Source organism: Erithacus rubecula, assembly GCF_903797595.1.
Source record: "Erithacus rubecula genome assembly, contig: SUPER_Z_unloc_2, whole genome shotgun sequence".
Taxonomy (NCBI): Eukaryota; Metazoa; Chordata; class Aves; order Passeriformes; family Muscicapidae; genus Erithacus; species Erithacus rubecula.
The window spans coordinates 10510928-10799285 of NW_027635860.1; the positions used below are offsets into that span (position 1 = coordinate 10510928).

The following is a 288358-nucleotide window of genomic DNA, read 5'->3' on the forward strand; positions in this document are numbered from 1 at the left end:
TACTCTGGCAAGCAGTGGGAAAGGAAGCAACTGCTTGCATATATCCCACTTCAAGTTGAGGGAACAATATGAACCACTACCCCATGGGTTCCCAGAACACACACTGCATAAAGGTGCTCTGCCCAGAAGAACATCACTGGCACTCCCAACAACAAAAAGGCAGTGGTGAAAAGGGACTAATAGGACACACATGGATCCATGGGTGGTGATTATCTTTTGCTGATCTCTCTCTCCCTTTTCTGCACCACATTTTTCTATTTTTTCTATCTCTCTACCTCAAATTTATTGTTAATTAGGTCAGTATTATTGAACTTCAGCATGTGGTCTCATTTGTATCTTAATTCAGGTAGAGGCATCTTTCACTTCATAACATATGACACATAACAATTCATTCATAACACACTAAGGAAGATTCAGAAGTGGGCTGGACATCAGTTAGCAGGTGATGTAAAATTGTGTTGTCCATTGCTTGATTTTTTAAAATTTTTATTATCATTACTGTTATATTTTACTTTATTTCAATTTTTAGACACTTCTTATTTCAATTTTCCTCCCCATTTAATTGTGGGCTGCTTTGCTGCCAGTGGGGCTTAAACCACAATGGATATTTATACCTAGTTTTTGAATGGAAAACATATCCTTCAGTTGTGCATCTATTCTGAAATAAGTCAGTGTAAAACACTGTGTAAATGGTTTTTCTGTTTGGAAATATTTTTTGCTTAATCTTGACTGGTAACCCATTTTATAACTAGCATAAAATTTACAATAAGCAGGATAATTTATACTGCAAATAAAGACTATTTTTGACTAGTGGGCCAGAACAAATTATGCAGTTACTTAGATCATGTGGTCTCCCATACCACCAAATCTGCAATAAATATTTTGTTAGCTGGTTTGTTTAACAGGACATGAACATAATAGTCAGTTTCTGTCCCAATGGAAATAGAAAAGTAAATCATATGACTTTTAATCAGATAGTTGACAGAATGCAATGTTTTTGTTCTGTATAGGTGAGTGAGATTGAGAGATTGCTATTCTAGCAAAATATGCTGTACTACCTAAAGTAATATGAAAATGAGAAACCAGTACAAAACATAGTCACTCTATTTAGCTAGCAAATTTACTTCCTCTTGTTTGGATTTTGTTCTTGTCCTTGTGAAATTGGCAAAAGTATTTTCAGTGCTTTGGGAAAAACAAGGGTTGGATTCACCATGGTAGTGAAGCATGACACAGATAGAAATTTTGATGTACAGAGGCTGCTGTTTTGAATTACAGGATCACTCGTGCAGTTCAGCTTGAAAATAGGACAGATGCAATATTTACCTTTGGAATCCATGTGATATTTTAATTAAGGGATAATGTAATTATCATATATTCCTGTTCCAGGATAACAGTCTTCTGCTGCTGGATGAAGGCCAAGAAAGCCAAACAGCTAATGAACATAAACACTGCAATGCAAATATTTCCAAAGAGTGGACATTTGTCCTTGGGGTATAATTTTATTTTAATTGTTTCTGTTAAAGAAGGTAGTTAGAAAATGAAATTAATCATTGAATATAGCTACAACACAGTGACAATTTTAGTGCTAATCAGACTATGACTACAGAAAGGAAACTCCTCCATATACTGTTTGCTGCAAAGAGAAGCTTCTCTACTAAAAACAGCAGTTAAAGGTTCTGACACTTGACCTGAAGATGTCTTGAATGCTGCCTTTCTTTGCCAAATATGTTGTCTTAATGTTATCAGCATTGATCTACAGCTTTGCAGCATAGCTGCATACAGCTTCTCCTCACCTGCTGTTTCAAATTATTCACATGGATCTGCTTTATTATTTATGGAGTGCTAATGCTTAATAGGCTTCAATGTAAATATGGACCCAATTGTGTTACAGATACATCCTAGTGAGATTCCAGAGTCTGTTCTCTATGGAATTTAACACTTTTCTACATATTTGTGTGTTTCCATATGATTTACAGCTGTTTATATTGATGTCTGTACTGAAACATATATCTTCATTTAATTCATAGATAAGCCTGGTACTCAAGAATCTGGTTGATTGTTATAGATAATATTACTAAACTGTCTTGTCTGAATAATGAAGTTTTATAACTGCCATAAAAGAAAGCAATAGAGAAGACAACAAACTGCTCTTCATAGGTATATAAAGAACTGGGATGAAGAAGACAGAAGTAGGTTGGTCTGCTGATCTGTTCCTACCTATCAAATTTTTCTCCTAAAGTATATGTATAAAAAATGGCTATCTACCTCTCTTAGGCTTTCTACAAAAATCACTGAGTCATCATATTTTCTGTAAATGTCAGTGACAATAGCCTGGCACTAAACAACCTTTTAAAAAGACTGAAACAGAAAGACTTTAATATGGCTATAAGGGAAACACAAATTGCCTCACTGGGAAAAAAAATCCTGAGCAGAGGTTTTACAAAACTGTGGAACAATCTCCCTATGGAAATGATGTTGTATTAGTTACCTTACATGCTGCCAGTTATATTGAGCAGATGTCTGATAAAAATAACTATGTGAAGCTAGCTTTTTGGAAAAAGTGTTTGTCATTTGGTTATGAATTGAGTCTGTGGTGGGTCCAGGACCACATCTTTAGCATACAAGACTTATCAATCACAATTTTAATGGTAAACAGTAGATCATGTAAACTGAAAATGAGAATTTCTTCATTTTTTACCCATTCGCATTGTATTAACTGTTCCTACCAACAGAAATCCATGTGTAATGTGAATAAAGATTCATTTTTAAATTTTTACTTCAAATAAACTGATGCTTATTATTGCATGTCATTCAATTAGAACGTATTGAAACTGTTTCTAGTAGCTTTCAGAATAATTTTGCAGCCTTCTTCTAGAAGTCTTATAAATTTAGAAAATTTCAGTATTTGGAAGATATAAAGAACTGGAAGATATAAATAACTGGAAGTAGTATTTTCCCTTCTTATTGATGATCACTTTAAAAGACAAAAACAAGATTTACAGAAATCTACTAGGCTTGATTTTTCACTTGCACTCTGACCTTTTCCATCATACTAGCAGTACAAAAGCCCTTTAAAATGGAAATAACCCAGTGACACAAGGGGTTCTTCGTGTAAATTAAAATCAGGTTCAGTGAGTAGAAAGAAGGCTGAGGAAAATCAACCATGTAGTAAAGAAAGTAAAATTCATTCTCCTGAAATAAATGCTAATTACACAGGGGAGAGAAAGTTCAAACAGACCCTGAATCTCAATGCACAGGAAATCAGGCATGAGCAGGAAAGGTACTGCTGCGTGTTACTCCAAAACAGACAAGGACTCTCCTCCCTGCCTCCTGCCCACATCTATTGATTTTGCAGCTGCAGATGGCTTTTTCCCATACTTTATAAAGTGATTTTTTCATTTCATAGAAGATCAAAATCTTCTTCTAAATCATGTCTGAATGATCTTGGACTACCATCCTAAGAGTATTCAAGTCATTGAGGCATTAAATGCATTCCTGACTGCACTGCTCACATGATTATAGTATACCAGACAAACTAGCCAAGGAAACTCATAGTAAATTCAAGATGACACTTCTTTTTTCTTTCCATGAAAAGTCAAGACCATAAAGCAAGCAGCAAATGTTATTATGACTCTATGCATTCACTGACTTTTGGAGTAAAAATGCAGTTCAGGATTAAGAAGAATGTATCATGAATCTTATCAAGAGACTAATGATTAATCAGTAAGTGTCCAGAAAAGATCAGTGTGAAACAAACACAAATTTCAGGAATTTCTTAAGGAACTGTTAAAGTCAGGCAAACTACTTTATTTTCTGCAAATATATTTGCTATCTTACATCTGAATTTGAATTTCCTTTTCTTTTTAGTTAATATGCTTCACATATTAGAAGGAAGCAATATTAGGCAGCAATTAAAACATTATCAATGGCTGTTGGCAAAACTAGGAATACTACAAAACTCAGCAATCTTGACCTAAGACAAAACCATCAGTATTTATTATCATGGTTGGCGTGTTTTGTGTTTTCCTTTGTAAGAGCATGAAAATATGACCTCTATAAAGTTCTTGGAAACAAACCAAAAAGTCTCATTGAACTATAGCTCAGAAAATCTTGGCTTTTTAGACAAGTGAAAATAGTTCATGGATGTTTGATTTCTGCTATGTGACTTAGCTGCTTATATTCAAATATATATGTGGCTGGGGAAAGGTTTATCTAGGGTAATGGCAAAGACATTCAGAATGGTTTATTTAGGAAATCTTGCCAACTATTTAAAAAAGTACATGTCAAGATCCCCCACTCTCTGACCTTTCATCTGGCTAGCTCTAGTTCAGAGATAGAGGGGATTCAGCATGGACAAAGCAAAAGACCAAAGGGTCTTTCCTGGGTAATCCAAGGTTTATTCCTAAACGGCATCCAGGGAAAAGAGGGAGAGAATGGAATGGAGGCGTTTTTTTCAGACCTCGGATGAGAAGAGGGGAGACTGTGCTGCAGCCACTGAGGTTGCACTGGTGCAGAGGAGCTAAGGGACAGTTGAACCAACTTCACAGTGTTTCAGGGGAGCACAGAACAAACCATTTTTCTCAGTGCAATATAAACCAAATTAGTGAAATACAACAAGTAAACATACAATATATTCCCAGCAGTAGCATCGTGTATTTCTGGAAAAGCCTTGGACTTTCCTTCTGCTTGTGAAAAGAAATTATAGAAAGAATTATTCCGGAGACATATGGCATGCATTTTCTAATAGGCAACATATTTTATTACTAGTTTGTTTTTTTTGTCTCCTTGGTGAAGTAGGCAATAAGCTACACACTATTCCCCAGGAGCAACATAAATCATCCTTGCTCTTGAAAAGGAAATTTGGATGTATGAAAAGAGTAATTTAGTAAAGTAAGATCTGTAATAAAAGGACTCTTTCAGTATTACAATTTCCTATCTTATAAAAATACCACCTTACATATATTTGTAACAGAAAGATAACTTAATGTTAATTAGGTGTGCTGGGTTGATGTGGCCAGAAATGTGTATTCTATCACCATCTGTTGAAGTCGGGTGGGGTACTGATTCCTTATCTCTGTGGCACATATTATCTGCTAATGGGTCATCTTTAAGACCAGGTGGGGCAATCATCTTCATCTTTTCCACAACACATCCTCCCTGCAGGAATATATAATATGCTAATGGCCCATTAAGTCCCACTGTATGACTGATAAAATTACATCATCCCACTGGGAGATGCTTCAGTTGGGGGGAGGCAAGTCTTTCCTACCTAGGTAAAAAACAGATTTTGGACAGCAAAATTTTTTCACTGGACTCCAGAGGAAAATTGGACCTTTTCCACATCATCCTTGGACCTTCAGAGGAAAACTGCACCCATCTACGGGACCACTGCTACAGCTAAACCATATCTGCTACTGCAGGAGGACCATAGCCGCCATTTAATTGAACTGTAGCTACCAACACCGTGACTAACAGGGTGTCAGGTTGTATTCCGAGTCTGTCAGGGTTTGGATTGTTCTTTGTAATACTGCATTTCTATTTTAATTTTTCTAGTAAAGAACTGTTATTCCTAATTCCCATATATTTGCCTGAGAGCCCCTCAATTTCAAAATTATAATAATAATTTAGAAGAAGTGGCTTTACATTCTCCATTTCAAAGAGAATCTTCTGCCTTTATTGGCAGACACCTGTTCTTCAAACCAGGACATAAGCAATTTAAAGAAAAATATCAGCTTAATCACCTGAAAGTTCCCTGATCAGACAGGTGCTTTAAAAAGTAATGCAACATAATATAAAACACTGGTTTATATGGTGTTTTGAGGGAGCTTGTCAATCCCTGCTGCCAGACCTGGCTGACACGAAAGAACTGATTCTGTCATCCAGGAAAAACCAGATAAACTAAGTCCATCAACTGAGTAACTTGAAAATAAAGCTCTGTGCTATCCAATACATTCACTGATGTGATACCTAAATCCACATTTGTTTAAGAAAACCCCTTTTGATTCTATATCTTTATTGTGAACTCTATACTTACTGATCACTGAACTAGGAAGAAAACCTCTCTCAGTAATTCAGGAATGAGAATATTGTATTTCACTTCCAGTTTGAATCAAGCAGACTACAAATGAAGTCAGTTAAAAGACCATAATTGTCCCATCAGTGACAGATGAGAGTAGCGATCTGAGTCTTTCTCCTAAGCTCATTACAGAAGATTTAACACAGTGAGTGACAGCATACTCATTAAGAAACAGAGGTGTTTGGCAGATTTAATCCAAATGAGGAGAGTTTGCAGCCATTAAGATTTTTGTAGAAAATGCAGCAACCCAAATCCCCAGAGGAACCCTATATTGAGATTTGCTCTCTCTGCTGGGTTATTAAGGAATGCTTCTGCAAATGAGTCATGCAGAGCTGCAGCAGTAGTTTCTGTTTTCTGAAATGTCTTATTACAGTATGCGTCAATACTGCAACGTTATAACTGCTAGGCACATAGAGACCCAACTAGACATTAACATCTGAATTTCAGCAGTAATTTTTAAAGCCCTAAATGCTAATCATTGTTTTCCACACAGAAATTAAATAGAATCTGAACATGTTTTATTGCAGTGTAAAATGTTTCATTATATAAAACTCAATACCCAATCTGTTTGATTGTTCAAACAGAACGCTGCCCTTTTTTTAGTATCTCCAGGATAAATACTAAAAAGTTGATTACCTACAAAACACTCACTTTACTTAAACTGAATTTTCTTTGAAATTTTCTTTCATCCAGAAAGGATGGCATTTTGTTCACACAATTTATAAAATTGTTAAATAATCTTTTCAACGTAACATAAAACTGAAACACAACTCTTTTAAAGAATTGTTCAGCTTAGTCCTGAGAAGTGGGCTGTACTGCAGGAAACATATGGAATAAAACTTGTAACACCTACCTGTACCAGGAAGGTCAAACCACAGAATTTTCTTAAAATGTCTATATCATGCAAAACAGTCATTGAGAGTCTCCTGCACTGAGTAACTCTACATGATACTATACACCTAGAGCTATTTTTTTATCTAGAGGATAGATTAGGCTATGACTGACTTCACAAATATCAAGACGAAAAATATTTTTGCTGGGCCTGCTGGAATAATATTCTGTCTCTTACCACATGCATTTAATGCATCTTCTTAATCCTCTTTAGACCCATGATAATCCCAAGGGATCAAGACGTAACTCTCTCAAATCCTTTTTTATATATACATTGCTGCATTTTACAGATTTTTTTCTGATAGAGCATATTAGGATAAAATTAAACATCAAATATTAGCTAGCAGTTTTTGTGGAAGTATGACAGTACTACGAAAAGAATCACAAAATTAGAGGAAATCCTAAAAATCTATTTGACAGATCAATGTGCATATTTGAAAGCAGTGGAACAAAAACTAAAAATGCAAGAATTCAAATGTAAAGAATTGCTAAGAATTGTGTCAGTTTTAATATGGAAAATTATGGTTCCACAAAAAATGGAGAAAAAAATTTCCATCCATCCATTACTTATTAAAATCCATTCATTGAATGCTGTAAGTAAAACTAATAATTTGCTAAGCATCATCACATTTTTACTTCTCTTTCCAGTGTAGTTATTTTTTACCAAAATAAATCTAAGAAAAGAAAGATACTGTGGCTTTAAATTAATTTATGTTGAGCACAGTGGGTACCAGAGTCAATTCATGTTGCCATGACAACAGACACTGAAAATTTAAACATCCAGTGACAGGCTGAATTCCCTGTAAAGAAGCTATTCTGCATTAAAATGATATACTAGTGAAACATTAAACAGATGTATATGCAACCTATTTACATTAAGCAGAAAGCTTGATTATAGTTTTCAAAGAATGTAACTATTCAGACACTAACTTTATTATTTCAGTTTAAATTTCTCTGAGATTTAAAGAGCAACCAGAAGACCAGTAAGTAAAAAGATGAAGTAGGCAATTAAGAGGGATTCTTGAAAGAAGATGCCTTTGTTTTTGTTTTTTTTTTTTTAATGCAATTGCATTATCTATCAGATATTTGATTAAATTTCCTCTAAATGTGTCATCCCACACACAGAATTAAGCCTGTAGGTTGTCCTTTGCATATTCACTACAAGAAAGCTTTTGAAAGCTTCATAATGCATAAACATTTCTCAGAGCGTTCTCTAAGAACTTTCAGAATTACTGGATTTTTGGAATGAATATGTTGTGCTAGAGTTGTGCAACAGTTTTTATATAAACCAGCCCATCTATTCTAAATGCAGAAGAATTTGTTACACCTGAGCAAAAAATTGCAAGTCATAGACATAAGTCTAGTAGAGAGAAAAGCATTTTACTGTCTACCAGTCAAACTATCCAATAAAAGGATACAGACAAAAAGATATAGACAAGAAGTGAAGCCATCACCATGATTTATACCCTGAAAAATCACCATTTGACTGTACACAGAGCTGAAGACGCTGCTTTAGATCTGGTGGGCAGAATTTCTCCCACCGCAACACACTTTTAATGGCTGACCTTTAGAAGAATCACATTCCGAAAAAACTGTCTGAGTTTTTGAAGAAGAACTAATTGGAAATATTCTAACTGAAGAGGATTTAATTAACTATTCCTACTTCATGGTGTATGAATAACTACTATTTAATTTATACATTAATGACATGAAAACATTGTCAAGATTTATGTCTAATTTTAATTTCCTTCTTAGTATTCTTCAAATTGTTCTCTTTAGCTCCTGACACTCACAGTCTTCTACCATCTGTAAGACTGCACAGGAAGTTCAGACCATTGAAAATTTCAATGGAGAATTTCAAACATTTGCAAAAATAATGATATTATCTTTCTCAATATCAGCATGTTAATATGTTCACAAATGGACCTCTTGTGTACCACCTTAGTCACTGCTGAAGCACAACAGCTGGATAAACTGGCATTCACTGTTGACTTCCAGAGCACTATCAGACTCTGCAACCTCCTTCCACCCCTCTATCCCTTCTCAGGGTTTGTACATTTGTGCTCATGACACTTCCCAATTTGTTGGGAGCAGAGCTGCAGAGCAGGAACCATGAGAAGCCCCACGAGACACTGTTCCTGCTTCTCCTGGCAGCTGTATCATGTTCTGGATGAAGTCTCTGGCTTGAGCTATCCTGCAGGTAACGATGTGTTCTTATGCCTGGTCATGCACATCCCTGTACCCAGCTGTGACCCACCCTGGACCTGCCTCATTATCCTTGTGTAGTGGTCCTGCTGTGTGCTCCTGGCTGATGTCACTGCTCCCTGCTGTCCCCTGTCCCCAATCACTGTGGTGTGGACACCACTGAAGGCCCAGGCAGAGTTTGCCAGGCTTTTTCTCAGGTTCTGAGTCTTTTTCTCAGGCTATGAAACTTTCTCACTTCCAGCCAGGATTTTTCCCCAGGCTAGAGGCTTTTCTCTACTGCAAACACAAGAGAAAGAATCATAACAAGAGATAAACACCTGTTGGATCCGTGGGAAAACCAGGGATAAGAGGTGTCTCTTTCTCTGACCAATGAACTATCTGTATTTTCTTTTTCATGAACTATCTTATTTAAAGCCTTCATTGGCTTCCTTCAATAAACTGCTCTTTCTTACACCAAGTAGGAGAGTGCCCTGTTGCTGTGTTCTCTAGCCGCTCTGTAACTCTTCATACAGCAACACTGTGGGTCTGCTTCCTGTCTTCTTACCTATTCCACTGCCACCCCTAGCTCCAGCAGCACCCTCCTGATACTTCCTCATATCGCGCTTGCTGATCTGAGCTTTTGCTGCGAAACTTTCTTGCCTTGTTTAAAGCAGGAAACATTGTTCATTTACACAGGATAGCAGCATAAGGAAGAAACTAAACATGAACAAAAACATGGCACAGTTACTAGATCCAGTTATCCAGCTGCATCATATACATTTTAGGATCTGCTTAGCCCAGGTGCCTTCCTAATGCCCATGAAGGACTCCAGGTGCTGTGCCCAGCAACTGTACACCTACACCACATCTCCGCAATGACAGAGACACGATAATCTGCATTCCTGTCTGTAACAGAGATTTGGAACTCACAACTTCTATCACTGATCAGTCAAATTTTTGTTTTTCTTCTTCCCTGAACAATGTGGAGAATGTTTTTGAGGAAAGGCCTTTTCTGTTACCTTACCATGCTACAGCATAGTGGGGGGTTTTCAATAATTAGTCCCAATTTTTGCATCCAGGATAAGTGAGTAGCTAATTATCTCTTTCAGTAGACAGTGCTTAAAGAGAGTTTCTCACACAGGGAAACATTATATGTCTGACCTTTCGTGATTGCATTGAAAAAAGGAGAAAATGGGATTTTGCCAAGAAAACACAGTTCTGGGCAGAAGCCAAAAGCAAGCCAGCAAATTGCCTGGAGTAGGGAAACATCTGGCATCTTTCAGTGGTCCTGTTGAAAGAGAGGTCAAGACTGGTAGAGCACCTGTGGGGATATGAGAGGGAAAGCAGAGCATCCCTTCACAGAAAATGATGGTCAAATTGTGCTCTAGGAAATAGAACAGTAACAGCAGTCAAAATCAACTCCATTTTCCACCATTAAGTCCATCAGTTCCTTCTCCTTTGTCTTCTTCTTCCTTCCATGACAACTATAGGTGAGCTCTGTCCACTCTGACTCATCTCCAGAAATGAAATGCTGTCTGGGACCACGGAGAAGCCTCCAGAAAATAAGAATATGTTTTCATCATCCCTATCATGCTGCATAGAGGAAATTGACAGCACAGAATATTCCAGCTTAATTTTACCTAACAAGTGTCCTATTTCTCACAAAACGAAAGATTAAATTCTACAAACCATCGATGTATTTCTTTTGACCGAGGTTTGGATGAGTGGCTCTATTGGAGCTGTGTAAACGAAGCTGTCCCCTAGTCCTAGCTGGGAGCAAAGGGCACTGGTGCTGAGGCCAACAGGGCAGGACTGGGTGGACCCAGACAATGTCCTTGCCATGGCATTGCTGGGGCAGAGGCTGTCAGTCTTAAGACTGAGATGAGGTCCTGGGCTGAGGGCAGGTGACAAGAGCCTCAGGGGGCCAGGCAGGGAGTCAGGATTTTCAGTGCCAATGGTGATGCCTTAAGTTTAAAGTGTTTATATTTTTCAGATCCTGTATTGCATTAATGAACAACTCTGAACTCCATATAGAGTGTTACTAAGTTCCCTTCACATTTTTGTCCTACAAAACAATCCTTCCAGGCCTGAGAACCAAGGAGACACACTGCCTCAGGCCTTCAAAAGTATAAACAAAAGCAAATTGGATGGATTCAAACCAGGGGAATACGACTTCATTACCTGAAATGGACAATTAACCTCTGGTATAATAAGCGACCAAACTTGTATCTCTCTGAGAAACAAGTTACTGTCATCCATCTTGGGTGTGGCCTCTGCGAGGCTTCTGCACTGCCCAAGATTTAACCATTGAAGGCCTTCAATAAATATGTACTTTATTCTTTAAACTCTGTCTAGTTGCTGTTTTAGGCAGCCACTCCAAGGCATCAATGGCATAAGTGACTCACACAGCCTGTTGTTCCAGAGGAAAATGTGCAGCCACTAAGCATTGCTATTACCTTCTTACGAGGAAAAGCAAGGCTCTTCAACAAATTTTACATCAATTTTTGCTTAAATTTAAACACATTTTTTTCATTACTGTGGTGATTTGTAAAAATTTCCTGAAATAGCTTCTTGCCAGGACCTGGGCAGACTCCTTTGGACCTGACAAGGATCAGTCTGCATCTGATTTTTAATACTGACACATTGTTACACCAATGAGAGAGTTTATGCACCTCTGGGAAAAATAATTGAAATTCTCCACCCCAACAGCTCCAACACTGCCAGGCAAGGTATGAACTCTTTCACTGCCCAGAATGAGATTTGCAGACACTTTGTTCTCCCTCCTGAGTGAAACAAAAGGACCAATATGAGGATAATGCAAAGAAAACAGAATGAAAACACCTGAGGCCAGACAAAAGGAAGAGTGAAGTCCCAGATGGAAGGTATTGATGGAGATGTCTCATTTTTGGGCTAAAATTCCTTTTTTTTTTAAACCATGGAGAAGAGACTCTCATTTCCCTATAACTCAGAAAGGCATTATGGGGTGGATGAATGTTCTAATTGTTAATACAAGCAGAGACATTTGTGCTAGAGGAAGCAGGTGTTAAAATGGCTGTGATCCCATAAGTTTGAATGGAGAGTAGAAGACCCCTCCTGCCCCCCAAGGAAGAGAAGAAGAAAGACCTCTGTTTTCAAAGATGAAGAGAGCTTTTGTTTGACCTGTTATAATCCTTAAAGTGTGGCCTATAAGTTGATATGGTCCTTAATAACGATTGTGGGAAGACTGATAGTCAAGGAAGGGATTTTTACGAAGATTTCCATTCTCCTGAGTGGCTGATTCACTGTGACACTGAGGCCACGAGAAATCCATAGATTGAAGAAAGAAGTCTCTTCTCTCAAGTAAATTGGTGAAAGACTATTTTAGACATGGTAAACTGACTGATTTCTTTCTGTACCTGGTTGCTGTGAAAGAAAAGTAGTTGTGGGAGGAGAAGTGTTCTGAAAGTTTTATTATGATTCTTATTATTCTTCCATATAGTTTCTAGTTATAAAGTTTTTCCTGTAAAGTTTGAGCCTGTTTTGCCTTCCTCCTAATCCTATCTCACAGCAGGAAATGAGTAACTGATTCTCATGGGTGTACTGGTGATTTGGCCAATGCTAAATTCACGTCATAAAATTAGTGAATGAGCCAGGAAATTTCAAATTAGTGAACCAAAACTACTACTTACTCTTTCAAATATTCTTGAAGAAAATTTGTGTCATTCGAGTTATAATGCCCTCAGCAAAAAATATCCTGCTACTTCTTCTCTAGAGGTATAACAGCTGGCAAATATGAAGTTTTGTTTTCATATAGGTCATGACTAAAATTTCTTTCAGGGTTTATTGTGCCAAAAATCTAGTCTCTCAATGCTTTCTATTTTTTAATTTCACTACAAACATTGCTATGTAACTCTCTTAATAACGTAGTGGAATCCATTTTCTCTATCAAGCACATACTTTTCTATGTCTAAAAAAAAATATGCTAAGTTAAGAAATTAATTATTTTACTTTTAGATTATGAACAACACTGGCATTTACCGTGAGAGTAATTCATGACATGAAATGTCTCATAATAACATTAGATAGCACATAAAGAACAGCAGGGATGAGTTTTAATTAAGATAAAAGGATGAGCTGAGTAATGCAGCAATAAAAATTGCATCTCAGAAATGAAACATCCAAACCTCCATCAGCCATTTTTGCAGTATGTTTTCAAGGCTTATGTAGTAACAATAAACAAATTTATTTTACAATAAATTCATTAACTTTTAAGATTTTAAGAGATTTTGGGACCCTTTTGGCTGTTTTAAAAAAATCACTGCATTTTTTGACTACTTTCTGTTCCAATTCTTCTGGAACTGCTGAGTAAACCACAAAGTTTATGTTGAGAAAATTGGGAAGCGAGGGGTGGGGCATTCTGTATTTAAGATTCTTCAGCATAAATCAGCCTAAGCACATAAAGTCAAGTCATTATAAAATCAGCTCTATTACTTTTAAATACATCATTTTTCTGATATCCTAAGAGTTTAATATTTTCTGCTGCATAACCAATCCTTGGGATGACTAAGACATGAAATAGCTCTGGTGATTCATCCTAGCTCAAAAATGAGCATGTACAAACATAATTTTAAGAAGCATTTAGTCAGTATAGATTTGGAGATCTGCTTTACAGTAATAGAAGTATACCACTCAAGGCAGGCCAGCCTTGAATAATAACAGCACTGCCTATTTTTTCCCTTTCCTAAGACTGAAAGTAATGTGCATTATTTATGAATTGCTTCTTCTGTAGAGAAATGCAGCCACTTCAGGGACATACCAGTAATTTAAATGTTTCTTGCAGTATTTTGAGAAGTAAAAGCATTTACAGTGGAATGAAAAGCAAATAGTGAAAAAGATTGCAATAGCTTTATAATACATAAAGATATTTTCATAACCTTTTTTTTTTTTTAACAGATGACATGCTTTTCTGAAAGTAAAGTATTGTATTTTCCCAAAATCAAATGTAAACTGCAGGGAGGAAGATTTTGGAGAAATAACTCAATTTTTATAGACAATCTAATATAATATTTCTTTATTTTATAGTTTTGCTTAATGGTATCCTGGCAATACTGCAGACATGTATAGAAGAATGTGAGACAGAATTCTGAAATTCTTTTATTAAGACATGGAAGATGGCATCAAAAATTCACTTTCAAATTTTTTGATACTTATACTAAACTACCTTATCAGCAGAGACTTCCTCTGTAGTCTGTCTGACACTATACACAGCACTGCACTTTAACCCATGACTAGGAGGAAATGTCTAAAATAGCATTTCTTAATCAGCCAGAAAACTTGCGATTAACACAAAATTATACTCCCTCCCCCGTTTTTCCTAAGGCTTTATTCACTGCATCTGATGCACTCTCAGTGCCTGCAGGTGGCACATTTATTTTTCTAGGATATTGTTAAAACCAGCTAGTGGCATGGACTGTTGTTACAGGATAATTTGAAGTACTTCTGAGCAGTGTTTGCTGCATGTCAAGATACTGAAGTCTAAGTGCAGAGACTGAGGGCATTACAATGTTCAGTTGAATTTTGGATCACTAAGATGAAGCATCCATGTCATTAGTGAGATGCTGAATGAGCATTTAGCGTATAGAACTGTGCAGAAATTAATGCTCTTATTGTTGATCTAAGCTTCCAAAATGACAAGAACATGTTTCAAGAACTTTGCAACCATAAATGGCATGAACAGATCACCAGACAATAAATTTAATGAGTAAGCACTGCTAGTCAAACCTCATAAAATTCCTGACTTGTCTAATATGCACGTAATAATGCATGCTTATCCACTATTTCCTCTACTTATGCATGTGTATATACAAGAGAGCAGGCAGAAAAACAGTGCCAAAGTAAGCTTAAACCAACATCTATTCCATTATCAGAGAATAGCAGCATTTCAGGTACAGATCTTGAAGTTCTCTTCTACAAGTGGCTTAGCACTAGAAATGTCACTGGCATAACAAGTTTGTTAATTTACTTAGCTTATATGGATGTAATGAGTTCCAGAGAAAAGGGTTTGGGCTGATATGCTAAAGAAGTATACCTAATAGAGCCCAAAGTGGGTTTTGATGATGTGGATATCACAAGCATATCTAAATGGCATCAAGGCTTCTACCATTCAAGCTAATATGAAAAAGTAGCATAATATGCTTAATGTCCTTATAGAGTGGGCAGAGCCTGTGTTTTAGAGACATAGTGAAGAATTTTATTCATGAGACAGAAAACACTATATGCAAATTTTTAATGTGCGAGAGTGAGTGAATTAAACAGAACTGAGATTAGTCTTCCAAAATCACTGTGACTGTACTAAATATCAACTTTATAATCTGGATTTTTTGATTTTTACTTGTCAGAATGGAAGTAGACTCTAGCTGGAGTTATCCTCAGCATGTCATGAGTAATGGGAATGCAGCAATTTGGAGCTGACCACGTTAGCTCATCAAAAGAAGAATTAAGTAGAAAACTAGGTTTAGAAGGCAAAGTTTTTGGGGTTTTTTCCACAGAAAGGGGGGAAAATGGTGAAGGCAGTTCTCCTAGTTAAAGGAAAAATTTTTAAATATAGCTTACCCAGAAAAAAAGCTTCAGGTAATTAAGTTGAAAACAAACTGCAAACATTATGGAAGCCTTTAGCAAGTTATACGTATTAATGCTAATTTGGATAGGTCTCTAGAAGCTTCAGCTACAAGTAGACTGCAAAATTAAAATTGCACTGGTAGGTTCATATCTTTTTAGATACATGTCAGAATGACAAGGTTGAGTCTTAAAACAGAAATACAAAATGGTAAAAGAAATGTGGTGGTAAAGATAGATACAGGCCTAGAAGTCTGAAAGACTTTTTTACATATCAGACATTCCAGTGCTACCCCAAAACATCATTTGTGTATTGATGAACCCCCTCTTCAGGCTACAAGATAATTCACTTTCCATACTGTATTATCAACAAGGAGCTGAGCTGTTCAGAGTTAGATGTGAATAAGGTTTTAAGACGAAGATTAATGTCCTGGCCTCAAGGCCAGATTGTGCTAGGCTTCATATTAATAGATATAAATTTGATGAGTGCTTCTTAGAAGGAATCAATTAAAAATGACCTGTATTTTAATTAATGGAAGCGTCACAATATCTGCCATTTCTGCTGCATTGTATTCCTACACTTGGAATAGCACCGGTTCATGGACAGAACATTGGCTCCAACTCAGCAAAACACAGCAACAACATATTTCTTAACTTCTTAGTTAACCTTATTCTGGAAATGAGATTCTGACAAAATCGTTGGCTTTCTAGCTCTCAATCAGCTGATATATTACCTTGTTTTACAGAGGTTTTAGATTACGAATTACAAATAATTATCATAACAATTTGTGCTATGACATTGACTGCATGTATAATATGTTTATACATATTATATACATTATACATATTAAACACCTTATGACAAAGAAATCTTAAAGAAATGCATGCACTAAAAAGCTTGTATTTTAACTTTTAGTGTAACAATGATGCCATTTCCAAAGTGCTTTGGTTTATCCCAGACTTCCTTTAGAGCATAGAATGGGTGTGGTAACTGAGTCTGATAGTACTGTAGATTTAATTAGCATATTCAGTTTGATAACCAAGATGCCTTGGCAAGAGCAAACAGAATATGAAGATTACAAGAAGCTTGAATCAAGTCTGGCTGGCAGGAAAGAAGATTTAACTAAGTAGAAATATAAAGTTTGTCTGCGTGATGTTTACCCAATGTATGTAGTAAAAAAATACTAACCTTCCTGAAAATGGTATATAAGCATATGTAGCTCACAGTAAAATTTGGATTCTGATCACCAGTTAGGAATCCCCATCTCTCTTTCAATTTTCAATAAATGGGTACTTATACTATGTCTGCATTTGTGCCTACCATTTCACAAGAAAGGATGGAACTCATGCTGTCATATATAAAGAGTCAGCTGGATGTGGTAAAATAACAGTCCATTGCTCCAGGCACAATCTCAATGTATTAATGATACATGGGAATGCTAGTTTAAGATCCAGAACGTATTTTTCAGTTCCAAACATCATCAAAAAACAAAGAATGTTAGAACTAAAGTTTAAATTAGCTCATTATCTGTTTGTGTCTTTAGTTTTGAAGATTTTTCCTTGTCTGAATTTTAGTTTTATATATAGTTTAAAATCTGATGGTTTTGATTTACTCTTCAAGTAGTATACAATATTGTGGAGGCCCTGGAACCTGCCAGGGAAGCAAGCAATCTCCATGTCCTGGAAGGAGAGATTTTGAGTCATTGAAGAGGCGTTAAGAGCATGGAGATAAGAGGCTTCTCCCCATAATCCTTTACAATTTTATGTTAATGTACTCTGGTTCTGTTTTCCCTATTCACCTAGACCACCCCTGTTTCCACTATATGGCGTTTCCCTAGAATGTTCTCCCTTTCCCTGATCCCCGTTGGCCCCAGTTTGCTGAATTGTTCTGCTACTGTTACCCTTGATTTCCCTGGTCCCTTGCTCTGCCTGTGCACCACTTTCCCCTCTTCCCATTGGTCCCTGATACCCTGCTCCACCCCTCATTCCCCATATTTATACCCAAACCCTTCCACACTCCTAATTTTTTGTCCCTGGACCTCTTTGGTCTATGGCTGCAATAAACCCCATTGGAACCCAATACAAAGACCCTTCCCAGCTTTCATTTGCCGACTTTCCTCATCATCCATAGTGAACCTGTGTGCTTTGTGTGTTTGTATGCTGGTCTGCCTGGCTGGATCTTTGCCTTCTGGAGATGCTTCGGGAAGGTAGCACCAACTAGCCATCAGCGCATGCCACTACACTGAGTTCTCATGTTTATGCCACAGAAGGGATGAGTATTATTGTGTTTCATAGATGTGATTGTTGGATCAAGCATCACTTCTATGGAAAGCAAAGAGAAAAATATATATAAAGCTGGGGACAAGAGTAAATTGTATTCTCAAAACAAAAGAAAAAGGAACTGTGATAGTTCCTTTAGTTTCAAATAGCTGCATGGTGCTTTCCTCAAAGTAATACAAAATAAAACGCTCTTGTAGAATAATTGAAAAAAAAAAAAAAAAGAAAATTTAAAATACGTAGAAGTTTAAATTTGGACTTCCTTAGAGAACAAATTATACTAAAAAATGGAAGATTAAATACAAAGTTAAGAATTTACATGGCAGGGAGGTGTGTTGGTTAGGAAATGGACAATTTAATTTCTCCACAAGCATGAAGTTCTAGCATGAATTAATTTACTTCATGCAGAGTCCTGCTGTTTTCTCTTATTTCTTTAATCACTGTTTACTACATAAAGTCACACCTCACCTTTTTTGATTGTTAATTTGAGCAGGATTTTTTCATGGCACCATGTGTAGAAATAAGCTTTATTCTGCATGCAATACATAAATATATTCTTTTAGTCTTCAAGATCACTAGGGCTATTTCAAGTATGAAACAATATTATTCCAATATTTTATTTCCAGTAAATAATTTAACTGAATTTTAATAAGGTATCCAAGCCCTAATCCAACATTACATTTCCAACAGCTACATCCTTCAGTGGATGCTTTGGATTTTTAATGAATAAATTAACTACTAAAGAAAACCAGGAAGATCAGCTCATCTCAGTAAGATTAACCTCCACTAAATTAGTAAGGCTAATTTTAGGATGTGAATGGAGAAAATCAATAGGATCGCTTTGTGTTTGCTAGACAGAACCACAGAGAGACAACTAGAAGGCTTTGTAAAGGGTTCAGAAATGTTTGGACAATACAAATCACTAGGGCAAAGTGATGAGTTTTTAGGTAGTAACCACTCAGACAGTCAGAAGTTTTGGACTGTATTTTCAAAAGAGAGTAATGTTACTGTTTTGAAGCACTTAAAGGAAGATCCATAAGAACAGATTATATTTTGTTAGTATAGAGTTACCTTTCCTACTAAACCCAAGGAGTCCAAACATGCTTACATGCAGATTTCACTATTTTGGTAACTGTACTAAATAAAGAAGTATATGTATAAACCACAATGAATTCTCAACAAATAAAGTGAGAAATTGCTTATAATAAGTCACAAATTTAAACTAAATAGTAGGTGTGGTATTCTAATTATTATACTGGGTTTCATAAACAAAAATTTATGTAAAAAAGTGTTGTAATGGTAGCAGTTTATATATCAGATGATGCAGTACCACAAAATTTATTCTGGTCCTGAAACAGTAGAAGAAAGTGAACCCTATGTATACAGAATATGATCCTGTATTACTAAAAGGTTCTTGTAAATGCCCTCTTTTTGTCACTAGATAGCTCAATACAGCCAAAACAGTGAAAATGCTTGTCAGCCAATTGGCCAGATAGAAATTTTTCATCATAATGTGAGGACAATTTTTCATACAAGTCGTATCTCAGAGAATTTTATCTCTGCCTGGAGACTTTTTCTAGACCACTAGACATACAATTATGATTTTCCTTACATTGTTTGAAGTTAAATATCATCTAAGAAAATTTCCATTACCAAAAGTAGGTCTCAGTTAGTCCTGCTATTAGTTAATGTCATAGTAAAAATGTGTTTGACCTTCTCAATCCCCATCTGCCCCTCACCAGTAATGCAAAAGGACCTGCTAATGAGCATCCATTTCCTGCCTTGTAGTCAGAAATCAACAGTTTGGAGGTGGGGAGTGCTGATAATATGTGGGTGTAAAGAAAACAACCTTCATGAACAACCAGGAAAATTGTATTAGGAATCCCCCAAAACAAAATCAGATTTCTAGTTCCAAAAAGCCCTCCTTCTAATTCCTTGTGCAAGAGAGAGGAAAAACAGCAGGCTGTTCCTTGGCTTACCTGATTGTCTTGAAGCTAGCTAAATTCAATATGTACAGCAAATTACATGGACTAGGGTGCAAATGGGATGTAACTTCTTCAAATTCAGCATTTTGCTGCCTCTCAGGTAACAAATGGTCCCTTGGTAACAACACATTGTTCATACATTTACAGCAATCTCTGGGCTCTTGCAAATGTGGGATTTGTTATAAAAGATGGCACTGATCAGAAAATCACTGAAGCAGGTTCCTGGTGGTTCTACGCTTTGTCTATGGATGTTATAAAAAATTTGGCTTGAAGCACTGTAGATCCGATTTTCAAATAAATGGTAAGATACTTTCAGACTAACTTATGAATAAATGTGAAAGCCAATGCGTTCAGGAATAGAAGTGGAGTACAGCCATTGGTATGTTCCATTGTGGGATCTTATAATATTTTTGGTTTATTCCCCAAAGAGAAGCAGCGATTTCTGAGGTGAATGGGAACAAGAGATAAAAATGGAATTTCCACTAAAAGGCCACCCTGAGATGCCTTAAGCACAACAGTACTGACTAATCAAAACCTCTTGTCACACTACATCCACTGTTGATATGTCCTCACCTCAAACATTGCGTAGAGTTTTCCTCTCCACAATGTAAGAAGGAGATAAAAATACCAGAATATGTCCAAAGGAGGGCAACAAAGGTGGTGAAAAGACTAGAGGGCATGGCTTATGAGGAGCAGCTGAGGATATTGGGTTTATTCTGCTCAGAGGAGTCTGAGAGGTTCCTCATTTCTGTTTATACCTTTGTCATGGTTTGACACTGGCCCAACACAAGGCACCCATGAGAATCACTGGCTCACCCTCTCCTACTACAGCTGGGCAGAAGAGAGGGAAAAGGAAAAAAAATTAATAAATGCTTAGTGAGTGAGATAATGAGCAGGAGAAAACATTTCAAGGGCAAAACCAGTCTCAACATACATTGCAAAGTAAATTTATTGCTAATGGAATCACGGGAGGATAATGAGAAGTAAAATAAGCCCTTAAAACATATTTTTCCCCCTGCGCCTCCCTCCTTCCCACTGACAGCTCAGGGAGACATGGCATGGGGGTTCTGGTCAGTTCATCACCAGGATTTTCTTCCTCTGCTCCAATCCTTCCCCTGTGAGGCTGTGGGGTCCCTCCATGGCAGACAGCTCTCCCTGATCTTCCCCAGCGTGGGTCCACTCTCAGGAGCAGCAGCCATTCCACACCTGCTGCAGCGTGAACTCGCCCCACGGCCACACAGCCCTCCCCAAACTGCTGCGGCATGGCTCTCTCTTCCACAGGGTGCAGTGCTGCAAGGACAGGCTGCTCCAGCCTGGAAGCAGGGTCCCTCTGTCCCCCGGGTCTGCCACTGGATCACAGCCTCCTCCAGGTATCCACCTGCTCTGGCATGGGCACCTCCCCCACGGGCTGGGGTGGATCTCTGCATTCCCTGGATCCCATGGGCTGAGGGGCACAGCTGCTTCACCATGGTCATCACCACAGGAATCTCAGCTCCAGTGCCTGGAGCACCTCCTGCCCCTCCTTCTCCACTGACCCTGGTGTCTCCATGTTATTTCCCTCACATGTTCTGATTTACTCCTCTTCTCTGAGTAGAAGCCAAAACTGTGTGTACTTTGTTTTGATTTTCTTCTTAAATATGTCACCACAGAGGCATCACCAGCCTCTGTCATTGGCCCATTTTGACCAGCAGCATGTCCATCCTCAGAGCCATCAGGGGCTGGCTCTTTTGGACATGGTGGAAACCTCCAGCAGCTTCTCACAGGAGCCATCGGTGTGGCCTCCTTGATGCCCAATACCAGGCCATACCAAACCAGTACAACCTTCCACATGAATTGTAGGGAGATGCTGATCTCTTCTCTGGTGTGGAGTTAAAGAACCCATGGCAATGACTTAAAACCGAAGCAGGGGAAGTTGAGATTGAGGATTTAGGAAAGGATCTTTACTGAAGGATTGGTCGAGCAATTGAGCAAGATACCCAGAAAAATAGTCATGGCCCCAAGCCAAATGTTCAAGACATGTTTGGACAACAGTTTAAATTTTAGTTTCCTCTTTGTGAAGTCAGGAGTTCCATGCTCCTCACAAGTCCCTTCTAACTCAGGTTATTCTGTTGTTTATGATTCTAAGAACTCTCCCACTCTTCAAAGCAAAATATCCATTTAAGTGCCGGTGTTCCTACCTCTCTAAATACACAACTTTCTTGTTCTCCTACATTTTCAATGTGTGTAAGTAGACCTGGTAATGCAATAAATACAATATCACAGTGAATATACAAAAACACCCTAATTCTACTATTTCCTGAAATTCCAAAGATTTTAGTAAATCTTTAGTAAATCTTTAGTAGCTTGTTTCTGCTAAATTATTCACGATTTTCTATGCTGGATGTAGTATAGAGCTATAGCTAGTATAGTGTCTCAGCATTTTAAATATTAAGCTGGTTTAGATAATTGTGGAGTAGAGTTAATTTTCTTCACATTGCCTAGTGTAGGGCTCTGTTTTGTATTTGTGCTGAAAACAGTGTTGATGATAAAGAGATGTTTTAGGTTTTGTTGAGCAACACTTGCAAATGTGAATACCATTTCTCACCCCACCCCACCAGTGTGCAGCTTTGGGGTGGACAAGGAATTGGGATAAAATCAGCCAGAACAGCTGACAATGACCACAAGGATATCCCAGACCATGTGGAGTGCTCAGTACATGAAACTAAAGGGGAAAAAAATAAAATTGAACCATTTAGAATGGTGGCATTTATCTTCTCAAGTCACTGTTATCCATGATGGTGCCCTATCTTCTTTGGGATAACTGAACACCTGCCTGCCCCTGGGAAAGGGGAACAAATTCATTGCTTTCCTTAATTTGTTTGTGTAGCTTTTGCTTTACTTCTTAATCTGACTTTATAACAATCCATGAGGTCTTTTTGCTTTTTTTTTTTTTTCATTCTTTCCCCAGTCCTGCTTGTGGGGGAGTGAGCAAGGCTGCCTAGGGCTTAGTAGTCAGAAGGAATTAAAGAACAATAAATATTCGTATTATTTGAGTAAAAAAACAAATTAATTAACTCCTAGAAGCGGTTTTGATTCCCTGCAAAGATTATTCTGAACTTTGAAATGTTTTGCAGCAAAAAAAACTATAGCAATTAAGACCGATGTCTCTGCATAACATAAAATAAGGCTTATGAATCCAATACCCACTCTGAAGCTGTGACATTGGCCCAAAAATATTCCTGTTTTTTGATCACCTTGCCCGTTGCAATCTTAGTATAAAAAGGGAAGGAAATAATTTGAGTGGCTGCAATTTGCAGCTGCTGAAAGACATAGAGCAGGAGCTCAGAAAGGATTGACAAATTGCTATAAAAATTGCTATATTTATCTCTGTTTGAAAAGAACTCCTTATAGAAGAAACTTTGTGTTTCTAACTGATTGTACAGAGCAGGCGGGCGTCTTCTTGCCATCTGCTGTATTTCTAAGTCAAGAGCCCTTGAGGACGTCACAAGTGCAACAGCAGGCTAGACTGCTATGAATCAAGAAGTGCATGAGAAGAAATTAATTATTTTTCACATTTTTTTCCTTGTGCAATCCATTTTGTGGCTTCAGAGTGTGAGACCTTACCTTACAACACCTTCAGCATTTTTCCAGAGAGCTTCTAGTTGAGTAACTATTCTTCTGTTAGCATTGCAAAAGAGGAATGTGGCGGTTGTGTCTCAACAAGAGATCAACATTCAGGGGAAAAGATGAAAGAGCTCATTAGAAAATACTTCCTCTTTTGTACTAAAATTGACAGAAAAAGAGAAGGAAGAATGAGTTTAAGTGATGCAATTTACAGAAACTTTTCAACTGTTCCTTCATGAAATAACCAAACATTCAAGTATACCTATCTTGGGTAAAACAGAGGCCAAGTTGCATTGTTTCTCAAGAGTGGACCTGGTCAAAGGAGGCAAAGGACATGCTAAATTTACTAGTGATTATCTCAGCATCTCCTTCAAGATCTAGTGCTCCTGGGAAGACTTAAGGCAGTTTACTGCCTCAGATAGATTTGTTCCCAGATTACTCTTGCATCATATTGACTCCTGAAGTGCCTCTGATTTCCAGAGTACTTAATGAAATGCTCTGAATATGTATCAGGATCATAATTCTCATACACTACATGGATGGTTTATAGGTGCTTGGAGTAGCTGGCATGGTGACAACTCTTCACATAAATTGCCTTTAATAAAAACCAGATATTTCAGCACAGAAACTTATCGAATTTTCAACAATGCCCAGGAGGAAAAAAAATTATCTTTTTCCTGACCAGAACTTTGAAAGGTAGAACATACAGATGGGTAGTGTATGGCAGCCTTGAAGAGAAAGTATTAAAAAACACTATTTTAATCCAGTGTGTTCTGGGACAAGCAGTTTCATGATATTCATTTGCATTGTCTGTGAAATAATACTTATTATTATAATAAATAAATAATACTTATCTTCCAAATCATTGACATAAGTGAAAGTACCTCTTTGAAAATATTTTATAAAACATAATATTTCAATAGCATTTGCCTATTAGCATGAAATGGGCTCTCAAGCTGTTCTTGGCTTTTGCATGAATTTGATTTTGTGCCAAATAAATATTTTTTTTCTTTTGTCTAATTTGTCTGTTTACTTTAAGGCTTGTCCTTCTGGATTAAGTTTGAGCCAGAGACTTCAAGAAAATGCATTTGTTTCTTATTTGCTGTCTGTGGTACTCTTCACTGTGGAAAAGGAATGTTATGCCAGTTGGCACTTTGCCACGCAGTGTGGAAGAAAGCTATGCATTTGCCTTCTCTTATCTAGTGTGGATGTGATCTTTCTCCTTACAACTATATTGTGTTAAAGCATAAAAATATTGGATAGAAAAAGGTTTAAAGAAAAAACATTTAGTCTTAGTTCCATGTAAAGTAGCACATGCTTTTATCTATCTTACCTTTAATTACCTTTTTATCAAGCTTTAGGTGTATTGTGCATTAAGGAAATAAGCAACTTCTGCAGGCTGATCTGGCTCTCTTGAGCAAGGCATAGGGACAAAGGCATTTCAAATGTTGGGTTTATGTATAGGTCTGCAATATGTAAAATTTAATTTGTTCTGTCAAAAGAAAATGCTACCCAGGCCAAGACTCAGAGTGGCCAGAACTGGATGAGCATTTACATGAATACACCTTGTTATAGGAGCATGGCATGCTCCTGTCATTTATTTCTGATGGAAGCCAGGAGAGTATAGAAGAGATCATAACGAACAGATTTATGTATTTTGCATAATATTACACTTGGGGAATGCTTCCAATTCATATGCTAGACCTAGACTTCTATCTATTTCACAAAAATTTGGTCCAGAACTGATGTTTGAAAATCTTGTTCAGACCTTTTTAACATTTTTAAAATTTAAAAATGTTAGAGCAAAAGCTCTAACATTAAGAGAGTTTTTATACACAGGCTATCTGTGCTACTGCATTTCAGAAGTCAACAGCTGTGCTGAGGAAAATGATTTTGAAATTAACATTTAAAGAATAAAAATATGCAAAACTTTAGAGATACACAGTTTTAAGCAAGGACAGAATTTTCTAAGTAATTAAACTCTTATCAGATTAGATATCTAATGCAATGTACACAGTTTAGGATGGAGATCTGCTGTGTTAAAAAAAGAGAAATGCCAAAAATTTATCAAGTGTACTACATATGCATAGCACTCAAATTCAAGTGTGTTTGAAATAATGAGATTACAAATTTCATCAAACTAATAAATTCTTAGTATTTAGCTCTGCAAAACCACTTAGGCATTGAATTTGCCCTAAAATTCCATGTAACAATCAATTTGCTGCATAAGGTTCTAAAAATAATCTGCATTGAGTTATAAACATATGAAGAATATTATTTTAATTTGTAAAACAATTTCTGAAAAAATTATTATTTTCCATTTCTAATTTAAATTTTAAGAAATTATTATACTCTAAATGTTATCTTGTAATTTGTATTTGGTTGTGCATTAAGGGGAGAAGGCAATGAGGTTAGCTGAAGCTGATATGATACACATGATCTTTCAGTTGTCTTGCAAACGTATGCCAAAGCCTCTTATGGATGATTGATGCTCACTGCTAAGCTAGGCTTGGAAAGGATTAGCAGTTGTGCTCGCCTGCATAGCGGTTTTCATCTCCTGGAAAGTATCCGTTAGGTATTACATGTAAATGCTCACTTATTTCACTTGCTGGTCTGGGGAAGAATTCAATTGTGATTGCAGTTCCACTGTGTCAAAGGGCAGACTTCTCAGTGCAGTTTCCCTTATAAATGTAGCCTGCTTTTTTTTTTTGTCAGGTGTGAGTATAATGTAATATTTTTTTTTTTCCACTGGTAGAAAACTGATGCAAAGTATAATAATTTATAATCGTGTTTTAAAGGTATCTCCTAAATTATAGTGTATAAACTTGAGTTTCTCAAAACACAAAAGGTCTTAAAATATTTTTATAGCTTTAAAATCTGGAGCACATTGGAGTGTGTTGAAGTGTGAGTGTTTGGGGATGTGAGTTGGAGTGTGTTTTGTGCCATCACAAGGCACAAAAGCCTTGAACAGCTGCCTAGTCTGCTTTTACCTTGGAAAGCTATCATCAAAACTTCTATAATTTCTGAAAAGAAATCCTATTTATAGGAGGGAAACAGTTTAAATTATGACAAACTCTTCCTTTCTAAGGCTTCATCTTCCAGTAAAAAAGCATTTCCTTCACATTGACTTACATTATTACTGCCTGAGTGTGTAGCCCCTAAATAGCTGAAATACTTGCAGCAATGTCTGTGACTCAGTACATAAAGCACTCTCCACTAAGCTTTCCTAACCTAACCATTTATTTTTCTTTCAGCAGGTAGAAAAATGGAGAACAGACAATAGGTGAGATAAGTGTTGTATTTCTTCTGGGTGGCAAAGAGAGCTGTCTGTTGCTAGACACACATTTCAGCTCAAGACAGGGGAAGTAAACTGCTGAGCCACAGCTTCAGGACTCCAAAGTGTTCGTTGGAACTGACTGAGAAAGGTATAAACTTTTCTCTACAAATCACCATTACAGATAAATTATTAGGAGGAAAAAACCCAAACCCCTTAATTTTCCTTTACCCAGAATGCTCCCTCATTGAGGAAAAAAACAAAAAAAGAACCAACAAACTCTCACAAACAAAACAAACCAAAAGCCAACACCACAAAAACCACCAAAAAAAAAAACCAAAAAAAAAAAAACCAACCCAAAACAAAACAAAGCAAACAAAACTAAAACAAAACAAAAAAATCCCCAGAAACAAATAATAATGTTTTAACCTTGTGCATTACACCTTTGATCATCATTGGGTGAACAGATATGAAAAAATCAGTCTCTATGCTTCATATATAAACTCATTCTAAGTAGAGATTGAATACCCAAGCACAAGAAAATGTACAATAAAAGTGTACCAATTCACCACCTTTGAAATCTCTGTATTCCTATCTGGCTGACTCTCTGATTATTTATCTTCAGATAAGGTTTGGGAAATTTTGCTTTTAATCTTTGTGAAATATATCCATAATTTGGAGAAGAAGAAATTACATTCAAAGCACCTAATGCTATCAAGACATGCACAGGATTTGAACCAAGTTTGATTGCTTGGTTTTTTGAGCCAGATGGTGGTGAAGATGCTGATCCTACATAGTTTTTTCACTTTCACATAGCAAAAATATTCCCCTAAACTGAATACCAAAACCAAATCTCTTCCTGAAACTGCATGCTCCCCTAAGCAGAGATCTCTTACAAGGTATCTTTGTAATAACCTCTGTTGGGTGAAATTATCAATCAAATTCCAGAGAATCTCTATGCATTTGTACTTAGTAGTTTTCCAGCTTCATTAGCTCCTAATCCCTCCATCAGCTGAGTGATTTTCTGTTTCAGATATTATATGCTTATATTTGTGCTGTTGAGTTTTGTAAATGCTAGGAAGAGGAAATAAGAGTACAGCTCTCTTTTATTTGCAGATTTACCTCAAGAAATCCACTGTGATTTGTGCTGCAGACTGCAGTTCCACTGCTGCTGGGACTGCTATGATTTATCCTCCTATGCAGGAGGCTTTTACAGAAGATGTTACAGAATGTATTTGGATGGAGTAGAAGAATCCTGTGTCTAAGGAGACAGTTTGTATTCCTGAAGGACATAGTTGGATGCCAGTCTTTTATTTGTCTAGTTTTTTACATAGTCTATTCCCTGTAACTATTCTGTCTTGGCTTCCTTTATTTGATGTGATAGCCATGATAGGACTGGAGTAGTAAGTACATGCTATCAGAGGCTAAACAATGTTTCATCCTGTTATCATCATATTTATCAGTTTAAATGCAATGCCGGTTATATTCCTCTTCCTAGGCAGGTAATACTAGCACAACAGCACAAATGCCACCCTCTCTGTTTCCAGGGACAGTCCTGTAGTACAGATCTGACATTTAAAAATTTTGATTCATATGGCTCAGTGAGTTCAAACATGAAGCAGTAGCTTAGGTAACTGCAGTTTGATATTTCCCTATTGAACTGAAAGAGAAAAACGCTCTTTTTCTCTGCCTCTTGCTACTAAGGTGATTGTAGGAACTAAACTAGACAGGTTTGTTGAGTGCAGACAGTGGGACAAAGCAGCTTCTCTTCTCTTAGGGAACAAGGGGAAAACAACAAAACAAAACAAAACAAAGCAAAAACAAACCAAACCAAACCAAACCAAACCAAACCAAACCAAACCAAACCAAACCAAACCAAAAAAAAAAACAAACCACAGGGAAAAAAAAAAAGGCAAATGGAAGACTAACAATTCTGTGACTTTGGAAAGAAGATCTTTTCAAAAGATTCCTAATTTCAAACAAGAAAAATAGAGGATTTTTTCCTTCCTTCATGCCTATTTTGTTGTATGGGGGGTTTTTTTGCTGGTTGGTTTGGTTTTGGGATGTTATTTTGGGGGGTTTGGTGGGGAGGGGAGGTGTTTGTTTTCCTTCGATTTTTTTCTTTTCTGTGGGGTAGGTTTGTTTGGCTAGGCAGGATTTTTTGGGGCTTCTCATATAAACATGCATCTAATATTCTGAATTAATAGAAAATTGCTGACTTTTGTATTGATAGTACTATTCACAAAGCTCTGCTTCTGGCATTCCAAATTAATTATATATCTGGAAGATGTGAGACAAGCCTTGCTGGAGGAGTAAAATTCTTTCTTAGTGCCACACTGACATTTTTTAGTAGATCTAGAAAAGGAAAGTTAGTCAAGTGCCTTTGCCACAATACATTTCCTTCCTTAAATGTATTGGCTAAGCATACCACATTGCAAATTGCTGCATTAGTCACTGGTAAAAATAAACTAAAAACATTTTAGAGATTGTGGAAGTTTAGTTTCTACAGCAGTGAAAACATCATCAGATTCCCCACACTTTCATTAATTCTGCCTTCCAGTGTAGCTCATTCTTAGGACTCCTCACCTAAAAAGACACAAATTCATTCACACCATTGTCTGAGAAAGCCTGGGCTGTTTGTTGGTTAGGAAATTCTGGTATAGGGATGTGACTCCCTGTGAGCCTGGGGCTTTCTCATCTCCTAGCAGAGCTAGGCTGGTTTGGGGACCATCGAAGGCTAGCACAGCCTTGCAGCAACATTTGTTCCAAACTCCACAAAACTGAAAACCCATGCAGTCGTTCTACAGAACCCCCTTTTCTCCCTTATCTCCACCTCAGTGTCTAGAAATATATGTTTTTAAATTCTATTTTATCTAGTTTTACTAACAGAAGTTCTGTTTTTTATCATATGAATATTGACACTCCAAAATCACTTTTCCTGAGCAGAAGAAAAGCTGTGAGGATAAGCCACCAGTGAGGTCTTAGCTTTCATGTAATGGCTTTCATTTCAACATGGAAGCATTTGTCAGTGAAGCATGTGCTGGAAAACAAGGTTCCATGGAGGGCAGCCAGAACTCAGCATTGTCTACACTGATCTGCCAATGGCTGCCAGGAATAGCAAAATAACCCACTTGTTTTAAGATTAACTGAGCTGCTGAGTGTTGTTTTCAATGATTTATTTTAAAATACTAATTTCATTCTAATAGAAAGGTGACTATGGTGTCTGTCTGAAGTATTATTATTCAATTTTTCATTATTTGTTTAAAAGCACTTGGTAGAATACCAAGCAAGAATACAAGCAAGAATATCAGCAAGACACTGACAGCAATTTTATTTGCAAGGCTCATTGTCTTTTCCTCCTTTTTCATCTGTTTCAACTCTAAATTCAATCCTCTCTTTCCTCTGGTGGATTGGTTGACTTTTTCTATACTGTCAGCCAGATGGTGTTTTGGGCTTTCTCCTAGAGCATAGATTTCATTAAGCCTGGAGTCAATGGCTTAGCAGGTCTTTGTCCATGTTGCCTCATGATAAAGGCAGAAAAGCCAGATCAAATTACCCAGTTACATGCTGCTCTTCAAGATAGCTTTGCAATTTTGTCTCATTCCTTCAGATGATAATGCAACACATCTGATAATACATGTGTTTGCATGTCTGTCCATGTACACATACACACGTGCCTCCCCTCATGCCTTTTCCCCTATGAATGGAATTTTAGACTTCCATTTATTCTACAGAGGCACAAGCTGCTCTAACCAGCTGTCATACTACTTGCTCAGATGAAAAGTGCAGCTGAACGGACTGTGCAACAGTAAATTTTTCAATTTTTCTGATTACTATATATATATATATTATGGACTGTAGGTATCAACATCACATTGTTTTTCTAAGATTTTTCCAGTGTACTAGAAAAAATCCATACATTTTCTGTAGTATTTTCTACTTGTGGCATGAGAGCTAGATTTCATAATTAAAAGGCATACATTGCAAAAATGTTACCAACTGAATTTTAATTAATATCTAGTTTGTAAAGTGATAGTGTCCAAAGCTAAAGTGTACTTTAACTCGAGTTGTCAGCTCTCAGCCTCCTGCTCATACAGAAAAGGGGAAAAATAAACCTGTCTCCCATGAAGTAGCTTTCAGGTACAACAAACATATATTTGATAAGGACTTACAAAAACAGGAAGAATCAATGAAAGAGAATGCTTCCCACATTAGTAATTACATAAAATACTCATAACAAACAGGTAGTCCCCTACCAAATAAAGAGGTTTATCCTTTATACTGGGTCATAACTTTAATAAAACATGGCTCTGAGACAGCACTTTTTGCAAGATCAGGAAATAAGATACTGGATTCAATACCAGAATATTATTCAAGTAATTTTGATGTATTTAACGAACATTATCTGGTGATGGAAGCTGGTTCAGCAGGAGCTAATTTGCATTTGCATGACATCTGAACTGCAGTTTTTCAGTTGCTATAAAGTTGATATAAACTTAAAGGGCTGTGAGCGTACATGCTTATTTCAATTCATCCTCCTGTAATTAGGTCTCTATGGTGAGACTGCAGAAGGAAGAGGTGGGAAAGAAATGCAAGAAAAGGAAGTAAACAAAAGAAACAGGTCATAGTAGAATATATTGATAAATTACTGTACTTTCTTCTTATGAGGCTTACTCAGCATCTTGAATCATGTAATTGTAACAAAATTATGTAACAGTTTCAGTAACCTGACTGTTCTGCTGCCATAACCAAAGGGTAGGAGAGAGCTGGATGTCTAACAGATACCTCCAGCTTTTCTCTCAAGAGCTCTCATGAGTTATACAGTTCAAGGCAGCCACACTGGCACACAACAGCAAGAGCTGTGGAGAGAGTGTGAACCCATTCTACTCATGACTGGCACAGCAGAGTAGATGGAGTAGATGTGACTGTGAAAAGATGAGGAAAGAGAAGGGGTATGAGAGAAGTGAGTAAAGCTGAAAAATACAAAAAACAGTCTTGTTAATTTTGGCCCAGTGTGTTGGATTGTCAGTTTGTGTCTACATAGAACCAATCTAGGACTGTGATAGAAGTATAAAATGTGTTTCTCCTTCAGCATCCACCTTGAGTGATGTTTGTATTAGTCTTTGAGACTGGGGTAAGAGGATGACCAAAAAGTCCAGTCAAATATGTTATCTTTTGATAACGATATAGCCTCTGATACTTACCTGGATAGTCTAGACCAAAGAAATTCTGGAGGTCAGTGAAACTCACATTAGCTACAGTGTGTTTAAGACCATTAGCAAATTCATATTCCTGCATCCTTTAGTCACCTTGATAAAATTTATTAATTTTTAAATCTATCTAAATCTGTGTATGCAGAAGACTTTACCATATCTCTTATAATTTCTCCTGCTAATGATACAGCTTCAGAAGAAAACTATCTGTCTTGTATAAGTTGTAGGTCTTGAAAAATTAATAATTGTAGCACTGCTTTTCCCCCTGTTGTTCTGAATTTGAAAAGAACAACCTGGAAGTGAATCAAGTACTGGATAGAAACAGACCAACTTAGATTCCCAAGTAATTTCACCTTGCATTTTGATAGAGCATCAAGGCATCACAACAAAACATTGATAATGCAATTGTGACAATAACATTGAGAACATAATAATAGCAAGTATGAATGCACACCTGCAAAATCTAGCCATTTCCTGGGAAATGTGCTTTCTTTCATGACTCATTCACTTATACTTCTAAATGCCTTTAAAATGGATGGGCTGGTTAGCTCTCTGCTCTGTACCACATCTCCAGGAGGACTGTCAGACCAACTGTAAATCTCTTACGATTGCAGAGAGATAGGGCCTGTGCCTGCAGCAGACCACTTCACCTATGAATCCAAACATCTGCTCATTTCTGATGCAAAGTCAGCAATAACATTCCTAATTTTTCATGGTGTGAATATCCTGCTCCCCCAAAATTCTCCACTCCTACCAGCCTAATGTTATAAACACTTGATCCTGTATGACGAATATCAGGATGACCACTAGTAAAAAGGGCCAGGAGCTGGCACATCAAGTAATTGGCCCATGCTGATGCTGTACAGATGGTGAATAACTACCTACATGGAGTAACTAGGAAGTCTGAAAATTCAGATTTGCTTTTTTTCATCTGCAGTCAATCATACTCATGGATATTCAGATAGTTGACAGGTACTTTATCATATTCAAAGCAGGGTAAAAGGTTTTGAAATTGATTTTTTCTCCATTATTTTTTATATTTTTCTCCCCTTCTTATTTCCTGTTTTTCTTAAGGTACTCTGGACTCCCCCCAAATGAAATAAATCACTCTTAAGTTAATTCACACCGTTTTATTTTGTTTTAATTTCAAACAATTAAAATAGTGATATTTGTTTCTCTAGTTTCAAATCCCCTAAACCAAATCCCAAAGCAGGAGAAACAGACAACTACCCCTTTGCTTATATCCTCACTTGTAACCTCTAAGGCTAACAGATTAATTTTAGCAATGCAATATTCTTTGTCTGCATTAAGTGGATTTAAGCTCTTAAGAAGTAATTATCTAATCTGTACATATCTGTTTCCTGCTGTCATTATTTGTAAACTGATCTCAAGCTTGAACTGATTTTCTCTATGTTTCTCTGAAAGGAGAGATGCAAAGTACAGTGTTTAACAATACTGCCAGTATGTGTTGGATTGATGTGGCCAGAAATGTGTATTCTATCACCATCTGTTGGGGCCAGGTGGGGTAGTGATTTCCTTATCTCTGTGGCACATATTATCTGCTAATGGGCCATCTTTGGGACAGAGTGGGGAAGCCATCTTTATAATTTCTACAGTCCATCCTCCATCCAGGAAGATATCATCTGCTAATGGCCCATTAAGTCCTACTATATGACTGATAAAATTACATCATCCCACTGGGAGATGCTCCAGCCAGGGCGAGGAGCCGAACCTTTCCTACCTAGATAAAAAACCGAGATTTTGAACAGCAAGTTATCCAGATTTCCACTGGATTCCAGAGGAACACTGGACCTTTTCATTTTACCTCTGGACCTTCGGAGGAAATCTGCACCTTTCCACAGAACCACTGCTTCAGCTGAACCACATCTGCCACTGCAGGAGGACTGTAGCCACCATTGAATTGGACTGCTACCAACACCCCGACTGACAGGGTGTCAGGTTGTATTCTGACTTTGTCAGTGTTGTGGGATTGTTCTTTATAACACTGTATTTCTTTTTTAATTTTCCTAGTAAAGAATTGTTATTCCTAATTCCCCTATCTTTGCCTGAGAGCCCCCTAATTTCAAAATTATAATAATAGTTTGGAGGAAGGGAGTTTACATTCTCCATTCCAAAGAGAAGCTTCTGCCTTTATTGACATCTGTCCTTCAAACCAGGACACAGTGTTAGAGTATTTTCCCCCTTTTGAACTCTCCAGCTTCAATTTGAAGTGGCCTAGTGGTTTCGCTCATCCTCTGATTAAGTGTTTCCAGGATAACATTTCAAAAGGTAGTCAAGGTCATGTCATTAATATACAGGTATGTGGGCTGTGCTCTTACTGTTCTCACACCAACCCAAAGTGAAAAGCTGACAGCCTCATGAAAAAGCAGGCCCATGCAAAATATTTAGTTCCACAGATGGAATTGATATGGAATTGATTTCTCTTCTCCTGAACATTGATTTTACTGCTGTACAAGTCTCAGACATCAATTTTGAAATATTCTGAGAGCATCTGAGAGTTACAATAGGCAACATCCCTTTCTAAAAACTTCTGCTTACTAAAAACTCTCCTTTTTTTAGTATGCATGAATCAAGGAATTTTTAAAAAATAAATATCAGATTTAAAATTAAAACTTAAATTGATTCAAAGTTAAAATTTAAACAAGCTATGGCATCACATTTTGTACTTTTCATACAGAACTGTCTTATAGAAATTACAGAGGCTGCACAGCTACTCTGCCAACACATAATCAGGTACACATACTGTACAAGGAGGCAGGGCAGAAAAAAGAAAACATTATTAGTACCTTGGGAAAATATATTCCTCCTTGTTCTTCAAGGAGAAGAGATTCAGACTGATGCCTGTGTTTTTAATAGAATTTTGTGTTACAGTTTTTGACTTGCAAAAACAGTCTTCATTGTCCCGTAAATAAATTCACTGATTGTAAATAGAGCTTTGAAAGAACAAAACAAGGATTTAACAGATCAAATAATTCTAGATAAGAATTGATACATCATAGGAGGTAATAAAAAAATTTAGAGTAGCTCACTTTTCAATGTTTTTGTAAACAAAATAATACTAATTTTCTCTGAGTTTAAATGCCAAAGCAAACACCCATAAGAAAAAGTTAACATATAAATGACATGAACAGAAGAAGACATGCTGAGTAAACAAGAGGAACAAGCTGCTTTAGACACTGCATTTTTACTGATTTACATGCTTGTGACAGAAGTGTATTTTCTTAATACCTTTAAAACGGAGTAAAATGACTCATTTTTTTCTTTGTTTAGAAGTTTCTTTTGAATGAACATGTATGAGTTTTCAATAAAAAATATGCTGCAAAGTCTCTGAATCCCTAAGTCCTCTCCCTGAACACAGCTATGATTCAATTTCAAAAATTGTTTGTGTTTAATTTCAGTTGGTATATAGTATATTTTGGTGATTGTTCTTGAAATAATAGGTTTTCTTTTCTTCTTCATCATCCATTTGGTGCCTATTGGGACCTCAATGTCTCAGAAGTTTCTGGAAATGTTTGCCATTGAGAAGCAAATACTAGAATGTTTCTGTTAGAATATTTTTTCCTAAGGCAGAATGACATTGTCAAACATATCCTGCCAAATTTCTTGCTGCTCGCCAGCTTTATATTTTGAAAGTGGCATTATGTTGAGTGATTTTAGAAATATATTTTCCCTTCGCCTGGCAAATGGCTAATTTAATGTGTAAGTTCTATATTTCTGCTGTGTTTTCTGTATTTTGATATATGATTTCTAAGATATGCCAGATTTGCTTTTCACAAATTGTAAAGCTGAGTTCTATATTTTGTTTGTCATATACTTAACTGCATTTCAGTGTAGTAGAGAGGGCAATATTTAATACACTCTTACAGCCCCCTGTGACTTTATTGAAACAACTTTTACTAGGATATGCAATAAAATTCCTGGGATTCACAGTTTGCATCCTATTTCTGCATTGCCCTTCAGGTTCTGTGCAGGGTTATAACATACTAAAATACAGCAACATTGAGAGCAGTGTAAGAAAATCAGCTTTTAATGATTCTGATTCTCTTTCTAGTCATCTAGCCATCATTTTCTTTCCAAAGAAAATGTCTATCCTTGCAAAGCAGACAAAAAAAATCACATTTAGGATGGATGATTGAATATTAAGCAGTAGGAGAAGGCAAAAATTCTTTATATCTGCCGACATCCTACGCAACACTCAGTTTGAGAGAATTCCAAACCTGCATGCAGCATCCTAGAAGTGAATTGTAAATTGTAGAATTATCTGAGCTGGGATCTGGAAATCTGCCAGTTTCTAGTTCACCAAGACATTTCTAGATGCCTGAGATCATCCAAAAATTAATAAGAAAGGCCTCACAATAACATCAGTCAGGTCTTTGGGCCAATGTTATTTCTGCCTAGTCCTATTTTGCTAGTAATGCATTTAAAAAGCACTTTTTACTGTGTCCCACAGTCCTGGTTCTCTTCAGCTCTAGCAGACTTCCAGACACATAAATTTTCTGCCTACGGTGGTGACCAGTATGCCCCTCATGTCAGTGATCTTTCCTCTATTGGCATACGCTTTCTTTTTTTCACCTCAGCTCTATAAGAAGGTGCCTTCTCAGCCAAGCTGGCCTTTTGTCTCACCTACTTGACTTCTAATATTTTGGAATTACCCGTTCCTGTGCTCTTGGGAAGCGGTGCTTAAAAAGTGACCAGCACTGATGAAGCCTAGCACCTTCAAAACTTTTTTGTCAGGGATCTCACTAATTAATTCCCTGAGCAGTCTGCTTTCTTCATGTCCAGAGCTGACATTTTGCTGGCACTTTTTCTCCTGTCCTCAGAGATTTTAAACTTGATTCCTTCATGGTGACTGTGGCCAAGATGGCCACCAGTCACTACTTCAGTCATTAGAATCTCTCTGTTAAAAAGCAACAAACCAAGAAGAGCACCTTTCATAGTAGCCTCCTTTAGTATTTGTACCATGAATCATAGAATCACACAATGCTTAGGATTGGAGGAGACCTTAAAGATCATGTCATTCCAATCCCTCTGCCATGGACAGGGACACCTTCCCCTTCACCAGATGGCTCAAAGACCCATCCAGTCTGGCCTTGAATTCTTCTATGGATGATACATCCACTGCTTCTTTGGCTAACCTGTGGCAGTGCCCTACCACCCTCAAAGTAAAGACTTTGTTCCTAATGTCTAATCTAAATCAATTATGTTTCAGTTTAAAGCCTTTTAATCTTATACTACAGGTCCATGCAAAAAATTGCTCTACCAGCTTTCTTGTAGGCCCTCATTAGGTACTAGGAGGCTGCTATAAAGGCTCCCTTGATTCTTCTTTTCTCCAGGATGAACAATGCCAATTCTGTAAACATTTACTCATAGGAAAGGTGCTTTATCACTGTAATCATCTTCATAACCCACCTCTGGACTCATTCTAGCTGGTCTTTGTCCTTCCAGTTAAGGTATAATACAAGTATTTTAGGGTGTTTTGGACCTGCTTGTACCACCTGTGTGTTATTCCCAGTTAATATCTGTCTCATAAGAGCAAGAGTGGCTGAATTAGGTGTCTCTTATTTCCTTAAAAATAATCCAACAGTGCTGTCATCCTGTCTCAGTGGTCCATAGCAGACTCCCATGAGGAAATCTGCATTTTTTGTTTGTCCCTTAATACATATCCAGAGGCTCTCACCTGGGCCATTGCCAAATTTGAGATTCAGAGACTCCAGTGCCTCCATTACACACAATGCCATTCTACCACCATGACCTTCACTGCCTCTTCTGCCCTGCCTATCCCTCCTGAATAGCTCATTACCTTCTAATGAGGTACTTCTGTTAGAGGACTTATTCCACCAGGGATGACTCTGATGTGTTTCAGGGACTCATGCTGCACATATTGGTGTAGAAACGTTTCAACGTGAGTACATCTCATTGCAGCCAACATCCCATAGAGAGGACTGAAGGACCTCACTAACACACATAGTCCCTCAAAATTTCATGTCCATCCCCACTACTTATTACCGGCAAGTCTGGTCTTTCTCCTTTCCTCATTCCACTCCAGTTTAAAATTCTGCTGATAAGTCCTTCTAACTCCTGTGCAAAAGCACTTTTTACCTTCTGAGAAAGGTGCATCCCACCAGGCATTGCATAGATCATCCTGTGATGAAAAAACCCCAAATTCTGCTGGTGACACCTCAGAGTAGCATGTTAATGTATTGAATCTGCCCTTTTCTTTCAATATTCTTTGCTGTTGTTGAAAGGCATGAAGAAAACACAACCTGTGACCCTGTTCATTTAGCCAAACACCCCAAAACCCTAACATCCCTTTTCATTGCCCAAAAAGCCATGAAGACACTAGAAGGGAAGTAAGTTAAATAAATAGCAGGGGTATGATGAAGATGATAGTGCAACAAATTACAGCTCTGTCTGGAGTCGAAACACAGAGCAACAGATTAATGTAAACTAGAGTTGTTAGAAATAATTTCATAAGACTTCAACTCTGCCTCTGAAAACTCATTCAATGTTGCCGTAATTTCCACATACACCAGTGCAATGAGCTGGATGTAGGAAATTATCGCAAATGTAGCACTTGAAGAAAATGCTGATCAGTTTGATTTGCTGAAACTGAGAACAAACCACCTCTTTCTTTTCATTTTAACTGCTCCTCTCTCCTTTAACCCACAAGAGTGTCAAGTCAGAAATTAATCCCAACTCCACACAGGCCTAGAAATGTCAAGCTTAATGGCATCTCAGCCGTCCAAGGGTTCAGTTCGTTTTTCAGCCTTGGAATAGTCTGAGTTTTGATATAGCTAATACATGCTAGACTGTTGAGGGTTGGGGTTTGTTCCCTTACTTTTCCTCCTCTTTTTTGGAGAATTTTTCTCATTATTATGCTAAGAAAGCCTGCCGGGTTACACCCAAGCTCTTCATGGCTCGAGACAAAAGGATGGGCGGGGGCTGTCTCTGCTTTTTCGCTCGCCGGCGGAGTCTGAGTCTGGGGACTGCTCGTTCCCAGCCCACGCCGTCCGAACGCCGGGGAGCGAGGTTGTCTGCGGTTGGACATTGCCCTGCACCTGCTCCGCATCCAGCCTCCTACCTCTAAAAACACAGCTGAGCACCAGGACCCAAACGGTGAGCGGGGAGCTTTCCTCCATCTTTCTCCTACCTGGGACACAGCGCTGCCGCTGCTGCCTCCCCCCACTCTGCTCCATCTGCCACCTCTGCAGCTGTGCGGGCCCTGCCCTGCCTTTCAGCACTGGGACCGAGCACAGCAGAGTGTGTCTGCGGCTGAAAAATAGGACTGGAACTGAGTTATTTGTTCTGTTTTGTTGTTAATTTTCATAGCTGCTGTGTTTCTGTTTGTCCGGTTAGATATATTAGTAAAAGAGCTGTTACTCCTACCCCCTTATCTCTGCCTGAGAGTCCCTGATTCAAAAATTATAATAATCGGGAGGGAGAGGGTTTACATTCTCCATTTCAAAGAGAAGCTTCTACCTTTGTTGGCAGACACCTGTCCTTTAAACCAGGACATAGACATACTTTTTATTAGAAAATGGTATTCCATTCTTACCTTCATTCTCTCTTCCCCCTCTCTCCCCCCAAACTGCAGCAGTCTAGATTGGAAATAAGACCAAATAAAGAACAAATATGAAACATTAGCAGGAAATAGGGTTATATACTTCATTTATGTCCATGAGGAATTAATATACATCCTCAAAGATGATTATTTAAACATTGGCATTATTATTGCATTATTTTTCTGCCAACAGATGCCTCACTCTCTGGTAAAAGAAGCAGAGCTGATTTCAGGAGGTAGTGTAATGATGTTTCTTCCCTCTATCCAATAGAAGCACTTTGGAACACTGGAAATAGGAATGGAAGTAATTTCAAGGAATAGTGAGTTGATATAGGCCATAGTACTTTGACCAATTCCATAGTATCAAACAGCTATAGCTGCACCATATCCTCCAAGTTAAAGAATTTTCTTATTTTCAGGAACTTGTTCAGAGATTACTGTACAGAGACAGAGAAAGTTCTACACTTTCACTACCAGTCTTGCCCAAAAGTGCCTCTGATTCTCCTGTGGAAGTATGGTTTGCATTTTGACAGAAAATTATGAGGGTTTTTTTGCTATCTTGAGGAAAAGTTTATACTCCTCCTTTTTAGGGTCTTGTTTAAGCTCTTACAGAGTTTTTATAGAGAAAGTAAATGGACATGAACAAAGACTGTTGCAAAGCTGTGCATCCTGCAGAGATACTTACTGCCTCTCCTGGAAACAAAGAAACAAAATTATTAGTTACATGTTGTTGGGGGTTGAGTGTTTTTCTATTACTCTGTCAATTTAAAGAATTTTTCCCATTATCATGTCAATGGAGCTGGCTGGGTTACACCCAGGATCTCTGATGACTCCAGACAAAAGGGGTCGGTGGGAACGGTTCCGGAGCAGCTACTCAGGCTTCTGGGGGGGAACTCGTGTTTCCGGGGAGCTCAGAGGAGGACACCCCGTCTGCAGCCCCACACAGCTGAACACAGGAGAGCCAGACCCTCTGCGATCACCTGCCCTGCATCTGCCCCGTTCCAGCCTCCTGCCTCTGCGGACACAGCTGATCCCCCGGACACACACGGTGAGCGAGGAGCCGCCGCTCCAGCCCGTTCCCACCCGAGACCGGCGTGGCCGCTGCCGCCCCTCCCGCCTCCGCTCCCGCCTGCCCTCGGCAGCTCCGGGCTTTGTTGCAGCTGCAGTACCAGGACCAAGCACAGAGAGTGTGCCTGCAGCTAAAGAAGGGACTGGAACTGAATTATCTGTTCTGTTTTGTGGGCAATTTTAACAACTGCTGCTGTTTCTGCTTGTACAGTTAGATATATTAGTAAAAGAGCTGTTATTCCTACCCCCTTATCTCTGCCTCAGAGTCCTTGATTCAAACAATTATAATACTTGGGGGGAGAGGAACTAAAGTCTCTATTTCAAAGGAAAACTTCTGCCTTTATTGGCAGACACCTGTCCTTCAAACCAGGACACGTGTTGATAAGAACCCTTTAAAGCCAAAATCCAACACATTGCCATGAGTGAGAATGGAATTGCAATCAAATTACTGTTATCATTTCCTAGCAGAGGATGACTATTTCACATACACTGCACAGCAACTGAATATGGCTACTGATGTTCCTGAAGATGCTGCAGATACACATAAGGTTCTTGGCACTGACTGGTGAGCATTACACAATGCAAATCAGAAAGAAGAGGCTACATTGTAAAAAAAAATCCAGTGAATATTAATTAACATGCACATCGTTCTTTTTAGCTACCATTAGCACTATAGCAGTAAATAAGGTGCTAAAAATAATTGCCTAGCACAAAAGTCTATGGGACATTAATTTACTATAAAATAATTCTGACCTTACCAAATGGGTATACCATGCAGTGTTCTTTTAAGTAAGTGAATCCTATTAATTAAAATAGTCAGAAAATCCTAGTTTATAATAAACCCCAATGCCACTCTTTTCAGCTACTGCTCAGAAATTAGGAAACTACTGAGCTTCTATCTGTATCCTAGAAAAACATTGTGAATTTCTTAATAAAATAGAACTAGAAAAACCTTGAGAATTTCTTTATAAAATAGAACTACAGGAGAGGGCATGCATCAGAAAGTGTGTTATATGTCATTATCAAGAAAGACGTGGGGAATTAAGTAGTATTTTTTTAATTCAAAAGAAAAAAATAAGAGTAGATTATCATGCAGAAGTCAGAGAAGAGGAAGACGAGCTTCAAAAAATTAAATTTAGAGTGGCTTCTTTAATTTAGCTTGAAGTGTTGGTAATACTGAAAGGGGAATAATATAGCTGTGGTTCTACACAGCAATATGTTATTTTTAGGTCATTCTAGCTGTGAATAAAGCAAGAACCTCTGGGGAGACTTTTCTTTTGTAATGCTGGCCTCCTGCTAAAAGCTGTAGTGGCATGGGCTTTCTGCTTCCTCTGTAATAGTTCATCTTACTCTCTCAGAAAATTATTCATTTTAAATATGACATGGGAACAGATATGGTGCTTACATCATCTCAAGGAAAGTAGCTGGAGCCTGAGCAAAATACTGTCCTATAAGTGGACAATTAAAAATATTCTAGGTCATAAAAAGGAAATATCAGTCCTATTTCTGATGTTACAACACATTCTTTTTTATGAAAGCACATTGTGTCTCTAACTAGCATAATATCCAACTGTATTCTCCTTAAATCTTTTTTCACAAGTAGTAGCTGGTGATCTAATTTATTCCTAGTTTTAGATAGTTTAATTTATTCCAATTTTTCAAATAAAGTGGTATTTTCCTATTATTATTCCTAGTGTTGTTGTTATTACTATTGCTATTTCTATTACTATGATTATTAAAAGGAGGGGTAACTGTAAGGTTAATATAGAGGTTTCATCCACAGCTGTAATTTCTGGGGAATGACTGAATCTGTTTGGACAGGACAGGATGAAATACAAGGCTAGGAAATGAAAATGCTAGATTTGCCTTACATGGAACTCAATAGGCAAATAACAAATCTCCAAAAATAGCAAAGCAGCAAGTAAGGTGCCTTGGGACTAAGATACTATTGTGAGATTTAAAAGATACAAGAAATATGGGTGCTACCAGTAGTACTAGAGGCTGCGTTACATTTGGAAAGCCATTTGACTTCTCATTTCTGCAGTTTTCTATCTCTTTCTGCATGAGATTTTGTTTCTCCTGTTGTGCTTAAAGTAATGGCTTTCTGATACTCTATGAGAACTAAGCAGTTAGATCTCTAACACATATGAACTGCAACTAAAAGAAAAAAAAGGCTTAAAGATAACTCCATGGACTACATAAGAGTGAAGATGTCAAATAATGTTTTTACTATAGTTCTGCCTATATTCAGAGAAAATCATCTTCCTTTTCTCTGTTGTAATGGCAAAAACTTCCTCTGCCCCAAACAGCTTGGATGGGTAATGTGAAACAAAAAACCTTAGCAATACACGATTGCACTATTGACTAGGCAAATATGCATTATTAGGGAGGACAGTTACATACAGTGTTTGACCAAAAGGAAGTTTTTTGATGCCAATTTATGAAGCCTGCAGATAGACATTTACTAAGTGTTTTAACAAAATAACTCTTTTTTTGAGACAGTGAAATCTACTATTGCCATGTTTTGTTGGCCTCCTATCTACTTTTAGAATTAATGCTCCATCTACACAAATGAATGCAATTTTTTCTCTGAATGTGTATTTTGCTTGCTACACCTCTCTGCATTCACAATTGCAGGTTGTTAAGAGGAGTCTTCAACTCCAGCATGACTGAGACAACCATATAGAGTGTTTTTTTAGTTTTTAGTTTTAATTCAGGTACAGCTTATTCCCACACAACACACACAGTCACACGCACACCACCACCAACAGAGGAAATAACAGTTATTCTGGAAGATCCTCAACATGCCAACATCATCCCATCCAGCATCTAAACCATGTAAAAACTAGCTTTCACACATCCAATGCACTTTTAGAAAAATAGGTTTTGGATTCTTCCTTATTTTAGGTAATTTATTTTGTAATAGATTGAGATGAAGGCAAGAGGGAAAGAAAGAGATAAGAATATGCGTCATCTCCCTAGAACATTTTTCTCCACTTCTGGAAGCAGTGCTGCAAGTCCAAATCCCCAGTGTATGATCCAGACTTGCAATTGCCTTGTCTTCCCCCTGTCCCCAGTGATTAGGCAGGCTCACCACCGTGGCCACATCTCCCAAGGGTGCCAGGAACACCTTTTTCTCAGCCTCCGTCCAGGGCTGCACAACTCTGCATTGCAGCATCAGCCACATCAGAGACACCGCACTACATACAATGTTATACATTTATGTGCATGGGTGGAGAAAACAAAACAGCACCAACTTCACAACCTTGAGAACAACTCATGACATGCCTACCAGCTGACAATGAATTCTACATTTCATCTCTGTCCTGTTAGCACTCCTACCTCTCTTATCTCTTTTATTAAACTTCACTTGTCTTTTGTGATTTGTGTCCACATATTTCCCATTCATTTTATCAAAACTTCACTTCCATTCTCGTTTCATGTCCTTTACCTCCTCTCCTTTCTTCCCTTTTGAGTATCTATGCCTTGTTCATAACAGCATGTTGTTAAGCCTGATACCTGGAAGAAATCTACCAGTCTGAGTCTCTCTGACAGTTTCCAAAAAGGAAGGAGATATCTTACTCAGTGGGGAGATATTTGCAATGTTATTGAGGGCAAGCTTTCTCATTTTGGCCACAATCTCTGGCTTAGTTGTCATTGTGGCCTGTGCTTCTCCAAGAGAAAGTCTATTTGAACAATTAATTTTCTCTTCATGATCAACCTTCACAGGGCAGTTTCAATGACAAGGTTGAAGTTAGTTCACAATGAGAGAGATAAAGAGGATCTGATATGCATTTAGTTTTCAAAAATCAGTGTAACAGAGACATAATTACCTAAATGTTTGCAACAGAAGACACATCTCTAGATTATTAGTCATGCTCCCACTACAAAAGTCTTCTTGATAAGTAGGAAATAAACTGAATTAAATTTTTACATAACTGGAAGTGTCATGTAGTAAATTATGCCACCTAATTACTAAGCTGTTGTCTAATCTGTTATATGAACTAAAATACTACATTAGAAGAACTACTAGGTATTTATATACTCCACAGCAAATAACTTTGTGATTGTATCATTAAACTTGAGAATACATTGCCCTTTAAATTGCTGTTAACAGGTTTGTTAAGCTGCACTAAAAATTTCCAAAGCATCAATAATCACTATATAATACAAATATCACAATAATTACTATGCCAGTGTAAATTTTAATATCTTCCTCATGTTCTCTTCTGCCTTGCGCCAACAGGAAGCCCATGGAACACATCAGCAACACAGACCAGTGACATTACTGTTGCTCCTGAACTGCTAAAGTCTCCTGAGCTGGTAATTGCATCCTATTATAATATCTAAGAAAACAAAATCCATCACTGGTATAAGTAGCTTTGGAAAAATTATTTTAATTTAAGGCAGCATGCCTAATCACACCTTGAAAAAAGCTTTGAGCACTCAGAAAGGCAGGAACAGAATATGGCTTTCTTATCAGCTTTCACTGGAAAACTTGGTACACTGTAAATCAGGTAACCCTCTTCCCTCAGTTTTAACTGAGGGAAGAAAAACCTGGATTTGTAGAAGCACTGTAGTGTTACCAGTATTAGCATAGGGTTTCTTTGGAAATACTAAACTTCCTGAATTTTCTAGACATGTCTAAATGTATTTAAAAAAATTTTTGAGGTATTTTAGCATTAAATGTGCTGAAAAGTCAATTATGAAGAAAGTATTTTCTTAGGCAATATTTTTGTTTTCTTAGTCTGTAGACACAAATAAGACCTCTGCAAGAGTGCTTGTGATTCAGTTTATGAAGTTCACAGAGAGGTGATGTATTTCAAGTACAGTAGACAGACACCTGTTCCATTAAGTTGTTGTATACAACTTCAAACATGTCTCACTCTTCTGCATCAATTTATGAAGGAAGAACACCATTCCATGTTTTTGAGTATGGCAGAATATTGTATTTCCAGTAGAACTGTATTTCCAACAAAGATTTTTCATTAAGGGAAAATCACTACTGTTGATTGCATTATTAGCATACACTAATTTCAGCTGAACTTCCTTGGCTGAAGTAGAAGCCAAATGTAACAGTAACCCTCTTACTGGATCCCTGAAACGAGGAGATTTTGAGCTTTCTGTGCTTTCAGGCACTGACCCCCTGGAGAGCACTGCTTTTGATCTGATGCCTTGGAGATTGCTTCTAAATATAAGTGATGAAGTAAGAATCACAAGTGTGTAGTGTGTGCTTTAACAGGGTGATAGGTTTCAAATTTGAGGTTTTTATAGTATTGTAATAGGTATGGGACAAGATGAAGGTTTTTGGGTGTTGTCTCTTTCTTTGCTTATCTTTCTTCTTCCTTCTTTATGGAATTCAGGTAGTAGTTTCTGATTGGTCAGTCAGTGTCACTCTAAGAGCAATGGGAATCTAGTTATTGGGTCAAAAGTATAGAAAATACAGGTGTTAATTCTCTATAGGACTATTTAGCTTTAAAAGACCTTGTAGTAACTGGACTGGAGGCCATTTTCCCTATTTATAGCAAGAAGCGGGAAGTGCTGTTATACTGTTATACTGTTATCTGTACTTACTGATAAGATATAATAAACATCCAAGCTCAAACATAAGAAAAACTGTTTCAATCGTGTTTTTGTTAATCCTGGTTCTGAAGGCAAGCAAACAAGACTGATGACACACCACTAATTAAGTAGTGCAAAGCTCCTGCACTGCTGGCACACTCTCCCACCTGGATCAGGAGCAGGAACCCACTCTATCAAGCATCAGAGGCAAACACAGGATCTCGTTTCCTGGACAATTATTAAACCAATGCAGATAGCCTGCTTTTTGAAACAAGGAATGTGATTTTCATTGTGTCCCAGCTATGGTTTAAAATGTGTAAAAAGGTCGTCTTAAGTGCATCATTTGCTATCTCCTATGAACAAAAAAAAAAAAAGAGGAAAGCATATATCTATTAATACATATAATGCTAGGCTCCCATGCTGCAATTCTACCCCATTATACAATAGAGCAGTATTCTTCAACCCTCTGAGATGTTTTAAAAAATTAAACTGAAATAAATGGAACACATTTTACTATCACATGTTGGTGTACTCTCAAGTATATGAAGTTAATTAATAATGAGTTAATTTGTATCACAGCCATGGTAATTTACCAAAAAGTTGTTTCTTCCTAAATCACTTTCTTTGAAGGAAGATGATAATCTGATATTCTGATCATTGCTATTCAAAAGCAAATGTCCAAGGTCCCTAATAGATATACACACTCCAGCACAACTGTTGTGAAATGAAAATCACTATAAAACTACGAAAGCTCTTGTACAATTATAATCCAGTCAAACCTTGCAGAGAAGGAGTTTTTCTTGGCTAATAGAGCTGTTTATTTCTCTAAAACTGGCTGAGCCCCAAATGCAAAAATATCCCTAGTTCTCAAGTCACATAATTCATATTCCTAAATAGTCTGAATTCTAGACTTGCACATTGAATATACAGCTTTAATCAAGGCAGAATCCTTTTCTGAAATGTCCAGTAAATCTAATCAGTCAAAGAAACTTTTGACCGTGTTAATGTCAAGGATTTGATCTTCTTTTGAACTCCTCTTTTCTAGCAAACTCACCCTCCCCTCCCTCCTCCCCACCTTCCCCCCAAATGAAAAATATTAGACAACCTAGCCATGCAAACTAAATTAGAAAATGAGGTCTTTCTTTGTGCAGTGGTATTTACCACTAATGTTTCTTTCATGCTTTAGGTAACGGGTACAAACTGCAGAGCCTTTAGAACAAGCTCTCTTTAGAACAGGCTTCCTTTACCAAGGAAGTGCTGGCTAAGGTAGAAAGGAGATGCAGATCTGCTGTAGCTCATTTCTTTCCTCTTAGAAAAGCTACTGTCCATTTCTGTCCCTGTTACTTGCAACCAAGAAATTCTTTCAGTTTTTCCTCTTTTCAGGTTGTCCAGGCTCTGAATTCCTGCACTGGAACAGCACTTTTTTTTGTCTGGAAAAGTAATTTGATTTTGAGATTTATCACCTTTTATGACATTTTTCTAGGTATTTCATAGCATAATTAAACCTTTACTCTAATCCTAACTTTGCTGTATGTTTCTTCAACAATCCACACAGTAAACAGTCTGAAATTGCTCTTTGATTTTTGATCTAGGAGGTTAGCTGTGTGCACAACTTTCCATACATTATCCTTGTTTAGATTTAAGACTATCCACCACTGGGAAGTGTGGTACTACAGACAGGTCTCCAGGCTAGCTCACCACTGGAGAACCTTGGGATGCATCACAAGGCTTCCCAGTGGGTCATCTGGATGCTGCTGTTCTGCATAATTCTGGATGTGAATATTTATTCAAGTAATAGCTAGGTATTTGTTTCCCCTACCATGAAAAGAGTCCAATATAATGAAAAGAAAGTTGTATTTTCATTTGTCTGGGCCTCTCTCAGCTGCTGCTTGCAAGCAATCAGATCTCCTATTTATTTTCCTTTCTTTGTCTATGGCTGATCAAAGCATCCTCTGATAGATTGTGATGTATATCTGTTAAGATCACTGGACTTATGCCAGCTTTTATCTAGTGAAGGTTGTCCTAAATCACTCCAGTTTTCTTTATTGGTTTTAGGGGTTTTTGAATTTCAGAGCATTAAAGAATAATATTTGAACACTATTTATTTATGAAACAGTATTGTTTTTAACCTTCAGAAGTACATAAATGAGAGTATTCCTTTTAAGTATCATGACCCCCACTCTCTGGCAGTGTAATGGAAGGGCAGTGTAATGGAACAGGTGGCTTTCTGGGCTCTGTTTCACTTCATGATTCTATAGACTAAAGGTTTCATAACCAAGGCATCAAGATTTTACTGAGAAATTATTCTCTGTTAATGATTTTGGGCTGTACTGACAGTTATGTGGAATATTTGTGTCTGTATGGTATGTATAATATCAGGATTATGTGCTCAATATGTCAATTAAAAAGAAAAAAATATAAAAAGAGCAGTTTAAAAAGATATGGAACCTGATAGATTTTCTTTCTCTTGACTGTGATCATCCCATGATATCAGATGTATACTTGAAGAAATTTGCCCACCTGATTTCCAGAGAAGTTAAAAATTATAACTTAAATTCAAGGTAAAACAGCAATATAACCACATAGATTCACACTTAGTTTTTAAATAGGATCTGGAATTAAACTCTCCACTGTAAGTTATACTTACGGAGACATAGCAAAAGTTTAGTGAGGTTGGACACAGGTATTTTAGGTATGTTATTAATCTTACAAGCTGGACCCAATGTCTAATACTGAGCCCCCTAGCCCCAGAAATGTGTGCTTTCAGGGCAGTTATTTCAGCTGAGTGCAGCAAACCTTGTGGGCACTTACGGGAGTCAGAGCTGGCCTCAGTCACATTTCCACTCCTTCTGAACTTCAGGGAAACCTGCCCTGTTATCCTGTAGGCTTCTTAGTCTATTCATGCTATTTATAATAGAATAATGGAATCACTGAATGGTTGGGTTGGGAAGGACATGAAACACCATCCAGTTCCCTGTAATTGCGCTCATTACTTTGTGGTGCTTCCCCACGTGGTGGGGAAGGGGCCAGAGCCAGACACAACACACTCCTCTGCTCGTTCAAGGACAAGAGTGTCAGTTTATTCATGGAGGCTACCTTTTATAGGGGGGGTCAAAATCTGTGTGCCCAATTATATATCTGCAGCCTAGGTGGAACCTGACTGGATGAATATCCACTCAAGGGCCCACCCAACTTGTACTGTAACAGTTCCCATCCACCTGCTAAAAGTAGGGACTACTTTCACTATATTAGGTGGCTCAAAGCCCCATTCAGCCTTTGTTTGAAAATTACTAAGGATGGGGCATCCATAACATCACAATTTAATTAGTTAAAGAGTTTTCGAATTACATTATGAACAGACCTGTCCATGGGACATGAACAAATATGAGATATTCCACATCTCTTTAACAAAAGTAGACTTACCATGTTACAGAAATTACTTCCATAGAGCAGCAATGCCACTGAAATGTGACATTCATAAGAACATTTAATTTCATAAAAGCAAATACAACAACATTTTTTTTCCCCCAAAATAAATAAATAAATAACCTAATACTGCCAGCATTAGTATAGTCTGGAAGACAAAGATAGGGAAGACTGGACAGTTTTCTGCAAAATCATCACTATTCATTTACATTCATAGTGTCTTAAGCAGCTGTATTTTAAAAAACTCTTTCTCTATTGTAAGTCTTTACCAAGGAAAGCTTGTAGAAATAAGGTTAATTTCCAATGTAGCATGCAAAATGTTTTTGGGTTTTCAGGGAGTGAGAGCAGGCTTACTTCAAATCCTTGTATTGTCCTGTGAACAGGACTATTAATTTCACCTTGAGGAAAATCTGTTGTAATAATATAGAAAGCCTAGACCCAAGTCATTCTGGAACTTTTCTCTTCCAGAACTCTAGTGCAAAAATTACTAAGCAGTTATTAGGGATGATTTAGAAGTGTTCAAATATATTTTCAGAGTAATTGAGGAAATGTTAAAGCATTTCTCAGTTCCCATAGCGTTTCATCTGGCTTTGGCTTCTTTGGGTTTGTTGTGTCTTTTGGGTTTTGTTATTAGAAATCAATCAGCATTTTTTTCAACAGGAATGCTGCTTCAAAAAGTTAGTATTTGCCTTTTTATTCAGTGAAGCATGCACATTGTATACCAGAGGCAAAAATTTTCTTGCAGCATTTCTCTTTTATTTCTAACATGAAGGCCATAGTAAATAGTCACACTAATTCACAGTTATATATAGAATAACCTTCTGCATTGTTATTTCCCACTGACCTCTCCACTATGGTTTAAAGGAAGAGGTTAATGGGAGGTTGTCTGGATTATGCAACCCCACCCCTACTGTTAATAGATTTTAATGGAAACTCTGGTTTATGATCTATAATATAAAGTTCACAAAGAGACAGACTGTATTAGTGTTCTGTCTCTCTAACACACCAAACAAAAGACCCACTACTAGAAATTGTCTTCCTTCCTGAAACGGTGATTGTATCTGAGGTGCAAAGGAAGTTTCAAGTAAAGGAAGATTGGTTGACAATAACTTATACAAAGGCAATATTTCACATTTTTCGAACAAGGCCTATCAGTTAAGTGCAGCACTACTCTTAGAGGAATTACAAACTGAGGTTTAGGATTAACCTCCCAGGCTTCATAAGGGAAAAGAGCTAAATGTCCTAAGAAACCTTAAGTGAAAGAGTGAGCTAGAGTGTGTTGATGTTGCACATTAAATTTTCTAAATCTGAGCCATAGGAAACACTAGAGTTGAAGGAAAGGAGGTAAGGAAGACAGGCAAATTGAGCCTTTCCAATGCTGACGTGCTAAAAGAAATGTGAAAGACCCATTTATGCACTTAAGGATAAAGAGACTGGCGGTATCTTCTCAAAAGGATGGTCTTCCCTTCCCTTCCCTTCCCTTCCCTTCCCTTCCCTTCCCTTCCCTTCCCTTCCCTTCCCTTCCCTTCCCTTCCCTTCCCTTCCCTTCCCTTCCCTTCCCTTCCCTTCCCTTCCCTTCCCTTCCCTTCCCTTCCCTTCCCTTCCCTTCCCTTCCCTTCCCTTCCCTTCCCTTCCCTTCCCTCTATTAATGCACATTTTTATTTTCATATAAAAGCACTGATGAAACATCCTGACATTTGCAACGTTCATTCACTTTCAAGAATTTGCAACAAATGCCAAAGGTAATTCAAGAAATTGGAATAATGCAGTACTTAAAATGTTAATTTCATTCGGAAAAATGTCCCATGCCTTCATTGCCATGTGGTTATTCTCATACAATACAGCAAATCTTTTACCAACTAATGAATGAATTACATATAAGATTTGCTGATATTTAGTCCAGTGTTGACACATTAAAATAGGCAGTTTACAATCAGGTTTCAGTTTACATTTGAAATAAAAAGGATTGCAAGATAGTATTTTGTATACATATAGGAGGAATCTAGATACATAATACGAATCACATCTGCCACAATGTTAGAAATCAGATGAAAAACAATCTAATTGGCAATCCTATATTCAATTATTTCAAAAGAATAATAAATCAAAGTAAACAATTTCTTGTGGGATCAAAAGAAAGATTCAGTTTCTGGAAACCTGAGTCCACTGACAAAACAAATAAGCATATCATGCATGAGGGAATCTTACACAGACTTACATATCTTTCTCAGCTTTCTTCATGTAAGACAGAAGAAATTTTGGTGGCATGTTGCTAGACTTCATACCCCTGACATATACCAAGTTCACTCGGTGGCTTGGTGTCTTTCTCTCAAGGTGATCATTGCTCACTTAAGAGAAAATTACCTCTGCAAATACCTAAGCATAAACCTAAAGGGCATCTGCCAGACACTAGCACTTTCTCCTGCTGTTTTCTTAAGCTCTTTGGAGGCATGTCCAGAGGGAATCTTTTGGCACATAAATATCAGTGAGACATAAAGGAAGTAAACTAGAAAAACAGTAAATATAAGACAAGAAAGAAGAAAGATGTATTGCTGTTTTAAGATTTAAATGCATTTATATGGCTTTGCATAGAGAAGATGAATTAAATCTGTCTGAAAAAAAACGTTGGATATCTTTCTTCAGAGACCATAAGCAATGTGTGGACTCCTTTTTTAGATGTCACAATTAAAGTGGATGACTGAATTTGTTGATCTGTTTTAAAGAAAGAGCAATTTGCACATCATCTTCAGATGTTCCATTTTGATGGGAACTTGACTCCATTCTGCAAGAGGTGCAGAGTTTGTGATCTCTCCTTTCTGGCATAATTTCTTGTGTCTCTTTTGCTCTCTAAAGAACAAGTAAACCCAGGGTTAATGAGGGATGATGAAATCAAACAACCAAGTAAAAGAATTATGAGATCACAGATTTCTAGAGTAGTTTGTGTTGGACTGGACATTTAAACACCACCTAGTTCCAATTCCTCACTGTGGGCTGGGATATCTTCCACTAGACTAAGTTGCCCAGAGCCCCATCGAGCCTAGCCTTGAACACTTCCAGGGATGGTGCATCCAGCAGTTGGCTAGTTTCTCTGGCCAACTGCCTCAAATGCCTCGTCACCTATACAGTGAACTTCTTCCCTATGCCTGTATTGGTTTAGCATGGCCTGGTTTTCAGCAGCAGGGAGGCCACACCGATGGCTCCTGTGAGAAGCTGCTGGAGGTTTCCACCATGTCCAAAAGAGCCAACCCCTGATGGCTCTGAGGATGGACATGCTGCTGGTCAAAATGGGCCAATGACAGAGGCTGGTGATGCCTCTGTGGTGACATATTTAAGAAGAAAATCAAAACAAAGTACACACAGTTTTGGCTTCTACTCAGAGAAGAGAAGGAGGTGAGAACATGTGAGGGAAACAGCATGGAGACACCAGGGTCAGTGGAGAAGGAGGGGCAGGAGGTGCTTCAGGCACTGGAGCTGAGATTCCTGTGGTGATGGCCATGGTGAAGCAGCTGTGCCCCTCAGCCCATGGGATCCAGGGAATGCAGAGATCCACCCCAGCCCGTGGGGGAGGTGCCCATGCCAGAGCAGGTGGATACCTGGAGGAGGCTGTGATCCAGTGGCAGACCCGGGGGACAGAGGGACCCTGCTTCCAGGCTGGAGCAGCCTGTCCTTGCAGCACTGCACCCTGTGGAAGAGAGAGCCATGCCGCAGCAGTTTGGGGAGGGCTGTGTGGCCGTGGGGCGAGTTCACGCTGCAGCAGGTGTGGAATGGCTGCTGCTCCTGAGAGTGGACCCACGCTGGGGAAGATCAGGGAGAGCTGTCTGCCATGGAGGGACCCCACAGCCTCACAGGGGGAGGATTGGAGCAGAGGAAGAAAATCCTGGTGATGAACTGACCTAAACCCCCATGCCATGTCTCCCTGAGCTGTCAGTGGGAAGGAGGGAGGGGCTGGAGGGAAAAGGTATTTTAAGGGCTTATTTTGCTTCTCATTATCCTCCTGTGATTTTGTTAGTAAAAAAATTCACTTTGCAACTTAAATTGAACCTGTTTTGCCCTTGTAGTATTTTCTCTTGCTCCTTATCTCACTAAGCATTTATTAATTTTTTTTTCCTGTTCTCTCCTCTGCCCAGCTGTGGCAGGGGAGGGTGAGCGAGTGACTCTCATGGGTGCCTTCTGTTGGGCTAGTGTCAAACCATGACAATGCCCAATGTATATCTATGCTTTTCAAGTTTAAAGAATTGTCCCTTTTCCTGCCACAAAAGACCTTCAGAAAAAGGCCTTTCTTTGTCTCTCTGATTTAGAGAATATTGTGAAGGGTCATATTGTGAAGGCTCAAGGACTTAGGGTAGCCCAGGCAGCCACATCAGCACATCTTCTCTTGTCCACTTAAGTAGTTACTCCATCATTAAAGCCTACTGGAGTAGTCCACAACATTTTGCTCTTGGTGAAGCCATGATGACTGTTTCTAATCACTGGTATTCCATTCACTTCAACATCACCTACAGGAGAATCTGTTCTTTATCTTACTGGTTAATAAAGTGAGGATTACTGGTGTGTAAAAAAAAAAAAAAAAGCATAAGTCCTCCTTTATATGCTTTTTAGAAATGGCAGTATTATGCCTTTTTCTTCCACCACTGGGTGCTTCACCTCTCTGCCATGGCTTTTCAAGTACAGTGGGGAGTGGCTTAGTAATTATAACTTCCAGTGTTCTCAGGACCCTGGGATGCAAGTTTTTTCCTCTCATAGAATTGTATGTATTCAGGTTTTTTAAGTGGTCCCTAATTTGACCTTCTCTTAAGATGGGACACTGTTCATCCAGTCCCTGTCTTGAGGTTCAAGGACTTGGAAAATGTAGGAAGAATGACAGCCAGTGAAAAATAAGGGAAAAAGTGTATCAGCCTTCTTGTTTCAGGGTACATGTACCTGCACCCACTGCCTGTTCATCTTCATACTCACTCAGCCATGCTTCTATCCTGTCTTTGTAGCCTCATTTCTTGCACGTGGTAACCAAAAGCATTTTAGTTTGAAAAAAAACATTCGTTGCAATCTCTCTTCTGCTCCTGTATCCCTGAGGGCAATTTTGCAGGAGATCTCTTTCATAAATTCCATGAACAACTAAAGCCTTGCCCTTCTAAAATTCAGGGTCTTATTGACTGATAGTTCAAAACAAGTGCAATAGTATGGTGAGTTTGGCAGATTGTTAAATTCATTCTATATCCACAACCGGGTAGCTTTATATTTAACCTTAGAGAAATTAAGACTTTACAGATTCTGTGGGACATGGTAGAAAATGGGGTCAAAACTTTTTTTTTATCTTCTTTACACTGCATTTGCAAAGCTCAGTTAGCATTTAAATACTCCTAATAATAAACCTAAAGTATTAAGTAAATATTAAATAGATCCATTTAATTTCTTTCACTGCCTCTCTTACCAGTGTCATAACTTCATACTTTTTCATTAATTTTGAATTGGCAATTATTTTACTGAGTCAAACAATGTGAAAGCTGACTTCCATCCTACATCCCACCACTATCTGATGTGGCACAGAGTCTTGGTCACGTTGTATATTATTGCCCGAATAATCTCTCTCATTTGAGGCTACGTCCTTGACCAGAATATTACACTTTATAATATTTCACAAAGACTGTGTCTATAATTAACTTCTAAGGAAGCCACAATGAGTTGTCTCATGACAAGTTGAGCTACCTGGATTTCCAAACGGCATGGATGCATGGCTTAACCTATAAAAAGTGCTTTAAGCCTGGCACAAGACTGGCAAATTTACCCTAGATAAATCACAGCTAAATGTTGAGGTTTTCAAGGCCTTATTTTTCCACACTTTAAAAGAAAATCTGCTTATTTATATACAGCTGTCACAGCATGAATTCCTCTGGTTTGAAGAATTACCTTTGTTCATGGAATTCTGCAGTTACCTTTAAAACCAATGTTGGCATAGAACAAATGGATTCTAAAAGTCAAACAACCGTTTTTTGTACAGTAGACTTTGTTAGCAGATTTTGCCATGTTCTAGGCAAACAATGTATACTCAATTAGGAACATATATTAAAAGGACAATTTGACATCACTACTCTTGTGTCATTATCTTCTGACATCTCCTATCATGGCTATGTTGGGTTTTTTTGAGGCTTTATAACAAAGAATGACCTGATTTCCCTTCTTTGCAGTGTGCCTGTGGTTAGTTTTCTAAAATGTGTGAATATTTTGTAGCTCAGTCTTGAAATGGTAGTGAAAGTATATCTTAAATGCCGGTAATATGAACTTCAGCACAAGCCTCCCGAGCAGAAAGACAGACTTTCTTAAAACATTTTCATTTACTGGTACCTCTGTTTCTGTAAAAAACAATTTTTGCACTAAGAGAGATTAACTTTTGGAATAATGTGTTTCATTAGAGACCATATCTGCAGCCCAGTCATCAGGTCTTTCCATGCAACATGTCAGAATCTGGTAGCGAGTTACTAAATCCCTAATTTAGTAGGGATCTACTCTCATTCTCTGCTTAATACAATTAAATAAGAACAATGAATGCAAATTCACTGTTTTCCTACAACAAATTCTTATGAGACAATCTAAGGATGAAATGTAAGTTCTAATTCAACTCAACATTTTTTGCAAGTCTTTTGTTATCACCACTGACATCTGACTTTTTTCTTTCCCAGGATAAACAAGCCAACAAATGAAAGGTAAGTACAGGAAAAATCCCAACCCTTCAGAGATACCTACATAGATATCCCAGAGGCAAAAGGGCAAGAGTAAGATTATTTAAAGACACACAAAAAGCCATAGAAGAAATGTACACAATTTCCCAAGGAGAGTTATTTGAGTTATCACATTCAAATTAATGACAACTGTATTACTTGCATTGAGGCACCAATGATCACTCTTACATATGTTCAGCCACGTCATGTTTGAAGATCGAAAGGATAGTGTGCATGTAGGATAGTAGCACACAAATAGATGAGAGAGATACAACAATGAACATTTTCTGTTCTGAAACAATTAGAAACCATTTCCAGTGGTATGCAAAACATGGCATAAGTCTAGGTAATATGCTGTTATGAATAATTTGTCTTCAAAATATTATTCATTAAGTTTTATTCATTAAGTACTGTCCTACCAGAGGTAGAGAAGAACATCCTTTACACATGGGAAAGGCATTATATAAACAGCAGCAGCCCAAAAGCTTACCTCATCTGCAGGTTGCAGAGACCATTCACTGCACAAGAGTTAAAGTTTTGCTAAGGAGGCTAGCTTGCTTAACGGGATTTGTTGCCTATGTCCATTTACCTGGACAAAATTAAGCCTCCAATTTCTTTGGTATATTTTTGCTTTTTACCAAGGAATATAAGGTACTTTAACGACAGCTGTGTTACGTATCTTTACAATACATATATCTCTCACTGGGAATCCTTTTTAAAATGAAAATTTATCTTGGTGAGTGCTAGGAAAAAACTGGGAAACAGCAATGAATAAAATTGCAGCCTGAAGGAAATCATGGGCTGGTTTCCATCCTCAAAAGAACTCTTCAAAGGCTTTCATACTTTTTGCTGCCAGCGTGCTGCCCCATTTGCAAAGTACAATCTCTGTGCAGCTCTCAGTGTATGATGCCTGTACTTTTACATATGCAACAGAATAAAGAGAAAATTTGTATCTTGTTTTTCCTAAAAACCACCAAAAACCAGAACAAAACAAAACAAAGAAATCAAAAACCAACCAACCAACCAACCAACCAAAACAAAAACCCCAAACCAAATTTTTAAAAAATCCAAAAAACCCACAGTAAAAGGAAATTATCTATCTGTGGCAAAATTAGAGTAAATAGTGCTCAAGGCAAAGAGCTCAGAGCATGGAATCAATTAACCTACCTAAAATACTTCATCAAGATATATAAAGATAATGACCTTTATGATTTAATATTTACTGTTGTTGCTTGCCAGTAACAATATTATTGTGTTATGGAAGTATAAGTAATAAGACTGTAAGATCTAAAAGGGTTTTGCACAAATTGAAAGAATATTTTTTCACAGATGCAATTTATGAATGGCAGGCCATGATGGTCTAGCATGGTTCAGGTATGGATAATGAAAAATTTTAAGATAAGCACCAATGCAAAAGCTTATAACATTAATTTAATTTAAGTTTATTCTTGTATGCAAGGAAGTCCAAGTACTTTATCATGAGATTCCAACCACAGACCAAACACCTTTTTATATTACTTTAATGTCAAAGGTCTACAATTAATTGCTTTAGCATGTATCTAATCTCAAAATTCAAATCCTTGCTGAATTTGGGCCTAATGCAGGTGAAAAGACTGGCCAGCTAAAGACTAGCTAAAGAAAATCCCACAGTTCTATTTCCCATGAAAAGCTATTATAAAAGTTGATATCCAGTCACCCAAGATGAGAAGTAATTTTTCAACTCAGTGAAATCAGTCTTACAGAAGTCTAGTACTCTACAGGATCTGGGGTTTGCTTTGTTTATTTTTCAGTACTTCACACTAGGAGGTAACAGCAGAAGTCACAGAATAAAGCTTAAAAGTTATCTTGTTTGTCTACATTAGAAATTTTCAAATTCAAAGGACAGGGCACTGTAAGCCAAGTCTCAGATTTCAGGAGACAAAATTAAACATCCCATTTTATTGTATTCATTTTTATGGCCTTTGTGAAGCAATATGAAAACAGCTCTTGAAGTAATGAAAGCAGGATAAGCAAAATTCAATAGAATGATATAGGCATTAAACACGAAGTCTAAGATGGACTGCCTTAACCATAAATACAACTAGTAGATTTGACAGTTCTACTCAAACTAATGACTTTGATACAAAGGTAGTCATAAAAGGCTGATATTTTAATTAATTTTCTCTAATTTTGAAGAAAAAACTTCTAAAATTCAGAAAGAAAACTTTAAAGCCTATCCTCTTAGTAGGCCCCAAGGTCAGTCTCTTTCCCAGTTTCTTTCCAAAGAGTTGGTAATATATCTTTTCAATGCTTTTCTCTTTCTCTTTTTCTCCCCCCCCATATAATTTGATTCCTTTTAAGCTATAATTTGATTCCTGTAAGCTAGAAAAAAGCACTTAGAAAAATGACTGAATTTGTAGGCCTCTAGCCTCCAGAAAAAGTGTCATAAAATAAGACCTCCTAATTCATGGAACATTCATGTGCTAAAGACTATTTTGAGGTCCTCCAAATTCTTGTCCTTTGCAATTCTGTCTTTTGCAAAGATTGCTTTGAGAACATATTAATCTACACCAATTAAAGAATTTGCCTAAGAGCTGCTAGCATGGGAAACATTTCCAGAACAGATGTAGCCTCTTGTGAGAGACTGTGAAGCTGCACCCTTCCAGGTAATGGCAAGCCTTTGAGTTGCTCCTGCCTAAGCAACAGGTGTTTATCAGTTTATTATTTCACAAAAGCACTATGTGCTTTGCTCAGGGCAAATCCTGGAATCCTTGGACTAGTCCTTTGCACTTACAGCGTTCATTTTCATGAGCTAGATCAATAATGTAATGGAAGTTCAGCACAAACTTTGATGGTGACTTGGTGTGACAAAGAGCTCACAAAAAAGTGCTGGTGTGACGCTGCAGATCAGTTGGAGCCAGTATTCTATTTAAAGAGCTTAATATTTCTTGTCATCAAAGAATGAAATCATTTATGGGACACATTAATCACAAATTGCTTGCTATGTCCTACAGCCCCAAAAAGGCAAATTTTCACCTTCTGAAGAAAAAAGGACCAGGCAATTAATACCAAGCCAGAACTCCAATAAAGTACTTTAATTTGAGAAATATTAAAAAGCTTTCAAAGAATGTTGCATTTTCCATTTTATATGAATGAGGAAAATGCTAAATCTTAACAACACATCTAGCATTTTAGAAATACTAAAACAACCATCACAGACCAAATTACCCTGATTTGTTGTCACAAAAAAGCCAGCAGGTCTACTCAGAAAGAAGCTATTTATTCTGAGGGTAGCTGAATTATGTTTTACCATATGTGTTTTTTATATTTTTAAGGAGCATTAGGACAGTACTAGTTTGATAAACTAATACTTCATCACAATGCCCCTGAAAAACAATACAGATTTGGGTCCCAATTCTTCCATTTTACCTATGCAGATAAACGTCTCGAAGGTCTCCTGAGCAAACCTGTTTAGCAAGGGATGTTGAGCAGGGTTCCCATGGATGCGTGTGGTTGAGATACAGCTCATTTTAACACATGGCCAAGCTTCAGTTCGCTATTTCATGTTATGAATTTCACTGAAACAGCAGCTCATTAAAGCACACTGGAGCTCTCGACAAGCTTACAACCTCAATAGGCACGCTGGCCTTGAATCCCTCGTTACCAGGACCTGCCTTGCGCCATCACCAGCGCCCATCCTCGGAGGATTGCAAAGCACGGCTGCCCGCGGTCCTGGGCCAGTGTTACCACCACACCACTATCCGCATAGGGCTCTCAGAGCCTTACCCTCAATCCGCTGACCGCCTGCGGCCCTGCAACCACAGCCTTGCCTCTCCGGCACGAAGGAGCTTCGGCCCCGGCACTAACCGCACACAGACTCGCCCGTTCCTGCCCGGGGGCCGTCAGAGGGGTAGGGGCACTTTGCTCCCTTCCCGAGAGCTCCCACGGCACGGACGCCTCCAAGCTGACTCCAGACCCTCCCCTGTGGACCCCAGTCCCTCCCCTGCAAACACAGGACCCTTAGCCTCCAGGCCTACCCTGCGCACCCCAAGCCCTGCGGCCGCCGCTCGGCCGGGCCCCGCTCCCGGCCCGGCGGGGCGCGGCGTGGAGCAGAGCGGGCCCCGACAGCGCCTCCCGGCGGCGCAGCGACCCAGCCGACGTGAGCACGGCCGCGTCCTCCGCGCCGGGCGGGGCGGTGCGGGGCGGGGCTCGGGGGCGGGCCCGGGGCGGGGCAGGAAGCGGGGGGGTCGCGGCGACAGACCCCAGTGTCGGTGTCGCTGCCGCTGCTGGCAGTGGGAGGGTAGGTCGGCCGGGAGTCGACAGTGCGGCTCGCCTTTCTCCCGTGAGTTCCACCTGCGCCGCGTTCGCCTGGGCACGGGGGCTGCGGGTAGGGGAGGAGCAGGAGGTACTTTGAGTTGCGGTGATTCTTCCAAGCCCCACGGCTGTGCCGGTGCCGCGCCTTGGCCGGACGCTCGCCCGGCCGCGCTCGGCGCTGCCTCTGCCTGGGCACACGTGCGGCGGCGGCGCCGCTCCCCTTCTCGCCGACTGAGGCGCGGCGCTTCCCGCGGATGCCTCGGGGCGGGTTCCCGGACGCCCGGGGGCCGCGTAGCACCGCCTGGGGCCGCGGCCCTGCGGGTGCCAGAAGCAGCTCTTCCCCTGCGGACTGCGGCGGCTGCGGCGCTGGGAGGCGGGGATAGCCCCATCCCGCCCTCCCCGTCCCCGGCTGGGCGCTGCCACCGCTGCCTGAGGGGTTGGATGCGGCGCCGCCGCCGCTCCCCTGCCGGGACTTTGTGTCCCGTGCGAAGCCGACGGCAGGAACGAGCTTCCCCCGGACGGCGGGGGCACAGCGCTCCCCGCCCGCCGAAGTTTCCTGCGCCGCCAGCCCGAGCCGTGCGGGCAGCGAGTGGGGCCGTCCCGGGGCCGGTGCCTCTCGCCCCTCATGGTTCCCGCTTAAAGGACCGCGGCGTGCCGGCGGGGGGAGCATGGCGCAGAGACAGAGCCCCTCTGGATTGGGCACTGCCCCGCTGGCATCGCTTCACTTCTGGGTGTCCAGCCATGGGAGGCGTTCAAGTGCTGACATTTTGTTAGTTTCGACTTACAGCTGTTTCGAGTTGGTTATGGTTCCCAATAGTCCCTGGGAGCGGCTTTGTCATTTTTTTTTCCTTGTGTTTTTTTTTTTTTTTTTAATTTTGGTAAGCCTTCACTCCTCATTCTTTTCCTTCAAAACTTACCTATTATTTTCAGGCATTGCTATCAAAATATGTGTGTTTTATATATCAGTCTCTTGCAAGTTGATTTGCACATATTTTTGAGCGTGCCACTTGCCAGAGCGTGGCTGTGCTGTGGGACCTGCTGTGTCAAGGGGTGGATCCCAAAGCTGTTCAGCAAGGATAAATCCATGGTCAGTTCTCAGACTGACTTACGAACTGCACAGAATTGCCGTCACTGACAGGTTGGTAGGTTTTGCTGTAGACTCTTTTCACATTGCCTGTGTGCTTGCAGATGAGTATTTTTATAGATTGGAGTAAAAAAAAAAAAAGAAAAAAGATAAATCACTGGCATTAATTAGAATTTTTATGCTACTTATTAAAGAAGAAGTGTTTGGCATGGAAGTGGAAGTCTTCTTACAAGACAACTTTTAATTTATCAAGTCTCTGATCTGTTGCTTGGTATGAATCAGGCATTTTGTTTCCTCTTTGATTTAGGGCATCCTTTTCTGTCTTTGCAGGGGTTCTCACATCAAAAACATCAGTAATAAGTATATAGCTTTCAGAAAAATGCCATTTAATACCAAAATTTTTACTGATTTAACTGATTAATTTTTTTAAGTGCTTATGTGTTAGATTCTTATTTATATTTCTGTTTTGTGATGTAGATCTGAAATTACGCGTCTGTCTTGTACTGTAGATCTGAAATGAGCTAGTTTTCAGAAATAACTTCGCTGGAAGACTGAAGCTGACTAGTTTGCTGACCAGTGTATGCAGAAAAAAATGGAAAGTGGGTTGAATTTAGGCCTTAGGTGCTCAGCTAGCTTCTTTGATACGATGGTCTCACCATTGGAACAGGTGAAAATGAGAGATCTGGGAGGTAAGGGCCAGTGAGTAGCCAAAAGCAGATACTTCCTTTGACATATGGAGGAAGAGGTCTGCACAAATGTATGTGCAAGCAGGCTTAAAGTAATCCAAAATACAAACCCACCATTTTGATGCTTTTCTGATTCTTTGTCAAGTGAGAGAATCTCAGGCTGCAAGTATCAAATAATACAAGATAGGATTGAATCTGCTTGTTTTGGAGGTTATTTCCCTGCATGTGGCTGATACCAAAAAATGGTCAGAGGATGTTTTATCTTGATTTCTTTGAGCTGAATCCAAAGGAATTCTGTTGTAAAATGCATGCATATTGAAGACAATTCTTATCATTCTACTTGTAGTAATGGTTCAAAAGGTGCCAAGAGGTTGAGATTTGTTTTGAAGTTCTTATTTTATAGATTGACAGAAGTATTCATGTTGCATACTCAAAAATGATGCTGTGCACGTTGCAATTAAGACTGTACTTAAAAGGATTTTCATAACTTTCCAGCTTTCCATTTAATCCTTAATTGGATCTGACCATTGCTTGTGATAGTCAAGATGAATAAATCTCCTGGGATGCTTATAGTAGTGCTATCCAAAGTTGCAACTACTACAAACCAGAGTTTTGAAATCTATCACAAATGAAGCCAACCAAGCTAGAAAAAGTGTTTCTAGTGTATACTTTAATACAATTTCTAACCAGTAGAATTAAATACTTAAAATAGTATGTTGTACCATATCTACCATATTTTCTATGGTACCAATAGACTATACCATGTTAGTTGTCCTGTGTCTTGAGGAAAAGATGTAGTGCTGGCTGATCTGACCAAATTGTTGCTAGACTGGTTTACCAGCCTGGTCTAGTGTGACAGTCTGTATAGTAAAAATATTCTGAATAATTTAAAAAATGTCTCTATTTAAGGCATTCAAGTTCAGTCTAATGTTAAAAGTGGCAGAAAGAAGCACTAGATATTGTCTGACTAGTGAGAAATGTTTTCTTCATGCTCCAGAGCTTGAGTAATTCAAATGAATGCAAGGTGTTTTTCAAGGCACAACTAAGTATTTTTCCTCTGTTTTGTCTCTTCTTTTTTCACCTCCTTTTTCTCTCTCTTTTTTCCTTCCCCTTTTTTTCTCTTCCCCCTTTTTCTTTCTCTCTTCTTTTTACCCTAATTCTTTCTTTTTCACAATTTTTACTTTTTTCTCCAATACTTTTTTCATCACCTTCCCCCTCCTTTGTTGCCTTCCCCCACTTGTCATCTCCTTTTCACCTTTCCCCTCACTCTGTTTTGCTTTTCCTCACCAGTTTTCTCATTTTTCTTCCCCTTTTACACTTTCCCCCTCCTCTTTTTCTCCTCTTTTTTGTTTTTTATCTCCTTTCTAAGACAGCCAGAACATAAAAAATTGAAATGCATAGGGCAGAAGAAAGATTATTAGAATTTACAACATACTCATTAGTGAATAACCCCCCCATTTCTCTGTGGTAAATGGAGGAGTGCATTTCATTTCCTGTCAATCTTGCCTGTATTCAGATCCAGTTTCTTCCAGTGGGCCAAGGTAAGGAGGAGAGGGTGTTATTTATATATTGTTCAGGCATATTGAGTCAACTAAAAGTGCTTCCTTGCAGAAAGATGTAGAAGTTTTACTTGAAAAACTTGATTTAATAGATCTCAAATTTTATTGATTACTTTATAATTTAGGTGAAATAAATATTTCAGTGTGAATTTGTGTTAAAGGTATGTGGGAATGCAAATGTGGAGTGCTTTTGTTACGATAGCATTATGGAAGCTTAAAGTAAAATCAAGTAGGATTTTGAGATACAACTTTGGACCATGAGAGCAAAGAACAAGTACTCACAAAAATCATTTAGTATATATGGGAAGCAAAATTTGGTTAGTGCTGTTTTTGAAGCACTGTTTTTCAAATATACATCTAAAGTTTTGGGATTATTATTACTAGTGTTGATAAACATAAGTTGGATAGAGATTCTCTTTCAAATCTATGTGAGAATGTGAATTAAATTGAACACTGGCCTCTGAAAGGATGCACATAGATTGCATAGGAAGAAGTGCCAGAAAAAAGCAAGCTTCTCCCATTTGTTTAATAGTTGAAGATCAGGCAATCTTTAGTTGGAAGAGCCCTGTTGCAGCAGTACTCCAAGCCCTGTGACCACTTGCTGTGCATTGTAGAGGCATTTCCACCACCCATCAGTGTATTATTAGCAGTGAAAATACTTAGCAGAACCCAGAATTTTATGCAAAGAATGAAGTGTGTTTTGCTGAAACTGAAAGACAATAAATTATAACTTAAGCTGTTCCTGCTGCAGTGGTGAAATTCCTGTGTTTTAGCCAGTAGATGTTGCTTGGCAAATGCTCTGGTTTCAGATACCAAGGTTCTGCAATAGCTGAACAGAATGTGTCACCATATGAGATGAGAATTTAAAGTGCAGCAGCTCACAGTGGATCACTGGATAGTTGGAAACATGACTTCTAGTTTTGAGCAAATTAATTTCCATAAACTTGTATTTCAAATCTCATAGTTTTTTTCCTCCTTTCATGCTCCTTCATTTATGAGGACTAGGAGAGAGGCTATCTCATCAGTATGATTACTTGCAGTAAGGGAGACAGGGGAGGAAGGGATGCTGGCTACCAAGTCCTCACTGTGTATTTTAGTTTATTCTTGGCAGGTAATGATGTTGCATGATCATTGCTGCAATTTCTGTTTGGACAAAGAATGCTGAAGGTTATGTTGAGTCATATATTATATTTGCTGATACATGAATGTGGTATGGTCTCATATGCCAGCACTACTTCCCAGTATCAATATTCATTCTTGGATGTTGTGGTTCCACTTGGTTGTCTCAGTCCTGTTCTAGTGTTTTAGTCTGTGCTGTTGAACTGGCATGGTCCTAGTGTACTAATACAAGTACTTTACTGTAGAAATCCCTACAAAACAATGGTATCTCAAAAGTTTGTCTGTTGTAAAATTGTCTGTCTCTGTATCAGAGTCCCTAGTGCGTAGGATTAATCAAGACTTAAATAAGACAAAAACATTTTTCTTCTGATGGCCATATGTTGCAAGTGGCCTGCTTGCTTTCAGTCTTCTGTGATGTGTATACCTCTGGTCTTCATACTTGAACAAAAGAGGGATTATTAGTCTTTCATGCTTGGAAACAAAAAGGGATTATGAGGAAGTGTTTATAGTGAACTTAACATTTGTGATTTTTTAAAAAAATTTTTTTAAAAAAGCACAGAACTAGAGTGCCAATACAAAACTATAGAAGATTTGTTTGCTCTTATCCCTTCCATCCACACATAAAAAGCGGGGGCAGGGGGTTTCTTAGCTGTACATTTGCCTTCTGTTGCAGACCTGTAAGTAATGTTCTTTGATCCAAATGATAAAACAATTGCTCATCTTTAAAATTAGGGCCCACAGCATACTCTTTTTGGATAGTTTCAAAAATGTGAGTCTAATTTTCAATCCAGATTATTCACAGTCTTTATATATATTCATTATTCTTGTTTAGTATCATTCAGTAGCTTAATTCTTAGTTCGTTCTCTGTATCTACTTCTGTATAGAGAGGAGTCATGTTTACTTTTAGACTTCATATTGTTGGCTTGAAAAGACCAGATTGTTTCATTACATACTAGGAAAGCTAAGAGCTTGTTGGGTTCAGCTTGGAAAAGAGAAGTCTGAATGTGACCCATTTGCAAACTGTAACTTCTTCAAGGGAGGAAGTGGAGCTGATGATGCAGGTCTGCTCTCTCTGGACAACAGTGATAGAACACAAGGAAGAGGAATGAAGCTGAATCAGAGGAAATTCAGATATACAGAAATAAGACTTTATTTATGAAATGGTTAATGAAATTACGACTTGTCATTGTGTTTCAATTGTCTTTGTTTAACCATTCATTTTGAGTTGGGTTTTAATTTCACATCTTCTAAACTAGTTTCCTCATGTTTAATAATCCCCCATGTTGTAGTATAGATGAAAAACTAGTTAATCCCCCACCCCTGACTAGCTCCACTACATTTTCTTTTGTTTTGGGGAATGACCTTTTGTTTGATCGAAGAAAGGTGGTATAATTTGCTGAGATAAGATAAGTAAGTTTATATTTCATTTTTTCTGCCACTCTGTTTCTAATTTCTCTCTGTTTCTTATTATTTTTACTTCAGAATATATTTAATTGTATTTTCTCTTTGATTCAGTTTTAATAAAGCACCTTTATTGAAACTAAGGTGAATTAATGTACTCATAAGTAGCAGTAGGTCCAAGGTATGTTTCTAATCTGCAGGATGATGGTGACCCTTAAAGGCTTAGAAGGCTGTCTAATACCTCCCACAGCAAGTTCATGTGGTCTACAGACTGTAACATTGACAAGTTACTGAATATTGGTGATGAAGCTGAAAGTTGAGTTGTTGTTTTAATGTGAAGAGAGTAAGAGGAGTGCAAACAGTGACTAGAAGAGAATGTAAGGAGAAGTAGGTGAACTGGGGAAGAGAGGAAGGGTTACATTGAAAATCAGTCTGTGCAAAGGAATGTAGTGTCTGTAGATACTATTGGGACCATGACCTGGTGGGAGAGGGAGAAACTCTCTGAACTCTTGACAAGGATCTGGATCAAGTGAAGAACACTGGAATAGGAGATTGGTTTATATGAGTTAGTGACTGGAAAAACTGAAGTGAAAGATTGTAAGGTTGAAAATCAGGCTAATGTGAAGTGAGGTGGAAGAGAAAAGGCAAGGCTGAGTGGAATGGGTCATACAACTAACCCGTGTCACAGAGTATGTATTACTTCTCATGTCTTTAAGAGATATTTAAAGGATTACATTAATAATTATTGAGAATAGTCAAATGCTTTGTTCTGTAAGATTCATTAAGATACATTCATAATTCAGCATAATTGGTATGTAATTATGCTTACCTTCTTCATCCTCATCTTTTCAGGAAGCCATAACTTTTTCTTTTTGAAGCACTTACCCATCTGTCATTTGTGGTTCCTTCCTGTACCCCTTCCCAGTTGAGTTAACTCTTTGTGAAGCTGCTCCTGTACGTCTGTTCAGGTACTGAGTGTGTTTGTAGTCCAGTGTTTTATCAGTAACAGTGCTTACTGCGTTGTGACTGTTCCAGAGTGTCAATGATTATTTTGCTTTACATGTCAGCTTACTTTAATAGAGTTCTCTCTGAACCTTGCTCATGTGCCCTAAAGCAGGAGTGAAGAAAAGGATTTTGAAAGCAGATCTAGTCAGCCTTGCCTGTTTACTTAAAGGGGGTGGGAAAGCTAGTCTTTGTTTTAAATCTCAGCTCTGTTGCAGACTTCTATGCTGTATTTTTTAGTTTTCTGTGGATTATTTATATTCAGATTGGTTAAATTCAGTCAGTTTTGATTCCTTTTACAACAAGCATGTTGTACACTGTGCTCAAATTAAGGAGATGGATTTTATGATAATAAGAATCCCAATCTAGTTGTGGAAGAGATGAAGAATTTATGATGGATTTTAAAGCATTAATTTTATCCTTACTTGAAATACTTTTTGCTTTCTGCTTGTTTACTGCTGTTTGTATTGAGACAATGGTAATGTATTTTAATCACCATTTTAAGAATGTTAGTTTGCTGTAATCCTTTCAGAAGAGATTGCTGTAGTACCTGTTTTGGGAGAACCTAACTGTTCTTAAAAAAACTGTTTGTATATAGCATAGTTTTTATTACAGTCAGCAGAATGTTAATTAAACAGTGATTTCCAATTTTGTTTCTTTTTGACAAAAGAAAAGGGTTTTCTTTTCTTTGACTCCATCACCCAGCTTTCTCCCTATGAGATGAATGCAGGATCACAGAGTGGTTGAGGTAGCAGGAGACCTTTGGAGATGATGTAGTGTGACTCCACCCTCAGTTAAATAGGACCAGCTACAACAGGTTGCATATGACTCTCTTCACTCAGATTTTGATTAGTTCTGTAGGTGGAGTCTCCACAGCTCCTCTTGGCAGCCTTTCTCCATGCTTGACCACTCTTGTGAAGAGTAAGTGTATTCTTTCTTGCATGTAGAAATTCTTCTGATTCATTGTATCCTTGTTGACACTTTTCTAGACAATGGACTCTGCTGAGGAAAGTCTGACATGCTTTCATCCCACGCTGATCAATCTTTTGTTTTTGTGTATTGATTTGGTTGCACTCCGTCCTAAGCAGGCCTTGTCTTCAGTTTCTAAACAGTCTCACCTCTTTTCCTATGACAGATGCTGTAGTCCCTCAGTCATCTTTGCATCCTGTGTTTGGTCTTGTGCTGTATGTTTATGTGTCTTTCACTAGGTTGGACTCACCTGTGTGCTGTGTCCACCTGCTACTACATGGTAAGGGTCCAGTTCTGCAAATGGCTTAAGTCTGTTTTTACTGATAGCTTTGCACCTAAAAATGTGCTTCTTTAGGATATGATCTCAAAATCTAAAGTCTAAAGTAGGTTTAAATTGGTAGTTGAAGCTGAAGTAAAATGTAGTAATTTATTTGAAATTACTTTATAAATCCCATTAGAAATTTCCTGTGTAATTTTCTCAGGAAGGACAATTATCTTTCACATTTTCCGTAAGTCACAAGTCTCACATCTTGGTAGTGTGTTGTGTTCTACCATGGGGAACTATGAGGAGTTTTTTGAAAATAGATGGTCTAGGATGAAAATAAGTTAAATGAGACAGTATTGTATCTGAGAACCATTTATTGGTAACAAAAAAGGAGGGAGTTGCCCTGCTAAAGAGGACTAGAACAGAAAGGAAAAGGAGGAAGGAAGATAAAAAGGAATGGGGAGAGAGTGAGGGGGGACAGAGAGAAAAAGCAGGTGTTACCCCCAGAAGTTGGGAGTGCCATGAACGCCCAGGTGTCAGCAGAATGTGGCCACTGTGCTGGAGAGCTGCCCAGCTCCCGGGGAGGCACGGGCGGCCCCACAGGCGCAGCTCCCGCGGCCGTGGGCAGCCGGACACGAGGGCAGCAGCGGGCGCTGGGCGGCAGCTCCGGAGCGCCGGGCACAGCGCGGGGAATCCTGGCACCGGCTGGGCCAGCAGGGCTGGAGGGGCAGGAGGCAGGAATGGAGCAGGCAGGCTGTTGGTCAGGGGAGGCAGAACAGGCAGCGGCTGGGACAGGTGAGGGGTAGGGCAGGACATGGGCTACACGCAAGGCTCGGAGGTCAGCCAGAGTCCAGCTGAACAAAGCGAGAGGGAAGGACAGTGAGGGCAGAAGAGCCAAAAGGCATGCTGAAGCCAGGACAAAATGGATGAAACGCAGGCTAGAGCTCCACATAGTTGATGGGGATGTGTGATAAACTCATGTTACCAGATGTTCACCATCCTGCAACTGGACAATTCCTTCTGGAGATGACAACCCATATTTGATTAAATGCAAGTGAGAATACCTACCAATTAACTGTTGGTTTAAAAATTGAAGGTGTTCCGTAGTGACCTCTGGTTTATAGCGGAGATAGGCAATACAGTCAGGTGCTTGCTTGTACATGTATCTACCAGCACTAGTATTTGTTGCAAGCTCTGGCCTTTTGGAAGTGGCCTAGTGTAATCTCTGTTAGTGTAGCTTGAGACTAGCTAGTGCTCTGTTTCCCTAGGGCTGTTGTGGCAGTTTTTCTTGCTTCTGTTACTTGCAGGTATTGTAAAAAGACATTTTGAATGGTTTCTCTGGAGCAAGGATTGTCTCTTATTTTGTCCCTTATTGTAGATGGCAAATATCCCTGAATAACTTGATTTCTCAGGAGAGTCCACTCAGCTAACACATCCTCAGTAGTGGTTGTTTCAGAAATACGTATCTTAGGTAACTGATCAGCAACAGCATTGTGTTCCTGCAGTGGCTCGGAATGGTTTGCAGTATAGGCATCTACATGTCTCCCATGGCTAAGTAAGCAATACTTCTATACACCAAAACCCAATGAGGTTTACCATGTATCATCCAGTCATCTGCTTGTCATTTCCTAGACCACAGTGTGAAATCTTTGTATACTGCCCAAGAGTCAGAAAAAATGTTTGTTCTTCCAGCACTGCAGATCCAACCATTAATTTAAGGTATTGCTTGCTCCTCACTTTCCCTATAGTTCAGGAAGGTTTGCTCTGCCATTTCAAATGTTGCTTTCCATTGCAGTTTTTCTTTCACATTTCTTGATGTCCAGTTAGTGAAACATTCTCCTCTTGGGTTAATTGCTTATATAATGGGAACTTCTGTGCCTGAAGTAGAGGCATATTTTTACCTAGGGAAATTTGTCCTGTTTTCTCCTGTAAGACACTTACTTCGTTTTGGCTGGGAGATGTAAGCTTAGAAATGCATCATTTCCATGTGACCCTATTTTTTAATTATTATTATATTATATATTGATTTTCTTATGTGGGCCAAATACGGTAAAAAGTACCTCTGAAACCATCATAGACAAAGAATTTTCTGTGTTGCTACTTTGCATTTCTGCTATATAAAGTATGATTTGTTCAACTGATTTGGGTGACATTCATAAAGTGCCTGCCAGATTATTCTTCCAAATTTTGCTCCTGTGGCAGTTCTTGGAATTTTCTTGGGGTTCATTTCTGAACCATGATTTTTGCATTGCCTCAGTGACATTACTCAGTGCTTCTCCCGCTTCTTGTTCAGTGATGTGGAAAACATCATCCCCCTAACAGTAATTTATAGCATGGGGAAGTATTGACATCTTCCAAATACCAGTCTACTTGCCCATGGCAAGTTATGGCTCTGTGCAGATACCTGTGAGGATGCATTGCTGAACCTGACATGAGTGTGTGGATTGCTACTTTGGCTCATTAGCAGCTGGAATTCCAGCAAAAGCCTTCATTGCATCCCATGCCACAGCTTTGGATACAACTCACTGGCTCAGAGCACTTGGGCATTTCATCTCTGTGGGACAGCCTTGTTTAGCAGTCAGTAACCAGCTGTCATTCTCTGGGAGCAGTCAGGCATCCTAATTGTTTAGATGGGGCTGCTGAAATGGAGAACGGGCTTTGTGAATGACTCCAGCCTCTGACAGCTGTAATGATTTAGATGATCTTTAGGTAGCCTCTGGCTAGCCCATACCATTTTTATGCAATCCATTTTGAGGATGTTTCCAAATCAGCAGGATCTATATCAACTTTTCTCACAGTGATAGCAGGAACTCTAGAAGAATATTTGCCTTCCTATTATCTTGAAAACTTTTCCTGCCATTGAGTCATACACAGTAATATATTCAGTTACTTAAGCTACCTGCACTTTTGCCAGAAAAGACAAGTAGGAACCCAGCTCTAATAGCAAAGAAGTGTAACAAGCTTCTACATTCTCCTGTTCCCTATCTCTCCAAGTGATTAATTGTAATTAGTTTATTTATTAGGTATAGGGATGAGACCCTGTGAAATGCGGGGACCTCAGGCCTGTAAGCATCAGAACCATCACCCACTGGCAGTTATGAATGCCAGCACATGTGTACTGCCAGCACAATATAAAGTTTGTTAACTTTCTATGAGATCTCAGGCAGCCATTTCACCTTTGTGGGGAAGACCCAGATCTAGTTAATTTATACAGGATTTGTATGTGAGCTATCAAATTGGGGTAGGGAATACTTCTGGTATTTCCTACTGAATAGCAGAACAGTAGGTATACTCATTCTGTCCACTGTCCTGATATGTTTTGTGGTCTACTTTTATCTTTTCCTTGTTTATATTTTTTTTAATAAATATTCCTTATTGGTTTTATTTCTGATATCTGAATCTATCACCTGACTTTATCTTGTCAAAACCTTTTATGTTAGTGAGGAGAAGGAGTGCTGTTTTCACAATACTCCCCATAAGTATTAGAATGTTAGAGATATTACTTTTGGTACTTTCTTGATTCCTTTTATTTTTTTTGTCAGTTATATTTATAATAGTTGTTTATTAAAATAGAATATTACTGAAGGATAATCTTATGTGTTCCCCACATTTCTGAGAGTATTTTGGTTTTCCTCCTTTTTTAAAAATTTCTATGTTTCATTTTTTGGTGATTTTAAAAGCAAGTCTCAGCTTTCTTAGTTATGTCTTCAAAATACGCGTTAAAAATAGGATTTTTTTTACCAGTTTTTGGCTTCCAGATTGGTCAGGTTTTCTCTAGGTTTTGGGTTTTTTTGTATTTCTATTTTTTAATAGTTCACGCTTTTTGTTGCTTCCTCTAAATTTTATTTACTTCTGTCATGTGGTATTTTTTTTATTGAGAAATGAGTTGGGGAAATCCATATGGACTTACTGTTCCATTGAATTCAGAAGGCCTATTGAATATGGCACCTGAACTTTTTGAATTTGTGTTACTAGATTTTTTCGGGAACAAATATTTCCAAATTATGGAATGTATTTTCTAATAGTATATGGTAGTCATTCTGTTGGTCAGTGCTAAGTACCTGTATGTTCACCACAGGGCTCAGTCTTCTTAGAGTTACTGCAATCATCATTAAGCAATAAATCTTTTCTTTGGTTGATGTCCAAATCATGAAGATCAGCATTTGTGTTTTATTTCGTCTTTTCATCCCTGTCAATATAACTTGACCTACTTACAACCTGCAGTCGTTTGCTTAGGAGGAGTTTCTGAGTTATTGTATGTACGTATACATTATTTGAATATGTGATCTCTTTTCAATTATAATAGCGTATATTTACTTATTGGTAATAAACTGATGCTTAGACCAGACGCTTTTTAATAAGCTTATTAGTTCAAATAGAAGTTGTGGATGGTTTGGTGTTTTTGTTTTTAATGAATGGATAGTAGTTGTCAAGGGTAGCAATTATCACTTGCTGACAGTGTTCTGCACTGCAGTTGGAAGTTCAGTTGAGGCTAGACTGGCATAGTCATATCTAAATGTGACTTGGCTTGTTTCACAGCTGCATTACCACTTTGGTGAAATCCAGGTCTAAACAGTTGTGTCAATCACTTACTGAGTATGGCCTGTTTATTTTAAAATCTTCATGGGATATGATATGGGTTGGCCTTGGCTGGCCTTGCCAGATCCCCACTCAGCTGTTCCTTCACTCTCTCTCCTCAACAGAATGAGCTTAGAAAGTAGAGGTAGAACACCTCAACGTAAAGACTGAGAGACCACTCATCATGAGCAAAGATATTGACTTGAGGAGAATTAATTTGATTTATTGCCAATTGAAAATACAGAAGAATGGGCTCCCAGTGGGCTGCAGCTTCCTTTGGGGCATCTCCTGCTGCTTTGTCATGGGGTCTTTCATGGGTTGCAAGGTTGGTATCTGCTTTAGTGTGGAGCTTTTAAACGGCTGCAGGCTCTGCTGCTTCAGTCACCTCCTCTTCACTGTCCCACGTGTCTGCAGGGCTGTCCCTCACTTGTGGTTTTCACGCTGTGATGCACAACATTTTCACATTTCATAGCTGTACTTCTCCAGATGTACCACCCTCCTGGCTGGGGGGCTCAATCCCCTGCTCTGGTCGTGTGTCAGCATGTGTTTTGGCACATTCTCTCCTCACAAAAGTCACCCTACAGGCACCTCACTGCTCGTACTTGTGCATGTAAACTAAATAAAACCATCAATGAAAAATCTTGATATTTAAGATAATATTAATAATTCTGAGGATTCTTGTTTTGTGTGTGTAGTCCTATGGGACAAGATACATAGAATTAGTTAACATTTTCTCATTGTGTTTGCACGTATATCTCTTCAAGTTCAAAATACCTAGTGACAGGTAAAATAAGTATTAGTTTTCTTTACAGAATCACAGGACAGTCAAGGTTGTCATGGACCTCTGGATCTCACACCTTGTTCAAGCAACCTAAAGGAGGTTGCCCTGAACCTTGTCCAGATGGATTTTGAATATTTTCAGAGTTAAACTTTGTACAGTCTCACTGAGCTCCTCCTCACTCTCACAGATGATTCCCTCCATTGTTGTGCACCTTTCCAAATTTCTATGATTGATCAAAGATTATGAAGAGTAGTGGTCATGGGTACATCCCATCAGGAGCCATGGACTTATGTATGTCCAGATGGCTTAATTATTCCTTGATCAAGGGTGTGTCTTCCTTGCTCTAAACTTCCCCTAGGATGTGATAATTTAGTTTAGTATGACATTTAGACATTTAGTAGCATAGATTTAGTATGACATTTCCTCCAATTTTCTAGCTTATAAGGAGACCAAGAGATTGGTTCAGGTAAGGTTTCTTATATGCCCCTACATGCATAGAAACTATTTCATGCAATAATTCAATGGAGTTGGTTTATTTCAGTGGTGGTGATTGCTGCTTTTGAGGTCCTGCTCTGGGTTAGCTTTTGTCTAATATGTGAGAGAGAACAGCTGCAGTCATCTGTCTGCCTTGAAGCACTGTTTTCTTTGTCAGTTTAGTGTTTATGTATAAGCAAAGAATATGCTTTTGATCAAATTGTGATATTTCAGCCAAGGATTATAACTGTATGTAGGTTGTGTTGCTGTATCTAAAAGACAACTAATATACTAGAAGGATCTTTTAATAGATTTATGTGCAGATTAGCACAAGGTGATTTGTTTGAAGGTCAAAGTTCTGCTTCTCTTGGCATCTAGCTCTTTCTTTCCAATATACTATGAAGAAAATATCTTCTCTACTTCTGTTTACCTTTTTTTTCCCCGTGCACACTGACAAAGCAAGTTCCATTTAGCCATCAAAAGCAATTTTCTATGTTTTTTACTCCATCAAGAATTTATCAATTTTCATTCCTTATACCTACATAGGTTTATTATGCATAGGGCAAAGAAATCAGCAACAAAAGCACGATGCAATGGCATTGGCTCTCTTTTTTGTATCTATGCTTTCTGGTTTATATGTGGAACCTTATTTGAGAAAATACTAGTTTTATGTGTTGCTCTTGATTGCAGAGATCATTACCTTAACTTTCATTTCACTATCCACGGTACAAATCCTTTGTTATTTTAATTTGCTAAATCAAGAATGTCTGTTGTCTTGTAATAAATTTTGCCATTTTCAGTCATCTTAAAATAAAAATAAAGCTTTCACCGTGAACTATTTGCTCACCTATAGGACCAGAATCAAAAAATAACCAGGTTACTTGTTTGGAAAGGTAACTCACAAGAGACCACTCACCCAAACTTCATCTTAAAATATAGAGTTTGAGGTTGGGATCATTAAAGGGAAGTAATTTACTCTTACGCCATAAGCAGGCTCAGGTATTTTCATAACTCATTTTGCTATTAAAAAGGCTAGAGGCATCTGAAAATGAGCCGATTGTGGAAAAACCCTTCTTCAGATTCTTCCAGAATTGGTTAGGTATGGATGCATCACTGAGATCTCTTTGAGATTTGGAGGCAGTGACCATAATCCTTGGAATGGAAGTGTTAAAATTACTGCAGGACAGTAGAATGGAATGAGGAATTTTGAAGTATGGGTATTTGGTTCTCTGAAGCATTTAGCTGACCTTTGGTATGCCTTTAGTCAGCCCTCAAATCAGTGAAGCAGTAAAGAAATGGTGGGCATTGCAGGAAATTTTCCTGTCAGATTTTTATAAAAAGCTCTGTTATCATTCCATTTGCAGAGCTGCCAAAAGCATTTGGTCATTGAGCATATATAAAGTTAAGGTGGTGGAAGAAGGTTAATATCTATTTATTTTTCAGTGTCTCTGTGAGGAACAGTTGGACGGAGCATGACTAAAATTTTTAGATGATGCAAAGTTAGTATTTAATTTGAAATGTTTGCTTGAAATACAGAAATGTAAAATGAAATGAAATTTGAACAGTAAAAACAGCAGTCTTGGCAAGTGCCTCATTTTTTGCTCTCAAATGGTGATGTGTACTATTTTACCCCTGCAAATTTAAGAGGCCATCTTATATTTGCACTTAAAAATGCCTCTTGCATGCACTGAGAGTCCTTTTAAACAAATATATCAGAATTACAGGAAGCCTTGTTTTGTACAAAACCACCTGCTTGTGTGGTTCAGGGATCCATGTTAGAAAGATTTATTGCATGTGGGCATTGCGGTTCAGTGTAATGTCTAGACCTTAATCTCCAGAGCTGTAACTTGAAGTGTAGAAAAGACCTACAGAGCAATTAGATGTTTCCAAACATGAACATATCAGTACAGGTGCCTAGGTACAATTTGTTGATACTTTACACTGAATCTATTTTAGAAGTGAAGTCCTGTGTCTTTCTGGTGTTCATTTTTGTAGCTTATCCCTCGGTTTTTCATAAGGCAAATTTGCCCATTTGCCATAAAGGAGGTGTTCTTTAAAGAAGGTTAATTAAAGGGATGCATAGACTAGAAAAACAGGATGTATTCCAGACCTTTATGGGGAAGAGATTTGTGTGGCTGAGACAAACAAGATGGCCTGTTGAGAACACAGTTGTGCTTCTGCTTTGCTCCCCACCCCCTGCCTTTCCTTGAAGAGATTGATGATGGTGGTGGTCGTTCCAGAAGTTTGTGGACAGTGGTCCCCTCCTCCAGCATTGCAGGATCAGAAAACATATTTGTTGTGATGATATGTGCAGGAATAAACAATGTCTGTAAAGAGAGCATGGCAGCATTCTGCTATTAATGCTGTTTCTGTGAAAGCCTTCTAGGACTGCCCAGTCCAAATGTTTGAAGTGGAACTGGTGCTAAGAAAGAGCCAGATTTGCATAGACTTGATAGTAGAACCACAAGAAGTAATTAAAATAATTTTCTGTATACAATTTCTATATAGTATTGTATATTTCTGTATATTTATAATGCACAATTCTGTATTACTTATGTGTGTTTGTTTGTTCCATGATATGACCAAGTTCTAAGGAGTTGCTCTGGAGAGTATTTTGCCTCCTTTTTGCCACTGATGTTGATTGTGATAATAACTGTAGCTCTGTTTTGGCAATATGCCACTATAGAAAATTTAAGAAAGCTCTCCCATTTAGTTGCAGGTATACATATACGAAAGAAAACACAATTAATCAAAAATTCAAAATATTTTCTAATTTAAATTGGTATTCCATATTCCTTACATTCCATCATACTAATAGTATGGGTTTTTATGTATAATACCAATGTAGTATTTCCTGGTTTGACATATAATAATCTAATTATTTTATTATTATTATTTTCAGCAATATTTCAATCCTGAGGTAAATGTTCATTGCTGTGTAAGCTGGTATCTCTTGTTCTGTACCTACCTGTTGAGCAGGTATGCAGTTACTGCCTTAAAGGGCATATGCCTAGATTTTGATGTGGAGAGGAGATTTTATAGAAATTCATAAGATTGTCTAGTGGTTTGGGTTGGAAGGACCTTAAGGATCATCTTGGGTGAACTCCTGTGCAGTGGACAGGATACATGCTACTGGGCCCAGTTGCTCAGAGCCTCATCCAGCCTGGCCTGCAACACTTCCAGGGACTGGGCATCCACTGGACAGCAGCTGGGCTGCCTCTGGACGACCTGTGCCAGTGCCTCACCACCTTCATATCTTATCTAAATAGTACTATGCGTTATCTAAACATAATCCATTTCAGTTCAAAGCTATCTCCCCTTGTACTAACAGTACATGTCCTAAAAAATCTCTCTCCAGTTTTTTTTTTTAAACCCCTTTTAGGCACAGAAAGATGCCATAAGGCCCTATAGCCTTCCCTGCTTCAGACTGAAAAGTTCCTACTGAGCTTTCTCAGCTTGGCTTCAGAGAAGAGATGCTCCAGCCCTCAGAATACCTTCTTGAGTAAGGAAGAGATTTGTGGCAGAGTGCCAGGAAATAGATTGAAATCTCTCTTAATAAAAGCAGGACTTCAGAATATGCTGTTGTGATTGCTTGAGCTACTGTCTGATTCTTTTTATTGCTGTGGAAATTATAATCTTGAATGATTCTTAAGTGTTAGTATAATAGCCCAGTAAGTTTAATCATAAGAAGAAACCATTACATGTGGCCTCAGAAATGATATCAAGATGGTTCTTCTACATGCCATTGCATCGTTATTTGCAGTCCTATTCTGCGTTAACATCCAAAGTTTGCACCTGTTTACAGACATACAAAAATAAAGTTACTTCTTATTGTGGTTTCTTTTTTTTTTTCCCCTCTTGAAACCAGACCTTATTCAGCTCAAAGAAATACTAAGAGGAATGAAAAACTGTCATCTGGTATGTTTAATATGCCTCCACCTACCTTGATATCTAGCCTAAATTGGTTGTTTTTCTGCAGCAATTGCAAGAGGGATGTTGTATATACAGACCCTGACAGTATTACCATTCCATACTAAATTAAGTTACTGTTCAAGAACTGGACAAGAAAGCCTTTTGTTTTTATTTAGTTTTTAAAGCAGTCAAATGAGTTCACTAGATATTAACAGGAAGTTGTGGCATTGGCCCAGAGAAACACTCCTATCTGAGATTCTAGTTGGAAAAAACTGAACCAGTCATTTAGCCACTAAATGAAAACAACTGAGGTGTAGGATTGATTTATTTGTTATTGCTTCCTCTGAGAGTATGTTACTAGATCTGCAGCTACGGTCTGATCCTTCCCTTCCCAAAACAGGACAGTGATTGTGGGAAATGTATTTTGGAAAAATGTCACTTTAAAGGCTTAGTGTGTCATGTAGCAGTTAAAAATCATGTGTGTTTTCATTTTATTCTTTGTAACTATATATTCCACTCCATAGTCAGAAGTCTAGGGCGTCAGTTTTAAAACAAGCTCTTATATTTGGCTTCAGGCTGATGTGTTATTTTTTTTTCCTTTTTTTTTCCTTTTTTTAAAGCTGTTAACTTGGCAATTGAGGTGGTAAGCACCTTTGCATCTCGTATACCTTGGATTTAGAAGTAGTTTCACTGTTCATACCACTCTGGCTCTTTTGACTTTTGGGCTTCCTAAGAGGTGCTACCTTGCTTGTAACATCGGAGTTGGAGAGAACAGAGAACAGAATTCTTCTGCTTTTGTTGAGCTAAGGTTTTCAGCTGCTCTTTTTCTCTGCATTTATGCATGGGTGAGTGTTATTAGTGTCCATTGGAGACACAATACTGGTCTCGACAGAGGATCAACATTGTTAAGGCTTTCTGCATTACTGTAGATAGCCAGAACTTAACTGAGTTGTTACTTCATGATAAAGGCAAATCTCCAGCTGTTCTTCACTTCTGTCTCTGCATTTTCCCTGAAGTGTTCGTAGCCTTATACATGCAGATACTGGGATGGAGGGCAATACACTATGTTCCTGAGATCAATGGTTTTGAAACCATGTGTGTTTGCAGAAGATTTCCTATGAAAAGCAGCATGTGTGTGAAGCATGTGAGGGAATTTGCATTTGTGCTTGAAAAGGGGGACATGAAACACGCTGTTTTTAAAATAAGGGTGCGAAATTTGGTTGGCGAGACCAAATGACGTCTTGTCATAAAGTGGTTGGCCCAGTAGTGTTCTTATCCGGCACAGAGGATGATCAGAACTTTCAACCTAACTGTGGAAATAATAACTTAATCACAAGGGTTTGATTAATGCTAGAATTGAAATGATACTGATTTAAAAGTTTGTTTATGGTGGCCCTTCTAGATACTCCAAACTGGGGGAATTCCAACTAACTCTGTAATTCTGATTGGATTGTTAGTCACATGGTTATTCGTCAGTTTTGAGAAATCAGATAAATGTCTGTGAGCTATTTGTGGGCAAAATTTAAAGATAGTAGTCCGGTTTTCTGGAAAAAGCCAAAATCATCTTATTCAGCTATCTTTGGGCCATGTCATGTCACTGCTGGTATTATTTCCGGAGTTTTGTCCTTCTGAATTGACCTACTGACTGATAGTCATTGAAATTGAAAGAGACATGACACCAGGATAAACACCTTGTTTCATCACAGCATGTCAGTTTATATTGCACCTGACCTTTAGTATTAGCTTGACTTTATGTTTTGTTGTAAACACTGTTTTATCCCCTTGTGCAGAAGAACATTCTGCATTAAAACTCTGCTGTGACTTACTTGAAGAATGTAATGTCTCAGTGTGATGGTGTCAATGCATGCAAACAGAGAAAACAAATGCTTATAAAATTGCTACCTGACAGTAATACTTCTTGACCTGTGACTCTGGACAGATATTGCAGATGTCAGAAGACTTCAATCATGGGTTCAAGGTATGACACTTGTAATTTAAAAAGTCGCATCACAATTAATAGAATCAGGATTTAGTGCAGGGTTTTTTTTCTGCACAGTACCACTGCCTCTGTGGCAAACTTCATTTCTTTCTGAGCAAATGTAAACATAGTGTTACAAGCCTCAGGAAGTTGTTAAAGCAATTAAAGGCTTCTCTCTCAGCACATTGCGTGGTTACCATAGTATCCCTTGCCTCAAAGTCTTTACTGATGATGTCAGTATGCATAAAGGGGCTGTTCACAGCATCTACATGAAGATTATTCAGCCCTCACTGATCATAAGCACCTCTATACATTCTGTTATCCAGTGTTATTTTAGTAATTCGTGAGACTGGAAGGTAAGTGATTTTTTCTTCATACTGAATACTTTTTATGTGTCCTCACACTGAAGTTTCAGTGTTATCTTTTTCTAAATTCTGTTGAATTGTTCACTAAATGTATAAAATATGTTTTAGGTGAACCAATTACATAGATTTATATCATTTAAATGTAATGACAAAGTCTAGATAATTTTCATAACTATAAAAAAAGGTAAAGTAAAAATCTCTGAAGTAAAAAAAATTTACTTATTAAATAGTTAGAGGGTTTTTACCAGTTAAAATTTACAAGCTTTATTTTTAATCAGAAGCAGATCATCGAAATTATGTAATGGGAGCATTACCTGAGAGAAAAATATTCACTTTTAAACAAATGATTATTAAAACAAAAACTCAGCAATTAACACCCATCTCATATTAAAAAAGGGCTTTGATGTTGCAGGAAATTCTACATTAAGGTGGTATGTATTGTACAAATCCACCAATGTACCTCTCTTTTTCCCCCCCCATGCATATACAGTATGCAAATTACTTTTCTTAACCTGTACCTGTTTTCTGTTTTTTTGAGCATTCATTGGCTTATTTAGACACTTCTGTCTCTTTTGGGGAAAAGGTTCCTCTATTGACATTTCTTAAGCAAAAAGCTTAGTACCCGCTGACTCATGTGACAGTTTTTAATGCTATTAATTGCAATAGATATAGTGCATTAGAAGAATTGGAAGGAGAGTCTAGTGACAATGCCGTGCCTTTTGAGTATCTTTAATTCCTTGTGGACTGAGGAATTTTTGCTTTCTAGTATAAAGATATATGAGATCTGTTTTTCTCTCTCTCTTGACTGCCTAGCTATTAATTTGGATATTAATATAAAAAAAGAATAGTATTTTTTGATAAAATGAAGAAAGCAACTCCCCTTTTGATTCTCATATCTATTAACTTTGATATGTTACACTTAAAGTCTGTTATGTATTTATTGCAGTTTTTAATTGTTCACAGTGTCTTCCTTTATGGCTTTAGGAATTGTGCATCTTTTAGGTTTTAGCTTAGGAGGTTAAACTATGTGGTTTTTGCTCATTCTTTTTTGTTTGCTTGGTTTTTTGGTCAACTTTTTTTTGTTTGATTTTCAGTTTGGCATGTTAGACACAAACAGCTGGTATGTAATGCATGTGTTTCTTTAATGAATGTCTGTCGAATGACATAGTAGTAGTTAGGAGCTTCTTTTTCATGTTTATTAATTAATTTGATTTGTTTTTCCTACCATGAAGTCTTTTGACTTTGTGTTCAAATTTCACATTCAAACAGTTTATTAGACAAACAGGGTTTCTGTTTGTTTTTACACTATAATCCTGTTAGGTCATTTACAGGGGTGCATATTTGGGTGGATCTTGAGATCTTCCATTGTAGTGGTGTCATTAATCACTGCTATGTTTTCTCTATACTCAGCAGAAAACAAGCAGGATTACAGGAGGACTGAGGGGAAAGGATAAGGACTACTTTAAAAAAAGAAACCTGCTTTTTTCAAATAACACTGTAATAGTGACCTACAGAAGGACATCACAGAATTAGAGAGTTTTAAAAAGATGAAGATAGAAAGACAGTTATCTTAAACACAGGCTGAAGGAAAAGTTCTTGAAGGAAAAAGTCTTGAACAGAGTAAATTGGGAATTCTTTCCGTTTATATTATCTAACGAGAAGAGATTAGAACATTATCTAAGGTAATGCTAACAGTTTTTGAGGATGTTGATTCAATGCTGAAAAGAGTAATCTTGCTGTCCTGATGCTCTTCTCTCCCTACAGGAGTCATGGGGTGAATTTGTTTAGTGGGTTGATCCAAAATAAACTAGTCACAACAAAGCAAGGAGCTTTTCTGTCAGCTGGCAAAATGAACCTATTCCCCTGGAATCTGTGGACTCACAAAGTTTGTGACAGTAGAGAAGACTGGTTTATTTGCCCCGCAGAGCATTAGCTCTGAGAATATTCTGCCACATCTACTTAACCATAAGTACAGCTGTATTCTAAAATCATGGTGTGTTTTTATGGAATTTAAAATCTCCCTGTCCAATACAGCTGTGAGAAAAAATAGCTGGCTGGCACATGGGATTTTGTGGTCAGTTTTTGTGTATTTTCCCTGATATTTAGGGAAGTTATTATTCAGATAGAAATCCTAGATAAATTTCTGGCCTTGTTTAAACAAGGAAATTGAGTTCAAGACCTGACACTAGGAATGTGCTGGTTTTAAATTAGGATGCCCCCCCCCCACCCCACCTCCACCCTTGACCCATGGCTGGTCATGTGTACAATTATAGATATGTTTTGTGTGCATGATGGGTTTATATGCTGAACCTCACCATGATCAGATGTGGGAGCTGAGGCCACCTTGCCTTTCTTGGTCTGCATGATCTGGCCAGATTTTCTTCCAGCGCAAAACTTTAAGCAGTTTGTCTTTAAAGCATGCAGCTTGTCTTTGTTTGCATGGAAGTAAATTATAATGGAGGAAATGCATAGTCTTTCAGAATCAATAAAGTTTACTCCCATCTCTTTTGGCTTTATTTGTACACATGCATATGGAATGGGGCAATAAAGTCTCGGTGGTTTGCTTGGTATTTCAGTCAATAGGAGAAAAAATGTGCCCTAACCTTGCTAGAATTTGCTTACAGAAAATTACCTAATATTTTTGTTCTGACAAAATGTAATTACTAGTAAATAAGCATTCATGTATTTCTGTAAGAATGGCTAATTCAATTAGGGTTGTTAAAAATGTAGAAAAATCCATAAGCGGCTATGCAACATCTGTCTTTTTTGTCTTCCCCCCCACCACGTTCTTCCAAAAATCATGCTTCAACTGCACCCCTGAGATACATGAGTTTCTCCACTATAGCTGTATGAAAATGAAGAGCAATCTCTAGAATTTTTTTTGTAACTATATTTTTCTTAAGTGCTTTTCTTTTGCCTAGAACCATGGGCGCACGTCTGTTTAAATTTGTGTAATAATAATAATAATAAAAAAACAGGTGGAACTGGCAGATAAAAAGAACTTACATTCTCCTGAGTGGATTTCCAAAGTTCAAGGCTTCTATAAATTTTCCATTTTTCCATTCCATATTGACTGGTAACCAGTGAACTGATTTCCAAAATTATATTCTCCAGTTCTAAAAATACTGCCTTTTGGTGTTGGGAACTTTGTCATATCCTGTTAATATGATCATTTTGTAGTGGTAGGTGGCTTAGATAATTTCTAAGAGGAAAAAACTATATAGGTAAATAAACAATAAAATAAATAGTGTGCTAAGAAAAACATTTTAGCATTCTCTAGAGCTTGTGTTAATCTGAATTGGCTGATTTGTCTCTGCCATGTTTATGTACAACATCTAATTCTGGAGAATTTTTTAAAAACCAAGAGACCCCCTTGACAGTATTCAGTATGTCCTACTATATGTGAGGGAAATGGGACTTCACTGATGCTTTTTTTTCTTAGAATTTAATTTTGAACTTCTTCATTTGTACATGCAAACCTTTATAGGTTCTTTTGTGTCTTTTCAATCACCCTATTCCATTCCCTCCAAGTTTTAGGGTTTTTTTTTTAATGTTATCTTGGGCTTTTTCCCTGAGTAAAGATAAAAACTTTGAAGCCACACAATTGTTTTGCCTTCTTATTTTCAATAATTTGAGTGTTAAACTTAAGAATAGAAGCAGTGTTGTGCATCTAGAAGAGGCATTAATTTATGATTCAATGGTCTTGATCTTAAGTTACATTATGTATTACCTGAGAGAGGCTGTGGATGAGGATTTGTCTTGTTGGCTTTTTTTTTACAGTGCTATTTTTATATTATTTTATATTCACTGAAGTTGTTATTGAAGTAGATTACTTCAGTTGGAGGTGCTGCTGGAGTCTTAGTTTAAACAAGATAAAACAACTTCTATCTACTTAAGTAAAAGCTGTGCATTATACTGGGCATGAATCTTATTTTCACTTTTCTCTATGTAGATTTTTATGGTGGGAAAGGGTGAGAGTCAAAAGTTAGCTTTAATTCTAGAATTAAGCCAGTCCATCTGGATTTTTACAGGAATGGAAGTCTTGCACCTTTCTGCAAGGTTTTCATGTATGACTTCCATTACTTACTGAGACAGTTTAGAAGTGTTTGTCTTGTTTTAGAGCTGAGTGGTAAAACTAGGCTGGTGAATCTTGTTGTTTTATGATATTTAAGGAGTCTCTTACTAACTTTTGTCCTTAAAATACACGTGAAAGAAGCTTTTGTGTGTGAGAGGCACAGTGGATCCATCACTTGTGAAGAAAGGCCAGACTGCTACAAGAAAACATAGCTGTTAAAACCACTGCTCTGTTTCTAGGGCGTTTATTAAAAGTCTTATTTGTTTGGTTTTTCTTTAACTAAAAAATTAACATAATTTGAAGATTGTAGTTTATTCCATGTGGAAGAAAGGAGCAAGTTCTTCAGAAAAGTACTGTAGAACTTGCAGTGTTGCCACATTCAGGTGTTTAAAAAGGTCTATACAGTCCATCAGAAGGAATGTTACAATACAAATTTCCTTGAGGTTTTCCTAGAAAATCTAGATTAAATCTGAACCCACTGCAAAGTACTCCACTTAGTAGTATGCCATCCCTCCCTTTCCTTTTTAAAGAAATGTACTTGGAAATGGAACTGAGGAATGCCTCAGGAGCTCCCTGGTTGACAATTCTGAGTTTAGCCTGACAGCTAGCTCAAGTATTCACTGCTGTAGACTTTTTGGATATGGTAACTGTTCAGTGAATGACAAGACTAGTGTGGAGTGCTTTCTCTTAGGCTTTTTCCCCATCTTGGGCCATGTGTGAATTAGTTTGGTTTTGCAAAACTGCTAAAAATAGTAGCTGCTTCCTCTTCTAAACTGACCAGATTCTTAAGGAACAAGGGCTTTGCAGGAGATATAGAAAGCTGATTTGGTTTCTTTTGTGTGAGGGTCATCTGGCATCCTCAAAGAAAATCAACAGCTAAGCATGCCATCCATTCTATTAAAGACACAAAAAGGAGAAAGGCACTTGGTCCTTAACTTGTGATTTTAGGAAATCTTGGAAAGAGGACTGTCTGGTTTCATGTGTGTTTGTGTCAAATAGCAAATTATGCATCCTTACAAGAGATGTAAGGCCATTATTTTTGGGGCAGTAAAAGAACCTGTTGTAACCTGTTTCTGTCATTCTAAGAATGATACATCCAAGATACTTAGCAATTTCTTTTGTTTTGGAAAACTTGAGTTTGTTTTACTATTTTTGTTTTTGTTTTTAAGTCATCAGACTAAAAGAAAAATCACAAAACAATTCTGTTCTTGAGAGCTAATGAGGCTTTATAAATATATTCTTTTTCAATTAGAAGTAAGTATGAAAGTGTATGCTTTCTTTTACTTGTTGGTTACAGTAGCACACCCATTAATATAAGTTATCTTGTAAAAACTAGAATGGTAAGTATTGTATTTCTGTTTGTAACTAGAATGAGATATTATAATTGAGAAGTACTCCATCTGACAGTCAACTCTAGGGTAAAATTTTGAGGTGTCTCATTTAATTGTGGTGTGTACTTTCTCTGGTGAGTTTTATTGAGGGCAGCATGACTTTGCAAGAATTGATGTGGTGATGTGTTCCAAGCAGTGCTCTGGTATGGGTGGGCTTGATTTTAGCTGTTGAGCTAAAGAGGCCTTGCATGAACTTGTGCTTTGGTTCCCAATCTGTAGTCAATTAGGGACTGCCTTGTATCATGGAAGCACTAGGAACAGAATTCCATTTAAATTTGTCTCTTATGATATATCTAAATTATATACAGGGTACACTGATACCCACATTCATAGAGAAGTATATAAACAGTTGGTTTCTTTGTTTCATGCTCTGCATCCTTGGTGTTCTTTAGGAACAGTTGTCTAGTATCAGTTTTTTCTTGGCCTTACTTACGTGTCAGAGCTCTGTAATATGTGTGCTTTACTCTTGAAGTGTGATTGAATATTGTTCAGTTCTTTGTTCTGTTTACCAGATGTAGGTTGCATTTTTTATCTTTCGCTATTTCATCAGGTTTATGTGCAACAGAGTATGAGATTCTGCATTGTTAATGTATCCTTAAAAGGATTTCTGGTGAATTTTAGAGAAGAATGCTTCAAAAGGGAAGATAAATACCCAAGTATAATATTATTTTTTACTTGAGTGTAAACTATTAGCTTTCATTTTCTTTTATGAGTGAATGAGAGTTTAAGAAGGCATTTTAAACATCCACTTTTACAGAAAACAATTTTTTTTTTCAGGAAGCTGTTAAATTTTATTAGTGTTTCAATATTTTAACCATTTCCTCTGTAAACAGTGCACCATGACTAGCATGGACAGCCTCCTCTAGTTATAAGATTTTTTTATCTTTTAATGTTACATAATTGTGGAGCCATTGAGGTATAGTGGACAGTTTTGCTATAGTAATTGAAACAGATGAAGCTTGTAGGTGAAGTATAACTAAGTGGCAATCAGTATTGCTTGGTGCTGAGCATGACCTAACAACCAACCAACTAAAAAACTCTTCAGAGAAGTCAGGTAGCTGCTAGGAAGATGAAGATACATCTGTTGCCTTGGAGGTCCCTACACAGACAAGCATTTCATTTGTTATATGGGATGTACAAGAGGGTATGGGGAAAAATACATGATTTTTCACTTTTAATATGAATAGTTACAGCTGTCAGTGAAATGTATTTTTGAGAATGTTCTAGTAAGATTGTTTCAAACAAGAAAACAACTTGACCTTTTATGATTATATTTAAAAGTTGGTTTTGCATCTCTTGTTTAAATAGGTAAACTTTTGTATTTAGCTGGCAGATTTGCATTATAAACCTACTTTTTTTTTAAAAAAGCAAGTTGTCAGATTTTAATTTGTTGATTTATTTTATGGGCACTATTATTTATGTTCTGATTCTTAGTTTATGCAACATGGACTGACAAAACTGGAGATTTTTTATTTCCCACTGATTTCCCACTGTATTTGCTAATGGATCTTTAGGATTTGCTGTTCAAAATCAATCACTGCTTAGCAGGAAAGCAAACTGCAGATATATACTGCATCTGTTTTCATGCAGCATCTTGGAAGGGCAGTTGTAACTAATTTTTTTTGCTTAACTGTCTTAAACTGGATGGTAGGAAAGCACATAGTGCAAATAGGCTTCACTGTCAATCTGTTTTCTGCAGCTCATCAGCAGTAGCTTCTGAAGCCTCCTGGAAAGCTGTCAGGCATTCTTTTTGGTACTGTCAGTGTCATGATGAAGGAGAGCAGTACTGGCTTTTGTTCATGTGGTGCTAAATATAGCTTGTTTTAACACAGCTCTATTTTTTGGTGGTGTTTGTCACTTTTTTGTCATTCTCTAAAAATAGAACAGTGTTCATCAAATTCAATCAGCCCTCTCTGATTTCTAAATAACTTAAAGGAAGTTAAAGTGTTTTTCTTTGTAGTTTAATACTAAGTCAGATTTAATTCTTTTTAGCTAAAGTATAGTGTCAAGACTGATAAATGATAGAGGTGTTTTGTAATCTGATACAAAACACCTGTGAAAGTAGAGCATAAGTAATGAGAGATTATATAGACTTGCCTGCTTTGAGAAGGGGGTGAATAGGAAAATTTGAACATATGGGGGAAGCAATGAATTGTATTAGAATGAATTCTACCTGTTTTGACTAGAAAATGCTTGCTGCATTCTCTGTTCCTGTCTTCCCTTTTAAAAACTTTATTGGTAATTTCATATAAAGTATTAAAATCTATTAAAAATGTTTGACAGCAAATTTGGGATGGCTCAGTGACTAGCCATGAAGTTTTGGGTAAAGTTCTTGTGTGGTGAGCATGTGAAAAGGAAATGAAGATCACCTTCCATCAGTTGTGTTTAAAACACCTGAAGGGTTCATGCAACTAAACAGCGTTAGGGGCTTTTTCCTGTACCACTTTTATGCTGCCTCCATGCTCTTCCTCACACAGCCATTCTCCTTCACCTCTGTAAAGTTTACCTGTGTATGGAGCTGTCTCCTTATTTGAGTGCCTTTAAAAGAATCATGGAGCCTGAGTGAGGAATAAAGGAATCTCTGGTGTTTCTGAGCTGTCTCATAATAGTGACACTGATGTCTGCTGCTTCAAAATTGCTTCTTTCTATTTGTTCCAGGTAGTTAGCTATCTGTCATCAGGTTGCCTGTCGGAAACAAAAGTTTTGCGACACATAGTGGGATTTTGTTGATGTATTTTGTACAGTTACAGTGCTAATAGATAAAACCTTTATCTATAATTGAAATCTCATGCAACTACAGTGCAGCTGTGCAGCTCAGGCTCCTGGCATCCCGACACAGCTTGTCTAGCAGTGCTTGGGGAATCTGTGTGTCTTCTGCTGTGCAGTTACACAATAAACTTTCACTCCTGTTGTTTCAGGTTGCTTATGCAGAGGAGGCAAACTGCATACAGTTCTAAGTTGGGAGTTGGACTTGCTATGATGGCTCTCTATGACTACCTAAAAGCAGGTTATAATTAGGTGCCTGTCAGGCTTTTCTCCCAAGTAATAAGTAATAGGACAAGAGGAAATGATGTAATAAAGTGTGTGGTTAATTTCTACATCATGTGTAGATGTGGGATCTTTACCCACTATGTACCACATGATTTCTTCCTTGAAGTGTTTAGCTAGAAATGGCATTTACTCACTATATTCCTGCTCTTTGATTTCCTCACATACACTGTGACTTAAAGTAATCTATTAGATAGCCATAAAAGGTGATTGTAAAAGTGTGTTATCAAAGGAAGCGCTTACTATGAGTAAGGCATGAGTAGCTGTTAGAGTAATCCAGCTCTGAGGAGAGAAAATTGACACTGAGTTTTCAAGCCTTATTTTTAGAAGAATGCATGCGTCTAAAATTCATACTCTTATTTTAGAGTATTTTAACAAACTGTTGGCTAGCAGTTTACAATGTCCTAATCATTGGATACAAAGTGCAGTTTAGACCATGAAGTTTCAGTGGTGAAATTTCACCCCACAAAATCCCGGTTTCCAGCTTCCTCTCTAGTAACTTCCCCTCAAGCATCTCTGGCATGTATTTGTATTTCATCATCACAGAGCAGTTCCAGTTTTCTTTTTCTTACCTTTAAACATCCAAATGTAAGTTTTCTGTGGCATTAGTGAGTCCTTTATTCAGAAGACAAGAATGCTGAGCCTCAATACCCACATTGCTGTGCCTACCACCCTCTTCACCAGGCATGTTGCGAGCAAGCACTGGCACTTCCATGGATTGCCATATCAGATTGTGTCTTTATACAAAGTGAGATGTCCCTACAAAAAATTTTGCTGAGCAGATAATTTGAAAGGCAGTCTGCAAGACAAGTTTCTCTTCTGGATTTTTGTGACAGTAAGTTTCCATGGATTTTGCTTAAAAACCAGAATAAGTAATTTTGCTTGTGATGCCATTTTTAAAATATAACAGCTTTACAGAAGTTACCCAAACCCTACCAGAAGTGTGCATGAGTCAGAGACCTGATCCCTTCCTGCTGCTAAAGTCTGATTCAAAAGTTTGAGGTCTACTTCTGGAGGATAAAAGAAGACTGAAATCCAATATTTGAGTCACTGAGGCTGTCACCTTTGATAAGAGCAAACAGCCATGTTTGGAACAGTGTTGCACCTCACCAGACCTACAGTCCTATCTTGTGGAGGGGTTTGAAGGTACCCCTTGAATAAAAAAGAAAGGGAAGGGAAGCATAGGATGTGATTTGGACCTGAGAAAAAGACAATTCACTTCTTGCTCCTGTGGAAATTCTGCTATGTTTTCTAGCACTTAAATAAATGTCTTGAATTTAGCTGAAAAATGCTGTGATGATTATATTGTTTAATGCAGAATTACTGTCTTTTGTTGTCATTTGGTCATCTGGCTTCCATCTTTGACTTCAGCCTTGATCTTTACCTATGTGTGCCATGTTCTTTAGTAGCTTGATATCAAGCCTGATTTGCTGGAAGGCAGTTTAGGTGAAAACAATGGATTTATGGTGTGTTTATGAATTTACACACTTAATCTGAGAATTACGGCAGGTAAGCTCCAAAGAGAGAAAAACAAATATTTCCCCACTTGAGATAGAAATAGAGTTAAACACTTCAAACTGTTCTCAACAACAGAAGTAGGTACTGACTTTTTGATGGTGTGTTTAGTCTGCTGATAGCTGACCTGCTTCTTCATTGTCATAAACCAGGCAAATTTTGTTGTACAAATTTCTTGTAAAATGTTACACTAAAATGCATTGAAAAGTATGCTTTCTTTCTGTACTTGCCTAAGGACAACTTATAATGTGACAATGAAACATTTTTGTGAGCAATTTTTAATGCTGACCTGAAAAAATATTTCTCTGGATTTTTTTTTTTTTTACTTCATGCTCAGATGCCTTCCTGAGTACTTTCATCTGCTGCATCTCTGAAATTTGTTAGGATTCAGTGTTTGGGCCCCAGCTTGGATAAGTTACTTATGCATAAAAAAGGTGTCTGAAACAAAAAGTAATGTAATCTGAGTCTATGTAATGTTTTGTATAGCACTTCAAACTGAGCATTTTGGAAAATTCTGTACTGGTTTTTGTTTTGGTTTTTTTTTCCTGTAAAAATGCATGGTTTTGACTCAGAAAGAAGAACATTTACAAAAACAAAGTAATGTATTTATAATTTACAGAGTAATAGAACATATAAAAAAACTGTGCCCAAAGTATTCCATCCAAAAGTCCTATTCAAAATATTGTCTACTATTTCTATATAGTGTGACTTCTGTATTTTCTTTGCTCAACCCACACCCCTCACCCCCTGGTAGATTTCACCTTATGTCAGAAATATCAGTCTTGTTGAGTGGGGAACTGGGAATGGGGGATTTGGGCCTTCTTGCTAAAGAAACCCATGATGTGATCTAGGAGGAGCTAAAATGCTACTTTGACAAGTTATTGCATGCAAGAGGGTGAGTGGGCGTTGTATTTGGAAAAACTTCTAATAAGCATTGTAATACATAGGAAATCTTTAAATCAATTGTTCTTACATTATAAAAAAATTCATTGATATACCCTAAATAAGCGTTAGTGTGTTGTTTTAAAAATGTTTCTTTTTGCTAGACTAAAACTTCATTTTTTTACAGGTTTGTAAAGTTCACTAATGTGGGAGGTTTGTAGTTGAACTAGACAAAATATGAACATGTAAATGAGTTTTTTTTCACAGATCTGACTTTGGACAGTCTCATGTCTAGCTTGTAGACATTTTATGCTACTGCATTATGGAGAAACATTGAAATGTATTCTTAATATTAATTAAGAATGACAATTTTGTACAAATTTTTGTTAGCAAAGTAGTTTCTTAGCTTGCACTTGAACTAATGCAAAATAGTTTTTCTTTATGAGAATTTGGTTGTTAAAATTAAAACAAACAAAAGAGTCTATGTAATACTACAAATGAAGAGCATTGCCACATTTTCTTGCAAACATACCTGTGTGCTTATGAGTTGGTGGTTATGTAGTTTGGCTTATAACCAAGTTTCCAATTTGTGTGCTCATGGGTGAGTCTTTTCACAAATGTTGCAACTGAGTTAATGAGATTAGACTTGCACTTATGTGAACAAATTCCGTCTCTTCTGATAGGCTGTATTTTTAAGAGTATTCATTAGTCAGTATGATGATTGCCTTGGAGAATCTGGCATAAAAGAATTATGACTCTTTCTGGAACTTGGCTTGCTGATATTTTGCAGAGGTCCTGGATTTCTTGCCACATGCTGTTTTAGTTTGAACAGCTGACTATTGATTTTACACACTTCCTTTCTCAGATAAATTAAAATCTTGCTCCAAAACTTCATCTTATCTATGAGTAAGAAATATTTGTGTCATGCATCATATATTTTTTTTGGTATGTCAAAGAGATGAGTCCAGGGGCTTGCACTAGTATGATATAATTTCATAATTCGTGATAATGATTTTACTTTCATTGTTTTAAAAGGCAGGCTGTTGCCTTAATCTTGATAAGATTTGTGCCTGTCCTCTTCTGACAAGCCCACAATCTGTAGAAGAAGTACTATTTTTTCCCCTATTTTGGCTAGGAATTAATGTTATTGGCCGAGTAATAACAAGCTTTTTGTTACTACTTACAGAATTTGTTGGAGTAGCAAAATAACGTGACACAGGGTACAATAAACAGTTTTAAAAATCTGAGACTCAAGGTGGGTATTTTGGGCTTTGGTTTTCATCATTGCTTTTCTTGCAACAATCACAGAATATCAGGTTGGAAGGGGACCTTAGGGTTCATTTGATCCAGCCTTCCTCACAAAAGCATGGTCCAGTCAAGGTCACCAGGACCTTGTCCAGATGGATCTTAAGAGTCCAGCATTGGGAAAGCCACCACCTCCCAGGGGTGATTATTTCAAGGGATGATTTTTCTCATTATGACAAATGTTCCTTTGCTGTCCAACAGAATCTTCCTAGGAGTAATTTTATACCCATTACTCCTTGTCTTTTCCTTGTGATTCCTTGGGAAAGGGTAGTCTCCTCCTTTGTAGCCCCCAGTGATGAGAACTCCCACAAACATTATTTTCTCAAGGTTGAACAAGCCTGGTCCCTGTTTGTCAGCCCTGGTCGCTGTGGTTGTTTCCCAGGGCAGTTTAAATCCCCTGCAGATGCTCCTGCACTTCCCCACCCTGCTGGGTGAGCATTGTGTGAGGTGTTCCAAGGGCCTCCCTTTCTCCTATTCCAGCAAAGGCCAATCTTTGAAGAAACACCTCTTTCTCTTTCTCCGTGGGATGTTGTTTTATGGTTTGTCTGTTCGTATGTTATTATTGAATAAGTAGTTGAATACTGTTATCCAAACAAGCAAAAAAATTGGTCCTGTAAGTATAGCTTTGTCTCTTTACTACTTGATTTCTATATTCCTTTAGTGATAAAGGACACTCATGTATGTCCAGTTAGAAGAGTGGGCTGTTCTGGAGGAAGGTAGAATAGACAAATGAAGGTGCATCACAAAAATTCACTGCAGCCTCTAAGCTGCTTTGTTTAGGTTGCTTTTAGTTCTGTCCATAACACATAATCTCTAAATAGAATAATATTAGGGGAAAAGGTTTTTTAGGCTGGCCTGTAGATAAAATGATGTTAGAAAAGTTTCTTCCTGCAATGTTCAGATTTGTTGTTGTTGTCTGTGAAACTGCCCCATCCCCTCCTCCAATAGTGAGTTGATTCCTAATAAATTCTGTATTTCCAATTACTTCCTGACTCACTTTGTTCTTTTATAGGAGGTATTACTTAACAAATACTTCCTAGAGAATTATGCTGCCATGCTGGCAGCAAAAGGTGCTTAAAAGACATACTTTTTAGTTGATGCCTTTTCAGCTAATCAGAATAATCACTTGATGGATAGAATAGCACAGAAGAGAGATTGCATTCTGAAGCAAAAGGCAAAATACATAAAATAATCACCTAATATTTTTTTTATTTTCCAAAGACCAAACATGGCATTTGAGTATCTACCTACATATTTGCCATTGTTGCATGGGTGGAAGGGCAAGGCAATGTCTATAGTAAAATGTAGAGCTTGAGATTTTTGCTTTATGGTATACAGGCTCAGAAATCATTTAAGGAGACTTCTGTTCAAGCTGTGTGTTGCTGAAATGCTTTTCAGATGAATTGATTTCAGCAAATTAGCTAAGTCTTAAGATTCTTCTTCAACCTGAAATAATGGCCATTATACAGGAGTCAGAAAACATAAAGCTTAAGGATTTTGTGGAGTGGTAGAGGAAGGATAGTATGATGATTAATCTTATACTCATATCTGTCAGAGTTTTGCAGGAAACAGTAATAAATCAGTGTCAAGCAAAGACATTGCTTCCTGTATTATGATTTTAACCCATCCTGTGCAAGTTATTTAGTTAGAATTCCATATACCTTTCTTCCACAAGTATTACATTTTTTGCAATAAAACCATTTATTTGGGGTTTGAGTCTAAAATTTAGATGTTTGGATGGATATCCTAGTATTTTTCATTTATCATCTTTTCTAGTCCTAATAATGTACAGTTGAATAGCATTTTCCAAGGAAGAACACTTGATTGACTTTATGCTGAAAATTAACAAGCTTGAGAGTCCTGCTTCATACTCCAAGAATCAGAGTAAAACACATTTCTATGAGGAAATTTTATGAGGAGGCTGGGGTGTAAAGAGCATCTTCCAGTAGTTTAGACACTAATGCTAGTTATTTGTTTTTTCTTTCATGGCTGTCTCTCTTTTGGCTTGTTTTGTGGCATGGAGATAGCAGATAATACTAGCTGTGATTTAAGACTGATGGGCATGTCAGCATCACATAGATCTCTCTCCCTGGCCCCCAGTGAGCTGAGCAAGACAGTCACAAGAAAATCAAAAAGCTCATGGGGCTGAGATGAAGATAGGGACAGCAAAAGCTGCAAGCAAATAAGGAATTCATGTTCTTGCCATTGGCTGGTCTTCATCACCTGAAAGAAGAAGGACTCACATGTAGGAGTTTCATGGGAAGAAATAAGCCTTTGCTTCAAAAGTTTCCCAGTCCTCCTTTCTGTGTTATGGGATATCTCTTTGGCCAGTTAGGGTCAGTTGTCCTGACTTCCCAACCCTTTCACTTGTACTGCGGTGTTATAGGCAGGGAGGGCCTTGGCTTTGTGTAGCCACTGCTCAGCAGCAGCTAAAACACCCATGTGTTTTCAATGCTGATTTGCTTACAAATCCAAAGCATAAGTCCATATAAACTACTTTGTAGAAAATGTACTCTGTCCAAGCCAAAATCACAGCCCAGTACAAATTATGTCCACAAACCCATACCCCATCCCCATTTCCACACTGTTCCTATCATGCTTTCCCTTGTAAAATGCCCACAAATGTTCACTGAGTATGTTCAGTCCATGACTTGGAGCTCCATCTGTTCTGGTGATCACTCAGGACAGAGAGGTGTGTTGTGGGGAGTTCCTGGGCACAAAAGCCAAGTTGGGTCACAGCTGCATTTGTGCTGCTTTATGTGAGGCTTGTCCACTACTGGTTGAGGTAATAGGAATTTCAGTAACATAAAATGCAAATCACAAGAAATTGAAGGTTGTTTCCATTAAGTCTCCAACCTTCGTCTCTTTGGGCCATGCCATAGGATCTAACATTGCAGTGGACTCTTCCCCTTGCTCCTTCTCCCATGTGAGGTCCCTCCTGTGGGAAATGGGATATAATCCTTCAAGAGCTGTTAAAACGTGAGTCTTCTCTTTAGCTACAGTCTTTCCATATCAAACTTCTCTGGCATAAACTCCGTGCAGGGCCACTGCTCCTAATGGTGTCATGAACTGGTGATTTAGATCATTTAATGAACCACTGTCAAAGGGTTTTAGCAAAAATGTTATTAATAATATGTTGTAAAACTGGGACATACAGTTTGGTGCTTATTACTGTGTGGCCCAATCATTTGAACAATGATTGAAAATTACCAGGCACAAATCAAAGTTACCATTCTACCAAGGCTATATGTGATATCAATCACTTAAGATTTACTTTGGTAAAATGGTCTCTCTGCTTCAAGGAGCAGCCTTGAGAGGCCACCCAGCTACAGAGGAGATCCATGCTGCCTGGCAGGGAGAACTCAAAGAAGGCTCATTTAGCCTGTCATATTTATGGAATAATGTGATTTGCTCATTGTCAAATTGTATACAGTGGGAGAAGTATGCATGAGATTCCTTGTGCCCAAGCTTCCTTTGTTCCTTGACAAATGATCCTTGGAAAAACCACTTGCTATTAATTTTTTTAATTATGTGATCAGTGTTCCAAGCTCCTGAATGTATATGTTCACTGGGTCACTCTGTTCCTTTGTGGGTTTTCAGAGAACAGATAAAACCTGAGTTCTTGGCCCATTAATGGCTCAGATCTTTTATCTTCTCTGGAATCTGTACCATGTGGCTAAGGGGACACACGCATTTGTCACAATGGGTACCTGTCTGCAGGCCACAGCACCTGCCAAGAGCTTGCTGTGGTGTGGGGTTTCCATAGGCTGAAGCTTCCTTTACAGCACATATACCTGCTTCAATGTGGAGTCCCTTTATCCTGACTTCTGCCCATGGCATTGGACGTTTTGTATATAGCAATGGAGCACAGTATGTTCTCAGCAGTTCTTTCTTGCACTGGTTTTCATTTCTGGTTTTCTTTCCTTATTCTTTCTTTCGGGTATGCTTTGTTTTTCTTCCATTTTCCCCTGTGAACTTCTTGTTTTCATGTGTAATGGTGCCTTACAGCAAAGAAACTTGGGCCTCTTCTTGATTATTCATGTATGTCCTGCTAAATACACTACCTATATTTAGGCACTTAATAGAAAAATCTAGTGCAAGTATATTTACAGGCAATTGTATTGTATTTATCTTTATACTTTTTAAAAATTCAATGCAACGGTAAGACTTGTTCTGCTGAAATAGTGTTCTGTTTTATTGTGTTCAGTTACCTTGATATTTGGTATTTTGTGATATTGAAAATCTGTATCTCTAGAGATGCTATATTTCTAGCACTATTTTGATGTTTACAGAATTCTTTCTTTTACTCCTATGGATACTAGTTTTGAAAACAGTGCATTTAACTAGTAAGACGTGTGTCATGAAAAGGCCTGTAATTGTTGAGGATTTGTTTACCTGCTTTTAGCATAGATCTTATGTTGCTCAATTGTTTACAAATTACCAAAGTTTACACATACTAAATGGAATTGGATTCATTGACTTGGTTTTCATCTTCCACTCTCCTCGTTATCTTTTTCCTTAATTGTGTTGTTATTTCTGCCATATGGAGCAAGGAAAGACCACAACATTACTTTTGTAATCAACTCTTCTGTTGACTTATTTTCATTAATTGAAATTGCTCATAATTTCTGGGAATTTGCAATGCTGTAAATCTCAGTTTATAACTACATGACATAGACTAGACATTTAGGAAAATGTTTCAGATTTTTACCTGGAATTACGTAAAAGATGCATACAATTAAAGGGGTTAGAAAAAAGTTCTTAATTTTCTAATTTTTATTTATAGTAGCCATACTTCTAAAGAAGGCTTATCAAGGCATGTTTTTTTAGGGGGGTGTCTGCAGTTGAGGGATGTTGTCGTGGATAATATTTGGATTGAGAGGTCATTGCAGCATCCTACTGAGCAAATAGAAACTGTGGAAGTAATCACTCCAGCATTCTCATGAGAATGTACCAAACCAGGAATCACCACTTGCAGAACAGTAAGTGTAAAGGTGCATTACAAGGAGAGCTAGAAGCTTTCTAGCATTAGCAGTATTCCTGCCCCTGCTGCTGTCCTGACTCCTAGCTAAACACTGTTTCTTTTTTTTCCCAGTGATTATCTTAATCTAGTATCTTTGGCAACTTCTCCAACTCAATAATCTGACAAAACAACTTAGCCTGTCCCTGAAGTGGGAAGTTCAAGAACTCAAGAAACCTTTGGAGAATGCTGTCAGGCCCATGGTGTGAAGGCTAGGAGCTGGACTCAAGTGATCCTTGTGGGCACCTTTCCAGCTTGGATTTTCTATTTTTTGATTTATTACCAATTAAACAGAGTAGAATACTGAGAATAAGAATGTATTTACAACCAGCTTCCCTCAGCCTCAACTTCGCTCTCAATTCTTCCCATTTCCAGAACTGTGCAGGGGAATTAGGAATGAGAGCTGCAGTCCATGCAGTGCAGGGCTACACTGGATGAGTCATCCCACCGTGTTTCTGCGATGGTGGCATCATCACAGCTCTGCTGTCACACCATGGCCTCCAGCTCTTCTTGTTTATTACCCAAGCTGTGTGCATTGGTGTACATGCACCTCAGCTGGGCTACTGATTTCACCCCTAACTCTATATATGTGTATATATATATATGAATGCAATAATTCATAGTTTATATGTAATGCATAATTGAACTTAAGTATTTGAAATTATCTCTCATCTGCTTTATCATTGGAGGCTAATCCTAACTCTATAAAACATTCTTCCTTTAATATTTTCTAATTTTGCATAACAAAGGGCATTTCAGTGAACCTTTATTCTTATTACATTGTGCCACTGATAGTGATCTGGTAATTAAATGAAAGCAGAGGCATCTTACGTGTTTTCCCTTTTAAGCAAGTAATTAGTACCATCCAGCTTGTTCATTTTTTCATTATATGAAATTAGCAGTTTGCTAAGATGCTGTCTCTGTAAAAAGTGTTGACTTTCTTAACAAGAGAATTTTGCCTGTTTCGATACCTGGTCAAAGCAGAAGCATTAGAAGGTGATTTATTGTGAATAAAATGTTTTTCAAATGCTATTAAAATACAGAGTGGGAGAACCAGCACATGCTGTCTTGTCTTCAGACTTCTGAAACTTATCTGTGACTCCAAAAAGAAGATCAGGAGTGTTTCAAGCAGTTTCAGGCTGTAAAAGAAGATTTCTTCTTGAAGTCTCCTGTTTTACTAATGCAAGCACAATTGTATTAATATAAACAACAAAGAAATTTTTTGTGGCTTGCTTACATATTTCTATTCTATTAAACAAAGTACAATTCCATGTTCTTAAGCAAGTTTATACCAAATAGTTTACAATATGGTGATGGAGAAAACTGAGTTAAAAAATCTTGCCTTGAACTGTATATCTTGTTCTGAAAAAACTTGGCTTAGAATTTAGAAATTTATGTAAATTTCCAGAATTTCCAAGAGCATTAATTTTATTTTGGTCTGAAGCATGCTGGCAAGTGTTTCTATATTATGCAATATTAAAATTCCTTCTTTTTCAGGTATTTCTTTGTCTCACACCAGAGTGTGCATTGTGTTGAGGAGTGGCATTTGTTGTATTTAGGAATGGGAGGAAAATGTGACCGAGAAGGTCACTAGGGCAGCTTTACTTGTTGGCAAATAATCAAGTCTTAGGCAAAGGCTGCTCAATGAGATTACATTGTGAAGTAGTAGTTGAATCTTTTCAGCATTTTTTTTTCTTGCATATTTTCTTCTGTTTCCATAGAATTCTTACAGTGGTAAAATTTAACAATTCTAGAAGTTTATCTGACAAAATCAAATCTGCTTGGACTTTTAAATTTGTCCCTTCTGTCCCAATCTGGGAAATGCTGAGGGTGACAGCTGCATGTAGGGTTTGGTGACAGCAATTCTGATGCCCTGAGTTGTAGTTTTTTTACTTTCCTTGGGGTTTTTTGTGTTTTCTCATGCATATCCTGAAGCCCACAAAAAAAAAAAAAGAAACCAAAAAAAACTGAGGCTGCTTTTAGTTTCTATATATTTTATAAATTTTTGCCCAGACTCCCTAAAAATAATGTCCTTGTTTTTTCTTTGCATAAACATATATAATAATCTGTTTCCTTGCATCTGTCTGTTTGTGATTTTCATAACTAATATTGCTGTACAAGTTGTTTACTAAATGCAATTGAATGCTTCCTTTATTGTTTAATGAATGGGGTTTGCTTATGGCTTGGTGCCAATAGGGTTTATGATTTTCTCATGTTACAGCAAGTTATGTTGTGAACATACTGGTCTCCAAAAGGGAATAGTGTAAATGGCAGTTCTCCATCCTCCCATTTCTTTGCTGTATAAAACTTTAATTAGTTTAATAAAACAACAAAAAATCTGTCTAGTGGATAAAACTTACCATACTAACTGAATTGACAGAGTATTTGAAGGATTTTGCTTTTTTATTTTTCTTGGTACAGATAGTCTATCTTAAGATAGTAAGTAGAATTTATTTTCCCAGAAGGAAACCTGTAAAAATTCTTCATGGATCATCAGAATATCTCAAAATAAGCTTAGATTCAGATATTGAACTTTTTTCATATGGTTTGTTGCCCTTATTAATCCTTTTAAGGACAGCTTAATATTAATTTCCATTTAATTCTTCTAGTTAAATGGGAAATACACATTATCTAATTTCAGCATATTTGGAAAATATTCACAGAGTATATCCTGTTAGAATGAATCTAGTTTCACTGCTGTATTGCATACAAGAAAATTCAAATCACAGACCTTTATTTAATGTATTAATATTGTTCCTCCAGTGATGCACTGGGCAATTTTCTTTTTAAAATATTTCTTTTAAAAATAGGCTTCATACTTATTCTCAATAGAACAAATTTTGGAGGAGATTTATAAAAACTACATTAAGAGCAATCATATATTTATTTTTTAATTATTCCTTTGCTATTCATATCTGAGGTTTTTGTTGGTAGCAGATTATAGGAATTTGCACAATATAAATCAAAACAAAAGGAAAGCTACATTTGAAAAGTTACCATTTTAATTTTTAAAAAATATATTTAATACTACACCAAATCCAATCTGGGTTGCTGCCCAAGCAAGGGGATTCTTTACAGCCCCAGCTGTATGCTCATATCTGGCACACTGACCAGTTGATCTGATGCAAAATTAATACACTGGTGGGGAAGAGGGCATCATCTTCCTGAAAACTGCAGAGCAAGAAGAGGAAAATGCAAGGCAGCCAATAACTACAATAGATGGTTGGAGATTCTTTTCCATGGGAGAGTCTTGTACAACAGAGGCCTGTTGTGCCTCAGGGATAGGACCCAGCACTTGGCCTTGTTGAGCCTCATCCACTGGCCTCAGCCCATTGATTCAGCCTCTTCAGAACCCTCCTGCCCTCCAGATCAACACTCCCACCCAGCTTGATGTCATCTGTGAACTGACTTGATCCCCTGGTCCAGATCACCAATAAAGATACTGAATAAGTTTGCATCTGGTTTCATCCTCTTTGCATGCTTCCTTCATATATTTCTATACCTTGATCAGATCTCCCTGATCCTTCTCAGGGTTGAACAGTCCCTGCTCTTTCAGCCTGTCTTGGTAGGAGAAGATATTCCAGTGTCTTCTGCATCTTCCTGGTATGTGCTTGGACTCTCTTCAGTATGCCCATGTCTGTCTCACAATAGGGAGCCCAGTGCAGGACACAGTACTCCACGTGTGGCTTCATCAGCACAGAGGGGAAGAATCCCCTCTGATGTCCTGGCCATGCTTTGGCGCATGCAGCCAAAGGTACCATTAATCCTTCTGGTGGGTTAGAGACCCCTGACTCACTGACCCCAGCAGGTTAGCCTTGGCTAAACACCAAGGGCCCATCCCAAACCACTTACTCACTCCCTTCCTGAGCTAGACAGGGGAGAGAAAATATAATGAGAGGCTCATGGGTCAAGATAAGGACATTTCTCCTACCTGTCAGGATCCTTCTGCATAGCAGCACGACATTCTGATATATCAGTCACTTGTCTCACTCCAGTGTTGTCTGCATTATACATCTCCTCCCCACCCCTAGATATGTTTTGTGAGATATTTTTATTGATGTTGTGGATCAAGAGGTTGTCTAATTTGATGGCTTTTTGTGAAATGTGTTTTCCTATTAATCTGTGTCCTAGGTGGCTGCATTTGGTGCATTAATGAATCCCTAAGCAGATCTCACAGCATATTGATTATCCTGTGTTATTAGAAGCAAAGTGTTCCAACTTGGAGGCCTAGCTGCAGTTCATTTGTTGACCTAGCTATTGTTTGTATACCCAGTTGTTGTCTAAGCTTAAAATATTCCCTAAGACAAAATATGAGCTTTGCTGTAGCTGAAGGCAGAATGCAAAAAATCCTTGCTCATTTCCATTACTTCAGTGCATAAGAAACAGACAGAGATTCATATATGAGAAATTACCATCTGTGATAGACTTGGGTATTAATCCCCATGAATTTGATCATCTTGTTTTTCTATTCTTTGAAGGTGGTTGAGGGTGTGATTTCTGTTTCTGGCTTGTTCTCTTGGTACTGTATATAAAATGTTCTAATGACTAAACAGAAAATAAGAAAATACTATATTGTGCTTTATAAACTTGCGATAAATACAGAACTTTTTTTTATGTAGCTGGTTTTTGAAAATTGATTGTTATTCTTTTAAAAGACACACTTCTAATTTTGTATAATGTCACATTGATATGTAATTATTCTGTTTTGAATTCCAGCTTCTTGCCTGCCTCTCCTCCCCCTGCCCCTGTTCAGTGCTTTGTTGTTTTAGGCTGGTTTTTTTTTTCTCTTTACTCCCTTGTTTTTTTGCTTTGTGTGGGTAGAGCATGTGGGATAAAAGAACATGCTTGTATTGCCCAATCTAATTTTCATCTCACTTTCTCTACTTTCACTGTACTCTTTGTCATTAATTATGTCTTTTTATTGAATTCCTTCTGTTCCATTGGGATCTCTTAACCCAAATTGAAAGTATAACAGTGGTATCTAGAAGTCCACATAATGAACCTAAATTATGTAATCTTATTACTGAATCTCACATCCTTAGTTTTTTGGATACTTTTTCCCTCATCTCATATTTTTCTGAATTGCATCATACCTAACATTACATTGGAATAACTTCAGGATAGTGCTGCCTTCTTACATTTTTTCCTTTCCTTCCAAATGTAAAATGTCATTATGCAGGAATCTAATCTGAAGTATTAGGTACATTAAACCTCACATTTAATATTCATCCAGCCGGTAAACCTTGGGAGTGGGCAAACAGGGGCGTGACACATCTCTGAGGGCAGGGCACAGCAGTTTGCCTAGTGTGCAGGCAGGGCAAGCAGGCAGGGTTGTGCGTATTGTTCACTGTGTTGGTTGGTTGGGGCGTTTCTGTTAGTAAAGGTCTCTGCATGATCAAAACATGTGGTAAGTAGAAGTGTGTGTAACCAGACAGAACACAGCAAAAAGGATGCGTCTGTACAGACCCATTCCTGTGTGGAGTGTTTGAGCTTATCAGTGGTACCAGGGAGCAATGCAGCTGAAGCCTGCCTGTGGTGAACAGTTGAATGATCTCCTTTTGCTGGTGGCCAAACTTAGGAGGAAGTTGAAAGACTAAGGAGTATTAAGGAAAATGAAAGGGAAATAGCTTGGTGGAGTTCTGCCCTCCCATCCTTGAGGGAGTCCCATCAGGAGTAAGAGGATTTTCAAACCTCCCACTGTCAGGCAGCAGGAGGACACTTGATCAACAAAGGGGTGTGGAAATGAGTCCCTGTTTAGGGAGACTATAATAAAATTCCCTCCCAAACCCCATCCCATAGCCAGGTGCCACTTCAGAATAGGTATAAGACCCTGGATTTAGAGAGGAAGCCAGATGATTTAGAACAAAATTATCTGCCCAGTGAACCTCCCAATAATGATTCATCTGTAAGATGGATCATCACCTCTAACATCAAAAAGAAAAGAAGGGTAGTCATGGGGGGTGACTCCCTGCTGAGGGGGAACAGAGGGCCCCATGTCATCAGGACCCATTCCACAGGGAGGTGTGCTGCCTTCCTGAGGCCCAGGTAAGGGACATTACTGACAGACTTTCTGGGCAGATTCAGCCCACTGATTATTAGCCACTGCTGATAGTCCAGGCTGGCAGTGATGAGAATGGAAAGACAAGTATTAGGGCAATTAAAAGGGACTCTAGGGCACTGGGTGAGTGATTGATAGGGCAGGGACATAGGTAATCTTTTCCTCAGTCCCTTTGGTAGCTGAGAAAAAGAGCAGAGGGAATAGGAGAGCTCACATTATTAACAAATGGCTCAAGGATTGTTATCATCAGCAGAATTTCAGGTTCTTTGATCATGGGGCAACTTTTACAGCACCTGGCCTGCTAGAACTGGATGGGCTCCATCTTTCTGTTGAGGGCAGAAGAATTTTAGCTTATGAACTGGTGGAACTCATTGAGAGGGCTTTAAACTAGGTTTGAAGGGGGAAGGGGACGCAGTTGGGCTGTCTGAAAAAAGGCCCAGGGGTAGTAAGACTTAGAGAGTGAAATCTTGGGTAGTAGGAGTTAGGGGTGAAATCAGTAGCCCAGCTGAGGTGCATGTACACCAATGCACACAGCTTGAGTAATAAACAAGAAGAGCTGGAGGCCACGGTACAACAGCAGAGCTATGATGTAGTTGCCATCACAGAAACATAGTGGAATGACTCATACAGCTGTAGCCCTGTACTGGATGGCTACAAGCTCTTCAGAAGAGATAGGAAAGGGAGAAGAGGTGCAGGGATAGCACTTTATATTAAGGAGATTTTTGATGCCAAAGGTATTGAAACTAATGGTGATTTAAGAGGAGTTAAATGTCTATGGGCAAGAATTAAGGGCAAGGCTAACAAGTCTGACATCCTACTGGGAGTCTGTTATCATCCACCTAACCAGGAAGAAGAGGTGGACAACTTATTCTACAAACAGCTGGAGAATGTTTCAGGATCACCAGCCCTTGTTCTTGTAGGTGATTTTAACCTGCTGGACATCTGCTGGGAACTTAATACAGTAGAAAAGAGGCAGTCCAGGAAGTTTTTAGAATAAGTGAAGGATACCTTTTTGTCCCAGATGGTGAGTGAGACTGCCAGGGGAGAGACTATGTTAGATCTGTTGTTTGCAAATAGAGATGGGCTGGTGGGAGATGTGGTGGTTGAAGGCTGTGTGGGGCACACTGATCATGAAATTATAGAATTCTCAATATTTGGTGGTATCAGGAGGAACATCAATGAGACTTGTACATTGGACTGCTGGAGGACAGACTTTGGCCTATTTAGGAGACTTATTCAGATAGTTCCTTTGGAAGCAGCCCTTAAAATCCAAGGAGTTCAGGAAGTGTGGGCATGCTTCTAAATAGAGATCATGAGGGCCCAGGAACAAACTGTCCCTGTGTGCTAAAAGATGAGTTGATGAAGAAAACGTCCAGCCTGGATGGGCAAGGAGGTTTTGGAGGAACTTAGGAATAAAAAGAGGATGTATCATCTTTGGAAGGAGGGTCAAGTGTCTCAGGAAGTGTTTAGTGGGACTGCTAGGGCATGTAGAAAAAATGTATGGAAACCAGAGCCCAGTGAACTTAATTAACTTAATGAACTTAAAATGGTGACTTCTGTAAGGGATAATAAAAAATGTTTCTTCAAGTATATTAATAGTGGAAGGAATGATAAGATGAACTTTTGTTCTCTATTGGATAAGGGAGGGAACTCAGTAACTACAGGTGAGGAGAAGGCAGAAATGCTTAACGCCTTCTTTGCCTCAGTCTTTAGTGGGGACATGGTTTGTCCTCAGGATAACTGTCCTCCTGGATTGGCACATGGTATTAGGGAGCAGAATGGTCCCCTTGTTAGTGAAGAGAAAGCAGTCAGAGAACTGCTGAGATGCTTACATAATCATAAATCTATGAGACCAGATGGGATCCATCCCAGTGTGATGAGGGAGCTGGCAGATGAGCTTGCAAAGCCACTCTCCATCATTTACCAGCAGTCCTGGCTCATTGGTGAGGTTTCAGATGACTAGGAGCTGGCCAATGTGACACCCATCTGTAAAAAGGGTGGGAAAGAGGATCCTAGTATCTATAGGTCAGTTAGCCTGACCTCAGTAGTGTTATGGAACAGTTTATACTAAGTACCATCATGCAGAATTTACAGGATGGCCAGGGTATCAGACCCAGCCTGCATGGGTTTAGAATGGGTAGGTCATGTTTGACCAATCTGTTCTCCTTTTATGACCAGCTGGCCTGCCTGGTGAATGCAGGGAGGGCTGTAGATGTTGTCTATTTGGACTTCAGCAAAGTCTTTGATACAGTTTCCCAAAGCATACTCCTGGAAAAGCTGGCAGCCCATGGCTTGGACAGGAACACTCTTTGCTGGGTTGAGAACTGGCTGGATGGCCGAGCCCAGAGAGGGGTGGTGGCACCCAGTCGCCAGTGGTGTCCCCCAGGGGTCTGTGCTGGGACCTATTCTGTATTTTTATTGATAACAAGGATGAGGGAATTGAGTCTTTCATTAGTAAATTTGCAGATGACACTAAGCTGGGAGTGTGTGTTGATCTGTTGGAAGGTAGGAGGGCTCTGCAGAGAGACTGGAACGGTTAGATGGATGGGCAGAGTTTAATAGGATGAGGTTTAATAAGTCAAAGTGCTGAGTCCTGCATTTTGGCCACAATAACCCCCTGCAATGTTACAGGCTGGGAATGGTGTGGCTGGACAGTGCCCAGGCATAAAGGGACCTGGGGGTACTGTTTGACGGCCAACTGAACCTGAGCCAGCAGTGTGCCTTGGTGGTCAAGAAGGCCAATCCCTGGCCTGTATCAGGGATAGTGTGGCCAGCAGGAGCAGGGAGGTCATTCTTCCCCTGTAGTCAGCACTGGTGAGGTCACACCTTGAGTGCTGAGTCCAGTTCTGTCCCCTCAGTTTAGGAAGGACATTGAGACCCTTGAGTGGGTCCAGAGGAGGGAATGAGGCTGGTGAGGGGCTGGAACACAAACCCTGTGAGGAACAGCTGAGGGAGCTGGGGGTGTATAGCCTGGAGAAAAAGAGACTCAGAGGTGACTTTATCACTCCCTAGAACTTCCTGAAAGGTGGTTGTAGTCAGGTGAGGGTTGGTCTCTTTCACCAGGCAACATTTGACAGAACCAGAGGACACAGTCTTAACCTGTGCCAGGGGAGATATAGGCGAGTGTTAAGAAGAAGTTTTTGAAAGAAGAAGAAAGTATTGGAATACTTTGCCTGGGGAGGTGGAGTCACCATCCCTGGATGCATTTTAAAAAAGACTGGATGTGGCACTTGGTGCCCTGATATAGTTGAGGTGTTAGGTTGTGGCTTGGTCTTGATGATCTTGGAGATCTCTTCCAACCTAGTTATACTGTGATACTGTGAAAAGCACTTGGGGATGAAATTGGGCCATTTTTAAGGAGAATATACAGTTGGGTATTTATCTCACTGGAGCTTAATTGCTTTGTTTTTTTAGACTATTCCAAATTATTGCTTTACCTCCACCTCCTATGGTCAGCCTCAAATTGTCTCATATTCTCTTAACATTAAGATGTGTTGTGGTGATTTTTGCTATTTGATATTTCCTACTTGTAGTGAGAATTGAAAGTTGCTGTAAATAAACCCTTGTATTTCAGATGAGGAGGGACTGTAGGTCTAGTTTCTTAATTCTTTCCTTTTATTTCTTTTGTGTTAAATAAATCTCCTTTGTTAAGCTGTATACCATGTAGATGTTTGTAACAGACTTGGTGTAACAGATCTCATACATATTGAAGCTGGCATAAACTATGCATTTGTTCTTATTTCTAGTTATTAGAAAATATATTTTTATATTTAAAAGAAAATATAGAATATTGTAGTTCTGTGTATATTACATGTCACTGTATTCTTCCTGTTCCTGTTCTTCAGATTTCTTGCTTGTCAAGTGCATTTCACTATGGTATGGGAATAAAAGGCAGAATTTCTTGGGTAATACAACTAAAGAAAGTAAAACTTCTGGTCAGGTAGTTTACAAGGACACTGAACAGTTACTTTTGTGTAGTTATTCCTTAAAGAGTGGAAGTAGTGAATCCTTATGTTATTGTAGTTAACTTATGTGAAGCATATTAGCATGTCAAATGATTGTTGCTTTTCATCACAGCACAGTCCTTTAATATGTGTTGCAGATTTGTATAGTTCACCAGTGAAAATTATTTAGATCACTTATTCTAATATAGAAGTGGAGACATGAAAATTTACATTAAAAAAGGAATTAAGATTGTATCATTCCTTGCATGAATGGTTTTGGACAGTCTTGGCATGTTTTTAGCAAGCTGAAAATTAATATGTGTTTATTATTGGTTGTTTGTGACTAAATCTTTTTTGCCATCCTTCAGTGAATAAAATTTGCAAGTTTAATGTTGATTACCATAATCAGATTTTTAAATCTTGCGAAAAGTCCAATGCAAATCTATAGTGTAGCTATTTAACAACAGGCAGTGACTGTTTGGCCAGTATGGCTGCTTAGTTTATGCTTAAAAACTCTTGATTTATAAGAAGCCTTTTATATATGTCTTCAATCAGACATGGTGTAATTTTCTAGCATAATTATTAAAGAATACTAAAATTTTGGAATTAAATACTGTGTATAAAGAAATGGGGAGGTAAGGACAGTTGAAATTAAACAGGGAAGAGACAAAAGGTTTATGCTGGCATACCCTCAGTGTATGAAAGGACAGATAACTACTCAAGTAGTATAAAGCAGTCTGATGTCAACAGATCTGGTGACTGTATTTCCAAAAATAATTTTAAGTATCTCTTTCCTGCAATGGATATTGAAAGTAGCTAAAGCACATAAGAGATACTTAATGGTTTATTACAAGTTAAATTAAAAGTAATATTCTCCTAGTCTGCAATATATACAGAAACATTTGGTGGTATTTAATAAAATTTACGAACTGTGATTCTTGCTATATCAAATTGGTACCTTTTTTCCCCTGCTGGTAGAACACATTATACTAGTGTTTGCATATGTGAAATACTCCATACATTCCATTTTACATATTGAGGAAGTTTTTATGTTTCTTCCCATTATGCAAAATATGTTTGAGAATACATTTTGTGTATCAAAATGAAATGTGGCTGACACGGCCCACCAGAGCCCGGGCTAGCTCTTCAGAGGCACACCATGCCAGGTGTGGGGAATTGCCCCAGGATAAGATTTCCTGGAGGCAGAACATTTAGAGTTACTTGCTCTTCAGTGTGCTCGGGGTTTGGGGTTGGGCAAAGGAGGCTCTCAGCTTCTGAGGTTCCAAATGGTTTACTATAGTTGGAGGGTTCAGAGGTAAAGAGCCCCAAGCACTGCTGTGGTCGGGATTAAATAGGTGGCAGATCAGGGGATGGGTACAAACAATTGGCCAATGAGGGATCCTTAGGGGAGGAGTGGAGGGCAGGGTCTGGCAGGGTTACAACCCATGAGGGAAACAGGGGGAGGAAAAAGGGTTACATGGGCCAATGGGACATAGAGTAACAGGGGATTTCCAAATGAGTTAATCCAAATGAGTGGGATTGGCCCAGGGTGGGATTGACAAGGAAGGTACTGGAACAGGCGGTGGGGTTACAATGATGGACAAGGAAGGGACTAGAACAAGGGAGAGGGTTACAGTGATAGACAAGGAAGGGACTAGAACAAGGGGCAGGGTTACAATGATGGACAAGGGGCGGGGAATGTCAAACAAGGTAGTTTCAGGGGTGGATACAACTTGGGGACAAGCCAACTGGGGAAAACATAGGGGTACATAGGAGCAAACTAATATAACAATAAACTGAATACAATAAACGTGCCGCAATGTGTCTCTTTCTGGTCGTGTATGCAGGGAAGGGAAAGGAAAGAAAAGGGGAAATCAACAGAGCCAATGCAATCTTTACTGGGTTGAGCTAAAGCTCATGGAAGAACTTACTAATATATTAAATGTCTCAACGGTGATTTGCTGAGAACTAATGTTCTAATGCATTAGTCATCCTTATGCTCCTTCTGTTTTTGCAGATTCTGAAGGATGACTGTTGCTGGTTTCTGTGACACCACTTGAAGTCTCCCGTGCTGTGGATTGATAAGTAACGTGGAGGTTTAACTGCACAACCTGGGAAGAAAGCATCAGGAGTGCTAGTCCTTTTCAGCTCCTTAAGTAGATAGCAGTACAGTGCCATCTGTCTGCAAGGGAACATTCTTCAACAGCTTTTTACAGCTAATAAAAAAGACAACATAGTATCATCCACCTTCCTGATTTACAGTGTATTGCTTTCCAAGACAGATGGTCTGTCAGAAGCTGGAGGATGCCCGCAGAGCACATAATAATGAAGTAGTGAAATGATACTGCTGCTGCTGCCACTTGATTGTCAGGATCACTGCTGATAGAACTGCACTGCCTTTTTTCTGCTTGCTTAATCAGGCCAGAAATAGCAAGGTGGACATGGCTGGCTTCATTAGCAACCTGCTAATACTACTTCTTCTGTTTCAAAACATCTGTTTGGGTTTCAGAAGCCCACTTTCAGTCTTCAAGAGGTGGGTTATGCAAGAAAATACTATGTGTTGAATGCATGCAGTCACAGTGTTACAAAAGTATGAAAAAACATATCTTAGATTAAAATGTGTTATGGTATTTGTTGAATTTTGATCATTGCTCTGAATTTTCTTTCTGCACTTTTGAAATGGCCCTGTTGTCATACTGAAGACAGAAATTAATATTTTATCTATAGAGTTGCTTGATAAAGGTGATATGTAGGTAGAAGGATAAAATGGAAATTAACACACCTTTTTTAGTTAACACTAGTTAACACTACAGCTGTATTTGAGACTATACAGGGAGTAAATATATTTCAGGGGCTGGAGTTAGCTTGCAGGATAAGATGATGTTTTAACAAGAAAACATCAACTAAGCTGAACAGTCCTGAGAAATTTAGGGGTTGGTTTAATTCAGAATTGAATAGGTAAACTAGAATATAGTGTGGACAAGAGAAGCAGCCCCTCTTAGCTCCTGAGGAATGCATTGTACTATTATTGAGGTTGGGTATCCTGTTGCTTATGTATACATGAATATACATAGCCAAAACTTGTATCTGTGTTGCATAAATGTTTCTCATGTCTTACCATTCAGTTCTTTATAGTAATCTACATTTTTCTTACAAGTCGTTTATATGTTGCATTCAATATAGAATTTGATATTTGATATTGCCAAGTTTACTGTTTTACTTTGTTACTTGTAGTAGCATAGAAGTTGTTATAAATGCCAAAATTCAAATAGTGTTTGAATTAAAAGTTTCCCCTTTGTATGTAATTTATGTAATGTAATGTATGTAATTATATTTATGTATGTAATTATATAGAATTACAATCCCTAGTCTCAAACACCACCCCCCCCCACAAAACTCTTGAGAATTATTAGTAGTACTTTACAAAATGTAATGAACTAATTCTCTATCTATACATCCCTGCGCATCAGACAATTATTAGGATGAGATAATAGGTTGCATTTTCAGCTAACATTTTCAAAGCTAGTAATCTGATTTCTCAGATAAGGAGCTATTTCAATAAGTACTACTAAGTACTTACTGAAGTAACTGAACATAACTAAGATGTTTTCCTCAGCTCATGATGGAGTGAAATTTTCAGATCACTCCTGGAAATACTCAGCATTGTCTAGTTCATTACTAGTTCTGTGAGGGGCACTTCTTTTAAGAAAGACATAACAAAAATCAATAGTAAAAAAAAAAAAATCTTTCTTTGTTCTTCTTAAGATATAAAGATACCAGCAGATCTCGTTCCACTGAATGCCTTGGAAGCGACCAGCCGGTGATTTCCTTTGGTCTGTCAGATTTTGCACTTGACATCCGCATGCCTGCAGTGACACCTAAGCAGGTGAGTCAATTGCAATTTTTGCCACTTTCTCTTCTTTCAATAAGATAGGAAAACCAAGCCTTCCCTACAATATCAATCACTCAAATAAAATGAAAAGAAAACCATGGTGACTTTTATAGATACTATTTAGTTTTCAGCGGAAAGTAGGCAAAAAAAGGTAGCCTCAAATTAGAGAAAAATCTTTTCATTGAATTCATTTTATTTGTAAAATGTTGGTTTCATAAACTGAATTATTGAAGTTTTATAATGTGAAATATTTCTAGCTGTGCTAGTAAGACATGGAGTTGCAGTTTACGCCATATCTTGGAAAATGAATCATCAGGGAACCTAATTACATTAATCTGTATGTTGCTGCTACTTTGGCAAGCTGAGAGAAAACAAAAAAAAAAGCACTTTAAAAGGGATAGTACTTCTGAACCATTATTTTTAACTCTCAAAGTGCTCCATGAAAGCTACTATTAACTAGTTATGGTTTTATACTCTTTAAGGTATGAAGTGTATTATATTCTATTGATCCAAATGAGTAAAAGCAAAGGCAGTTAAAATTTTTTAATTTAACATTAGCATTTTTCAGATTCACATGAAAATATTAAGATTCCACTGTCATTTTCACATCTAATTTCATTAAGCGAGATAAAGGATGTGTTTCGTTTTTTTTTTTTTCTTTTTGCAGTAAGCTATTGCAGGGAATTGTATACATCATTAGGAGGTCTACATCTCTTTTAGAGGGTAACAGATGCTTGAAAAGAGCAGTATGTTATACTGCAGTAATCAATGACTTGTTGTTGCAAATAGCACTTTTTAAAAGAGTGAAGGGAAAATGAAGTTTTCAAGTTATTGGGGAAAAACTCCTCTGGAATATGTAATTTAAAGCGAGAGGTGTTATTTCAGCAAGTGCAAAACAGAAATACGGTTTCTACTAGATCTTCTTTGCAGCAAAATATTAAACTTCTCCATCAGAAGAAATAGTGGAAAGTACTCTCAGTTCATCCAGGTGCATACTTGTAATTGTATGTAATTGATTATATCTGAGGAGCCATCAGTTGAACAGCTAGGAAACAGATATGAGGAGATCAGTCAGTTCAGATTCCTATTAAAAAACCCTTCTCTTTGTGTGTTGTCTTCTCAAGGCTGAGGGGAAATGCTACCAAAAACCCTGCATTTTTTAAATGAGTTATTGGGCATTTTGAAGGGGTGGGAGGGCCAGGATATGTCTTACAATTCATAACTGCAGTTGTTCTATGGGTGCACAAATGTCAACCTACCCCTTACATGACTGGAAAGCGCTCTACCTATATGTGAGTTGTGCATTCTTTTGGCACAGGTACTATGCATGAATATTGGAAACCGTTTAATTTCTACTGCAGTGTGAAGCGTTGCTGCCATTGGCTTTCAAAGTTTGACTATAAGGTCCTAAATTAGGTTATGCTTTAAAATGAAACTCTTCTGAATGCAGGTTAAATGGAAAACACAGAATATTTCCTTTTCTATTTTTAGAAGGCTTTAGTACATTAACTGTGTAAATGTATATAACTGCAGTACACAAAGGCATTGACATCAGTTGTATCAATTAACATTCATACATCCCATTTCTTGCAAAAACACAAAAAATGTTTTATTATCTGTGCAAATCACTTCTCTATGTAATCACATATTGTTATCACCATTGTACCCTCCTCAGTTGCATTTGCTTGTTCACACCTGTCCACAGAGTCTTCATTTAAATTAAGTTTCAGGTTATTCACAACAGGATTTTTAACTTCATCTGTTTAGATGTCCTTATAAAAGGGAAGGCCTGTCAGATTTTGAGTTCATGGGTGTAGTGAAATTCCAGTAGGTGATACATTTCCCTTCCTAAACAGTCTTACATGTTTGAAAGAAAACATTTAAGGAAAATGAGGTTTAAAATAGTTAATAGTATACCTACCAACCTAATAGCCACTTTGATAACCTTGTAGCCTGATCTGTTACATATTATGCACATTCATTGTGGCAATGAGTTTATTTTTTGTAGTAGTAAACCAGGTAACATACATCATATTTGCCCGAGTATCTTGTAAATTATGCAATGCTTTCTTCTAGATGGTCCTATTGTATATAGTAATTTGTTTAGTACTCCCACATTAATCTTCAGAAAGTGTAGGGAATTTTGATGTTTTATTTCTATTCTTTAAATTCTAAATTTTCCCCAGTTTAAAGGTAATTTCTGTTGTCTTTTAACAGTCTGATACCTACCTCTGCATGTCAGTACCCCTGCCGGTGAATGATGAAGCCTATGTAGGTGAGTATTGGTTAACTGAAAGGACTTAAGCTAGCAATTTTGAAGAACCTCAACATTTTCTTTTTTTCCCTTTGACCCATATTAACTTAATCTTTGAACATCAGAGTTTCCAAAATTCATTTATCATGTCTAATGCAGAAACAAACTGGCGGGAGCTACTTAGAGTCAAGATAAAACTGTATCTGATTTGATTCATGAGTAATAGCAGTTAAGGAGCTGCACGCAGATGCCACTGGCAGTCAGTGCCAAACAGTCCATTTGTAAAGTATTGGCTTTCTGTCTCTGGCCGGATACTTAATTCTCCACTCCTGAGCAGACTGTTTATTTACCTTCTGGTACAGGCTGTAAATCCTTTGCACTTACAGTCAGTGTTGGCTGCTGAAAGATTTTGCTTTGAGGAAAAACCTAACCTTCTCCCTATTTTTTTTTAATGACATGACATAAATAAAATGGCAGACAAGCAGAAGAAAATGCTGTAATGCATTAAAAAGGCTGTCATCATATAGATCAGCAGAAGAACACCATCTGTTCAGAAAAATCTTTACAGTAGTTAAAATTGTATTATGCCTTGCCATGAACATGCAGTTGTTCAGATAGAGAGAAGGCTCATTGCTTGAGCTGAAGATAGTTTTACTTTCAGGGCATGCTATAATCTGTATAAAAGGAAACAATACCTTTCTTCCTTTATGCTTTTGTTGCATTTTAGGATACCTGCACTTAATAAAAGTATGGTGGGAATCCCATGTAGTTTTTGATGTAGTGTTTTATGAGATTGTTACTCCATGTGGATTTTCTTGTGGAAATCCTTCAGAAGAATATTGTATTTTGATTTTTGTGTTGTATTACAGTAACTAAGAGAAATGCTTTCTCTATATATCTGTTTTGTAAAGAGGTGAGAATCTGACCTCACATTTTGGTTGTGAGTATGACTCCAAAAAGAAAAATTAACATAAGAGGAGAGGAGTGAGTGTTCATTCTCAAATAAGCTGTGGTTACTGTGCTGTGTGTGCAATAGACTCTTCTGCTTTTGTTAGAAAGGCAGTTCTTAGAAAGGCAATACTACTAGCTTCCTCCTTAAACAGCTTTTATTTATTGTTTCACTGAGTTGAAAAATTCCATATTTTATTCATTATTAGGTTGCTCCACATCTAGTTCTGTTGTTTGTGTTAAAGGAACATAAACTTCTTTTAATGGTGTGCATATGCTTAAAAGGATCTACTGAAAGAATTTGCTTCAAAGTTATGCAAAGTTTTAGTGCCAGTCATGCAATGCAACCCATTTTAATTTTTTATGTAGATTTAAAAATGTGTATGTTCTTCATCTGATTTTTACAGTATTTGGTGACCTTTCCAGTGTTTACTGTTCCTGAGTACCTGTCATTACAAAGCAGACTAAGGTCTCTGGACAGAGAAACCATTTTAGTTGTTGTTTGGAGCTTTAAAGAGCAAAAGGAACTTGATGACCAGTCTGTAAGAAAACCAGCTTGTGTGAACATTAAGTGTTCTCATGATAGCATTCCTTACAAACTCATATTTTTCCATGCTTTAAAAGTAGAAGATTATTGGGCTTTTTTCCTCTTTTGTCGCTTCCACACAAAATGAATAGGTGTACGGTCAGTCTGAAGCTCGTGATAATTTCCATTTTGCTTCAGTAAAATCACTAGAAAGTTCCTCGTGGAAAAAGGCTCAGATTGGAGTCTTCATAACCAAAGGACGTTACCTGATCATTGGAAAGAGTAGACTCAATCATGTCCAGCTGCAGAGAGTAGAAAGAATGTAGAAAGACCTGCCTTATAAAATATTTAAATAGAAAATTAAAGGTTTTCATGAAAGATGTTTTTACAATAGGCATCATCACCTAAGAAATTAGCTGCTCACTGACTGACGTGTTTCATTTACTAGTTTGAATACTGTTAAGTGTTGTGAAGCTATTAACTTGCATACATGTATTTTGTGTTGCTTAAATAAGCACAGAAGATTGGCACAAAGACAATGTTTATTCTTTTTGAAAGGATGGAGTCTACATTTTTATGGTTTAAGTGGCATCTGCCTTCATTGCCTTGCCAATAAATGGTGTAATTAACTTTCCATAAAAAATACTGGTTTGCTTTGTGACAAAAACAACAGAAAACTAGCATATGAACTGTCACTGGGTTGCTGTTTAGTGATATATTGAGAAAACTGTGTGTGTTCTGAAGAGCTTCAACGTGAAGATGAGTGAATACACATAATTGAAACAATAAACTGGATTCTTGAGACAGTTTGATGGTAAAGCTACATGTTCTGACTATGGTTTATTTGCTAAGTAAATGTCTTGTGCTTTGTTTCCTTTTATGGTTCAAAAGGACATTTTTATGACTAAGTATCTTTACAGTTTCACTAATACTTGCTAATTCATTCATTTTTTTAACTTTGCTTTCTTATTTTTACCCTTGTTTCTTCCTTCCTCCAAGATATTGTGGAAGAGGTGGCTCTATTGTGGAACCTGCAGAAGGATACTTTTGTTGCATATTGACGAAATATAAGAGCCTTGGAAGAGAGAGCTTCTTTTTTAGTGTTGTATGTGGGTAGTACTACATTTGTAGAAATGTACATATGTATATATGTAGAAATTTTTCTGTAACATTTTTTCAGTATTTTTATTAATTTCGTATGTAAGGACTTCGAACTCAGACTTCAAATTTGCTGTTTCCCAGACGAAAATCAGTAAACATTCATGCTTGCACAGGGACAGTGGATATAACTTTGTACTTCAGAACTGGAGGGATGCTGTACTAGAATTCACAGACTTACTCAGAGTCAGTTCTCAGACATTGCCAGAGGAAGGAATCAATCACACTTACTTAGTGAAATGTTCCCAGCTGGAAGGAGAATTAGAACAGGTTTTGCCCTATGGATCTCTTTCAATCATGCATCTATGTATTTTTGTTGATGCTGTATTCTGTATTATGTTCTTTAGTGGATAGTCAGATTCTAAAGGCTGAAATTCCTGTTTGAACCAGTTTCTCTGTCCCAAAAGGCTGTAAATACTGACAAATTTGATTAGGGGGAGTGTGTTTTTTGTGAGGTGGTTTGGTGTACATGTAAGTTAATGTAAGAAACATATGTTTTACTCCTGTGAAGTGAAATGACTGTGAGATTAATATGTAAAATATTATTAGTGAATGAGATTAATATGTAATTTTTCAAGAAAGTAATGCTCCAGTTACATTTTTAAAACATCTCATTGCAGTTTTCTTTTTCTGCATCCTGTTAGATTAATGTTTATGAATAAGTAGCCAAAGCAGAAACTCAGGTGATTCTTTAATGGTACAGGAATTGGTAAAAATTAGTTTTTTCATTACTTAGTTGTAGAGATATCTAAAGAGTATGCTATAGACACTCATAAAAATTGAGTCTGACAGCAGGCCACTCCGCCAAGAAACTTGACTTCGTCTTTACCTGTTTACATTAATTTACATGGGTAACCAGTAAATAAATGTCTTTTTCTTACTGACTTATTCTAAGTCCCTATCTGTCAGACTGTGCTGTAGTAATGAAATTGAGCCTTCTACATACAGCAACACAGATTGAAGTAATTGGATGGTTTATTACTTTTCATCCATAAAGGACTCTGAGAAGCTCTAGGTTTGTTACTCTGTGCTAGCATGTGTAAACTTTCCTATTGCCAAGCAATGATGTCTTCACTGTTTTGGAGGCCTCTGATGTCTTCCTAATTTCCCAAACTCCAGGCACTGAATTCTTGATAAATTTCTTTAAAGTTAATTCTGTGACAGAGAGGACAGTAATATTAAAAACAAACAAACAAAAAAATCCATCAACTTTATTTAATTGAATTGTTGTTTGTAAAGATGAACTTCTAGGAAGTTATTTTTTTTTAATACATAGCTTAAGTACACACTGTTAAGGTTAAAGTGATGTCATGTTGTGTTCATTCCTGTTTCTCTTTGAGTTTGTGGTTCTACGTAGTACTTGATCAACAAATTAGGTCAGACTTCAATTTAGTATGTATACAAAAACTGCGGCTTTTATTTTAGTAATAATTTGTATCACATCTCCATGCATTAAAAAATGAACTCTTGAATATTCATTACTGTAAAATGTAGAGGTTTTCAACTAGGAAAATAGGACTGCTGTTTGATACTTCATAAACCTTTGATAGTGACAGTTCCCAGCACAGAAGATGCTGGAATGTTACAAGTCCAGAGGAGTGACACAAGGAGGAGCAGAAAGATGGAGCACCTCTGCCATGGGGAAAGGCTGAGACAATTGAGTTTGTCTAGACTTCTGGGTGACCTAATTGTGGCCTTCATCCCACAAGAAAGATGGAGAGAGATTTTTTAAAAGAGCATGAGTGATAAGGGGAAAAGGAAAGACAGTAGGTTCAGATTAGCTGTTAAAAGAAAATTCTTTACTGTGAGGGTGGTGAGGCCCTGGCAAAGGTTGCCCAGAGAAGCTGTGGTTGCCCCATCCCTGGAAGTGTTCAAGGCCTGTCCTAATTTGAAGGACAGGTGTCTGCCAATAAAGGCAGAAGCTCCTCTTTGAAATAGAGAATTTAATTCCACGCCCCCTAAGTATTATGATTGTTTGAATCAAGGACTCTAAGACAGAGATAAGGGGGTAGGAGTAACAGCTCTTTTACTAATATATCTAACTGTACAAGCAGAAACAACAGCAGTTATTAAAATTACCAACAAAACAGAACAGATAACTCGGTTCCAGTCCCTTCTTTAGCCGCAGGCACACTCTCTGTGCTCAGTCACGGTGGTGAGGACAGGGCAGAGCCCGCACGGCTGCGGAGAGCCAGCGGGAGCGGAGTCGGGGAGGGGGTGGAAGCAGCAGCGGCCGCGCTGTGTCTCAGGTGGGAGCAGGCTGGGAGCGGGCTCCTCGCTCTCTGTTTCTGTCCAGGTGATTAGCCGTGTCCTCAGAGGCAAGGAGGCTGGAGCAGATGCAGGCGCGGTTGATCGCAGATCGTCTGGCTCCCCCCGCTCTGTTCCGGCTGTGTGCGCTGCAGACGGGGGTCCCCCTCCTCCGAGCTCGCCTAAACACGAGCGACCACCCTCCACCAGAAGCCAGCCCCCCACCTACCCCCTTGTCTAGAGTTTGTCAAAAGATCCTGGGTGTAACCCGGCACGCTCTTTTAGCATGATAATGGGAAAAATTCTTTACACTGGGACAAAAAACCCAGCCCCCAAGAAGGCCACATTCAAGCTCTTAGAAACCTGACATAGTGGAAGGTGTGCCTGCCATGGCAGTGGGGTTGAAACAAGATGATCTTAAGGTGCCTTCAAACCCTGGCCGCTTTCTCATTTTCTGACAGGTACTGCATTTGGCTTGAATCCCACATTAATCTATATGGCTTTTGCAACTCGGGATTTTTCAGTTGGTTTTTTTGTTTGGTTTTTTTTTTAATCTTCTCTTTGGAAAAGGATTTTTTTTGTTTCTTTTAACTTTTTCTCTGGGTATGCTGCACAGAAAAACTGTACAGGAATCATCCTGTAACATCTGTACAAAGCTGTCTTAAGCTCATAGACTGACTTGACGTTTTTCAATGCTTCTTTAAGCAATGATGAGGTATATCAGCTAAAATAATGTATACCAGAAATCTGATTTTGCTTTGTTATCCCTGATGCATTTTTTTTCCTTAGTAAGAATAGCATTTAGTAAGGTATTTGTAATAGGTTTTATAATAGCATTTAACGGTCCTGGTTATACTCTAGGATATCACTGTAATTGGCACTGTGTGCAAATAAAAGACTTCCTGAAACACTCATTAGAATATATGCTTGCAATGGGAGAATGGTAGAGAAATAAGAAACAGAGAGACAGTATTTAGCAGCCTGACAGGTGGTGGCTTTAGCAGCTAGCAGGCCTAACCTTCAATTTGACTTTTGTTGAAGGCTGAAACCCCCTCGGTCCAAGCCCAGACAGTCCGACCAGTAGGTTCCCTGGGAAATGGCTCAAGTGACTTCTGTGGAGAGGGACATGATCCTCTTGTTTGGAAAAAGATCTTTAGTGTTGTGAAAACAGCAAACAGGAAGGCATGCAGTGTACTAGGAATGAACTGAGAAAATGCAGGATCCAGGGTAGAGCAGGGATGTTTGCACACTTGGATGCAGGGAGCGGTTAAGGTGGGGTCTGAGAGGGAGATCCAGTGGGAAAGAGTGATTAAGAATATTCTTCCAGTGGGAAAGAGTGATTAAGAATATTCTAAATTCTGCAGTGGAAAGTAACCGATACTAACAAAGAGAACGGAGAACTCTCTAGTAAGAATCTTCATAACTGAACCAGGGGGATCTTGGGAGCAAGCCTTTTGCTTACCGTGACCACAAGGGTTTTCCCACAGCCTTAGCCTGAGGATCTCTTTTTCTCCTGCTGAGCCAACACCAACAGAAGTTTGTATTAGTAAGTGGTACTTTCAGCAGATTTCACAGGTATTCATTTTGACAATAAAGTGTGGATAATAACAGCTTAAAATGGCCTGAACATCTAAGCCTGAAAACTAAGGTAGGAATTCCACAGAATGATACATTGCCTCTGCTGTGCAAGAAGCCATAATTTTGCTTCTAATCCTTACTGATAAAAACATAAACAGAAATTGTCTCCATAACACAGATTAGGTTTTTATCTATACAATGAGTAGAATTTGCTTGTAGAAAAATAAATATACTGGGTGGTCTTTAGACTTCCTTCATGCTGGCAACTTCTGTAGTTCTGAATTCATATATTCACTCAAAGTACATTCTCAGGGCATATGGGTACATCTCTTGTTTCCCAGACCAAGTCCTCAGCTGTGGCATGCTCATTTCCTTATAGTCTGCCACCTATCTTCAAGCTAAAACTTGGCTTGCATGCCTTAACTTTTGTCTGGTTTTCCTAACTTACCATAACAGATCTCAGCTCCAGAAATTGGGTTAGAAGCTATTTGTTTGTTATTTTTCCCCCTGTGAAACTGGGACAATAACCCACATTACCATTCATTTTAGGAACCCTGCCACAATTGTGTTAAAATACTGATTTCAGAGTGCAGGTAATGCCATAAACCTCAGGAGCAGAAAAGTGTTTCACTGGTTTGCAGCATCACCATCTCCCTATGTTAACAGCTAAAAGAAGTTACTTGCAGACTCCTCGCTGTCTGTGTACATGTACACAGGGCAGGAGGGCAGGAGTAAGTTGTCTTCAGAATTTCCACTGTAGTACAAGGTTAAAAATTACATTTGCTGCAACTGGAATATTTTTTCAGTAGTAATACAAGAATGTAGTTTGGTTTTAGAAATGCCATCATTGCACATTCATGGTCAATATTACTCCCATGATGTTGGTAAAATTTTTACTTTGCTAAACAGGATGACAAGTAGTTAAGAAACCCAGCCAGTATTTTATCTATGGGATGTTTAAAGAATAGGCATTTGAGAGGTAAACATTCACGTCTAAGCTTCTAATAAAGAGAAGTATTTGGGCAATGAGATTATGCTGACTTTGAACAAATCTTGTTTTTTATTCTGAAGGATTTGATGTATTACTGAGATTTAATCATAACCTCTTCTTTGAACTATTGTCTCAAGAAAGATGCAGAAAAAATCTAAGCCAGGTATAATACTGGAAAAAGATATCACTTAACACATAAAATTTAGTTGCTTTTCTTTGTAATGTACTACTTGTTTGTATTTTTTATGAAATACAAAAGAAGTAGAAGAGTATTATCAAATCAGAAGTGGGCATTTCAAAGGCAGACTGCATTTAGGCTGGTGACAGTAAAACTTTGTGGTTTGGGATTCACTGATATATAACTAAGTATCGTACTTCACTTTTATGTAAGGTGCCATGGTCTTGATTGGGAACTTGGAGTTTCTTTTTCTTAATAAATAAATGAGGTGCCGTGTTTTAGCTTAGAAGAAAGGCTATTGAATGAAAATTCAAGGAATGTGTGTAAGTGGAAGGCAGAAGTCAAATAAATGGGTGGGGATGTACTTGCCTTATTTGCAGTAGTACAGGGAATAATGGCACGGGATGGTCTTGGTTATGTAATTTATGGTGAAATTATGGATAGCTTACTTGTTTTGCCCTGGTTTTTTTCAGTTGACTTTAAGCCTCATGCCAGCATGGACACAGTCCATCACATGTTACTCTTTGGATGTAATGAACCTTCCTCTACTGAAAATTACTGGTAAGAGCTGCATCTTGCTTTTGTTGTTAACCAACTCTTTTTTGGTGTTAATTGCTTAAACTCCTTCTAGTGTCAGAATCTCTTGGAAAAGTAGGAAAGTTTGAAATGAAGAAGAAATGTATAACAATCTAATCTTTCCACACTTAAAGTGTTTTGGGTTGGTTTTTTTTTAACTAATTCTGTGTTCTTCATGACTAAAAGACTGTCTTCAAGGAGGAGGCAGAAGCTACAGTAAAGAGAGTGTCACTGAATACCAAGAAATCTAGTCTTCAGCCTTTAGTTGGCTAGTTTTCTCTGTATGAAGCTGTGTAGCAGGTGTTCAGAATGAAACTGAGTGAAGGATAAACTGAAAAAGATAATCAAGTGGTTGGTAGTTGACTTGCCCTTCAAAATGCCTTAGCAGTAAGAGCAGAGGGAAACACCCAATGCCAGTAAAATAGATGTGTGAAGGCAAAGTGAAGAGAATGTGAAGGTGGATGGAAATGATTTGTCTGTCCAGTACTTCTGCAAATTTTCTGTAGGTTTTCATGAGAAAGAAGATGAGGTATTTTTGCTGATGCCACAAAGGTCATACGAATTATTCTGAACTGTAAAGCAATTTTAATATAGGTGTTCTGATAGAGTTATGTAATCATAATTTATCTTTTAAGTATTTACCAAAAAGGTAGCTGGACCTGGAATTTAGAACTAACAGAATAGTATAATATATTTTCAAGAAAAATACCCCAAAACATTTTGAATGCCTCTTTTGGGGAAATGATTTGATTAATATTTTAAACATGCACAAGAGATTTTCCTCAAAAGTCTTATCTCCTGTTTACCTAATAACCAATACTTCTAATATTGAAAATGTTGTAATCTTGCACAGTTGTGCAAGAAAAGCAGATGCTTAAGAAGTTCAGACCAAAGTAAAACTGAAAGCACAGAATTTCTATGAATTTCTTTTCCCAGCGTACAACTTTTCTGTGTTTTTTATTGTATTTCATATGACAGAATATACTTGAATACTTTAATGTGAACAATACCCCAACATAGAACTTTTCCATTCTGGCCTTTTAAAAACAAGTGAACATTCTATTTAAAACTGAGTAGATTGTACTTGGAGCTTGTGCTGTTCTCATATTTCTGGAAGTAGTTTTAGTAGTTTTAGTCTTGGAATAATGTGTACATGAGAGAATACCATTTTTACAGAATGATCAGGAGCTGGTGTTGAGATGAAGTTATGTGACCATGCCTGAGTAACCTCTAACTCATGTTCTGAGGTTGTAGAAGAGATGGATCCAAAGCCAAAAAACAAAGTTCTTAGAAACTGAATCAAGCCGACATCTCTGTTTTGAGTCTGGAGTTCAGGTAGTTTTAGCTCCCTGGCTGTACCTTCATTCTCCCAGCAGAAGAGAGGCTCTTACCAATGGCAGCCTGTGCAGTGTGGCAGCTAATGCTGTTTTTGTTCTTGTTTGCTGTATTTAACACCGACCTGTCAAAACATCAAGATACATATTGTGGTGGATTGAGCTTGGCTGGACATCTGGTTCCCACCAAGTTGCTCTATCCCTCCACTCCTCAGGATGGAAAAAAACTTTTGATTCAAAAAAAAGGCGTTTTAATAAGGCAAAAGCAAATGTTGTGCCCAAGTGGGGGAAAACAAAATATGTTATTCTCTACTTTTCATCAGCAAACCACTTCCTAGGAAGCAAGACTTCAGCATAAATAATGGTTGCTCTGGAAGACAAATGTCATAAATAACAAACTTGTGCATGTGTGTGTGTGTGTGTCCCTACCCCCTTCTCCTCCTTTCATTTACCTTTTCTTGTTAGGTGGGTATGATATGGTGTGAAACATTTCTTTGGTCAGTTTGAGTTGGCTGGCCTGGCTGTGTCCTCTACTAAGGTATTTCCCAAACACTTCTGTGTTGTCAACACCTTTCTAGGTACTCATGTGAACCCCAGCACTGTGAGGGTTGCTGCGGGGAAAATTAACTCCATCTTACCCAGACCAAATACACTAGTGTAGTGTTTAAATCTGCTATTTAAAAATTTTTTTATGCAGGCTTTGATTATGTCTTGCTATTTTTTATGTGTAATTTCCGACATTTGCTTTGCTTTCTCAAAATTAAAGCTCTTCACTCACTGTCTCATCATTTCACATCTTTATTTTTGCAGCAGCTTGCAGCTTTTTATCTTGCTCTGCCCGCAGTTATTTGCAAGGCTAGAAAGATGATTATGTGTTTTCTACATAAGATAAATGAAAGAGTGCTAGAAACTTCTAGCCTCATTTTTTAAAGTAATTCTGATGACTGTGTGTTATTGGCCTTCATTGTTGTTTATTTTGTTTGGTCATTTGCTGTTCCTTTAGTTGCCTTAAGGCTAGCAAATGATGACTTGCTCTTCCATCTAGTAGGGAAAGAATAGTTGTTTGAGCAGATTTCTATAAGAGTTGTTTAGGAAGGATCCTTCCCTTACTTTTCGCATGCTCAACATTTTTACTGAGCTAGTTTTTATTCAGTTAGATGTGTCACATCGATTTTTTTCTTTCTTCTAGTTTCCTTTTCAAAGTTCTGGCAATATTAGTTACATATGTTTTTTTCAAGTCAAGTTGTTTTTTTTTTTTTTACCATCATGATGTAGATTAGTTGTATTATGGAAAAATAGGTTTTTAGGGAACATTGAGAATGCAAGGTCAAAGGTTATCTTTGCTGCTGCCCCAGAATGTTCTGCAACATTCAGGGGCTAAAAATGATGATTTGTCTTAGTCAATCACTTCAAGTACCCTCTTTTAAAGTCTTGATTAGTTTGAGGAGTGCAGTGTAATAGAGAAAGATATAAAATAAGTTATTTGTTACCACAACCAATGCAAGTGTGCTAAAGGTATAGCCAAATACTGGTCTTGCTGACACAGTGAAATGCTTTGCTTTCAGTGTAGGTAATCAGTCAAAACCCCAGTGCTATTAATTAAAACAGCTCTTGAGCTTACCCAAGACTGGGGAGAATGCTTTGGGGAAGTTCAGGAGAATTTGCAAAAAACACAAAGATCCAAGAAGCAGTCAGTAAACTCTCCCCTACCCCACAATCCCAAATTTTGAGTCAAAATCAGTTTTTAAAACAATACTTATAATATGCATCTATAGTCCATTTTTAAGGTATTCTGTGTAACTCATTTGGTTTTGAATCTCATTTTTTGTAAGCAAAGCAACTATGAATTTCAGTGATTCTTTGTTTATAATATTTATACTTTTTAATAGTTCCCTGCTTTTCAATCTGTTTATCTTATTACCTCTTCTTAGCAATCTCTTCTAGTTTTTTTGGGGTTTTTTTCTGAGAACTTAATGTTTCAAGATTATCATTGATGGTGAGAGGGTTGACCATTTTTCAAACAAAATGAAAAGCAAGTGTCTGCATTTCATCTCTGTCCCCTGCAGTATTCTCCCTCCATTCTGGTAGCCTCTCAGAAGAAAATTTGAAGCAGCCTGCACAGGGCTTTTTCCTAATTAATGTATTCTTAGAAATACTGTGTTATAAATGGAAGACTGCTGGGCCCAAAGTGGGGTGGTAAAGCTGTGACTGTGCCTGTAGTTCCTTCTGGCATTCCTCCTAAACAATCTCCTCTACCAATTTCCAAATCATGCAGCTCAATACCTGAGCTAGCTCAGGTTAGATCCCTGAAGTCTCTTAAGTTTTTTGTATAGTAGCAGTGGGAAGCTGCACAAGTTTCAGCTGCAACTGCATCCATCAGAACATTTCCTTATCTTGAAGTAAGTTTTGATTGTCCTTTGAGGTATGGGTGTGTTTGAAGGGGAAGATGACCGAACTGTTAGTTATGAAGATCTAGAAATACATTTTGTGAGTTTAGCTACTATAAAAGAAGTGGTGTGTTCCCTTATCTCTGATACTCTTATGGTTATGCCAGGCCTTTCAGCCAGAATTAAATACAGTAACTAGGCTGCAGTAAAACTGGGATCAAAGAAATGCATAATATCCTGCTGAGGTGTTTTGATACAAATGCCAGAAAAGCTTGCTGTTATCTCAGAGAGATACCTGGAAAGCATCGTTGTAATTTGCTCATATGGCTCAGCCATTCTCAACAGAAACATGATTGAGCTGCATTTGCTAGATGTGTTTATACTCTTCCTCACACTGTGTGGCAGTCTGTTTCAGGCTGAAACCATACCTTACATATACAAATATTTTCCAGGTGTCATTTTACAAACAGAGCAGGGGCTGTACCATTTTGGTTTAGAATGAAACATTGGCATGGATGCCAAACTTCATTGCATCTGGCTTGAGTCTATTGATGAGGTCTGAATAGTTTTAGGGTGAGGCTTTCTAAAAGTCATACCTGTGTATGCTGTACCTGTGGAATGACTTCTACACTCCATGCTCAGGGCCATGCATGCTTTCGTACAAATACACCCTGTAAACAAGCCTTTTTTCTAATTCAGGATCAAGAGGGAGAAGTGTATTCTAGATGGGTGTTTGGAAAGCTCCTTAGGGCCCTAGTTTGATTATCATCATGCAGCCTCCACCCACATAGAGCAGTCAGTGCCTCCTTGGGTGTGGTCCAGGTGTTGTATATTGTGCTCTTGGTACGACTGTGGCCTTGACAGATTTGGTAGAGTTTCTGCCTCAGGTTTAACAGTTCTTGCAGATTTAATGCATCTAGAATTTACCAGTCTTTGGGAGTCTTTCATTCTTCACCCTCACTATCACCTTCAAGATGCTAGCTGCAGAGGCTAGGGACAACTCAAGCTCTCTGTTACTGTAAATATTTGTGACCTGATTGTGGCCTATTAACTTGACAAACTCTTATTTTTTCGTTTTTGTTTTCCCTTGGGTTTTTGTTTTGTATTTTTTGGGTATTTTTTTACATTGTTTGGGAATTTTTTGGTGATTGTTTCTTTTTTGACAATGATTTTTAAATTAAATTTTAATAACCAATTTTATGTTTTGTGGGGTTTTTTTCTGCTTTGTGTATGAGTCCTGTTCCTCTTGGTAAATGTGGCAGCCATTGTAATTTTGTATCACTTGAGTTAATAATGCTAGAAATTTTCATATAGTTCATTACCCTAAAACATTTCTTCATTTTTTCCATCACTGATTAATAGGCTAGAGGGCCCATCAGAACTAACTGCCTTAAGGCAAACAGAAGGAAATAAAAGAAGGTGGAACATATACCAATAGCCATGAAAGCAATCCATATTAAAAGAACTGTGTTTAATCAGCACACATTCAAAAAAACATCTTCATATATCTTAAAATTAGAGGTTTTGCATGTAATTCACCTGCTGTTTTCTGATTTCAGAATTTTAAAAATAACATTCACTTTTCTTTGCTCATATTTTTAGGGACTGTGATGAAGGAACATGCAAAGATAAATCTAACATTTTGTATGCTTGGGCAAGAAATGCTCCACCCACCAGGTTGCCAAAAGGTATTGACCCTTTAATATAGAGTTCTTGTGTGCAAGGGCAGGGGAAAAAGGGGGACATGGAAGTAAGAACCTGGCATATCTGGGAACAACCTATAATAATTTTATTGTGTCTAATTTATAGAAACTGTTTAAACATCAACCTCATTAATATGAAATGCATTATGCTACATATTGTGGGGTTTTGTAATTTTCTTTGCTCTGCTATTTTGGGTTTCTGTAGGAGGGAGTATAGAAGAGGGAGAGACAACTATCATAATGTACTGTTTATGTTTTTATAGCATTAATCTTGTATTTCCTCCTATATGTTACTAGAAGGTTACCATTTATGTATCTTTCAGTAGCACACAAACTTTAAAATATTTTTGTTTGGGAAGACGCAAACAAGTTCAATCAAAACATTGATTTTTTTCTGTTTAAACTATACATTGACAATGTAATGTATTTTTAATGCTTTGGTGCAGTTGAGCAACATGCTTATATACCAATTTTCTTGTATGATAGACAACACTGCTGAATTAAATCAAAAACAAGTAAAGCTACTTGGAGTGGTATTATGGAAAACAGGGTGAAGTGCTTCTTTGTAATAACCACTAAGGGTCTTAGAAATATCTACCATCAGATCAAGTATATCCTTGATCTGAAATTGTCTTTAATTTTAGTTATTTTTACTTTCATCTTGTACTGCCCATTTTCATAGCCAGGGACAGCATCATGAAAATGTTTTTTTAAATATACCATTTACACACTTATCAACATGGATGTTACTTGATGTGATTATAAGAATGTGAAGTTAAAGAAAAATGTTGCATGGAGGATTCTATAGAAGTTTTGTACTTAGAGGATTCTGTGGAAGTTTTGCTGTTGAATTCCAGCTAGTAATACTTTTCTTGTTGGTAAGCTGTGCAAAAATACAAAGTTTGTAGGGAGTATTCATAAAGGTGCCTCATTTCTGCACAGAGAGGCTGCCATTTATAAGTTGACTTTGTCTATTGCTTTGGGCTTCTCTGACCAAATCTGGAGGAACTGCTTTCTCTGCTTCTTTTGAAAAATGTTCATTGTAGAGTTGGTTTAGAGAAATCCCTTTTGGTAATGGTGATAACCTGTAATTTCATTTTTTCAAGTCATTTCAGGCTTTTATATTGTGTTTTGTGTCTGTGCTTGCTTCTGTCATCATGTAACATAGCTGCATAATTTCCTCAAGATTTTTTATACATGTAATATTAATTTTAATTTTAAAAATTATGCTACTTGTTTTTTCTTCTCATCCTCAATGTCTTCTTAGTAAGTTAGTGTTGCATAGTTTGTATCCTGCAGAGGTTGTATGAGAAATGAAAGTTCCACCAAATCCTACATGGATGACAAGACTTCTTTTTTTATTTTGGATTCTTATAAAATCTGTATTAATGTTCTTTGATTGAGAGAGTTCTCTGCTTAAAACAGATACCTGTACATTCATAATTAAGTTATGGTCCCAGCGTCTGAGTTTGTTTGAGATTATGTGCTGGTAGTTTTTCTGGGCTTCAGGACAAAATTTTCTTCAGTGGTGTCTGAAATTTTCTACCCCTTCACTCTTAGCCAGTGAAGTGATTTGTACTTTTTTTGTATTTTCAGTGATGGTGAGTCATCTTACATTTTATTGTTTCTGAAAACAATACATTTTCCTTCTCCTAGGTGTTGGATTCAGAGTTGGAGGAGAAACGGGTAGCAGATACTTTGTTCTTCAGGTACACTATGGAGATGTTAGTGCATTTAGAGGTATGCATTTTGAAAATTTGCTCTATAAGTTGTATTAGCTACAGTATCAAAATATTTATCTGTAGAAAATATTTTTCTGTTAGTGCCTTTTCCAAAGATCAGTGGGCATATTTGTAATGCATTAACTTGACATCATAAACTTGATTTACCTCTATAAATATTTGAAAAGTGAACACCTTTTTTTTCTTCAAAAACTGTGGACCAAATGACTTAAACTAGTTACAAGTAGATTAATAATTTTACATTTAGGGAGAAACTTGGGGTTTCCATATATAATTCAGTCTTTTGTTTAATGAAGTTGAAACAAATGGGTGTGAACACACTTAAACTGTCATCTTACTTGAGTAGATTGTGAGCAGATTATATTCACTGGCTGATCAGTCAAATTATTTTGTTTTTGAAAAAATGTAACTCATGGAGATAGTGTCTTTTGTGTTTCTGTTTCTTTGTTTGACTTGGTTTATGGTTTGGGGGTTTTTTTGTTAAGATTAAATACTCATTTCAAGCATAGCAATATGCTTATTCTTGTCATCGAGTGTTTCACAGAATCACATAATGCTTGAGGGGTGAAACAAACCTCTGAAAGTCATCTGTCCTGTGTCCTCCCTGCTCAAGCAAGGCCACCTACAGCCTGTTGTCCCGGTCCACATCCAAATATAACTAGGAGTAGAAACACCCCAGGGCAACCTCTGCTGGTGCTTAGTCACCCACACAGGGAAAAAGTTTCCTGATGTTCAGTGGAAGCTTCCTGTGTTTCAGTGTGTGCCCATCACCTCAGTGAGCACTGAGGAGAGCCTGGGTCCCTCTTCTTTGCACCCTCCCTCCAGATCCATCTTTTCTTGAGCCTGAACAGTGAGAATTTCTCGCAGGAGAAATGTTCCAGTCCCTTCATAATCTTGGCCCTTTGCTAGACACTCTCCATGTCCTTCTCACACTGGGGAGCCCAGCACTGAGTTCACAACTCCAGCTGTGGCCTCACCAATGCTGTGCAGAAGGGAAGGATGCCCTATACTGACCTGCTGGCCCTGCTTTGGCTGATGCAGCACAGAGCACCATTTGCCTTCTTTCCAGCAAGGGCACACAGCTCAGCCTGAGGAGCCCCAGGTCCTTTGCTGACAAGCTGCTTCCCAACCTGTTGGTGCCTGGGGTTATACCTCCCTGCATGCAGGAGACTTGGCACTTCCCTTTGTTCTTAGTGATGTTCCTGCCAGCACCTATCTCCAGGTCCCTCTGGATGGCAACACATGGTACATCTCTCCCTTCTCCCAGTTTGGTATGATCTGCAGTTGCTGAGGGTGCACCTGCCCCATCACCCAGATCTTCAGTGAAGATGTTGAGCAGGTCTGGAGCCAGTATTCATTCCTGGGCTATATCAATAGTTGTCATCCTCCAACTAGACATTTCACCAGTGTCAAGTACACCTCACTGCTCATCCCAACCATATGTTATGAGCTGGAATTTGGGAAATTTGAATGTTATTAGTGTACATTGGCGTACTGATGATCAGTGAGTTTTGGAGATGATTGTATTTATGTATTTATTTATGTTTATATTTCATGTTGCACTTTGTTCTTTAAACCTGAAATCCCTATATTCTTGCTTTTACTCTGTAAATCACATCCAGTGTAGAGTTTTTGGGTTACAGCCTCTGTGGTCATCAAGAGCAAAAAACCTGTGAGTTGTCATTCCCATGGAACTCATCTGTGATACATTACTGCTGCTGGATTGTCGGTTTGAAAGAGGTATTTCCTAAGACAGGCAGGAGCCTCTCTTTGAAATGGAGAGTGTAAACCTCTCTCCCTCCAAATTATTATAATTTTGGAATAAAGGGGCTCTCAGGCAAAGATATGGGAGTAGGAATAACAGTTCTTTACTCATATATCTAACAAGACAAACAAAACCAGTAACAGCTGTGAAATCAGCAGCAAGCAGAGCAGTAGCTCCGTTCCAGTCCTTTCGGGCCGCAGTCGCGCTTTCTCTGCGCTGCAGGTGCCGGTGATGGGGCAGGGCAGATCCTGCACGGCTGCAGAGCGCTGGCGACGGCGGCGGCCCGGGGGGAGAAGGGATGGAGGAGAGTCCCCTCTGCTCACCCTCTGTGTCGGCCGTGGTGCTCAGCAGGTGCCGCAGGCTGAAGCAGGAAGGCAGCAGTGCGGCTGGAGCTGGGCAGGAGCGCTGTGCCGGTGCTGGGCAGTGGGGAGGTCGTGCTGCTCCGACTCCTTGGGCAAAAATGGGGCAAGCCACTGCTTCCCCCTCTCCTCTTACGACTTTTTTTTTAGATTTCGCGGTTTTTCCGCCTTCCCCTCGCCTTATCACTAGTTATCCCTGCTAGCGTCTACCTCAACAGGTTTCTTAGCATGACAATTGGGAAAATTGCACAGAGAGAAAAGGGGAAAATGCCAACTCCCAACAAGGATTTAAACAACAATGTGATAGACCACATGGGCTAAGTGGTAATGAAGATGTTGGAGTGGAAGAGAAAGAATAAGAACAAAAAATTAAGGGAGGAATATACATTACAAAGTAGTTTAAGCTCTGCCTGTGGCCTCTCTATACTTCTGTGATGTCATGGTAAATGATTCACAGACTGTTCTTGGTTTTGAACAGAGAAATTACGAGGTAGGTGCAGCTTCCCAGTGCCATGCAGTCTCTCTTCTGTGCATCTCTGACAAGGTTTGGGAAATACTTAACTAAAATTTTATGCAGTACTGTCTGAAGCAGGAGGCATGGTTTCTGCCATGACATGAAGATACAATGTGGCTTAATGGCAATATTGGTAGAGGAGAAGGAAGGAATAAACTAAGTGTGCTAGCACTGTTTGAATGGAGCATATATGCAAATGTGGACAGCTGAAGTTGACAGAATTGATTTTCTGAGAGAGTTCAGATGGACCCTTAAAACTCATATGAATCTTTGCCTGCTAAAATCCTGAAGAATTAAAGTTGCATACCTCTAAAGAGAGCATACTCATCAACAGCATACTCTTCATTATTGCTTGGGGATATTGAGAGTTGCCACTGTTCATTTTCACTCTTAAGTGTAATATATGAGTATGTAGTTATTAAAAAAAATAGATCAGTAACCTTCACTGAATGTTAGTTGAGAATGTCTTTAGTAATTTTTATTAATGACTTGTTAGTCAGACCTTCTACTCAAAAAAACCACTTGCGCACTTAGAGAAACTGCAGTGAAAGAAATCATCACCTGAAATTAAAACATCATTTTATACCCCCAATAGACCCTTTGCAGTAGAACTCCTTTTTATTTGCCTAGAATATATATGCAGGACTTAGAAATGCCATTGATGTGAGCTCACAAAATTATGAAAGTTTAAGAAGTGTTGTTGACTCATAGGATTATGATGTGGGAGATGATACCAGTGTCATGTACTTTTTCAAATGATACATAGTATGACAGTATGCCCTCCATTTTTCAGTGCGTTTTGCTTGGTAGTCTGTGATCTTATTTGTAAAGAAAAAATAATCTACCTTTTCTGCTATTTGTGAGAAGAAATGCTTTTAATGTTGCCTATCTGTGAAAATTCCAGTAGACAAAAGTATAATTTTAATCTAATAAAATGTCCTAAACTTTCATAGTGTTCGAAGATATTAAATGCAAAATTTTCTGTTAGTTTCACTAGTATTTCTAAATTTCAGGAATAACCTAGGGGGATTTTTCTTGTAATGAGATGTCTGTTGGTAGCCACATACATAAGAATAAGAATAGAGTCAAAGCATAAGAATACAGTCACCGAAGTTTGTATGTAGGCACATGCAGTTGTTGCAATTTAGAACAGAGGATAAATGGTGACATGTACTCAGTTAACTCATTATACTTTCAGTAGTACATCAAAGATTCCGAAGCATTGTTCAGGGTTTACTATTCTGACTTACAAGTTACAAAATATTTGACTTGATGTAGTAGTTATTTATGTATTAGCACGCAATTTTATTTCCTATCAGTTTTGTGGGTGGAAAATGCAGTAGCTAAAATCATCAACTCTCATGTTCAGCTCTTCTAAAAAGAGTATTTTCAGTTCATTAACCAGGTATTAAATTAATTCTGCTTTCTGTACCTTTTTGCCTATAAACCTGAGCTAAGAACTGCTATTTAGGTATGCACTTTACTCTCAGATAACAAAGTAAAACTTACGTAGCTTGTCTAAACTAAACAATTAGGCTAGAGAACTAAAAATACATTCTACAAAAATGTGTTTTATTGCAATAGTTTAGAAAAATATTGATTTATCTATTTAATTTTTTTTTATTTTTTACATTGTAAAAGCAAAAATAATTTTGGAGTTATGCCTGATAGTGGATACAAGTAAACAGGTAGAAAATGGTCAGAAATTTGTCTGACTTTTTATATAGTCCCAAGTGTTTTGAGTTCAGATTCAAATTAAAGTAAATCTAGCCATCTTTATGTTTGTGAAGGACCCAGTCAACTTTGAATTTGGGCTGTAGAGATATGCAGTGCATTTGTCATCCTGGTCTTGTTTGATTCTTCTATGTAAGCACCTTTGAATCTGAATTTTAAAAAAATGTGCTATTTTTCTAATCCCTGGAATGTTCTTTTTACTTCCATTTGTTTAACAAAGACTAATGTTGTTTCTAACTGCCATATTATTATCTTAGTCCTTTCCAGTACACGTAAAAATATAGTTGTTATCCCCAAGAATCAAAAGTGTTTGGAAGTTATCAATTATAAGATCTCTTAGCTTTTCTGTAGTGGAAGGTTTTCACATGCTGACATTTGTATGTATGCAGCTGTTGCATTGTTTGAAGCAATTTATAATGTTTTGTCAATGTTTGAAACAAATTTGTAGGGAAATCTTTCATCTTTGGCTTTTTTTCTTTACATTTCTTGTTCTCTCTCTTTTCTTGCACAATGAGCAATATTGCATTCTAAGCTTCTTTTAACCCCCACCTTTTCACTGAGAGTAGATTTATTTCTCCCTGCTAGATTTATTAGTCCCTGAATAATTATATTACCCACATTGCATATATTAACATAGATGTCCTGCTTTTCTTAGTGGGGTGTAGGGTTCTTAATGTCTTAGGGATTGGTTTTTTGGTTGAGGAAAATAATTCGTTTTGGCCACCAAGCTAATAGATGTTTTTAAAAGGCTTGTTTCCACATAAGAATGTGACATGTATGTTGTAATTTAAACATTACTCTGAACATTATTCTGAATATTAAATATGGTGTCCTTCTCTTTGACATTCTCCTGAATATGCTAGTATCTTGAAGAAAGTTAGCTTTGCATTTTCACAGAGATTCATGGCAATGGTGTTTTTTATATCCTTTTAGCAAATCAGTCATCTGTGACCTTTATGAGGTCTTCATCTGTTAAAAAATGTATACTGAACCAGGATCAACAATTGTGTCCTTTCTATTTGTAAAGTACGTTGAAAATTTCATTAGGAGTCTGTGTTTGCCTTTTGTTTTTCACAAATCGAATAAAAGTACAGTTGCATTTCAGATTTCATGCTATACTTTAAAAAATAATTTTACTGTATTGATACTGGATGAGTAAACAGATCAGCCAGTGTAAGCACTTTGACTTACATGTAAAAAGCAAATTAAGGTAGTTTTATATATCAAATATTAGAGACCAATATTGACTACTTTATTATTTGTCTCATTCTTTACTAGGACCTTAAGTTTATTTCTTGTGCTGCATGTCTTTGCTTTTTAAATATAACCTAGTACAAAGTTACTTCCCCATGGGGATTAGCTTTGGAATTGCCTTGCTTAGAGGTTGTACTCACCTTTGGGGCTACTTTTTACCTTTAATGAAGCAAAGCCAATCCTGACACTGTAGGTGGAGATTCTGGTAGAAATCAAGGGCTGACTGAAATAACAGGGGGTTTGGAGCTTCATAAAAAGTGCCATGCTGTTGCATTGGAAGCTTTTAAGTATTCTAGTCACCATGAATGAGTGCTATACTGTTCCTATGAAATACTAGAAACAGAGCAGTGAAGAAGCTGAATAAATAGATCGAACAGAGTGCTCAGTAATCTATAATCCCCATACTCAGAATGCAAAGCAGGTAGAATTGGAAGAGTGTTTGGTTTTATGAGTAAAAATCCCATACAATATTAAGCATCTAGGCAGTCCTAAAAGTCTCAGTGTCTGTGGCAGCTTATCATGCATGTAATTGAAGAGTTCAGAACTGTAGATATGAATAGACAGATTAGCAGAAAAACTGTCAGGCTTGCTTCAGGAGTCTTGGCAAAATCAGCTTATAGGAAGGAGAATGTTTCTCTTTAGGACAATTTGCCTTCACATGAGAAATTAAAAAAACTGTCGAGCATTTATAATTTTTGAGATATTTCTCCTAGAAAATATTTTAAACAGGAGTAGCATTGGTGATTGTTTTTAACTAATTTAAACATTTATTAGCAGATAAACTTGGAGTGATCATTGCAGTGTTGTCATGCACAGTTTTTAAAAATTATGTCCTTAAAATCTGAGGCCAGTTTAACATGCACCATTGGCTTTGTTTGATGTGAGTAAATCAAAGCAGAGAGTATTTAATATTATTGTGTTACATTTGCACAGAACACAAAAGGCAGAGCACAATGTTCTTTGGTGAAGTGTTCAGAGATTTGAGTGTTTCAAGGAGGTGAACTGAAGGAAGAAGCAGGGAAACAGCTCTGGCACCCCTCTGTAGTTGTTAGAAAAAGTTTTATTTCAGTTATGGCTAAATGAAACTACAAACAGAATTACAAAGCACTGTAGGATTCCTGAAAGGTTTAGACTAATCTATCCATCTGTTATTTTACTCTTAACACAGCACTGCAGATCAGGTATTTGTGCTAGAATTTCATTTGTGCTTCTCCTGATACTGATTTAGATGATTTCCTTATCTAGTAGCAATTGTAACAATTACTAGTAATTTTCCAACTATCTTCAGTTCCTTTCAAAATTGCTCTGTTTAGGTGAAAATGCTGATAAAAGTTTTTTCCATGCTCTGAAAATTCAAATTGGGTCAAAATTCTTTAATATTGCCAAACTGAAATAAATTCAAGGGGTTTTTTTCCCTCTTCCTATGGTGATACTTTTAAGAGACACAATGACATAGTAAGAGCTACATTTTTCAAATATTAAATTAGTTCAATGGTTTGGGGATAATTTTGGAGCAGATTTCAAAGGATAGAATGGCGATGTTCTCAATTAAAATTCCAAAACTGAGAGACACAAAATGACTCTTTGCATTTTAACATTTTAAATTGTATTACTTTAAGTGATAATGTTCTGAGAGGAAGCAAGCATTTTCCAATTTCCACTGAAATTCATGTATTGCAGAGTTCTAACAATATTATACTTGAAAAAACTGAGTTCTGGAGCATCACCTGTGTTATATAATAAGAAAAACTTAGTTTGAAATTAAGACAGTGGTGCAGAAGAGACGTTACATAGACCTTTGTAGCAAACACTGAACTATTGAGATTGTAAGTGAAGCTTCCTGCAAGGGAGAAGATGGACAGTATACGTACATCTTCAACTTTTTCTAGAACCATTGAAAAGGAGTGTAGTTTCTCTTTCTCCTTAATGTTTTCTTATCATTTGCCTTCTTTTGCCCATTAATAGCTTAGTATTTTTGGCACTTCTGTATTCTTGATTTGGTAGTCTTGATTATTGTAGGTAGTCTTGATGAAAGAGCTACTGTTCTTATTTTGCTTTTCTGTGTACAATGAAGACTTTGCTTTTTTGTTGCTATTTGTAAAGGTGCAACTGTGGTATAGTGATCCAGATTTTTGAACCCAAAAGTGTTCATTAATATGGAACAGAGCTGGAGTAACTAAGAATTTTTCGATGCTGTGATGATGAACATTATGAGAACCCAGTGAAATTGTGTTAGCACCTATTTCACAAATAAATTTACAAATGTTCTTTGTGAACACAATGAAAACAAATTCTAGTAAATTCTACTATCAGTGATGGTGAAAAGCAAACTGATTATTATACCTGAATAGTGACATGTGGGGTGACTGAAATAGCTAATGTGTGAAAAAATGGACTGATAGGTTTTAAACTGTCAAGTTTCCATGTGTTGTCCCACATGGGCCATTATCCTTTTTTTCTGTTCAAATGCACTACTTTTTCATTTTGGAGTCTGGGTATTTCTGGGATGAAAAACTCTTCAGAAGTTGCCACTTGTTACCATAACTACTCTGATCTCTTTCTTACCTGAAACATACACTGTTGGACAATATTTTTTCAGAATGTTTTGTTTAATTGCTTTGGAGTTAGATCCATCTTCTAACTATTCTTCTAGCTATTGCTATGTAAACATAAGAAAAAGAAACTTGCTGAAAAGGAGTAAAGATTTAACTCCCAGATGACCAACTATAATTGAGTAACTGTCAAGACAAATGGGTCTTTAAAATATCAAACATATCAGGTAATGAGGATACAGTACACTTACAAATGAATTGGCTGGTTTTACTCACATTCTAGGATATCCAAGTTTTTTAGGCTGAACTGCTGTCTGTATTGGTTGTATCAAATTCACCTACTGACTTTTATTACAAGGATTTCTGGCAGCTGTATTATTAACAGCTAAAATGATTGCTTTTCACAAATCTTTCATTTTTTCAACTTTGATCAAAATATACATTTGTATATTTTACATATACATAGATTTATTACACTTTTTCTGAGTATAAACATGGCACTGTTTCATTTCCCATACACTAGTTCATAAAGATCTACATTTTCTAGTAGAGTAGTTTTCATCCACCGAAGTTTTTCTATTAGAGTTAGGATTTCTGCAAATGCAGTACTGAGATGATCAGGTTTGTGCAAATTTTTGTAGTATTTTCACACTATAACAGTTTTACTGCACACATTGAGATTAAAATTTGTTCCGTCTTCTGGTATTTTTTACATAGCAGAAGAATCTTGTTAATATGTAGTAATTTGCAGGGGTTCAATTGCTAATAGTGAAACTGTTTCACAATTTATGCAGATAAACACAAGGACTGCTCTGGTGTAACTTTACATCTGACACATCAAAAGTGAGTATGTAAAAAATGCTTACCTATTTCTTATTGGAATGTAAATTGTAGATTCCTTTGAAAACATGTGAAATAAAAATAATATATACTTCACAACATTAAGAATTTCGAAGTCGTGTCATCTGTTGGCAAAAAAATTCATTTCTGAAACTTAACACAGCTGTGCTATGAATACAGAGTTAATCCAGTTTAAGAGCTTCATATTGATAAATCTGGGATGAGAGCAGATATTATGTAGATTATAGCTTTGTCCTATTTCACATACTTTACCAAAAATTCTTTAGAAATGGTAACAAAAAAGAGAGGGAGAGGGGAACTGCTGTGAAATAGCTGCTTTTTCAGGAGACTTGTTTCAGATGTAATCCAGTGTTTAGAAATTAGTAGTATCAAATGATATTGCATATCGAGTCACTTGCAGTTGAGTTTTACAGAGACCTTGTTTACCAGAGCTTGGATTTTCCATTGCAGGCAACCCTTGATTGCAGGAATGTATCTTATGATGTCTGTGAATACGGTCATACCGCCAGGCAAGAAAGGTGAGACATCATTGTACAAAGTGATTATGTGATTTCAGCATCTGATCTGTTATTGTTGCTTGTTCTGGAAGAAAATTTGACAGAGGCTTACTGATACGTAGATGAAAAAATTAATTATTTGATTGATTGAAAAAATAAGGAAAAAAATAGTTATGTTCAAGATTTTCTCCTATTTCCCTATGACTACATCAGTAAAGGCAATCAATGCCATATAAACACAATATGAACAATAATAATGAGAATTTCTTTCATTTATTTTAATCTAATACTTTACAAAAAATTCCCTACCTCTTTTCTAATTCCTCCTCTCCCACCTAAAAAGCCATGAACTGTTTTAGACTCTTCTTCATTTGTCATTCGTGATTCATGTCATTTGTGATTCTAATAAGACTTCAGATTTAAAAAACTAATTTCTACCAGTAAGTAGCCTCTATTTAATAATTTTATTCCTCTGTTCATAGTTGGTTAAAAGGTCAAAATGCTGAAAAAAAAAAATTCAATAGAAAGTTTCTGAACTGTTTCTATTCAGAATCCTGAATTTTATCTGAAACTCACCTTGGACACTTCCAAAATCCCAAAGCTTTGGCTAGCATGGCATGTTCTGTTTTAAGGAACAGACATTGTTCATTGGACACTGACTGTACTATGCTACACCAAAATTTTTAAGGAGATAACCAAGAGCACCATTTGTGCCATTCACAGTTAGCTGCCTAAATACAGTGAGGTGGTCAAATGCGCAGCTGACTCCAGTTATTTAGTGAATTTGCCTACTTGACACATTTCTAAATTTGAGTTGAAATTAAAAATATTTTGCTCTCCAATATGAAAATATATCAAATTAATCCCCCACTACCCCCAAGACTTTTGATCAGTGTAAGAATTTAATTTTTCAACTGGAAGAGGGCAGGGAAAAGGGCAAACAAACAGTTCTGCAGTTGCTGATAACTGCCTTCTCTTGTCAAATTTATAGCTGTTAATGAGGCATGAAATTTGTTAAAACAGGAAATGTGGCAATAATTCTCAGAAACGTATCAGGCATCAGAATTTTTCTGTAGGCTTTTTATTAGGTATCTTCCTTAGGTACTGTTATTGCACCTAACACAGGTACTACCCTGTAAACATTGTAAAGCACTTCTCTGACAAAGTCTCTTGTCTAACCCTAAGTTAGGTCTGGGCCTTTGTAATCAAGACTTCATTGTAAATTGTATGAGTTTAGAATTATATCACTTTATTTTATTTTTCCCCTGGTAGATCATTTACCATTGCTATATTTATTTTAAGAAACCCTCAACATAGTCTGTAAGTAAATGTATTTACTCTATTTGCTAAATAGCAGTAGTGTACACAGGAAGAAGTTCTTCTGGCATTTAACTGTGAAGATTTTATATGTATGTCAGCAGATTAAGTGATTTTCAAGTAACCTGCACTATATTTTTTTAGTTTTTCTTTGGAGATATCCTGAGACATCTCCACTGCAGAAATACATACACTGCAGAACTATAAGATATTATCTTTTGAAACCATCTGTTGTTGAGTGTAGGTATGCTTTTTGTAAACCATGCAGAATGAAGTACAGTAATTCAACTTTCTGTGTTTGATAACTGATCTGTTTGTCACTGTTTATTGCTGTCATATTTTCTCAGTGGTTGATGCAGACATTGCCTGCCACTACAAAAGGTCTCCAATGCACCTTTTTGCCTACAGAGTTCACACACACAGACTTGGTAAGAGTAATATAGAAATATCAAATACTTAACAGAAAAATGTTGTGTCTGCAACATTTTTTTAAGTATATCTCACTTCTCATGTATATTGATATCTTATAGGTAAAGTAGTGAGTGGATACAGAGTGAGAAATGGTCAATGGACATTGATTGGCAGACAGAGTCCGCAACTACCCCAGGTTGGTTGGGTTCTTTTTAGTTCTGAATGTAAATTTTAAATATCTTTGTTTCCAACTGAGAAGCTGAATTGGAAATCACATGTCCACAGATTTGTATCCTGGTGTTTCCATGTGCTGTTGTGCTCCTGGAAGAGAATGTTGCCAAGTATTATCATGATTAGATTATGATGCAAAAGTTGTTTCAGATGTGTAGTGCTGTCCTTCCTAGTGCCTGTTGACACAGAGAATATGAAGCACTTCCACTGATTGTGGTGAATCATCCTCTCTTGCAGGCATTCTACCCTGTGAAATATCCGGTAGACATTAGCTACGATGATATCCTAGCAGCCAGATGTGTGTTCAGTGGGGAAGGCAGAACTACAGAGACACATATAGGGTAAATTTTATCTGTTTGCTTCATTTCAGAACTTGTTTTTTCCAGGGTATTGGTTATATGTCGAAGTGGTTTTGTTTCATGTTTTTATCCAAGGTCATTCCAAGAAAAAATTTCTGCGAGAATGTTTTGTCATCCTGTCTGGTCTACTTGAGATTTATCTCTACACAATGTTCATTAAAGTTACTTATGTGAATATTCAAATTGCTGAAGTGTTCAGAAAACTTCTGAAGTTAATCTAGGCTGTCAGACAACTTACTCAGATGTTGGGCTGATCCTGTTCTTGGAGAAGGATTCAGAATATCACTAATAGAAAATATATTTTTTAATCAGGTGACATTATTAACTGTTTATAGTGAAATAACAAAGCTTCGCAATTCTCTGTTTCAGAAAGAAAATTTGTGGAAGCTTATAAAATTCTGATATTTTGACCTATTGTAAAATCCAGTCTTAAAAAATCTGGACTAATACTGCAATTACCTTTTTCAGTTAAAAATATACAGGCTTTTATGAAAAGCAATCAAACCAGAAATTGCTACTAATAATAAATAGGAAAATCTCGACTGTATTGGTCACTGATGCTACTCAGCTGCAGGTTGACGGTGGACACACAGCTGATGTTGATGATGGTGGCAAGCATCAGCACTTTATTATTCCCCAGTACAACTTTTATACATTTCCTCTCAAATGCATGATGCCTTTTGTGATCAGTCAATACACATCAGCATTCCAGGCTTCTTCTCTTTTGATGCTGTTCACCTGTCTTATACAGCTGCACCCCATTAAGGATGAGGCTCTGCTGCAACCCCATTCTTATTGTCCCACAATCTGTTCTTGCACAATTCCCCCTTTTTTCTTTTAAATCGCAAATGCTGTGTTTACCATTTTCTGCAGTGGCCTTTGCAAAAGAGATAGCAAACACAGTACAAGCATCTCTTTGGAGTAATTGCCATTAACTCCAAAATGCATCTGTGAATTGACCCTGTTTCATTCCCCTATGGGATATTAAAAAAAAATTAATAGCTGCATGAATTTATAAAGTACAATAAGCAAAAATAAGCTAGCAGCTATGTGTTCCCATCACCCAAATATTTTTGCTATTCCAGGGAGACAGGTGAGCCACAGCCAGGTTTATTGTTCCAAGCAGTATTATCTAACACAGGTCGAATGCAACAAACAGGCACCCACTGAACTCCAGCATCTGTAGTGACATAGGCTTATCCATATCCCAGGTGAAAATATCCCATGGGGCTATCCAGGCCTGTGTTTGCAGGTCTCAAACCCAGGCTTGAGCAGGGCCACGGGTCCTGTCACCTGGTGACTGTAATGACAAAAAATATGTTAAAGTAACAGGTATTGTGCACGAGGGAAGAATAGTAAAATGGTTCTGTGTAAACACAGCATTCCAAACTCTTGCCTGAGGGATATCACCTTGCATTCCCCCTTTTTGTTTTTGAAGGAAGGCTTTAAGTGTAGAATGAAAATGCACTATGATGTCTTGACCAGGTGGAGAATGTGAATTACTGGTGACATGGTGAAGATCCCAAAGAATTGCAAGAATTGCTGGGTGCACTGAGCTATGTAACCAGTATCATACATAACTGTTACCAGTCTTTACTACATGTGGTGTACCCAAGGCTGCAGAAGCACCATGCCACTATGAAATTGCATCTTTTGCCTTTTGCCCTGAATGTACAGAAGCCCAATAGGCTTTAGAGTAAATGTCCACAGAGCTACATATTTAAGGCAACCAAACCCTGAAACATGAGTAGCGTCACATTGCCATTGCTGCTGTAGTCCCCTGTAGTCCTCTGGGGTTTATTCCGTCCTGAGTCATGGTGACATGTTGCTGACAATCAGAGCATGAGGCAATGATATCATGTGCTGCTGCAGATATAAGATTTAATTGATGTTGTAGGGCACGAGCCCCTTGATGGAAAAATTGATGTGACTGAATTACCTGTTTCAATCTATCTGGTGCCAGGGCAGCCCACGCCCAGGCTGTCAGTTTATCCACACGGGCGTTTCCTTCTACAATGAACCCAGGCAAGTTAATATGACTACGGACATAAAGAATGCAAAACACTGGAGTTCATTGGTGTAAAGTATGCTGTAATGTTTTCAGCAAGTAAAAAAATTCCTTGCTATTTACTTCTTTCAAAACAGCATGATCTAATTGATAAACCCTATTGCATACATAATGAGAATCAGCTACAACATTTTAGTTCTCATAAGGTCAGGCTTTGAGAGCCATTGTAACTACTCACAGTTCTGCTAACTTAGAGGATCCATCTTGGTGGCCTATAAGGTCCTGCCACTGATCTCCCTCCTTTCAGATGGCAACTACCTTTCCTGTTCGCCCTGATCCTCTCCAAAAACCTTGCTCCCTTTTAAGGAGGTTGACAACTGTAGTAATGATTCCACAATTTGCAATTCTAGGTGCAGCCGCAAAAATTTATGTGTAGGGTGGTGGAGTAATATTTTTCCTGGAAACTCTACCATGACAATTTGTAGAACAGAACTACTGCCCTACACCAGTCCCAATAAGAATAAGGAATGTCACAGAATAAGGCTGTCATAATAGCTGGCTCTTGCCCTGATCGTTGGACACATCATTGTGTGGCTTTACAAAGTACATGAGCAATCAACTCTTGCCAGCTGCAAAAGCAAAGTTTCTCAGGCTGCTGCGTTGTCAATTGGTTTCTGAATTGCCTTCCTAAGATGATCTGTAATTATATTCGTCTCACTGGGTTTCTGCCTAGCTGTTGTCCACGACCGATGAGGAGCTCCTAAATCTAGTACACACTGTATCGTGAGAAATGCGAGCTCCTTTCCCTGCTGTAACACTAAAGAGTACAGTTGGGCTTATGGTTGCAGTGTGTGAATTGGAGGGTCCCCCATGAGCTGAGCCAGACTTGCTCCAAAACGAGGGTCGTTCTGGGAACATTCTGAATTTCCCGTGGCAACCCCATTCACTAGCTGTATCCACTGCGACTCAGAAATCATCATCTTAGTCAGGGAGAAGCAAATCTGTGCTATCTTCTGGCACTGAAAGGGTGTTAACTCATTAGTAGAGATACTTCGCAGCATAGACTGAACAAAATAAGAAGCAAGCCCCTGCTGCATCACTTGAGTTTCTTAAGTTTCTTAGTGTTTCTTAAGTCTTTAGCGTTCATCAGGGCTGTCGCCATTATTTTGGATCACAGGACATGCTAGAATCTGATTCGCCAAACCTGACTCCCCTGCCTCCCTAACTTGTTCATACAATTGTACCCAAAATATTTGTGTGTCTGCCCCCCTCACTGAGATGGCCATTGGTTTTAATGTTAATATATCTTGCAGTGGAGGGGCAGCTTGCTGGTGGCCTGCTCCTTTTGACTCTGCCAGCCCTGGTAAATTCATCAAAACCAACTCAGGCCGTGGACAAGATTTGCCAGCAGCTTCTGCATATGGGGAACCCGCTCATCCATTAGCAGCTTCCACACAGCCTTTGTCACTGCACCATGCTGGCTGGAAAGCACAGCCAGGAGCCCCCTGATGACACTGGCACAGCCCTGCCAGCTGTCCCCAGGGTCCAGCAGCCCCAACTCCATCTGCAACAGCAGTGCTTGGAAGCAGCTTTTGGTCAGCTCCGCGCTGCCCGTGTGGTGACAGGGGCAGCTGCCTGCCCAAGGGAAGCTCCAGCAGCTGGCAGCCCTTCCTCAGTAAACCTGTGCAAGGCTCCCAGCTGCCACCCCAACCCTCTGCAGGCTGCCATACTCACATGAACAGTAGGGCCACAGTGGCTCTGCCATGGCCAGGCTGTGCCGGGCTGATGCAGCTTCCTGAGACCTTGAAATGCCATCATTGGCATCCAGGGGAGAAGTGTAACTCTTGGGCAATACTGGCAGGGTAGGACTCTTCACAGAAGGAGCAGTCTTGGAGGGAGGAGGAGACAAAAGGCGACCACAGCCACAGTGAGGGGTTTGGCTACTGGAGTGGCGGCCTCGGAGAGGGCTGGGGAGCGGTAGCAGTAATGACAGTAGCTGCCACTTCTCTATCTTTATTTTGTAGCTGTGAGTCCCAAACTAAGCGCCATGTCATAAAGACCCTGTGGCTATTTCATCCCCCCTCATAGCTGCCTCCCACAACATGTGCCCTGCTTCTTCCCATGTTTCAACGTAAAAGGCAGTCTGTGCATTTGCTCTTACACCATTTTCTTTACACCACATCCAAAATGGATTCCTTTTCTGCTGATATTTGAGCCCCCATTTTTACGTTCCCTGCCACTCACCTGGGACTGGTGTCTCTGTCTTTTGTAAGTCGTCTGAACATTCAGACTCTCAGGTCTGGCTCCTTTGCTGGGCTGGGCTCCACCACCATCAGCTCTACAGTTTGCAGTTGTCTACCCAAATCATATTGGGATCACCAATTGACAGTGGACACATGACTGATGCCAAAGATGCCATCAAGCATCAGGACTTTATTATTCCCCGGTACAACTTTTATACCTTTTCTCTCACATGCATAACACCTATATGCCCTTTAACTCTTTTGTCAGTACCCGAGTGTTCCACTCTTCTTCTTCAGTGCTGTTCAGCTGTCTTATACATGCATTAGGGATGAGGCTTGGCCACAGCCCCATTCCTGTTCTTCCACAATCTGTTCTCCCATAGCAGATGAAAGACACAGCCGTGTAAGATGAAGTGGAAAAATACAGCTGCAAAAATAAATATATTATCAATACTCTCTTAGCTGGCTGTAGTTCTTTGAAGCATAATTAATGCATGTGTAGAGAAACAAAGATAACCTGTGGAAACCTCTCCATTCTGGGGGTGTGCAGCAGCTTCCAAGGAAAGAGATTTTTATACATTGAGCACCCTAAGATTGCATCTCAGTTAAGGATTCAAAATGGATTTGTCACCTTCCAGTGGGCAGTTAAGACAGTGATGTGTAACAGTTGAAAAAAATTAGTTGAGAAGTTCAAAATTAGTTGAGAAGATATTTCACAAATATCATGGACACTAAACCCATAAAATCTTAATTTAACTGCCAACTTTTTTTCACAAGTTCAAAATGTTTCTGTCATGTTTCTATAGCTTTCCTCAAAGTAGCTCCTGTTGAATAGTCTTTAGAGTTTAAGAAAGAGTCTTAGGAAAATTACAGTATTTTCTTTCAATGTACTAGTATGCATTCAGCGGGGAAACTCACTCTGTCCTTTTCATCACATTAATTGTTATAATTATTATTCTACTATTTTTTATTAATATTTGTTTGCATTATAGCATACAAATGTATGTTGTATGAAACATGCCATAATGTTTATTAGTATTATTGTTATTATTTTTAGTATTATTGTTATTTATTTATTAATATTTAATATTATTATATTTTACCACAGGTTTTGCTTTGTCCCATTTTGGGGAGGGCAGGAATGGGGGCAGTGAGCGGCAGTACTTAACTGACACCTGAAATTAAACCACCACAAATGCTTAGACACAGTAGTGTGTCAGGTGGACTACAGTTTGTGTAATTTGCAGATCCCATTTTCTACTGGAGTTCTAAAGAGGAAGCAATTACAGTGATGGAGATTGGAGGTCCAGCAGTGAAGTTAATGCTTTCTAAAAGCTTAAGCAGAGCTTGCCCAGTCAGTCTCATTTTTGTAGTCTCCAAGGGTTGCCAAACTTCCAACACATGGAAAAATAACCAGTTCCTCTTTTGAAACAGTCTCTTCTCCCATGTTTCTGTTTCCCCTCTGGCTTGGGTTATTATTGTTGCTATGGTGAATAAATGAATGCTGCAGAATGCTGCTGGAAAAGTCAGCACTGATGTCTTTTGCGAACAGCTAATAGACCACCTCGGTATTTTTTTAATGAGTGTAGGCTCACTGTTCAGTTGTGAAAGCTAATTAGAAAATCTTGATGTAAACCCCTATATTTTATGAATTTTCGTTTAAAAGTCCTAGCTTATTCATTGTTAGGATTGTAGCTCTAAACAAAAGGTACTAACCTATATGGCAGAGGATGAAACAGACCACAATTGTAAAGAGGCCATATATACTCTGCTTCACAAAATAATTATTATGTAGCAGTAGAAAAGAGCCACTTCTGTTTCAAGTATATGCACATTTATCAAAGAGCTGAATTTTGTTAGTGATTCATCATTCCCCTTGTACTCATGTTTTTGTTACAGAAGCTTACAAACAAATTATTCTCAAGACGACAGTGCTATGTTCTCTATAGGAGATACTTACAGTATCTTAATATGTAACAAAAATAAGTTTTGCTGCATTAGAACCAGTGTGATTGGACAATCAGTGAATGCACTTGATGAGGAAAGGGGGAAGATTTGTCATAAAAAACAGCCACTGAAATGGAATGTGTATGTTAATTGCAACAGTTTCAAATTACATTCATCTAAGATTTGTAGAGAAGTAAGTGAATAGTAATGTAATGAATGATACAGCTCTGTCATATTAATCAGAAGATGTGCACAGCCTATGGGAACAGTGTGGAGTATGCTGTAGAAAGTTTAAATAAGTGATACAATTTTCTGTAAAATCAAAAGCAAATTGCAAGGAATTTCTGAGATATGTGGGGATTTTGTGCACACTACTTTTCTCCAGTATAAACCAATGAAATTTCTGATACTCACTGCAGTGCAGGTATTGCATGTTTTAGTTTGGGACATCTAAACATTTGATTGACATATTTTAGAATCCTGTTAAACAAGTTGTATGAATCAAATAACAGCTATTCAACTCATTATTTTCTAAGTGCCACATCTTTTCTGTACTGTGTAGGGGTACTGCCGATGATGAAATGTGCAACTTTTACATTATGTACTATATGGAAGCCAAACATGCTGTCTCATATATGACCTGCACACAGAATGCAAACCCTGAAATGTTCAGAAATATTCCGCAGGAGGCAAATATTCCTATTCCAGTCAAGTCTGATGTGCTGAAGGTGATGCATGGACATCATGAAGGTGAAAAACACTTGTAATCCATTTTATTCATGCCATCTTATGCTCACTGATATATTTCTCTGTGTTGTGTTGCTATGCAAAATTTTCATAAAGAGGTAATGCAGTTCTGCATAAAATTCAAACTGCTAATTAACAAAGCATCATGGGATTCTATTGTTGGTTTTGGTGGAAACGTCTGCCACAGTCTTTTGTCTTCTTTCTCTTGTTGTATTCCAGTTTCCAACTTATTTTTACGGCTGTGTGATCCATGTGCCCCAAAGACTGGCTTCTTTTTTTCTGTGCTAAACTTTATATTAACAATTTGTTAATGTTTACCTTATTTCCTACAAAATCGAATCAAAGCATTGCCCTAGTTATTATGGATGGAAGCAAATTTCTACATTGAACAGTTGTAGGCGTCTAAATTGCAGCAGCAGTATTATCCAGAGGTAATCTGACTGATGCGATTGTGTAGTAAGTACAGGGTGTAGTTTTTCTATTTCACTTTTTTACTGTTGCATTGTGTGGTATGACTACTATGAGAAAAATAACAAGTATTCATTTCAGAAGGGCATTTTTTCCTCAGTTAGGGAGGTAATTTCCCTTCTCATGCAGAGGTTAACATTGTACCCTAAATCCATTTTTCAGAAACCAAGGATAGTGATGCAAGTTCTTTGCTGCAGCAGGACAAAAAAGAGGAAGAGATTTTGGATCATGGTATGCACTTGCTTGATTCTATGCAGTTTTATTTCTATGTCTATTTGTACCTCTATCTTCTAACATAAATCTTAATTTTTAAATTTCAGTTGTTTGAGTGCTGCATTGTTTGATACAACTACTACTGTTTATATATAAAAACGTCAGGTGTTCATTTCTGAAGGGCATTAGGGAGATACTCAATTCCATTCACATGCAAAGGCTAAATAATATGCTAAATCCATTTTTCAGAAACCAAGGATAGTGATGCAAGTTATTTTCTGCAACAGGCCAAAAAACAAGAGGCAGAGATTTTGGATCAGGGTATGTACTTGTTTATTTCTATGTCAAGTAAAGGACTCATTAATGTAAAATACTGATAAATTATATCCTGTTTCTTAATGAGTTATGAAGTTTTTAGTCTATTGATTGATGCAATTTGCAATGTTCTATAAAGCTAATAGGGTTGCATCCTATATAAGTAATATTAAAAAGACTTAGTTTACCACTGATCTCCAGCCTTGTAGGTAAAATTTATTAGTGCATTTTAATCCTTTAATACTTTTCTATTCTTTGTTTAATTTGCTATTGAAGATTGTGATTTATTTGTATGTGCATGTCTTCTGTGTGTAACTATTTGTTATTAACTCTTCATTGATTTCTCAGTTTATATTACTATATGTGTATTAGGGAATAATGTTCTTATGCTTCAATGTTGGCTGTATATAAAAATATTAAGTTGAAGTTGAGTGCATCTGCTTAATACTCTATTATTTTTTACTATATTTGTGTATATGTACATGTATGCATTGCAATTCACACAGAAATGTGTGTAGCACTTAGCTAGAGGAAAAAGAATATTACTTCCATAAAGATTTTAGAAATACTCAGAATATTATATGTGTTTCAGAAGTATCTTAGAATCTCCTTTAAAGTTCTTGTGAGTCATATACTGTTAGATAAAAACTGCCTCAGTATTAGGATTTTTCTTCAGACTAAGGGGAAGATCTCATCAGCTATAGATTCATACAGTTTGCATTGAACAATGTTGAGATTCAAGGACTAAAAGCAAATTTCCTTTTGCCTTTAGGAAGAGTGAAGATTGACCAGTGTTTAGAATTTTTAATAACATCTCCCAAGAGGTTAGATTTTCTATGTACTCTGCCAATTTTTAGAGTTAACTATTTAAGTTTTAGTTACATAAAAGTAACCTCTAGAGTGTGAAACTGTCTTATGTGAAAGAACTTTGAACTATTAGAAACAATATTTACAGTGGCATATCTGATATTTATCTTAATCAATCCAGGATGTATTTTTTAAAAAAGAAAAACAGTTCAAATTTTTTAATCCAGTTTCAGAGCAGAATGAGCTGTCTGCTTAAAAATTTACATCAAAATTCATGCTGGCAATCTGCTTCACCCTTAAGTTACGAATGAGTACATTAGCATTTGATCAATGTTCTTCTTATGTGTATGTTTTATTGAACTCATTGGTGTTTGAAAAAAAGTGTTGAAAAAGGTCCTGCTATTAAAATCTTTTTCATCTGTCTTTGAAATGTATTTTGGAGACATTTCTGCAATGCAGTGTGGTTTGTTGAAAGCACTATTTAATACACATTCTCATCTAACCTGTTTCTTTGGAAACACACAGAATTGTTTTGTTCGTTTGAAATTACTTCGATTCATGATGTGAAATATCAAAACACAGTAGTTGCTGTGAATTTAATTTTGTGTTCTTAATTGTTAGATTAAGATAAATTCACCCATCATTTGCAGGAACCTGACTTCAATTTTATATTGATACGGCTCTAACTTCAGTTGAATTATGTCTGAATAAACAAAACAACAGGAAAAACCAGTTCAGGTTTGGTTTTATTTTTGTCTGTAAATAGGGAAAGTTGAGTGGCTGGCTTAGAAATTAGGTTTTAGTGCTCGCCAGATAGACTGGTGAAACTGGGAGCTCAAAATGGTCTGCAAAATGTGCCTCTAAAAATTACATAGGAATTGGAGTCCAGTTTTGTGGAGCGAATCAGTTTTAAGCAATGGTGTTGCCAGTTCATCCACCTCCTCAAGTAATTTCAGTGAGTTAGCCAGTAGGAGCTAAATTTGAACAAGACCTTAGTGGCAGGAAAATTCTACAGTTTGAAGGGGGGAGGCAGTAGACCCTACACAGAAGAACATGCATATATCCACTGGGTTTGAGGTAATTATACAAGTACATCCTTTCATGGAGGTAAAAGAGAGAAGTATTTCCCTTTATGGTCTGGCATGGCATATTCTGTAGGTTAGCCTTATCTGCAAAACACAGAGACACCAGAACTGAGTCTTTGATTAGTTCTGTTGCTGCCAAGCTGTTGCTCAGTAAATTCAGCCTTTGATTTGCTCAAAGAAAAGACATCAGCAATTTTCCAATAACTCTGTGTTTTAACTTGCATGGATTTCTTTCTCTGAGTTTAACAGCTTATTTTCCCTTCCTAGTTTCAGGAAAGTGAAATAAACACTGTTCCTTCAATAAACACCAAAATCGTTGTTAAATTGTTCTGCTGCCATGGAGGTGATGCCATGATGATTTTTTGGCTTTTCTTTTTATATACTTTTTATGTTTTCTCAGTACTCTTAGCATACATACTTATAATTCTTTAAGCCTGATATCTTGGCCTAGTCCTGATATATTGCTAGGCAAAAAACCCAAACATCCTAAAGGCCTCACAGTTGGAGGGCTGAAAAACCTTACACTATCTTGAGAAACCAAAGCCCTCTCTATAGCATACTTCATAGACTAGACTGAAGCCCCATCTAGGGAAGAGTACTTTAAAATAGAGAAATGACACTCTATTCATTTAAACTTCTTGTTAGGTCAAATATATTAATCTAAAAAGTCTGTAAAATTATATATGCAATTTACCATGTGTGTGAATTTTGGCATATTCCACTTCGACGAATTGTTGCACCTGAGGATCCTTATTAAATACTGAGATCACCCTTTTATCCCTTAATCATGTTTGGCTTATAATTCTACACCCAGAGAAAAAGCACCAGAGGTACGTACCAACCTGGAGGTTAGAGATATGGTCAAAGAGACAATTTTTGTGTCAGTACTCTTAAATCTAAGGATTTGCCTCAAAAGGGGAAAACAAAAAAAGTCTGCCATATGGAAGTATCTGCCTACAAATAATGTGTGTTTTTGTTTGCCTGGCCGTTGAGGTACCTCCTGTCACACACAGGATGTTCATTATGTTGGTACATCCAGGTGTTATAGTTGCTTTTACATTGCATTTTCAGTTTCATCATCTTCACTCATCGGAGGCACATTAATAAACAATGCAAATATATAGAAATAAGCAGCAGCCATCACAAAGTGAACCAGCACTCTGCATGAAGACAAAGCAAATCCCTGTTGAAATTTCACTGAACTTATCTTAATTGAAACTGACCTCATTATATAGTTTCCGAAACAGCAGTGAAGACAAACTCTTCATATGAAGTGAATTATTGTAGGAAATGCAGTTGTTTTAGACATTTGGTGTATTGATAGGTTTCCTGTTCCTGCTGACTTGATGTCAGTAAAACATCAGTAAAACAAATAATATGTGTGTTTATTTTTTGTTCATCAATAGGAGTTGGATTAAATTTTACTCAATAGATACAGTAAAGCAAAAAACATTTGTTAGCATTCATGATCTCTGCCATATGTCTTTACTTGTTGAAAAAATACCTAAATGTGTTTCATTCTGCTTGTTCATCACTTTTCTGTGGCATAGTACAGTGTAGTGCAGTTCAGATTTGTTTCAGCATGCAAGCAGTGAAGCAGCCTTTACTGGTTTGCTGATGGCGTGCCTAAAAGCTTTTGAAACCTGTGCCTATAAACAATAGCAGGAGTAGTTTCTTAGAAAAAAGAAAAATGTAAGACAACTAATGGTTAATCAGATGTCCAGTATTCAATGTTTTGTCTGGCTCATGATTTGGTATATCATTTTGTGTATATTAGGTATAATCATAAACTGAAGTAGAAGGGGCAAAAACTTTACTACTAAAATTAATATAATTATTTTATTATATTTATATTATTATATTTCCATATATAAAACATAATTAAATATAATTATGTTTAAATGGTTTAAAGCAAAATTCAAGTTTGTTTGAACTGAAAATTCATTAATAGCATAGAAAAAAAAATTAGATTTTGGGTTTTGTTTTAGAACAGCCCATATGTACACATACGTATGTCACATACACATATGTGGGAGAGAAACGAGTTGAGATTTTCATTGTGCTTCTGATACTATGTTCTCCATGGCACTTACAAAATTATATGTTTACTTCTTCTGGTTTAGGTAATTTAGGAGTTAGTACCAAAAAAGCAACATATATTTTGCTTCTGATGATGGCATCTGAAGCAGTCAAAAGTTGCAGTTGCTCTCAGCAGTAGTGTTGGTACTATGAATACAGTGGGACTTTTTCCCTGATACATCATTATTTCTTTGTTGATGTAAGACTAAGTTGTTACAGGAGTTCAAATGGGTAAGTTCAATATAAAGGAACATAACATCTTTCTTTTAGCAGTGTCCCAGATAGATTCATGTGAGGTCCCTTTTTCACAGTTGAGTCTGTTAATTGAAATCCTATTAAACCTCTGTGTTTAAAGTAATATCAGTTTCAGTCAAGCATTCATGTGTTAGCTTCTGTAAAGCTGAGCTTCGCATTTGCAGTCATTACAATTGCTGTCCTAGTGGTGAGATAAGTTGCACAGAAAACACCTCATTGCGTTTCTGCCTTGTCATTTTAGAGATTAATATGTGTATAGTGAGAGAAATAATGCACAACAGAAAGAAAATATTATGGCTCTGTAGTGTAAAGCAATTTGATGCTCTCTGATTACAGTATTTTTCTCTAGACCCTTATGGGAATTGCAGAGTGGTTCTAGGTAGCTGGGTAGTCTGATGTCAAGATCTGTTTTCCCAGTCTTTGAGGATACTCAAACCAAAGAACTGAAACGAAGTCTGAATATGCACAGCTTCTGCTGAAACTGGCTGGAAATGTGGCTTGAATGTAAGGTGTAGAATATTATGCAAAGTATCCTTTAAACTCACACTCTGTGGTGTTTCTACCTGGACATGCAAAATAAGTGATTATTTGTTTGTCTAGCAAAGTAACAGTAATTATGGACCTTTATTTCAGAGTAAAGGCTGAAGTACTTCAATGCAAGTATGTGTTTCATAAACAGAGATGCTGGAATAAAAATGTTAGAAGTCTTTCAGTTAAAATATTTCTTCAGGAATTCTTGGAAAGGGACTCTTTGAATAGGTTAAATATATATTGTGATGGCCTATTGACTATAGGAAGAAGTTTCTTTGTAAGAAAGTTTAACATCATAATCTGTACAAAGTGAGGTCTGAATAAAGGTTACACATAAATCTCCTATTTATTACCTGTTGGATGCCTACCCCACCTTTTAATTTTTTTCAATTGCATAGTATACTTGCATATGACTGCACACACATGCACACAGATAAGTATTTTGCACAAGGTATCTATTAGACATTGGCTGGAAATATTTTGCTAGGTTATAGCTAAATATTTGAGTTGGGAAACGGAAATGTCTGTGTTGAGTTGTGTATTTTTTGTAAAGCTCTGCATTTCTAAGAGAAGCTTGTTACAATAAAAACACATTGAATTATGTCTTTTTGCACCTGGGGTAGAAATCTGTTTGTTTTAAGTGAAAGAAGGAGATACGGCTCCTCTGGTCTCTGACCATTTCTCTTTTGTTTCCTTAAGGGGGAAAAAAAAAAAGCCACGTTCTCTGGTTCTTCAAATTGCAGAGAGACATTTCCTGAATGTTTTCTAAATGACTGCTTATCAATTAACAACTACAAAACTGCTTATAGTATCATTAGTGTGTCTGAAGAAATCGAAAGTGTAGTACCATGTATTAGTGCAGGAAGAGTTCAGAGAAATTAAGTTATATCACAAATCTAAAACAAACCAAAATTATTATTATTGTTGCTGTTATTATTAAAATATTTTCCTTATTTTATAATTTTGCTGTCTCTTCTTTAAAATAAAGCATGATGATGCTTAAAAAAATAAATTGAAGATAGTGGAACTCCTCTGTAATAAACATATTCTCACTTACGGAATTTTGTGAGCCTAAACATATTTCAAAATATATACTGCATGAAATAGAAATTTGAGGTGAAATTGGTGCACCCTATTCTGGAATTCAAATATCTGTAGTATATCTAAATAAGCACAGTGAGGTGCTGTGTAGTAAAACAATTGTCTTTATTGTTAATCATCTAGAATTAGCTAATGTATTGTAACAAAATTCTTAGTTCTTGTTAGGAAATTATTACTGGTCAGGAAGGAAAGAAAAGAACAGGGAAATTGAGTAGCTGCATGAAGCCTTGGTTTTGAATATCAGGGTTTGATTTGTTGACGATACTCAGTGAACATTCTTCATCTTCTGTCATACTCACTTAGCTTTCACACTTTCCCTTTTACAAAATCCCATAACCTAGTGAGTTTTTAAAAACTATGCTTGGGCTCTAATTAAAATATTAGAAAAAAAAATTTTAAAAATTTAAAATATTTTGACAGAAAAGGAAAGGGTGATTGAAAACCAAAATACATTTATATTGTGGTAATAGTAAAAGCCCTTCTTAGGGACGTGCAGACATAGAATTAAAAAAAGAATTTTTTTTTAACCTTCTATTCTATCCTTTTTTTAGCTCTGTAAGCTGCTTAGAGATGCCTTGAGAGCAGATGGGGTTCCTGGTTCTTCAGTATGTCTGTTTGCTTATGCTGTAAGTGCACATCACTGTAGGGCGATGAGGGTGGCCAAGAAACTCTAGAGCAGCTTAACTCTTCATTTCTTCATATCTATGCCTCTCAGCCCTTCAAATCCCTTCAAAAAGAAAACAGCCTTACTTAATACTTTTTGGTTCTCAGGAATCTCTCCAGTGCTTTCATCAAAGCAACAGATTAAATCATGACTTGTATGAAAAGTAATGGCATACTAGAAGACGTTTTGAAAGTTTTTTTGCCTACTATGTCAAACACTATTAAGTATCACTTGAAACAGGCATTAGATTTTGTTCACTTATGATTACATAAGTTATTCCATGCCTTTCTGCTATTCTTTTCTCCAATCAATGTTATCTTATGCATGTCATAAGTAAGTCATTGTTGGACCCAGAGCATTTGAACATGAGGGAGCAGGACCCCTGACCACTTTTGCCAGCTGAACCCACAAAACAGAAGCACATCATGCTAAGACAGAAACATGCAGTCTCAGAATATACCCCATTTTATTCAGAGATAATTGTGAAGCTCAAAGTCAACTGTGAAAACTTAGTTTCTTTTCTGTTAGGATAGAACCAGGACATGGCTTTGGAAGGAAGAACATGAAGTCTAAAAAGGCCAGTGACAGACTGGGGAGCCTCTCTGAACCATCACAGTGAAACTTTACAGATGTTATTATAAAAATACAGATTCTGGGCACGAAAATTCTCTTGTCTTTTTTTCTAAAATGTAGTAAAATGCGATTTCACATATGTGTCTTAACAGGTACACATTCAGGCTGTCTGGACAGGTTTACCATGGCTGAACTTTGGATCTATCTAGCTTGATCCTGCAGTACTATGGCTAGATACCTCATCTAAACTGGAAATTGATGCTTCTGACAGCACCATGGTGTGCTGCTGAAGGACCACAGACAGCAATTGCTCCCTGCAAATTGGGGAACTTAGGCTCTAATGCTGGAAAAAAAATGACTGGTTTTAGAAATAGAATCATAGAATATATAGAGTTAGAAGAAACCTGTAAGGATCATCAAGACCAACTATCTGCTCCTCACAAGACTACCTAAAACTAAACTACATGGCAGAAAACATTACACATATAAACTGCTTTATCAACCTTAATCTGACTTTTTATTATATCAGATGAAGGTCAACTCGTTTTGCAATGAAATTGCCATTGTTATGATTTTGTTTCTGTGACTGTATACCAAAATATTGTTCTGAAAAAGAGTTTTGATAGTGTAGAACTACCACAGGAAGTTTAAACTTACTGTAATATGCTTGTGCATTGTTTTGTTCTTGAGATTTCGTTGAATAAACTGCAGGTGTTTGTAGCCGATTATCTTTTCCATAGAGGAAACTGTTCTGATAGGTTGAACATAAGAATACAGGGATCTTCTCTGAAAGTGACCTGATCAGGCAGCTTTCCAGAGACTGCACTACTAGAGTTCAGTTTCTTCAGCAAGATCAAGTTGTTGATTCACTCATGTCTTTGTCTAGTTATACTTGAGCATTCTAAAGGCCAAGCTGTCTCATCACAAACAAGACCAAGCAATGTTCCTTTCCTACTGAGTATCTTCAGGCAAACAACACCTTTAGCTGTTCCAGATGGTACAAGACCACTGCCATGCAGCAAAACAAGATTGAACTTCGATGTTTGCTGAATATTGCTTTACACAGAGCAACTTTTACTCAGAATCAGTATGATGTTCTTTGCTAGTTATCTCTAGCAAATTCTGAACTATTTCTTAAAATTACACTGCTTACAAATTATTGGAATCTGCCTGGACATCACAAGCAAAGGTGAAAGAAAGTTATAAATATTCAGTGTGTGGAATTCAGGGTAGAGTTGCAGACATTGGGTAATCAGGAAACTTAAATTCTTCACTTCCATGTCTTTTGTGCCTTGAAAATACTCTGAGTTCTGTTAAAATGCCAGGACATTGACAGGAGATTTCAGCTAGTGATTGTGCCAGAAGTATGGAGATAGTGGTCATATATGTAGACTTTATGGATGGTTTTTGAACTTTGTGTGGAGATTGCATATTCTCAAATACATTCACTTAAGGAAAGGATCACAGTTTCAGGGCAACTGCACTTCTGATCGCTTCTGTTCTCTGATGTGTACCCTTGTCCATACATTCAGACAGTTCCTAAATATTTTTAACTGCTGTAGTTACAAAACCCCTGCTTAATGAAAGCTCAAACTGGACAGACTTAGCTTAGAAAATACCTCATCTATACCCATGGATAGTGGTTGTAGTACTCAAACTGCTGTACTCTATACACTAGTGTTTGAAGATTCCTCATATCTTCTGGTCAGTGGCTCAGCTCTGGGAGAAAACCGGATCACCCCACTTAGATTTGAATCCCTGATTAATAGCTTCCATAAAGACCACTGGCATTTTTATGAAAGCATCCTGTCCTAAAAATTATTCCCTGAGCATTTAATGTTTTTTAAGTTGAATACTCCTACTCTCTTTTCTTTGTCTTCTATTGAGTCCTATCTTTAATAGTTTCTTTTGAAGGAGCTAATATCAGACAGGTAAACAAAATAACTTTTTTGTATTTTTTTATCTTTTTTTTTTAGATCAACAAGCAGTATCTATTTTAGAGACTGGGGTGATAATTCTGTGACAACACTTGCACACTAGAGATAGAATGCAGTGCTTTTGGCTGGAGTATGAAGCTGTCAAACTTCTTCACTCAAGTAGAATGAGCATATAAGCTGATAAAGTTTTGAAACTTTTGCAAAAACTGGAGTATATTGTTGTCCTTTTGCAGCCAATAACTACAAGTCTGTTGATTAGATAGTTGTTATAGAACTAGGAGAGAGTGAACTGTGCAAGGATCATTAACTTGTTTTAAGAAGGCCTAGAGTTTAAAATAGCATCAGGCGAGAGCAGTGCTTTTACCACTCAGACCTCTTGTTGGAAATGATTACATGTAGGTCATCTATACGTCTCCAGCCACAGATAAAACCACAACATTTGTTTTGTATGATATTCATTTAATTTTTAAAATGTTGGGGAAGAAAAAGGCCAGTGTAGAGTATTTTAATACCAAATGTTTCCTTCATAAAGGAAATGTCAGCTGTGTTTCTTATTCATCACCAGCTGATGGTTGCTTTAATAATTAAAAATCTTCCTCAGTGTGAATATGGTTTGTATGGAAAACTCCTGTGATATACTTTAAAAATGTTTGGATTTGTGTTGAATCATTATTTGAACTCATTGAATGACAGTATTAATATAATTATGTGTTCTAGCTTTAATAATTGTATTTTAAGCAAATAATTCCAATTTGTAATATATGTCTTAATAATTTTATCTCTTCTCTAATTTGCTTTGTTATTTTCATTGAAATTGGCCCTGTTATTTCAGTAGTTATTTTCTGACAGAGTGTATCATCTAGGATATTTCATTTCCAAGGGCAAGGAAGGCAATCCTACTCAAAATCATTGAAGAGGGACTGTTTAATAACATGACAGATCCTCTACAGACCATTTTCAAATTACTTAATTTCCTCTGTACCAGGCTGCAAGTAATGATTTCTGGCTCTGTGTGGGATTTTTTGGGTTTCAATTTTTTCTTCGTTGCAGGGATGGGGTGGTGTTTATTTCCTTGTTTATTTCTTTGGTTTGTGTGGAAGCTTCATTATTTGTAGTTTCACTTTTCTAAAAAATGTCCTATATAGCCTGCCATAAAATAATACAATTTTTTAATTACAAGTAAGGATACCTACTTGTGGTAACTCTTAAAACACATTGAATGTCTTTCCACTCCAGTGATGCAGTGGTATTTAATAGAATGGTAGTAGAATAGAAGTGGTATTTTAGTAGAAATGATAGTTTCAGGCAGCCAAGATACTTGATCAATAAATTCTGTTTACATGAGTGTTTTTGCTTTGAGCTATTTTTGTGGAATGTATTGAAATGTTTGTTGTATGCCTAAGAAAGTTACAGTGATAACTGCATTGCTAGCATGCACATTGAGAAGATAGTTTTCCCTTCACTGCCAGATGATACCATGACTAAGAAATGTTACTGTTTGGAGTAAAAAAAGGAGTAGAACCCAAACTGAATAAATAAAAGTAAATTTAATGGATCATGTCTTTTTTCTACAGTGGCTGCTATGGAAATGTTTGCAAATGGGAAATTTGGTTTTCTTACAGCTTAAGGTTCTTACACAATGACAGACTTCAAAGAAATAAAATATAAAATATATAAAATACTTTTAAAAGTATTATGATTATCTGTTACTATCTTTATAAGTTAAAAATTTAAAAAAACTATAAAACTATAGAATTTTTCCCTCTTTGTTTTGTGAAAATATAACTCTGCAGTAGCCTGGCAAATCCAGATAATTCCATCAAAAATATTCTTTTACTGAAATGTGCACAGTTTTTCCTTTCCCTTTTTCTTTCATTTTCCCTTTCTCTTTTTCTCTTGTTTCTTGTTCCCAAGAACATCTCTCCAGAGGTGATGATTTTTTGATGCCAGAGTATCAGGTAAAAGTGGGCATCTATATGTAATTTAAAGTCAGTAATGATTTGACTGTATATTCTCATACTAGAAACCTGGCTCTTTCAGTTCCTGAGGCTGTAACAGTTCCTCTTTGCTACTTTTGTCAATAACTGTTTGAATAACTTTGTTACATTGTGCCCTGCCTTCTAAATTTCATCTGTTATAATCGGTGTGTTTTCTCCTTTACTCTTATCTTTTCTCTTTTCTGTACAGGTGATTTCTATTCACTCCTTTCTAAGCTGCTAGGAGAAAGGGAAGCTGTTGTGCATGTGCATAAGCATAACCCTACAGAAAAAGCAGAATCAGATCTTGTAGCAGAGATTGCTAATGTAGTCCAAAAGAAGGATCTTGCCAGAGAGATCGCAAATCATGATGAAAGGGACAATACTATTCTTGTCAGAGACAGAATTCAGAAATTTCACAGACTAGAGTCTACCCTGAGGCCACCAGAGAACAGGCATTTCTCTTTACGACAGTCTAAGCATGGTGAGGGAAGCTGGGAAAAAGACCATGAAGGAGGTGGGTTTGGGTTAATTTTATACAGTGAAATGCAATGTAAGAGCTGTGATCCACATTAGCAAAATCTGAAGGGAATTTCAGTGGAGGCTTGAAAGTATTTTACATGATGATGTTCTTAATTATTGAAACAATCTCCCTCTACTTAGAGGTATTTCACTGGGGTTCTTTCCCCCTCCATGTGTGAAGAAAGAATGTGTGCTGATGGTACAACACCAGTACTTCCTGAACTGTACAGTATCATTTTATACTCTTAAGACTTTTACATGATGATTATGCTAGAACAAAGTACACATAGGATATAGTAGTCACAGGAAGTGAAGAATTTATTACAAGTAACTACTGTAAAATGGTCACTGGAATAATCAATACTTTTTATGAGTTTGCTGATTACCTTGATCTGTCAGATACGCAATTTTATAAAATTTGTTGCTGTTATTCTATCAGATATTTTTCTCTCTTTCAGAAAGAATGGTAGGTAATCCTAGAAAATTCTTCAGAAGTAAAATTTTCTGCATATTGATTTCAAATTGGGCTTGACTCTCCAGATACTCTTGTACAGACTGTTTTATTGTGCTAGAAATAGAATTTATTCCCTTCAGGTTTCTATGACAGCAGAAACCATGGAATTACTGTGTTTGCTTTACTTGCATTTTGGTCTCTGGTATTGACAACCCTTAGCCTTACTTGCTAATGTGGAAAGCCAGATAATGCAGCATGTGATGAGTATCTCATAAAAGAAGCTGATATGTATGCATGAAAGCCATTTGTATCCATAAGCTGTATCAACACATGCCAGCTTTTATGTTGCACCACCCAGATTGATGTTTCCAAGTACTGCTGTACGCATACATGTATCATCCATCAACCATTCGATTTTTATTTTGAATATTCATAATGTTAACATGTATTGTCTCTGTTTATATGAGGTTCTGTTACAGTGTCTAAGCTCACCAAAATCTTGGGTTTGTATTTAAAAGAAAACCAAAGATGAGGACTTTCCAGTATTATGTTGTATGATCCGGTTAAATAAGAGCCTGTCAAATAGGATGAGAAAACAGGTGGAATGTTACTATCTGCATGAGATATGTGTAAATCATAAATAATTCCATGAACCTCACTGGAATTAAATGTTCAGGAAAGTAATGTGGATAGCATTTCTACCAAAGCAGTTTTTTCAGTTTAGACTAAGAACATGTGGTGCATACAAGGCAAAGAAGAAAATTGCTTTCTATTTTCACTGATCCAGAGGAGGGAATGTCAGTGAGCTGAATAAATGGCTTAGTTTGACATACCTTGTAGCATGAATTCTAACTACAGAAAGAATTTGCTTGGATGTGTCAGTAGCCATATATTATTTGGGGGAGTTTGTTGGTGGAGGACTAGCTAATAAATGAACTTCCAATTAATGCAATTTTGAGGTATAGGAAAAAAACCCCTGGAGTTTCCTTAATTAATTTCCTGAATTAATTTCCTTAATTTTTGGTGATTTTTTTTATGCTTGTAATACCTTTAAGTACAGAATTCCTGACCTGCAGAAGTTGTCAGTACTATCTTTTGGCAAAAGGACTTTTCTAGCAATAAAATCTTTAAGCATATATTTAGTCTCTTTTTAGGGAAGTATTTACATATTTAAAGCAAAATCTTCTGTAAGAGATTCCTCCTCAGGGGAAGAAGTAAAGTTATCTTGATTTAATAAAAAATTTATCCACTTTGTAAAACCTTTATTGTGTTGAATTGAAAAAATTCTCAATTTTTTTAGGAGACAAGATTCTGCTGCTAAATTAATGTCATTTAACTGTTTTAAAAATCACCAGTATTAAAATAGTTTATCATTTTTAGTCATGCAAATATTCCAATTTTTACCATATAATTCGCTTGAAATACAAGCGGCTAATATAATACGTAAAGTTGTTATAAATGTTCAAACCTTATACTACAGTTCTTCCTGTGCTGTTGTTAGGTTGTTACCCTAGACTGGTCACTAATCTGTTAGGTTGTTTAATATCGTTACAACTAGTACAATTATACCCTCTAAGTAAGTCAAAGAGTGTCAAGGAGTCAAATTGTCAAGTCAAGGAGTTCAAAACTCCTTTATGCAGTGCTTAATTAAATTTTTCAAGATTTAAATGAGTGCTCTGATGGCAGGGAGTAAATGCAACTTGACTTAAAAGTTTGCAAAGTTAAAAGCTAGAATGATCTTCCAGGAAATTCTGGACAGTAAATTGCCATTGTGTCAATAAATAAGACTTTCATCCTTCACTTGTTTTGAATGTTGATTGCATGTTCTAAATCTAGGTATTTCTTTCTTTTTTAATGGAAGGAAGGACTCCAAGTTGAAAGGTAGTTTACTGGTACCTAGTTTAGAGATCTCATTTACAGCAAAACTGGTGATCTTGTTTTTTCTAAGTAATTATAAATTACTCCAGTGGGAAAAGTAATTTTCATTAGTCTCTTTTGAAATTGTTTCATGGACCACTAATTCTTGTAGGGAAATAGTAATAAGTCTTAGATAAAGGAAGTCTAAATTTAGTGAGTTTTTATTAAAAAGCTAGTTGCCTTGAGATAAATATGTATAAAGGACTTTCCGAATGGACTTGCAAAGAAAGAATAAAATGCAATACTAATTAACCAATTTTGGAAAAATGTGATAAAATCTAAAGATTGTATTCAGGCTGGGGCTCTTGTGATTAGATTGTATATCACTGTACATTCACTTTATTGTTTCGATTGATCAGAAATCTTTTATTCCTTTAAGAATAAACATTTTCTATTTTATAGTAAGTGTCTTCTGAAAAACTTAAATAAAGGCCAGATATAGTGTTTCTATGTTTAGCCTTTATTTTTTTCTAGCTTTTTGAAAAAAAGGCTCAAAGGCCTCTGCAATATGAAATATGGACAAGCTTTCTAGAGTTTAACATAAAGTGATATGGGATGAGCAAGTGAGGAAGCAGACTCTGAATTTCCATTCTTCTGTTCCTTCCAAAATCCAAACATCTGTGAATATATCTGGCACTGCACCTGCTGTGATCAGCTTAGCTGTACAGAAGTATGGATATGTATAATTTTTTTTAACAGCTTTTCCTTTAGCTTGGAGCTTTTATTCAGCTAAAATTTCTACAGGGTAGGATTTCTTGTTTTACAAGTTTCTGATTACTGTCTTGGATACACTGTAGTTGCTGATAGCTTTTAGGTTTCTTGTAGTTCACCTACTCTACCTATGTTATTGCAGTTCAAACAGGTAAAACATCTCCAAGTCCACAACAGGTTTTCAGCACTAGTTTCGTGTTTCTCTTGGATAGGTTCTAGAGAATGATTTTCCCTCCACTGCATTCCTGTTGTTACACCTCAGACTACCTCTCTTCAAAGTGAAACGCAAGATGAGGGTATTATCAGGACAGATGGGTTGCACAGGTGGCTTAAAGATTTTATAGACTGTTTCCCATTAATTTTGCCTTTCATTGGAAAATCACTTCCAGGTGAAAGTGAACCCTCTCAGACTCCTTGGGTGCTGTATTCTAAGGTCTGTGATCTGCCTTCTTTCAAAGCAGGATTCCCTGGCTCTGTGAATTTGGGTATCTATTTCACCTGCCTAGATGGTACCTCAGTGATTGGTGTTTAGGATCACAGCAGAACTCACAAACTCTGGGTGAACTGGAAGTGGCAAAGTAAAGCATGGTTGCTTGCAAACACACTGGCTATTAGTGAAGTGGCTCCAGTTTCACATAACTTCAAAGAAATTGTTTCTTTTTCACCATCAGTTTGTCTGTATGTGCCTACATGCAATTATGCTTTGTAGAAATACCTGAATTATGCTCAACAAATCAATTTTGAAAAGAAAGCAGTGGTGGATCTCCTAACATGTAGAACAAATGTTCTAATTTTTGTTTTTCACTTTTTATTTTATCAGAATTAGTGAGATCTCTTTTGCCATTACATTTTTTTATTTTTTGATAATATAGTTAATTTGTCACTTAATATACTTCCCAGAGCCACACAAGAGCAACCTCTTCCAAAAAGTATTTAAGCAGATGATCTGTGAGAAATTAATCCTTGCAGTCAAATCTCTGCAACTTTTCAAATACTGAACAGTTTGTGCCTTTTATCCTTACCAGTTTACTTTTGCGTAAGAGAGGTTGAAGAGATCATATTTTTAGCTTTTTATGTTAATATCTAAAACTAAATTTCTCTTCTTTTGTTGAGTTTTACAGTCTTCCATAGAAAAAGAAGTCTTCTTTTCTTAGTGTTAAAAGCTTTAATAGAAAAAATTAGTAGTATTTATTAGGCAGTTTTTAATAAAACACTAATAGTTAATATTTAAATTTGCCTGCTGATTTGAATTGTATATTTTTGTAATCTTTCAGTGTAGAAAATATTTACAGAGCTACTAAAGCTTCTAGAGTGTGTATACATGTGTCTTTATAAGATGGAGAAAAGAAAGGAGTCAAAAGCAGTTTTGAAATTTCTGTCATCTGTACATCTGTTGCCAGTGATTGTGCATGCTTTACTATGTTAAAACTATGCTTGGAATTAAACTGCAATGCATTGAATGGAAATACTGCATGTAGAAAAATGTCCATGTAATTCCCAGTACTCTGTACCAAATGCCAGTTAACCATATTTGGGTTCTTTTTACAAATATGTTTCATGGTTTTTTTCTTTTTTTCTTTCTTTGGTCAGATTTCCACATAGCAGAGGCTGTGGAGTGGCCTGGGTTAGACCTCAAACTAGGCCAAGTTTCTGGGTTGGCTCTGGACCCTGAAAATAACCTAGTTGTCTTCCACAGAGGTGATCATGTTTGGGATGAAAAGTAAGTAGAGATCCTTGCTAAATGGTGAGTTAGAAGGTTGAAATCCTGTGTGCTGTTTATATAAATTCTCAAAGAAAGACAGATTGAAATTCTTTTTCTACTTAAAAATTCAGTTCTTTGGCTGAAACAGCCTTTCAGAGACTCAGAATAGAAATGGTGACTGACAGTTCAAGATGATGAGTTATTAGATCTTTAGACAGTAAGAATGTGTCTCCAGAGGAAAAGAACATAGTACATTAAGTCCTTAAACTGTATGAACGTGTTAGTATGATATTCACCAAGACTGTGTCTACCTCTCCATGTCTCTTAGCAAGAATAATTAGCCCAGTGAATATTGTTTTAGTATGGTATGCTGCAATTAATACTTGGATTTAAGACATGGAAATCTGTGTCCAGTGTCTTCTTTGTGTTTATATACACTGAGAAAAATGGGATTGTTACAAGGTACTCTCTCAAAACAAATTTTGTTCTACTCATTCAATAAAATTTGCTGCATTTAGCATCACTCAAACCAAAAAATGTCTGAACTTTGGAATGGTAGTCCTTCTAGTGTTTGTAAAGTGTTATAGTCATTGGTATATTATTTTAAGAACAGAACATTCCAATAAAGAGTGCTTCATTTATTTTTACTGGGTTCTTACATCTTTGATTTTTTAAATTGTATATGCCTTTATATGGATACCTTTGAAATTGTAACAGAATACTGGGAGGAAGTAATACAATCATGTTATGTGGTACCCTTTTTAAATACACTCTTCTAAAAATTTCCTTTTTTTCCTTCTTTTTAAGCATTTGTTCTCTCTATATATAACTATCAGAATAAAGGGTAGGGCTTCAAATCCCAATGAATTCATTTTAAGATAACATAGTGTCTGAAAAATAGGACAGTATTCTGAACATTATGATAATAAATTATGCTTAGAATAGTGTTTTATGAAAGAAAATAAGTTATTTAGGTTCTATGCTAAATAACATAATGCAGCAAAAAAGGCAATAATTTATTTCTCATACAGTAGTCTCATGCATCAGTGATATCTCCAGCTCAAGTGTATATAAATGCAGACTACAAAATTTGAAAGGATGCATCATATGACTTGTATTACTCAGACTTCAAGTATTCTTGAAAGCTGTTTTTTTATCCTCCTACTCAGGAACGTAAGCGCTGTTCTTTGTGTTGTTGAATACAGAATTGTAAAAATATTTGAAAATAGGCTGATCCTTCTGAAATACATATTTTTGAGTGTCTGGCAATTGAAATGCAGCAGCAATCCAGAGCACAAAACTTGAGTTTAAGATCCAGCAGTACTGGGAAAGCCTACAGATTTTAAACAAAACAAAAAAAATGAACATTCCCTAAAACAGCAGGTATGCATGATGAATCAGCCATGTTGAGAGACAGAACTTCAGCTTCTTTATGCCGTGGCTGCAAAAGAAAATCGGAATTGTAATATATATTCTGGAAATCCATGCACATACCACTTGTGCTTGGTAACACTACACAAGTCCTTCCAAAAAGGTAACTAATCAGTAAGTCCTAGTTCTTCAGGGGTTTTGTTCCCAAGTCTTTTTTTTCTTCTTTTTGTGATGCATAGTTAATCAATGTATAGGAAGCCTAGTGTTGGTAGTCATCTTAAGTCATCTGAGCTGGAACTCTGTAGGCCTATTATATTGAGTGTGGTGATTTAAAAATGTGTTTTGAAAACACACCTCTTGTTAAGCTGTTGTTCCACATCTTGTGGCATGGAGAAGAGGCACACAAAAACATGCTCACTCAGTCAGCCCTCTGTTTTTATCTTGGGGTACGCACATGGGCATTAAATTTGAGTTCCCTTTCATGTATTGTGATGAAAAAAGAAGGAACACAATTTTTAAAGGAAAAAGATGGTATTTGGAAGGGGTTTATCATGACAGTTGTGTGTGGGAGGTATAAGAAGTTAACTTTTATCATTAGCTGTAAATACACAGTTAATTGAATACAATGTTCCTTACCAAACTGTAAACATAATAAATTAATAGCCTGAAAGCCCAGAATTTATTTTCTGTTTCAATGCTTCAACAGCTTAGTATAGAAGCAAATTAAACAAACATAATTTGTGCTGTTAGGCTGTGCACAAATATTTCCAATGCCTTTTTAACATACGCCACAAAAGCTAGATCCTTATTCAGCTGAAAACAACTGGTTAAATGATCTATGCTGTTGCAAAAGGTAACTTTAGTCTGCTTTAGACTACAAAAGTTATGTAGTGACAAGCCCTGTAATACAGTAGCAGCTTTGCAGTGGCTGTAGCAGTCCTTTGCCCTAAATAATCAAGGCTCTTCTATAGCATTTTCTCTTCATTTTCAGAGCAGTCTTTGCTATAAGCACCATGTGTTGTGTAAAATGAAAAAAATTAAGATTATTCAGCTGACTGAGCAGTGAATCAGCTGGAAGTTATTTTGCATTTCGTGATGACAAATGCATGCTATTTATCCAATTTATAAACAACTTATTAGAGAATAGAAATTACATTCTTGTTACTGCATTCTTATCAAGGTAAGTAGGCTGAGCACAGTACCACAATGGTGATGGACATTGATCAAGAATAGACTTCAGGGCTGTGGTTTCAGAGGTTATGAGTTTAGGTGGTCTGTCTAAATTTACTATAAAGCCCACAAGAAGGATGCTATACTAGATTTAGCAATAAATGGTTTACATTAGTGTGATGAGGCCAGTTCAGAAGTAGAAGCATAACTGGAATTACATTGGACTTTAAAATTAGAAGTAGTAGATATGTAGTGGGCAGTAGATTTTACTTGTCCTTCAGTATCAAAGTGCAGTACCACTCAGAAAACCATGTTTTAGAGCAATAGGACTACTGTGTTTAGTTGTTCTCCTGGTGTGGTTTTGGTCTTGCTGCTTATAAGCTAGAAGTAGTCAGCATTGTTTGTGTTCTTATTTATCAGTTAAAGCAAAGGGACATAATCGCGAACACTAGGAAGAAAAGAGTGACTGATTTTCTAGCATTTTAGTCATCCTAGAAAAGAAGCTTAACAGGGAGAAGATGAATGGAAGATCACTCCCATAATCTCAAGTTTACTAGAATTTCTCTGAATACCATACAATCTCTTATGTATACTGAAAGCACTTAGTTCTCAGAAGAGCTGGGAGTAGCGGGAAATACTTGGGCGTCTGGACAGCACCATTTCTAAGAACCAAAATCATAACAAGGAAAGCCAATAATTATTTTAAGTAGTCTAAATAGTAGGTTCTGCAGAGATACAATCATGTTTACTGTAGGGCTTGTTTTATTATCTGCCATCACTAAGATTCTTTTCTGTGTTTATTTGTGTTGATTTTCTGCAGTTATCTATTAGATTAAAAATAAGATTAGTTCAGTCTGTCCATTGTTGGTGCTCCAATTGTGGTCATCCATAGCTAGAGCAAGCCATTACAAGTATTAGAATTATTTTAAAATAAAAGTTTAAAATTAAGAGAATGTGTTATGGCAGATTACTGTCATGAATACCAATGAGTATTAAAGAATATTACAGAACCTCCTGAATCATGTTCAAACATGAAGGTAGAACACCAGTGTAGCCTTTGTTTGTCATTACTATTTACCATTGGCTCCCTCTACATGATGGCAGAACTCTGGAGAGAGATCTAGTAGCTATCACCTTCATTCAAAGGATTCAAAAGGATTGTTTTCTATCAGATATTTCTGCCAGAAGTTAAATAGTTACAGATACTTACTATATGCAATGTCAGTATCTAAATACTATTTTTTAATCATAACCTATGCAGAAACTTTAAATGCATTCTGTATAGATTTTTTTTGGTTATATATGAGGCCAATATTGCTTTTCCACATTAAAAATTCTAGGCATATAAATATTTAATGTTATGGAGATGTGAGACTATTAGAACTGTACAATACAGAGTTTTAACAGCTTTATTCATAGCCTTCTCTGTGACTACAAAGTATATTCTTGTTTATCAAGCAGCATCAATCATGGATGGATTTCTCTTGGGATTAACAAATGGATTTAAAAATACAAAGTTGGAGCAGGGTCTTGTATTCATGTATTTTTCATTCACATCAAACACCATGCTTCAGCATTTAGCCTGAAATGTTGTTCAAAATATTTTACACTGTTTACCTTCACTAAAATTGGAACATATATTTTAACAGGTTAGATTAATAGCCAACTTCTCTGTAAGGATACAGACTACTATTTTTTTTTTTTGCAAGCGTATGATAATTTCATGCCTAGTAAATGTCCTCTGATTCTTAATATATTAAATAGTGACATGTTAATTTTATTTATAATATATTCTATGTACCCTGAAAATTGAGTGCAATTTTGAAGGATTAGGAGGGATGTACATAATATCCTACAGTTCTGTGTAAGCACACTGTGAAAAGTATAAGAACCATAAGAACTAAATCTTGTAGTAGTAAGCTCTAGCAAAATATTGAACTATATATGAAAAAATAAAAGCAGAAGATCCACAAACATGCAGAGACTTCCTTAGATGATACAAACTGTACCTGGTCTTACCGGCAGGTGTGCCCTGGTGATTACTTGTATTTTTTGTTAGGCTGCATTGCTGAATTTTCATTTCTGGGTTGCCATGGTAATGAAATTATTAAAACAATGTTAAAGGGTTTTTTTACTTACTTGCTTTAAGACTATCTTCAATTGTTGCTGTGTTGATTTGATGCTCCTTTAGTTTGGAAGTCATAACCTCGGTAGAAAATACAGACATACAACACTTTTAACTCTTACAGTCATACAGTGATGTAGTAAGGTTTATATTTAACGAAAAAAGAACCCAGTAACCCCACACTGGAGCTGAACTACAAAACTTGACTTTAAGTTGTGTGTATATCATTCATTAGTATAACCTTCTAATACTCGCTTTCTATTAAAATCTTTTTGTGCAGTTCTTTTGACAGCAAATTTGTCTATCAGCAAAGAGGACTTGGACCAATTGAACAGAACACAATTATTGTCCTGAATCCAAGAAATGCAAAACTGCTTCATTCCACAGGCAAAAGTCTGTAAGTTGGGTTGTTTTGCTCTTACTAATTGAACTAATGTTGCCATATATTTTATACCAAAGAGTCCCTAAACCCATTTTTGTGTGTTTTCTATTATATTTGTGCATCTATATGCAATTATGTAATTGTAGCCTCTAAGTATCTTCAAGTAAGTAAGTAAGTAAATAAATAAATATAAATTAATCAAATAGTAAAATTAATTTGCCATCTCAAATTGCTATCATCTCTGCTTTCTTACATTTCATACAATTGTATTTACAAGCCTGGTTAACAGAAGTGCAGAGCTCATGAATATTGTACATTTTGTTATAAATGCTGAGTGAGGTATCTGAGATCAACTGAATTTCATAACTGAGACACTCTTGTCAGGAAAATTCAAAGCTGTATTTTTCATTAAATGCTACACATAGTGTGTACAGAATTTGTTTTTGATCTGTAGATAAAAATTCACACCTTTATAATTCTTCCAGAAAAGTTTTTAACTTCATTCTTCTACATTGTGCTTTCAGATTTTATTTACCACATGGTTTGAGTGTAGATAAAAATGGTAACTACTGGGTCACTGATGTAGCTCTTCATCAGGTATGTTTCTGAAGCTTTAGTACTAGGACCTTAATATATTACTAAAAATATTTTTATTTTCATAGAGATTTGACATTGCTTATCAAAGCCTGTTAAGAATAACATTAAGAATATGCCTACAGAAATTTACCCGTGTAAATTTAGAGAAATGTACAACTTTATGGAATCTAGTTGTGTTGAGTAATTTGCTACAAGGACATAGCATATAGAAATAATAGAATCATATACTCAGACCATAGAATCATGGTCTAAATTGGAAGGGACCTTAAAGGTTATCTTGTTCCAACTGCCTTACCATGGGCAGGGACACCTTCCACCAGGCCAGGTTGCTCAGAACTCCATCTGTGTGGCCTGGAACACTTTCAGAGATAAGGCAGCCACAGCTTCTCTGGGCAACCTCATCAGTGGCATCACCAGCCTCGTGGTAGAGAATTTCCTCCTAAGATCTAATCTAAACCCTGTCCCTTGAAGCCATTCCCACTTGTTCTATCACTACATGCACCATGCATGTAAAAAGTCGATTTCCAATCTTTCTTATGGGCTCCCTTCAGGAACTGGGAGGTCACAATTAGGTCACCCAGAAGCCTTTTTTCTCCAGGCTGAACAATCCCAGTTCTCTCTGACTTTGTCATAGCAGAGGTGCTCCATCCCTCTGACCACCTTGGTGTCCCTCCTCTGGACTCTCTCCAGCATCTCCATGTCCTTCCTGTGCTGGGCCCCAGGGCTGGAGGCAGCTCTGCAGGTGGGGTCTCACCAGAGTGGGGCAGAGGGGCAGAATCCCCTCCCTCCCCTGCTGCCCACGGGGCTCTGGATGCAGCCCAGGACATGGTTGACCCTCTGGCTGTTACCAGCTCATGTTGAACTTCACATCAGACAGCACCTTCTCCTCTGGGCTGCTCTCAATCCCTTCTCCTCCCAGCCTGTATTTGTGCTTGGGATTGCCCCAACCCAGGTGCAAGATCTTGAACTTGGCCTGGTTGAACTTCACAAGGTTCTTGTGAAGCCCCTCTTTCTGGCCTTTCAAGATCCCTCTGCAACTTTCTGCTATGTCTTTTGCTTATCAATGCACTTAAGTCTAGAAAGTGAACCTTATTGTTTGTTTTGTAATGGCAGGAAATTTGTATTTTAAGCAGAAGTTTCCCAGAATCGGCGCTACTGAAAAGCTAATAATAATAGATATTATGGTCAATATATTAAGATTATATTTGGTATTTAAATTTATTTTATACACAGTAATAGGAGTTTTCCCCTAGGATATCTAGGTCTTAAGTTTCACTTTCCATAAGTTTCCATAAGTTAAGTTTCACCTTTTCTTTTCCTTTTGACTAAAAAAAAGGTTTTCAAACTAGGACCCAATGACAAAGAGCCATTGATGATCTTAGGAATGGCTTTGCAACCAGGCAGCGACAAAAATCATTTCTGTCAACCAACTGATGTGGCTGTGGACCCGATCACTGGCAACATTTATGTCTCTGATGGTTACTGCAACAGTCGGATTATTCAGTTCTCTCCAAATGGACTGTATGTGATGCAGTGGGGAGAAGGTACAGTCAGGGCTCTTGGTAATTTACCCATACTGCTGCTAACATGAACTCATCATGAACCACAAAATTGCTGATGTTACTGTTAATTTTTTAAAATTAATTTTTATATCTGGAATACCTTCCAGACCCTTCATGAATTTCAGCCTCATCCTTGCTTCCAACTTTTCTCTTGGCTTTTTCTACAGCTACTTGTAGTGGTTATATATGTACTAAAAATAAAAAATGAGGGGTTGTTGTTTTGCTTCTAGAGTAAATATTAGAATATCCTATTTGGTCAAGAAAATATTCTGACTTCTGTAAAGCAAATTTTTCTTTTCTTAAACATAGAAGAAAGGAATAGTTTTTTGCAAGATTTATGCTGTGATTTCATCTATTTTAAGTTTTCTGAATAATTACATTTCTGTCTGACTCAGATTTATGTATCATTCCAACTATGCTGAATTTTCTCAGGAAATTGCAAATTCTAAATTTGGGATTTATAAAGAAAGCACACTAGGCTACTATGAGTTATCTACTTAAGTGCTAGGAGAAAGCAAGCTGGCCACAGTGTTTTCCCAGAGTTACATTGTGTTATGTGGCATATTGCTGTTTCGAAGTAAAACTGATAGTTTCAGTGTGTACTTTTAACACAAACTTGGGGTCTTTTTATTGCAGAGACTTCTCTAGGCAGATCCAGGTCTGGACAGTTTCGTATCCCCCACAGCTTAGCCCTGATCCCTGACTTAAATCAGCTGTGCGTTGCAGACAGAGAAAATGGTCGAATTCAGTGCTTCAGGTTGGAGACTGGGGAGTTCACGAGAGAGATCAAACACAAAGCATTTGGAAGAGAGTTGTTTGCAGTTTCATATGTTCCAGGTAATCTTTTTTCTTGTTCTTAGTATTTCAAGTACTTGCTTTGTGCCAGCATGTCCATGTTATTTCCTGAAGTGCTGTCATGTTATCTTAGGACAATTATTAATTATCTTCCAGAGTAGTCCTGATGCAATGGAAAATTTGAGAACTACTCGTTTTCCTACTTGCAGATAATGGAAGCTTGCACCTAATCTCTGCTTCTAAAAAATAATTGATTACTCCCTAAATGTGATGTCAGCAAGTAGATGATCTTGCTGCTTCCTGGTGACTGCACAGTTAATCAGTTAATAATGAATTATTATTGATGATAACATTTCTTGGTACTCATTTTGAACTCCATTGAAGAGAGCAAAATTAAGATCAAATAATCAAGAAGGGTTTTTGATTTCATAAAACAAAATAACTGAAAGCAAACAGAAAATATTGTGGTTTTTAATATCAGTCTGGTTAACAATTACTGTATTAAGTTTTGGGATTAGATATGATACTGAAGGTAAGATAAATGTTAAGAACTGGATGAGGAATTTCAGCATGTTCGGTTCCTGACTTCTTAATGTCAAATTTAATCATGTTTCTCTCTTTTGCATCTGCCAAGAATGTAGAAAAATGCTAAAATATTCTGGATGAGATGCTTGGTATGTATCTGTCTCTGACAGTGGAAAGAGGCATTCTGAGAGTATGTATAAGCCTGGATGCTTTTTGTAGTCAATCCTCTCCTATTCACCATGCATCCGCAAACCCTTTATTTAGCATTTTTAGGAGGTAACCTCCATTGTATCCTTCTGCAGGTATACTGCCCATTTTGGACTGACTTGTATTGTCTGGTTCATTGGCCTTCCACTACTGCAGGCTCCAGAAGTTCATTACCAACTTTTTTTTTTTTTTTTTTTTTTTTTTTTTTAAATATATAAGGTGACCAAGTTTCATTGAGTGCTTCTCGATCTCAGAATTCTGGGAGTTTAATAACAATTCCACACTCCCCCAATCTGGTGCCCCTCCATCTTGCTTTATCCTGTTCAAACCAAAGAACACCAGCCATCTTATTCTCTCCCCATAAGCTATTCAATTGCTTCAGCCCCTTGAGTATTGCATTTACCTTTCTCTTCCAGCATCTTTAGCTTCATTGGAGCATAAAAGAGCACTCAGTACTCAGTATGTGTGCATGCTGAGTTTTGCATAGTGTAGAACCTCCCCTACATTCCTAATTCTCCTCCTCATGATGCCAGACATTCTACTGAAATTTTGTCTGACACTGTACATGGAGGTGGAGATTTCAGGAATCTTTTAGGGATGGCTTGGAAATGTCTCTCCTGAGCTGTAACTGCCAGTTCCAAATTCAAACATCACACAGGCATGATCTAGATTATTTTTTAGAAGAGACATCACTTTACATTTGTCTTTGCAAAAACTCTTCTGTCATCTGTTTAACAACTTATTCTTATAGAAAGATCTTACTTAGTTTCATCAGGCTTTTGATTTTTCCGCAGAAATCTGTTATCTTCCTCAGACTGCTAGATGTCATTGTTCACTCCATTTTTCAGTCATTGATGAAAATTGTTGAATAAAATTTCTGATTCTGATCACTTCAAGATCACACTATTCAGACTTCTCTGTCCTGAAGAATTACAAGTTCTGCCCATAAGCTTTGCTCTTTGCTTCCTGTTCATTAGTGGACCTTTCATTTACCCCTTTGATAACTCACATTCAATAACCTCTGATATACTACCTCATCAAGAGATTTCTGAAAGTGCAGGTATGTCTATAGAATCTGCTTGCCTGTGTGCTTTTTCTCCCTGTTCAGAGCTGAAGCATAACCCTTACAGAAGGCATACAGCTTTTTCTGACAGGCCACACTTACCCATATCTTATTCTTCATAATGGATGTGACCATCTTACTGGAGATGGATGCCAGAATTGGTAATGTGTGTTTGCAGGCACACTGTTGAGTCCTTTTAGGAGGATATTGCTTCAGCATTCTGCTAGTCTTTTGGAGAAGTGTCTGTTTGGAGTGCCGGGTTACTTAATTTGGCCTGAAATCTATGATCTCACATTTGGTTTCCTTCTGAATTTGAGTGAATGCCATCTAAACCTCATGCATTACTAACCTGCAATTTGTCTTACACCTTGTGCTTCCAGTTGAATTGTCTCCTCTGATCTCTTTACTAGGGAAAAAAATGAGTATTAGAAACTTCCCAACATATTAAATAGATAAAACTGACAAAACCAATTTCTTTGCCATATAATCCCTGAGTCCCTCTTTCACATCTTTTCCTTTCGTGGTCTCACTGACTCCCCAGCTGACCTTCTGCTTTTGATGCATTGAAAGAACTTTTTGCTATCAGGACAACCATCCATAGCAAAGCATTCTTGAGATTATTCTTTTTAAATCTTCACATTCCTTTTCATTTAAACTATGTATAAAATATTCTCATTTGAGTAAGTATGCATCTCTTAAATGACAAAGTTTCAGTGAGTTACACCTCACTTAACTTTCCTCCTGTAGTTTAGTTTCTTGTTATCTTTCTGTCTCTCAGACAGCTTTTTTTTTCATCTAAACTATTACAGTTCCATCTTCACTGTAGTTTGAGTTCTTAAGACAAATCTTATGTTGTTGCAGGTGGTCTTCTCTTTGCAGTTAATGGAATGCCGTATCCTGGAGAGGCAGAATCAGTGCAAGGATTTGTGATGAACTTCTCTACTGGAGAAATAATTGATACTTTCACTCCACTTAGAAAGGTAGTGTATTACACAGACTGCCTGTTGCATAGAATTATATATATGAGAACATTGGTAACATTCTACTTTTCCAATTTCCATAAGACTGTTGCAGGAAATAAGATGTTTTATTATGTAAGGTGTTCAAAAGGAATTCTTTATAGTACTAAATAAAAAGACTAGAATTTTGGGTCTTAGCTTCTACATGTGGTGCACATTTAAAAATTGCACTAACTAATATGTTAGATTCCTTTAGATGATTCCTACAGATAATATCTGCAGACAGGATAAGCCTACTTTATTATTGCCAGTACAGATCTTAAAAGTTAATTTAAGAGAATAATGAAGGAATTGAATTATTCATATATTTAGATGCTAGTAATTGGTCAAAAAGTAGAGTTTATTCCTAAGCAGAAATAATATGCAACAGTGTAGTTGTATCCCTCTTTAGAGAATACTAGTGTGTAAGTTAAGGCTAAATGTTCTTCATGCAGTATTGTACATAAAAATTGTGTGGGTTTTTTAACAGTTTCTATATATTGTGTTAGATTTAAGAATGAATGTTAATATTCCCACTTGGTACCACATACACTCTTTATTTCCAGTCCAACTTTAAATTATATTTAGAGTTATTTTTTCTGAGTTTAGAGAATAGCTGTTTTACATATGAACTTAAACAAAAACTAGGTGTGTGGGCTTCAAATCAAGACTCTTCATTTTTGAAAATATGTATTTCAGCAGATAAAATGGAATGTAATAATATTAATAGAAATAATACGAGTATAGTTTTTTAGCATTAATACATGGAATAATCTCCCTGGAGAAGGCAAACATTCAATAGAAATGGAATTCCTCTCCTTTCACACACTGGGGTTTCACACCAGCACCTGCTCCATTTTCTAAAGCAGGATTGAATATGACCAGGCTCAAGTTAGGGGTTAAGGAGGTGTCATGAAAGCATAGACAGTTAAGGGTAATCTGTGACTGTTTATCTTCACAGAGCTTTGAGATGCCACATGATATTATTGCTTCAGAAGACAGAACAGTATTTGTTGGAGATGTTCATGCCAAAACAGTGTGGAAGTTTGCATCTGCTGAAAGTATGTTCTTTTTGTTCTTAATGTCTTAACTTCACATTTTGTGTCTTCAGGTCAGTATCACTTATCTTGTACACCTAGCCAAGAGCCTGGTGGCATAGCTAGTGATTCAAATGCACTACATGCTTCACCTGCAGCAGTTGTGTGCTGCTGCTCAGTTTTCATTCAAAGACTGTTCTTCAGCATTGTTGTGTGCTCTGTCAAAGAAGAGTCCTGGGCACATGAGGACTTGTCACAGAAGGAATCAACATCTATTTGCCTTATGCATCCATTGTCAGTAGCTGCTTAAACAAAAGTGTTACTCTAGTATTTTAGTGAATTCAGTGTATTATTTGCTGAGAGCTCAACTGCTTCTTGTGAGGTTATGATGCAGAAAGCCCCCAAATTACGAAACAAAAACACGGGTCAACTTTAAAATTATACTCATTTCATTGGGAGCGTTTACCACTAGAAAATTAATCTAGTATAATTTGAAGTCCTATTTCCATGCAGAGAAAGCACTTGCCAATTTTAATCTAGTAACACCCAAGGCAAGCAGCCTTACTTCAGGGAGAGGAACATGATTCATCAGACATCAATTTAGTAGGATTCAGAGAGAAGTTAAATGTTTAACAGGAAAAAAAATTTAATCCTCTGCTCTATTATATGGAATAAAAAAAGTGTGACAGACATAAAGTCTTAGGCTTCAGGATTTTAGTCATCCAGTAAGAGCGTGCTACTATAAATGACTAATATAGTTGTTCTTTATTTGTCTTGTTTATAATTAGTAGATTTTCCTTGGGGGCATTTGGTATAAACTGCTATTAATAACAGCAGATTGGACCAGATATATCATAATTCTGATTGGGTATGTTTTTATCTGCACCTAGTAAACTGAACATGAATAATTCTTGGCTTTTATTCAAAGAAACATGAGAATAAAAAGGTAATGGAATTTTTACAGGTTAGATGAGGGAATTCTTTGTATGAAATTTTCTTTTTACTTATTGCTGAAGCATAAAAGAGCAGTAGCTAAGAAACCCTGATTCAACCAGCCTTTAATTCATTATAATTTTGTTTATAATAAACAGTTTTATTTTTGTGGGAATCTATAGGCATATGCCTAAAACATTTCTGCTTCATAAAAGCTGATTATTGCAAGAAACTTCATGAACCAAACTCTTCCTTTTTCTTCTGTGGCCTTGTGAGCTACTGAATAGTTTGTATTGACTCTCCATGGTGAAATTCAGGTGTTGATGAGAATGTTTACAGTAGGATTGTACTGTGCATTTGAGAAAGCTAGCAGAAAAATGTCACTGAGTGACTTTCTGAAATATCAGTTGTCCTGAAGAATGATTTTGTTTTACAGAAATGGAACATCGGTCAGTTAAAAAGGCTGGTATTGAGGTACAGGAGACAAAAGGTTAGTCTGATTCATAATGAAAATGAAGGGATCAATCAGTATGTTCACATAGACTAGGACTGCTTCTGCCAAGCTGGAGGGAAAAAATGCTGTCTAGTTTGACTGTTATGTTTTTTGTGAGTTCCTATAGGAAGCACTAGAATGAAGCTTGTAATGCTGTTACCTGGTAGATGCTATTTCACAGGCAACCTAAACATTTAGTTTTCAATGATGAAAAGTGCTTCACTGTCACAGAATAAAAATGTAACTGTTAGGTTAATTCCATTCTACCATCTGGTGTGGTCCAGACTGGTATCTGTGGCAGCTCCCTTAGATGCAGAAATAGCTCTGAAATGCAGCTGCAACAATCACTTCCCAGCACCCTCCCCCTGCTTCACAACCCTTCTCCAAAAAAAGGGTTATTTGAAACAGCAATTGATTTATATTCTTGTGTAGTCTTTCAGTACACAGCCTTATCAGTCACACCATATGGCAAGAAATACCATTTTTTCCTATTTACGTTTCTTCCCATAGATTTACTAGACTTTTTATTACTTGATCTGCATGAAAATGAAAAAAAAAAAAGAAGGAAAAAGAGAATCAAAGCATGTAGGAACAATATAAGGAGATAGTACACACAGAGAAGATTGAAAGGGGTATAATACCAATTAAGATCGATGAAAAGTAATTTTAACCATTTGTATTCTATTATGTAGGTCATTTCCCTTTCAGATAAACAGTACCAGATTATGGTACTATTTATAAAGGCATTTAAAATATTGAAATGTTCTTGACTGATTTTCTTTAGTTAAATTCAGAGCTTATGTAGTGTGCTTCAGCCATGTATACACAAGCAGAGAAAAGTAAAAAAAATCCCAACTGCCAATTTAAAGCATATAAAATAAAGTAGAATTAGGAAGGCTAACATTATGAATCAATGAAATGCTTACTGCGATCACCCTTACCAGTTTATTGTATCTCCATTGGTACATCAGCCTGAAGCACTCAAAAGGGAAGTGTTGACATTACAGCATGTTGTATATCTAGGGATATGTAAATACATTTTGGCTTTCTTTAGCTGACTCTTCTAATGTCATAGAGAAAAAATGCAGTAGTAATATCAGGGTAAGAAAAAGGTTTCAAGTAACAGTGTCTAAAACTGGTTTGACTAGGTAGGCTGAAATTAGCATCTTTCAGCTCCACTGGGAGAAAAGAGCCAATGGACTTTGTGTCATCTGCTTAATAAATAGAGAAGAGTTGCCTGCACTCTAACAGCCTCCTGGTAACAGACTATTTTACTAGTGCTTGTATTGCTGTGACATGAGGGAAAAGATATGGAGAACTGTAGCTTTGCACAGAGGTGGGAAAGATGATGAACAAAAATTTTCCTTAGCAATAACTACTTCTTGAACAGACAGCATGTTTTCATTGTGTTGTTGTTATCCTCGTACTTGTGATAACAATTATATTGTTATCATTGTATTAGTATTGAGTGTAAACTGAACCTTTTGTTATTCCTGCAGAATAGAACATCATTTTAATTTTGATACAGAATCAAACAGAGTTAATTGAGAGTGTTTCTGATGCAGCTACTTGTTAAGACATGTTGTTCAGTCTGACTTCAAAATATATAGCTAGACAGTTTTACTTACTAAAAGTTATCACAAAGCATGTACAACATCATAAAGGTTTTTCCCTGAAATAGTTTTTCTCCTTGTAGGTATAGAGTTAACAAATTAGTCAGGAATAATTGGATGCAGTTTTCAAAAGCTGCCCATATCTGTACAACTGAAATTCCTTCATGCAATGTAAGAGTTCTGAAAATTTAACCCTTTGTCACAGTTTTATTAGAAAGATCTTTAAACTTTTCCTTTTTGTTTATGATAATATAATGTATAATGGCTTTCTATATTTCTTGTGGAAGTGTTTTTGTCAAAAGGAGATATTTAATTGATATTACACCACACAGTTCATTTGCAAAAATGGATCATTGAGGTAATTACCTATATTTTAAGAAGTAGTTACTTTTTAGGACAAAACTGTTTGACACATTTCCTTTCCTCATTTGAGAAAAGGGGAAGGAATCTTTGTTAGTGATTGGTGTCAGTCAGACTTTCACATTCTTTTCTTTGGGATAACATCAGCAAAAGCCAAAAATATGTCCATAATAGTATGTCTTTTGTTTCCTTGTTATAAAGCACTTAAGGTATCCTAACACTGTTGCATCTGGATTACATACAGAAATTGTTTTCTTTTTAAAGAATCAGAAACAATTGTTGAAGCCAGATTGAAAAACAAGCCAGAATCAACAGACTCTCTAAAGAATATGGATAAACAACACTTGGTCCAACAGGCCAGCACCACTGGAGTTTCCCTTGTTCTTATTACAACTCTTCTTATTATCCCTGTTGTTGTCCTGCTGGCAATTTTAGTATTTATTCGGTGGAGGAAGACAACTGTCTATGGAGGTAATTGGTAGTAATTGTTCTAGAGAACAGGCTTTTATTATTCCAGTTCCAAATATCATTGAATACTGGGGAATAAGGATACAAAGAGAGCAGCTCCCTGCACCTTTGCCCTCCTTAATAGCTGCAAACTAAGGCTCAGCAGGGACACAGCACCTGCAGCCCTCTGAGCCTTTAAGAGTGCATCTCAAGCTAGTACCTCTTTAGAGGTACAAGGCAAAAACTGGTATCTCAGAAATTACTAGAATAAATTCATATTGTTTTGTCTAGAATTCAGAAATTTTAATACTGCAAGCATAATTTGGATTTTTTAGTATGGGATCTTGAAGTTGCTGAGAACAAAAGACTCCATGGGTATTACAGAGATATAAGCAAAATGAAAGCAGATACCATTACAAGAGATTATGTATTATTGTTCTCTCCTACCTAGTCAATTCTGTGAGTCAGACAATTTTCCATAATGCACCTTAATCCATAGCTCTGAAAGCTTTAATTGCTACTTAGAAGCTATGTAAATGGTTCTAAATTCATGTTGTATAATAGCATTATTTTTCATAAATTGTCAGACTGTGATAGGTGTTTGATCACTAGACTCATTTTTTATCACGAAATTGTTTTATCAAGATATTTTCATCCAGAGAATAAAATGTACGTGAAGTAGGCAACACAGTGGTGACACTGTTCAGGACCTACTGTAACAGAGTAGGCTATTCAGCAATCCAATAGGGCTGTGCAAATGAATTGGATGTATTTTATTTGAAGATTTCAGCATACAGCTTCCTGACTCTTTGTATTTAAAAGTGTTAGCATACCAAATGTAGTAGCATGGTCTATTGCTGTACTGGTATAAATGGCTTCTTAAAGCTGCTGATTGGTTTGTTGAATGTCTGTGATTTTTATCAGAAAATACAAGTATTTATTTGATCACAGAACATAGGGGTCTAGCTTATTTTTGAAATTAATTTTTTAGCTGATGGGGAACACAAACTTGATTCTTCAGTTCAGGCAGAATTTTAGGCAGACTAAAAGTAAGTAATCACTGAAGACATTTCTAAATGCAGCAACTGGAGGCTTTTTTTCTGTATTTATGTTGAATGACAGATTTGATGGAACTTTCTCAGAGGAAGGTTTGGGGGCAAATATCAGGGGCTTTTGAAAATATCTTTTACAACTTTCATCTGTCATTATCTGCCTACTAAAGAGGATGAGTCACTACCGATGGGAGAGCAGCAGCTATGATGAGTTATTGTGGATCTGGTGAATGAAATGAAGCACTTTGAAATAAGGGCAAATGGGTAGGAACACCAGTAACCTGTTTTGAGTTAATGAAATAATGGATGCTAAAAATGCATCGTCTGAAACTTATACTTCAAAGATTAATTTCCTTCTTCTTTCCCAATATATACACCTAGGTTTTGTGGCTCATGTGCTGAATCTTTAAAAACCATTTCTGGAAGGAAACTTAAAATAATCACCAGTATACTGGTTAATTAGTAGATAAGTTTTTATTCACCCCTTACAGTTAAAGCAATCCTTACGAAAATCCTTTCCTTTTCATAGGGAAAGGTGGTGGTGGAATTAACCTTGGGAACTTCTTTGCAAATCACAAAGGCTACAGCCGAAAAGGGTTTGACCGGCTGAGCACTGAAGGAAGTGATCAAGAAAAAGATGAAGATGATGGCACTGATTCTGAGGAAGAGTGTTCAGCATCTTCACTGCCACCAGCACCTTCATCATCCTGAAACCAACCTTTGAGTTCTCCATTATACAGTTCAACCCAGAATGTCAGATTCCTTTTCCCTTAAGCACGTTTAAGATCTTGTATATTTAATTGTAAACTGTTCTAGTTTGTGTGGGACTGTACACTGGTTCCTTTAATTTTAGTTTGGTTTTAGTTATGTGTTTTAAGTGAAGGAGTGTATGGAAAATCCATATCAGTGCTGTTGGTTTTTATGTGAACATCTTAATAAAGCAAAGTCTTCTAATTGCAGGATGATTTAAAGCAGTAGTATTTTATCATCAAATATGGGGATCTTGTAAATAAGTCTTACTATCTGCTTCATCAAAATATTTTTACCGTAATTATTCTGTTACCAATTTCTGTTTTGTGCCTTTCCTCTTCAATGTCCTTAACCTGTTGCAGTACAGAGAATATACAGTGCCACAAGAAAATGAAGCTGCTAAGTCTTCTTCTATTTTTTTAAATCACTAACATGATATTGCATTGAAGGAAAGAAAAAAGTCTCTATTTAATTTTTTTCTTCTTCCTAACTTGATGTGTTTCTGGAATGTCTTATTTTTAGATGGTATCACTGTTAGAACACTATTTTCGGAAGCTGAATGTAATTTGTGTAATAAAGTATTCGCAGAGCATTGGCTGTGGGAGTGTACTTTGGAATTTTTGCTTGCATTTTTTTGTATACAACTTTTGTAAAACTTACAGGGAGACCATAATACAGTAAAAATTGTAATGTGTTCTACCAGAGAGAGAAAAAAAGCTATTTTGTATGGAAGCTGCAAAAATATTTTACTATGTCACAAGGTTGTTTGGAGCTTTTTAAAAGAGTAATAATCTGAACACATGTACAAAATCAACCTTAAACATCTAAAGAGGGATTTTACTTGTATAATAAAACTGCAAGATATTTTCATGATAAAATACATGGTCACAGCTAAGAGAAAACCTGTGTCCCAAATTATATACGCAAATTAGTCAGGGTAGGTATCTAATACTACCTGATAGGAAGTACTGATTTTCTTTTTTTCTCCACACTTCCTTTTTCATTCATTCAACAGGAACCCTCAGTCCTGTAATGAACTCTCACATTTAACAGCAGACTTACAGAAGTCCTGCTGGGTAATTACCCTCTCTGTATGAGTCATCTGGAGTGTGAATCATTGTGTAACATCATTATGACTAATCAGTCTAGTTTGAGGATCAGAGCATAATTAATGTCCTTTTAAAACTGCTATTATGAGCAGAGTACACAGCTGTAATTTCTACAGGGTTTTATGAAACAGTTTTCATTATCGTCATTGCAGGTGTTGTAATAGGCTACTGCTGGCACTGTGGTTGGAAAACAGCCTTTAGCTCCTTGTGGTGGTTTTGCAAGGTTTATGGGGGAATAAAAGTAATGATAGTCGAGCAAAAAGGAATGTCTCTTCCCCTGGCAAGATTTTATAAATCCCATTTTTCTGGAAAAAAATCCAAAAAGCCACAACCAAAGCCCTATACTTAAAATGCATTACAGGCTGGTTTCTTTCCTCACATACAGCAAAACCTCCAGGACAGCCATCTGGAATGCTGGAATACAGGCATGGTTTCATGTGAAATGTATTTAGTCCATACTCTTAAGTTGCTTCCTCTCCTGCAGGTTTTTGTTTTCCTAATGTTACAAGGAAAACAGTGTGTTTCTTTTTCACTTTTGAAAGCAAGGCACTGCTATTTTTGGCTGTGGCCTTGATCCTCGTACATACATGAATAAAAAGAAATCAGTTAGTTGGGAAGAATCCTCTGAAGCTGTCGGCAAAAATGCTAAGTCACTAGTTTACAAGAAGTTTCCAGTGACAGCAGTTAAGAAAGCTGTGGTGACACTGCTGTCATAAGTGGTGTATATGACATTAGTTCTAAAAGATCACAGGGTTTTCTCAAATGCAGTGAATAAGGGTATATTTTTCTAACATTTGGCTTGCTCACCTTATGTTCAAGTGATGTTGGGTGTTCTCTGCTTCCATTAGCAGAATTCAATATGCAGCCTCCATCTTTGGCCTTCCCTTTACTTGAGATGCATCTCCAATTCTAGATAATGCTTTTTGGAGAGGGAATCAGCCAAACAGTTTAATTGTAAGTACAGGCTAAAATAGATTAATTGAACTTTAATCATAATCTCAACTCTCTGGACTTCAGACATTGGTCTCTACAATAATCCTGGGCTACCTAAAGAGAAGCAGAATGAGGCAGCAGATTCTGGTTTGCTCTCCTGAGACCTCAGCTGCAGTGCTGCATTCAGCCCTGAAGTCCCCAAAATAAAAAGGATGCAGACTGTTGGAGTGGGTCCAGAGGAGGCCACAAGGATGATCAGAGGTCTGAAGTACCTCTCTTGGAGTTGGGATTTTTTTGTCTGGTCAAGAGAAGGCTCCCCAAAGATCTCATTTTGGCTTTTGAGTACTTAAAGGGGTTTTATAAGAAAGACAAACTTTTTACCAAGGACTGTAGTGATAGGACAAGGGAGCAATGGTTTTAAGCTGAAAGAGGAAGATTTAGATTGGATATTACAGAGAAATTCTTCATTCTAAGCATGGTGAGGCCCTGGCACGTGTTGCCCAGAGAAGCTGTAGATGCTTCATCCCTGGAAGTGTTCAAGGCCAGTTTGGATGGGGCTCTGAGCAACCTGGTCCAGTGAAAATGGTCCCTGCCCATGGCAGAGGGGATGGATTAGGTGATCTTTAAGGTCACTTTGAACCCAAGCCATGGTGTCATGTTTAATAACTGCATGGACAGGCAACCATCTACTTTCCAGTAGCATTTAGATTTCAGCACCACAGGTTTCGTGCTCTTTTGTACAGGTACAATGGCAAAATTGGAACATCTGAACCTGCTTGAAGGCATTGAATATTCTTTATCTCTTATTAAAGCTGTATCTTATGAAGACAATGTACCAGAGACTTCATACTGCAATAGAAAAATTCATGTAAAAATGAAGATACAAGATTTCTGAATCACAGTTCCCATTCTAACAGGCCAGCAGACCATCCTCCACCCTAACAGGTTCTGTGTGTTAGTATTATTTATTGTATTAAATGCTGAATTCTGGTTATTCAGTCTAAACTTTGGAGAGCATGTTTAAATTAGTTTTCAGCAGTTGTGCCAGATAAGACTCTGCTTTAATGAGCAACATGTAATTGCACATTTTAAGATTCAAAAGACTTAGTACTACCTTCCATGTGTTGTTGATTAATCTTTTCTTAAGCCTTTTTAAGAAGGAAGAGTCTTGGCTATTGTAGGGGCTGAATATTTTCATTAAATTTTCATTAAAATTAGGCTGACCAAATAGCTAAGCACCTTTCTGTGCTGTATTAAGCATCTCCCTGTTTTAAGCAGTTTGATCCAAGGCAAGTATATAGAGTTATGAGAAGGTGGCTCTGATCCAGTGGCTAGGGATACCTGGTAATTTTTTGCACCTTTATGTGAACCTGCAGTGAGTGAGGGCAGACTGGGGCAACTGCAAGGTGCCATGAGGAGGATGCACTGACCTGTAACACACAGGTCACCACTCACAGGTGTGACCAGAACACCAGAAGGTGTTCCAGTTAACTGAAACTACAATCCAAATTAAGCAGCTGTTCTTGCCACCAAGTATCATTAGGTGTAAATTGATTCTTTGGGAAGTATCTTGATTTAAGTAGTTTTCTAATCAAGCAGTGCACTGTAGAGTTAAATGAGGATTTATAGATCATTGTGGTAAATTGCAGAACTTCTTCCTTGCCAAAACTTAAGATTTATTTATGTTTTACCAGAGTCTTTAGGTCAGTAATGGCTGTCATGCTACAATGGATTAGGAATAAGCATGTGTCATGCTACAGAGGAGGGGCTTGGTGACTTTCAGCTTACCTTTCAAACACACGTGGAAACTTGTTTGGAAGACATCGTATGTATTGGCAGTAAAAGTTGTGGTGAACATCACTGCTGAGCAATTCAAAAGCAACTTTATTATGTCATTACTTAATTGCACACTAGGACATACTTTAAAATTTTAAAGACTGTCATTATCTAGTTCACAGTTTGTGTAGATTCATGTATTATACCAGTAAAATCCCCCCCCCCCCCCCAATGCCAAAATCCCCCCAGGCTCTGACTTTTCTTTTGGCTAGCTCTAGGACAGAGATGAAGGGAATTTGGCATGGACAAAGCAGAAGACCAAGGGAGGTTCTTCTTCCCAGGACAATCCAAGCTTTTATTCCTGAAGGTGTCCAAGGGAAAAAGAGAGACCATGGAATGGCCGAGTTTTTTCACACCTCGGCTGAGGGGAGCGGAAACCCAGCGCAGCCGATGGGGTTGCACTGGTGGAGAGGAGCTAAGGGAGGGCTGAACCAACTTCACAGAACTTCAAGGGAATACAGAACAAACCATTTTTCTCAGTGCCATATAAACCAAATCAGTGAAATACAACATCTCCCCATTTTTTGTTTAACAAAGTTACAAGAAAGGTGTTGAGTTCATTCTGATTCAGAATGTGGATCTGCCCACCACTTGCGGCTTGTGAGCAGGTTAAACTGCTTTTGGCTTGTCATCTCTATGTGGTTGACTGCTGAGGTTGAAGAGATGAGACCACTAACAGCTTTGAAAATCAAGCAACGTAGGATCCTGAACACCATTATTATAAGGAAAAGAACAACAAAAAACAACAAAATTGTTTTAACTGTGGAAGTCTACCACCCCATGGGTCCCCAGCCCTTGAACAGTCCACTGAGCCATCCTCGGATTCCTGCTTTACTTGTCCAATCAAGCTTCTCATGTCTCGGAGGGTTGAGTGGATGATGGGAGCTTTCGAGGTTAGGTTCATGCAGCAAAGTGCTTCAGATTCCTGGCACTCGTGTCCATGCAGCAGCAGGAAAAATTCTATGGCAGCATGATATTGGACTGTGGACTGCCTGGTCTTCTGGGAGGGAGCTGATTGCAGTGGATGTTAAGTTTGCCTGTTTGACCAGCCAGCACTCTTGGTGGCCCAATTCACCCATAGCTTTGATTGCTGCAACCCATGGAAAGAACAGGGACACAGCAATCCTTTTTGACTTGGACCAATGAAAAAGGTCAGAATCACAGTTGGGTCCAAATTGTCAGCACTTCTCTATTGGGTTGTGCTGGCTGATTTGTTTTGGTGAGTCCATTTGCCAATTAAGGTTTGGTTGGGTGCTAACCGAGACAACTGCCCAAAGGTACATGGCCCTCCTAATAGCTGAGAAGGGATCCCTGCCCACGACCAATATCCACAAATTAAGAACAGCCTCTTAGGGAGGCTTTTGGGACTTGAAGGATATGGGTTGTCTGCTGCAAGATGGTTCAGAATATTACACCACCTTTTGGCAGTGAATTCCTCCCGATATTGCAGTATGTTGTGGAAGACTTTGGTGCTAGAAGGCTTTGAGTTAAAGACAAAGTGAATGCAGTATGGTGCTGGAGAGGAACGCAATAGCTCCAATTCTTGGGGTTCCTAAGCTGCTTTGGGCAAATGTGGCAGCCACTCCTCTATGGGGTTCTTAATCATTACAGCTCGCTGCCAATGGTTTTTGTATAGTCAGTTGCTGTGTGACTCAGGAACTTGGTTGGGCATATGTGTGTCAAAGTTGGTTGGAAATTCTCCAGTCTGCAATGGGATTCCTACCAGACAGGTGGACATAGGGTCTCTTGCTGCTGCAGTGGACAGGCATCTATTTTCCTGTTGGAGTGTCTGTGCCAGGGTCACCCAGATGTTTCGACGTGACTGAGGGACGATCCATTTAGCTGCGAGACTGTTCAAGGTCAACATGATGACAACTTGTGTGGGGCCCATCACGGGGTTGGGTGGGAGGTGGGTTTTCTCTAAAAGGAAAAAAAACCAAACATTTTTAAAGCATGTTAAAAGTTTCTGTGTCTGCCAGAATGTAGGCACATCTTAGGAAGATTTTCTCTCCTCTTTCCGGCGATGTCTTCTTTTTGAAGCAACAGCCACTTGTTTCTTGTCCCCTTCTGCTGGAGCTGGATTTTTGGGAACAAAAGGTTTCACTCACTTCTAGGAAATCCACCAAGGACCTGAGGGAGTGGCTAGCCATGCGTAGCCATGGCCCCAGGTTATGAGCTCATAGGGACCTTTGGTTTCCCAAGTTTCTGGGTCCCTAATCAAGATTGGTGGATGTTGGGACAATTTAAACTGATTACCACTGTTAAAGTGATGTACCACAGGTAGGCTCATATTTTCAAATGAACAATTCAGAAAATTGATAGTAAACACTAGAAGCTTTGCAGAGCTTCTGCTGTGGAGACATCCACACAGTGGAACTGCTCTATCTAGCCAGGACCTGTTTGAGTGTCTGGTGGGCACGCTCAGTCACAGCTTGGCCTGTGGGGGAGTGGGGGATGCCAGTTTTATGTTCCACTCCCCACTGGACAAACACTAGAAACACCTTGGATGCATACTCTGGGCCATTATTCGTCTTAATTTCTCTAGGAATCCCCAGCACTGAAAAAGCTTGCATTAGGTGTTGTTTGGCATGCAAAGCCTTTTCTCCTTCATGGGCAGAGGCATAAACTTCACCTGAATATGTGTCAATGCTTACATGAACATATTTGAGGCAATCAAAACTGGGAATGTGTGTGATGTCTGTTTGCCACACTTCACAGCTGCCAAGGCCTCCGGGATTAATCCCCACACCCAGCGATGGCATGGCCTGGAGCTGGCAGCTGGGACAGGTGGCCACAATGACTTGAGCCTGACTCCGTGTTAGCTGGAACTCATGGATCAGACCTGACACATTCTGATGGTATTGCTGGTGGCTCAGCTTTGCCTGTTGGAAGATGTCAGGGAGGTGTGCTTTCTCAGCTGGGGCAGCCATGGAGTCTACAACTCGATTACCTTCTTCGATTTCTCCTGGCAGCTCTGTATGTGATCTCACATGCATCACATATAATGGATACTCACTATGTGAAACTAAATAAATTAGTTTTGAAAGCAACTTGAAGAGATGCTCGTTCTCAATGTCTTTGAAAACTGCCTGCTCTGCTCTGGACCCTACCCCAGCTACATAAGCTGAATCGGTTACCAAATTTATTGGCTCCGAGAACTTCTCAAAGGCTCTCACAGCTGCAGCCAATTCAGCTACCTGGGGCGACCCCTCCGCAAACTCAGTATCAGCTTCCCAATGCTGAGTCGAGGATTTCTTGAAGTCATCACTGACTTGAGGGATGCTCCAGATGCATCTGTGATCACTGTGAGAGCTCTTGAGAGGCCTACGACTTCTTTTCTCACAAGGAATGAGGTGGAACTCCTCATTAAACAGTTTGTGAGATGGGGTGTGGACTGGTATTTGTCCACTGTAGCTGTCCAGAGATAACTGGAGGTTGGCATTGCTCTGGAGCAAGTGCTAAAACATCTCTTTGGTCAACCTTTCAGGAGAGTTCCTTCCCTCCTCAGAAAGTTTAACCAGGAGGTGAATACATGTACCACAACCAGCCAGCTCAGGCAGACTCATCCTTGCCTTCCGAATCAGTTGAGCTATTAGCTCTTGTGTCTTGGTGATGGTCTTGGATCTTTGGTGGAGGACCCACTCTATGATTAAGAGTGAATCTTTCTGTCCTTTGATCCAGTGGAGTATCAAACTGTGCAGGTGTGGCAGTTTCTCCAGGACAATGACTTTGAAAGGCACTCAGGCTGATAACAATGAGCCTGCCTCTCGGCCAAAGCCTTCTGTGCTTTTTGATTACGACTTTTGCCTCTGGGGTCAGTTCCCTGGGATAAAGCAGCTCTCTGTCTCCCCCCTTCAATAAATTGAGGAGGGGGTCTAGGTCCTCATTGGTGAGGCCTAGCCAGGGCATGATCCAGTTCAAAACCCACACAAGGAATGGAGATCTGCTAGGGTTTTTGGATCACTATGGATTTCCAATTTCTGTGGAACAATGGTCCACACAGTGATCTCCAAGCCCGGGTATTTCCAAGGTGGCATCCTTTGAACTTTGTCCTCTTGCAGTTGAAATCCAGCAGAGGTTAAAACCTAAACCACTGAGTCAAGTGTGTATTGGAGTATAGAGTCATTGGGGGCACACACAAGCACACCATCCATGTAGTGTAAAATGACAGCCTCCCTTTTTCGTGCACGCACAGGGGACAGCAGTGAGGGCACATACCACTGGCAGATGGAAGGACTGCACTTCATTCCACGCAGGACTACTTTCCAGTGCTACCTCTTCATTGGGGCTTCTTGATTTATTGCAAGAACCAAGAAGGCAAACTGTGGGGTATCTTCTGGGTGTAACGGAATTTGGAAGAAACAGTCTTTGATGTCCAGGACAGCCAATTGCCAGTTTTGGGGGAGCATTGCTGGGGAAGGCATCCCAGGTTGGAGTGACCCCATGTCCTCAATTACTTTGTTTATTTCCCAGAGGTCATGGAGCAGCCTCCACTTGTCCTTCCCTGGTTTCTTTATTACAAAGACTGGGGAATTCCAAGGGCTTGTCATCTCTTCAATATGGTTTTTAACCAATTGTTCTTCCACAAGCTCCTCAAGGTGCCTTGAGCTTCTCCTTACTCAATGGCCACTGCGCTACCCATTTTGGGGTGTCATCAGACACGTTAATTTTTGGATAGGGAACTCTACAGTGGCTGCCTCTAAAAATCCTGGGGAGTCTTAGAGATAAACAGTTTGACTCCCCATTGGGACGTGGTGTCTCTCCCCATAGGGGGCACTTATAATCTGTAACAAATGGATGAACACTAGCCAATGTTCCATCTGGTCCCTCAATTTGCACGATGCTTTTTGAGATTTTTGCCGATTTGATCCCTCCTACACCTTGGATTTTGCCACCTACAGGTTACAACTCCCGTTGCAATGGCCACATCCTCTCAGGTATGATCATCACATCTGCCCCTGTGTCAAGCACCCTTGTGTGTGGAGATGGTCTGATCCATGGGCTAGGTTGCATGCTGTAGAAGGTTGCACCTCACCCACCACTTCTGCCCAGTAGATTTCAGAAAAAAACATTTTTCTCAGTGCAATATAAACCAAATTAGTGAAATACAATGCCCCCAAACAGAACCAAATATTTAAATCAATTAAAAATAAGAGGTGAAATCAAGCCACTGTATTTTCTATGTAAAACAGATGCTAGCAAACCCTACAGTTTTAGCACCCTGATTTACCTTTACTTGGGATTTTTTAATTCTTAGATGTGAAAATGTTTTTTTCACAAAATTTGTTTGCAAAATTTACACTGTAACTGCTCTTTAGGCTCTTTTCCAGTAATGGAGAAAAAATTAGATCCATCTGTACAGCTAAGCATTACTAGCAGAAGAGGGGAGCTGACAGTGTAGAGGAGGATTTAAAGTTTATAGTGATAGCTACTTACCCAAGCAAAACCTGCAAACTCCTTGCTGTTTCTGGACGTGTTGGCTAAAAAACCTGAAAGAAGATTCAGCTGGCATTGTTAGACATATGGGAGCATACTGCATGGAAAAGTAGTTCCAGTCAATCTGGAAGCTGCACTAGATTTATTTCTAAATACTACAGGTCATGAAGGCACTTTATTTTACTCTTTCTTTCTTTATCTCCTTCCACTCATATTTCTTATTAATGAGTTAATCCTGTGAGGAAATCTCTTTCTGATTTCACTGTACAGCTTTCAGAAAATATACAGATGATATATGGGAAGTATTCTTCTGGGGCACTGTGCCAAAATACTGGTTTAAAGATGCAGTGGAGCAATTTTTTTTTCCAGAAAAGAGTCAGTTGTAACAGTTCAGCAAACTAGGGATATTATTAATTACAGACTATATTTATTGTTCTGAGACATATGAGAAACCTAAATTATCTACTCTTTTTAATTAGAATTGAAGAATTTTTTCAAGATGGAGATTAGGCAACTGCCCTAAGGGGCTAAATTTGGTGCTTCTTATTATCTAGGGTTTCAGGGCAGAACCCTGCCATGGTCACAGCAATGCTCAGTGCTCTGAATACCATCTCTCCTCTGTTTGTTACTGCTTCCTTCAGACATGATACATCCTAAAACAGCTGCTCAAGAGAAAATTACTTGCAGCAAAAAGGACTGAATCCCACAATTCTGCCACGTTTCCTCGGGTCAGCTCTCTGGTCACATGCACTGTGCCACATATAAGGAAGTGGAAGTATGGCTTTATTCCAGGCACTTGCCTGCGAGATCCTGCTCACAGCAACCAAGGTGCAATGAGTACCAAAAGGTGCCCAGTTCTTTGGGAGGTGTAAAGCTGTACTGAAAGTTTACCATAGTTGCAGCTGTGGTATAAAACCACCTAATGCACGGAGTAGTTTGGTACTCTGGCTCCCGTGACAGGTTAGTCACGCATCCTTAACACAATGCAGGTCATCCCGCTCTCAAAAATGCATTTATGCTCCTGTAATTATGGACAATTCGATGTGAAGATTACTGAAAATTCTGCTGTGAATGTAGTTTAGGAAAGAAATTCTCGGCAGAGCAGGCTGGGCAGCAGTTTCTGTGAGCCCTGCACTCCTGTCGGTCCCGGCTGCCACCTTGCGACTGACTCTGACACAGATCCTGAGCGCCTCCCTCTGCAGGCAAGCACATGAAAGCCAAGACTAAAAACATTGTTTGCTGGTATGACACCGTAACTACATGCTCTGCTTTCCTTCCTGGTATTTAATCTATGTGAGTGATGGATGATGTTTCTGTAGTACTAGGTAAAGACTAAGAATAAATCTGGTGGGGAAGCACAGGCATTATTTACTGCATACCACTGAAACACTGCACAAAACAGAACTAATTTTCTTAAGGGCTTTTGTGTTGGGGCTTTTTTCACTATGTCTGCCACCTTTAACAGTAATGAGTAATTTTTGCAGTTTGTCTGGAATCTGATATAGTGTTACTCCTCACTCTGTACAGAAGGGGAAAATTAAAGGCATCAGTGGCCAAAAATAATCAACTAATTTCAGGTACTGAATTTGTGAAATCTGATTTATCCCTTTTAACCCAGTTACTCAGGTATGACTTTACATATTCAAGCCACCAATTTTTGCCACCAGCTGCAACTCTGAATGCTCCAGATCTGCTGAGGAATTTTGAGATGCTTCTCAAGCACCCAAAAAAGGGCTTACCTGTGTGAGCAATGAGTTGTACATGGAAATACAAAATTATAGCAAATTGTATCCAAGTGATCTGCTCATCACTGCACTAGCAATCCGTAGCAGGGCAGCACTGCCTGGCAGAGGGGAGATGCTGTATCTCCCACAACAGTTATTGTTTATTGGCACACCTGCTTCTGCTACCAATGCAGCAAGGTTGCTGCACATCCCTTCATCTACACACAAGTTAAAACAGCAGGCAAGCAGGTCTTCTAAGAGGTGCAGAAGAGTATAGTATCTGTTTCTTGAAGATGCTGCTAAATCTTGCTTCTTTGTGTCAGTTTTGGCCAAACACTGGGGTTTTTTTCCAGTTTCCAGTGATGTTCTTTGTGTCAATAGCTTGAAAATCCTGGATTTTATTTCAATGAACCTCCCTCACACAGAGAAGGCCACGTTTCAGTGCACTGGTAAGTCACTAATGCCTGCTTGCTAATACAGTAGATCAAAATTCCAGGAAGCCTGACTGATCAGCAACATGTTAAATGTACACAGTATGTTAAATGTTTCTGTTTTCCCCATTACTCTCTCACGACAGCATTTTCTCTCTTCAATATAGCTCTAACAACTCCACATTACCCCAGAGCTGCCCCAGAAAACAGCTCTGCTGTACCATGCACAATTCAGGAAGTGATCACTTGGAGTAAGAAAAATATAAAAGAGGCTGGCTCTCTTTTGCAGCTACCAAATCAGAAATGAGTCTTACAAACAATGCCTTACTCTCCAATTTTATCCCTGACACTAATATTTTCTTCAAAAGCATTGTATATAAAAGTAAATATTTATTCCATGTTTGCACACACACACAGAGTATATTCAGACAGACACTCTCTGAAGTCTTTGTGGAGAAAAACTGTATCTGTAGGATGCATTTTTAAAAGACATAGAATTGTTTGGGTATCAATTGTTTTTCATTTGAAGTTCAAGATAGCACCTTGACATGATCCTGGGCTCTTTTCTCACATAGATGCATCCCATGGTATCAAAGACATGCTATACTGTGCATGTAAACTTCTGTAGGAAGTAGGTACCTAATTAGCCTTGACAACCACATCTAATTGGTTAAATTAACTGAAAACTAATACAAAAAACTTCCTTCACCTGTGTTACAAGACCTATGATATTCAGGAGCAGAAATAAGAGGGAACACAATTTCAGAGCAAGACAAACAAATCTTTCACAGCAGCATCCAGAATTTGCTGAATAGCTCAATTCATTTTTCTACTATTTTCTTCATCTTCATGTCAATCCCCTAAAAAAAACCAAAACCACAAAACAAACACAAAACCCAAAAATACCAAACCAAAACAAACAAAAAAACCTGACTTGAATTCATCCGTTTTCTATATGAAAAAAAATTATTGTGCTGCTGACTTTGAGAAACACTCTTCTCAGCAGAAAGTCCAGATCAGTAACAACTTACTCAAGTAAATCAGAGAAGAAGTTAGTACTAGCGTTTCACCTTTCACAGCCCACTGTCCATGGAGAATCTCCCAATGTGCACAGTGAAGAGGTAACTGTAATGGAGAACAGATGTTTGTGGAAAATGCACAAATGAATATTATATGTTCTTAAGATTTTTTTTCACATGCTTGAAATATTAAAACTGCCTACACTAGCAGACTTTTGCTAGCAGGGAATAGTTTCAGCTATTCATTCTTTGATGCATAAAACACTACATGTATTTGATTTTGGCAGTTTTGTTGTTTTGTGATATGGATTTTTGTTAAATGGATGTTGGATGTTTTTGTTAAATGGATTAGACTAGAAATTAAAAGTTGTAAATCAGAGGCTCCAGCTTCCCAGAAGAATAGAAAACTGTTATAAAAGGAAAATGAGCCTCTCTATAGTGGAAGGAGAATTTACACCAACTTGCTTAGGTTTAATTCATCACCCAGTGCACATTAGGAATGAGTCATCCAAGGGTTAAAAGAAAAAGGTCATTATAGTGATGCACTGTTTCCTGAGAGCTTCCTAACAGTAAGGCATGGCCACATTGCCATTCTACCAACAAAATCTGAAATTTAAATGCATGATCATAATATGTGCTTTTACTAATGTTTTTTTCATAACACCCAGACAAATTAGATACCTGAAGCATCTTAGATTCATAAAGAAGTAAATTGGATTGGGAAGTTGAAACTATTATTTTCATTTTTTTTTTTCCTAGTTTGCCAGAGTAATTCCAAACTGTTTGGCAATGAAACGTGATAGAAGAATACGCTTAAGTATTCTCTGTCTTTGTCTGAAGGGTCCAACAAGGTGAAGGCCGTTGCACTGTCTTTGCAGTGTTTGGTTTGATGAAATGATCTTCTCTCTGCTCAGACTCATGTTTACCATCTGCTGATTCTTGGTCTTTACAGGTTTCAGGCGGAATCTGTACAGCAGACATGATATCTCTTTTGTAGGCATTTATTTCCTCTTCAGCAACAGAGCCTGGTTGGCTTGCATTATGAAATCTTTCAGATAAGCCAATATAGTCATGGTCAAAAACTACTGCACCTTGTAGAATGTAATGGTTGTCTGTAAAATGAAAATAGCCATTAGTTCAGATCCCTGAAGCCCTACTTAAAATGTTAGTTAGGTGCTAACTTACTTTTCAAAGCAATTTCCAAAAGAGGACAAAAATGTTTGAGTGCCAGCAGATTGATAATGTGAATTTCCTAATTTCACTGAGCATCAAATATTTGGCATCTCATTGCATCCGCAAAATAATCCTCGTGATGATCCACATTTAGAGCTTTTCTTAGCATCAATGACTAGCTTGATGTCTACCATAGTCACCTACTGAACTAAGAGCTTGAATGAATTGACATGTAGATTTTTTTCGTTTTGTGCATGCACAAGGATAAATGTGGTTTCCTCGTGTTCTTGCTGGGAAATCTTATTGTGACATAAAACAGGCTTTCTTAAACTGTCAAAACTTCAAAAACTAAGTAGGTAAGTAAAAACTAAAAAACTAACTAAAAAAAAAAAAAAATAAAAACCACCAAAAAATCCAAAACAGAAAAATCCAAAATCAATCCTAGCCAAGATCAAGACAGTCCTGAAAAAGGAAATCTACATTTACGCATTGCTTCTGCAGTATTCAGTGGTAAACTTATTAGGCTCTATTACTGCAAAGACTACTAAATTCAGCTTTCAGACATACAATTTACCAAAAGTTATTGTAAGAGCTGTTCATTATCTATGTGTGTGACTTCCTTCTCATGCATCAACAATTTAATGAGGAACTGGAAGGCACAGAGTGATCATCCAAAAACAGTAGCAACCTCCTGACACTACATGAAATCAATTTCTTATCTACAAGATCCATAACTGATGACTGACACATATTCCAGCTTGTTACATGAAAGTCCAAAATTGGTTTTAGCTTTGCAAATCTCTCAGCTTTGAATGGTGATAGAAGACATTACCATCTCAATATAATTTATATATTTACAAGAACTTGACCACACCAAGTGTGCCAATAGAGTGGGAATTGTTCTGCTCTTCAAGAGCTCTGAAGTAAAAAGCAGGTTGTTCTGTGACAGAAGTCTTCTGTACACCAAGTATTTAATTTTTTTGAAAATGTCTCTGGTGATTCAAAGAGAGCATGAACAGAAAAGAAGCAGCTGCCACGGTTTGATTTGCGACAGAGCATGGTAAATATGTAAGACCAAGAGCAAAAGTTGGCTATCTAAATCTTTGGAAATTTCTAGCCATCCTACCACAGAGCATGACAATTTTATTTGCTCCTTATTTAACAGGACAATTTAAAATAGACTATTCCACAACCAGTTCTCTGATGTAGTCTTCCTGTTTTCAGGCTTTTGAAGACACTCTAATTTTGAAGAACAGAAAACATTTCCATTTGCCAAGCAAAATTAGTGAGAATCCTGCCTGCACCAAAACAGAAACAGTCAAAAAATGCTCCTTAACACAGTTCAGCCTGCTTATACTTCTATCAGCCAGCACGAATAGCACCAAGCCAGTGATTTGAAGCAACTTTAACAGAGGCTATTTTTAAAAGATTTGGAACATTATTCATGAGCTCTGTCCATGCTCTGCATAGTTTGATGTCACTCACACTCACTATTCTCCTGACTGAAAAGTACAGCTATTGCATTATTGTGCGTGCTAATGTAACTCCCACTGGTGAGTGAATGACACTTTTTCATTCTAATAATGTAACATTGCAACAGAGAAGTTAAAACACCCAGAAAAACCCCAGCTTTTTTTACATATATAAAAACACAAACTTAACAAAAAATTATGTACACCTTTTTCACTGGACCCTCTTATATATGGCTTGAGGTGAGACATCTTGATGGGTCTTTTCAACCTGGATCCTGTGGAATCTCTTAATATTGCACAGCCATTTTCTGTGATGTAATCTATGATACAAGGACCAATCCATTCTGACTGGAAACGACCATCTTTCCACCAGTTTTTTCTTTGCCTGAGGACTTCATGACCAACTTTAAGTTGAAGGGTATTTAATTGTTTTGGCTTCCTTTTGACAGTGATTTTGGTTCTGATTTTTTGTTCATCTGAAGCTTTTGTACCTGCCTACAGAAAGATACATGTAAATTACTTCGTTTTTTTTTTTTCTCAGAAGTAATCATGCAATTTTGTACCATTGGTTAACAGTGCTTAAGTATGACATTGAGCAGTTTTGGACGCACATAGTGTGTAATTATGTGAGACTGACAAGAAAATGCTTTTATCTTCATAAATCACCAGTCCATAGACAACAGTTTTCAACTTCTCTATTCTGCTAAGTCAGACATAGTAAACTTCCAACAATAGGTCTTTTTTAAGGTTACTCCCCCTAAGTACATATGAGATGTGTTACACTGAACTTAAAGAGATCACAGGAGAAGGAAAAACTAAAAACCACCACTCAAACCCCTGCATTATTTTAAAAGGTTAGTTAGTTATACTTTATGTTTCAAGCCTTCTCATCTTTATCTTCAGCATTCTTACTAGTAAAATTCAAATACATAACACCTACCTGGCAATCTGAGGTTTTCTCTTCTTCCAGTGCTTGACTGAGTTTTTTAGTTGCTTCAAATATTTTGGCAAAACTACTGTATTCTCCTTCCACACATATATTCATGGGCTCAAGAACACGTGGGTTACGGTTGAACATTTGGAAATACGGGGTGTTTTGATCTGGATCCTATTTACATAGGGACCAAAAGCAAGCAAATTTAGCATACAGTTTTGCAGACATTTTGTAGGACTTCAGTCAAAAGAAGAAGAACCTTCACATACCAAATTTGTCAGATTGAAGGCATAGGCTATAGCAGACAAATGTTCATCCCAATCATTTGGATGGTCTATGCAATACTTGTTAAGGAAAGTTTTGATTGTCTTGGACATTCTTCCATTTACATCATGTGTCTGAGGATAAGACAATACAATTTGTTTCATTCCAAACAGTGCAAACAGTTCTTCATTTATCTTCAAAAGAAGAAGAAGACAAACAGTAAACATTTCCCCTGTTCTGTATCCCATTTCAAGTAAAAAAACCTCCTTAAAAAGTTTTCCACCCCTTTTGTTGATATGATGGTGACTGGGGAAAATCTTCATACATACTGGTACAAAGTACACCACGTGAATGAGAGCTAAAGCTGTAAGTAGGGCTTAGGAGCGAGTGATTGATGGCTCCTAACCATATTTTTGCCACTTAACTGGAACTGTCATTACCTCCATATCACAGCCTGATAACTTCATCATCTCTGAGAGGAACAAAGTGTGATAAGTCCTTCATACTCACTATAAGCCAATGTTAAAAACACCTTTAGCTATTGCTATACTATACTTAGTAATATAATATAATATATATTATAATACTTAGCTATTGCTATATGTACAATATGGATGAATGACTGCAGTGTGCACATTTATGCCAGTTCAAGTGAGTGACGAAACCTTCAGTATGACAGGAAATAATTTTACTTTGTTCTTTTTACAGAATAAAAGAATAAAGCCCTGGGAAACATTGTGTAGCATTACAAATACAAATAATTGATTTGACATTTTTTGTACATGCAAACTGCTTTACTTTTTCAATGGAAGAAAAAAAAATATTAAAGTCTTGCTCAAAAACAATCTAAAATTCAAATCTAATGTAAGGGAAAATGTTGTGCCTTTGTTTTGAGGGATAAAACAACAACAACAACAAAAAAGAGATTAACCAGCCATGTAAATAATTACCTGATAAACAAACTCCTTCCCTTGATCAATAGGCATCTTTTGAGGTGGTCCATATAAGAAAAACAAATTTATGATTGCCTTAGCAATTTCAGCTGCTGAAATGTCATACAGTGGTAAGATAACAGTCCATCTTGTAAACAAATCTGTCATAATTATGATGTATTTGTGACTTCTGCTGGTAACATTGAAAGGTCCCATTAGCTCTATAGTGACTGCTGTCCATGGGTCCTCTGCTTTGATAGGGTGTATTTTGATCACTCTGGTGGCTGTGTTCTTTGCTGCCTGGCAATGCTGACAAGCATACACCTAGAGAAGACATCAGGGAAGATTTTATCAATAAAAAGTGATGGTGAGATGATGACAACCGTCAGAATCATAGATCTCCACTATTTCTCTGTAAATCAGGTCAGACCAGGCAACGCAAAAGAAATTTGTCACCTTTCTTATAATTTTTTACCCTTAGATTTTTCAGAAACAGCATGAAACCAAAATAAAACTAAAAAATACAGAAGGCCAAGAGAGAGACATGTAAAACAACTCATAACTGAATTCTCTCCATTCTGAAATCACTGTGCTCTGTCAAGTTCACAGTCCAAATTATTATCTACAGATGGCAATGGATTTTAAAAAGGAAAGGTGATGCAGCAATCCAGTAGCAACAATAATTTGTCCTTAAAGGACATTTACATACAGTTTCCTGAAGGATCAAATTCTGCTAGGGGTTCCTGCCCCTTTATCTTTGGGTGAAGGAGAAGGAACTTTCCCAAGCTTTGATGTGTTTAACTATTTCCCGAACAAGCCTAATTATAAAGTAGAGACAATATTTTCATACTCTTATCTGCTGGCAGCTCCTCTGGTCACACATTCTTCTGATAGTACATTGCATCCTAACAAATATATGTGAGAGTACTTGCACAAGAAATCTCTCTCAGGGACCAAACCATAAGATATTACGGCTCCCTACCACATCACAGTGGTGCACAAGCCAGCAGTAAAAGAGAGACTAAAAAGCAGTAGAAGAGTAAAAAAGATACACCATGCATTGCCAAGATGACCAGTTGCAGTGTGATTGCAAGCTCACATTTCCTCTTCAGGAAACAGCCCGGTACTTGCTGTACCAAAGTTCATAGGACTACCAAACATTTGTAATAGACTACATAAAGTATCCTGTAGCTATGAAGTCATACCCACTGCTTGACATCATTCGTTACAGAGGTCCAGTAGTAATTGGACTCCACTAAAGCCAGTGTCCTTGATATACCATGATGAGTAGTGCCAGCAGCATTTTTGTGGCATTTTTCGAGGACCTTTTTCTTCTCTTCATCTGAAACAATTACCAGGCGCATTTGTTTTCTGTCTTTCCCAATATAGAACAACTTGTTTTCTGAAAGAAGTACCAGCAAATTATAAGTAAGTGCTTTGTCTTCTGTTTAGTTTACTAAATTACTGAGCATGATTCAGAATAGAATTTATTGTAATAAGTTCACTTGGTGTAAACATAGCTTTTTTGTTTACAAACATTTCAATGATGTCCTCCAAAGAGACATTAGTTCAGCCAAGTTTATTATCTGGACACAAGGGCAAGTTAGGATGCAAACAGCATTCCTACCAGGAAGTCTGACTGAAACACAAACTAACACTGGGGCTGGAAAGGGGAGGTAGGAGTGCTGAAACTGTTGTTTGTGATGCTGTTGGGTGCCTGCCAGCAACGTGACACTGATAGCCAAAAAATTTAACTCCTTCTTCTGCCTCCTGTCTACACAACATCGGCAGTTTTGATGGGATTGAGACAGCACAGCAGACTACAAAGGCTCGTTAAGTCTCATGTATCTCCCAGGGCTCCAATTAAGACAGGAAGGGCCTGGAGGCTCTCAGGTGACTGATGGCAAAGTTGTCCTCTTCTGCCCAGTGTCCCCCAGACTAAATGAAGCATTCCTTGTCTCTAGATACAGATCTATCTCCCTTTCTGTAAACCATTCAATTATGGATTGCAGGAAGGGAATAATCTAGGAGTCTTATTCTGAATTCCTTTTTTTTTTTGTGTGTTATTAATATATTTCTTCTGATATCCTTTTAAGTTTTCAGCCTGTGTTGTCTTTACTCCTAAATCCTATCTCTAAAAGAAATTAAATATATTAAAATTGACATGTCCACGTCACACCGTGACAATATAAAACAAGGCTTGGCTTTCATATAGATAAATAAACCTGTCCTGGATTAAACAGTTTGAGCTTCCATTTCTACAAACATCCTGTTATATATTAACCAGGGATTTGCAGAGCATTTGTCTCATAGGGAATGTTTATTAAAATCCCAGAATGCTGCAGAGCAAGATCTCACTTTTTTTCCTCACATAAGCAAATCTTCACCTTAATATCTATTTTTAGCATAATTAGAGAGAAAAGTTTTACCCTTGAAAACAAATTTTTTGGCAGCTCTCCTGATTCCACTTCTTTCACTTGATAATGTTGTGGGATGATATTCTCCTGTTTGCTTGTAGTATGCAATCTGCTTCAGGTGGAGCCCACCATTTTTTCCACTACGTACCATTGCCAATCTGAACAAATTGCACAGAATTTATTAGTTAAATTGTCAGAAAAGTACATCTTCAGATTTTTACTGATTTCTTTGTACCTCTGAGGCATACTGGTTGTGTAATCTCTAGGAAGAGCTTACACCACCCATTATACTCAACTTTAGCAACAAGGAACACTGCTTCGAACACTAATTTTGTTCCAAGAAGAGTTGGTTTTGTCAAACTGTACTTTAAAAATTTCCACACAATGGAGACTTCTACTACATTCATTGGACACAGAAAGGAAATTGTATAAGAGAGAAAGAAACTGTTCTTTTCATTTTTAGGTACCTCTCAAATTCAGTTGTGCTGCAGATTGTCAAAGATCCACCTTCATTGAGAAAAATCTAATTAGACCAATAGGATAAAAAGCAACTTCCCAGAGAGAAACCAGTGAATTTTTTTTTCACTAATTAATCAGACAATTAAGATTCTGAAATTTCACATCAGACTCTGCATGCAAGGTAAAAATTCTTTCCTTGACACAGGCTGACTTCCCTGATAACATTAATAAGCAATGTCATTAGTAAAATGGGCCACCAATACAGAACATGCTTGGGTTTAGCAAGAATAGCATCCAAATAATTATGTAATAATGAAAATTGAAATATTCACAGGTAGGATTATTGATACAGCCTCTCCATGACTTGTTTGGTTTTTTTCCCAAATCTGTTCCAGCAGCATGGACGAAGCAGCAGCTTAGTCCTGCTCTCATCAATGTCTGCAGGAACAGGATCAAGCTTGTGGTTGTCATAATTTTATAGTGAATGCTGGTTATCCACAGCATTAAGTAAACTTCTTCTTTATCCTGCCACTGTTTCAGTGCCAGACTGTGACAATACATAGGCTGCTAGAAAGGGTAATTACCTTGTCTGCCATATCTGCTAAGTGGCTTATAATTATGGGGAGTGACAGTATTCAGGCACTTTGGAATGCACATCATGTCGTTACGTGGTGATGTTATCAAAAAACAGAATGTGTAAGACAAGATGTCTATTTTTCAATTTATAGATTCTCACTTAGTGGGAAGTATCAGTCTTAAGAGTGATTATGCCTACTTTCATTTTGTCCTTTCCTCCCAGGAAATAAAATGCTATATCTTAGTTTTGAAGCCTGCACCCCTGAGCTGAGCACTGCTGCTAGCTAGCAATGGCAAATGCGTGACAGGAACTTCCCATTCAAAAAGTGACAAGACTTTTGCCTCATTGAATAATTCATTTTAGACAACCTAGAGCTGGTTTTCAAAACAAGCCAAGTGTCTTGTCATATAGCCTTAGAGTTCTAAAGTAAAATTTTCATACCTGAGAGAACTAACACAGATGTACTTTTCAACACCACGACCTCCCTGTGAAGAAAGAGGGTGTTTCAGAACAGGTAAGGAGAGGAGCCAGAACACAAGACTGTTCTGACCCAGCAGTTTCCCGTAACTTTATATCTGACAGCACACACTAAACCAACTCACTGAGCTGGTAACTTGGATAACTAATAGCAGAAAAGGAGGTGAGGCTACCATGAAGTAAATTCATGTCTCTGTTGTTTCAAATAAGTCAATTAACTAGTATTTCTGACAGTAAAAAAACATTGGTGAAAGACAATTAAAATAACCCATCTGACATGGGCACACACTCAAGTTTTATTCAGGGGATTCCTCCACGCCAGTCCAGCACTTAAGTTACCTAAAGTCCAAACTAGCCTAGTGTGACCTGTCACTTAACCACATGATGGACTCTTTTGGCTTGACACAGACTTCCACACATGGGAAGAAAAAATCTTACAGATCAATTTTTATTCTTTCAGTAGTTTTTAAACTTGCCTGAAACAGCAAATACTCTCCATGGAGCCCAAAACTTCCCATTTTAATAAAACAAAGCTGCACAGCAACAATGTACTTCTAAACAGGACCACAGCATATACTTAAGCTAAGCAGACATGCTACTATCCTACAACAGCAGTTTCTATTAAAAGTGTTCTGAAGAGCTTATGTAAGCCAACTAAGAAAGAATTCACCATGTAGCACCTGCATACATTAATTTAGTAGGATCCTGATCCAGCAAGCTGTTAAGTCCTTAAGTCTGCTGGACTGCTGCCTATTACAAGCTTCCTTCCTGGATATTTAGTTTCTTGTGCCCGTACCAGTTGTTTCCCCCACGACCTAATTTACTTTAAAAAATTCCCAACAAAACAGCCCTGAAAAGAAAAATTTATAAAACCTTCTGATTTTCTTGTTTAGTCAGATAATTTATATGTTATGTCTCTCAATACTCATCATGCATCTGGTAGTCTAAAAATCGAAGATATAAAATCAGCTATCCATTTTTTAGTACCTTTGAAGCTCAAAAAGTACACACTAGAAAGTATTTTAGCAAAGAGAATGAAACTTGCATATAACCAGAGGACTTTTGGCATTACTGAATAGCCAAAACAGTCACGCCTGCTAACACTTCAAGTATTTTATTCTTTAATGCCCATTTTCTCCGATACACAAATACAATCCTAACTGCAAAACTATTTAGTCCAGCCCTTTGACCAATTCCCCTACCTGTGCTGATCCTACAACAAACAGAAATTGCCTGTGGAGCCCTGGATCACAGTCACATAATGATTTGGGTTGGGCCAGACTTTAAAGATTATCAGTTTCCAAACTGCTGCCATGGTCAGGGACGAGGTTCCTCAGAGCCCCAGACACATTTGGGCTGGAACTCTTCCAGGAATGGGACAGACAGCGTTTCTGGGCAACTTGTTCCAGTGCTTCACTATCCTCCCAGTAAAGATTTTTTCCTAATATCTGATCTAAACTTACTCTCTTTCTTTGAATCTACTCTCCTTTGCCAGTAAATGTTCATGTAAGAAGTCCCTCTCCAGATCCCTTATAGGCTGTCTCCAGTACACAGCTTCAAAACACCGCTTTTCTAACCCACGTGCTTCCAAAAAAGCGTAAATCAGATGGACAGACTCGCCTACGTTCCTCCCTGGTTTTGCAAGAGTGACAGAGGGCTGGGACGGGCGCCTATGAGGCCGAGTGGGCAGACGGGCTAAGTCGTGTTTTGCCGCCCGCGGTAGCGGCAGCCGCCATCCAGAGCTCCCAACAGCGATTCCTCTCTGGAAGGCGCCTCCGCACCCTCCCTCCCGCCCACAGCACTACACAACCCAGAGTGCATCGCGCCCGCGCGCGGCATGCCGGGAGTGGCGGTCGCGAGTGACCGTCCCCTGGCCTCGCACCCCGCGCATGCACGAAGAAACGCCAACGCGACCTTTTTGCTTCCCGCGACCGCCCCCGCCGCCCTCTCGACCCGGCGGGCACAACCGGGAACATCCGTCGTGCCGCGGGCACGCACCTGCTCTGGCAGAGGTACCGGCAAGGCCCGTCGCGGGGGCCACAGCTTCCTGGCTAGACCAACCACAGCGACAGCGCTGGCGGCGCCCCGAGACTTTTGTGGCGCCCCCGGAAGTGGCGGGAGGGACGCGAGGGGCGGGGCAGCGGCGGCGCCGCCTTGTGGGGGGACTGCGGACCGCCGCGGGCAGGTGAAGCGGCCGCTGCTTTCTTCCTTTCCTTGCTTTCCCTCTTTTCCCTCCTTCCCATTCCTGGCCCGGCCGGCACGCAGGTAGGCAGCGCGGTGGCTGAGGCGAGTGGCAGTTTCCGTGAGCCGCTGTCGCGGTGGGCGAGCAGCGCGGGCGGTGCGGCGGGCTTCGGCGATGGGCAGAGCCCCGCGTGCTGCCGGCCTGTTTCCCGGGCGCGCCCGAGGCGGCTGCGGCGGGCACGGCCCGTGTGCGCTTCGCTTCTGGGCCGTTCCGCTCTCGGACAGCGTTTCGCTGAGACAGCGGCGGTGTCCGCACAGGGTGTGTGGGGTTGCAGCGTGCGGTGCTGCCATTGTCAGGTGAAGCGTTTTGGTACAGGTGGGCGCGGAGCGAAAGTTGGTGTGTGCCTGAACGGGGATGGGGAGGGAAGCGATAGAGCATCTCTTGTAGCTCTGCGCTGGAACACTGCGTTAGCATCCCAAAAACTGATTATAAATTCGGTATAAAATAAGGGGGAGCAAAGGAGATAATCTGTCTATAATCAAAATAGGGGGCAGGCGGGGAGGGAAGCAGGAGCAGCCCCAGTGCTGAGAATTGATTGCATGTCAGGAACAGAGATGAGTAAAGACTGCATGTCATGCGTGACATTTATCTTTGTTTTCGTTGCGTTTTCCAGAACGTGGGGACTTTATAGGGTATTGGTTAGCTCTGGAAATGCTGGCGTTTTGGCACTTCTGTTGTTTTCCTGTAGCTGGTCACAAGCAGGAAGATTGGGGGATATCAGTATCATAACCACAAGGAAATAAGTTTTCTTTCTCCTACAAACTACTTCTACTACTGTACAGCTGTTTGTAGCAGTATTTCTGCATTGTTGTATTGGTCTTTTTAAGCACTGTTTCTCTCTATCTGTTTAACCTGTATCTTTCCATCTTTTCTGCATCCCGTCTGTATCATCTTCATACTATAAGTAACAAGCCAAGCTTCTTGGGTTTTTTTCCCTGGAGTATCAGAATTCTTATGGAATCCATCTTTATCTTGATGCACAAGGTTTGATTCAATCGGTAACAACTATTCTTGTGATGAAAATTTTTTTTGTGATATGTGATGGTAGGATATCCTTCTTATGGTGCAATATGTGAGAAATTCGATTTTTTATACTGATTGGCATGATTGTCTGATTCTTTCTATGGAAGAAACTGTTCTGGCAGCTGTAGTTGGAACAAATCAGGCCTCCAGAGGCTGAGCCAAATGAACTTGGTACAGCTTTATTTTGCAAAACCTCTTATCTCTGCAAAGCTGTATTAAAGTTGTTTGTGAGAATGTAGAGAAGCTGTTTTGACATCTGTGAGTGGGATCTCTAAAAGTTTGGAAGCCAGCCTTCCTGAAACATTCAAACTTGTCTCAAATGTAAATGACTATATGTTATGTGTTTGACAGAGTTTGATTTAGAAAGCAACTTGAGGTTAATGAATGTGAAGGTTATCTAATCTGTGGCTGTGCAGGAGACACTTAAAACATATGCTAGATGTCAGTTTGTGTAGTTTGCCAGTTAAAAATAACACTGCCTTTCTCTCTGGAAGGTAAGAGAATGATATTTACCAGATGGGTTTTTCTAGACTTCTAAGGCTGTTTTAACACTTCTTTTAAAGGATAGTAATGGTTTATTTTGCAGTGTCAACTGGAGAGTTGAAATATACCTGTGACACTGCAATATTTGGAGATAAAACTCATTTTTATATGTGCTGAAAAGTCTGTTCTGCTGGTGAAGTGTTAGGGAAAAATAAGTTTTGTTCAGGAAAATACCCATTGAAAAGATTTTTCCCTTTAGGTTTGGTAATTAAAAATTCCTGAAAATACTTTGCCTTATTAATTATATAATTACTGTGAGAGAAGACAGGCATGGGAAAATCAGCCAAATAATTACTGTTTGAAAACTGGAACAGTTGTGCTTTAAGACGAGAAATCTTATTCTTCAACAACCTAGAAGGCATGTATTTCCTTGCTGCCAAGCTGGCCTCTTAACAGATTCCTCCTGGCTTACATGGCATGATACAACTCTTCCAAGTTTTCTGTCCCCTAAAATACTGTAATACAGAGGATCAGATTGAATAATTCTTTTGGTACAAACATTAGTTTGGTACAAGCATCCATCATTCTTGGAAAATAATAAAGGTCCCCAGAAAAAGATTTAGGCAAATGAAGCTTGTTAGCTAGCCTAGCTATACAGAATTTCAAGAAATGTTAGGTACTCATGAGCAGAGTTTTTTTCAGTAGAAAATGCCAGTAGGGCAGGTATTTCTAGATTCCTGATGCTTGAGAGTGGGTGCTTGGAAGTGTCTCATTGTTAAGATTTAAAAGACTAAGGACCTGTCTTCAGCTTGAAATGCCGATCAGCAAGCCCTCTACTGTACAAAGCAGTCCAGAGGCCACCTAAAAAAAACACACCAAAAAACAATAGCAAAATAAACAAAAAAACCCTGACGAAAATCCACTTAGTGGTGGATGGAGAAAGTGAAGTTGGATTATGATAGCCTAGTGGTTAGAACAGTTGAATAGAATAGGACAAGTACTATCTCTGTTCTCTCCTGTATCAGAGGTTTCAATTCCATTTTCTGTTAATCAGAAGTGCGTCCTAACCACCAAGCTGAAAAGTGTGTGGGCAAAAGCAACTGCATCCATACATTACTGCTGAAGATGGAGTGTGAGAAACAGTGCAATTAGCTTTTCTCTCCAGAAAACACATTCATTGGCCAGCAGGTGCTTACTAAGCAGAACTGTGGTGGAAATGATGCCTTGGATTTAGCTTTTATATTTTTCAGGTTATCTGCCACTTGGTGTGTAACTGAAACTTCATATTAGGTGTTAGTAAGTTGTCTTCCACAGGGTATTTAGACAAAACAATCCCTTCCTAGCTAGAGAATCAAGGACAACCGTTACCCAAAAAGTGAAGGGAAGGGGGCAAGCTAGGGGGTTGATGACATGGAGCTGTGGCTGGACAATTGACCCCAGTATGTAGATGAACCAATACTTAATAAATGTGTAAAAAGTTGTGACTGGGAGCCATCTTGGATTCAAGCTGGGTGCAGCCCTGGCCAGGGTCTTGTACTGCCCAAGGTGTATCCTTTTAAGGCCTTTCAATAGATACCTGTTTTATTCCTTTTAACTCTGTCTAGTCTCTGTTCCAGATCAGTTTCTCTAGGCACTACTCCATCATGGGGTTCCCTATGGGCTGCAGGTGGATCACTGCTACACTGTGGACCTCTGTGGGCCTGTAGGGGCACAGCCTGCTTTACAGTGGGCTGTTGGGCAGTCACTAAGTCTCTGGAGCACTTCTTGCGTGCTCTTTCTCAGTGTCTTGGGGTTCTGCAGAGTTGTGTCTCTCAGTTTTTCTCACCCCTCTCAGCTGCTGTGCAGTGTTCTTTACCCTTTCCTAAATGCCTTATAGCAGAGGCATCGCCAGCATGGCCGAGGGGCTCAGCTTTGGGCAGCAGCAGGTCCATCTTGGAGTGACTGGAACTAGCTCTGTCTGACACGGGGGCAGCTTCTGGTGCCTCTCACAGAAACCACTGCTGCAGCCCACTCACTGCCAGAACCTTACCAGAGAAACTCAGTGCAGGCACTTACTTGGCAAGGAAGACTCCTTTTATTCTTAAGAAGGTTTTCTCAGATTTCAGTTGCAGTGAAACTGAAAGATGGATAGTCTCTTTTGGAATGGGAGCTGTTGTAATTTTTCTGGTAGAGCGTGCTGGTTATGCATTGAAGGCACCTGAGGGGAAGGCATACTTAGAAGTTTTTTTCTATGAGAACTTCCTCTGTGAATTGATGGGACCGATTGGAGGCTGATTTAGTTGTTGACAACCTGAGAAACCAATTAGAGAAGTTATTTTGCTCCGTGAATCCACATTTTTAAAGCAAGTAAACCCCAGGAAAAACCCTCTTTCATTTCTGGCCTTCACAAGGTAACACCAGCCAGCCCGGAGTTTTTCCCATGCTGCCCAGGCCAGGCAGGGGTAGGCTCAGGAGGCTGCTGAGCCCCCCATCATGGCCACGGCTTGGAGCAGCCGTGGGGTGGCCGAACCTACCCAGCTGTGCACATGGCCTGGGTGGGGGAGGCAGCTGAGCCCTGCTTTGGTGCAGCTCCTGCATGCCCTCGCTTGCTGGGCAAGGTAAAGACAGGTGCCAGTGGGCAGCCCTCGCCCAGCTCCCCAGTGTGGCCCAAGTGTCCCGAGATCCAGCGCTGCTCCAGCATGGCCAGCTGCAGCCCCCTGCATCTTCTGTGTGAGATTTTAACCTTTCCAGTGCTCAGATTAGATTTACAGACCTTCAATCCTTTCTTGAGTACGGGGGAAAAAACAGAAAGAACACACTAAGGACAATAAAGTAGAAGCCAAGTTTTAGATGGAAGGAAAAGGAGGAGATGCCGTCAAGTTTGGCTAAAAAATCTTTTTGTAAGCTATAAGGGTGGACTATATTACACTAAAAATTCCTATAAACTGTGGAAAAAGACATGGGGAGTTGAAGTGTTCAAAAGATCCTTTGCCCTGAAGGAAAAAGGGGATCTTTGTTCCTGGGAATAAAAGTATGAACAGAGAAAAGAGCGATGAAGAGAACTTTTGCTTTTGAACTGTTCATTCTTAAAAGTAGGCACCCGATGAGTTTAACATGGTCCAGAAACACAGTTTGAGGGTGCTGTGAAGATAGGAAGATGTTAGTGGAAAATTAAGCCACGAGAGAACTGTTTCTTTTTCTTCCTGTGGAAAAAAATCCCTATGGCTGAACAAGAAGAGACTCCTCTCCCTAAAGTAAACTGAGATTTAAGTTGGGAGCTGAGTGAAGTGTATTTGTATGTTGTTGTTAAAAAGGTGTGGGAAGGGGGAGGATGGAGTGGTCTGAAGATCTTATTCTGAATTTATTATTTTCTTTGTGTTGTTAATAAAGTTTTTCTTTATGCCCTCTGAAGTTTTAGACCTGCCTTGCTTTTGCTCTTAATTCTATCTCACAACAGAAAATAAGTATATTAAAATTGGCAAACTTAAACTATAACTATTTATTGGTGCATTAGCCAGGAAATCAAACTAAACCAAGACATGGAGTAATGCATAAACTGCTACATAGCAATGCTTCTGGAACATTGTAAAAAATACCTGCAGTGTTCCCACAGACAGAATGTAACATGTTCACAGTTGTTGTTTGCATAGATTATGTCTTTCCATGTGACAGTCTGAGGGCAGTGTTTGGCTTGTGGGCAGTATCAATGTCTAACTAAAAGCAGCAAATAAAGGCTACTTCTTTTGTGGGAGATTCTTGTCATGATTAGGGAATATGTTAGCATATTGTGAAATCTAGAGCTCAGTGTTTGTTTGGTGCAAGATTGGAGCAGGTGACCTAGTTCTTGTAAAGCTAAGTAAAGTGTGATGCAGTTTTATAATTTTTTTTTCTTTGTTACTTTTTTTAGCCTTTTTCTTGTCTGCTAGTTTGGATATCAATGGAGTTTCTTGCTTAATGTTACTGAGCAGAGTTGAGTTACTGAAGATGATGATAAACTTCATAAAGCTGTTGAAATTTGTATTTGATGAAGAGAGCTGAAGGTTTTTCTCAGCCTCATGTATTATACTTGGACCTTAAAAATTCCAGTACTCATTTGAAACCCTTGTATCCCCTTAAATTTTCTGTGATTATTGTTTGATTTGTTTCTTTGCGTGTTTTTCTTTCTTGGGGTTTAGTTGGTTTGTTTGTTTTGGTTGTTTGGGCTTCTGGTTTTGTTATTGTGTAGCAGTATTATCAGGCAGTAACTGCAACATTAATAGGCGAAGTTTAAACAGAACATAGCCTTGTTAATTTTATCTGGAGAGGTGATAGCATGGTGGGAGGTTGTTGTCTGGATGTTATTCATGCTATGTCTTTGGAAATAGGTCACTGTATCTTCCAACATAAAGCTTTGGGTTTTGACTTGCTTACTCTGCAGTCATTCATGGCTGAGATGAGCACATAATTGTCTAACATTCACTGTCTAATGAGGCTTATGCTCACGCACCAAGTGCAAGATCCAACATAAAGTATCTCTGCCCCTTATATTGCTGCTGCTGTTCACTTCTTAATACAGAAGGATGGCTCTGCATGCTCGAGGGTGTCCTGGTTTAAAAAGGTGTCGGGATGGCAGTGCTAGCAGCAACCACCCCCCTCCTCCGAAGCCGAAAGCGAGCAAGCCACTTCCTCCCACTTGCCTTTACCTGGTGCTAATCTTCTAACCCCCTCCTTTCCCTTGCCCTCTGAGAGAAACTCCCAAAAAGGCAGGGAGGCTCTCCCAGGGAGATCCAGGGAGGTCTCAAGGACCTAGGTATCAGTGTGTCTTAATGGGAAAAAATTCCACAGACAGAGAGGAAAAGAAAAACCAACTGCCAACAAAGGGGCAGCCAGATGGAATTCTGCATAGGGCATTATGTTCTGGAAGCTTCTTCAATCAGTACTAATAGTATTTCTGAAGCAGGAAGACAGCTCCATCTTCTTGCTCTGCTATTTATTATTTCTTCTTGGCATATAGCTGGAGTACCATGTGTTTACTCAAATGTGGTTTTACTGCATTTTTGATGTCTGATAACTGTAGATGGTGTTTGGAAGACTTGTTGAAGTTGTTCAATGTAGTTTCAGTCACTACTTCTCTTTGTTTGTCCTTCTTGGTTTATTTTTATTCCACATACCACAAAAAGGAAGGGAATCTCAATTTTTGTTGTAGTATTTGGGGGAAAGACTTTTATTTCCCATCTCTGAAAGCATTAATTCTAAAAAATAGATAATTTATTAAATATATCCTGACATAAATTTATGGTAATGATAGTAGCTTATAGTATCTGCTGTCAGGGAGATAAACTGGCAACCATCAGAATGCCAATTTATATGCAAGAAGAAAAAAGTGAGTTCATGCAGTAATTTATAAGCCTGAAAAACGCCATTATCTTTTTCTGATCCATAGCCTTCAGTTTTAGTTTTACAAACGGTATGAAAACTCTGGGGCCCAGTGACAGTAGTATGGAATAGCAATCTAGTTACTTATTTGCCTTCAAACGGGTAAAAAATGTTCATTTTGGACAAAATAATCTGTTAATCCCAAGTGAACTGCTGAAAGTCTGTTTTCTGCACATGAAGCCCTTCTTCAATGTACTTGCCACTCATAAACACCAATCTCCAGATTCTTCAATGAGGAAGGTAGCAGAATAATGAGTTTTCAGATAGGTCTGTTGGGGAAGTGTGTTAGGTTATATCTTTGTGTCATTTGTAGACAATTTATTGCTTTTTCCCTTCAGTCGATTTGTGTGAGTTTTACTTGCTTGAGAAGTAATCCTTTTTGGCTAGAGAGACTTGGTTAGTGCCAGGTATCCCCATGAAATAACCAGTCACCAATTGTACACAAACTTCAAAACTCTTCTGCTGCTCTCACAAAGTGTACTACAGGAATAGTAGGGGAAGGAAGGCAGAAGATTTGTTTTAAGACCTCCAACTTACTTGTTTCAAGTCACTGTTCTTCCTTATTTATGAGAAAATCTTAAGTTTTGAAAGCTGTTAAGAAACTGGTTGCCAATGTACAGATTTTGGGTAGTGGGATGAAAAGTAATACAAGAGGAACTTCATTTTTTAGCTTTATTAGAGTTTGGGAGGTGTCTTTTTTTTGTTTTAATACCTTTATAAAATTCTCTTTTATTTGCCAGTCTATGTTGGCAGAAACCTCCGCTTTTCTGAAGTTTGCTAAAAATAGAATTTGGAAAGTGCTCTTTCTTACCATGTCATAAATGGGATTAATTTACCTGAACACCTAATTTCTAACTCTTGTGACAGTCAGATGAATTAGGTATTAGAAATTTCATCTTGTTCTTATTGCTTGAAAGGCAAACAGCTACCGTTTCACATTCTAAGGGAAAGTAACTTTTTTGTTAGCAGAATTGAAGGACAACAGATACATAGCAAATTAGTTGAAGAAATAAATCTTTGATCCTGTTCTGTGAGCCCAGGATCCTTATGCTCATAGCTCAGTTTCAGCTTCCGGATCTGAAGTTTCTGTATTTGTCTTGGGGTTATTTTGTCATGATACTTTATTCCCTGATCACCTGCTTTATGCCAGAAATGTCTGCAGTGTCTTTAAGATGGTTCAGGGGCGGGGCCAGAGCCTGGGTACACTGGGCGCGGGCTCTGTTCAATCTCTCTCTCTGCGGATGCTCCGGACGTTGCTTTCTTCTTTTTCTTGGATCGGGTTTTTTGCTAGCTTGAAGCAAGGAATCCTCACAGCGACTTACTGGCTTTTTGTTCCCTTGAACTGTTTTGGGCTTGGCTTGTTTTTCTTTTCGGCCTGTGCGGGGAACTGGCAGGACCACCCTGAACCAGAGACCTCAGAGGAGCTGAACCAGCATGAGAAAGGAAATTAAAATCCACCAACTTCGCCTGCTGCGAGGAGGAGACCCACACCAGAAATTCAGCTTTCCCATGTGCTGTGCTCTGGGCTGCTATGCGATCTCCTCTTCCCCTTCCCAGAGACAAAAGCGACCAGCTTCCGCTTTGTTTTCCGGTCACGAAATCAGCCTGTGATTTTTTTTTTTATTTTTTTTTTTCGCCCGGGCATTTTTCTGAGGTGTTTTGGTTGGTTGGTTTGTGTTCTGCTTTTGGTGGATGTCTGGATGTGTTGAGGGTAGGTTTCTGGGAATTGATAGCTAGCATTTATTCAGTCCTTTTCTATGCCTTCCTCGTGTTGTTTGTTTTTAGTTTTTTGTAGCTGTTAATATGCAGGGGGTTTTTGTTGGAGTGTTTTTTTTTCAGTTTCACCTGCTGGTATTAATTTCTCTCATTGGCAGAAGAAAAGGGAGTTATTAAAGGGTTTTTTTCTTTAAAGGAAATGCTCATTCTAGGGCATTTTCTCCTGAAATTTATCTCCAAAGTCGGGACAGTATTGTTGACCCACACCTAGCCTCTGAATTAGGACAGATATTTTCTGGGCAACTTTTGCTTTGCTTACCATGCCCTTTACAGGAAGCTGAATGATTGACCACTACTGAGAATTTACTATTGCTTCACTTAGTTCATAGGACAGCCAAAGTAATTTTGACTGATATTTGAAAACAAAATCAGTTTTGCTGAGACATCACTGTTGAATGGCACTTGCGTAATGACCTACAAATAAACAACCTAACCCTTTGGATCAGATAAGCTTCTAAACAAGTAACTGCATGTTAATTTTTTAAATAGAAGTGACATTAATATTATGAAGCTATATACTTCTCACAGCATGTTACCTTCTTAAAACAACAGATGCCTGATCTGTGGGCCTGTTTCTGTGTACAAGTTACTTTGCCAGTATTTTACTTTCACATGGCAGGTTAAATATGTGTTCACCACTACATTAGTAGTTAGAAGTCCTTTTCTCAGAAGGCAATGCTCGTGTCCATCTCTATAATTTTTAATTTTTCAGAGTGAAAACAAGTGTCATTACACAACACAACACAAAACAAAATGTTGTTGCAAGCTGTTGCAATCTTTCCTATGAAAACATAATATATTGTGTTTTCATAGGAAAGATTCTCTCGAGTTTTAACACGAGGGAGTTTTTAATAGTCCTAATGGTGGTATTATGTTTTTCATTAGCACTACTGTTTTGCCATTGCTATTTGATCACAGAACTTCTGTGGAATAAACAGCCAATGACATGGATAGTGAGTTAAATATTCTAAATAATGGAGAATATTTCTATTGTGTTTTTCATGTACAGTATATAGTCTCCACTTAAGCCTTGTTAAGTTAGGAAAAAATGCATTTGCCAGCTTTTACTTCTGTGAGTTACGTTATCTGTTACTAAAATTTATGCATCAGTAGTTCAATAATAATTTTGCAACTATTCCCCATGCATGCTCTAAACATAAATGTAAAAGTGTAGACTGTATGTGGTGTGCAGTGTTTTATTTCTTATGCTTTGCTCAGAGGTGCATAATTGTCCAAACACTTTTTCTGGATGAGGTGAGTTTATTTTATCTTCCTTTATCAATTTTTTTTTTTTTTGTCTATTACTTGTAGGTTAAAAAGTCATACCGTCTCAGGGAAGTAGCATCACGTTGTGGGTGTCTTGGAGCAGCAAGTCTAATCAGTAATGAGCAGATGATAACAAGTTAAACAGTGCCTGGTGAACAATGCAATCACGGTGGCAAGCCTGCACAAGCAACATCAAAGAGCAAGGGACTTTGGTGTTCCCAAGTCATTAGGAAACATGCCCAGGATCTCATCTGCCAGAGTGCCTGCAATTTTTACGTAGATTTCTATAGGTCTTGTAACCATGTCTGTTAATGCGACAGAGAATGATCCTCCCAGATTCTTTGTAGGTGGAGAAGATGGAGAAGGATTGTTGGATTCAGCTAGATCTACAGATTATGAGCACTTCTATGACCATGGGGAAGAAGAGGAGGAAGAGTATGATTCTGTATGTATTGTAGGGACACTCATTTACTAGTCTTTGTTCTCAAGCATTATTTTTCATTTCCAAATCTTTTTTTTTAACATGGTTTCTAAAAATATTTTTTCAAAATATTTTTCAGTATTTAATTGCTTTTCAAAAATGGCATCAGCTCATGTAAATCTAGTACTGAAATGGTGCTCTAAACTGAGAAATTTTTCATGTTAGGATAATGATCTGTCCAGTAATGCCTGGAAAAGAAGGATACTGGAAAATTAAGTATACCTTGAAATGTAAAGTAGACGTGCTTGATATTAGAGAGTTTCAGGGCAACTGAGGTTGATGTGCATGATTTGCAGACTTGATTTGGATTCTGAGCATGAACTTGATGATGGCATAAACCTCTGTTTCATTTATTTGGATAGCTGGAAGCAAAAACAATTATTGGGAATTTTTCTTTTGTGTGCTGTCAACTGCTTCATCGTTTACTTTTGATTTTTTTTAATATTCTTTCTTGTAGTGGTGTATTGAAAGTGCATACTAAGTTAATCTTAAATTATACCTTAGTTTATTATTTTTATAAAGTGTTCTGAATTGTATTTGAGCACTGTGCTCACCAATTTTTAGCTTGCTTAGGACAAACTCTTAATTTTATTATGCATGAGTCATCATGTCATTTTTTAAACTATTAGTTGTTTGTTCTTCTTGCAACATTGCACTTTATGGAATAGATTACATTTTCACTAATTGTAAACAAATATAAAAAGTTTAAATGCAAGACTGCATTGCTATAGACTTCCCATAATTAAAAGTAATGTGGAAATGCAGAGTACCAGTTCAAAATTAGCAGCTCAGGTAGCTTAAATCAGTGAGTCTGTTTTGGCAAGGGAAGGTAGCTGGCTAGGTTTTCAAAAAGCAAAAGCATAAATTAAAGGATTGTTCTATGGGCTTTTTGTTTGTTTCCTTTATAGAGCAGAGTAGGTTGGCTGTTGACTTAAGAAATACCACTGACAGAAAAGAATTATTGAAAGTTTAACATGAAAGTAAATATAGAGTATGCAAAAAAATTGAAATGGTTTATGCGCTTAATAGTTCAGAAATCTAGAAAAGTAGTTTCTTGTTTTCTAATTTTCCTTTCCATAATTTGCTTGTAATATTAGGTGATGAGAGGCCTTGTGGCTATTAATTAGACATGAATAAATGACAAAATTGAAAAGTTAATTACTAGTCAATTTCAGAGTAAGCCATAAGTAGGTGAACTGTATGCCAGTTCAGTTTCACTCTTGAGGCATTTTTTGTGAGGATGCAGGTTTTGTGCTGTTACGCTGCACTTTGTTATCTGCTAGCAATTTACCTGATTAAAAACTAAATTAAAGGTAGCACACAAATTTTAAGACAAAATACCTGCTCTAGTATTGTGCCGCTAAAACCCTTTTGTGTTTTGAGAACACATAATAATTGCTTTTCCCTTACCCCACCTTCTTTCCAGCCACCAGAAAGACAAATCGCAGTTGGGATTTGTTCAATGGCTAAGAAATCAAAGTCCAAACCAATGAAAGAAATTCTTGAACGCCTCTCCATGTTTAAGTATATAACTGTGGTGATATTTGAAGAGGATGTTATTTTGAATGAGCCAGTAGAAAATTGGCCTTTATGTGACTGTCTCATTTCTTTTCACTCTAAAGGTAAATCTTGTAATAATACCATAAATATTTGTGACAACTAAATTATTTAAGTTCTTTGAAAGTCCTTTTAGGGTTGTTTTTTTTTTTTTTCTTGCAGTTTTATTGGATTTTCCTTTATATTCTTTAATATAATATAGCTAATTTTTAAAGTGCAAGTTTTTAAAGCAATACTCTTGACATTGCTTGAGAAAGTCTTGTCTGACAAAATAGAATAATAGCTGTCGCAGTAGTAAATATGTTTGAAGCCGGTGGAAACAGTGATCTCATGCAAAGGTTTCAAACTATTTCTGAACTGGTAATGTGTCTTATAATTTTAATTTGTTTTTCTTAATAAACATTTTAGGGTTTCCACTGGACAAAGCAGTTGCCTATGCAAAACTCAGGAATCCATTCATAATCAATGACTTGAATATGCAGTATCACATACAAGACAGGTAAATAACACTAATCACCTTTTAAAGCAAGCCATTTTTGTCAGAAACTATAAGAATTTGTCATTATTGCATAAGCAACAGTTCCAGTGTATTGTCCCTGCCCATGATGGAGGGTTTGGAACTAGAGGTTTTTAACATCTCTTCTAATTCAAACCATCCAGTGATTCCAGGATTGTACAGTAGTTTAAATAAAATTACAGTAAACATTACACCTTATTAATGTATGCATAGTTTTCTGGGATTCATCTTAAGGAGTGTTTTTTTCTTTTGGTGTTTTTACAGTGATATGTCTGAATATTTAGCAGGTTAGAAATTTGGTGATACATTTTTCTAAAGCTTAGCAAATAAGAGTGTTTAAACTGCCTCTAGGATAGGTCTGTATAGCAGCTGTACAAGCACAGAAAATTGTAGAATTCATGTGATTTGCAGGGTTTTTTTCCGTAAAGGTGATACTTAACAGAAATTGTTGGTACTCAAAGGTCATGTGTTATTGAAAGCAAATTTTCTTTTGGAGCTGAGGTCATGCGTAGCAAACATTAATAAAACAATGATGACAAAAATATATAAACTCTGGAGCTTTCTGAACAGTGAGCAGACCTCCTAATCTGGATGCCTTCAGTTACTGTTCTGTATAAACTTAAAATGAAAATCTCATTTAACAAGACAGTTGTTTTGTGCAAATGTCTATTGTGCAACCAGAGAGGAAAGTACTGGCGTTGCAAAGTGCATTTTTATTGATGTTGAAGAGATCATTGCAAAGGTACTGCTGTGTCAGTGACCTGTATGGCATTTTATTAGTAAATAGAGTATATGTAACCTTACCCTGTGTGATTTGAAAAAAAATTAGTGTTGTTTTTTTCCTCCTTTACTCATGGATTGTAAAGTGCAAATATTAGCAGGATTTCCCAACTCATTGTGCAATATTTGTCTTCTAGAAGAGAAGTCTATAGTATTCTTAAAGCTGAAGGCATTTTACTTCCTCGCTATGCAGTTCTGAACCGAGATCCAAACAATCCCCAAGGTAAAAAGATCAGAGAAAAAATATCAAGCATTAGCATCTCTTCATTTCCACTGGAGAACAGTATGAACATAATGGAAAGCTAGATTTCACTGCCTAGACAGTTAATTTTTGCAGTTTTTGATTTCTTTGCCAGCATTTGAAGTGTCGTGGATTAACCCTTACTGGCTGTGGTGGACAGTATGTGATAAAGAAAACATGTTTGAGGCTGTGTAAAGCACTGTTCAGTATTACCAAAAATATCAAGACTTTTTTGTCACAAGTTCAAAACATAGCGCCATACCAGCTGCTGTGAAGAAAATTAACTCCATCTCAGCCAAAGGCAGTACAAGTATGCAACTAAGAAATATGATTCTGACACCATACATCTTACAGACATCATAGACTAACTAGAATATAAGGGCCTTCTTACTCAAATTTAGTTTCTAATATGTCACCAAAGACTGCAGCATCCAGGATGTTCTATTAACCACAATTATTAGTAATTTTTCTTAGGAAAGTAATGTTGACAGAAACAAGTCAGGCTATTGAATACTTCCCTTTCTGAATATAAGCAGCCATATATTTGAAATCTGTTTTAGACATGCCTGCAGATACTGTACTATGAATATAAATGGGAATTAATTCTTTGTGTACCTGCAAACAGACTAAAGTTTTTCTAGTAAAATGAAGACTTTAAGGAACAGTAAGAGATTGCAATGACAGGTCAAGGGAATTTTGCATTAAAATGTCTGTGATTTAGGGGGAAAAAAGGACATGTTTATGCTTCAGAAGTAAAATAAAAGCTGCTGCTTACAGTTAACAAGTATTAAATATCAGATTCCTGATTGCTGATACCAAGGGACCTAATCTTATATGCAGGGTGCATTTATCACATAGTATGAGACAGTTTTAACTCTATGGAAGATGCTGTGGCATCTGACACCACACTGTGTGTACTGTTCGCTTGCCAGCTCCCTGCTATTTCAGAGAAAGGCACTGAAAAAACAAGACAAGTAGTTCTTCCTTCTCTTCAAAACGTTTCAAAAATACACTACCTTATGCAGCTTATGCACTGCAGGAGGCAATTTCCTATCTGTCACTTAGGGAATCAACAGAAATTCTGGAACATAGTACTTAAATAACATAATGTAGACATGGTCCAGGAAACAAATACTGCAGGGGATCATCTGTCGTTGTGCAGTCAGTAACAAATCAGAGAAACAAAGATGTAATAGAATATTATTATTTCAGCTTGCAAATTAATGCAGATCTCTTAATAATTGTATGCCATTAGTATACTGTTACAGCTCTGTTCTTTGCACTGTTCTTCAGAATGCAACTTGATTGAAGGAGAAGATCATGTAGAAGTGAATGGAGAAATTTTCCAGAAGCCCTTTGTAGAAAAGCCAGTTAGTGCTGAGGACCACAATGTTTATATTTATTATCCAACATCTGCTGGAGGTGGAAGCCAGAGGCTCTTTCGAAAGGTGAGATTATGGTGCTAAAGCTACTGAAAAGCATTAGATGTCTAACAGGATTGCAGAGGAATTCTGTCAAGTCCTGCTTGCTTAGGAATAGTGGCAGATCAGAGAAATTTTAGGAGAACGTGTAGGTTGAATGAAGGCCTGTTTCTTGCAGTAGATGATTAGCTACTGCAGATTCTTAGCACACACCATGGATGTACTCTAGAATCTTAGAAAAATCTTTTGGCAATGGTCAAAAGTTTCCTTCATTTGATATGTGTTTTTGCAGTACAAGTGTGTTATTTTAGGTAGTTTTAAAGTTTCTCAAGCAGTACCTTATGAGTTTTTTAATGGAAAAATACATCTTTCAGATTGGCAGCAGAAGCAGTGTTTATTCTCCTGAAAGCAGTGTGAGGAAAACAGGCTCCTATATTTATGAGGAATTCATGCCCACCGATGGAACTGATGTGAAGGTATGATAACTACACATTCTTATTTGTATTTAGAACAATTAAGTGCTCAAAGAGCTTGTCAGTTTTAAAGGTAATAGTATATCGTGGTCAAGGATTAATTTTAATGGAGTTGTAATGCAGTTCATGAGTAAAGAATGCAATTCTCATTCTAGCTGAACATAGTACTTGTAATGTATAGCAGCTGTGCTTGTGTTGTTGGAATCAAGTGCTGATGGCTTGCTACCCAACATATTGTCTTTGTTTTTTTGTATTAGTGCCAGAACAGCATCTTCTTTCCCATGGTAACAGATGCTGCCTAAATATTGTATCTGAAGGTTAATGATTACAAAGAATAGATCTTAGTATGCTAATTAATAAACAAAATTACTTGTAAAATATTATGGAGTCAAAGTAAATAACCTTTGTGGACCTTACCTGTAATAATTTTTCTCTTTCATTCATTTAAGTTCTTAACAGAGGTTAATATTAGGTACCCTAAGAGAATGCTAAAACAGAGTGATAACGTAGTAAGGTAAACCAGCCATGAGTGAAGATTACTTCCTTTCCCTTTGTCTTCATTTTGGCTATTTTAAGCTCGTATCAAAACATGTGAAACCAATGTTTTACCAATATATGTAAGAGATAACCGTATTAAGACAAAAAAGTGCAGGTGTAGAGAATGTGAGGTCTAATCCAAAATGCCGTATTATTATTTGCACTCAACTTCTTAGCATCACTCAGTGGTGCATGAGGACAATACTCTTTTAATGTTCTCAGAAAAATGCCCTGATGTACTCTTCTAAAGATTATTTTGTGCAACACTTTGCAGTAGGTTAATTTGTGTTTACAGATGTTTGTGTAAGAGGTTTATAAACTTCCTGCAAAGTTTCTTACAACAAGAAGAGATGCAATGGCTTGCAAATGGGACTAGTTGTAGTGACTAGTCATCAAGCAGCAGTGGGCTTTTAACATCTCAAATAAATAATGGATTTTTTTCAAGACTATTTGTATTAGGCTGTTCCACTAGACCTACCCTCTTGCCTGAATTCACTGAGTTGGCAGTATTGACACTCGTCTGCTTTAATTGAATACGTTTTTAATCAATGCTTAGAGTTTGTTTTTTAATTGAAGAAACTCTAGCTTATTTTTGAGAGCTGCTGACAAAACTCTCCTAGCATATGCCCCAAGCCCTTCAGTGAGCATCATTCAGTAGAGATAGCACAATTGTTCTCTCATGCTCCTGCCTTGTCATCTTAAAGCTGAGAAAATTCTTACTTTGTTTTGTCCTGTATAAAACATAAACATACTTTTTAAATTAAGAGAATCACTTAGTCCTGCAGCCAGATTTCCATAAATAAACTCAAAAAATTGTCAAATTAACTGGTTCTTCAGGTTCTGCAGGTGTTTTGGAGAAGAAAATGTTTACATCTCTGTACCATCATAACTGAGAAATTATTTTTTATTAATTGAGTTTTTATAATGACTCTTTTTCTCTTTTTATCCTAGGCTGTCAGTAAATGATGCATTCTCTAAAGGCAGAGAATGCCACTGAGGCAAATAGTTTAGTGTCACCTTTTCAATGATGAAAGCAGCTAGTATCTTTCAACATTCTTGTCACATATGAGTTATATGCATACATTTTGCAAATTTATGCAACATAATTTAAATACACTGGATCAAGAGATCCTGTTTTTCTATACAGGTGTACACAGTAGGTCCAGACTATGCTCATGCTGAGGCCCGAAAGTCTCCAGCTCTGGATGGCAAAGTAGAAAGAGACAGCGAAGGAAAAGAAGTGAGATATCCAGTCATTCTGAATGCAAGAGAGAAGTTAATTGCTTGGAAAGTATGCCTTGCCTTTAAGGTGAGCTGATTGCTTTCCTATCTGATCAAACATTTAGTGTTAATTAATTGTTTGTTACATGAAACCTCTGTAGAGTTTTAGTGCATGATCCAGCAGTGGTAATTGCTGCGAAACTCGTACTAAGGTGAAAAGTTAAACTTCCATTTCTACATCTTTTTTTAATCAAGAAGGACTCTTTCTTTAATGTATTGAAAAGTTCTGGATAAGTTGCTTGTGTTGCATTAGTTCCCTGAATTTGCATGTTGCTGTTGTGTTTTGCTAGCCCATAGTATATGTATCTTTTTTTGTGTATATTTTCACACATTTTGATAATAGTTTCTAAGCTGGCAAAACACAGTTTCAGTAAAGTTTTTGTAACTTCTGTTACCAGATACAGATAATTGTTAATTTGGTATTGACATGATTAAGTACATACTTAAAAATTGATAGTAATTTGATAGTTTCCATTTTTATATAATTTCAAGATTGCTATATAGTTATAATGATTCTTTTGTACAAAACTTCCTTCAGTCTCTTACCCTCCTTTCACCTGTTTTATGAAAAGGCTTTCCGTCTGTCTCTTTAACCTGTGTGTGACTGTGATGGCATTCTGGAGCCTGTAGGGTGTGAGCTCTATCAGCAAAGTGGGTTTTGAGATCTTAAGAAGTAATCTGTTGAAACAGTTTCTAGTATCCTCTGCTGATAACGTCAATAGAATGTCAATGCCAAAATTACCTTGTCAAATTTTGATAAAGGCATTTTTAAATTTTTTTTTTGTAAGAAATTACAAAATGCCGTCCTTAAAAACTATATATAGTGGGTAACCACTGTGAAAGGGGGACTTGTAGGCCCATGGCTGCTGTAAGTCTTGAAGTTCATGCTCATGTTAACCTGACCTTCAATACTAATACTGCTAAGGATAGGTGGGAAGGATAAAATCAAGTTGGGGATAGAAAGTTAAGAACAGGAAGATGGGTTCCATGGGGGTGTCATGGAACTGACATAAGATACTACTTGTAAAGTGTGTCATGTTTTTGTCATATTTTCAGATTAATAGCCTGTTAAAATATAAAGTTTGTTTAGAATATGCAGTCCTAAGTCACTTGAAATTTTATTCTTTAAAACAGCAAACAGTTTGTGGCTTTGATTTGCTACGTGCTAATGGACAGTCCTATGTTTGTGATGTGAATGGCTTCAGTTTTGTGAAAAACTCCATGAAATACTATGATGATTGTGCTAAGATATTGGGGTAAGAGTTTTCTGATTTATTTCCGATTTGCTTATTAACTCCTTTGCATATTACTGTAGTTTATGTACTACCAAATTTCTTATTACTATTTTTTACTTATTACCATTAATTAATTCTTATTACTATTAATTATTTATTAAAAATAAAATACCCTATTAAAAGTAAATAACATAAATTATTAAAAAGTACGATTAAAGAGAATCCTAAGTCAATAAATAAGTACTAGCAAAATTCCTTATTCCTAAAATTACATCAAACATCTGAGTGTTTAAAAGTGCTGTAAGGTAACTGCATAAATATTTTGAAAGCAAGATTAAGTTCATAAAGATAGCCAAGATCTTTTCAAGTAGTGGAGCACCGCTGGATGGTTGTGATTGCTGCTGTTTAATGTGTCCAAATTCCTGTACATTGTCCTTGATCTGAAATCAGTTTATACTTGTACATTTGTGGATTTCACACTTGTAAAATCAAACTGAAATAGAATCAAGGTGTCTTCTATCTCACCATCTTGTCTCTGCTGCTGGAGGCAAAAAAAGGTATCATGTGGAATAATACAGAATTGGGTATAGAACTCTATGCCAAGGAATTGTCCTCAAAGTAGGCTAAGCCCGTTGTGATTATCTTTACAGTCAGATTTCACTAATGAGCTACAGCATTACTTTTTGCATTATCTAATTATCTGGAATCTTATTTTTTGAAGAATTTTGCAAGTTTCTTAAAGAGTTTTAGGAATTATATTTTGGCTTATTCTACTTTAGGATAGACTTTTTCTTCCCTCTGTTACTGCTTCTTACGTAGATATAAATCTGAAGTTCTATGGATTTTGATGAAATATTTGTTAAACAGAACATTAGATGTGCCATGCTTCTTGAGGAGGAGACTGCATTGTCATTATATAGTTAAGATGAGAGACTACTTATTTTTCCAGTTTTATCCCAGAAACTTTTGAGAAACTACCGGTAAAAGATAGCAGTTAATTCTTTGATAAGAATGGTGTGGTGATTATTAGGCACTTTTTGTTAGGCAGTGAAGCCAATTGTCTGCATATACAAATGAACATGACAAATTCCTATCCAAGGAACTCTTTTAGTAATGGGAGTTGAAAAGCTGAAGTTCATTATAAATACAGGGCCAGTAGTCTCATGTAACTGAAGCTCCAGATTACTAAATGGTCTTTATTATGCAATTATAAAAAAAATCCCACATATCTATACGTATAGTTTGTGGCTCCTAGTACTCCAAAACTACATCAATAAAAATGCATATATATAATCTGTTTCGTTTGGAGTCAGCATGTGTTGTAAAAGCTGCACTTTGAACTTACTGATCTGGTTTTTTATTTTAAACTCCTGTTTTAGAAATATCATAATGAGAGAACTTGCTCCTCAATTTCAAATACCATGGTCAATTCCTTTGGAAGCTGAAGACATTCCAATTGTGCCAACTACCTCTGGAACAATGTAAGGAAATAGTAGCTTCACCAGAATTGTGCAAACTCCCAATGTAACTTTTGTGTGAATCTTTTTTTCTCTTTACAAGGTGTGCCCACACTGGCCTATGAATGCTTGTTTTGTGTGCTGAAAACAAGGAAGGAATCACAATTGCTATACCAGCAGTCAGAGTTTCTCACCCTTAGTCAAGCTGAGTATAGAACAGCAGATTTTCTAGTGTAGCGTCTGTTGTGCATAGCTTCCACTGCTAATCGTTGTGCCAGCACCAACTTAATATGCGCTTCTAATAAACATGCTCTCTCATTTAATGATCCTCAAAATCGTTGTTTTAAAAACTACTTAAAATAGATATTCTATAGTTACCTAAGTCCTAAAATCAGTATTTATATTTTATACCTTGTATCATTTTCAGTTAACCTTTATATTCTTTCATATGCTTCCATCACTTCTGTAGCTATGTCAGATGACTACAACTTTGTCAATTGTCTTGATTGTGGTTGGTTTAATAGTAAAGACCCCATTGAGTACAGACTTTTGAAATACAACTCTTAAAATTTCAGGATGGAGCTTAGATGTGTTATAGCTGTAATACGCCATGGGGATCGAACACCAAAGCAAAAAATGAAAATGGAAGTAAAACATCAGAGGTAAATAGAATCTTGGTAAAAATTATTTTCCATCTTTTAGAATATAAGATTGTGGGGCTAAGGAAGCAGTGAATTAACCAGGAATTGCACAATTGCAAGGTGCTTTTTGTTTTGTTTTCCTCTAAACCTAACAGTTTTAGATAATGCAAATAACAGGACTGTCAACTTGCTTGTGCAGATTTCCTTCAACACATGCTGTGCCTTGTGAACAGTCCTGTTTGATTTTATGGAAGATGCATTTGTGTCTATAAATGTCTTAATTAAAAATAATGGAGCTGAAAGTATTTCTGGTTTTCCATTAGGCTATGACTTCTGCCTTCTGCTTTTTATCATAATTATTCTTGTATGCAATGTTGTATTTTGCTAGTTGTATTTCTCAGAGTTTAACGACTCTGAATTTATGGTAGATACTATCTTTATGTTGACATTCATAAGACGACTTATATAATGGACCTGGAGCTGGGTGCAGTTTCAGCAAAAAGGAATTTTTTTTTTTTGAGACTATATTCTTGCATTCATAACATGCTGAAGAAGTATAGCACTGCTCACTTGGTGTTTTTTAATTCCTACTTCTGTTTAGGATCATTTTTGAAGATAAAGAATTTATATAGCTGCATATTCAAATGGTATATCATTCAAATACATCGAATATCCTTTGTTCTTTTTTGTTTCGTTGGTTTTTTTTACTACTTGGCAAGTCAGTAAGAGAACATTTTTGGTGCTCTTATTTTCCTAATGCATTGAAAACTTTCTGGGGAGATGGCATTTGAATAAAACTTGATTTGGCCTCTGTACTGCAGGTCTTAACCTGATTGTCAAATACTGTAAATTTAATAATTTTAGATCACTTTAAGAGCCTTCTGTTCAAGTAGTAGTAATTTGACTTATTAATGACTCTTTAAAATTACTTTCTTTATCTTAAAGATTTTTTGATCTCTTTGAAAAATGTGATGGATATAAATCTGGAAAACTGAAACTGAAAAAACCAAAACAGTTGCAGGCAAGTTTGTCTTTATTTTTTTACTATAAGATTTTGTAAGTAAAAATCTGTTTATTTAATTAAATCCTATGTTTCCTTCCTTTAGGAAGTGCTTGATATAGCAAGGCAGCTCCTTGTAGAACTTGGGCAAAACAATGATTCTGAGATTGAAGAAAGTAAAGCAAAACTTGAACAGCTAAAGACTGTGTTAGAAATGTAAGTGTCTAATTTTCAGGCGTCATAGCAATGAATGAATATTGGCTGTTGTGACTTGTTTCACCAGTTACTGTGTGGATTCCAATGTTATCAACTACATAATAATATAATAATTCAAGCACAAAGTTTTTGCAGAGAAGGAATGTCATGTTAGAAATAGGCCATCACTGTTTATTTTTCTTTTTAATTTAACTGATTGCTGTATCTAGTGCCTCAGTATATGTTCAGCAAGAGGTTACTTTCATTGATGTCAAATATTGTCTTCTTGAATGCTTTTAAAGTGAAAATACTTGTAAGCAGGGTCTGCTTCTTGCAGTGTGACATAATGATGTCTGATAGAGCCAGTAAGAGCTTTCACCATGCTTACTTGTCTACTTGCAGCAAACTTTGAGAATTGAAGGTAAATAAGTTGTTGTGTACTAAGCCTGAAATAGATAGTAATTTAAAAAAGACTTTAAAAGCCCAACCAAACAAAGAAAACAACAGAAAAGAATAAGGCGTCAAAGGTTGTTAAAGATCTGGGATCTTAGACTGTGAAATGGTAATAGGAATTTTTAGTTTTAAAAATTATCAAGGAACAGGCACTTATTATTAAAATTTATAGTAATTGTTTTATATACTGAGTTTTGCTTGAGAACTTAAAGGGCTGTAAAACCAGTGGCCATCTACATTCTGAGACCCATTTCTGGATACTGATAGCCGCTGTAATTTTGGATCTGAATGGGGGGGGGAGGGTTCCAGTTTTATGTTCAGTGTTATAAACAACAGAAATAGTGGGTGTTTTAAGATTAATTTTAGCATAGTTGTTATTTCTGCTAATTCTGTGCTTGTTGAGTTATTGTTTATTCTAAGGAGTGCTTCAATAAATGTTAGTCAAATGCACAAATCATTGACTAACAGATTAATTCTATCCTATTACAGGATTTTAACAGTTTTGGAGGAAAATATTTAAAATATTTCTCTCCCTTTTCCCCTCTAATTTTTCCCTGTTCTGCTTTAAGGTATGGGCATTTTTCAGGCATAAATCGCAAAGTTCAGTTAACATATCTTCCTCATGGCTGCCCTAAGACTTCAAGTGAAGAGGAAGGTATGTATTACTTTAGTACCTAATCACTTAATATTACGTGTATATAATAGTCATGGACTACTAGTATAACATGTCTTGATGTCAAAAAGAGTGCATATTTTGTTTTGAAATAATGTTTGTAATTAGCAGATATCAACAGTATTTTAATCTACGGAATTGTACACCTAAAACTCTGTAAATTTTCCTTTGACGAAGCTTTTCACAGACCAAATATTTTTTTGTTCATTTAGAAAAAAGAAATTAACAGTATAATTCACTACTAAGCTTCTCTCCCTGTGTACAATTAGATAATAGAAGAAATGAGCCATCCCTACTTCTGGTTCTAAAATGGGGAGGAGAGTTGACCCCTGCAGGCAGGGTTCAAGCAGAGGAGCTTGGAAGAGCTTTCAGGTGTATGTATCCAGGCGGACAAGGTAAAAAGAAAGTTATAATAATAATTTGCAAAAAATCAGTTGAGTCACTTTTGAAAATAATCAAGTGCAAGATGAGAGTTTGAGCAAAATGTTTGTTTGGTAGGAGATTATGCTGGATTTCCTGGATGTGGTTTACTTAGATTGCACAGCACTTACCGACATGATCTCAAAATCTACGCTTCTGATGAGGGACGAGTTCAGATGACTGCAGCAGCTTTTGCAAAGGTACATTGTGAAATAGTATTTTCAGTTCTAAAATTCTGATATTCTCAGGTTTGTTTTTTCTTTTGGAGTCTGGGAGAGATGTACAGTATATTAGAAAAAACTATTTTCAAAGACTAGTTCAATGTGAAAAAGTATCCAGATAATGTGCCAAACGTTTGAAAATCTTTGAGCAGATGAAGATAATTTTTAATTAAGCAGGCCTGTCTGAGGCACTTTTGTCCTGCAAGGCTCTTCTCCATAAGATTATGTAAACAAGCTAAAGTTTGCTCACTTGAAGTCCTAGGCTCTAATGCAAGTATTTGTCTTACTCACTTCTCCATGGATCTGTTACTTTGTCAGATTTCAATTACCAAGACTGCTATCTATCTATATGTACTTTCCTGACACTTGTAAGAGATCCAAGGCAATGCCTATGCTCAATAGTTCATCAGTAACCTCTGTCAAAGAATTGTCCTGGGTGTTTTCCAGAAATGTTGGTTCCTTGTCCCCTGCAATATTGGCATGGAAGTATCCAAGCCAAGAGTACCCATGGAAACAAGACCTGCAGTTAGGTGGCTTTCTCCACTTGTGTTAAGAACGTTTTATCCGTTTCCTCTTTTAATTTGGGTGGTCTTTAGCAGAGGCCTACCATGATACTGTGCTGTCTACCTGGCTTCCAAAAGGTCCTACCTAGTTACAGCAAAAGTCCATTTGTGTGAACTATCCTACAATATCTCTGTAATTTGAATTAACTTAAAGCTCTACAAGTCTTCAGACTTCCTGTTTCTCCTATTTGTTTCTATGCTGCATGTGTTTGTACAGGAGTATTTCGGTCATCTGACCTGCTTTCCCTTGGTCAGCAGGCTTGAAGAGATACCACACCATTTCCTGCTTTATTCCAGAGCTCTTCCATTGCCAGAAAAGTCACAAAAGTTTCCGGCCTTCCTTATTTTGGAATTTTCCATTCACCTCTTGTTCAAAGTCTTTGATTATCTTGTGACTCACATGGCTTGGGCTTTTGCCTCTTTAGAGTCTCTGTAAGACCCTGCCTATCTGCTTTTTATCCTGATAGATCCTGTTTGATTTGCAAATTCTTCACATAGTTTCTCTCTGGTTACACAAGTCCTTGAGCAGAGTATGTCACCCATTAAATCAGGCAGCTGTTGCTTCCAGCCTCAGGGAGAAGGCACCTGCATTCTCTGCAATCCAAGACCTGAACAGCTGGTGTTGGGGAAGGTTCTCTGTGACATGTTACCATTACTGTTTTGCACCATCTGTATCAATCTTGCACACTAGCAGTGTTTAGAGAGCCATTTCTCTGTAAATACGTGCATTGTGCCCCTGTTTGTCTAACCCACAGCCAAGTAATACCATCTTGAATTTAAACTAATGTTTTGGGTATTTTTTTAAAGATACTTATTTTTTCATCTATTTACCTGAATAATGGTATTGTTTGCTTCAGGGACTACTGGCCTTAGAGGGAGAGCTGACTCCTATTCTTGTCCAGATGGTAAAAAGTGCTAATATGAATGGTCTGTTGGACAGTGACAGTGATTCTTTAAGCAGCTGTCAACATCGTGTTAAAGCAAGGCTCCATGAAATTCTCCAGAGAGACAGAGAATTTACTGCTGATGACTATGATAAGGTTAGCATATGATTAGTTTCCCATGAAATAAAATAAATAATTATGAAATTTCCTTTGCAAAAGTACTAAGCAGTAATTTTATGTATCTGTTTTGCAAAAAATTGTTTGGGTACTTGCAAATTGTTTGAACTGTAAAGATGGCTGTACCAGCTGTGGCTATAGATATTTTGTGTTGTGATTTGGATAATCAGAATAGCTACAAACTTTGAAGTAGGAGTAAACAGGAATCTCGTTTGGAAACCTTTTTCCCCTGTTCCATTAAAACTTTAATTTGTCAATAAATGACATTATAATGTTTGCATTTTTGATAATATTTATTTTGACAGTGTGTGGTGTAAGAAGATGTTTTTTTACCTACTGAAGTTGTTTCAATCTTAATCTGCTGCGAGGTCCTTTTTTACTTACAATACTAAGATACTGAAAAGCAGTAGAATACTTCCAGTGAAATGAAATATCTCATTAACGTGCTAAATTAGCACATATGGCTTCTGTTGGCTTAATACAGAACACGTCATTGTTCCTGATTTTCATTGTATTGTTTGAAGTTAAGAAACTTCTTTCTCTTTCAATTGCTTTTATTCTGTCTCAAATAAGAACTAAACAAAAGTCCTCAAAAAAAGGTTTAAGTTTAAACTGCTATTTTTGAAAAAGTATTGAGAGAAAATTAATTAAGAATAATATACCCTGCATGTATATACTCTGTGTGGATTCATTTAAATATATAAATTGTCATTCACTCCTAGCAGTGGATTCAGCAGTAATTGGAAAATGAAAGGATTTATTGACTTTTGTTATATAGATATAATCAGGTTTGAAATGTGGCTTGAACTGATAAGAGTACTCCTCAGTCACTCAAACTTACTAACTTTCGGGATAATAAAGCAATAAAAACTTTTGGGGAGTTCATTTATTTGTGGAGATTTTTAAATTTACGTGTTATTTGGGAAAAGTGTATTATTCCTCCCTCCCTATTATGTATAAATAATCAATTTCTTGATTTACATCATAATAGGGAGATAGGAACTGCTTACAGTTAGGTAGAGAGCAGATGTTTTCCACATCCAAATTAGTTATCCATTTCAGGAATCTGAGGAAAGTGCAAATAAGTGTGTGTTTTGTCTATAAATCACTGTTTCATATCATTGGTCACTTTGGATTCTGCAGACTTTCCTGAAAAAAACATAAGGCTAAGCCTCACACGTACATTGACTCTGTTGTTTGAGTGACTCTCATCTTGATGGTAATAGGTTGTAGCTTTTACCATTTCTAAAATTAATTCAGTTCTGAAGAACATCTCATATGTTGTTGCTATACATGCATTTAAAGGCTTTCTTTTTGTGTTTGTGTCCTGCAGTCCTGTAGAAACAAAAGCCTAGGACAGGAACAGGCAAACTTTGTTTAAGGTATCAGTTACTATTGCAAATTTGGTTCCTATAGAGCAAAAAATATTTTGTGATGTGTGTAGTCTAATGACAGTATTTCTAACAGAATTTACTTTTGTAAGCTTTTGAATACAGAAGCTACTTGAAAGGAAGATATGGAGGCTTGCTAAGTATATACAAAGTTTTAAACATTTTCCAAGTTGTCTTGGAATAAAATAAATGGTTTTATGAATTCTTGTAGTTACTCATATTTACTGTATAGAATTAATTGCTCTATGAATTTCTTATTAACTTTGAATCTCTAGTAAATGGTACTACATTTAAAAATATTTTCTTAATGCCTCAATGGCAATAGATAATTGATAAGTTATTAAAAATATTCCTACCAATCTGCTTGAGTGCTGTTTCTCCAATCCTTGGTATCTTTTACATATTCCATCTTATCTCACCAGGTCTTTCAAATCTGTTCAGTTAATTTTGTGTTTATCTCAAATTGCAGCTCACTCCATCTGGAAGCATCTCACTGATAAAATCAATGCAGGTTATTAAAAATCCTGTAAAGACATGTGACAAAGTTTATTACTTGATCCAGAGTTTGACTTCTCAGATCAGGCAAAGAATGGAAGACCCAAAGTCTGCAGGTACTGAAACGTTTTGGTACTTGTATTTAGTTTCTCTAGTTAACTTAGATGAAAGAGAATTGTAATGTAACTTCACTAAACTCAGTTTTAGCAGAACATTAGTCACCCAATAATGGATTAAGTATTTTCACAGTCTGATTTCATATGCACAGTTTTGAAGTAAAAAAAGCATGAGGAACATGTGATTGTATTGCAGAAAATCTTGGCTTAGTTATTTGAAACTCAGCATTCCACAAAAGTAATAGAAAATGTTGATGGCACCAAGGCTAAGTTACATGGGTACATCTTATATTTAAGGGCCAGTGGTGCACATCTGTAGCAATGTGTTTTGCTATCATAGTGGAACTATGTATTTGTGATGCTATCAGCACTAAAATTAATGTTATGTCCAGCTGTGCCACCTTCTTAATAGTAATGCAATTAACTTATTTTGATCCCTCTTTAATTCATTTTCCACTATTATGTAATTAAAATGTCCTTTTGTTACTTGCATGGCCTTAATTACTTACAAGAAATATGTGTCTATACAGATATTCAGCTGTACCACAGTGAAACTCTAGAACTGATGTTGCGCAGGTGGGCCAAGTTGGAAAAAGACTTCAAAACAAAAAATGGAAGATATGATATTAGCAAAATTCCTGATATTTATGACTGTATAAAATATGATGTACAACACAATGGATCCTTAAAATTAGAAAACACGATGGAATTATATAGGCTTTCAAAGGCTTTAGCTGACATTGTAATTCCTCAGGTAAGTATTTTCAGTTACTAAATAGGAGAAAGTATAGAATAAGTACTTTTTAAAAAATTTTGTGAAAATATCTACTTTGTATTTTCTTTCAAAGCTTCCACATTTTGCAATAATCAAAGCCTTTAACATTATCTGTTATTTTTCAGTAGCAAGCTGACTGGTATTTTTAAAGAAAAATTTGATTAATAATTAATTAAGCTGTATTCTGGGTGAATTTTTCTAGAAATTTGGGTGTGAACATGCCTCCTCCCTTTACAACAGTGTGTTAAAGTAAAATGGTTCATATGCACCATTCAACATAAATTTAACTGTTGCCTTTGTGAATAACTGTTTTGTGAAATTGCTTTTAATTTCATTTTTCCTGCTTACTGAATTTCATTTTTGGGCTCTTTGCAAATGACACTGTTAATCTTAATCTATGGAATTTAACTCATTTTAAGCAATTTTAATTGAAAAAAAACCCTTCTGATTTTTCAAAATGCTCACACTCTGTGATGTGAATGTAGGCATTAAATTTCATAGCATTTCAGGCCAGAAGTGGACAAGTTAAACTTACATGCTCTGCAGGCTGTTAAACTTAGGTTAGCTCTAAAATTCTTATAGGTAGCAGAAAATGAAATTGATTTGTGATAACAGGACAGAACTGAATAAAGCTTTCCCCACGTATCTGTCCTTGCAGTTTTGTAACAGAGATGTTTACCCATATATTGTGAGCAGCATGTGAAGGAAGTTCTTCCTCTCCCCATCTTTCAAAGTCCTTGACATGGAGGACAAAAATAGTAGTGATGCTAAGAATTCATTGTGTTTTGTGGGTTGTTAAGCTGAAATTTTGAACAGAAAATTAGAGAAGAGTGGCTAAAAATGAAATCACATGCTAAAGGAAGAAAACCAAAACTTGATAGCCTACATAATGCAAAGGAAGAATGCTCATGTTACTCTCTAGGGTAACAAGAAGATTCATTCTAATGTGAGAACACTTTAATACCATGTGCAGCACTGAGTATGAAGCACCTGGAAAAACATACTTTTAAATATTGATGATATTACAACATCTAATATCACCAGTAATTTCCCAGTTGTACATGAATACCACTTGTCATTATTTGACATTAAATAAAAGATCTTCTCTGGGTGGGTTTACCCCAAACTAAGACAGACATACCAAATATGTCTCTTGAATGACTGTTAAAAGAAAGGCTAAAAAAATCCCAAAATGACAGAATATTGTGGGGGCAGAATAGGAGATGGAGATGATGACAAGAAGGAGGAATGACTCCACAGATGTTTTGGTTAAGAAAAAGAGTTTTATAATTCTAGAAGGTAAATCCACTCGTTTAGTTTAACTAGTGAAGGCAAAACTTTGTATCAATTCAAACAGCAAAAATGCAAAACAGCTTATTAGTTGAAGCTACATCAGTAATCATACACAGTAAAAATGTTAAATAAAAAAAAGTTTGTAGCCAGAACAAACTAATAGATGACTAATTAGCTTTAATGTAGAAGCTTTGAATTAGAAGGCATTTTAATCTTTAACTGGATTTTAAAAGTCAGTTTGGTTTTTACACAGGAATATGGTATTTCTAAAGCAGAGAAACTGGAGATTGCCAAAGGTTACTGCACTCCTTTAGTCAGAAAAATTCGTTCTGACCTTCAGAGAACTCAAGATGATGACACTGTTAATAAGCTTCACCCTCTGTAAGCCAGTTACTTTTTTTACATGGTTACATTAATTCTCATAAAAAAATAGAGATGTTCTGTAACTTTCATATTTGAAGTATCCTTTTTTTTCATATGAATTACAAAATACAATTTGTATTTTTATTAACAGCTATTTTAAAAATAAGGATACATCTTATCTTCATCTAATAAAAATTTTCTTTTTTTTAAGGTACTCCAGGGGTGTTATGTCCCCAGAACGCCATGTTCGTACTCGGCTGTATTTCACCAGTGAGAGTCACGTTCACTCCCTGTTATCTACCCTTCGTTATGGTGCCTTATGTGATGTAAGTTCCTCTGTTGAAGCCCTGATATTTTGGGAAGAACCTGAATCTTTCTCTGACTGTATCGATTGAAACCTTAACTCTGTTTGAAATTTATCACATTTTTTTCAAACATTTGATTTTCTGTTACTTGTGGAGAAACACCTTGCAAGCTGTATATTAATTGGCATGCTGATTTCTATCAAAGTAATGCTGTGTTCCATTGGCTGTATGTATTAGAATCTCAAATAGATGTGGAAAGGCCAGGTACTTTATTGTTTTTTGTTTGCACCAATAATTTCTCCAACTTCTGTTCTCACGGGTGTTTTTGAGTTTTGCACTGGCTTGCTATTTATGACCATTGGCATATTGTCAAGATAATGCTCATAGAGTACAAAGTTCCTCCTGTACAGTGAATTATCTTACTTTCCTGTACTTTTATAGAACACTGCAAAGGTGGTGCATTATTGTCCATCTGATAGTCTTTTACACTGAAAAAGACAAGGTCTCCAGATTCAGAAATTACTTAAACTGAGCTGTTGGAGAAGATATATGCAGCACCACAAACCTATCTTGCAGCTTGACCTACATACTACTTTTCAAATTGTTGTATTGACATACTTGCTTCAAGTAATGGATGACTAAACTCAGTGATGGCAAAAGCATTTATAAACCTCTGTGACGTGCTACAGCAGGTATACTCCAGGTTTAAGTCTGATAAACTTTTTCCTTGAAGGTGCATTACTAAATGGTTTGTTTCCTACAGCATGAAAAAGGTGGCTATTAATTTAAGTAGCTTGGAATGTCACCTTTGTACCTCTTCTACATACTAGGAAGCTTCGTTTACTCTGTTTGACTGGTATCTCTGTTACTTTGATATCTGAAAACTTTTTTCACAATGCACTAGCTGAAATGAATTTAGTGCCTAATTAGTAGAACTCATCAGTGGAATTGAAAACAGTGCCTCTGTGTACATATCACTGGTGAAAAAACAGGAAAGACACTGAAATAATATGAAAAGCTCTGCTGTTCACTTTTCAGTCATTTGATGAGCAATTTTAAGTTACTCATGGAGCTTCATAATTGGTTTTTCATTGTACGTCTGCATTTTCCTTACCTTTGATGAGCTTTGCACCTCTGCTATCAAAATCTGTGTAAATCATCAGTGTTTTTAAGAAAATGGCTGGGTTTTACTTGTTGATACTTTTTTTTTTCCTTCATAAGGAATCAAAAGATGAACAATGGAAACGAGCTATGGATTACTTAAATGTTGTCAATGAACTCAATTACATGACACAGATTGTCATCATGCTTTATGAGGATCCAAACAAGGTATTTAAAAGGGATAAATACCTTCAGAAATGACTAGTGCTGAGCTGTGTATTAAAGTATAAACTTAATTAATTATTTTACTTCAGGAACTTTCTTCGGAAGAACGTTTTCATGTAGAGCTGCATTTCAGTCCAGGAGCTAAAGGCTGTGAAGAAGATAAAAATTTACCATCTGGATATGGATACAGACCTGCCTCCAGAGAGGTAATAATTATGCCTTTCTGTAAAGCAAAACTTAGGTTTTTTGGATCTGGATATACCTAAAATAAACATTGTAAAATTCTTACATAAAAGATACAAGTGTGATTTTTTTTTTTTTTTTTTTTTTTGGCTAGAAAAACGTGCAGTAATAGATAAATAGTCCTAATGTTTTACATTTAGAATGGACACTGAGGTAAAGGACACAGATAATTTGGATGTTCTAAGGCTTTGCCAGAATTTTTACTAGAAATACAAAATACTCTAAGAAAAGTCATACCAGCATCAGAGTGTCACATGAATAATAACCTGGGAATTGGAAGACATATTTTAAAAAGTAGTTTGTTTATGAATACATTGAAGAAGGATTTATTTATTGAAGAAGGATTGATATTTTCCAAGATACATGGTCAAGTAAGTGGAGTTATGGCAGCTTTTTGAGTAAGGAATGAGAGCAAAGCTTGTTTGGAATTCTTCTAAATAGAAGAAGAAAGAAGAAACAGATTATCATGTAGATTATTGAAGTCTAGAGCAGTTTTTTCCATAATATATGATTTACATCTTGTATTTTTAAAATACAAGCTTGTTTTATCTTTATGCAGAATATTTAAGAGCCACTCTGTCTACATGTTTGAAGGTGTGCAGACAAATTGACAATGAATTATGTGCTTTCTGTAGAATGAAGGCTCAAAGAAAACCTCTCATAGAAATGATAGTGATGAGGAGGTGCACGCTCATAAGAGAGATGAAACAGATCGATCAGTAGTGATGTTCAAGCCGATGGTATCAGACCCAATCCACATACACAGAAAGTCACCCCTTCCGAGATCCAGGAAGATTGGTTCTGTTGAAGTAAGTGTTTGTGTTCCAGGTAATTTCTGTCAAAGACATTAACTTTTGCTTACTTTTAAGGGAAAAAAACCAAATGTAATTCTGCTTTAAATTATACAGAAGCAGCATGATAGAGAAAGTTTGCCCTTACTCAGTGGGAAATCCTCCATGACAATAATTTCTCTAAATGGATATTTCTATTTTAAGTCCTTTTTAAAGGACTTAGCTACTTTTTTTAAAGCTATTTTAGAAAAGTTGATACTTGAAAATGAAGACTATCAGTCTAAACCTATCTCTACAAATTAACATACATTGCTTTTCTATATATCCTTACGAGACAGCTACTGAGAATTGAGCAAACTTTCAGGGTGATTGTGCTGAAAGGGAACAGAGAGGGATTAGGGTGGTAGGGGAGCTGCAGGAGGCGAGACATCTGCTGTATTTGCTTTCAATGTGAAGTGAAAGTGACTCGTCAAGCTTTGAAGGTAAGAAGGATAAAGTGGAAGCTTTTTTTTAAGTGGCTGGGGTTTGTTGTGTTTCATGAATTCTGTAGGTAACATCTTGAACAATCTAGTTTGCTGTCTTGAAAGCCATGACATCTAGCTGTGCTTCACAGATATGGCTTAATGTCACAGAGGTGGGGGGATGCACTGCTGTATCACTGATGCCATTGGGATGGTTAAGTGGAAATTCAGATGGTGCAGAGTGGCACTTCTGTGATATTAATGCTAGAAGCAGACTAACAGCTTCTTATTGTCTCATTTTCAGTTGCTTAAAACCATTAGAAATGAGGATCATGCCAAAAGCTTTTTCTTTCATGTTTGCATTGGGAATGAGTTGTCTGTATGCAGTAAAAGTATTAGAGATTTAGAAACCACTTGGTTATTGGCAGTATGGAGAGAAAAAGATGCATGATTCCCTTCTGTAAGGATATCTATATAACTTCACATGACTTCCATAAATTAACAGACATAGTAAATGTTAATGTCTTACATTTTCTATTTCCGAGTTTTTTCATAAACAAATGCTCACAACATCAGTATTTTTGATTTTAAATGCTGTTTTTGCAATGATCATGCAAACTCCCCTCCTGGCTAAGAGTTCACTTATGCACAGCTTAATAGTCTACTACTTCAGTCTTCCCACCATTTTCATAAATTATATCAAAGTTAACCTTCACAAGATATCCAAAGTACAAATTGCCAAATTTTGACTGTGCAGATAATATGTGTTAAAATTGCATGTGTTTCAGTATTCAGAGCTTGCTTATTTGCTGGAAGGAAGTAGCCAATTTAAGGAAAATGTACACTATAAAACTTTTTTTTAATAAGTAAAATAGGGAGTTTCATGTGGCCTACTGAAATCTGCAAAACTAGTATTTGGAATACTTAAACTAAACAGTATTTTGGAGCAATTTAAAGAAGTCACTGCAACTTAAACTGCAACTGCCTTGAACATTTTTTTTTCTCCCTTTTTTCCCTCCCTCCTTTTTTTTTTCCCTCTTGTAAGGCAATTCTGTTTTCACCTACGTCCGTTAATTTGAAAAGGACACCATCAGGTGTGAGATTATATGGAAGTTTTTACAGTTCACAATATTTACAAAAGGAATGCAACTGTGACTGAGTCATGGAAAGAAAAAAAGAGCTGAGTTATAGTGGTAAAATAGGAATGTCGGGAAGCAAACTGTATTGCAAAGAATTTTAATTGCTAATGACACATATTGATGTAGACATGGGGGGATGCTTAGCCTGACTTTATCCTCCCTTGAAGTCCTGATAAGGTGGCCAGCATCAGATAATTGTTAGGACATTTTTAAGTTAGGAAAACTACTACCAGTCAATTTGGTGCTCCTACCAGTGAGTCAGCTGTGAAGTTTCAAAAGCAATTTTAAAATTCAGAAAGAAGCTTTCAGATAGGCTTATAGACTAGAAATGAAAACTATTAAGTAATAAATAGGAAAGTTTAATGTACTTAGGAGGGGAAAAAACTATTAAACAGTATGTCAAGGGTAACAGAAGTTCTATTTGCAACATATCAAAAATCCTTAAAATTATGAATCAACTATTGATAACAGATGTTTTCTCTCATATCTAATATTAGTCTACTAGAAATTTGAGGTGTAGTAGAAGATATAGTCAGATGAAGAGATAAAAGGGAAGCTGATAACTTTCTAATATTGTATTATTACTCCTCTCTTCACTGTTTAATAGTTTTAAAGGTAGTATGTAAAAGGGTGCAAGCAGATTGGGTTTTTTTCTTTTCTGTTCATTTGGCTCTGTTGAATCTAACTTTGCATGCTTTGCTGTTTTTTGCCCCCTTTCTCACTTCCAGGAAGAGAGCCCCCTGAGTGTGTCTAGCCCAGAGTGTATTGGTACCTGGCTGCATTACACCAGTGGTGTGGGTACTGGGCGTCGAAGACGCAGATCAGGGGAACAAATCACTTCTTCCCCTGTCTCCCCTAAATCACTGGCTTTCACATCCAGTATTTTTGGCTCATGGCAACAGGTTTTTAAACTTTACTTCATTAAACATTTTATGCATTCCAAGCAACAACTGTCTTTAAGGACATCTAATCCCTTGTTATGGATTATGTTTCAAGCAATACCTTCCACTTCTTAAAATTACTTGCCAAGAATGTTTGGGGGGAAAAAGAGCAAGTGCATGTTTTTCCACTGAATGTGTTACACGCTTTCATAAACATTTGGTTTCTTTATAGGAATTGCCAATGTTACCACAGTAAAAAAGCCTTAGTATACTGCCTCATGAAAGAGAATTATGCTTTGGTTTAGTTGTCCTTTAAGACTTTAAAACCAGCATTGCTTAATTTGGTGGTAGGTAAATAAAAAAAAATAATTGCAACCAATACCATTTAAAATAATTTATTTGGTACTTAATGTGGCTATTCAAAACTTGTTTTGCATATATCATATTTTCAGTGGCCTGGTATTAACTATTGCAAGGAAAAAACTCTAGCACTAATAATTCTTGCCATCTAAATCTGGAGGCGTCTGAAACTCCCAACAGTACATCATCCATTGACTTGTACAATATTTTGAAGATTGTTCTGTGTAATGGGGGGTGATGGGAAAGCAGGGAAAAAAAGAAACAGCAAATGTTTTGGAAGCAACAGTGACGATCTAAAGCTATTCAGAATGGCAAAATATTGTTTACATGTAGGACAATGGATGGTGTTCTGTAACCATATCCTTTTTCTTTGAAAATTTTCATAATTTATTGTAGAAAATTCTAAAATTATTTACATTGGAAAAATTTATATCAGCAAAGGCTGTGAGCATCTGAAGATTATACTGATTGAGCCTGTGCATGGTCAGTGATCATATGGTGTCCTCAATAGTTTGTCTGTCTTTCCTTCCCTACCCTCCTTTTTTCAATACAGGCGCAGTTTAGGAAAGTGCATTTGGTAAAATGAAATAAAATGTCTCAGATGTTTGTTCTCATATCAGTCTTGGTCTGTGTCCTTTTTCATTCTGAATGCTTGCTTTGCACCACCTCATTGCAAGGAACTCATATGTGAAATGGACTCCCTTCAGAAGGGGATATTGCATGATCTCTCATGTTCCTTTACATATTTTTACTAACACTTATCATACAGCTTATTAACACCTGTCTGTCTGAAACAGGCTGCTGTATCAAGTTAAATGGATGTTTCATGCTGCTGTTCTATTTTCCCTTATTTTTCTGTTTCTTATATCCAGGTCTTATCAGAAAGCAATAGTAGCTTACGAACACCAAGAACTATTCTGGAACAAAAGCAGAGTGGTCTAGGTATGTGCCTACAGTTATTTGATGTTATCAGCATTTCATCTGCCTGCTGTTCTCTCTAGCTATATATTCTTTGAATAGCTTTTTTGTTAACAGGACCCAACAGTACTTGTTATAAACAACATATGCTGAGTATCTGCCTATGCACTGGACAATTTTTTGCAGCAAAATTTTAAAATCAGTTATAACTCAAAAGAGTAAATTGTTTGAGATCCTCTGTACTACTGAGTTTGTACTGCTCACAACAGGTACTCAGGATTGTTTTTAAAAGAGCAGGTTTTTATGATAAGGTCTTTTCTGATTGAGCATTTGGATTTTGCAAGAATATTTTGGATTTAAATGGGCTGCTCTGGAAACACTTTCCTTGAAAATTTCTGTTTCCTACTGTGGGTAATTGATGAAAGTGGAAATATTTTTCTAAGGGGAGGGGGATGGGGAAGGGGAACAAACAAAGTTTCTTGATAGTGTCAGGGATTTTGTACATACTCCTCTCTGAAAATTAATTTCTTCTTTTCAGCATTAGAATTAATCATGCTATAAATCAAAGGCTTCTTTCAAATTCTCTTAATTAAAGTGGTGCTTTTCTACTGCTTTATTAAAACATACATATGACTCACATGCAAAAAAATGAAATCATGCACTACTGTAAATCAATATTGATGTTTTCATCTGTGTGTCTTTTTGTGAGAAAATTTGTGTATTAAAAAATGCATCACCTATATGCATAAACTTAGAAGTAGCTTTTCCTTTATTTGCACAGATACATGTTTTTTGTATGTGTAATCTTTCTGTGATACTTTTCTTTCCATTATATTTATCCCATAGTAAAATGCATATGTCAGGTGCTCTTGTTTACTGAAGTCCTGGTTTTTATCATGTGCTTGCCAAAGTTAAATGAATATTCTTTTCTGTGACACAATATGGCTTGTGGAAGTTGATGTATTTTTGTGTAGATTAAGGTAAAATATTTGGTGTGAAAGGCTTTTGCCACAGACGAGGCACCAATTTATTTTGGCTATGATTGGTCACATGTGCTAGTAATGTTTCCCTTCACTGGACTGTTAAAAGTAATGAAAGGAAGTATCACTAGTTTTCAGAAAAAAAATCTGCTGCTGCTTATCTGAAATGTAAAAGTTTAGTTCTGAGTGACAAATTGCTTTCTCCTTTCAAGTAGTAGTAAAATGTAAAGGAAAAAAAATTGCAACTTTTTCCCATTTTGTTCATTGTTGTATGTAAGTTTCATTAATGGTTGATTATTACAAAGTTGTTTTTATATTTTTGTCTGTGGCTTTCAGTGATTTGTTTAAATTCCCATTCTAGTGGCAGGAATGCATGAGTTGTAACAAAAGTACTGTCACTTGCATGGTGATATGCAAAAGTCTTCTCAGGAAAGGAAGCCGAGTTAAACTTGATGAAACTTTCAGGTATTTTAGTTTGTAACATTGTCTGTAATGGTAGCGGAAGTCTGAATAAAGTATTTCCATTTTGGTTAAATTTCTGATGGGGTTAGAAGTATTTCCACATACTAAATCTGTGGAATTGCTTGAGTACTTCATAGCCTGTCATCTCAAAGGCTGATTTGAATGAAAGCAATGAGCAGTATTTTTAGTTTATATTTGTTTCAGGAATACGGGTTTTCAAAAACACAACTTTCACATCATCATCATCATCATTAATCATTATTGTCATCATCATCTTCATTTTGTTTTGTTGTTTTGTTGTTTTGTTTATGTTTACATTGATGCTAACTGGTAACTTTTTTTTACCAAAAGTGAAAACAGGACAAGAACTCATTTTGTTAAAGCCAGTCTTCTCTTTGCACATATAGCAGAGTGTGCAGTTTCATGAGTAGAAGCACAATAAATTATGATAGTTTCAGCCTACAAGTCCCATTCTGACATTACAAGCATATTGTGAACCTGTCCAAGGCACTGCCAAAAGCTGCCTTTTGTGTGGTAAGAGCCATGTGCTTGCATGCTGCATGCATCCCCAATTGAATGGACGAACACCTGGTTGTTGTATGTATTTTCTCTAACTCCCATCAGGGTCTCACTGTGCGGGCCTGTTTAGCACCTCAGTGCTCGGGGGTTCTTCAAGTGCACCTAACCTACAGGATTATGCTCGTACGCATCGTAAAAAGCTGACTTCTTCTGGCTTCATAGATGGTATGTGCACACTCTCGCACATGCACGCACAACCCATGTGCCACATTGAACTTCTAAAGATTTTAATGGAATCCTAGAATCTTTGGCCTTAGTATTAATTTTATGAGATTCTATTGCTTCTTTATTGCCCATAGCTTGCTTATGTTTAACTTGATAGCATAGTTAATTCTTGTTTGTCTTGAATTGAACACCAGATCACAGACTCGTAATGTGTGCCAGGAGATCCCAGCAAGTGCATTTTTTAAGTTAACTGAAAGTCTTGTTTTTAAATTCCTTAATCATTTTAAACTCTGGTTTTAATCACTGCTAATTGATTTTGAAATTAAATAAATTATTTGGAGCATATACAAGGAATGAAATTATAAAGTGGTAAGTTAAATACTGATGGTGAAAATTTTAGGATTCCTGACCTTTTTTTTTTTTTTTTTTTTTTTGGTGGGGTTTGTATTACAAAGGAGCAGGAGATTCTCAGTTTTGGATAATCTGGAATAGAGAAGAAACTCTCACTAGATTTCAGAATGTAAAGATACCAAAGCACACCTTTATAAATCTGAGGTGAAACAGTATTCATGCTGTTTCCCTCCACACTTCACTTCTCAGTATTCAAGTCTAACCTGAATAACCTTGTATGCCAGAATCACCAGCTCATTCTGCTTGTTTTCATACATCTCATTACACATCTTGTAGTTACCAACAATCCAAATTTTCTTCTTTTTAACATCTATTTAGATTTTAGCCCTTTTCCTTGGTCCCTTCTGCATGCCACTCACTTCTAATACCTTCTCATCTTTTCTTTTTACCTTTCTTCTTCCTTTTCTATTTTAAAATCTCCCTCTTTTGGTAGCTGTTACAAATTTCAGGTACCTGTTTTTCTCTTTCTCAGACACCACACGCGGTTCTGCTGTTAAAAGGTTTTCTATCTCATTTGCTCGACACCCAACCAATGGTACGTTTTGCTTTTATTTTAAAACCAAAATCGAAAACGAAAGGTTTCTTGCTTCATCCCTTTTATTTTTATTTCAAATACGGGGTGTACAGTATCATCCAGCCGTCTGTTGTTCCTAGCTTCAAGCACAATTCTGAATATATTTGTAATCATTAGAATCTTAAATCCTTTCTTTACCATTCATTAGTATAAATACAACATCAAAATTCAATACTTAGAATAATCCACAAAAAAAAAATTAAGTGCTACTGTTAATCATGATCTCTCTAATAAATTATTCTCCAGAAGTTCTTGTATGATCAGACTGGTATGGTACAAGATACAGACAGTAAAATCTGGTCTTACTAGACATACACTTCTTGGTAGCTGCTGCTTCTTCATCTTCTGCTGAGCTGATTCTCTGAGCCTGCCCGTTCTAAAATAAATCACTGAATTGACAGCTGGAGTTTATGACTATCTTCTTGAAGTGATGCTAAATTACAAACGCTAAAGCGGAAGCTTTGTTTCTATTCCTGCTAAATTGCTATGTTTTTTATGGGAGAAAAATTTATTTTATCTTATCATACTTCTCTGTTCATCAGATGTGCAAATTACTTAAATATTGCACTAAAAATCACAGCAGGAGGGCTGTGACTTCTTGAGCAGCATTGACCTCTTGAGCTTCTAGAGTGAGAGTTAACTGTCTTCAGTTTGCAAAAATTCTCATTTAACACACAGGACAGAGGTATGTCTTTTTCTTCCTCAGCAAAATATTTTGCACCTCCCTTTCAACATGATTGGTAGGCCCCAGATGTGTCCTGTTCATGAAAAGTAGACTCAGTCTTCAGGCCCCACTGGACCTGAATGTAGCTTTTCTAGATTTCTTAACTCCAGTTTTAAAATGTGCGTGACTGTTGGCTGAGTTCAATGATAGTGATATTGAAACTGCAGTGGAAATCATCAGTATTTTCAAGTTAGATTGAAATATATTTGCTTAGAAAGAAAGTTTAAAAAAAAATACTTGAGTTTTGGTTTAGCTTTGCTTAGAAGCAGAGTAGCATTTTGTTACATTAATTTTAAATCCATAGTGACTTTTTTGCACTGCAGTGCTTCTTGAAGGTAAACTACAGTGAGAAAAATTTATACTATTAAGATTGTGTTTGATCTAAAAGGCCAAATCTAATATTTCATCTGAAACGGAAAAGTCAGGAGTCCATTTTTTATGTTATGACACAAACCAAACTATATTCCCAAAGCATACAAGGTCAGAAAATCAGAAAGAACTGCATTTGAGAATCTGTGGCTAATCTGTGGATTCCTTTCTGTTCCATTTAGTTGCTTTTTGTGACTCCATTCTTTTTAAAAAGGATCTAAATAGCTTTTAATGATCACACTGATTGTTCTGATTCATTTAATGCAGCAGTTTTACCCCACATCTTTGGCAAGACTAATGCATGCAGTATGAGCTCCTGTGAACCCCAAGTATATTGCAGGTTTCCAGGGGTTCTCTACTAACGTAACGCCATATTGATGTTGTTTCATCTGTCCTCTGGACACTATCATTTTAATTATCTTTGTCCTTTCACTCTGTTTTTTTTCTTACTTTTATGTTGTTATTACACCCTCTTAACTCATTTCAGACTGCCCCCCCATCTTTAGTTCAAGGAACATGGTGAAACAAGTATCTTCTGAAAGTGCTATACCTTATTTTCTGGGCCTCTGCAGAACACGCACACCTCTTTAGGTGCTGGTCCATTTCCTCTGTGGAATTTCTAGGCTCCAGTGGTATGTCTCTACAGCTTTTGAATCTTAAGACAGCAGGGTGGCTTTTCAAGATACTGCATTAACCCTTTCATTGTCTTGCCTTCTGATGCTTTAAGAATAAATACAGCCAAAACTCAAAGGCCATTAGCGTACAGGAAATTGCCTCCTTAAAGGGATACTGTCAGGCTTCTTCATCATAAAATTTCAAATTTATTTCTTGTAACATCATAAAATGTTCATCAGAAAGCATTCAAACAAAACACTACACATAGATTTCCAGATTATGTTTTCAGCCTTATCCCTCAGACATAAAGATACTACAACGACCTGCTGGGATATAACTAGTTGACAGCAGAATTGTCAAAACTCAACAAAAAAGTCTGAAGGGGAAATTCCTAAAACAAGAAAATTTTATTTCTTTTTTTCTCTTTTAAAGGGCATGAGTGCATTTTGGAATTGCTTTCTGTTTTTCTATAAAATGCACCGTAACTAAAAAGTTAACCTGACATTGTCCCACTTCATTAATTACAAAATCAGTAAAATAAGTTCTCATTTGAGAATTTATGCTCTATGGACTGATGGTGACTTTTCTGTCAGGGTAAAGAGAAAGCTTACATTTTACTGTAAGGCAACGAAAGGGTTTGCGCTTTACATGCATGCATATAGTTATTTAGGTTAATAATATGTATGGCGTGCATCTTAGTGCTTACACTGAAGGTTATCTACTCACTTTATAGGAGAATACAAATTAACAGTACGGTGGTGGTTCTTTTGTACACAAAAGCCAAGTTTTCATGACATTGAATATTTTGTTTGTAATTTAAATAAAGCTGACATAAGTACACCTCAGTTGGTTGAATATTTGTAGCAATGGTCCCTGAAATTTTAATATGGCCAGGGTGGATCTAAATATAAGTATAGACATTTGGGGGTTGAAATCTTGTTGAATTTCTTCTATATGCAAAGTACTGATGGTGAGTGAATGGGCAACATTGGGTATCACAGGAACATTCTTGCTTATTGTTTCATGGGAAAGAACAGTTCACAGTCATAATGCTATCTCTAATAAATGTACCTTGAGCTGAAATTCTAAACATTACTTCATTCACTGTTGCTTCTTCATTTAATTGTCTTAGAAGAAATTTACAGTATTGAATTGCAAAGTTGTGATGTTACAGCTGTATGTTGAACGTATTTTCATCTTCGAAATGCAACTGGACGAAAAGCTGGTTATTGAGTTACCAAACTTGAATTACTTTAGAGGGCTGCAATTTTTTTCTAGCTGAGATGTTTAAACGCTTTTAAGTCGGTTAGTAATATGGATGCATGGTTAGTGTGTGATCTATACTAACATAGAAAAGCAAAGTCCAATAAATTTTTAGATTTTTAGGTTGCTTTACTTACCTGTTCTAATACATGAAACTTTTAGTCTTTCAATACTGTTTTTACATGCACAAAGGTAGGTGTATATCTGCCTCAGAAAGTAAAACCATGTAACCTTAAGGTAAAAAGTGCTAACAGTGGTTTTCCTTTGATATTAAAGACAACAGTTTGTTTTCACAGAATACTGAAGATGATAGAACATGAATTGTGCAAATACATTTCTTGGAAGATACAGCATTTTTAACTCTATTCTGCTAATAAAATACCTATCCTACTTTCTTGCATGAATGAGTTACCTATTTAGTCTTGTGCCAGATACATGAATGAGTAGGAAAAATACTACTTTTTTTTCTTTTACTTTTTTTTTTTTAGTGATCTGTTAAGTTTGTCTTAAAGGGAAATTATCTTTCTTGAACTGATTTGGGAGTAGAGCACAGTTCTCATGTTTGAATGATTTGTGTACACATGTACTTCATCTGTACACAGGAGTTGTATCCCATGGTATGTTACACAATATCTTTAGCTAGAAATTTGCTCATCTTGTTCCAAGTCCTGTAATATTGAATTTCCATGATTCCAAGAGATTTATGCCTGCACATGCTAATGTAAACTAAGCACTTTTTATCATGCATTAATGCAGTAGCTGAAATCCTGTCTCATGTTTGGAAATCTCTTTTTTTATTATTTTTCTTTTAGGTTTTGAACTGTATTCCATGGTGCCTTCTATTTGCCCTTTGGAAACTCTACACAATTCCTTGTCTCTGAAGCAGGTGGATGAATTTCTTGCTTCTGTTGCTGCTCCATCAAGGGAAAATCTACAGGAGACATGTACTGGTTATAGTTTGTAATTATGATAATTTTAAATTCCTAATTATTGTCTGGTTAATCTTTGCAGTGTTTTGCAGCTAACAAGTAAACTAAGGACACTGTTTTTGATGAAAATGTACATAAACCATAAGTTTACATTTTGCACTATCCTTTTGTGGGTATGGACACTTATAATTCATTCAATTAATTTCTCTGTTGGCTGAGGTAGTAAATTAAGGATTTAATGAAATCATAGTCTATTTCCTTTATTATTACATTGACTTCTCTCTATGGTCCACACTCAGCTGAATTACAGGTAATGCTTTTCAGGTAGCATGCATTATTCCCAGCTTTATACTGTACTGTGGTGCCTCAGCAGAACGGTGTTGCATTTACATTTCAAATTTCATTATTTCCTGCTTCTTTCATTTTTTGATTTTCATTGATTTTTCCATTGTGATTCTACTGCTGTGTCTTCAGAAATGGTTTCAGTTAGGTCAGATTTACCACATACTAAGGATGCTTATAAATAATGTGTCAGGTGATTGAAAATTATTTGTCTTACAGAAGTGTCTAAAGACTTATGCTTTGATCAGGAAACTTGTACTTGCAAGTACTGATACAACAGCATTCTACCCATTAGGACTTCTCCCTTTTTTCTGCTACAGATTTTTTTTTTTTCCTTCATTATTTTATGCAGTTTAGATTTTAATCAGCAGCTTATTTGATAGGGTAGGCCTCCTGTATTTGAGAAGGAATATAAGTAATTTAAGAAAATTGATATTACTGAAAAAGACCTGAGAGGCTTACAAGTATATGAAATTTCTCAGCTACTTAAAATGTCTTTCTATAGTTAGGAAGGTTTTTCCTAACTGCTTAGGAAGTTTCAAAATCAGTTCAGAACTGAGAGTATACAAGATGAAGAAGTATTGAAAAGCAAAATATATCATACTCCTAGTGTATGGTTGTCACTTTTCTACCAAGGAGTGGTTGGAAAATAGACTTTATACAATTAAAGTCATAGATGTTTGATTTTCCTGCTTTCCTATACTGTTTGGAGGTTATCTAGAGATTCATGCATTGTGTACACTTTTCATAGACATGTTGGACTTAAAGCCTATTGCACCTATTCAAGGTGCAGTCTTCTTAACCTGTGAGAAACAGCACTAATGCTTTTGCCAATCTTCTGGCATGGCACCTGTTACTGAAATGCTGCCTTAACAGCATGAATTTACTGTGTTGCTTTCTGTGATAAAAAAGAGATTTTAGGACTTGTCATGTTGTGAAGTTTTGATAGTAAAGTCAACAATTGGTAGCTGAGCAGCTGCTTGTATAAATGTGGTGTTTGTTTTGCTGAATGGATACACAGTCCTGTGACTACAATTTTGACATCTAGTTTAGATGAGAATACTTACTATTAATGATTCTTTTTTCCCTACCATTTCAGCTTCTCCAACTCAGATGATGCCCCTTTCAGGAAGAAGAATTCCTTTAAATACATTTACCCCTGCAAAAATTCAACCAACTCCGCTTGAAACTTTGCCTGAAAAGCTAGTGGTAGAGAAACTAACCTTATGTAAGTAAAATCTGTCAAAGGTAGAATGGCTAACTTGATTATTTCCAGTAGTCTAATTCTTCCTTACATGTTAAGTGACTTCATAGGGCAGCTGTTTCTTTACATTCCCTACATAAGTAGAATCATTTTGTGGGTCAGAACAGAGAGAAAACTCAATAGCATGGCACAAATAGCTTTAACAGTAAAACAGTGTTAATAGTCACTGTCTCTTATCCTCTGAATTGTTTTATTTTCTATGGCCTGAAGTTCACGAGCTTTTGCTTTGAAGTATGACAGCAATCTCTGAGTAAGACAAAGTATATTTATTTATTTAAATGACTGAATTTCTAAGATGTTTTCTGAACACCTAATGCAGAGCTCTGTGACTGTGTTCTGACTAAAGCTGCCAATAACATGATGATGCATTCCATCATTAATATGTACAGTCTGAACTGCTGGCCAGCTACACTGTCTGGTTTTGGATGGTTATGCTGTTTAAAGACCAAATTTCACTTGGACTTCTAATTTCATTAGGTAGTGTAGCTTATTTGTTTCTGTGCTAGATAGCATGCATTTTTCTCGCCTTTGATGCTTTTTAGCATCAAAGTGTAAAACCTAATACTTCTTTTCTCTCTATCGCTACAGCTACCTTTGGATGTCCTGTATCTAATGTATCTAATACTAAATCATCTCTTGAAGAGGCCTCACTAGATGCAGAACTTTGTGGTGAAACTGTTTCTGAGAAGAAATGATCAGGCAAAACTGGAAACAACTTCTTAAATGGTTCTTTAGTGTGCATTTAAGCAAAGTACTGAGCTGTCAAAAGCCATTCATGTCTGCATCTGCAATTTATAGTGCACTTAAGAATCTTTATACATGGTTAGATAGTGTGCACAGTGTTTAGATAATTTCTAAAATATTTCAGGAAATATACTTAACAGTTTAATGAACCGCACACCTTTCAATGGACAAGCTGCACATGAATCTTTTCTGTGTCTTCAAATATCTACTGTAAACCTGTACAAAAATAAAATGGTATGTGTTACAGCGGCTGTGTTGATGTCACATTTCATTACATCTCTTGATGTAATGAAAGCATTGTCTGTTGTCATCATAAATGTCTGCTTTCAGGAGTTTGTAATCTCCCTGTGAATTTCTGTGTGCTGAAATGTAACACACATCTTGACTTTTTTTTAATTTAACTACATTTCCAAAGAGATTTCTTTTCCTTGGTTTGGATACAAGCAGATATTTTCTACGTTTTAATTATTTATATCATACATGCTGCAATAATTAGGCATGATGAAGCAAGTTCATGTATCAGCACTTTTAACGACTTTTTTTTTTCTGTGTTTACATCAAACCTGTAACATTCAAATGTATTGTCTTGTATACAGGTGTCTGTATATCATCTAGCAGATAAAACTGTCTTTTATATGTTTTTACCAAAACCTTCTATTGCTTACTAAAAAAGACAGTTTTATTTTCTTTGCCATGTGTTTCTAGAAAAAGGGGATACTAAAAAGCAGGTTTTGTAGAAGGAGAAACGGTTACAGCTGGTCTGCTACTATGTTTACTCTAAATATTGTAAATATTCCATCTATGCTTTATTATCATCCTTTCAGCATAGAGAAAGCCTGCAGACTACCAGAACTCAGTGCATACTGTTCCAAAATACTCAGGATTCATCATGGCCTGGGAATTTTCATACCCTTCTCCTTCCAATCTAGGTACTTGACAGCAGCTCTCAAAAAAAAAAACAAAAAACAAACAAACAAAAAATTCTACACAAATGAACCAAAAAAACAAACAAAAAAACAAACAAAAAAAAAAAAACAACCATCCCAAAATACAGAAAAAAAAAAAAACCCAGAAAAAAACATAAACCAAAAGAGGAAAAAAATTGAGCAATTTTTAAGAGATGAAAGAAGCATTTCTCAATTGGTGGAACATGGAATTATGGTGTTATTTAGAATTATTCAGTCTTAAGCGATTGTTGTAATTTTTTTCTGTGGCATGAAGAAATAGTGAGTTATGAGTATCCCAAATTTTGAAAATATAGACCACTTCTTTAAGTTCAAGTGGCTGAATAGTAAGAATGGACTTCATAACTACAAGATAGGTGATTCATGTTTAAGCTGCAGAAGACATAGCTTATGAATAAAATGTTTAAGTAGGGCTCTTATTGTCTCCAGAGCCAATGCAACTGGCATTTACTTTGTCACAGGGTCTTTTTTCAGTGTTTACCATATATGAAATTGCTTTTGCAGACTATTTCTAACAATGCTGGTTCAACATCACATATATGAAGGGTTTCACAGCTATATACTTCAGGCCTTTCATTTTCTGTAGTGTAATTTTGTTACTGATAATGTCGGTCTTGCATACAACTGAATGTACGCTTGTTTACCATTTAGAAAAAAAAAAAAAAGCCTAAAAATTTAAGAATATGTATCATTCCAGTCAACCAAAGCTGTGGCATAACTTTTTTTATGTGCTCCTAAATAAAATCAAGGTCACTGGCAAATTCTCTCTATTGTGTTTTCTTTTAAAAGCACTGGGAAGTATAGCTGACAAAGTAATCCAGTGGAAAACAATTTACATATCAGCCATTAATTTACAAATACGCCAAAATTACTCTTGGAGGTAAGGATGCGGCATAAAAGATGTGACAGTATAATTTTATACTGAAATCACTCCTCAGAAAGATAAGTGGCAGTCACACATTCTGCAGTGCTATGTCGTGTTCCAGAATGGTAACATCAAATACAGGACCATTGTGAGTGCTCTTGTACTTGCTATTGAGACTGACAATAGCAACACAAAGAGTGCAAAGATTTGAGACTTTTTAATTCAGTTTCTTTATGCAATAGTAGTCCCTCTCACATTAAAGTTTTTGAACTATGCATCCTATTCAAACCAGATTTGACAGAGGTCAAAGAATATGGTTACAGAAAATCAGTGGTCAAAATATGACTGTGACTCCCAAAATATTATCACCCTGCAATGTAGTTTAAGTAATGATTTAGCTTTGCATTTCTTCAAAAATGAAGCATCATTGCAAAATAGTCCAAAGCACAAAAATGTGTGTGAAAACTCCTAAAATTAATTTAAATCCTGTTTTATGTTTTTTTATTATAATAGATAAATTTCAGTTATGTAATTTTCCAAGAACACAGAAGGTGTTAAGGGAAAGCAGATGTGCTTCCAAAGTTCTGTTTTGTAGAAATCCATATAAAAAAGCCTAGGGAATTAAGCATACAATATATAATTACATGTGTTATTGTATCAAAGATAATGATCATACATTGAACAAGCATCAAAAACACTTCAAAGAATAATGGCAGAAGAGATGTAACAAAGATTTTTAAAAGCCATTTCAGTGTAGTAGACAAGTGGCAGAACACAGGAATTTAAGACTACTTTGTCATCTAACAGACAAAAGCATAATATTCTTTTATTTTTCCTGCATTTTTTCTTAATCAATTTACAGCAAATGTATTTTTGACAGTGTCATAAGTAAAGAAAAAATAGGAAAAACTTTTCCAAAAAGTCAATTTTGCAAGAAGCAGTGTAAGCAAAGAAATATACTTTCTAGTAATAGTTCGTATTTATTTTGTTTTTCTTTCTAAATAATGGTTTTCATTTTGCTTGCTTTTGTGATGAGGACAAATTTCATTGAGTATTTTTAAATTCTAATTTTTTTTTATTTCCTCACTTAGCCTTAAAAACAACCATCTTGTGCTCCAAAATACAGAAACTGGTGTACGCCAAAGCAGTCCAGAGTGAACTACTGCAAAAAACATGTTGAATAAAAAACCAGGACAAATATTTTATCCATAAAAATAAGAATGTATGAGCGTGTGAATCAAATGTGGACATAGGAGGAGGAGATGTACTCAATACAGAGAACATCCATATCATTAAAGGTAGAAGCTAGTGTAGAAAAGACCTTATATGAAGCTTAAATTCTGCATTGATACAAAACCAGTTCTAAAGTGGAGTTGCTTTAAAAAAAAAAAAAAATATATATATATATACTGGATTAAAAAGTTGTGTCCTGGGGTGATTTCATGATGCCTGTATCACCAGTCATCTGTTCTGCTGATGTTGAATATTGAGCTCTGCAGCTTTAAGACATTCCAGAGTAAAGAGGGAGAGAATAGGTGCAGAGTTTGTTATCAGAGACTGCAATTGCTCCACCACCTCCTTTGCACAGACTGTTGTCTGCTGTGGACAGCAGCAGAGAGCTCTCCTTTGCTCTTAGTTAGTTTTTGACTAGCTGAGGCAGAGAAGCTCCCTGGGCTGTGGGGTTTTTTTTCCTTTTTCCTTGGAATTGTTTGAACCTGCTCTGGACTGAAAATCCAGAAGAGCACCGGGAGCTCACACCCATGGCCCACTGGGGCCTTGCCTGGACCATGGCATTTCCCAGTGCTGTAGGGACTGAGATCTGCCAGAGTGAGCCAGGCTGCAAACCACGGAAGAGAGCTGAATTTGTCATCTCGTCAAAGCGACAGGTTTTGTTGTTTAGTATTGTTCATTTTTGTGTTTGGGAGTGCTTTGCCTGTTAAATAAACCATTTTTTCCACTTCTCTCTGAGAAAATATTTTCCCAAACCAGTTGTGGGAGGGTGAATCTGTTTTCTAGAGGGACCCCATTCGGAGGTTTCCTCCCAAACTTGTCCTAACCAGGCAAATACATTAATTGGCACCCAATGCATGGCTCAAGAAATTGGAAAAAAACCCGTCCTGATTGCATCTTAGTTGAACTTACTCTGTATTGGGATAAAGCAGTCAGTAGCCATCTTGCTTGAATTCATAATATCTCTCATGGTGGAGGCTTTTATGCATCTCTGGTCCCTAGGCTTTTTTGAGGTTTTAATACCTTTCTGGTCCCTAGGCTTATTTTCTTAACAGGAGATAGCTCCAGTAGTGTCCCTAACACTGTAGTTTCTACAGTAGAGGGCCACAGATTATTAGAATACTATGGTGCTAGGCATGGTGGTAATTATTTATAGAAAGTTTATAAAGGTACTGGAGTTTATTCCAGGTATGTATGGTTTATGGTTTTTTCATTCTACCCTGCATCCCGTTTCTAGTAGCATGTTTTGGGGGTTTATTAGTCATTGCCCCAGTTAGAGGAGGAGCAGGGGATGATGTTTTCAGCCTTTCCTTCTCCTTTGAATCTGTTAAATCACTTATTGAGAATGTTCAGTTTCCCCTGAATTGCCAAGGATTCCACCTTCCTGGCACTTCATCTAGTAGGCTTCCTATATATGGTCTTCAGCCTCTCTAGAATTAGGGGTGAGATGTCCAGAAGAGCTGATGAGACCCCCTGACGCAGGAGTAGGCCCAGGCGTGGAAAATTCTGAGTGGTGTGGAGAATGGGAGAGAATGGGCCAAACCCTGAAGGAATTTTCTGATCCGCTGTGGGGGCCAGAGAAGTGGCCAAGGGAAAGCCTATTGCACTCCTCTGGAAGACCAACCCCTAAGCCATAATCCTGTGGTTATGGAGAGCAAAAAGATTGCCTCTGGAGTGCTTTGCATCATTATGTTGATTTCTTCCACCCCATTGGTCCTTCCCCTTTGCTATGCCCCTGTGCCCTCATCCCATTGGTCCCAGTGTTCTGCCATGCCCCTTATATTCCTATATAAACCCTTGTTTGGGCTGCCTCTAGTCTTTCATTCCTCGATCCCTTCAAGGCTGAAGCAATAAATGCTCTCCTTGGAACTCCACACAAGGGCCCCATCTCCTCCTTCTACATCGCCCATATTCACAAAAGAGCTGGTCACCCAGTCAGAGTGCAGATGTGTCTGTGCCCCCAGGATGTCCTACTAAGGACACTTCTCAGGGAAGATCAAGGCACTCCTAATAATGCCCACTGTGACAATCCCCCAGCCTGGGAATTTTCACACAAATAAATTCAGAACCCAGATTAGGTGGGGAAATATGTGGACGAGAACTGCCATGATGATTCTAATGAGAAAAAGCTCATTGCCATAAGCTGGGCCCTAGCATATGCGTATCACATACTGCTAGATACTGTAGGGCAGCAAGCAGAGGCCAGGGGCAGGGAGACAAATCAGCCAACACCCCAGTTACCCAGGCTGTAGTTAAACCAGAGACAGTGAGCCTAAGCCTGCAGCTAAACCAGACAGTGAGCCTAAGCCACTGGCAGTCATTCCGGGCAAGAAGCGTACAAGCAAAAACTGATCAGCCAGTGGACAATGATGATCCAGGGGAAGGAATCTCAAAGCAAGTTCCTGATACAAAATCAGTAACTGGCACAAGATCAGACGCCAATATTGAGTCCTTTTCCCTGAAAGACCTTCATGGCCTAGAAAAGGATTACACTCCATGACCTGATGAATCTATAATTAGTTGGCTAGTTCATTTTTGGGGCGCTGCAGATGAGGCTACAATTCTGGATGGTACTGAAATGAGGCATTTGAGATCCCTGTCACATGATCCAGTTATCAACCAAGGAATGATGATGAGGGCTAATTCTCAGTCTCTGAGCATGGGTCCTGGGAAGTGTGGCACAAAGCTATCTGTGTGCAGATGATTTCTATATGCAGCAAACCCGGTGGAAGACTATAGAACAAGGGATTCAATGCTTAAGAGAAATGTCAGTGGCAGAGATTGTTTTCTCAGATGACCTAACAACTAAGAATCCAGACTTGGTTTGAAAGGACAGGTGTCTGCCAGTAAAGGCAGAAGTTTTCCTTTGGAATAGAGACTTTAATTTCACTCCCCCCAAGTATTATAATTGTTTGAATCAAGGACTCTGAGGCAGAGGTAAGGGGGTAGGAATAACAGCTCTTTTACTAATATATCTAACTGTACAAGCAGAAAACAACAGCAGTTGTTAAAATTGCCGACAAAACAGAATAGCTAACTCAGTTCCAATGCCTTCTTTACCCCCAGGCATGCTCTCTCTGTGCTCGGTCCTGGTCCTGCAGCTGCAACAAAGCCCGGAGCTGCCAAGGGCAGGCAGGAGCGCAGGCGGGAGGGGCGGCAGCGGCCACGCCGGTCTCGGGTGGGAACGGGCTGGAGCGGCGGCTCCTCGCTCACCGTGTGTGTCCGGGGGATCAGCTGTGTCCGCAGAGGCAGGAGGCTGGAATGGGGCAGATGCAGGGCAGGTGATCACAGAGGGTCTGGCTCTCCTGTGTTCAACCTGGGCTGCAGACGGGGCATCCTCCTCTGAGCTCCCCGGAAACACGAGTCTCCTCCGGAAGCCTCAGAGGCCCCTCCGGGAGCCGCTGCCACCGACCCCTTTTGTCTGGATCATCAGAGACCCTGGGTGTAACCCAGCCAGCTCCATTGGCATGATAATAGGAAAAATTCTTTAAATTGACACAGTAATAGAAAAATACTCAACCCCCAACAGTACCATGTACATCCGTGCTGTGGCGAAAACTTGTATGATTTGGGCCACAAGAATATGCTTCTGCTTCAGCAATAATGAAGCCAGATGACAGGGAGGAGACCATGCTTATATGGTGAAGAAGCTGCGAGGATATGCAGGTGCCATGTATGACCCAGTATCGCAGCTGTGGAAACATGTCTGCAAGAATTAGAAGGAAAGACAGAGAGAATCAGAAGAAATTTAAAGAGGAGATGAAAGAGGAATTTCTCTAAATCTCAGCAATACAGATCAGAGGTTCTGGTGCCAAACATAGACGTTCCCCAGATGAGGAGAGAAGGTACACCCTAGAAGCTGAGCTGTGGTTTTCCCTGTGTGATTGTGGAGAAAACATGAAAAGATAGGATGGGAAATCTACTGCTGCTCTGGCAAAATGGGTACTTGAATTGCAGGACAGCAAGGCTCAGGGGAGAAGTTCCATCAAAAAGGAAGCAGGTCCAGTAGCTTGTAGCCAAACTCCCAGGTATGATGATGATGATAACATGTCCAATCCCCTTGAAGGAACCTCCAAGACATATGCCTGGGGAAAAGAGAATAACCAGACTTAGAGGGGCCCTCCCTCTAGCCAGGTAGAGGCTAGGGAAAACTGTGGTTTTTTAACTGTGTGGATTTTTTAGCCTGGCACATCAGAACCACGAAAACAGGAGGCATTGGTTGACTGATGTGCAGTACACACTAATCCCATCAAGACATGTGGGGCAGAATCTGTTTCCATTGCTGGTGTCATAGGGAGATCACAGGATTCTACTTTGGTGGAAGCTGATATGAGCCTGACTGGAAATGAGTGGGAGAAATGCTTTATAGTGACTTGCCCAGAAGTTCCATGCATTTTGGGCACAGACTTCCTCAAAAAAGGGACTCAGGTAGGCTTTCGGAATAGCAGCTGTAGAGACATAGGGCATCAAACAACTGAGCACCTTGCCTGGACTATCAGAGAGCCCATCTGCAGTAGAGCTCCTGAAGGTGGAAGAGCAATGAGTACCAATTGCCACCTCCACAGTGCACCACCAATAGTACAGAACAACTCGAGATGCTGTGATCCCCATCCACAAGATGATCCGTGAGCTGGAGAGCCAAGGGGTGGTCAGTAAGGCCCACTCACTCTTCAACAGTCCTATTTGGCCTGTTCAGAAATCTGATGGAGAATGGAGACTGACTGTGGACTATCGGGCATTGAATGAAGTGACTCCACCGCTGAGCGCTGCCGTGCCGGACATGCTGGAACTCCAGTACGAGCTGGAGTCCAAGGCAGCAAGGTGGTATGCCACCATTGACATAGCAAATGCATTCTTCTCCATTCCTTTGGCAGCAGAGTGCAGGCCTCAGTTTGCTTTCACCTGGAGGGGGTGCAGTACACCTGGAACCGACTGCCCCAGGGGTGGAAACACAGCCCCACCATCTGCCATTGACTGATCCAGGAAGCACTGGAAAAGGGTGAAGCTCCAGAATATCTGCAGTACATTGCTGACGTCATTGTGTGGGGGAACATGGCAGCAGAAATGTTTGAGAAAGGAGAGAAAATCATCCCCATTCTCCAGAAAGCTGAGAATTTTGCCATCAAGGAATACCAAGAAAAGCAAAGTCAAAGAACCTGCTCAAGATACGCAGTTCCTAGGAATAAAGTGGCAAGATAGACAGCATCAGATTCCCACTGATGTAATCAGTAAGATCAAAGCAATGTCTCTACCAAGCAGCAAGAAAGAAACACAAGCTTTCTTAGGTGCCATAGGCTTTCGGAGAATGCACATTCCTGAGTACAGCCAGATTGTGAGCCCTCTCTACCTAGTTATCTGCATGAAGAACAATCACCCCAAACAACAGCAAGTCTTCGCCCAGATAAAGCAGGAGATTGCTCATGCGGAAACCCTTGGCCCAGTCAGGACAGGACCAAATATGAATATGCTTTAGTCTGTATCCGGGAGCCATGGAGCCTTTGGCAGGTGTCTGGTGAGACTCGAGGCTGGCCACTGGGATTTTGGAGTTGAAGCCACAGAGAGTGTGAAGCCAAATCTGCTCCCACAGAGAAGGAAATTTTAGCAACTTAAGAAGGAGTCCAAGCTGCCTCAAAGGTGATTGGCACAGAAGCACAACTCCTCCTAGCACCCCGACTGCCAGTGCTGGGGTGGATGTTCAAAGCAAAGGTTCCCTCTACCCACCACACCATCAGTGCCACATGGAGCAAATGGATTGCTGTCATCACACAGCATACCTGTACTGGAAAATTTAATCACCATGGTATTTTGGCAATAATTACAAATTCGCCAGAAGGTGAAAATTTTGATCTTGCTGACAAAGAGGAAGAACAAGTGACACACGTTGAAGAAGCTCCACTATATAACCAACTGCCAGCAAATGAAACACATCATGCTCTTTTTACTGATGGTTCTTGCCACATTGTAGGGATGAAACAAAAGTGGAAAGCAGCTGTATGGAGCCCCACAAAACAGGTTGTACAAGCTACTGAAGGAGAAGGTGGATCAAGTCAACTTGCTGAACTCAAAGCTGTTCAGCTGGCCCTGGACGCTGCTGAGAGAGAGAAATGGCCAGAGCTCTACCTTTACACTGATTCATGGATGGTAGCCAATGCTCTGTGGGGTTGGCTGGAAAGGCGGAAAAAGGCCAACTGGCAGTGTAGGGGAAAACCAATCTGGGTTGCTGATGAGTGGAAAGACATTGCCACCTGGGTAGAGAAGCTACCTGTGAAAGTCCTTCATGTGGATGCCCATGTCCCTGTAAGGGTCAGTTCAAAGTTTCCCTGATCTGCCTTAAAACTGTCACAAGATCAGAGACTGAGACCTCGGGACCCCACTGCTCTCTCTGGACCTGAGTTCTGGCTGGCCAAGGTGGATGCTTGTAGATGCTTGTGGACTGTTCTGTAGTTGCATGCTGTCCTGTCATAGTACACTGCTTGCGAGCAGGTATGGGCTGGAAGAGCTGTACTTTCTGCACCTGCTTCTCAGAGCAATGGGCCTCTGCACACAATAGTCTATAAATCTTCCCACCCTTTGGCCAGAGGCCACTCACCTTGGAAAAGGACTATAATAAGATAATTTTCAGAAGAGGCTTTTCAGATCTCTTTGCCCCACAGACGGAAGATGCATCTATTGGCTGAAGACCAAGAGGACAATGTCCCATCTGTTGGTAGCCATTTCCCCATCCTTCTCTCTTTCTCCTTCCCCTTTTACTTTGTTTCCTTTATCTCTCTCTCTCTCTCTCCCCCCGTTCTATTGAAAAATGGAGTTGTTGGCACTCAATAAAGTGCATTGCTTCTTGCTGCTGAAAAAACTTGAGTCCCTTGCTGTTTGTCTTTTGCATGCTGGGGTCAAATGAACCATCACAGCTCCCACTCGGGCAAGCGGATCATGACAGTCCCCAAAAGTAGAGCTAATGAGGAGCAGAACACAACAAGCAGGTAGATCAGGCTGCACAGATAGAGGTGTCAAAGATAAACTTAGATTGGCAACACAAAAGAGAATTGCTCCTGACTTGATGGGCTCATGATGCCTGAGGTCGTGAGGGCGGAGATGCCACCTATAAATGGGTATGAGACCAAGGGGTGGATCTAACCATGGACAGTATTTCTCAGGTTGTCCATGACTGTGAGATGTGTGCTGGAATCAAGCAGGCCAAGCAGAAGCCCCTCTTGTATGGGGAGGCCTGGCCAATTGACTACATCATCCTTCCTCAAACCCGCTAAGGCAAGCACTGTGTGCTCACAATGGTAGAGGTTACCACTGGATGGCTGGAAACCTACCCTGTGTCTCACACTATGGCCCATAACGCCATCCTAGGCCTTGAAAGGCAAGTCCTTTGAAGGCATGGTACCCTTGAGAAGATTGAGTCAGACAATGGGACACATTTCAAGAACAGTCTTATCAACACTTGGGCTAGGGAACATGACATTGAGGGGGTGTACCACATCCCCTACCATGCACCAGCTGCATGTAAAGTGGAGAGGTACAACACACTGTTAAAAACCACCCTGAAAGCATTGGGTGGGGGATGTTTCGAGAACAGGGAGCAGTATCTAGCAAAGGTTGCATGATTAATGAACACTTGAGGCTCCACAACTGAGCAGGCCCTGCCCAGCATAATCTTCTCAATATAGTAGATGGAGACAAAGTCCCAGTGGTGCATGTCAGAGGTTTGTTAGGGAAGACAGTTTGGATCAATTCTGCCTCGAGTAGAGACAAATCCATTCGTGGAATTGTCTTTGTTTAGGGACCAGGTTGCACATGATGGATAATGCAGAAAGATGGGACAACATGATGTGTGCCTCAGGCTGGATGTCACTGCCATTGTCTGTATATAGCTACATACTGTGAATATCTATCTGTCTATCTATCTATCTATCTATCTATCTATCTATCTATCTATCTATCTATCTATCTATCTATCTATCTATGTATAATGTATGTATTTGTAGAGTTAGAATATATACTAGATATGGTAGCAAGCTGACAATATGGGGTAAGGGGTATAATGTCCTGGGGTGACTTTATGATGTTTGTATCCCAAATCACCTTTTCTATTTGTGTTGGATGTTGAGTTCTGTAGCTTTAAGACGGTTTTTAAGACTGGTTCCAGGAGTGAAGAGGGAGAGAAGAGGTGAAGAGTTTGTTATCAGAGACTGCACTTGCTTCCCTGCATCCTTCACACAGACTGTTGTCTGCAGTGGACAGCAGGAGAGAGCTCTTCTTTGTTTTTAGTTATTTGGCTAGCCGAGGCAGAGAAGTTCCCTGGACTGTGAGTTTTCTTCCTTTCTCTTGGAATTGTTTGAACCTGCTCTGGACTGTAAACCCAGAATAGCACTGGTAGCTTGCACCTGTGGCCCACCACCATCTCCCAGTGCCAGAGGGACTGATAACAGACAGAATGAGCTGGGCTGCAACCCACAAGACTTCTGAATTTGTCATCTCTTCAGAGAGGCAAGAGGTTTGTGCTGGGGAGTGCTTTGCCTATTAAATAAACAATTTTTTTCCGTTTCTTTCCAAGGAAGTATTTTCCCGAGCCAACTGTGGGAGGGACCATTTGAATCTGTTTCCTAGAGGGATCCCATTCGGAGATGGGATCCCAAATCCCAAATGTGCCCTAACCAGGACAAGTTGTCACTGTGCCACACAATGTATGTATATAGTATATGGAAATATATATTATTTCTATAGTATAGAAAATCCAGAGTTCTGAAAATTAGAATTTACAGATCTCCATCCTGTTCAGTCAAAGAGATAGGTAACTGATAAGGAAAACAATGTAATTGGCTGACACGCATTTTGCAACAGATCCAGAACACTTCTAATATAATGACAGTATGTTTGTTTCCAATAAAGCTTGTTTGGTCTGAGTGCACCTATCTTACTATGTCTCCTATTTAATCTCTACAGAAGAAGGAATAACTGTTCCTTTATTTAATAACATTATTATTTGTTGTATACTAATACAAGTATTAAAACAATGAGAATCTTTTAATAACTAAGTCCACTCAGACTTCCTGTCTTACTTGTCTTCACTCTCTTGATAGCTTTTTCATTTCTCTTTTGGGCAATGGCTTGGAATCTATCTAGACTTAAAATATTATATGTAAAACTTGCATAAATTATTTTAAAAGGCTACTCTAGAAAGTATTTTGAACTATTTATGAATTTAAACTAGGTTTGTAAACATTTTTTAAGAGCATTCACACAGAACATGTAGAGTTACAAATAATGAAAATTAGAAAGGAAAACAAAGGAGAAAATCCAACCAAGAGAATTCAAAAGATTGAAATGACGTATTTAAAATAGAATGGAATGGAAAAAGCAAAAACCTGGAGGTTTCTGCCTTTTCTAGCTTCAATATTAGTTACAAGTAAATAAACATGGATTAGAACTATGTGCAGGTCTGGGCCACAAAAATTAAGAATAATGTTGAGACACCTGAATACACCCAGAAGACAACCAAGCATGTAGAAGGGCTGGAAGGTCTGTCCTGCAAGGAGTGGTGAGGTTTGGAAAGAAGGAGACTGAGGGGCAACATCTCTGCTGTGTTCAGCTGCTAGAGGATGGGAACTGGTAAAGGAGGAGCTGAGCTCTTCTTCCTGAAATTCAGCAACACAGTGTGTGGGAATGGCTCAAAGCTGCATCAGGGGAGGTTCTGACTGGACATTAGGAAGGTTTTATTTTTTCTGAGAGGGTGGACAACCCTGGCACGGGCTTTCTAGAGAGGTGGTTGACACCCTGAGCTTGTTGGTGCCTTAAAAACAGGCATCTGGACAATGTCTGTGGGGTTAAACCTCTGGTGCTCTGGGCACCAACTTCATCAGGTTATCTTCTAAAATGGGCAAAGCAGCTAATAGCTGCTAAAAAGCTGCTTATTGCAGAAGCACATCAGTCTCAAAAGGCACAGTCACAGACATTAAAGTCCATGCTACTATGTTAAGTTTTGGTATGAAGTCCCAGATAGAAGCAGAAGCTGCTCCCAGAGGTCCTGGTGGGGCTGAAATTGCTGTGACAGTTCCTATCTCCATCTTGGGTATTAATGATGGCAGCAAGCAAAGCAGAGCAGAAGTAAAATAGAAAAGCAGTGGCAAAAGCACTCTCCCCAGAGAGCTCTCCCCAATGCATGCTCTTACACAGAATCTTCCCAACAAGGTAAGACACAAACTCAGACCATCACCCCTTAACCTATTAGAATTCTAGTTTCTTAATATGCCAGCTTACGTATAAACTACGCATACAGTCCATCTTGTTCTATCTGAAAAATGTAAGCAATATTCTTACCATAGCTCTATTATGTCTAAAACTATATTCCTGGAGCCTCTACTGAAAACACTAGTATGTTTTTCAACCTTCACTAGAACTTGCACTTCTACTCTGGCATCTAAACCTTTCACTTACTAAAAGTATTAGAGCTCATACTAAAATTACTTACTGACTTACTTACTTATCCTATAACTTAAACTTACACTAAAGCTTACACTTAAACTTCTACTTTATGTGTGAGTGGCTTAATACACTTCAATCCATCCAAAGGCTTTAATTCAATTCCTGCACTCTGAATTCTCTCTGAAGAATACAGAGAGACTCCTGGCTCACTGACTCCAACAACATTCTTCATAATGGGTTTAAAATTTGGTCGGCCCTAAAGTGTGATGATTATTGCAGGTCCTTCCAACTGTTCTGTTCTGTTCTATTCCCATTCCATTCCATTCCATTCCATTCCATTCCATTCCATTCCATTCCATTCCATTCCATTCCATTCCATTCCATTCCATTCCATTCCATTCCATTCCATTCCATTCCATTCTCTTATTAATTGCCATATATTTTAACCTCAACATAGGCTAAGCATTCAATCCAAAAGCAATAATGTTAAACAAGGATCATAGGAGCACACAGTTACTAGGATGGAAATGGCCTCAGGAGGGCTGTGGTTCAATGCCAGAGTGGCTCAACTCAGGGTCATCTGTGGGATCAAACCATGTCACTTAATCCAGCTTGCACTTGACAGCCTTGAAGGATTGAGTCTGCACCAACTCTGTGGGCAATCAGCTCCACTCATAGACATGCTTTCACCATTTCTCTTGCTCCTTAACAATCTGCAGCTCAACTATGATAAACTTATGTTCTATTAAAAGACCTTCAGCAACATTGGCAAGTATCTTCTGTTGCCTCTTCCTATACATGTGCACACAAGTGCAGATTTTGTTAATGACTTGTCCAAAACTTCACTTCCTTTTCCCAGTAACTTTTATATCTCATAGTGTAGGACAGTGTGTCTTTTCAAGCTGAATAGTTCTTTTTGTCATCTTCCAGATGTTCTGAATCAGAGCTAGATTTGCAATATGAAAGAAGCTCTAAACCCACCACTATTTTTCATATTCTTTCCTGTGCTTTTGTCCATCAGACAATATTCACCTTGTTTAAATAGCTGTTTTTTCAGCTGAAATCAGCTTAATTAGGCAAAAAAGTCAATTTGGCCCAATAAATAAATCAAAGGATGCTTTTCACACTTATGAATTTTTTTAAAAATTGTTATATAAATAATTAAGATGGTATTTTAAGAAATGCTGTGGTTAAGAAATTTTGTTAAGGTTTTAAGTAAATTATTACTGTATTCACTGGTCTGCTAATTTTTTACCTTAGCCAAAAAGTCCTTTAAGAAAGTACTAACAAAAGTAATTTTTTTGTTGGATGACAAAAGTTGCAAGTTACATAGCACTAATAGTATTTCTTTCTTCGTCTTTCAAAATAAAAATATTCCTTCCCCCTCCCTGCCCCCAATATAATATTATTCTGCCCCATCAGCCATACCCTTCTCATAGCTGCTTTTTGCTTCCCTTTCCCCTCACAAATTAGCACCTTGTTTTTTATCAAGAATGTAGTTCTGTATTTCCAGCAAAAATCAGATTTTCGAAATAATGGTGACAGTCCTTCAAAAGGGAAAGGAAAGTGAGTATTTAACAAAAATGTTTGTCTCATTAGGCTTTAGAATTAAATCCATGTACAAAGAGCCAAAGAAACAGAATGAGCAAATACTCTATAAATTGCTCAGCTTTCAGCTGTTGAATTTATTAACATATTATTGAATTTATTAACTTAATGTTCTAAACCCCATAGCAGTTTTCAATGTACAAACATGGAATACAGGAATAGCAAGAAAAATAAACCTTTTGATAAAAGCACTCTAGGGATAATAAATCAGGAAGAGCTTGAAGAGAAGAACAGAAATTGAGCCATTTTCTGTGCATTTTACCTTTAATATTGTGTTTACTCACCAATTGTTGTGTATCATAATTCTAATTGACTGTCATTGATGTGGTAAGCTACTGATGAGCATAGACACTCCAAGATGTTGGTATTTCATGTTCTTGCCAGAATTCTCCAAGAATGGCTTGTAATGGTCTCTTTCCTTCTGTTTTGCAGTAGGGCTAAAAAGTGTTGATCAGATCTTACATGGAAAAACAAAACCTAAGTTTTCTAAAATATCTTCATTTTCCATGTAAAATCTTGGATGCCTTGATAAACATTACAAAAAAGTGATGAAATAAAGTACTTTATCTTGGGAAAATCTGAACAGCGTGATTCCATTGAAAATGCAAATTTTTGAAAATTATGGGCATTTAAGAAACTGTAGGTTCATTTTCAAATATTTGGTTTGGAATTTGGGAATTCTCCTAGCTTTAGGAAAAATCTTCAGGATCTGCCTTTCTTTTGGTGCCTAGAAATTTAGAAGTTTTGCACCATGTTAATTCTGTCAGTGTGATAAATGTTAATAAATTTTACAGTTAATTAAAGACTAAAATGCCTGGAGAGAGGAGGGCAACAAATGATGGGACAGGACTGCAAATGTGTAAAATACGTTTTCTTTCAAGCAGTTACACAGTCAGAACACATTAAAATCACCCTGAAGCACCTGTTGTCTCCAAAGTCAATCACTACTGCTGCTTGCCCTCTCCTCCTTGGAACTCCATTTCAGAGTCTGACTGAAAACTCAGCTGACAGCAAGAGCAGGAAGTTGTTGGGAGGAAATTTGATGGGAGAAAGTTGTGATATACTAACTCACATGATCTTACCTCATGGATACCTCAGGACATCATAGGAAGATGGGATTTCCCATTCAGGCCAGTATTGCAGGTGTCAACACGAACCAAAGGAGTTTGTGTACTGTAACTGGGGTTATCATAATGCTCCTGAATTACATTCCAGGTTCCATTTCTGCTACTTGACCAGATACATTCCCCATATTCTGTTCTAAATTTACTAATTTCTTAGCGACTTTTGAGATCTTGCAAACAGGACTATGACATCACACTTTTTCTTCCTCTTCGCTTTTATTTTACTTGCAAAAGCCAAGTTAAGCAATTGCCTGTAAGATTTGCTGCACTTAACAGCATTTTTGCATACGCAGCAAAATGCAATAGAGAAACGATCTGATTGGTTGTTGGCAAACCCCATTACTAAGCGTTTGTTATTCAGTCAGCGTTCAAACTTTGCAGGCTGTGCGGAAATATTACAGAAGCAGGCGGTATTCCCGTGATGAGAAAGCCACCAACAGAGAGTTACTTGCTCCATACCTACAGCCGGGCCAAGGCTCGCCGGCCCCGGCGGCAGGCAGCGCGCCCGGAGCGGGGCGGGAGGCGGGGCCGGGACGCTGCGCGGAGCCGCCGCCGCCGCGCCCCGCCCTCCACCGGCGCCCGGCGGGCCCGGGCAGCTGCAGCGCCCCGCGCGCTGCCCCTGGCAGCCGCCGCCGCGCCGGCCCTGCCGCGCTGGGCCGCAGGTAGGAGCGGGCAGCGGCTGAGCCCTGGCCCCGTAGCCTCTGGCCTGCCCTCGGCTCCCGGAGCCGCGTGGGCCCAGGGAGGTGTGGGCAGCCGTGCGGTTTGGGCGGCGGAGGAGGCCCGGGGAGCCGCGCGGTGCCGGCGGCGGTGGCCCCGCGGGCTGAGGGGACGGGCGGGCCGTGCCGGGTCGCGTGGTGCGAGCGGCGGCCCTTGCGGGCTGCGGAGCGCGCCCTGCGGCCCTGACTGCGGCGGGGCTCGGCCGGCCGGGAGCAGCGAGGCAGGAGCTGCCCGGGCTGGAGAACAGGGTGCTGGTGGTGGTCCCCCTGGACAGGGAAGCTCCCTGGGGAGTTGGTCCCCCTGGGCGGGGAAGCCGGGGAGTTGCCGTGCGGGGTCTGCAGCCTGCGCTGAGGCTGCTCCTGTGCGCTCTCTGATCCACCCGATGGATGACAGTGTAAGCGGTGGAAAAGCCCTGAACTTACCTGCTTGTAGCTGTATCTAGTATTAGTGTATATATGTATTTAGTAGGCGTAACTGGTTCCTCAGTTGCAGTTTAAAGCCCCTGGCGGCCCCGTACTCTCAGGCAAGTGATAAACTTGAATATTACCTTACTATTGATTCTGACAGTAACAAAGTGCCCTGGTGCACAGCCTTCTGTGGGTAACTTTGTATTTCTTCGTAATAAATGTTGCTTAGTGAAGAGTAGACATCAGCTTAGAGTTTTGTCTTAATATTTACTCGGTGGCCTGTGAAGCTCACTGACTTCCCCTGTGCATTCAGAAGTGCATTAAAGTATTTCTTTACAGTATGAAACTTGGTGAGCTGCTTAGGTTCGTTAGCAGGCGTGTTTTTCCAGTTCTGTCTCTGCACGTTTACTGGAAGAGTGTCTTTGAGCATCTACAGTCTTGCTTTGAGTGGCCTGCAGAATGTAGGAAAACAATCTCAGATCTTAATTCTCTGTATATATTACTTTCATGCACTTTTATATAGGGATTTTGCCTAGCATTACAAAGAAAATAGAAAATGATAAACACTAACAAATGTTTCTTATGAACATTTCTTTGTAACTGTGTTCTCTAGAGTAGGCCAGGATGTCATACATGTGCACTTGTATAGCTGCATGCAGAAATGAATCAGTATCAGAAAGCTGCTCCTCCCACTGCTCTCTTGCTGTTGGTGTATTTTGAACCATATTCCAGCAATACCGGGTGTGCTTGCTTCAGTTGTTTTTTTTTTTCCCCCCTTGAGGAAGAGCATTTGTTAGAATAATGAGGATGGAGGAGGGTTGTTCTCACACTGCTTTTGAAGCAGAGGGAAATAAGGCAGTGGCGGTGAAATCACTGAAATTAAGCTCTTGCTCAAGAGTACTGACATTATAGTGTGGCTTTCTGTATAGTCTCTTCTTTGGTCAGCCTTATGCTGCTGGCTTGGCCCCCGGGCACATGTAGTCACATGCAAATATTGTATGATATGGCAAAGTCAAATGGGTCAGAACTGAGTGTTCTGGGAGGAAGACTTCTGTTCACACTAGTTATGAGTTTAATAGAAATTTACTGTAACTGCATGTACTGTTGGGCTTTTATTGATTGTTACTCCATTCTTGAATTACACTTGTTTTTGAGCAGCATGTAAGTAAGGGAAGGAGAATTTCAGAAGCAGGCAAACAACAAAACTTTAAAGATTTTATGTACATTACTCTAGTGAGCTTGAGAAAGTGACCTTTACCAATGTGAATGGCATAATGTGAAACTGATGCCGTAAGTTTTAGCTTGCATATTTTTCAGATTCTGTACTGGATTAGTGTATAACTCTGAACCTTATATAAAGTGTTAGTAAGTTCTCTTCACAGTTTAGTAAGATACAACAACCCTTTTTCCAGCCTGAGAACTGAGAACACATTGCAGCTTCAGGCCCAAGTAGTATAAATAACAGAGAATTGAGGAGAGCAGTCTGGGAGGATGGGACTTCATAACCTGAAGCTGCAATTGGACAATTAACTCCAGTATGTAAATGGACCAAGCTTATAAAAGTGTAGAAACTTGAGACTGAGTGTCCATCTTGGATGTAGCCACAGCCATACTCTTGCTCTACCCAAGGTATATCCTTTGAAGGCCTTTTAAGAAATACCTACTTTATTCCCTTAACACTGTCTAACCTGGGTTCCAGGTAGCCTCTTGAGGCATCAAACCCTTTCTACCAAATATCTAAATATCTGCTGCAGATTTTAGAAAGTTAGGACAAAGAACTAGTTACTTAAACTGCTTTCATTAAAAGACTGAAAAAACTGAATTGCATTGATTAAACATATTTTTCATAATATCTTTGAGTAGGTTTGTTTTTAAAGTTTCTTTCTTTGAATAGCTGTTCCTAGTCAGAGGCTGAATATTGCATGGTTTAGGCTGATCATTTTAAAATAATGTCATCAGAGCTGCACTGACTTGGCAGTATAGAATACTACCCAACCTGAAATTTTTTTCTAATGCAAAAACAGAGGAGACCTATAGTCCCGTTGGAACTTTGGTTTTTATAGAAAACAAATCAGTATATATTTGGTGAAAACTGGAATACTTTAAGCATTCTCCTTTTGTTTATTTGTTTCTGTCTCTTATTTTTAAAAGGCAGTTCAGTTTTTTGTTGACAAGCCAGATTGTTTGATGTCTTCCCAAGTAGGCTAACCTGAAAATAAGAACTTTGAAAATAAAACTTAGATTTTAGTTGATGAAAAGATGGAAGATCAAAAATACAGAGAAGTAAAAATTAAACAATAAGGGAAACATTATTTAACTTAGTAATCCAATAAAGAATAAAAATTATTTGTGTTACAGTATGCATCAGCTTCTTTGCATGCACCTCCCTGTTTAATTTTTTTAAAAAGTCAGTAAACAACCACCTTTATGCTGGCCAGGAGCATAGTTTTACTGACTGAGTGAAGGGGAAGTGCTTGTTTGTGATTCAGTCCTGCAAGGAAGTTGCATTGTCCATGTGGAAGACTCTAAATATTTCTGAGAAGTTGTTGTCTGTTAAACACTTCTGTCTAGTATTGCTTGGCAGAGAAATGTTAAATTGCCTTCTTTCCCACCATTTTCTTTCACTTCTGCTTGCTAAATCTGCTCATACAAAATTCATTAGTCTGGTCAGACTATTGACATTCCATCTGTCTCTTTTCTGTGTAAATGGTATGCTCTGTTGTGAATCTGGTCTAAGCTAGCCACTTGTGTTGCTTGTAATTTCTCAGTAGTGCACTAATGACCATCTTCAACTTTAAAAGGTAGTTTTCTGGATCGTAATAGTTTTCTGTTTAAAATTGTGTAAATGTCAATTAAAAAACTGGTTTCTGCTACTTGAACTAGGACCATATTGATATGATGTAATCATCTTTTCAAAAAGAGCATCTTGTGAATTCTAGTTTTATGTAAGCCATGTGGTATTTATTGCCTGGTATATTGGGTAGCTGAATGGCTTAATATTTTTACATGCTGACAAGATCTCTCCCCCTCCCCTCATTAATACAGACGCACACTTTACTCCTTGTTTTGTAAGCTGTTTTACATTACATTCTGAAGTTGCTGTGGTGGCTTTATTAATTCAGTAATATCAACTCATGTTTTCTTAAGGCCCTGCAGGATTATAGTGTATGTCTTACACATAATTTCATTTTCTTGCATGTAATTTTGAGGAAGTAAATCTGTGCTACTCTTAGTTGCTACTCCATAATGTTTTCTTATTGTGGTACAACCATTTCATATTGCCCCCTTTCTCTTTAGCTTAGAGGAGTATCAAATTTCTTGTAAGGAACAGCAAACATTTTTTTTTTTCCTTCAGACTGCAAGGGGAATGATGTAGACCTTATTTTTTTACTCCTTGCAAAGAGGCAATTAAAATAATTAAAAGTGTGCTGGCTTCACATGTGCTGGGTGATTTCACTTACTCCTGATGTTTAACAGACAAAATATTTTGTCTTTTAAGTGCATTGTATATATCAATTAATGGCAGCATAAAAGGGAAAAGCATCAAAATTGCCTTGATATCTCAATTCAGTATTTTTGATTCTTACTGCTGGTATCACCACTGCCATTTCCATCCTGCTTTTCTGGTTGCAATCACTATAATTTTATCAATGTGTCATATCTTAGTGATTCTGAAGTAATTTTATTGCCTACAGACTTGGCATCTAAGAGGAAGAATCAGTTCTTAAGAAGAAAACATTTACTGAATGGACAGAAATTTAATGCTTATCGAGAAGAAAAAGGCATGTTGTCAAATCAGTTCAGATTCTAGCTGAGGAGATAAGGAACAATAGAAATGCCAAATTACAGAGAACCAGTTATTTTGTTAAGACTCACTTACAGTGGTTTGGACTTTTTACAAAGCATAGGAATGTGGGAATTGAACCAACTGAGATAGAGAACATAAACCTGAGACCCTGGGAGGCTGAGCATGCAGAGGTGCTAATTAGCTCATTCGAAAGTAAGTCTTATTCCTAGCCCTGATTCTCTGTGTGAGACCTTTGACATACAAGGTCACGTCCCTGTCCTGTGTTCTGGGTTGGACCTTTGCCCTGTGTATTGTGAACCCCACCCCTCCCCACAGCTTTGTTTGCTGCCTGCTCTTGAACAGCATTGCTTTTGGATGCTGCCGTCTTGCATGGATTAAGGATATCTCTGGCACACGATTGTACCAGTCCCATGTATTTTATTAGCCATGCTATAACCCAGTTAAGCTGATGAGGTTCTCACAAGGGGAAAACCCCCCACGTGGCACCCCTGAACAGGGACTTCTCATGTTGAGAGGGACCTGCAGGCATTTTCAGGTTAGCTGGATTATAGCAAACTGAAATAGGAGCTCTCTGCCATGGAAGTCGTTGGGCCTGATGCATCGAGCAACCTTCAGAACCAGTCATCTTGGAACCCTTGTGGGAAAAGCAAGTGAGCAGAGGGAAGAGGAAAGACCCTGTCGCTCCTCCCTTTAGCTTGGTGGCTTCTCCTGCCTGAATCCCCCAGTTTTTCTGGGTCGAGAAATGGGACAAAGACTTTCCACCTTAGAACAGGACATATATGGACAATTAAAAAAACTTTTAGCAGACCATGGGAAAGAGGTGAAAAAATAGGAACTGAAAATCTTACTGAGATGGGTATTGCAGCATTTTGTCATAAGAGTATCAAGGAAAACAACTCTTTCTTTAAATACTGAGTAATCAAAGTTTGTATTTAGTAAATCACATTTCTTTTTGCAGAAAGACTGGAAGTAATACATGTAACAGAAGAAATAACACTTTACTGGGGGGGGGAAAAACCAAAAGCCTGAGTCCAGTGAGGCACACTGCAAGAAGACATTTCAACAATAAATTATTTACAGTGCATATCTTGTAATATCAGGCCCTAGTGTGTCCTGCATGTCTGTTTTTCATTTGTCCCATGTTATGAGAAGGATGTGAGTGGTATCTGACTTTTGATAAAACTTTGTGGAAGTTATACAACTTCGTGAAATATTCAATAATCAGAAAGCCTTTATATTTGCAAAATGGGGAAATTTTGATGGTTTTACACTGAAAGAAAAATCCCAAGAGTATTAATGGATGCTTTGAGGTCATACAGTGATTTCTGGTAGTTAATATAGCATATATCTTCATTAATTCTCTGCTGTGTGTTTTAGACAATTTTCTCAGTATTTATCCGGATTAGGTCTGGTTGAATTCTTTTCTGAAGGCCATTCTAGTAGGTATTGATCAGATGAATTCTCTTGGTAATTGCTATTTTCAGTTACTTTGCTTTTTTTTAAAAAAATATATGGATTAGCAGCAAAGGATATGCCATCTTGTTGTTAGTGTCCTTTCTTAGATTCAATACTAATATTTAATTATAAGTTGCCTTGAATTGGCATCACTTTGTTGTCATTCTGTTTGAGAGGCAAGAAGACAAGCTAACTGGGTTCTGAAGAAGTAATCTTTTTGAACAGAAATATTGTTTTTCCAGTGTTGTAACTGATGCTGGGAATTACTGATGAGCTTGTAAGCAGCAGTGAACATAACAGAAGTTATTAAATGCTTTATAACCATATAAATGTCCTAAAAATACTGTAGAAAAGTTTTAAATATCCATTTATAGATGGATACTCACTGTGAATCTCAAATTATTTTCTATTTACTTTCCTAGGAGTCTTTTTAATAATGTCTTAATGTATTTTCTGGTTTTTTGCACAGATAAGGATACAAATAATTTTGAAGCCATATGGCAGCTTGAATAACTGGCATTAAAATTCTTGGGAAAGAAGAGTTGAACACATACATGCTGAGTTGTGGTCCTTTGTTTATGGAGCTGTCCTGTCATTCCTGTCACCAGCTAGCAGTGCTGTTTCCCTTGAGGTTTTGATGTTTGCTTCTGATGCTGCTGTTGCTTTTAAATGTCTGAAAGATTTCTTGCTTTTAATACTGTTCTTCATCCTGCAGCACAGAATGGGAGTCTGCAGTTTCAGAAGCTAAAGTACTGGGCTGGACCATGCTGGCTTGAGGACTTTCTGCTCTGATTTTCCTTTGTACTGGTTTACAGTGAGGGTAATTACTGTGCGTTGATTTCTGAATCCTTCCCTTCTGCATGGTTACTTTTCCAAGTTGATTGCTCTTGGTTACCAGAGCATACATGCATGTTTCAAACAAAAATAAATTAATTTTAAAAGTTGTGTTCTGAGAAGAGCCTTTCAGATTTTAAACTCCTAAAGTGCATGAAGATATTTCTTCCTCCTTCCCCTTCTTTAGGGCACACACTGTTGTGCCAAGTGATTTGTTTATTCTGGGCTTGTTTGACTTTTTTTTATTGTGTTTTTGGTTTTTTTGTTTTTGGGGGGTTGTTTTTTTTGTTGTTGTTTTTTGTTTTGGTTTGGTTTTTTTCATGTTTTTTTCTTTTTTTTTTTTTTGGTTGGTTGTTTTGTTAGTTTGTTTGTTTTGTTGGTTTTGCTGTTTATATGAGCAGGTAATGTGGTTAATTTCCCACCTTGCAGTACATCCATTTTATTTGTACATTTTCTAGCATCGTTTCAGTTTCTTTTAACATAACAAATTGAGTCTGGAAGGTTCCAGGAGAGATTTCCAAACTGCAAGATAAAACTTCGGAATTAAGAGCACAAGCAGATACTTAGGTTTCTTGCCTAAAGTCACAGGGTAGCTGAAAGTTGTAATGCAGGATTTCTGTGTGCTGTGCCTCCAGTAATCATGGTTCTTGGTGGTACATAATTTCAACTTCAGAAATTGTCATTAATATCTTTGTCTCAGCACCTGAAGCTTGATCAAATTTACTGTTTCACTGCTTGATATGGTGTTAAAATAGAAAACAGCTGTTGCTGCTGCTGCTGCTAAAATTGGTAATTGACTTCATAAATAGATAATGAATTCAGTTAAATATAATGGGAAGCATTATTTAGTTGGGTGAACTTTGTGGTAAAAACTTTTGGTCTCTGCTTTGCTTCAGTATTTAAATTCTTTATTTAACTGTTTTACCTGTATTGTCTGTTTCACAGAATTGTTAGGGTAGGAAGGAATTTCTGGAGTTTGTTTAGTCCAACCCCAGACCATCTAGTCCAACCCCAAAATGCTTAAAAATGCACTGGATGAAGTATTGTCTCCAAAAGTTATGGTGCACAAAACTGGTAATGAAAAATCCTAAGTGCACCGTGACTGTGAGAATATGAGACCATAAGGAACATTAGAAATAATCTCTCCATAATAAAAATGTATTAATGGCAAATAAAATCCTCCTTTGCAAAACTGTGGGCATTTTGTTTGCTCCTAGTTTATTAGCATAGGGAGCTGGAGGTTTGACTGGGGACTAAGCAGGGAAGGAGAGATAGGAACATCACACTCCAGTCACTTAAAACAGGATTAAAGCAAAAATCTTTTGATCTGGGTAGACACAAAAGATAAATACCAAACAGATATCGTGAAGGGGTAAAAAATCACACAGAAGTTTACTAGTGAACTGTAGAAAATGAGGAACTTTGTCAAATGATTTAGTACAACATGAAACATCACAGCCCAGATGTAGTCCACTAAACATAGTTAAACCCATTTGATGTTATCTTCTGTGAAACAAAAACTAGAAGAAGAAAGGGAGAAAGACCGGAAGATGCAGAAAAACAGACATAGCTACCAACTCCAGGGTTCCAGTCATGTAAATCTCCAAGATGAAGGTAGGATTAAAGAACAATATACTTGCCTCATGGTCCTCCTTCTTAAACACCCTTTCCCCCAGGTGGGACTTTGGATTGTTTGGCCATTTAGGGGCTGGGGCAGGGCACCACCAGAGCAAGGCCTGACCCACCCCTACCATACATTCCAAGCCCCTAAGATGTCTTGAAACAGATTCCCAGTCTCTGACAGAATATTACTTGAACTGCTCCTTCTCAGTCCCTTAATAGAAACAAGATAATCTTACATTTTGCATAAGGCTAGTAATTTCTTTTGCAATACTTGCACACAGCTCCCTTTCTTATATTAAAACAAATTAATGGAGATTTGTCTGAATGGGATTTTGGGGAGTGTCTAATTGCTGAAGATGGAATTAACTATTTTCTTGTTTGTTGAGTCATTGCTACTTGGCCTGTGATGTTCTAAGCCTCAAAATTTCAAAAGTTTGAAATTCTTGGAAGCATGTTTTAAGTTAGACTTATTTGTGGAATGTTACTAAGCTTTTGAATGCAGTTGTTAGTCACATATAATGAATTTCAGAATTGTTTCTGCTTAACACTTAGATGCTAACTTCCCTTCCTTTAAGTCTTGTTGCATTTAAATGTGATGTAGTTACGCTGAATTTTTTTGATGAAGTATACTGACTACAGAATCACTAGCTACAGTTTAGAGCAAAAGTGAGTCTGACAATGAAGAAAGCATGGATTTGGAAACAAATGTGACCTTTCTGTTTTGTGAAGTAGCTGTGTCACTGAAACAGTTCAGATGACACTGAAAATAGAAATGAAAAAAGGCTTGCAGGTGTTCTGGCATCTACTGGGGTATACTTGCTGTGATGGTGACCATATCTTCCCATGCTAGAGGTGATTATAGCTTGTAGTGAGCACTTGTGTCTGTAAAGGCACCAAATAATGTGTTTGGAATTGCGAGGGAAGGGTAAAGTAGTCTGTTTCCAAGAGAAATAGGAAAAAACCAAATAAATATTACTTATTCTTAAGATGCTTATAATAATCTAATGCAATATTCTTTAAACACAGTAAACTCTGTTAGAAATACATTAGTATCCTATTAGAATAAAAGAGTGTGTGTTTGATTAATTGTGAATAAAACATGATAGGTGAATTTTCTTGGGGAGTAGATGAGGATTGCTGGTGACCTAATCAGACAGGTGTGGAGCAGCTAAGATTCTTTGAATTTAAAGCAAGCTAGAAGATGGAAGCATTGCAATATACTCAGATCAGGTTTGGTCCATGGTCGTATCTGAATGAGGTGGTACCTTTTAGGCATGTTTTTTGAAAACTTTGTTTAGTAAGAATATTGTCAGTAGACAAATTACACAGGAAAGATGGAGGAAGGTGCTGTTTATCTGCTAATGGATGTAGATGCTCCAAGGGGTGAGGGACTACAAGGAATCAAATGCACCAAAAGGCAGGAAAAAATGATCCAGAGAGATGCTCCATTTTTGTGTATGATAATACTCAAGTATGTTTTTAGCTATTCAGAATTACTGGTATCTTTATGGTATCTTTTTTATAAAACCACCCAAGATAGTTTTGAAAGGCAGATGGTGGTGATAGTTCTGTTATGTGACACCATGCAGAGCTAAGATCAGTCTGAATAGGGAAATACTGGTTATGAGTTCTGGGTGATATAAAATTCCATTCCTGTGGTCTTCTCTCAGCACCTTGTGTTGCATTTTCCAGTGAAACTCTTATTTTTTCTTTTAGGATCAAAGCTTTGTATTTAAAATGGAAGTTGATGTGAATGGAGAGTCCAGAACTGCCCTGTCTGCCCTGCCTGTGCCTCTTGCAGAGGTGAGTTCTGCAGCCAAGATGGAAGCAGAAAAGCCACGCTGTTCCAGCACCCCATGCTCACCATTGCGGCGAACAGTTGTGGGATATCAGATCCTTCACATGGATTCTAACTACCTGGTTGGCTTCACAACTGGAGAGGAGCTGCTAAAATTAACCCATAAGTGTACGGGAAGTGAAGAGAACAAAGGAGAATCTGTTCCTAACTTGGGCTCCAAACATCTTGATTCAGGACTGCCACGTTCTTCACGTTTGTACAAAGCTAGAAGTAGGTACTACCAGCCGTATGAGATCCCAGCAGTAAATGGAAGGAGGAGGAGACGGATGCCCAGCTCAGGGGATAAATACAATAAAGCTTTACCATATGAACCTTATAAGGCACTTCATGGTCTCCTGCCTCTCTGCCTTTTGAAAGGTAAAAGGGCTCATTCAAAATCCCTGGACTACCTCAATTTAGACAAAATGAGCATTAAGGAACCTGCTGACACAGAAGTGCTACAATACCAGCTCCAGCATCTTACTCTTAGAGGGGATCGTATGTTTGCAAAGAATAGCACATGAGCTGTCATCTCAAATTTAGAAATGGTGTCTGATCTTTTCTCTTGCTGCAAAAATCCACTGTTTTACTGTGTACATGACTGTCCACATTGTAGGTGGTTTTATCAGCTCAGTGTTACCAGAAGGTAATTTATTTGAATACAATCTTGGCAGTGCAGTGTTCTACCAATACTTGGAGAGAGAAATCTTTCCTGATCAAGCAGCTTCAGATACAGATTTGACTGCAACTAGTAGATACTTCTTCAGACACATTTTAACAAAAAAAAAGCTTTTGATTTTGGGTTTTCTTTTTCTGTGCTGCTTCATCTACTATTTACAGTAATTCAACACTGACAAATTAATGATGTCTGCTTGGTTGCTAATTTTGGCATGATGTTAAAAAATGCTCTTGGATAAGTACTCAAGGATGTTTTCTGGGTTTACTTTTTGTTTCTGTAGTAAAATGTATGGGTTTTTCTTACAACATGGACTGGAAAGTGAGCTTGATTGGATGAATCACTTGCTATTTAAACAGTCCAATTCATACATTTTAGCAATGCTCTTGATGTGGGTGAGATTTGTTTGTGAAAGAAACCTTTGCAACTTGAATCCTATTAAATTATTTTTTTAGTTTCTGCATGAAAGTAATTGCTTTGTCCTTTTTATTCTATAAAACATGTTCAGAATAAATATTTAAGTTATTTTAAGGAAATCTTACAGGAAGTGAAGATTTTTGGTTGTTTGTTTTTTTTGGATTTTTTAAGTAGATTTTGTTTTTTATTGTCTTGAGACAGAAACTGGAATGTCTGTACTAGTATGTTGCTAACGTTTTTTATTTTAATTTGTGATTTTCATTTCATCTATAGTAGCAGAAGTTGTCAACTTCAGCATAGCTTTGGAAATTCTGTTGACTTGAAGCACTGAACGTGAGTTCTGATGGGCAGATTTTTTTCTTGATAGGAATGCAGTAAAATATTTCTTGTCAGCATTGAAGAGCTGATTTTGAATTTTTCAGCAGAATAATGCATTGGGTTACTTTTGTTACCTAAAAAATTTTTATCCAAGCATGGCACCAAATGCAGTTTTGACAGCTGTATTCCTACATGTGTTTAAAAGATTTTGGTAACTTTAGTTTAAAAATTAAAATAGTTTTCATACTGTCTTTATTTTTAGGTGCAGTCTTTTACTGAAGCAGTACATAACTTGATTTTGCCTGATGACCTCTGCAGAAGTTAAAAATAATTCATACTGCTTTGAAACATAAGTTATTTGATCAGTTGTTTCTGATAGAGTTAAGATTTTTTTTGTTTATTTGTTTATCACTCAGAATTATTATAAAGCACTAGTTAGTGCATGTGCTCTGAAAAATGCGTTCTTACCCTGTCACTCCACAGTTAAAATGAAGACAGCCCACTAGTGAGCATTTTGTGCTTTGGTTATTTTTTTTTAGGTTTATTAGGAAAAAAAAGTGTATTTTTCAAAGTTAACTACACTGGTATAAATTTAATGTCTTGAAAGTAAAGTCTTCCTATATAGTCTTTATTTTGAAAAACAGAATATGGTCAAATGCCAAAGAGATAGGGGATTTGTTTATGGAATAAGCACCAATGTTAATTGAAATATTAAATTGTATTTCTGGCTGAAAAATAAAAATGGTATTATAAACAGCTGTTGTGGATTAATTTGCTATGTAGGAGAAAAAGATGTTTTTAAAAATGCAGCTTTACACCAGGGAACATTTAAAAACAACTTGGGGTCCTGGATTTCTGTGAAGTAAAAGCTTAGTTATTTTCCTTTATTTCGGGAAAAGGGCAATGCATTTACCTTATGTCTGTGTTTCTGATGTCCAGTGCTGTAATTGTATGGCTACACTAGGAGACTGCTTGATGGCTGTTTAGCTGAGTTCAGACATAGAAAATGTGTTGGTATTTTATCTTTGGTGATTTTTGTTTGTCAATATGCTCAGACACGGTCATCGTGATAGCTTAACTCACACACACTTGCAACCCTCATAACATGGGAAATACTATTTACACTACCTGTAATATAGACTGAGCAAGGAATTGTTAATAGATAACTTAGTTTTTTCTAAGTTTCAGTGGTACCAAAGAATCAGAAACAAATTTTCCAACATAATCAATTTTTAAAAGCTCAATAGTGTGGTCTGGTTGACACCAGTTACTAAGTTTCACCGTAAAATAATTATGTGCTAAAAGGAAAACAGTTGGAAGAGATAATCCTTATTGATAATATAGACAGCAAAAACTAGAAAAAGTGCTTTGAATAAGACTGATTTTATGGTGGAGCTACAGTACAGAAGTGTAAATAAGTTGCTAAGCTGTTTCAGGAAAAATGTAGATTTAAACTGAAAAATGTAGATTTAATACAATGCAAATACCTTTAAAGACAATGTCAAGCTTGGCAACCAACAGTAAAATGTGTCTATCTTCGCATGTTGTTGGAACCAGCAAGTGAGGACTTATTGATAATTCTGAGGATGACTTTTTGCATGAATGGTTTGCTGTAATCACTTAGTTGGGACATCAGTTTCTATGATGGGTGATTACACTGTACACTGTAAGAGTGGCAGAAACACATGCCAGACAGATCCTTAGAAGAATACAGTAATGTTTGAATTACTGGTTTGTTCTTTTCTTGTGTCTCACCATACATTTTTTTAACTAGAAGGTGATGCCAACTTTCCAAGTCTTTAACACCTTCTGATTATATGGGGTTTTGTCTGGGTGATTTTTTTTCCCCCCTTCTTTATTCCATTACAAAAGGACTCAGGGAAGAACAGGCTACTTTCAGGTCTACATGATGTGAAGGCTTCCTTTCCTCCTTGAAAGGAGCAAGGGAACATTACCCTAATATTTAAATTACACCTTCCTTGACTTACTCTTAAGTAGTTTGGTGGTAGAGAATGACATTGATGCAAACCTAGAGAGGTCACATTAGAAGAACTGGGGAAGGAAGACTATCACTTCTGGGGGAAAAATCCAAAATCAGTTGGCTTGTGTAGAAAACAAAAGAGAAGGTGAGGAAATTAACTGACTATATTTTATCCAGTTATAGTAGATGAGTTCTCTCACCTTGCCTATGCCTGGTATCACCTATCAAGGAGATGGCCTGGAGTAAAAAAGAGGGGGAGCCTCTTTTTAAGAGGGGGAGAACCTTGCACAGTCTGTGAAAGAGAGCGAAAGGACAGGAGGAATTCATCGTAATATATTGGGGAGAGGCTGGAGAAATAAATAGGAAACCTCGGAGTAGCAGCGCAACAAGAATAGCAGGAGTATGGTTCTAGTGTCACAAAAAACCAAACACATGGAAGGAGATGGTGTGCTGGCCTCCCTAGGAAGCAATGGAGTGTTTCTGTGTGTTTAAGGAGGCTGATACAGTATCTTAGCAAAATGATGTTATCAGTCTGGGCTGCAGTGAAGGTGGGAAGCAAGAGCTTGAGGCTGTGTAATACTTTCATACTCATAAACTTAGATGAAATTCAGATAAGAGTGCTGAAGGAATAAAATAATAATTTTAATTCTGATTGAGCATGGCCTGAATTCAAATTCTGTGGTGTTTTATGGTAATGAGTAGCCCTACACAGGGTGAATAGGTAGATGGTGCAATTTTGTATTCTGAGAAGTTGTATGAAAAAGCTAAACTGTTGTTTATTAAGTTACTTTATTATTAATTTAAATTTTTAAAAAAATACGAAACTTTCAAGCTTCAGTATGTATTATGGTGTTAATATCAACTATGATATTTGGTAGGATTATTGTTGCATTCCATTTTTGGCATTTTGCTAGACCGTCCCCTGAGCTGTTATTTTTGTGATGAGACAGAAGTGCTAAAATATGCAAGAACATTGAGAGCCGTACTGACAGCCTGAACCCTGTGAGAAAATGGAGCAAGCTGTGATTCGCTGTAGTGCTTTACATTGGCTGATTTTTCAAAAAGTCAAAAAATGTTAGAAAAAAGCATGAGGTACTGGGATGCCTTTAGAAGTCTCCTTCAGGCCAGGAATGTTGCAGCATGGTGTGAACTAAAGTCTGCAAATGGATAAAAAGCAGAAGGGGAGAGAGAATATCATTGTGCACTGGAAGGTTGAGTGATGGAACATCAACATTTTAAGCTAAGTGGATAAGAGCAGAAAAGAGAATGTATTAAATGCAAATTAATTTTTTTTCTGCCTTATTTCAGTGATTTGAAGTTTTTACTGTTAATTGTGGGGAACATATTCCAATTTTTGTGAAGAAAAATTGGAGGATATCCAGAATAGCTACATCACCAAGCAAATGACTGTATGCAAGATTTTTACCTATTCATCTATAATAATGCTTTCCACACAATTTAAATACTTCTTTTAATATTTAATATTTCAATATTTAGCTGATTTTTTTTCATAATTAGGCTTGGTAAAGACATAGTTGAAAAAAAAATTGAACTAAGAAATACTGATGGGTAAAAATGGTAGATAAACCTTCATGTAAATAGTGGCCTTCCTACCGAGATTTTATAATAACTGTGAAGTAGAACTGCAAGCCTAGGGTTAAAAAAAGAATAATTCAGCTCTCCCAGGTGCAGAGGTGGGATGCAGTGATCTGTAAAGACTGCTCTGATCTGTACATTTTATGAGACACAAGCATGTTTCAGAGATGATGAAGTGCTTTGCAGATTTTAGTTTTAACTTTTCAGAGAGGCTTTTAGAAGGCTGGAGTACCTGGTTCTCCCAGAAACAGAGTCATTTAAATTGGAAATTACCTGCAAGATCATCGAGTCCAGCCATCAACCCCCTCCCAAGTCCACACTAAACCATCTCCCCAAGTGCAACATCTACAGGTCTTTAAATAGCTCCAGGGATGATTGTGCCAGCCTAGTCCTGGGCAGCCTGTTCTAGCGCTTGACAACCCCTAACATGAAGAAATTTCCCCTAATAATCAAACTAAACCTCCCATGGTGCAAAGTGACACTGTTTCCTATTGAGACTGTTTCCTGTTGCTTGTTCTTTAGAAGAGCCTGACCCACGCCTGGCTACACCCACGCTCTGGTTATTGCAGAGAGCAACAAGGTTCTTCCTGAGCCCGCCAGCTCCCTCAGCTGCTCCTCATAACTCCATTCACTTCTCTGGACTCACTCCAGCACCGCAATGTCTTTCTTCTTGTCAGAGGCTCAGAGACCCAAAACTGAGCACTGGATTTGAGGTGCAGCTGGTTTTGAATATTTGAATGTTTTTATCTGCCTTCCACTTTCAGTAGGCTATTTGAGATAACTTCTTCTGTCTCTTTAGAACTAGGTTCTAAGAAACATGGAGAAAAAAATCCTTCTTATTTTTAGATACTCTTGTCATATAATAGGTGCTTTATCTGATTAACTGCAGAGTCACCCAAGATTTTAATCAGTATTGAAATTGCTACTGCACTAACTGGTAACTTTTCTATCTGGCCTCAAAAAGAGACATATTTTTAAATGCATAGAAATGTTGGCATTTTCCCTACTTACATGATTTAGGCTTCCAGTTAATGGGAAGATTGGCATTGGTTTTAATATTAGAGGATCTGAATTAATATTAGAGGATTTCAGAAAAATAAAGCTGTAACACTATTTGGCTGTAAAACTTCCAATCAGCTGTCTGCATTCCTATCTCTTATGGAGTTCTTGATTAAGTTAAAACATCAGCCAGAAGGTAAAACATTTTTGGAATTAAAAGATGGCCCCAATTTTCCAGGAAAAAAATCTTGTTTTATCAGTTCAAAATGTATTATCAGTTGAGACTTGCTTATGTCAGGAGAAATAATTTGGGAGCGCTATTTTTTGTATTTATGTGACAGTGAGTTGAAGGAAGAAGGCAGAAACCTTATGAGAGCAGCTAATGCTAAATACTAATTTATATAAATACTGCCAGAAAAAAAAAAAAAAAAAAGGTAAAAGTATATGTGTTAATCAGAGGAGACATGACAGTGGCTTTGTTCAGTAATTGGAATCACTCTTTTGTCTTTTAAAGACAACTTAGCAAAACAAACCTGTAACAATGGTATCTGCAGTATTCTACTCACACAAGTGAAAAGTTTTCTCATATCTTTGATCTGGGAAGTCCATTTAATCCTTGTGTGTTGTGAAAAGGTAGTAATCCTGACCAATAATTGGCAGAAGTTTAAATTTCTTGTAGTGGAAGGGTCTGTAATGCTGCTTGTTGGGCCAATTTCTACACATCAAGTAATCATTCTGATTAAAGCTCTCTTTTAGACTAAATATTTTCTGTGATTGGAAGACTACATCTATTTTTAGCCATCCAGATAAGACATCATCAGGATACAATAAACTGGCTAAAGGATTAAATGCCCACTACCCAAATGCAAACCTAATTCTTAAGTTGGAAAAGACAGCCTTTTTAAAATTCTTTGATCAGCATTAGTCAACTTGAACCCTAACTATAGCACTAATGTGTGCTATATATGTAGTGAGGGGGTTTTTTATATTTAGCAGACAGCTGCTTTCTCAAAGAATTTTTATTGGACAATTTATTGGAAGAAGCTTTTCTGCACTTTGCTCCAGATGACACTGAACGCTTACCTCTGGGAGAATTACTGGGATACCTCTGTAACATTTACATTATAGTTAGATTTATAATTGTTATGGGAATGAGGAAGTCAGGTAACACACAGAATTTATCCATGGAAATCCTAAACATGTTTTAATTATGTAAAAATAAAACAGTCAAAAAAGGAAGAAACCTCCAAAACAAAGCATTCCATTAAACCATATCTGACTCATTAGAAGATTTTGGATTGCTATCACAGGGGAAAGGCTGATGTTGAGACTTAAAAAACCTACTTAGATGTACAGGACAAGGCAGACAGTGTATGATAGACGGCAAAGTTGGAAACAGTATTATGAGATTGTTGGAAAACTCACTTTTCTGTGGAAACAAAAGATGGTAGTGAAAAGTTCTCTAAATGCATCAAAAGCAGGAGTTCATTTAGGGAACAAATGAGGAGATGGTGAGTGAAAAAAAAGTCAAGGTGCTTGAGATTGACAGACTTGGTGAATTCCTTGTTTCATTTTTGTTGCTGAAATTGTTGGGGAAAATCTCATGCACATAATAACTTATTTGTACAAGAGGGATCAGACAACAGGTTATCAGAACAATGAGGAATTACTTATTTATAATTAAGTGATAGTAGAGGGTACTCAAAAAATCTTTAATTTAAAAATGTGAGGGAAGAAAAACTGCATGAAATCTCAGCCCAAGGTATTGAATTGATGTTTAATTTTTTTTTTTCCTTAAACATTGAATGAATCAGTTGGTGTCAAAAAAAGAGAGTTGTCATATTTTCACATAGAGGCAAAGTCCCTTCTGAAAAAATGTGTTCCAACCATGCATGAGTTCCTGTGCTCATAGCAGGGGTACATCAGGCTGCCCATTAAAACTGAGGTGATGCCAGGCTTGGTTGTCTTGCAGTGTCTCTTTGACCTCTTGGTCAGGAATGTATTTAAGAATTCTACAGATGGAGTAACAGCTGTCAAAGCACATCTGGACAGTGCAGAAATACTCATCTGCAGTCATTGTCCTTGTAGGGTATGTCTGTGCTGTGCTCCATATTCTGACTAATACACTTGACTAAGTCACCCGGTATCCTCTTGCTAAAAAAGAGAACAAGGGAGCAAGAGGAGCCAACTGGATTTAAAGGAAATAGATACAGGTGTTGAACCCCATGGACATGCAGAGTAGGTAAACAGCCTTAGCTAAGGCTAAGGCATCACCCAAGTGACCTGAGCACCCTTGGGAAGTGTGGGGTGTTGGGACAGCATGGCTTCTCTCTGAAGGGAAATCCCAGTCAACTCAACTTGGTATGTGTTCCCTGAGTGAGTCAGAAAGCATGCAGGTAAAGCTGTCTAGTGAGTGTTCAGAAAGCCTTTGGTGAGGGTGTACACCTGAGATTATTAAAACTTGAAAGCTACCACAGGGTTGGAGGAGAGATTGCCAGTGCACAGGAGGCAGAAGTGGACCTTGGAAAGGGATAAACGTTTTGGATGCTGGTTGGGTTTTGGTGGGTACACTCAGGGCAAACTGCAGAACACAAACATTCTTACTTTGTGCAGTGGATTATAAAAGGAAACCCCTTTTGTTCATATTTGTTTCTTGAAACTAAGTCTTGGTATAAGATACCTGTGAGTAATCAGTAGTCTAGAGGAACTATAGTTAAGTAGTTCTTGTGTGCTGAAAGTTGTTACCTTCATGAATGTCTGGTTTTTATATTTAAATTTTTTAGAATTTTAATAATAATTTTTTCTCATAAATTGCTACTGTATTATTGTCACATGCTATCTTCTTTGGAAATGATGGAATGTGAGAAATTAAACTACTTACATTGTATCTTTTGTCTCATGTCTTGAGACTTAACAGCTCAAATAATTTCCAGTATCCTCAGGCTTTATTTGTGGTTATTGCCTTGAACTCTGGTAATGGATGAAGATGAAGGAAATATTCTTGAGAGAGCAGCTAATAATTATTATTACAGAGGATTAAACTTTTTTATTCATATACTCACCCTTATTGAAAGTTGGTCCATAATTCTTGATTGCCTTTTAAGAGGTGTTTGTGCATGGAAATGTATTTCCTATTGGCCTGAACCTTAGATTGGTGAAACTGTCTTACTGGAGATTGAACTTCTGAATTATTTTCCTTCCTTCCATCCTTCCCTGAGGCTGAAAAAGTTAAGACTGGGAGGGGCCATTATAGGGTTTAGTCTGATCTTAATATAACATCTAGTATATGCACATGAGATCCATAATTTCTGGTTAGAGCTGAACATTCAACTGAGCTGCAACTTTAGCCATTA

At 37.7% G+C, this 288358-nt stretch overlaps 4 protein-coding genes across 30 annotated transcripts; 3 read left to right on the forward strand and 1 right to left on the reverse strand.

Moving 5' to 3' along the window:
• The first annotated feature begins 60644 nt into the window (after nt 1-60644).
• Nucleotides 60645-183847, forward strand: PAM (peptidylglycine alpha-amidating monooxygenase). 7 transcript variants are annotated; one of them, XM_079331198.1, is made up of 26 exons: nt 60653-60768; nt 110170-110685; nt 111918-112038; nt 114262-114319; nt 122398-122485; nt 127824-127909; nt 129581-129664; nt 138639-138687; nt 139156-139223; nt 140867-140947; nt 141050-141126; nt 141399-141502; nt 148281-148468; nt 149096-149164; nt 149396-149467; nt 160681-160986; nt 165664-165793; nt 170722-170838; nt 171348-171420; nt 172757-172964; nt 173619-173819; nt 176434-176552; nt 177532-177631; nt 178977-179030; nt 181271-181477; nt 183035-183847. In XM_079331198.1, exons 2-26 carry the CDS (start codon nt 110594-110596, stop codon nt 183214-183216), a joined length of 2934 nt encoding a protein of 977 aa, XP_079187324.1. In that variant the 5' UTR covers nt 60653-60768; nt 110170-110593; the 3' UTR covers nt 183217-183847. The 7 variants fall into 7 exon arrangements, with proteins under 7 accessions (XP_079187320.1, XP_079187324.1, XP_079187318.1 ...); XM_079331194.1 differs by lacking the exon at nt 160681-160986 and having other exon boundaries at nt 60645-60726; XM_079331192.1 differs by lacking the exon at nt 160681-160986 and having other exon boundaries at nt 60668-60768.
• An 11811-nt stretch (nt 183848-195658) lies between these two features.
• Nucleotides 195659-206578, reverse strand: GIN1 (gypsy retrotransposon integrase 1). 5 transcript variants are annotated; one of them, XM_079331205.1, is made up of 9 exons: nt 206358-206467; nt 204413-204452; nt 202948-203093; nt 201724-201920; nt 200537-200842; nt 199592-199720; nt 199329-199496; nt 198595-198883; nt 195659-196855 (listed from the first exon to the last, which is right to left on the reverse strand). In XM_079331205.1, exons 1-9 carry the CDS (start codon nt 206422-206424, stop codon nt 196557-196559), a joined length of 1641 nt encoding a protein of 546 aa, XP_079187331.1. In that variant the 5' UTR covers nt 206425-206467; the 3' UTR covers nt 195659-196556. The 5 variants fall into 5 exon arrangements, with proteins under 5 accessions (XP_079187331.1, XP_079187330.1, XP_079187332.1 ...); XM_079331204.1 differs by having other exon boundaries at nt 199592-199780; XM_079331206.1 differs by lacking the exon at nt 204413-204452 and having other exon boundaries at nt 199592-199780; nt 206447-206562.
• Nucleotides 206325-253843, forward strand: PPIP5K2 (diphosphoinositol pentakisphosphate kinase 2). Of its 14 annotated transcripts, XM_079331181.1 has the most exons (32): nt 206325-206460; nt 216678-217077; nt 218540-218735; nt 219079-219169; nt 220105-220190; nt 221502-221656; nt 222004-222105; nt 223787-223948; nt 225055-225176; nt 226535-226636; nt 227188-227274; nt 228199-228274; nt 228360-228469; nt 229471-229556; nt 229844-229969; nt 230073-230194; nt 231636-231818; nt 233700-233841; nt 234372-234595; nt 236163-236290; nt 236484-236598; nt 237799-237906; nt 237993-238109; nt 238782-238955; nt 241266-241439; nt 242651-242720; nt 244763-244882; nt 245766-245828; nt 247533-247592; nt 249651-249782; nt 251209-251337; nt 251962-252276. In XM_079331181.1, exons 2-32 carry the CDS (start codon nt 216934-216936, stop codon nt 252066-252068), a joined length of 3813 nt encoding a protein of 1270 aa, XP_079187307.1. In that variant the 5' UTR covers nt 206325-206460; nt 216678-216933; the 3' UTR covers nt 252069-252276. The 14 variants fall into 14 exon arrangements, with proteins under 14 accessions (XP_079187307.1, XP_079187302.1, XP_079187308.1 ...); XM_079331176.1 differs by lacking the exon at nt 247533-247592 and having other exon boundaries at nt 228199-228278; nt 228364-228469; nt 249651-249788; XM_079331182.1 differs by lacking the exon at nt 247533-247592 and having other exon boundaries at nt 228199-228278; nt 228364-228469.
• Nucleotides 253844-268885: 15042 nt separating this feature from the next.
• Nucleotides 268886-281183, forward strand: MACIR (macrophage immunometabolism regulator). 4 transcript variants are annotated; one of them, XM_079331074.1, is made up of 5 exons: nt 268886-268999; nt 273157-273919; nt 274647-274712; nt 275440-275544; nt 278898-281183. In XM_079331074.1, exon 5 carries the CDS (start codon nt 278919-278921, stop codon nt 279540-279542), a length of 624 nt encoding a protein of 207 aa, XP_079187200.1. In that variant the 5' UTR covers nt 268886-268999; nt 273157-273919; nt 274647-274712; nt 275440-275544; nt 278898-278918; the 3' UTR covers nt 279543-281183. The 4 variants fall into 4 exon arrangements, with proteins under 4 accessions (XP_079187200.1, XP_079187201.1, XP_079187199.1 ...); XM_079331075.1 differs by having other exon boundaries at nt 274647-274708; XM_079331073.1 differs by lacking the exon at nt 274647-274712.
• The last annotated feature ends 7175 nt before the right edge of the window (nt 281184-288358 follow it).

Excerpts from the sequence above, each read along its gene's own strand:
- PAM (XM_079331198.1), top strand. The coding sequence starts at position 110,594 with ATGGCTGGCTTCATTAGCAACCTGCTAATACTACTTCTTCTGTTTCAA. Across the intron at positions 122,486-127,823 it reads TCCTCTACTGAAAATTACTG|GGACTGTGATGAAGGAACAT; the intron begins GTAAGAGCTGCA and ends TCATATTTTTAG. Across the intron at positions 172,965-173,618 it reads TGTGATGCAGTGGGGAGAAG|AGACTTCTCTAGGCAGATCC; the intron begins GTACAGTCAGGG and ends TTTTTATTGCAG.
- MACIR (XM_079331074.1), top strand. The coding sequence starts at position 278,919 with ATGGAAGTTGATGTGAATGGAGAGTCCAGAACTGCCCTGTCTGCCCTG.
- PPIP5K2 (XM_079331181.1), top strand. The coding sequence starts at position 216,934 with ATGTCTGTTAATGCGACAGAGAATGATCCTCCCAGATTCTTTGTAGGT. Across the intron at positions 233,842-234,371 it reads GGAAGACCCAAAGTCTGCAG|ATATTCAGCTGTACCACAGT; the intron begins GTACTGAAACGT and ends GTGTCTATACAG. Across the intron at positions 236,291-236,483 it reads GTTAATAAGCTTCACCCTCT|GTACTCCAGGGGTGTTATGT; the intron begins GTAAGCCAGTTA and ends CTTTTTTTTAAG.
- GIN1 (XM_079331204.1), bottom strand. The coding sequence starts at position 206,424 with ATGTTCCCGGTTGTGCCCGCCGGGTCGAGAGGGCGGCGGGGGCGGTCG. Across the intron at positions 199,497-199,591 it reads CCTTCAATCTGACAAATTTG|GATCCAGATCAAAACACCCC; the intron begins GTATGTGAAGGT and ends CTATGTAAATAG. Across the intron at positions 198,884-199,328 it reads AGAAAACCTCAGATTGCCAG|GCAGGTACAAAAGCTTCAGA; the intron begins GTAGGTGTTATG and ends ATCTTTCTGTAG.